Here is a 288,358-nt window from a genome sequence, read left to right as displayed (position 1 = left end):
ATGGTGTCTACGCCTCTTACCACTGTCACGGAATGGTTCAACTTCACTCAAGAGTCGCAAAGGACTGCCCTGCTGCTTGAGGCCTGCCTCGACCTTCAGAATGTTGTTCTGCTGTTTAAGGACTTCCCTGCTCTTTGAGGAGGAAGACTGGACCTGCTTCCTACATTTTAAGCTATCTGAGTGTCTCCAAACGGATACCTCCTGTCTGAGCTCAAGAGGCCTCCCTGCAACTGCCCAGCTGGCCAGCTGCAATGGATCTGCCTGAGGTCTAGTAGTGGCCTCTGCTGGAGTGAATGCCTAATCTCCAAGAATGGAACTCTTTGCCCTGGACTTTGAGAAGGTACCAGTTTCCGCTAGACTTGTCCTTGTATCGGACCCGCGCTCCACTGCAATCTGACTATTTTAAGGTATTGCCTAAAAGATCATGAAGGTGAGGTGAGCTATAGGGCAAGATTTTTCATAAGACCTTCAAGTGGAAGAAGTAGGAATTTGAAATGGAAGCTGATCGTCCTTTCAGGGATAGACTGTGATCCACATGGAGGCGAGGCGTTTCAACTGATCTTGTGGGCTAGGTGTTCCATTCAGGCTTAGCAACTATATTAGAAAAATACATAATAGTTTATTCCTCCTACAGATCAACTCGGTATCTGATGGCCTGGCCCTGACTGGACCCACCTAAGATGTTAGTCCTCCCAGCTTGAACTGGTTCTGTTCCCAAGGTTTAGGTATGTTGATGACAACAAAATTTCATATGTCCTGAATTTAGGTTTTCAGCATGTGTTTTTCCATTAGACATTAGTCACCATATTTGTTAGTTATTTTCTTTTCTGCTGAATGCATACTGAGTGCTCTAGAGTTAACTCCCAGCCTGTTTCCCTAACAAACCTATTTGTTTAGACACAATATGGTCCTCATGGTCTGATTTTTGGGGGCTTGTTCCAATGCTCTTATCTTTCTGCTTTAAGCCAAGCAGAAATTTAGCTATATAAATACATTGTTTTCATTTTTCCCTTATCCTCTGCATAAAGATTAACCAATCCCCTTCAATGGACTGCACCATGGTCGCAATGCCCCCTCCTCAAAGTCTTCTGCATCAACCAATGCTGCTCATTATTTGGAAAGGATTGCTTCTAGGATCTCTAGTAAATATGTATCACTGTGTTGGAGTAATTCATGCAAAAAAGCAGTTTGAGTTTGTAATACAATGCATGTACAGAACATTTTTCTCAACCTACCGGAATAACCAAGTGGAGTGAGATTTTTACCTGTGGAAACCTCCGATAGCTCCTTGTTTTGATGACGGCTTGTTAGGCTGGGAAGTGGACTTTCTGATCAGTCCCATTGTGTTTCTTGCTGCCTCAATCCTACTCCTTCTCAGTCTCCTGCTAACAATTGACTGCATGGAATTTGTAGCACAGAATTTGCTTGTGTAGGGAGCATATGTGTGTTCTCCCTCTCACCCCCTACCAGTCTTTCAATACTCATTAGTGAGTTTATGGGCATTCTAAGAGCTTGCCTACTATTTAGCTTAGCGGGGTGGGGTTTCCTATATGCTGCTACACCTAGAACAGTGGATGTTGATGAAAAAGGGTGCAATAAGCCCATGTCTTAACTAACTCCTCCACCTGAAACACTACTGCTTAATATGGCTAGGCTCTTGTCAGCTGCCCTCTCCATACTTAAATGGTTACCAGCTGAGGAACACTCTGTATTTGGAGTGTTTGGATGGGATGTTTTTGTCTTTTTGTCCCTTATAACAGGGTCAGTGGTCCCCACTGTTTCTCTTGTCACCAAGATGAGCAGCTCACAGGATTCTTCTCCAGGAATGAACTGTTTATGAATGGTATCTTATGGATTGTAGTTTACTGGAAAACATCCATGTTAGACCTGTCATTCTTAGAGTGGTCTTCCCCCAAACGTTTGGCCTGACTCATCCATTTTTGCTGATCTCTTTTTAGTTGGCCTTAGTACTTTGTGCACTGTACCACAGCTAACCAGTGCTAAACTGTGTGTGCTCACTCCCTAAACATGGTAACACTGGCTTACACCCAACTGGCACATTTAATTTACTTGTACTTTAGTGCCTGTAAATTACATGCTATTAGTGGGACTGCAAAAACAAGAAGGTGATGGATGGAATGGTTGAATTAATCTCAGCCACTGACAATCGCTCAGAGACACATCCCTATCCATTGTTTTTTGCCCACTATAGCACCTCAGTTTGGACCCAACCATATGCAAATCAGTCTCGATCCTACTCCCCATGGAAACAGTCCAGCCCGAACTGTCAGGCCACGTCCTCCCTGGACTGGAAACAAGCATCCTGGGACCGGTTTCGGGGTATCACCCCTCATCAGCCAGGCTAGCTTGAATCCAGTGGCACAGTGAGCCCGGGACCCACGTCTGGGCATACCCGGGACTCGTAGGGCAAGAAATGCAACTATAACAAGGTGATGGTTGGAATGCTTAAATTAATCTCAGTCACTGGAATCGTTTGGGCTGCGCTTGGAGAAATCCTTGGTGTAGGGTGTGCAAATCAGATGGGTGTCGCGCTCTAGCTGGGCACATATGAAGGCTTTCCTCCAGTTGAGGCCAGGTCCTGGCTGATAAGGTGAGCTCGCAGAGCTGTTGGAAAGGGGTGCAATTGAGGTGAAGCTGCTCACAGATCTTTGTTGGTAAAGGCAGGAGGGAGGAACAAAGCTGCTCTTGGAGTTGTGGTTGTAGGGGGTGGCAGGTCCAGATGAAGCCGCTCCTGGGTGCTTGCACAGATTGTTTACGATGTCTTTGATGTCCCTGAGACCTCCGGAGAGAATGGGGGCAAGGCAGCATACCATTGGAGTCACTCTGGGTGCAGTCTGTAGTCCCTCCTAGTGGGGAAGAGGTCAGCAGGTGTTAGGGGAGTGGAGCAAAGCAGAGAAGCAGTTCTTGGGATCAGTTTGTCATAGCAATGGGGCAATTCCTTTCGGCACAGCAATCTTTACTCCAGCTGAGGTTCTTCCAGGTCCAGGAGTGATGTACTTGAATAGGTGAAGAGACCCAGCCCTTATGCTGACAAGTTCCATTGATGTGGGGATGACTACCTACAAAAGAGTGCTTGTGAAGTGTACAGGTCACTCTTTCAGGTCAGCCTCAGCTCCACACTGCCAGTGGGAGATAATCAGCCCCTTAGTGTGGACTCTGGTCACTACACTTTGAAATGCAGGTGTGAGCTCTACCCAACATCCTACCCAGGAAGACCCATCAGTATGCAGATGAATGCAGATGCAGCTGAGTGTCCTGTGTTGTGGGTGTCTGAAGGGAAGGCAAAAGTGTAGCTGTCACCTAGCCCAAGACAGAAGTGCATTGCAGATAGGCTGTAGGTACACAGGGCAGAGAGTGCAGAGAAATGTCCACTTTCTAAAAGTGGCATTTCTCAAATAGTAATAATAAATCTGTCTTTACCAGTCAAGAGGATTTATTATTATGATTCCAGTGGTACTAAACATGATGCAGCTACTCCTTCAGATCAGGAATTAAATCTTAAAGATTTTATAAAGAATTCCCAATGCTGGCCTATGAGAGGGACAGAGCTCACAGTAATGAAAAATGACTTTAAGAGTTTTTCATTACTAGGACATGAAACATGCAAAGGTACATGCCCTGCCTTTTGCTTTCATGGCACCCTGCCCTATAGGCTACCTAAGGCCTACCTTAGGGGTGATGAATATGAAAGAAAATGGGAGTTCTAGGCTTGGCAGGAGGCTTTTAGAGGCCAAGTTGAAGTGGCAGTGAAACTGCACACACAGGCTCTGCAGTGGCAGGCCTGAGACATGTTTACAGAGCTACTTAAGTAGGCTGCACAATCAGTGCTGCAGGCCCACTAGTAGCATTTAACTTACAGGCTCTGGATATATGGTATTCAACTCTACAAGGGACTTACAGGTAAATTAAATATGCGAATTGAAGATCACTAATGTTACCATGTTTTAGGGGAGAAGCACATGCACTTTAGCACTGATTAACAGTGGTAAAGTGCTCAGAGTCCTAGGGCCAACAAAAAGACACAGTAACAAAACAGGAGGTAAGCGCAAAACGTCTGGGGTAAGACCACCCTAAGTATGCCAAGTCTAACACAGTGGCAAACTGAGCCCGGGACTCATGTCTGGGCATACCTGGTGCTGTTAGGGTGGCAAATGCTACTACTAGGACCCCAGCACTGACTGTGCCACCCACTTACTTAGCCCTTTTAAACATGTTTCAGACCTGTCATTGCAGTCTGTGTTTGCAATTTAAACTGCCGTTTCGACCCTAAACTTTCCTTTTTAATAAATTTAAGTCACTCCTAGGGTAGGGCCTAAACAGCCAAGAGGGCAGGATGCAGTGTATTTCAAACATCGGACATGTACTTTTAAGTTTTATATCTCCTGGTAATGAAAAACTCTTAAATTAGTTTTTCACTACTGCAAGGCTACCCTCTCAAAGAGGATAACATCGAATTACTTATTACAGAGTACATGTTAACTTTCAATTGGGAGCAAGTAGAAATGTTAAGTTTGGTGTTAAAGAATTGCAATTTAAAACCATCTTTAATGGTAAAGACGGATTTTAAGTCACAACTCTGAAAATGTCACGTTTTGAAAGTTGTCATTTTCTTGTCCTAACCATTTGGTGCATGCAGCTTGTATCCTGGATCACATGACTCAGTGAAGTTGGCAGATAGTGTTTGTGTATTGCTCCCACACAGTGAGAGAAAAGGGTAATAGGTGTTGGCAGGATGAGCCATCTATGACTTAACAGGGGACGGAGCAGTCACCTAACACAATTGCACATCACAAAGGCTCTGCCTGAAAGCACACAAAAAAGATTTGACACTAGTCTTTTGTGTCCCCAGGCAAGCTGGGGTCAAGACAGGAAGACAGGAAATTCCAAGCATCTATGTGGCTGGAAACCTCTAGAAGCCCCTCCTACTTTAAAGTTGGCACCAGGTATAATTATTAGACCCTCAGACCCAACTCTTTAGTACACCTCTGGACTTATGGGTACTACAGAATAAGCTCTGCTCTGCTCCTCTGCTGCCAGAAGGACTGCCCTACTTGCTGAGAAGGGAGAATGGACCAGTACCTTTCATCCCAGGCTGAAGTGACTCCAACAGTGAGCTGACCTCCTGTTTTGAGCTACCCTTCTCCACAGGCCTCCCTGCATCTGCGTAGATTACCTGCTGCCTGGACTTGCAACTTGAAATCCTCAGCCCTGTTGGCCTCTCCTGGAGTGAGTTCCTGACCCCAAGATATGCCCCTGGGCCCTGGACCCTTGGTGTGGCATCAGCTGTGCTCACTCTCCAAGAAAAGGAGAAATCTTGAAGTTTTGGTCTTCTTGCAAATGAGAACAGGCCTGTTTGTGCCAAGATCTTGCTGCCCATGCCACCCACCAACGTGAAGCTCCAGTGAAACTGACTCTCTGGGCCACAGCGACTGCCAGAAACGTCCAGCAATGCGAGATCTGCACTTCGCACTACAGCATCGACAGCCCGTGATGACCACCAGCGTGAATCTCCAGCAACGACCATATGCAACATCCAATAGGATCTTCACGCTACTGCGACGACCATCCGTAACACCAGGCCTGCTCTTCGCGCTACATCGATGACCATCTGCAACACTCTCCTTGCTCCTCATGGCCCCCTCCACCCCAAATGGAACCCTTCGTGCTGGACTTTTGAAGATAACTCTTTCAGCAACACTAACTTGGACCCTGTATTGAGCCCACAATCCATTGCAGTCGGCCTGAGCTTTTTACTTTCATGACCAGATAACTGCAAGAGGCACTTAGTGCTTTTTGACGCTATAATAACTTACATCTTTGACAATGCATGTCTCCTCTTCTACTGATTGGATTTTTATCATTTTGGCCTCAAATAATTTATTACATTTTACTCTATTTTTCTAAATTGTTGTGAGATTTTTTTATTGTATTTTCACTTATTTACTTTCTGAATTGCTGCCTAAATACTTTACACATTGCCTCAAAGTTAAGCCTGACTGCTTCTGTGCCAAGCTACGAGAGGCTAAGCACAGGTTAATTTGGGGCTTCTTATTTTTCACCCTGACACGAATTGTGGTTGCTGCTTCAGTAGGGTCCCCTCTCCACCCCCACACACAACCAATAACACATCCAACATGCCACTAACAGTTTAGTAGCAGCCAAATCACTACCAAGATAAACGCAATGAAGTCAAATCAAGGTATCACAGAAAGGAATCACAGTGATTGATTAACATTGTGGATCAAGGTCAGAGTCACAGTGAATTATTTAAATGTGTACGTTTCTGAAAATGCAACTGTATTACATTTTAATTCAGCATTTGGCATGAATCATGTTATTAGTCCTCTCCTGAGGGGTCTACGAGAGGTCTCAGTGGTTCTCGTAGTTTTCTCATGCATGTGCAAAGGATCCAGCTAGTGGGGCTAGGACTGGGGTTGTTTGAGGTGCTACAAGCAAAATATTTTAGCATCAGCTGGAATGGATTCACCACTAGGTGTGCAAACTGCAGATGTGAAGGCAGAACAAATCTGCAACATTGCACCACAGCAAAAACCTCCAGTGTCTGCGTGATGTGCCAGAGAAGCTGGCAGCGCGCAACTGGGGCCATCGGAAATATCTTCTGAAATACTTGCACTGGCCCTCAAGATCTCTGTCTTTAGTCTTAGACTTGCAGTATCTGATGACTGCTCCTTTCTCAACAGCACACACTCCAGGTGTCCCTCAGATGGATACATAGGGGGTCATTACAACATTGGCAGTATAAGGCGCTTACTGCCGTGCAGAAGACCGCCAATACACCGCTGCGGTAGACCGCCACAGCTATTATGACACACATCACGGAATCCGCCGAAATTCAGACACCCACACAATACCGCCACACCAAAGGTCAGCGATAAACTGGCGGAAGCACATCCTCCACCTCCACGACAACAGAAACACGCCCATGCCATTACGACCCACGAATCCACGCGGCGGTCTTTCAACCGCGGTATTCCATTGGCGGTACACACCGCCGCACTCAAAATACACACACATCTACAAAACACCGCCACATTGGACATTTTGAAATACACACACCTGATACACATACAAACATCACTCCCACACACCCAATACAATATAAAACACACACCCACATCACCCACAAACCCCTACAACCAGAAATTCTGAGAGAAGGCCAGAGAGACAGCACAGCTATTGACAACCCCATCACACAGAGGCACACAACACCATCACCCACACTACATCCACGCACAAAACACCACATACCACTACACTCATCACACTCATCACCACATACACCACCCCACACATCACACACACCACCCCATGTCATGCCAAAGACACCCCCGCTTCTCCGAGGAGGAGCTCAGGGTCATGGTGGAGGAAATCCTACGGGTAGTGCCACAGCTATTTGGCTCACAGGTACAGCACACATCAATAGCCAGGAAGATGGAGCTATGGCGCAGAATAGTCGACAGGGTGAACGCCGTGGGACAGCACCCAAGAAATAGGGAGGACATCAGGAAGAGGTGGAACGACCTACGGGGGAAGGTGCGTTCCACGGTCTCCAGGCACAACATTGCAGTGCAGCGGACTGGCGGCGGACCCCCACCTCCTCCTCCACAACTAACAACATGGGAGGAGCAAGTCCTGACCATCTTGCATCCTGGGGGCCTCGGAGGAGTCGGTGGAGGATGGGACACTGGTAAGTCAAATCTTAACTATCACATCCCCCACCCTACCTGCATGCTATCACACACCCCCACCCTCACACCCTCCCCTATCACCCCAAATCCTCACTAATCTACCCATGACACCAACCACCCATCCCAACACCAAGCCCTGCATGACAAAACTAAGCATGGGCACCCCTCACTAAAGCATGCCCACTGCACATACCCAGTACACCCCCCCAACCATCATCACCCAAGCCCCCACAAAGGAATGCCTGAACTGGGGTACACAAACACCCACCCAGTTCACACCATTACACACACACATGCAATAATCATGTTCTTATACCCCTGCAGGAACCCGATGGACCGTCACCGCACCAGAGGGTCCAGACAACACCACTCCACCCCCAGAAGAGGCCCACAGTGACGACAGCAGCTCTACCCCACTGGATCCTGATGACCAGCCCGGACCATCGTGGGCCTCCGGACAGTCGGTTCCCCTTGCCCAGCCACAGCCCAACACCGAGCTGCCACCCTCTGGTAACACCAGCACAGCACCCACCCAGCGGGCCCAAACCTCCCTACCCAGGACAGGTCAATCAGCGGTGTACCCACCACTACAGGGCACCCAGGCTAACCCACCACCCCAACAACAGGGACCTGGGGGCAGTGGTAGTGGGCACACGGTCAAGGGGACGGAGGCACAGGAACACCGGGTAACTGGGAGGGCTGCTGTTTGACAGAGGGAGGACAGGCCAAGGGAACCAACTCTCCACGAGGCCCTCTCCTCCATCATGGGAGCATACCACCACTCCCAGGAGGCGATGGCCACGGTCCCTGAAAAGTTGCAGGAGACCCTGCGTCTGCAGGACGAACTGTATTTGGGGTTCAGGGAGGAGCTCAGGACCATCAGCTCCGCCCTGGGCACCATCGTAGGGGTGCTGACGGACATTCAAAAGACCCTGAGGGACACCGTGGCACTCCAAGGGGCCCCTGACACTAGCCAGGATGACGAACTGCCCACCACCTCCGCCGGCCCTATAGTGGGCAGGACGCCCCGCCACAGGACCAACACACCAGCACCCCACCCCCTGCAGACGGACAACCAACATGCAAGCGGGCCCTGAGATCCAGGAACAGGACAGAGCAAGATGGCAAGACCACCGCCAGGAAATGAGACCACCCTGATTGTCCCTCCACTGTCCCACTTTGTCACCCTGTCCAGATTGGAACTGCCCCAGCTCCACTTCCAATGCCCAGATGGGCAGTGCACCTGTGAGACTAATAGACTGGACTCTGCCATGGACATTCCTCCACCATCACCCATCCCCATTTTACAACCTTCCTTGATTTTTTTTGCACTTAAATAAACACCCTTGAAAGTCCCAAAAATCTGGAGTCAGTCTCTGATTTTGAACTTTGTATTATCAATTACAGTGTCATAATGGGTTACCCATTGTAAGGCTAACATAACAATTTCACAGATCACAAGCCCTTCAAGGATGCAAGCAGTTGACACGTAGGTTACCACACCTGTGAAACAGAAATGGAAGGGTACAACTCAATTAACAAATAGTGAGTGAAATGTAGGTACAGGATAGAGGTAGACGTGTGAAAGTTAATGTAATGTTAAACCAGCAAATGTTCTCACCTGTGTCTCACTGGAAATATTGCTGTATGACTGACTCCCTGTTGTCGTTTTCTTCATCCTCAGCTTCATCCTCATCACTGTCCACTCGCTCCACAGCTGCCAGAACACCGTCATCTGGATCATCCTCCTGCAGAAAAGGCACCTGGCGTCGCAATGCTAAATTATGGAGCATGGAGCAGGCGATGATGATGTCGCACACCTTCTTCGATGAGTAGAATAGGGATCCACCTGACATATGGAGGCACCTGAACCTGGCCTTAAGAAGGCCAAAGGTGCGTTTGATCACCCTCCTAGTCCGCCCATGAGCATCATTGTACCGTTCCTCTGCCCTGGTCCTGGGATTCCTCACTGGGGTCAATAGCCAGGAAAGGTTGGGGTAACCAGAGTCCCCCAATAGCCATACACGGTGCCTCTGGAGTTGACCCATCATATCAGGGATGCTGCTATTCCGCAGGATGTAGGCGTCATGCACTGAGCCAGGGAACATTGCATTTACCTGCGAGATGTACTGGTCTGCCAAACAGACCATCTGGACATTCATCGAATGATAATTCTTCCTGTTCCTGTACACCTGTTCACTCCTGCGGGGGGGACCAGAGCTACATGGGTCCCATCAATAGCACCTATGACGTTCGGGATATGTCCAAGGGCATAGAAGTCACCTTTCACTGTAGGCAAATCCTCCACCTCAGGGAAAATGATGCATCTCCTCACGTGTTTCAGCAGGGCAGACAACACTCTGGACAACACGTTGGAAAACATAGGCGGGGACATCCCTGATGCCATGGCCACTGTTGTCTGAAAGGACCCCCTTGCAAGGAAATGGAGCACTGACAGCACCTGCACGTCAGGGGGGATTTCAGTCGGATGGCGGATCGGTGACATCAGGTCTGGCTCCAACTGGGTACATAGTTCCTGGATTGTGGCACGGTCAAACCGGTAAGTGACGATGATATGTCTTTCTTCCATTGTCAACAGGTCCACCAGCGGTCGGTACACCGGAGGATTCCGCCATCTTCTCATATGTCCCAGCTGACGGTGCCTAAGAAGGACAACAGCGAAGAACCAGTCACTATTCCTCCAGGTATGTACCCACAGTTACACAAAAGACTACACCAGACAAAAAAGCCTTCCTGTATGTGTGTTTAGTATAGGCCTAGCTATGCGTGACGCAGTAGTAAATGAAGCCATGTGGGCCCCTGAAATGGCGGCTGCCTGACCTCTAAACTGGGACAATGGGATTGTGGGGTAACTGCGCTGGCGTTGCACACCGTCACCGTCGTAGACCGCGGCGCAATGCTGCATTGGTTAACATTGGACACTATGGGTCCCAGGAGCCAATGAACAGGTGCGTCGGCGGTGATGATGCGCACCGCCGCGGACGTCACAGCCATTTTCTATCTGTTCAATCACTAGATTCCTGACCTTCGACAGGAGAGGACCTACACTGCTAGTGCTGCTGTTACCTCGGTCTGGAAGCGACGATGGCTGCTGCGTCTGGGGAAAGGTCCCCTGCCTTCACTGCACAGGAGTTGGAGAAACTTGTGGATGGGGTCCTCCCCCAGTACACGCTACTCTACGGTCCTCCAGACCAACAGGTTAGTACACAGGGAGCACGTTGTATGGGCTAGGCCTGGGTGGAGAGGGCTGGGTGGAAGAGGGAAGGGGGCAGAGTACATAGATCAGTTATGAATAGGAAAGAATGGGCCACATGGCCAGAGTAGGGAGGGGGCCACTCACATTGACGGTGCAGTTGGTAATGACTGTTCCTCTTTCCTTGTGCATGTCATGTAGGTCAGCGCCCACCAGAAGAGGGACATTTGGCGTGCCATCGCCAAGGAGGTCTGGACCCTGGGGGCCCACCAGAGACGGGGTACCCACTGCCGGAAGAGATGGGAGGACATTCGCCGCTGCAGCAAGAACACGGCGGAGGCTCAGCTGGGGATGGCCTCCCAACTTGGGATGGGTGCCCGTCGCACCATGACCCCCCTGATGTTCCGGATCCTGGTGGTGGCCTACACGGAGTTGGATGGGCGCTTGAGGACATCACAGCAGACACAAGGGGGTGAGTACAATGTCATTCAGCGGACTTTGCGTGCAGTGGAGGGGTCTGGGTGGGGGAGGTGGACTGTGGGTGTCCCTAGGCCAGGGCGAGTTAGTTAGGCAAGGCCCCTCCGTAATGTAGGCCATGTGGCACTCAACCCCACCTCAGCAGTGGCAAGTTGAGGTATAGTTGCCCCTGTGGCATCCATGTGCGCAGATTTCCACCATTGCCATGTAGGCCATGTCCCAGAAATTGCATGTGCAGAGGTCAGGAGCACAGCGTAATGCAGGGGGCTGCTGCGTCTGTCTTGTCCGCCAACGGTAGCAGCATGCCATGCACTGAAACTCTCTTTCTTATGTCTCCCCCCCTTTTCCTGCTCTCCCTGTCCTTTTGTACATCAGCATCATCAGGCGGAGGTACAGTGGCACCGGAGCACGAGGGAGCTGCATCCCACATGGCCATGGAGGGCCACACCACAGACTCTGAATGCACCAGTGGGACGGAGGGCGAGGGGAGCTTCACGTCGGCCACCGGATCACCAACCAGTGACACAGACTCGTCCGCCGATGGGAGCTCCCCTGTGGTGGCGGCATCACCTGTGCGCCCCACCTCTACAGGTACAGCCGCCACTTCCCCTACCAGCATCGCCCTCCCAGCAGCCCCTCATTGTTCGCCCCGTGCCCGCTCACCCCAGAGGGTGGGCATCACCTTCGCCCCAGGCACCTCAGGCCCTGCCCCAGTCACCCCTGCTGCCCTCAGTGAGGAGGCCATTGACCTCCTCAGGTCACTCACTGTTGGGCAGTCTACCATTGTGAATGCCATCCAGGGTGTAGAAAGGGAGTTGCAACACGGTAATGCATTCCTGGAGGGCATTCATTCTGGTCAGGCTGTCCTTCAGCGAACCCTGCAATCTCTGGCCTCAGCATTGATGGCAGCCATTGTCCCTGTGTCTAGCTTCCCCCCTCCAACTTCCTCCACCCAGACCCAATCTCCTGTGCCCCAGCCCATCCCAAGCACACCTACAGACCAGCATGCACACAAGTCAACACACACAAGTAGCTTAAGCAAACATAGGCACCATACACACCACAGGCACTCACGCAAGCCTCACCCACATACAGACACAGCAACATCCACTGCCTCCACTGTGTCCCCCTCCTCCTCTTCTCCCTCCTCCCTCCCAGTCTCGTCTACACACACACCTGCATGCACCACATCTACAGGCACTAGGACTCGCACCAGGACACCCAGCACCACAAGCCGCTCACCTGCACTCACCACCTCCACTGCCATTTACACGTCCCCTGTGTCCTCTCCCAGTGTGTCTGTGACGCCCCCTCCCAAAGTACACAAACGCTGGCAATCACTCACCCAACATCCATCCACCTCACAACAGCCTCCAGTACCTGCACCTGCACCCAAAACACCTAAAGTGACACCTCCTACAACCACCTCCTCTTCCTCCACTCCCAGACCCCCTCCAGCTACCCATCCCGGTGTTCATCAGAAACTGTCCCTCTGTCAAATTTACCTTTTTGCCCCCTGCCCCCCCCCCTCCAATTCATCAGTCCCATTGTAGCGCCTCAGCCAAAAAGCCTCCAGTATCAGTGGTGCGTGTTCCAGGTTTTTGGAGTGCACCGGCCACCAGGGCAGGCAGTAGGACCCGGAGCCAAGGCACTGGCAGCCCACCCCCTGTAAAGGCTCTGAAAATGGAGAGTGGACGACGGGACCGTCTTAAGACCCCTGGTGGGACAACAAGTGACATGGGATCGAAGGGGATTGGTGAGTCAGCTGTAACTCCAACAAAGGTGGGGAAGGTCCAGAGGAAGTCTGCCCAGCCTGTTGTGAGTGTCACGGCAGAGAAGTGCGCCATCATTTCCGGCGGTCCAGACACAACCGCCAGCACCGTCGTCACTGGTCCAGAGACCACTGCCAGAGTCACAGCCCAGGAGGGCACAAGTATCGTCACTGGTCCGGAGACCACCACCAGAGTCACAGCCCAGGAGGGCACAAGTATCGTCACTGGTCCGGAGACCACCGCCGGAGTCACAGCCCAGGAGGGGCCAGGATGCCACAGCCCCGCTGGGCAATGATGGAACGTCATGCCACACACCAATGCCCAGTGTAGAGATCGTCATGCCACACACCAATGTCCAGTGTGGAGATCGTCATGCCACACACCAATGTCCGTATCAGAACCGCCATGTCAAAGCACCGCCGAACAGGGCAATGACCGGCATGGCAAAGCACCGCTGAACAGTCCATAGACCGCCATGGCAAAGCACCGCTGAACAGGGCAAAGACCGCCATGTCAAAGCACTGCTGAACTGTCCTGAACCGCCATGGCAAAGCACTGCTGAACTGTCCTGAACCGCCATGGCAAAGCACCGCTGAACAGGGCAAAGACCGCCATGTCAAAGCACCGCTGAACAGGGCAAAGACCGCCATGTCAAAGCACCGCTGAACTGTCCTGAACCGCCATGGCAAAGCACTGCTGAACAGGGCAAAGACCGCCATGTCAAAGCACCGCTGAACAGGGCAAAGACCGCCATGTCAAAGCACCGCTGAACTGTCCTGAACCGCCATGGCAAAGCACCGCTGAACAGGGCAAAGACCACCATGTCAAAGCACCGCTGAACAGGGCAAAGACCGCCATGGCAAAGCACCGCTGAACAGGGCATGCACCGTGTAGGAATGAATGGACCGCCACATCAGGCATCCTTATCCCATGTGCAGCTGGGACAGTGACAGGACAGGTACTTTCACGTGGAGACTCATCCAGTCTGGGCACCAGTCCCCCTCCAGACCCAGTGGAGACTGTTATCCACTTGAGAGACTGTGGCTTTACACTCCCCAGGATGGCACAGTGGGCAAACCACCCACGGTAGAGACTTGAGAGACTGTGGCTTTGCACTCCCCAGGATGGCACAGTGGGCAACCCACCCAGTGTAGAGACTTGAGAGACTGTGGCTTTGCACTCCCCAGGATATGGCAGTGGGCATGGAGCCCCGTCGTGGATCTGGTTTCGCATTCATCTGGCTGAGGTGCCTCCCTTCCCTTCCCCCTGAGGTGCCTGTTTTATTTCTATCTGATGCCCCGGCAGTGTTCTCTCCGATTTTGGTCAGGTATCTATTGTGGGCCTCGCCCATGCATTTTTGGACTGTTGGTGCACGGACATTGTTGTGTACATCTCTGCACTACTTCTCGGATTGTATGTGTAAATAAGAGTGATTTTGAGATATATATATCTGTATATTTTTTTATGACATGTATATTGGCACATTACAATGTTTGCCCCAATTTCGCATTGTGTTTTCATTCTTCCAGGGGGATTGTGGGTTGTTACTGTTATTTTTGTGACTGCATTGGTGTGTATGTTGTGATATGCGAGGGTGGGGGTGGGGGTGTTTGGTGGGTGTCCCCCTAACTTTTGCCTCCCCCATGTCGTAGGTGCCGTACTCACCGGTATCTTCTGCGCCTAGGTAGCTGTTGGTCGTAAAGGAGCAGGAAAACAAGCGCAGGGAGTATTTGGAGTTCGGGCTCCATGGTGTCCTCGTTCCTCGTGGGATGTGTTCAGGTGAGCGTTTTCCCATAGCAAAAGCTGTTTCCGCCGTGTTTTTATCCGCGGTGAATCCGCCCCGGAAAAGGTGGCGGATTGGCGGGTTGTAATAGTGTGGGCGGTACATTGTCTCCCGCCTGTCTGTTGGCGGTAACCGCCGCGCTGTTTGTCTGTACCGCCGTGGCGGTCGGAGTGTTAAAGTGGCTGTCTTTGTTGGCGGTTTCCGCCACGGTCATAATTCCCTTTTTTTTTCCGCCGGCCTGTTTGCGGTCTTACCGCCGCTTTAACACCGTCCGCCAGGGTTGTAATGACCACCATAGTCTTCAAGGTGCTGCACCTTTATGCTGTGGACCATGCTTGTTCCTCAAACTATGTGTGAGCGCTGCTACCTGACACCTCCATGACCTCCTCCCCACCTCCCTCCCCGAATGAGCCACGTGTCTGGGTATTGTCAAGGGGCAGAGCAATGAATAAGTTGTTATATTTTCAGCAGCAGCGCTCTAGGTGAGTCTGGGTATTTCACTATCTGCGTACTATCAGTAGGTGTTTTTAGGCGTCTGGGGTTTTCAGGCGCAGAGCTCGGTGGACCTGGTTATTAGTAGCAGAGCTCTAGTTTCAGTACCAGAAGTCTGGGAATGTGGTTATTATCAGTAGTAGAGCTCTAGATGAGTCTGGGCATTTCAGCATCTGGGTACTATCAGTCGGAGCTTTTAGGGGCGTGGGGGTTTCAAGCGCAGACCTCTGTGGACTTGGTTATTATCAGCAGCAGAGCTCTAGTTTCAGTATCAGGGCTCTGGAAATTTGGCTATTGCCGACAGCAGCAGCACTCTATGTGAGAGCGTGGGGATTTCAAGCGCGGAGCTCTGAATAGCTGCATATTATCCGAAGCAATGCTTCCCTCCAAACAGAGAGACTAATGGAAGAAATACGCTTTTTTTTCTAAATGTATTTATTAAAGTACAGGCTCAGTTTATGGGATAAGCTGTAGTATGTGCCTTTAACGAGCGCTGTCTCCCGTGTGTTGTGGGTCAGCAAATGTGAGATTTTGAATTGGCAATTTCCTGATAGGAGGTGAGTGGCTGGCAATCGTGCTCTCCTGGAGTTTCTATTGTTAAGAAACATCAGGTACAATGCCATTCAACATACAATAGTAAATGTTCTCTGGTTTCCCAACCCTTTTCTGCTGTGGGCATATCATGGGTGCTGACCAGTAGAAGACTGAGGGCTGGTGTAGTTATTCTGGCCCCTTGAATGGGAGGTGTTTGTTTCCATAGCTGGCAGGTAAGTTTCTGGTGTTATTGGTATGCATCCTGTTTGTGCGGACAAGTCTTCTCCAGACTGTGGGTGTTGGATGCAAACTGTTTGTCTCTGAGTAAATGCACTGACTACACACGTGTTTTAACAGAAATCCTGCCTGGACAATGATGATTTTGCACCCCATGATGGGAGTTTGATTGAAATATTACCAACTCAACATAGCTGTGATTACTTCCCGTGTCAAGGGAGTAGCCAGAAAAATAAGACCCCCCCACTTTGAACCAAGGGGAAGGAAATGTCCTAGCAAAGTGAGCGATCCTTACCCTTTCTGTTAAGGAGCCAGTGGCCATTGTTCCCCACAGGACAAAGCTTCAGAATAATGCATTTCTCAGCATGATTTAAAAAGAATGTGGTCAAAACCTGCACATTTACCAGCAATTACTTCTTTCTTTCTCAGGACATCTCCAGATCTTCATATTTTTCTGGCCTGCTGGCTGAACAAAGACAACCTGTTCAAAAGGATGTCCCTACTTCCCCAATTCTCACTTGTTCCAATGACCAATGCCAGTCTGATGGGTTAGAGTGCCACTCTGGGGGATCTGCCAGCTCAGGGTTGCTGACCCCATCACAGGTGTTAGCGTGTCTGACCTTATTTGGCTTCTTATCTTTAATTTATAAGAGGACGCGTTTATGGTTCGCTGGACCTTTTCACTGCGCTTAGAGTAATTCTCACTTTAGGACTCAATTTCAATACCAATCAATAACAATATTAATCAATAGAATCAATAATCTTAGGAGTCCGTCATTTCCACGCACCATGACCCCTTTGGTCATGAATAACAACACCTTTATGTAAAAGTTAGAATGTTTATTTCCCTACATTAACAGTGCTAATATCACGTAACGTAATCGCAAAATCAAATGATAAACATACAGTAACAACAATGGTGGACCAAATCTTCTAAACGATCACAATTTAATCAAATAATGTATGGTTACGCATTCTAGGATTACAGTATTCTATTCTATTGCGCAGAATAATTGCGCAATAGAAATAGCATACATTTAGAATCAGCATCAACTGTTGTTAATAATTAGCAAACATCTTCTATGAGTCTCCTAACTAGCTTTCTGATTAGAATAACATGTTTGGGCTTCATGCAAAACAGTTTTAGTCAACGCAAATGTGAGAGGCGTCAGAAAATGGAGGGACGCAAATGTATAGTTCAAAAGAGTTTTATTGATTGAACATAAGGGAATGTCAGTCTTTATCAAATTGTCTTTGATCGCTGTTTGTTCTTTTCCTTCTTTCTAGCCTCCTATCTGGGTCTTCACGCTTGTTCTTCTTGTCTCTCTTTCGTTTCCCCAGGGTCAACTCAGGAGGAGCATGTAAAGGAAAAAAGAATACAGGTAGTGGGTAAGTATTTCTTATTTTCCTCCTCCAACCTCCTTTTTACTCCTTTCTTCTTTCGTTTGTCTGCAAAAAGGCTCTTTCCTTGTCTTTATCTCTTTCTTCTTGCTCTCCTCTTTTCTTGTTATTAGTATCTCCTTTGCTGTTTTTCTTCTGCCTTTACTGTATCTCTTCTCACTTTTTCTTCCTTCTTGTCTCTTCTTTCCCTCTTCACTCTCTGTCTTTTCTCTCTCTTTCTCCTTTTGGTAAAAGGGTTATTCTCCTCTTTATCTATTTTCTGCACTCTCTAGCATTCTCTGTAGTGGCAATATACATATATGTTTTGTCTTGTAGCTTTTAGTTCAATCTAACTGTCTTCTTCTTACCATATAACAGAACTGCACCTGAATTGGGCCATATACTAACATAAAACAATGCTTTAACTGACTTCCTGCCGCTACGATTGGGTACAGGGTGGTTTTTGTAACATATGGGCGTTCAGTAACAAAAACAAGGAAAACACTGTTTGGAGGCTCAGTGAGCGAACGCGGGTGTCTTGGATTGCTGGCTGCATTGTTCAATGCTCTAGGACCCCTCAGTCATCAAACATAAGGACACCCCAAAACGCAATGCAACCGGGGACAAATAAAATAAAAAGAAAACAAACACACCGTTCCCAACCCCATCCCCCTGCTGTCCTCTCCCTTCCATACCTGGTGTGGTCACACTCTCCAGAGCGTGGCCGGATTTAGCGCGAGCTTCCTCCTAGATCCCGGCTTCTCTGGGCAACAGCTGGCAGCGTTCCTCTGGGACGGCTTCGGCAGGTCTCCAGAATTCCTCCTCCTTGGCCGGTGGTTTGCCGCTAAGTACGCTGGCTGGGGCTCTTAAAAAGCCTCACGGCTCCTTCCTCACCTGGTCCGCTGGCAATACCCAGAAGGTCTTCCGGGTCAGGAAGTACGTCACCGGAAGGCTCCCTAGGGCCTTCCGCACTCGAGGTGTGCCCCCGAGGCACCGAGGGGCGGCTTTGGAGGAAACCACCCCGTCACACCAAATTTGGGAAACATCTAACTATGGCTTCTATCAAAATTAGCGGTTGGTACCTAGGTACAAAGGACAAATTTCATCAAACAATAAGATCTGGTTAGTACCTCTCCTCAGCATGGATCAGCAAGCTGCGACTGTCTTTGTCAATTGGACATCAGTTCGGTAAGCATCAGCATCGGGCCATGAAAGGGAATGGTTCAGAACAGGGGACTCTAAGCTAGCTGAACCATTTACCAAAGTGAAGTCTTAGGCTCAGCATTTAGCATCAACGTCTAAGCAATAAAGTTAAAGATAGACTGAAAGTTCTCAGGAACTGTTTAGCTCCTTGGACAGAATGAACAAGCTCCTCTCTGGAGGATATCAAAGGGGGAAAAAACCTCTCTTCTCTCAGTGCAGTCGGGCTAAATTAAAATCACACAGAACTCTTTCCATATTGCTATTGGGCAAAGAATCACATGTTTACATTTAGTCCAATGAAAATAGAACTTCAAATCTAAGATATAACTGTATTTCACATGCCAAGGATTGGCTCCTCTTCTCCTGTTCCCATTGTCGGATTTGTCAGGTAACAATTTTGTATCTTTCTGTCCTCCAGTCAGTGCATCCATTGTTAGCTCCTGGGAACATCGCTTTCACACACAAAACTCTTAAATTTATCAATAGCTAGTACAGCGTTTTCTAGCAAGCAGTTCTCACGGGAAAGAAAACATTTACTAGTGTTTGGTCAACGCAGTGGAATAATACAAGTATTAATTTCTTTAAACAGACATTTTATGTGAATTATCTAAACAGTGCAACTTAACATGAGGCTGTGCAACTAGGCTCAAAACCTCACTAACTTAAGGCCTACAATTAATAAAGCAAATACGGAAGACATAATCATTAGTATAACATACTATTACATTTCTCTAAACATGAGCACATCATATCACATTAATAAGCAATTAATAAGGACACTTCTTGATTCCAAACGGCCACTCAAGGGCACTTTTACAAGTCGTGCATTAGTTTCTCCATTAAGTCCTTTTACTATGCAGACTCAACAATCAGAATACATTAACATTTATTAGTAAAAATTCAGCGTTATCACAAGCTCGGAAGTCCTCTAATTGGAGTAAATTATGTGCCACTGTCAGAGATCTTCAGTGCTTTTCTCTCCAGATGGAAGAGTGTCATTTCTTGATGAAAGCTTAAAATCAGGTTTCCATTATCTTTATTAAGCACAAAGGAGGGACACAATCTTATTCCCCTGACTCTACTAGCTCATGAAATATTTCTTTGGGCTGAGTCTCATCTTCTACCTCTGAAAGCTGCCTATCTTCTGAGGAAGGATAATATGCATGCCGACAGTCCTTTCTCAGTTCAGTTCTCCCTGTGCCACAAGAGTTTATTCAGTTTTGCAATTATAAACTCTCTCACGCTTCCACCACAGTTTATTTATAAATGAAAGACTACACTTCCTCACGTCCACACTTTAACTAGAGGTATCCGCACGTGACACTCATAGCATCATGCAGTAACTCTTCATTTTTCATGTGGTGTGTATACTCGAGTCAGTTGTGCTGTTCTGCTTATAGCGTATTTCAAATGATGTCCAGATATAATCGACTGTGATCACAAAGGTTTGTTTAGTAATCACTTGTTCCTTTCATCGGGATATATTAAAACATTCATGTCATGTAAGACAACTGGTATGTGAGTTTTAAAGGCAGTCTTTTCAAAGAGAGGTGTATCTTAAGCTTTTTACAGTTGTTGAAAAGTTTCTCGTTTAACTGTAGTTTACATTTAAACTCAAATCAACTTTTCTTCCTCAAGCTGATTACCCTAATTATTAATTCTTGCATCATCATTATCCATTCAAGTTTTGGGAGTGAATGCTCTTTCTCCGGCTTGTAGAGTGGGAAGGGCTGGGAAAATCCGATATTCCAAATGGGAACTGGGTCCTAAACACAGAACACAAGATGGGATTCCATCGGACTGATGTATTAGACATCACTTATTTAAAATGAAATAGAGCAACCAATGAATTAGGAAGGAGGAAACAAGGAGGGCTTTTGTAAAGTAAAGTATATTACAACAAGAATATTTTATTATACTAGACTTATAAACTCAATGCTTATGAGGTAGAATAGCGACAGTCTATATTTACGTATACATTACACAACATTAAACAGTGGAAGGAACAGTCTTCCACCCTATTAGTGGGGCCGTTTCTCCTGCCTCTTAAGTGTAGCATGTCGCAGCCCGATTGACAGCATGACATCTGATATGCTTATTCACAGCATTTTGTCCAATGAGTGGCTCTTTGCCACAGCATGTCTTGTCCCGGGTCCATCCGCCTTTGAGTTTCACAAAGGATATTTCCTGAATAAACTCAGCATTCCATTTCCCTACTGCAGCACACAAACTCCTAGCACAAGCAACGTGCCAATGCTATGTGGGTTTAGTTTGGATAAATATTGATAGGTTGTCCGGAGGGCTGTAAACAGGGTGGGGGAGGGGCTTGAATGGCAGTGATGCAGGAGATACTCTTTCCAGCTGCTCTCGCGAGGATTATATAAAACGCTTGAACTTTACAAGGCTCCAGATACTCTTAGACAGCTACTAGGCAGGAAGCCTGCAGCAGAAGTCCTGCTGACAGATGGAATGGGCTCGAGGCGGAGGAATGTTCTGTTTCGGGTTGATTAGCTCTTAGACCTGCCCACAGAGCGCAAGCAGCTGCCACTCGCCTTGTTGATACTCGTAAATATTGTGGTGTAGGGTCACCCATCATCTCCAGATGATGACAGCTGTCTGGAAACGGAGCAGGACTTCGTTATGAAGTGACCCCAAGTAAATCAGAGGTTGACTGAGCTGCAACAGCTCGCAGTGAGCAGTAGTTAAGAACGGGTAGTAAAACAGGGTCCTGCAGCCCCCACCGTGCAGGTGGGCCCCCAACGCTTCAGGGACCTCAAACCTTTAATGCGGTCTCATTCTGCCAAAGGCCAATGAATATCTGTGAAATATGTGAGACTCAGGACTCACTCTTCACATTGTGCAGGGGGATGCCATCATTTTTTAGGGTCGATCCTGCGTTGCATGCACTCGCGCATGCGTATCGCAGCAAGACTCTTTTGTATTTAGAAAAGGGCTCGGAGCCCTGTCAACTTCACTTCGGTGTTTTTTATTGGTTCGTGGTCTTCCCTAATAAAATCTGCTTGCTTTCATTAGTCGAAGGCACGCATATGTCATGCCTTTTCCGGTGGCAAGCCCTCCTCGAGCGCAGCGACCAAGTACAGAAAACATGCGAGGCTCGCTGTTTTCCATCGGGCTCGTGGACTTTTTTTTCTCTAATTTACGAGCGCGATCTCGCTTGGCAGAAGTCGAGCGCTTTACATACTTGATTTCACTTTTTCGGGTTATGTACATAAATGCACTTTTGCCCGATAGGTGAAAAGTCAGGTTAAGAGTTTACAACGCGATCAGCTCTAATATGAGCAAACGTGAGACCCGTTGCATTGTAAATGCTTGTTTAATGTTGTGTTACCAGTCAAGAACGCGGAGAGTCAAAGTGCCCTGAAGCTATCAATGGTGGCATGTGGGCAGTGTGAACAACACAAATTCATAAATGAATAGATCCTTTCACATCGGGGCAGCACTGTACCCTAGCAGGACCGCCTCTAAGCAATGTAGCCACCCCTCGGACCTTTAAAACTAGTGTTTAAAAAGAGACAGAAATTAAATTGAGTCCAAACGCTCTGCCACACACGTCAAAAACTCTTCAGGCTTTAACAAGGAGACACCAGCTTTAAAATGGATAAAGGAATCAAAAAGTGTGTTTGCTGCTCTAACGTTTTGAAGAAAAATGTTACCGTAATATGCAGCAGAGATTTACAGCTTGCATGATGTGTTGTCTTCTTGCAAAAATCTCTGTTTACATTCTGCAGATAACAACATGTTAGTTTACTGGGATGCTAACCTTTCATCATTCTCCAGTGTGTAAAACGAGTAACACTGATTTAACAGCTGTTAGACCTGTGAGCCTTAGGGTGGTCTTCCCCTCCAAACGTTTTCCTTGTTTCCCTCCACATTTGGCTGAAATTTATTTTCGTTGGCCCTAGTACTGTGCACTTTACCACTGCTAACCAGTGCTAAAGTGCTTCTGCTCATTCCCCTAAACATGGTTAAACTTGTTGCTCGAATGCAGATTTACCATCAAGAAATGAAAGACAAGAGGCATTTGACAAAACAGGAACAGTTGGTTGGGTGGCCAGCCCCAACCTGGGGGACCAACAGCTCAGTGGGGCCTACGCCCCTGCAGGCACTGGAATGACGGACTCTAGTGTAAATTCCCGAGCAAGAAAAACATGCAGCAGCCCAGAGCTTTTCCCAAATGCAAATAAATGTGTGAGTGTTCTCCTAATGTTGTCACTAGTTTTTATTTTTTTAGGTGGGTTTTGAGGTGGGTATGTTGTGAATGTAAATTATTGGGGATTTTGGAGCAACTGCGTACTTGGAGCTTGTGGTAGTATAAAGGCACTGCCTTCCCAGACAGTTACCCCTCCCTGCCATGGCTGTGGTCCTGGTACTTGATGGGCCGGGTTCCCTAACTGGTGTTACTGTTGCCATGTGTTTGGCCAACTACTTGGTCCCTCCTGTAGTGGTGTGGTGGCTGCTTGGTTTCCCTGCGGCTAAATGTAGGATGCATTTGGGTAGACTTGGGCTTGATTCTGTGGATGAGGATTTTGCAGGGACAGGCCAAGGCATATCACTCTTTGCTCATGATACGCCTTTAGGCAGCATCTGTTGGCCTTGTGGCCCATTCTGAAGCAAATAGCAGCACTCTCTGAGGTCTGGTGGTTGCCAGCCTCCCATACCTCAGCCGATAGGACTAGATGGAAACCCTCTTTAGTCCTGAGGTGAAGCTCCCTTCAAGACTGGTGTCACTTGCATGCTTGTGGCCAACGTGGCCACCTCAGGGCAGTCTTTTTAGGTTGAGCATAAGCGTACAACCTCTTGTATACTTTTAAGTATACTTCTTTTGTGGGCTTAAAGCCATTTAATTTGTTCATTTCAGTGTCATTTAAAAACCATGCTTGCTACTTGTCAGTCATGCCTCTCTGTCCCTCCTTTTTCTCTTCGGGAGCAGAGACCAACTACTTTATAATTACGCTTTGTCCTGTTTCTCTGTTTTTTGGGGGAATTTTTTATTCTTCGTTTCCTGCTTGTGTTCGGGAAGCTTTCCTTTTCATTTGCAGAGTATTCTTGCTCTCAGCTTTGTTTCGCTGGACACAGTCATTATTGCTCCTTACGAAGCCCACATGTTATTCTCTCATTGTCCGCTCTTCAGACATGTCCCCATCCTGCTCCTTCAACAGGATGCCAAATGCCCCCATTCAGTCATAATCAAGTCAGAAACACTTCTGCTATGTTTTTTTTAAGTATGTTTGCCCTGTTGATGTGCTCTGCATGTCATGGTAGCACATAGAGAGAAACAAATTATATTGTGTCTTGATAACCCTCTTGTGCTTTAACACCTTCTGTCTGCTTCTTGGCAATGCAGTACTGCAGTCTCAGTGACCCAGCTCTAGAAAGCCAGTTTCTTTGTGAAATCCTGCCATCATGCAAGCAAGATGCTTTCTACTGGCATGATTTCCGAAGTGGTGCCCTCTCTTCTCCCCTGGGACGGGCCGTTGAAAGGCCTATGCATGGCAGCTCCGCCTTTCCAGAGCACTCAGGATTGAGCAGTGTGTGAGACAGTTCGGTGGTGAAAGCGCGTAATGACAAATGTAAAACAAGTGCTCTGCGAGGCAGGGAAACTATAACACATGGTCTTGAGCGCCAGGGGAGGGATGCCTGTGAGTGGAAACAGCTCACTGTAAAAAGAGATCCCCTTACTCTAAAAATAAAACGGTGGTCGAAGCAGGGTAACAAACTATGCTAAAGTTTGAGGCAGTCTATGTCTTTTCTTACAAGACATTTGAAAGTTGCCGCTGCCCTGCAAACAAACAAACTTCAATACAGGATTTACATACATGCCAATTGATCCGATTCAGACGGGAGTTTCCTGATTTTTTAAGCCAAAAATGGCTTCATGTTTGCTGTCTGCCACCTGAAATTGTCTCTCTTTCAATGAAAGGCAATGGGGGAAATACATTATCCCAAATCCTTTTTATAATCTCCCTCTTTCCTCTTCTAATATGTTGGCATGTATGGAATTTGCTTTAAGAGACGACCTACGAAACACCCAACTTGATTTCAAATAACCTACAGAAATGCCATGTGCAGCCCTGGCTCCATGCTGCTACCGGGGACAACCATTTTCCTCTTCATCGCCAAAATACCAAAGAAACCGTCCATTTGCAAAAATGTTTCAGACATCGATGTCACATGACAGTGCCTTTGCGTAGTAAGAACACATGAAAACATGCCAATGCAGAATATAAGTGGGTGCCCAACACATGTTATGTACAGGATCAGGACACCATGTAAGCGCTGCTCCATGTTGCGGAGCAGTACAACTACGTGTACTAAGTATGCACCGCTCCATGTTCGGTAGTTTCTGTACATCTATTGGTTCTAAGCATGCAGTGGTTTAATCTGTATTGCACCTACACACCACGGTGCTCTATATTATGTACAACAGCTATGTTATGAGTTATATAAAGCACTTGTGTCCTGCGGATTGCGATGTACAGCATTCCTCATCCCGATACTCCAAGCAACTTTACAGGTACAAGTCTTTTGCACTCCATGTGTGCTAATATGTACAGCATCTCCAAACCCCATTTACGCCCTACTCTGTAATTTATGATAAATTCTGAGTACCACAAATGCATTGCTACATGCATTGTTCTATACAGTATTTGTTTGCATCACACACATTGCTCTATGCACTGATTTGCATAATATTTGTGAACCATGAATGCCCAGTACAGCTGTGTGCTATATTTGCACAGCTTCAGACATCTATTTTCCTTATAGCAGCTATTTCAAACCACACACACCTCTATGCACTTGTTCTTTAAGGCACTACTTTTTTTTCTTTCTCTTTCAGCACTTTATCTGGGTACCTCTTATTCAGCTAGCTCTGTCATGTTGTGCACTTCTACACCCTCCATGCCCCTTTTTCTCTAATCCCTCCCTTGTAAGTGTTGCTTGCCCCACACCGGCCCTTCCTCAGTTGGTGTCTTGTTCTTGTTTTCTGCACCACCTCACTCCCTCTTCCCCATTCCGTTGTTGCCCATACCCACTCTCTATCCTTTTATTCTTGCTGCTCATTACAGCTCTCACAACTAACGAAATGTAAGTTACATGTGAGATGTATGCCGCCACATATTGTAAAGGCATTAGTAGAGAACCATGATGTTCTTTTAAGAACGTGTTTTAGTGCAGTTTATGGACTGTGTAATGACGTGCTTCGTTCACACCAAATGGTGTGGTGAAACAGTCAGAGTTGCCGACTTTGTAGGTGGGGAGCCAGGTTCTCAGCATTACCTCAACATCCTATGATTGTTGGCAAATTACTAAGGCCCTCATTACAACCTTGGCGGTCTGACGAGGCCGACCTCCAAGGTTGTACCGCCAGACTGCCGCCTATGCGGCCGGAAACCCACCGGCCGCACTTGCACATCCCCGTTGGGCCGGCGGGGATGTCGGCCGTAACATTGCAGCCAGCTCCTAAAGGATCCGGTGGCAATGTGGCAGTTCGGCGGGTGCAGCAGCACCCATCGCACTTTTCACTGTCAGGCAGACAGTGAAAATCGCGACGGGGCTGTGCCTGGGGGCCCCTGCACTGCCCATGCTAAGTGCATGGGCAGTGCAGGGGCCCCCAGGGGCCCCACGACTCACCCTTCCCGCCAGCCATTCCCTGGCGGTCTCTACCGCCATGGACAGGCTGGCGGGAGGGGAGTCAAAATCCCCAGGGCGCTGCCCTTGCAGATTCAAACCGCCGGTCCTGGTGGTGAATGTACCACCAGTCTGTTGGCAGTATGATCATCACTTCAACCCGGTTGTAATGAGGGCCTTAATCTCCCCGTGCCTACAAAAAAAAATATGGCAAAGCCATAGGTCTCGCCTATGTGATATCTCTTGGCTTTGTCAATGATTTCTTAGCCATGTTGCAACATGGCTGAAAGTAAAGGAAAGAAACTGTATGACATAGCCAGCGTTGACCTTGTTATATATATATAAATATATATATATATATATATATATATATATATATATATACATCCAGTCGGAATTAACAAATACCCAATGGCCTGCCCTCACATAAAGGACTGAGAACCCCCCACAGGGATTCTGGCACATAGGACTCGGCTGAAAGGGGAACTTGTGCACTTCAAAACAACTCTTTGAAGTTTCCCCCACTTCAACTGCACTTTTGGGGATATATACTGGGTCTCTGACCCCACCAAATAAGACACTTCTGGACCCGCAACTGGACCCTGTGAGAGGGACTGCCTAGCAGCCCAAAGAACTCATCTGGACTGCTTTTCTGAGAAGGACTGCTGCCCTGCTTGTTGCCCTGCTGGCCTCTGATTCTGCTGGAAGGACTCTGCCTTCCCCGCAAGTGCTCACCAAGGGCTTGGATTGAGCTTGCCTCTTGTTCTGAAGTCTCAGGGCCACAAAGACTTCACCACAGAGAAGAAAATCCCTGTGCATCAGAAAATCAATACAACGCCTACCGGATCGACCCAGAGCCTGCTCCTTCTTACCAGTGTGTCAAGGATGTTCAACGCATCATCCCTGGGTGTCAAAATATCCCCGCATCGCAGTGAGGAACCAAGGCTGCACTCATAGAAGTTGAAGCATCACCTTGCAAGGTGGAAAGAAACAGTACATCGTCCGAGCCGCGCCGGAAAATCTGCCACAGCTCCTTATTTTTCAATGCACCTCCGCCTCTGCGGCCCCCGTGCATTGTTATTTTTGACACATCCCAGGTACTGTGCGTTACAAGGATATAACCACTGATTATTAAGGATTGAGACTTTTAAACTTTTAAAATGTGATATCTGGACTGGTGCATGTTGGATTATTTTCATTTTGATCTCATTTTATTCAGATAAATATTATCTATTTTTCTAAACTGGTGTGGAGTACTTTTGTGGTGTTTTCACTGTGTTACTGTATGAATTATTGCACAAATACTTTACACAATGCCTTCCAAGTTACGCCTGTCTGCTCTGTGCCAAGCTACCAGAGGGTGATCGCAGGATAATTTGGATTGTGTTTTGGCATACCTTGACTAGGATTGTGGTCCCTACTTGGACAGGGTGCATACCTCTGCCAACTAGAGGCCTTAATTTCTAACAAATATATATACATGCAGTTGCAAAGTAATGTACATCACCTCCTACATGGCCGAATATAAATTCAAACAGTGCAAATCTGGTGAGTATGGTTTGTTAAAAGAGTAACCAACACTAGCACCCTTGAATAGTTTGGTGAGTGATGAGCTTCTGTATGACAAAATTACCTTTTTACAGCCTGTAACATAGTGTAATAATTCACCCATAAATACCTTTTGGCTTTAACACATGGTTTTTACAATAAATGAGTTGGGCCTACTTGATTTGTCAGAACTTTTCATAATAAACTGATCACACTTGTGGCATCTGAAATAACGTTTCCTCAATGAACTAATCAAGCCTTTAGCCTTCAGCATAAGCTTGTCACCATAGGCAGCTCAGGCCTACTGTATTATGCATGAGCTGGCACTCTTCAGGCATGCAGTCATAAAATGACAAATATGTACAAAATGACCTATCAAAATCATAGGTAACACTTGTCAAAAGGGCCTAACAAGGATTATTATACTGCAGATTTTCAACTCAAAGGTTTGTCCAGCAGGAAGCATTTTGCTTAGTAGAGTAACCTGCAGATTTCATGTTGCAAAATATCTGTCTACTGCCTTTAACACTGTGTCAATCCACCTGAAAAGGATATTATTTTAACACATGCTTTCACAACAAATAAGCCAGGCCTATTTCCTTTATCATACCTTTCCATAATAAACAGAACTGGACATAGGTTTTCCCAGTGAACCGAAGAGGTCTACAGCCTTTATCATTGGCTTGACAGCATGGCCAACTCTGGTGCACTGTACAGAGCACACACTTTCCCACAAGGCAACCATCAGACTTTCAGTCATTTGAGAATCAGATACTACCAGAGGACAGGAAGGCAAACAGCCGAAGAATGTAAACTTTCTCGTGCAGCTGCACTTGATCTGGCTCAACAACATCCTGTGATTCTGGGCAAATCCCTTAATCTCCATATACATACAAAAAAAATAATATGTAAACTAAATGGTGCCATTGTTTAGAGCTCCACAGTGAAGGACGATGTTGTTAACCACGCTGAGGCAGTCCATAGTGGCACTGCCGATCCTTCCTCCAAGGGCTGGTTGACACCCACACTAGTGGGTCCTTTCTGTCACTAAAATGGATACTTGTAGGGTCCCACAGGCTCCCCTGGTCTCTTCTCCCTTATTTATCACTACTGAGGGCTGTTACTGTACAGGTGATTATCAGGCGACACACAGTTCCAAGTTCAGGACTGGACAAAACTGCGCGTGCAGGAAACAAACAGATCTTTCATTCACTGCTTTTGCCAGAAATGTGATTGTTACAGACCCCGGGCAGCGTGATTCGCTTGTATTTTGGTAGCACACTGTTCCTACTGGGAAATACAAGCAGTGCATCGAGCAGGTTAGGACTAAAGAATCTAATTCTGCTCGCTAGCGGAACTCTCTGGAATCCTACAGAGTTTTTCAGTAACTGCAGAATTCTGCGGAGTGAAACTCCACAGGCTTCGCCCAACCTTATTTGTCATGATATCCAGTTTTGGCATCATAACCAGGCTTACAGTACAGGCGTACAGTCATACAATTACAATTATATACAAACTTACAATTGGCAAAACAAAATACAACCCTCCTAAAAACGCCTAACAGGGACCATTGCAGCACATATCTTCTATACTCAGGGTCTGTCAGACAGAGAGTAACCAACATCAAAACAGCTGTCAATACTTTTTAAAAAAAGGGCGGTCTCCTGTACTTTTTTTTAAGCCACCTGGGTGGGCCAGATTCCAGCGGGATCAAATGCTTATATTTTGGGTGAGAAGGGCATGCATGGCCCATCTTCCCATTCTGATTTCAGCCCCGGGGAACTCAACCCACAGGGCCCAGCATTTTTTTCTGGGAGTGGGGAGCACATGACCCCCTAACCAGGCCGTTTTTATTTTTGGGGACCCCATACCCTGGCTGCATTCAAAAGGGGGAGTGGGGTGCAGACCCCTCTCCCCTGGCCGATTTCAGCCTAGGGGACCTTTGGGGCTCAGCTGGATTTGGAAGGGGGAGGCAAACGACCCCCTCCCCAGGATAATTTTGGCCCCGGGGACCTAATCCGCTAAGGCCTGACCGCAAATGTATGAGATAAGGGGGCATGCAACCCCCCCCCTTCTTGGGCCGATTTCAGCCCTGGGTACCTCATACCCAGGGGCCCGGCTGCAAGTAAAGGGAGAGGGGGCACAAGGTGCCCCTCCTTGACCGATTTTGGCCTAGGAGACTCTATCCTCCATGCCCAGGCACTTTAAGGGAAGTGGGACACACATGCACCTCATTGAGTCTTTAGAGGGCCTGGAATCCCATCAGCAATGGCAGCAAACTCTAGAAAAACAGATGGGGGAGCATGTGGCCCTCCCCTCCTTGAGCTATAAATGGCCCCGGGGAGCCCACCCCAGGCTAGCTCAGCAGCTGTGTCCCGAGGTGCCCCACCAAACTATAACGTTACTTTAATCTCTGTTTTTTCAGTGAATATATATCTATATTCTCTGAAAAAACAAAGGTTACCGGGACATTATGGTTAGGTTCTGAATTTACTCATACAAAACCATAGAAATTCAGCAGTTATAGTTAGAGTTCTTTCAAGTAAAGATAACCCACGCCCTATTGTAACTATAACTCACTAAATGTTAATCCAACCACCACCGCACACAGCCAGTCCGTGTGGTCAACCCCCATACCAACCCTGTATGGACCCTCCTCCCCAGGCCAATCTCGCTCATGGGGACCCCATCCCCGGGCCTATTAATTTTTTTGGGTGGAAGAGGGCCACATGCCCCTTCGAGGCTGATCTCAGCCCCGGGAATCCCATCCCGAGCCTAAACATTTTTTTGGGGGGAGAGTGAGCTAATGAGGCCCCCTCCCCAGGTCAGTCTCAGCCCAGGGTACCCATCCCCTGAGACCAGGCCTAATTATTTCTTTTTTTGGGGGGAGGGTGACTATGAGGCCCCCTCTCCAGGCTGATCTTGGCCCCTAGGACTACATCCCCCAGGGCAGGCATTGTGACCTGGGTACCCCCCCTAGGGAAACTAATCACAATGTTAGGGGCCATGGCAGGAGCCTGAAGGCCCTCACGGTCCCAGGTGGCTCCCCACCTCCTGTGGGAGCCAGCATTGCTGTCACAGAGAGGGAGCTGCTAAAGGGAGACAGAGGAAAACTTTGCTCGCAGCGTGGGAGCACTGTTTGACAGCTCTCCCTCGCTGCGAGCAGTGTTTGCTGTGGCTTGGCGGCAGCTGTAAAGCTGCAGCCAAGCCACAGCAAACAGCTATATCCGAGGAGTGGGCACCCTGAGACACAGCAGGAGCCGTCCTTGATGGGGTGGCAGTCATCAGGGCCACCAGTGGCTCTTCAAGAGGGTCCCCCTTCCAACATGCAAGTAGCCCCGGGGAGGTGGTGGTAACGAGGCTACAGAAGTCCAAAATGGACCCCCAATTTGTTTTAAATTTTGCCCTCGAGAGGTGGCGGTCCCCGGGGCTGTGTGGGGGCCGGGTGCCCCCCTCATTATTTACCTTTCATTGACCTGGGAGGTGTCGGTCCCCGAGGCTGTGGGGGGGGGGCATGGCACCCCTCCGCATTTAATAACATTTTAGCCCCAGGGAGATGTCAGTCACTGGGGCTGCAGGGGGGCCTACATTAAAATAGAAATACTGGGCGTGGTCTGGCCACGGGAAGAATGTCCGCTTGCTAAGGAAGCTCCATATGCCGGTGTGAGCCTTGGGGCAGCGGTGGAGCTGAGGGGACAGTGGGGGCACCCTCTTTTCCCTCCCTCACCCACCCGACTGTTGACGTTGAACATTGACGAGCAGAGAGGGCCTTCAGAGGGGCTACGGCACCCTTGCCCGCTCCTTAGCCCTTGGAGCAGCACCTGGTTCCTGTGACAACGTGGTGAGCCACAGGCTTGATTACCTCTTCCCCGCAGCAGCAAGCAGAGTCACCAGTGAGGTCTAGCAGAACTGCCCTAATGCCCCATGGCCCTACTTTACACTGGATAGGAGGGTTATGGGGTACTACTCGGCATACCCCCCTTGGTCAACTGTACCCTTGGAGAGTGCATTCAACCACCACGGGGGTGACCACGCATGGCAGCCTACATACCAGCACGCCTGAGCCCCCATAGTCTGGAACAGACTAGTCCTCGCCCCTTGATATGCCAGGGGCTACAGGTCCTTTACATGTGTCAGAAGGTCCCTTAAGCCACCAGGACCAGGGCCTGTTAACCTGCCCCCTGTAGGCAGCATCTCAGAACTATACCATGTCCACGGCTCCACCCCTTCGCCTGAGAAACTGTGGCTACTGCAGGGGTGCATACTTTGCCCCCAAACCAGGCACTACCCCTCAATCCTTGCACCCGTGGACCGACTTTACACCTGCTGCTGCAGTGCTCCTAGTGACCCAATGATCCTGTATCGCCTCCTCCCACCTGTATCATGGCAGGGGGGTCACCATGAGCTGCCAATTTAAATTAATACAACAGCACAAAGGGGAACACGGGGCCAGCCCCATCAACGGTGTTGGTACTGCTAGAAAATACCTGTGTGCCAGAACAATCAGTTTTTTCTCTGCCTATGACCTTGGGGGTCACCACCCCTCTGCCCCGCACTCTGTGTCTAGCCAGCATACTACTCTTGGGTCTCTCTCTCTCCCATTATCCCCCATCCTGGGGGAGCTGGGCCCTGCCTTGCCCTTAACAACTTCCTAGTATGGCGATGTCCACCGGCAAATCCTCAGGCAAACCCGCTCGCCAGCTGCTTTTGTCTGAAGCCATTTCCCAGCAGCGCAACATGGCCTCCTCGCAAGCTCCTACTGGCTCTGGTCCAAATGAACCCTCGGCAAGCATACATACAGACATCACCATTGAGCGCATACTTCAGAAAATTACCGCAGTTGGATACTGCCTAGAGGTCGTGAACTCCAAGATCACGAACCTGGCCACAGAATCCAAATCGATCCGAACGGACATTCCAGGACAGAGTGACAGAGATTGACCACCGACTCACAGATGTAGAGGGCAGACTGGTTGCCATGCCGGACACAGACCAGGAACTGCACCACCTCTAGAACCAATTTATAGACTTAAAAGACAGGAGCCGGAAGGATAATGTTCACTCCTTCAGATTCCCGGAACAAACGGAGGGAACGGACATCAGGGTCTTCCTCAGGGAGCTTCTCCCTAGCCTCACTGGCCCAGTGTTCTCCCGCCCACTGGAATTCTAATGGGCCGACAGAATTGGTCCCCCTAACAAAAACTCCCCTGAGAAGGCATGTCCCATCATAGCATGCTTCCTTAGACATGAACAAGTGTGCCAACTGCTAACTGCTGCACGCTCTCATGGCCCGTACACTTTAGAGGAGCAAGGAATCCCCATAGCGGTGAATTTCTCCCAAGAAGCCATCAAGAAACGGAAGGCATTCCTGGCCCTTCTACCCAAATTGCGGAACCTGGATGTCAAGTTTGGACTGTTCAACCCTGTCCACATGTGGATAAAGGATGGCAGGTCCAGGGATTTCTTTGACCTGGTTGAATTGAGTCTGAGTCCTGACAACGGACAATATACCCACGTATATAAAGATGGCCTCCTTCACCGCAGAACTCTTCTCCTCCCAAGCTGCCCTAAGCGAACGCCCTTCAAGCAGTGGCGGCCCTTACTCAGGACCAGAGCAGGGACAAATCGAGATCCCCATTAAAACCCCTCCCCCCAGCAGGCGGAGCCCAACCTTAATACAGTGGTCATTGCGGTACTTACCTAGGAGCCTCCTTGACACCTACACAATGAACCGGTAAGTATTTCTCATGCATCCTCACCGCTACTGTTGCAACTGTTTCATTGCAAAGTTCTTCTTTCTGTTTCTTTTTTAGGGCTTGTTAGTGGCTACTCTGCTAATGTTTAATGAATAATGGTTAAGCAACGATGTAAAACATATGGCGAATGTTTGTATTTTTGTATTATTATGTGTCCCATACCCGACGCAGTGACTTCTGGCCCTGTATCCCGTATGGTTGAAGGCTATAAATGGTTATCTCCAATACTGTTGCTCATACCAAGCATAGTGCTATGGCATTTTAAAACATTGGACTGCTTTGTGGAAATGCCCCAATTTCCATTTTCCATTTTCTTTTCTATGTCTCTACCCTGCTTCCAGCTGCCACACTAAGGATTGCGTTAATTTAAATGTCTGTGTGCAACACATTTAGAGAGCACCTGGGGACTGTTGCCCCGTAGGCGGTGGCTGTCTTCTTACGCCTCCTCCGTAGGTGAGGGCCCCCACAGCTCTCTTTAACAGTGCAACACACCTTTCCCCAATTGACCCAGGGGAACATCTTAGGTATATAGTGGGACCACCCCACACCCCATCCCATCTTTGTCTACGCTATGCCGCTGGTAGACAACAGTGGAGTATTCCCAAGACGTCTCAACAACGTCTCAACAACGTCTCAATACCATCCCTCACCTGGCGAAGTGGTATAGATGCTTGCTTGCTACAAGTACATCGCCTGACCCATGTCACTCATTCTCTAGGCGGTCCTTGGGGTCTTAGTGAGCACTTTATACTCTACCCCCTTGGGCTCTCCCCTCCTTGCTCGCCCGATGGGCATGGGTCCCCGATTTCAGCAAACTCCCCCACCCCTACTCTCCACCCTCCCCTTGGCCCTCCCATAATGTCCTGGTCCATCCCCAGGTGCTCTGCATGTCGGCTCCCCTCTCTCCCAGGGTGCATCTGGCATGCCAGCTGCGCAAGTTTATACTTGGGGGTCAACAGCTCTTGGCTGCTCTTGAGGTCCCTCTCGGGTAAGAGACAGTCTCAGAGAAATCTTTATTTTCCTTTCATTTCTCCATATATCCCTTCCTCTTTCTCTCCTTTCTTTCCTTCTTTCCTTCTTTCTCCCTCTCTCCTTTTCTCCTTCTGGTGACACCTTCCCCGCGTGACAGAGGGGTCCCTACCAGCCCCCTCCAACCTCCTCTCCCTCACACTGTTTCCTGTTTTCTCTGCTTCCCCTCTGCGACCCACAGTTCTTGACCCCACTTCTTCACACCCCTGTCACACGAATGACCACCACAGGTATGGGGTCCATCCCCCCTTTGCAGACCATATCATGGAACGTCAATGGCCTCACACATTATATTAAGTGGAAGAAGGACCTGTCCTATCTCCAGTCAAAGCGAGCAGACATAGCCCTCCTGCAGGAAACCCACCTCTCCCACCTAGAATTGGAGAAACTGCACCGCAACTGGGTAGGTCACGTGCTCTACAGCAGCTGTCCTCCGCTGCCATCAGGGGGTTCTGGTTCAGTTAAAAAATGTGGAGTTGCGATACTTCTTTGTAGATCCTTACAATTCAAAGTCCTTAAGACCTGGTCCGACACAGAAGGCCGCTACATCCCCACCAAACTCAGACTTGGGGACCACACACTATGCGTCAGATCCAAACGCCTCTTCTTTCTCCAACTCAACCGTCTCTTGACAGAGGTTGGTGCCTCTCACTAACTCCTAGGAGGGGATTGGAATGTGGCCCGCAATGCTATACTTGATCGTACTGGAAGGCTGACAGGGCTCTGTTGGGGGACATACTGTCAGACCATGGCCTGTAGACCACTGGCATCTCTCACACTCGACTGACCGAGAATACACCTTCATATCGCCAGTCCATGGCACCCTGTATAGGTTGGACTATTTTTTAACCACACACAGAATGATTGCCCTGGTCCAAGAGTCACAGATCCTGGAGGCTACTCTATTGCACCACTCCCCTGCCCTACTTACCATGGGCCTAGGAACTGCCATCATAAGCAATAAACCATGGCATCTGAACTCCTTGCGGTACCGCACACCACAGGGCAAGGACAAGTCCCACGTCTCTACCTCTCTGGATAATATTAATGGGTCGGTCTTCTCCCCCCAGGTACTGTGGGTGGCTGCAAAAGTGACTTTATGAGGCCAGCTCATTAGGGACGCTGCCATCACCAATGCCCAAAGATGCTCCCGACAAAAGGACCTTGACGTCAAGATAGAGACATGCACCCGTGAATATACTGTGACCCCTTCTTCTCTCATGCGGTGCCACCTTGAATGGGACAAAATGGAACTCAATGCCTTGTACACTTCCCAGGCAGAATATGCCCCTCAGAGGATGAAAGGGTGACACTAAGAGCAAGGGGAAAAGGCAGGCCACCTCCTGGCAGCCCAACTACGCCAGTAAGAAGCAGTCATTCCAGCCATTCAGGCCACAGACTGCACAATCCTCACTTGCCCACAAGATATAGTCTGTGAATTCGGGAACTTTTACCGGACCCTACACACCCCTGAGACAAAGATGGACCACATCCGCCTTGAAATGTTTTTCGCAAATGCTCGCATACCTAGTGTTACCTCTGATGGCAGAGGTCTTCTAGAGGGAGAAATAAGCAAAGAGTAGATAGCTCAGGCACTCTCCAAACTCCCTTACAACAAGGCCTGTGGGGAGGACGGATTCCCGGTGGAATTTTACAAATGGTCAGGCAAAGAAACAGTGGATTCCCTATACAAGGCCTTTCGAGGAGCAGAACACACGGCTTCCCTGAGCCCCATCTCTAACAGGGCATCCATAGTGGTCCTGCCAAACCTGGGAAAGACCCTTTACTCTGTGGTAGCTACAGGCCCATCTCTCTTCTCAACCGGGATATTAAGATTCTGGCAGGAGTCCTGGCAGCTCGCCTCATGAAGGGGATCCCATCCTTCATTCATCATACTGAGGTAGTATTTGTACCCGGATGGTAATCCAGAGATCATCTCCATACCCTAGCGCACATCCTCTGTTCCTCCAAAGACCTGCACGGAGAATCCCTTACCCCATCCCTGGATGCAGAAAAAGCATTTAACAGGATCGAGAGGTGGTACCTTTTTGAGACCCTGAGACGCTTCAGTTTGGGAAATGACTTCATAAACTAAGCCCGCTGGCTTTACGACTCACCCACGGCACAGGTAAACTGTAGGGGATTCTTCTCAGATCCATTTCCCATAAAGCGTGGAACCTGACAAAGCTGTCCATTGTCACCATTGCTGTTCCTTTTGGCTGTGGAACCACTGGCAGCTTCCATTTGGCAGTCGCCACTCATTTCCGGAATCCCCCTTCCAGGCTGCCAGTCCACAATCTACCTCTATGCTGACTATATATTGCTCACCCTCACAGATCTCACCTATTAACAACCATCCTTGCCAATTTTGTGATACTGTTGGGCTACAAAATAAACTGGGACAAAAATGAAGCACTACCTTGTCCCATGTCACCACACGTAAGGCTGTAGCAGACTTCCGGATACACTGGTAACAATCACGCCTCAAATACCTGGGGCTCTACATTAATAGAGACCTGGACCATAACCTGTCAGCCAACCTTGACCCTTTGCTTACCCACATGAAACGGGACTTCGAAAAGTGGTACCACCTGGGTTTACCTCTGTAGGGGAGAGTGCAGGCTGCACTCTTGGTAACCTTACCACGATATACCTATATTCTTGGTATGCTGCCCCTACTGGTCCCCCTCCCAATGTTACGAGCAGTGGACAAATGCATTTGTTCCTTTGTATGGGGGTCGTTACGGCCACACCTATCCAGCACTAAACTCATGGCTCTTCCCTCATTGGAACATTATGGATTAGCCCTTCAACTCTCCCAGCTTGCCTATATGCTCCCTGGGGTACCAGACCCTCCGATGTGAGTATTGACAGAACCCATGCTGTTAAGGAGTTCCCAAGGACTCAATCTACTATATGGCACCAGGGACACCATGATACGCCCTGCCAACCTAATGATAGAAGCCATGTTGAATCCTTGCGCCGTGTACATCGCCTCCTCGGAGTAGACCCTCATATTCATGAGCATGTACCAATCTGGGGTAATGTCAATTTGCTAATCGAGGGAGAGACAGTTGACTGATTGATGGTTGGCGATCGGTGGGCATTTTGCATCTTGGCCAGCTTTTGGATAACAGGGGTCTTCAGTCCTTGCAGCCCGCTATGATGAGTTTGGTCTCCCAAGACAACAATCGTGGGGGTATCCATCTTCAGCATTGCCTTAACCGTTGCATGTGTGCTCACCCGTGGACTCTTCAGTCCTCTCGTGTGCTTTCTTACCTCAAGACCTGGGGTACCTTCCAGGTAGTAATGTTGGGCATCTACAACCTGATGAATCGTCATTTATTCTCCCTGCCTTTCTTAAACACCCTCAGTACAAGATGGCAGATGAGGCTGCAGGTGGAATATGAAATGGAGGATTGAGCTGACTTAGTAGAGGCATGCGACCATGGTGAGTGAAAGGCACGGATAAAATGTAGCCTTTTTAAAACCCTACATGAATGGTAATGGACGTCCCCGAAACTTAGAGCTGCGGGGCTCCGGCCTCATGCAAATTGTTGGCGTTTTCCTCATCCCCATTGTGACATGCTCCACATCCTATGTGATTGCCCATCCATCCAGTCCTATTGGGACACAGTGGGGAACACAATAAGGGAAACCATTCCAATCCTTTCCCGTCTCTCCCTGCCCCTGATCACCCTACATGACACGGGTGAGGTTCAAGACCTCTGTGATCTGCAAATTAATCTTTTGCACACAGCACTAGCCACAGCCAAGATGTGCATACTCCGACACTGGCACTCGACCATGGTCCCTCCCACGATGAATGGCTTACAGCAATGTATCGAACAGCCTCCCATGAATAAATCATATATAACCTACAAGACAGGACCGAGGTCTTTCTTCAAACCTGGGCCCCTTTCCTTTATGACAATGTGTGTTAATCTCAATCCCCTCGTCCCCTATGCATTCTCCTATCCACCTGTATGCTCCCCCAACCGCACCTTAACCCCTTCCCTTAAGGCCATACCCATACGCAATGCTGAAATCGCGTATTTCCCCTTTACCCCTTTTCTGTCTCTCTACCACCTACCCGACCACCCCACCTCTACACTCATCTAGTGTTTCCTGCACTTCTTCCTCCCTCCCCTTCTCGCCCCCCCGGGCACTCTTCGTCCTTCTCCCTCTTCACCTTCTTCACTCTCTTCTCCTCCCTTCTCTGGCACTGGATACAAGCACTTTCAACTGATCATGCCTTACCCCTTCCCCCCTCAGCATCACTACTGCCACACCTCTATTTCTCCCCCTTCGCCGTAAGACAACCATCTACCTGCAACCGAGCTGATAACCTAGGGTCCTTGCTGTAAGGTCATCCATAACATGTGTCCTTTTGCCTTAACCCTTCCACGTCTATGGACCTCAGTGATACAATGGCGCATAAAATTCTATGACTTGCATCCACTTTTAATTCCAGACTCTGAAGCTGTGTCACATTGCTCTGTAATTGTCGTTTGATGTCCATGGAGGTTTTTTCTTTGCTACTTCTTTATTGTGATGCATTAGTTAACCAATAAAGATTTGCAAAACAAAATAAATTGCAATACCCTTCAGACCACGCCCACCCGGGGGCTTATTAAAAAACAAGCACAGGCTTCTTTCCCCAGGTTCAGGGACCTAACACGAATTGCAGTGAGAATTAAAAAAAAAAAATGCTTTTTAACTCTGGGGGGGGGGGGGGTCCTTCTGGGAACCCAACACCAGATGGCTGCCAACACTTCCTGGTTGAAGTGTTGCCAGCCAATCAGAGGTCTGCATTTTCCTGCACAAACGCATCATTATTTGTGAAGTCGTCAGGGAGGATCCGCGGGCCTAGATATACAAATTTATTTTCCCTTTAATTTCTTAAAAACTACTCAAAGGATTTATACCAAATAAGCAAACGTGTGTACCGAAAGCCAGTTTTTTGCCAAATTTGGTATAATTCTGTCCAGCGGTTCAGGTTGTAGTCGTGTCTAAACGTCTTATGGGAATTAACATGGGAAACCAACTTTTTTTGACCCCTCACCCTTTTTCTCAGTCCCCACTTGATGGATCACCCGGAGACTTTCCATGCTTAAAAAGAATCACCAGGGCAATTTTGGGGAAAATTTCCTGAATATTCGTTAAACAGTGCCAAAGATATAGATCAAAAAATGCTTTTTCTATGGAAACATGATCCTAACTCTACGCCACTAGGTGTTATATATATATATATATATATATATATAAGAAAACAAACTGGTCCTGCTTCTGGCGCGCTCTTTCATGTTGGTGCAGGTGTGAGGAATGGACCATTTCCTCTCATGAATCCAAAAACAAACAGTTGCAAGCAACTTCACCACCGCACTCCAGGAGGAATTTATGAAGTTGCTTGCAACTGTTTGTTTTTGGATATGTATATATATATATATATATATATATATATATATATATATATATATATATGTAAGTGTGCCTCAACCATTAGGTATTCAGTCATATAATATATATATATATATATATATATATATATATACATATATATATATATATATATATGTGTGTGTGTATATATATATAGATATATCTATATCTCTCTCTCTCTCTCTATATATATATATATATATATATATATATATATATAAAACCTTATAGTTAGGACCTAGTTTCTATTTAAAAAGCATTTTTTTACTTGCCTATATCTTTGGCGCAACTTGACGAATCCTCACAAAACTTTCCAAAAAACGTTGCCAGTCAGGTCAGCTGCTGTCTGGAAAGTTTCGGGTGATATGTCCAGGGTGGACAGAAAAAGAGGGGGGGCCAAAACACTTTTCCCCCATTCATTTTTCAATGGGGATTTGGAACAGCGATAAGGCAGAAACTACTGGACAGAATTACACCACATTTGGCAGAAAGGTAGGTCCTGGTCCAGAAAGCAACTTTTTTTTGTTTCAGTGTAAATCCATTCAGTAGTTTTTAAGAAATTAAGGGGAAAACAAATTTGTATATATAGGGAGGCGAAGGGCAGCCTCCCAATCCTGTGCTGAGATCTGATTGGCTGTCAACATTTCAACCAAAAAGTGATGGCAGCCATTTTGGGACTTGGCAGCCACTTCACAGAAACAAATGTAAAAAAAAAAAAAAAAAAGGAAAAGGGGCAAGGGTAGAGTCACCCTGACTCCCGAACTCTGGTGGTGGGGCCCCAGAGGGACTCCACCAGGGCTAAAAAGCATATTTTTAAAATTTTCACTGTGATTCAAGGCAGATCTGCAGATCCGGTGAAACTTTGTAAAAAATGAATCGAGGGCTCCCGCACTTTGTTTTTTAAGCCCCTAGGTGGGCTAAGTCCTGGGGGCATTCTTTATATGAGTGTGTGGGGGGGGGCTGCCTAGCCCCCCTGCAGTCCCAGGGACTACCACCTCCCTAAAGCTATTTTCATGATATATCGTACATCTCTCTCCTTCTCACGTTCTTTCTCTCTCTCTCTTTCAATCTCTTTCTCCTACTCAGACACCCACTCAGACACTCACTTACACACACATTCACAGACCCACTCAGACATTCTTGCATCCACTCTCAGACCCACTCACCCCCTCATCTCTAGTGTATCCACTCATACCTTTGTTACTGATGTACACACTCTCACAGCCAGACAGACACTCTGACAGCTGCTCTCATCCTCAGATACACCCTCACACACCTATTTTCACACCCAGAGAGGCAGCGGCCAACTCCTGCCACGCACGGCCAAAGAGTTATGCACAGCATAGTGCTGGGTGGTTGGGGGGGGGGGTTGGCCGCAGGGTCTGGCTGCAGGCCAGGTCTTGCGGACAACCTCCACTACGCATGGGTGAAGGCCGTGCACGGTGCAAGGTTAGGTGCTTATAGGGGTTGGCCGCAGGCCAGGCCCTATAACCGCCGCCACTCATGGCCAAAGGCTGTGCGCAACTGTGGTTGGATTAACATATAGTAATTAAAATTACTATACATTACAAAATCATAGAAATTCACTGAAAAAAACAAAGGTTACAGGGATGTTGTAGTTGGGAAATACAATTCTGAAAAAAACATAGAAATTCACTGAAAAAAACAAAGGTTATAGGGACGTTATAGTTAGGCTCATATTTTAAACATACCAAGCCATAGAAATTCACAAGTTATAGTTAGAATTATCTCAAGCAACTATAATTTGTGCCCTAAGGTAACTATAACTCGTGCCCTTGCCACGCACTGCTAATTACCCCACAAATTACGGCACTCATGACATCTTTGATAACATGCTTGATAATATCAATGTAATATTTGCAATAACATACTTGACGAAAAAACTGTGCATGGCGGGGGCGTGAGTTATAGGTACATTAGGGCACAAGTTATAGTTCCTTGAGATAACTCTAACTATTACGTGAATTTCTATGGTTTGGTACATTTAAAATGTGAGCCTAACTATTACGTCCCTGTAACCTTTGGATTTTTAAGTTAAAAAAGTTGAATATGAAAAGTAAATGATTACTTATGAGGCACATCACAGGAATTAAGTAGCCAAAATAGAAAACTGTGTAATGGTAGGGAAGGTTAGTTTTGTACAGCTCTTAAAAAAAATAAGCAGTACCATGGTACTATTGCTGTAGTATTTATGAAGTACAGCAGTCAAAGATTTTTTTCAAACTGACTAATGAAATATATCAATTATACATATTATAGAGTGGCTCTTAAAAGAGCCTTTGGTTGTTTTTTCAAAGTTAACATACTTATATTTGGTGGATAAACCAATTTTTTAGGTTGGAAGGGAAATATGGATCCATAGACTATAAAATGGACCCTTCATCTGGATGAATCAGTGCCTTATTGGAATATTTGATTTCCAAATGAAAAATGGAAGACATTCCATGATCTCTAAGGAATGCTGACAGTGTCTTGTTAATAAGTCCTCAAGTTTTTTCAAACTTTCCTGAATTTACATTAAACCACTTCCGCCTTTGTCTCTGACAAATATTGGAGAACACAAACTGTGGGCTTGGAAACAGACATTAAGGTTCAAAATGTCTCCATCTCAATGTCTAGTCTAACTCTGTGAACGTCTGTTAAGTGGCTATTATCATTCCCACCTCAGTGAATAATCATAAAATGCAGATGTTCACATGCACTAACAGAATAAGGTAGAAGGAGAAACTGGTGCCATCTCAAACTTCTTTCTCCAATCCATGTAATGTCTACTCCTTTTAAAGCTAAATTAGCTTCAACATCAGCTTTCTTGGCATGCTCTCTGGCCCAAAAAATGAAACTGTGCCCAACAAGCCAGACAGAAATCATCTTGCTCCTGCAGTCACATACAATAATGATGAAGAGTCAGCTGGTAAAACGAATATATATGGGCTTAGATGAATGGTGTGTAGGAAAGTACTTGACATTAACACATTTTCAAAGGAGAGCAATATTTTTCTTAGACTCACGTTGGGCTACAAATGTAGCAAAATACTAACAAATAGAACAATGATGTCATAATATCAACTAGCCCGCAGCTATGAAATTTGAGATGTAGTAGAACGACATGTGAAACACCTATTTCTGGTCACATGACAATTTAAACCAATAGACCACTACATAACAAAGACAAGAAAGAAAGCAAGGATTATGTGATTGGAAATGAACTGAAAGTGAGCTAAACAACCTAATGCTACCAAACACACAAGTCTGGTCACACAACAAATAGAAATAGAGATAACTAATCCCATCCAGATGTAAAGCTACAATTTATTAGTTTATGACACTCATTGGGCTTTTAACAAAGCCTGATACTACTAAATAACAGCTTCAACCATAGCCAATCTGAAGACTGCCAGGAAGCAATAGAATGGCATTTCTCCCTCAAAGAAATTGAGCAAAACTCAAACATTGTACCTCCTCATCGACATATTTCAACATAAAACTTTACATTTTAAGTACTACTGTTACAAAAACAAAATACAAGTTAAAAAATTATAACCGCTTCCTCTTGTTTTTGGATCATTAATACTGAAAATATTACTTTTTATGTCTCATTATCAATAGATTTGCTGACTTTTAGCACAATCTCTATGAAACATTACCTGCTGAAGCAAAAAACAAAAATACATTGTACAGGAAAGACATAAGATAAAAACAAAAGGAAGTTGAAGAAGGAGAACATGTTCAGAAAAAGAAAACTAATGGTAAAAGTATAATAATGTTAACACTGTTTATACACAGTCCATGATTAATAGTACAAGGGTTGAACTATTGCCAAACCGAGCAAAAGTAACAGTTCGGTAATCCACCAACACAAATGCTACTTATTGTGAAAAAATGTACACACTTTGACCAGAAGTGAAAAAATCAGGAACATTACTGGAAAGCATTATTAAAATCATGTCCTCACAAATCTATTCAGAATTTACCTTTCATACGGAAAAATGGATAAACTTGCACACAAACAATGTGTTGAAGAGGTTGTTGAAAAAACATTTCACGTGAAAAGAAAACTATTTATTTTTAACATGAATCGCATCAAAACCCTGGACCGGTTCATTTTTACCAATAAAATACACACATTACGGCAAAACAAATTTAACAGTACTTAACTTCTGCAACATTTTCAAGGGAAATGAGGGACATATGTTAAGTATTGAACCACACTTTCAAGAGGAGACTTACCACCAACACAATAATTGTGTTCTTTCAGTCACACATGAAGTATGTTGTTATGCAGTATTACATAGAAGTATAGGAGGGAAAGAAAAAGACATTGTGAAACAAAACACTACATCTACTGAAGATTTACAGGAGGCAAAATAACAAAAAACGTATAGTAATGGAATTGCATTTCTATTTGAAATATTCCAGATACATCAATTCAGAAGCTAAGGATATTTTGATGACATTTAAAAAGTTATCAATCAAAAATAAACTACAAACCCTAGACGACTGCCCATTTTGGAGTATGAGTAAACTACAAGGACATTCTTTTGGTTGCCTTACAATTACATGTGTGACAGCACATTCCAGAAAATCAAAATTCTCTCCACACTTCATTCAGCTATTAGAAAACTTGTGTGGACATTGTACTTTGGGAAAATGCCATCCTACATAGCCCAGAAGGTTTTCAGACTATGTGCAATGTAAATACTTTGATTCCCTCTATGGGAGCAAAAACTGTCCAGAAGTTGTCTTCACCCAGACTGAAGCCAAAAATGCATTTATGGACTTCTGTAATTAGGAAATGGATTATCTGCAATTTCAAGGAACAATTTCCAAAATGCCTTATTAAATTTGCATTTGTTGCCAAATAACACGTTATAAAAAAACAACTTAAAATGATTGATCGGCTCAAGAAAACTGAAAATGAATAAAAAATTGCATGGAGAAACTTGAATCTGTTTCTAATTGCAGAAGAAAGATATGATGTCTGTCAATGTCAGCTAATATGGAATTATTGTCTTGGGAAACTAAGGGCCTTATTACGTCCTTGATGGAGGGGTTTCCTCCATCAAAAATGTGACGGATATCCTGTCTGTCATATTACGATCTCCATTGAATACTATGGGATCATAATACGGCAGGCAGGATATCTGTCACATTTGTGATGGTGGAATCCCCTCCTCCAAGGTTGTAATAAGGCCCTGAATCATAACTTCATGCCGTTATGTAGGACTCATAACAATTTGGAAAGTTATCCAATACCATCAGAGCTACTACAACTCAAGTTACCTGAAAGCATTTTAATTCAAACAATCCATAATTTTCAAACTATTGTTATAATACAACAAAAATCAGGAAACCTCCAACCACATGAATTAGTACTCACACTGAAAGGAAACGTTGTTTTCTTCCTTTAGATATCAACAAAAACATAACCTCTGTTGGATATAACACAAAATAGAGGAACTTTTAGTGGTTTTAGTGAAAGGAGTACCTATAAAAGACAAAAATGTTTGGTAAGAATTAAAAATCATTGACAAAGTTCAAAAAGCTATACATTAGCTTAAAAAAACAGTATGTACTATAAATATTTGAACATTGATCTCATCAACATACTTTGGAAACTAAACTCATACTGGACAATTGGAGGACATTATTCTGGAACAAGCTGATCAGTTATGTAAACATTAGGGTATGAATCCACTGCACTCAAAAGACATGCTCGGTGATGCTTTAGAACTGCATCAGGAGAGGGAAGCCAGAGAAGAGCCAATTAGTGTTTGGGAAAAACTTTGGAAGCAAGATGTTATCCACATTTATTCACCATTGGGAAAGGTGGATGATATGATGATCGGCCAGTGTGAATTTCTGCATGGGTGTACTGAGCAACAAGATTATATGTAGGGGAATCATGCTTTCGTCAAGACATTTCTTACATTTTCACACTATTATATGAAAGTAAACTTTCAGTTACTCCTTATGCTGTTACACATGTGATGAGTACTGAAACTGGCTTTCCTAATATAACAGCACTCGATTTTGTTCAAAAGATGCACAACAACAATGAGAATCTATCATATGACTTGATCAACATTATGGCATGTCAGAAAGGGGCTAATGAACATTGGTTTCGGAGACACAGCAAACTGAAACGTATGCTCAGAAATTAAGGACCACCTACTTGGTTTATTACTTTAAGCTGTGCTGAATACCTATAGGAGGACGTATATCAATTTCTACTTGAAGCTAATGCTAACACTGCAGACATTAACTACACATACTAGCTGAATTATATTCTTTGGATCCTACTAATGTTTGCAGATATTTCAACCACACATTTCAAACTATGCTTCAGTACTTAACCAACAAAAAAAGTCCCATTGGACAGGCACTTGATTTCTTTTGGAGAAAATAGTATCAAGCAAGAGGTGCACTACACATTCATATGCTCTTGTGGACTAAAGATGCTTCTTCATTTGGATACAACTCTGATGAATCTGTAGATTAAATTGAACGTTATGCCACTTGCGACATTTTGAACAAAGAGCAAAATAAGAAACTATTTGATCACATTTTACATTTCAAATCACATAAGTGTAGTAAATACTTTTTGAAGACAATGTTGGTATAAATCCAAACATTACTCTAATTGTTACTTTGGATTTCCAAGACTAATTTTACGGAAAGCAAGAGTGAGCAATTTCATTTAATCTGTAAGGCATGCTGTTACTGCCAAAATCACCAAAAGATACTTATAATTAAAGAAATTGCAAGCATCACAACAGATCAATGACTACAGCTGTTTAATTCTACATATGTGGGATGTTAACATGGATATACAATTTGTGCATATAACTCTATGGGGGTTGCATGTTATACTTCCTATATTACAAAGACTGACAAAGTTTATATGAAGGAAGTATGGGAAGAAATATCTGCTGAGCAATCTTTAAGTAAACGTTTGACAGATTTAGGCTCCAAATGCTTTCTCTCAGAGAGGTCAGTAGCTATGAAGCGTGTGACTGTTTGAGTTCTTCAAGCTTATACGTTTAATCTCAGACAATTATGTGGCTCCGTTTAGGATTATCATCATCACGCCAAAGAGTTCTCAAAACCTACCTGAAATTGAATGTCTTGCATATTTTGATCTGAATAACAAAACTATTTGAAAACCAATATATTGGACACATATGCCCCAAACAGAAGCCCTTTGTTAGAAAGTCTATTGCTCTATGATGTTGCTCAGTTCTACCCATATCGAAATAATGTAGCAGAATATATCAATCCTGGAACATTTTGAGTACAAAGGACCAACAAAAAATTAATACATCATTCTAAACCTGCTCTTATTAATCATTCAACACTGAGTTGTGACAAAGGAGAAAATAAATTCTACTATTTATCACTTCTTCAACTATTTAAACCATGGTGAGCAGAAGAAGAGAATATAGGTCCTTCGAATTTAAATGCTATGAAGATGCTGTTCATGTATATAAAAATGACATTACAGAACCTCAATTTGAAACATTTTTAGAAATGCTGGAACAAGAAATAGCAGAAGAGAACAACATTAATACAGAAATATAATGTAATACTGAAACAAGTAATAATACTTCCACTTCCAGAACTGCTGACCCACTTGGACAATCAATGCCTGATAATGAAGCTATGGTTGTAATGGAAGAGGTTGAAGTTACAATGGACAAAGTAAAAAGTCAAGAATTTGGATTACGTAGCATCACAATTAAATTCTGAACAACTACAAATATACAAAGACATATAGCAATCTGTAAATCATGGAATTCAACTTAAAAATGTATTAGGAGAATGAAGTAGTTTTGAACCTACATTACTATGGGGGTCATTCTGACCCCGACCGCGGAAGCACCGCCAACAGGCTGGCGGTGCTTCCTGTGCCATTCTGACCGCGGCGGTAAAGCCGCGGTCAGAAAAGGGGAACCAGCGGTTTCCCGCCGGTTTTCCCCTGGCCCAGGGAATCCTCCATGGGGATTCCGACCCCCTTCCCGCCATCCCGTTCCTGGCAGTTGTTACCGCCAGGAACAGGATGGCGGGAACGGGTGTCGTGGGGCCCCTGGTGGCCCCTGCACTGCCCATGCCACTGGCATGGGCAGTACAGGGGCCCCCTAACAGGGCCCCATAATGATTTTCAGTGTCTGCTTTGCAGACACTGAAAATCGCGACGGGTGCCACTGCACCCGTCGCACCCCAGCAACTCCGCCGGCTCCATTCGGAGCTGGCTTCATCGTTGCTGGGTCTTTCCCGCTGGGCCGGCGGGCGGCCTTTTGGCGGTCGCCCGCCGGCCCAGCGGGAAAGCCAGAATGGCCGCCGCGGTCTTTTGACTGCGGTGCGGTCATTCGGCGGTTCCCGCCAGGCGGCGCGCGGTTGGAATGACCGCCTATATGTCAGTGGCAACGCTGGAAGAGGGAAAAGCTTTCCAAATTGAAGTAAATACTGTGTATGTGCATAAGGCTACCAATTTGAGTTTACCTTGTGGAGTTTCTGCTTCTATTACATTAGCAGCACATAATATGAAAGGAATTACTTTAAATAGTCTAATATTACTGCCTGTGGCTTTTGATAACACACTGGAATACTTAACATTCAATACAGATATACATCAAGAACTTGAAAGAGTTTTAAAACAAATACAAGGTTTGATCATAGATGATGTCATCATTGTTTCAAACTTAATATTGGCATTTGTTTAATTTGTGGATACAACAGGTACTGTAAACATCTTGTAAAGTCCTCTTTGGAGGGAAACATGTCATTGTTTTAGGAGACTTATTATTACTTACACCTGTAAAAAGTGAGCCGATTTTCAAAAAACGTTTTCAGGAGTAAACTTGGTTGAACTTTACATAAAACAACTAACAAAGAATATAAGGCAAGATAATCATGAAGAAAATGCCAAGATATTACAAGACATTCACCTTTGCTTTCTCACAAAAGAAGCAAAGATTGTGCTAATGGAGTGAAGTACAAGTATATTGTTTCCTAACCTTCATTCACCTGCTGAAGTAATGCATTTTCTTCTTTCACACTTACAACCTACGGTTTGTTTAATGCCAACTCTTCAAGAATGTGCTGAAATAAATTACGAAATACTACATTTGGAAAATCAAGAAATTGTACATCTCCCCTGCAAGGATAAATTTGAGACTCACTGACTGAATATACAGATTAAGAAACGTTTAGCTACAAAATATAGAAAAATATGTGTCTCGTACTGCGGGATTGGAGAAAGATTGTCTGTGTAAAAAGTGTCGCATTATTTAATGTCACAATTTGCATGTAGAAGAAGGACTCGTAAATGGAGCCATGGAATTTGTAGTGGGCTTTGTCATGTCTGCAAAGATTGAAGAGACTGAGGGCCTGATTAAAGGAAAGTAGCGCTGCACCCAGTGCAGCGCCACTTTCCTTGCGCCCCTTAGCGCCCCCCTATTCCCACCATGTGAGCGCCGTATCTAAGATACGGCACACCGTGGCGCAGGGTAGGGAGCAAAAGTGTCACACATTTTTGACACTATTGATGTACTCTGCAGCAGAGTATATAGGGGCCCATTGTATTCAATGGCATGCCCACTTTTAACACCTGCGCTTAGATTTCCTGGTGCAGGCATAATGTGGTGCAAGGGTTTACAATGTGTTGCAATGCATGCATTGCACCGCTTTGTAAATATGACATGTGTAAAAGGCCACTTTAATGCCGCCTTAGGGTAAAAAAATGACGCTATGGTGGCGCTAAATTGGTGCTAGGGCCTCTTAAATCAGACCCTGAATTTATTGACTTTATTGTGGTCAGATTTGACCACACTGAAAAGCAAAACAAATCTTGATGTGCAGCACAGTTCTTACTTATCAAAGACATATACATTTAAACAGAACAGTTCCTTCTTTATTTGGCTTACGCTGTTACAATACACCAATCACAAGGACTAAGCTTAGATTATGCAGTTATGCAGTTATTATTATTGCCTTTGCAGTATTCAAAGAGTGAATGGCATACATTGCTCTGTTTTGCATGAACAAATTAACAGGAGTATATATTATCGAGTTGGATGCCACAAGAATTAATGCAGACAGTATCTGTGTAAAAGACATAACCTCCTCATCTTGCTGAATATCCAATTTTTACAAAACTATAACTTTCAAAAGGAAAATGACATCAAACTAGAATTAAGAACTATATTCAGAATAACCAAAAAAAGAAGAAAGAAAAAATGAAAAACACAGAAATTACAGTTTACAAATGAAAATGGTATTAATTGCTAGAGAAATGTCAGTAACAATGTGCTTCTATACTTGCCTTTAGTGCAAGAACTAAAACAGTAACATGTACATCAACCTTTCTGCAACACTTTGACATTCAGACAACCAGATATGGCACTCTACAAGTAGCATTAGCGATATGGTAAATATCTGTAGATGTGCTGTTCAGTTTTCTATCAATGAACAGCAAGATGCTCAGGAATTCTGTATGGTTATTCTACCAATACTAGCTAACAAAACTCAACTGAGTTCTGACCTCTTGTTTGTAAGCTACTCTTGGGAACATGAGTGCATCCATTACCTACATTCAAGCTTAACTGTTACACAAATTTGAAATATTTGTGTATACACCAATCCCTGACTGTAAATCAATTCCAATAAAAACGTTAATATGTAAGGTTGTGCAGCCAAACTGTATCTGAACTAGTTGCAACCTTTAATTTAACTATGATAATAAAATATGTAATTTTGATGATTCAAAAATGTAGTGTAAATAACAAGAATATCAATACATGCATCTCAAATTTCTATTTCTTGCTGATCCTGATGGGGAAGCCACAGAAGCTATAGCCGAGCAGAGAGAGCATAACTCTTCCTGGTCATCTCCTTTGGCATTTTCCTGGTTTCTTGTCAGACACGACACAACGTATCGGAAATGCATCATGAAGACCTCCATTATTAAGAGTGATTATTGTGTGAAGTGCAGCATTTGAATCCACACGCTGCAGCAATGTGCATTTTATGCTTTATTTCCTTTTTTTATTTATAGGAGCAGCATGAACCGTATGACAGAATAACACACAATGTTGCAATAATAATCATTTTAATACTGGCTTGAAGTTTACATTTTTGTATGCACATAAACAAGTGCATGTCAGCATAATTCATTGCCTGACATGCAGCCACTGTTTTTATACTGCTGGCAAGGAGTGAATGTTTTAAGTCAATCTCAGATCTTGTGATTCTTAAGGTTGGCTGTTCTGCCCTTGTGCCCCTCCTTGGGTTTCGCCACTTTATATCTTCCCCAAAGGCACTTTCATAGTTTTAAAGATATTTTAGTGAAGACAACACTAACGGCACTAGTTTAAAAACAGCTATCTTGGCACTTGAATTTGGAATGTGTATGATGAAGAGAAAACTGATGTCTGCTGATGTCCACATTTATCAGTTTAGTGTGTAAACATGCATCCTACTAGCAGGATCAAGAGTGAGAGCTTCTAGTCTCCCTCAACTGGTAGGGGCGTGGCTATCAACAGTACAGCAGGTGAAGTGGTACCAGGATCCTGGCCTATGGGCCCAGTGAACCTGAGTTATGGATAGTTTTTGCTATCAAACAAGAGGATGCTTGCTCGCCTTAGGGTGCATGGCACATTTGCTATGCTACTGTCCCACCCCTTGGGCTACTGCATGTTTGTTGTCTCTATATGAACTCTGTATTATTGGCCATCCCCAGTAGAAATACTATTGCTATTAAATACTACAGTATATTTTTGTAGCCTGCTTCAGGAACAACCTGTGAAGTAGCTGCCACTCACAAAGAAGAGCTAATACAGTTAGTTTTGTGATCATCCTAGATAATTTATAAAAACAATACAAAGTTTATAAAACAAATTAACCAAATGTACAAATATATATGGAAACATAATACCTAGACAGTCACAAACAATGCTGAATTAATTGTGCTGCAGTACTGTTTGTATTAGTTATATTCGTTCAGTTACAATACTGTTGAAGTCTTTTTAGGGTCTGGCATTAGTCAAGACATTTTAGTTTTAATACATATTATAGGGGCCTTCAGTCAGGCCTCTTCAGCCATTGGTCTGTCATTGTGTCCTTCATATATTTCTTACACCGACAACAGCATACTGCATGGGAAAATACGTCATACCACTTCAGCCATTGGCGAGCCTCACTGTGAGTGAGAGCATTAAATTTATACAACACAGGCTTTCAGCCAGCACCCTTTTTCAATTGGTCTATTGGTGTCTAATTGATATTTGTCTCTGGTCACCTACAGCATGGGGGGTAAGGGGTCAGCCCACTTCAGCTACTGCCAAACTGACCTGTCAGTGATGGAATTTTAGACAATCGTTTTTTTTGGTTCTTTGGTTTTAGCTATCTCACTAGAGTTAGGTTTTACCAAAGCATTCATACAAAATATACATAAATAGGGGGACGTTTCCATTGGTCTGTTATATTGCCATTCATATTTGCTTCTAGCCACCACAGCATACAGCTTGGGGCCAGTGAGTGAGGTTCACTTTACTCACTGGATCCCTTCACTTTGAATGGCTGCCCAGAGCCTGTTCATATTGTTCACATCAACCTAAAGTTTCCTATTTCCTTTTTCTTTAAGTTGCGCTTTTTAGTTTACATTTTTATAATATTTGTATTCTGCCACCTTCCCAATTAATAGAATGCTTACTACAATTGAACGGTTTGTTTTTTAAAACATAATTAATAAACAGTCAGTGAAAGATATTTACATTTTAAAAATTTTATGTAAGCACTACATTTAGGTGCTCCTGTTTTCTTTTTTTACATTTTTTTCTACCTATATGTTTTCAATAAAAAATAAATTAATCACAATTAAAAAAACAATCACTGCATAGCCTGCCAAGGCCAGATCAATTGGCTTAGCCAATACATGTTTTCAACGGATGTGCACATCATCTGCCAAATCAAAAACAAACAAAAAAAACTAACTCACTTCAGTCACTAATCCTCCGTTAATGATACTGTAGTTCACACCAAAAATATTATATAAACAAAGTTTCACTCCTTTCATTCAGTCTCACCAAAACATATATGATGCATTGTTATGAACTCTCTCACGCTTCAACCACACTTTATTTAAACATTAAAAACTACACTATCTAGTATTCCCCACTTTCACACTCAAAACATCATGCAGTGAGTCTTCACTTTCACGTGATGTAGAAAGTCAATTCAGTTGTCTCACTTTGTTTATAGTCTATTTCAAATGATATCCCAATATCATTGACTGTAATCGCAAAGGTTTGTCTAGTAATCACTTGTTGCTTTAATCTTTGTTTTAAAGTAGGGAGTACATTAAGGTTCATATACTTTTTGAAAAGTTTCTCATTCAACAATATTTGACACTTAAATCCCAATTCAGTCCTCTCCCTCAAGCTGGTCAAGCTGGTTACCCTAATGATTTATTCTTGTACCGTCATTATCCATTCATGTTGGGTCAAATATTCAAGTCTTCTTTAAGGCTGCAACTGTGACAGAACTTTAAATGCATATTCTTCTAACTATAGTTGGAGATTGTATCCATCATAGAAACTGTTTGCTATTTCATTCTGCCTTCTATAGATTACTTGCATGGCAGACTATAAAAACTTTGCTTAATCATTACACATTCAATTGTTTATATCATACATGCATTCTATACATTTCACCATTATCACCACTGCAATTAGCTCCTACATTACCAACACCAAAACCATTATAAACATTACCATCACTACCCTTACAACTACTTTTTTCCCTGCTTACGCTATGACCACCACTCTTATCACCACCTTTAACAATATGGCTACCATCAACACATTTACCACAGTCAGCAAAACCACCATTGTAAGTGGTTTGTCAGTAATAATACATGCACTGGCAATGCCAAGATTGCTGGATTATAACTTGATGTAAGCCAGGTCTTCTGGTTTTGGCAATGCTCATTCAATTGTGTTTCTCACCAAATAAATGTAAATGTATTTTAAGATATATCTGCAGACTTTCATTTTTATGGAATTTTTTAGTTGGTACTTCAGACTTCCAGATATTATTCTTCCAGTAATTCTCACCCTTAAATAGTCATAAGTGTAGGAAATTGGAGTATTATTAGTATTAGTATTAAGTACCCGCTTTTGTTAATAACCACAGTCTCTGTTACAGTGAATTACGTAAATCACTAAAATAACCTACGTTCAACCTACTGGTAGCTTTCACAAAGAGCAGAGAGGTTTTACTTAGAGGCAATGTGTAAATAATTTATGCAATACCAAAACAGTAATCAAGGGAAAACATAAAACAAAACAATCCCAAAACAAATTTAGAAAAATAGAGTACATTTGAATACATAAAATGCCACCAATACAACAAAAAAATAGCACTAAAAGGTGTTAAGCGCTAACTGCGGTGATCTGGTCGCTCTTGATTGGTACCTTGGTGCAAGTTAAGGCTAACTGCGATGGAGCTTGAAACAGATACGGAAACCAGGCTTAAAACTATAGGAAGTTTTATCTTTGAAGTTTGTCTCCAAAATGGAAGGCATAAATCCACAGTGGGACAAGGTAGCAAGCTGTGGCCACAGATGGCTCCACAATTTCAGGTAGCCCCGGAAGAGGACCCAGTGGAGCCTTTGACTTTTGGTGGGAAAGCTCAGAGCGGGGGATATTTTAATTTCACGGACAAGAAATGTCCCTCTTTGGCTGGATACTTTTTGTGCATTCACCCGCTGATGATTTGTATCTTCAGACTTAGGGCAATAATTTATATTATGGCGGTATCTATTCTTCATTGCCAAATTTAAAAGCAGGTTGATCTTAAGTTTAATCAGGACAGAGACTTCTCCATCTCTGCCATGAATAAACTCCTCCAACAGTCCTGCAGAGTAATTCCGTCCACCTAATTAAGATGAGCAGAAATGGAGGTCAATTCTTATTGCCTTTCACCGCCAGGAAAACGCTGGTGATAAGGGGCAGTGAGAACTGCTAAATGCTACCCTCACCATGGGAGAGGACTCCAATGGCAAGGGGATCATTTTCTTTTTTCTTCTTCTTCAGTGTATGTCCAGTTGGAACTGGTCAGCTGGGCAGTTACGCAAAAAGCCTCTTGTAGCTTGTTGTATCCCTTGAGCTTAACAGAAGGGAGACTTGGAGTCCACCTCTTGGTCGTGAGTACAAGAGGGAGGGAGACCAAGTCCTGGCTTTCCAGGACACAGAAAGCAGGTCCAGTGCTCTTCTGTTCTTCCACACGTCCAGATAGTGTTCTGAGTAGGGCACTTTGGGTGCCACTTCTATGTCTGGTACCAGCCTGTGGGTGGAGGTGACTTATAGCCCTTCTCTAACCAACAGGGTAAAGGATCTCAGGGGCAACCCTATCCACTTTTGCATCATTTCCTTTGTAGCCTACTGAAAACAATCCCACAGTGCCCCTCTATGACTAAATCCAAGATGGCTAAACCCTTCTCTACTTATGCAGAAACTTTGTGCCCACCCCTGAGGTATAGCCAGGGAAATTAGCAACTAAACCAGTTATGGGGACAGTTCCTCTGCTACTAAGATTAGCGCCTGTCTTACTGGGGGAGCAAGGTGCCCAGGTGTCAGCTAACACTTGCCTGTGACACGGTACGCCTCTTTAGAGTTATTCAAGTTCCTGGGTACAGATCAAACGGTCATCCTGCCAGAGGAACAGTACACCTCTCCACACACAAGGCCTTGGTCTCAGCTCTAGGGGCAAGTTCACACCTCATCAAGCATGTTAGTTAGCTCCTGGTGACAGCTGGAGTTTATGCAAATGGGCCTCCAGAGACTTTAGGCAGGAAAAGGGTATCTTTCTAGAAGTACAGTTTCCAAAATATTTATTACAAATCTGACTTTACCAGAGAATTGTTCTCATAATACCAACTAAATTTGTACGTGTTTGCTAGCTGGAGATAACATTATTAAATTTAATATTGTATCCTAATGCGTTTCTATGGAACAGCCAACCCTGCTTCAGTCAAAATAGTTTTCAGGGTCTTTTCACTGTGAGAGCATGTTTAATATTATAGGCCTCACTACGGGTTTGACAGACGGAAAGGACCGCCGGCCAAACTCCCGCGGTGGCGGCTACCTTCCCGCATGGCCCATTTCAAGTTCCCTGTATTCCCGCCTGCTGACCCATCGGGGAACAGCTCACAATATTGACGCTGGCTCACAATTGAGCCATCAGCAATGTTGCAGTGCATAGGGTGCAACAGCACCCGTCGTGCTTTTCACTGTCTGCAGAGCAGACAAGCAGACAGTGAAAAGCGCAACGGGCCTGACCATGGGGGCCCCTGCACTGCATATGCCAAGTGCATGGGCAGTGCAGGGCCCCCCTGCACCCTGTCTCCGCCAGCTATTACATGGTAGTGCTACTGCACTGCAAAAGCTGGCGGAGAGGGGACTCGTAATCCCCACAACGGCGCTGCATACAGCGCTGCCCTGGCAGATTAGGACCGCCGGCACCACCAGCCCCTCCGCCACGGTCATAATGTGGTGGACTGACCACCACCAAAGCGGTCGGACCACTGCTTTGGTAGCGGTCAGACCGCAACCGTGGCCCTGGTGGTCTCAAGTTCGCCAGGGTCATAATTAGGCCCTATATGTTTAGATGCCCTATATTAAAATACCATGCACCCTGCCTTATGGGGAGTAGGGCCTACTTAGGGGTGAGTAGTACTATCTAAAAGGAAGGGTTGGGCCTGTCAAAAAAGGGTTATTTTGACAAGTCACATCTGCAGTTTTAAAAATAAGGATGCTAGGTCTTTGTTTTACACTGTCATTGTAGTGGATGGCACAATGTGTGCAGCAGTCCACTTGTGACATATAACTTACAGGCCTAATTATACTTTAGTACCATATACTAGAGAGGTATAGGTAAGATAAATATGCCAATCAGTGGTATGCCAATTTCATCATTTTGAAAGGGGGAGCACAGTTACGTTACCAGTGGCTAGCATGGGTAAAGTACACAGAGTTCTACAGTAAGTGTAAGTAATCCCTCTGTTAACCTTGTATGTGTGAGATGTATTTACACAGATCATGTAGGACCCTGATGCAGGTATGTTCCCAAACAATAGATAAGGGGGCATGCTTGTGGCGGCAATTATGTAAACAATTCCCACCAAATTTACATTATGTTCCTGTGACACGTAAAAGTGGGAAAGGGACATGATGTGAATACCTGTGTACATCACTTGATTATGACGCTGATAGTGATGCCTTCACAGAGTGCCACTAATAACACAAAATAAATAATAAAATAAATGGGCTAAGATAGAAGAAGCTAAATAGGTTAAAAGTCACTAGGTGACGAGTGCACAGGCCTGCATGCCAAAGGACTAAGCTAATCTCCTGCTTCCCAATAAAAACTAATATGGAATCACCACACCGTTCCCAATGCTGCAGCAAAGATGCCAGTACGCTATAGAGGGTGCATGAGTCCAAGCTAAAACACTCTGGGCTAAAATCATACTAAAACCTTATTAAAAACTAGGCTAAAAACATTTGAAGAGATCAAATGTCGACCATGACAAGCACAGTAGGCTAAATGCAAATCAAATTAATAAGGCAATTTGGCATGAACCTCTAAACTTTAGAATAAGGCCAATTGGTCAAATCATTTAACAATAGCCGTTATCTTGAAAAATGTCTCTGAAGTCATCGAATGGAGTGCATCCAGGAATGACTTCAAATCGTAAGATGTCAGATCGATGACTGGATTGGCAGATGGATCCATAGAGCAGAGGTGCGTAGAGACCTCCAATGCAGGATCGCCTGCGTAGGCAGCATCATCCATAGCGCCTGGTGGAGCCAAATAGTTCACAAGAGGTGGCTCATAGGTGGCCTTGTGAATCAGCCTCAGTCTCGTGGGGCACGACTGTGAATGAACCCTCATCAGGAACATCAGCAGTTCCTTGTCCACAGAAGGCACTGGCGGAACAGCAAAACACACCGAAGGTAGACACTCGAAGAAGCACCAGGTGCAATGGAAGACAGGGTGCAGGCACCACAGGACTGGTCGGAATGACAGTGATCATGCTCCAATTCCTCCAGCAAAGGAGCACCAAAGAACTGTACCATGTGATCACGGCACAGCTGGGCTGGGCTGGTGGTAGTAGCTCCATCACTCCGCTTAGCTGAGAAGGCACAACTATTGCGTATTAGGAATAGAGGCAGCAGTATCCCACCAATCTGTGCCAAATTCACAGGAAAGCCGCCAAACACACTTGAAAAGATGTAATGAATAGCTAATGGAATTACTCAGAAGACAGTCTGGTAGATGGAAATGGATCCAGACCCAACAGCCTTAAAGAAGTGAACAATCCCTGCAGTGCTTGAAGCATCAAATATTCTGGAAACCAGCTCTCTAAAGTGCTTGGGGAAGTTGGTATTTAATAAGGATTGTATCTCGGCTGATGATATTGTTATCTGGAGAGCATACGTCTCTCTGGCCCATGTCAAAGCCATTTGTTTTTTGGAATAGTAGCACCTTTAGTCTGCTCAGCTTGTCATAATTTACATTAGTAGTATCAATGTGAGGCCACATTTTTCTACTCTTATCTCTTGTGTGGTGGGGAATAGAACATGTCCACAACAAGTTACAATTTGAAAGACAATTCCTGGTCTCATACCGCAAAAGCTCTCATTGTTCAGGACCACATAACTTTAATTCAAAAGTATATCAAATTAAACGGACAGGAGTACCCTTCAGAAAGCATTCCACGTTTGCGATACCCGCATTGCAAGAGCTTTGAAGTAACACTTGCTTGCAGTTCATGGAATGACGAACAGTAGTCTCACATTCGCTTCCGCTCAGAAAGACCTCTGTTTCGCTGGTCAGACATTTGCACTCAAAGGGCAACTCCCACTCTTCTTTAATATAGCTATCTTCTAGCTGCTTGTATCTGCCCACAGCAAAATGTTTCAAACATTTTGTGCAACGAAAAGTGGAAGATTTGCAGATTTATAACACCATGTAAGAGCCATACTGTTGAAGGACTTTCTGCTACTGTGAAAGGCAGCTTTTCTATGTTAAGCATGGTGTAACATGCTTCCTTTTTAGACATTATCTATTGCTCCATGGACAAATTAAAAGCAGCAAGCAAGTCACTAGTGTTAATGTATTTCCAGGGGACGCAGCCATTTTGCAGAATCTTTAATGTCCAATCTAACTGCATGATGGAGCGCAGCTGACTTTGTCCATGGTGTAAAAGGGACAAGTCATTCTGTATGATATCAGTCGCAGAAGACACTATGGCCCTCATTACAAGGCTGACGGTCATCAGACAGACAGCCTCGCCATAGCGGTCTTACTGCTGTGGACCTGGTGGTAAAGACCGCCACATCACAAGTTGTGGGGTTTGGTAGATGCCAAACCTCCACAACACCACCTGGCCTGCCGGTGCGGTGCACCGCTGCGGCCGGCGGTGAGCACCTCCAACCCGGTGGCAGGCCTCAGCCTGCTGGCCAGATTACAAGTCTGCAGACCGCCAGTCACCTTGCCATGAAAACCCTGGCAGAAATGCACCCGTTGACAGGAATCCCCATTCCTGTCACCTGCAAATGCACCCCCACACATCAACACACATGCACACCTCCCCACCTGTCCACACAATTACAAACACCTCCAACCCTTCATGCATGCATGCATTCACATACACACCCCTATGCATATGCATACATTCACATAGACACCCCCACTCACTCGCATACATGCAGACACACACCCCCATTCACTTGTATATATTCACACAAAATGAGGGCCTTTGTTATTAAGGTGCGTATTTATGCCATTATCGACAACAACTACATCCTTTTCCTTATCTATCTGTGTTAAACATCCAGCTTCTTCCATTTGAGAAAGCTTCCATATTTCATTCTATATAGCATACAGGAATCGTTTAGAGCGGGACTTTCTTTAGACCTAGCAAGAAATCTTGCAAGTCTATTTCCTTTGATAGGAGACTAAGGTGGTCATTACAACCCTGGCAGTCGGTGTCAAATCGGCGTTAAGACCTCGAACAGGCCGCGGGAAAAAAATTGAATTACGACAGTGGCGGAAACCGCCAACAAAGACAGCCACTTTAACACTCCGACCGCCACGGCAGTACAAACAAACACCACGGCGGTCACCGCCAACAGACAGGCGGGAGACAATGTACCGCCCACAGTATCACAACCTACCAATCCGCCACCTTTTCCGGGGCGGATTAAGCATGAACAAAAACACGGCGGAAACAGGACTCCGAAGGGAAAACGCTCACCTCTGCACACCCCACGAGGAACCAGGACGCCATGGAACCAGAGCTCCACATTTTACAAGCCTTCATCTTCTTGCTCCTCTATCAGGAGCACGAACGCCAGCAGCGAAGACCACTGTGAGTACTGCACCTACGACACGGGAGGGGAGAGGGAAAAAACAGTGACACACACATGCAACACGCAACAACCCCACCCCCACCCTCACCCACTACAACACACACCAATATAGCATGATACATTACAGTTACACCCTCCAACCCCCCCGGAAGAATGCAAAGACAAAAGGAAATGAGCTGAACGATTGTAATATATTAAAATTCAGTAGTCAGATAATATACATACACTATTTACAAATATATACACCAAGAATATTAGTCCAGGGTATTCCATCCTTAAAGTCCGTGGACCACTGGGCCCACACTGCATGGGCGAGGCCCACACCAGATATCTGAACGTGACGGAGAGAACACTGCAGGGGCATCAGATAGAAATAAAACAGGCACCTCAGGGGGAAGGGAGAGGGGGGGGCACCTCAGCCGGTTGAGTGCATGACGTCAAATCCACGAGGGGGCCACATGCCCACTGTTCAATCCTGGGGAGTGCAAAGCCACAGTCTCTCAAGTCTCTACAGTGGGTGGTTTGCCCACTGTTCAATCCTGGGGAGTGCAAAGCCACAGTCTCTCAAGTCTCTACAGTGGGTGGGTTTGCCTACTGTTCAATCCTGGGGAGTGCAAAGCCACAGTCTCTCAAGTCTCTACAGTGGGTGGTTTGCCCACTGTTCAATCTTGGGGAGTGCAAAGCCACAGTCTCTCAAGTGGATAACAGTCTCCGCTGGTTCTGGAGGGGGCTTGGTGCCCAGAGTGCTTCATCCTGCCAAGGACTGAGGTAGTGGATGTGATACTCCACTGGTTCTGGAGGGGCTTGGTGCCCAGAGTGCTTCATCCTGCCAAGGCCTGAGGTAGTGGATGTGATACTCCACTGGTTCTGGAGGGGGCTTGGCGCCCAGAGTGCTTCATCCTGCCAAGGACTGAGGTAGTGGATGTGATACTCCACTGGTTCTGGAGGGGCTTGGTGCCCAGAGTGCTTCATCCTGCCAAGGCCTGAGGAAGTGGATGTGATACTCCACTGGTTCTGGAGGGGGCTTGGCGCCCAGAGTGCTTCATCCTGCCAAGGACTGAGGTAGTGGATGCCTTTCTCCACTGGTTCTGGAGGGGCCTTTGTGCCCAGAGTGCTTCATCCTGTCAAGGACTAAGGTAGTGGATATGATACTCCACTGGTTCTGGAGGGGGCTTGGTGCCCAGAGTGCTTCATCCTGCCAAGGACTGAGGTAGTGGATGTGATACTCCACTGGTTCTGGAGGGGGCTTGGTGCCCAGAGTGCTTCATTCTGCCAAGGACTGAGGTAGTGGATGCCTTTCTCCACTGGTTCTGGAGGGGGCTTTGTGCCCAGAGTGCTTCATCCTGCCAAGGACTGAGGTAGTGGATGTGATACTCCACTGGTTCTGGAGGGGGCTTGGTGCCCAGAGTGCTTCATCCTGATGGTGGCGGCCTCTGTAGCGTCAGTGCATTTGGCGCTCATGGGCCTGCGGTGCTTGTGGCGGTCCTGTCTTGGGCAGCGGTGCTTGTGGCAGTCCTGTCTTTGGCAGCGGTGCTTGTGGCGGTCCTGTCTTTGGCAGCGGTGCTTGTGGAGGTCCTGTCTTGGGCAGCGGTGCTTGTGGCGGTCCTGTCTTGGGCAGCGGTGCTTGTGGCAGTCCTGTCTTTGGCAGCGGTGCTTGTGGCGGTCCTGTCTTGGGCAGCAGTGCTTGTGGCGGTCCTGTCTTGGGCAGCGGTTCAGCTGCTGGCGGTCCTCTCTGGGCCAGCGGGGCTGCTGTCGGTTGCCTCCTGGGCAGCAGGCTGCTGGCGGTTGCCTCCTGGGCAGCGTGGCTGCTGCTGTCGGTCTTCTCTGGGCCAGTGGGGCTGCTGGCGGTTGCCTCCTGGGCAGCGGGGCTGCTGCTGGCGGTCCTCTTTGGGCCAGCGGGGCTGCTGGCAGTTCTGTCTGGACCAGCGGGCTGCTGCTGGCGGTCCTCTCTGGGCTAGCGGGGCTGCTGGCGGTTGCCTCCTGGGCAGCGGGGCTGCTGCTGGCGGTCCTCTCTGGGCCAGCGGGGCTGCTGGCGGTTCTGTCTGGACCAGCGGGGCTGCTGCTGGAGGTCCACTCTGGGCCAGCGGGGCTGCTGGCGGTTCTGTCTGGACCAGTGGGGCTGCTGCTGGCTGTCCTCTCTGGGCCAGCAGGGCTGCTGGCGGTTCTGTCCGGGCCAGCGGGGCTGCTGGCGGTTCTGTCTGCACCCGCGGGGCAGCTGGCGGTCTTCTCCGCCGTGGTGATCTTCCCAGACTTGACAGGTTTGTTGTGTCCCTTCCCTACCTTGGAAGGTGTCGCTGCTGACTCCACACTGCCACCTGTGCCCCTGGGAGCGGCTTTGCTGGCTGTTGTCTTCCCCTTCTCCCGCCGGGCACTGGCCAACTTTTGATGCTTGACAGGTGGGGGACTGTCCGTGCTGTGGCTCCTTGCCACACTGGCTGCCCTGCTGCCTGGTGCATTCCAGAATCCGGTGACTACTGGCACCACTGGTCCCGGAGATGTTGTGGCTGAGGTGCTAGGTTGGGACCTGGAGAGTCGGGCCCTAGGAGACTGACGGGGTGGGGGAGGTGAGGGAAAGAGGTCAAGGGTGGCCAGGAAAAGTTTTTTAGGAACACTGGGACGGGTAGATGGAGGGGGTTTGGGAGTGGAGGAAGAGGTGGCGGTTATAGGAGGTGTACGTTTGGTGACTTTGGGTGAAGGTGCATGCGCTGGAGGCTGTTGTGAGGTGGATGGCTGTCGGGTGGGTGTGTGCCTGCGTTTGTGTACCTTGGGAGGGGGCGTCACAGACACACTGGGAGAGGACACAGGGGATGTGTGAATGGTAGTGGGGGTGGTGACTGCATGTGAGCGGGGTGTGGTGGTGGGTGTACTGGTGATGGACATAGTGGCTGTAGATGTAGTGCATGCAGGTGTGAGTGGAGACGAGACTGGGAGGGAGGAGGGAGACAAGGAGGAGGGGGACACAGTGGAGGCAGTGGATGTTGCGATGTCTGCATGTGTGTGATGCTTGCGTGAGTGCCTGTGGGATGTGTGGTGCTTATGTTTGCCTGAGCTTCCCTTGTGTGTTGAGGTTTGTGCATGCTGGTCTGATGGTGTGCTTGGGGTAGGCTGAGGTACAGGGGATTGGGTCTGGGTGGAGGAAGTTGGAGAAGGGAGGCTAGAGACAGGGACAATGGCTGCCATCAGTGCTGAGGCCAGTCTGAAAAGCTTGCTGAAGGGCTGCCTGACCAGAATGAATGCCCTCCAGGAATGCACTGGTTTGTTGCAACTGTCTCTCTACACCCTGGATAGCATTCAAAATGGTAGACTGCCCAACAGTGAGGGACCTGAGGAGGTCAATGGCTTCCTCACTGAGGGCAGCAGGGGTGACTGGGGCAGGGGCTGAGGTGCCTGGGGCGAAGGAGATGCCCACCCTCCTGGGTGAGCGGGCACGGGGCAAAGGCTGAGGGGCTGCTGGGAGGGCGGTGCTGGAGAAGGGGTGGCGGCTGTACCTGTAGATGCGGGGGCACAGATGGGGCCGCCACCACAAGGGAGCTCCATCAGAGGACGAGTCCGTATCGCTGGTGTCAGCTCCAGTCCCCGCCGTGGAGCTCCACACACCCTCCGTCCCACTGGTGAAATCAGAGTCCGTAGTGTCGCCCTCCAGGGCCATGTGGGATGCAGCTCCCTCCTGCTCCGGTGCCACTGCTCCTCCGCCTGATGATGCTAATGCACACATGTACAGGGAGACCACAAAAAGGGGGGGGGAGACAGAAGAAAGACAAGTTGAGTGCATGCATTACCGCTACCGTTGGCAGACACGACAGACACAGAAGCCCCCTGCACTACGCCGCGCACTTGGGATCCACTATTCAATGCCTGGTAAATGGCCTACAAGGCTATGGCCGATATCTGCACACATGGATGTCACAGGAGCCGGACTAGGTGTAGTTGGCACTGTACGCAGGTGGAGAAGGTGCCCCAGGGTCTGCCTGAAAAAGGGGACTTAACTAGCACACTCGCCCTGGCCTAGGGAAACCCACAGCCCTCCTTCCCCACCCAGACATCTCCACTGCGCGCTGAATCAGCAGAATGAAAGTGTACTCACCCCCTTGTTGCTGCTGTGATGCCCTCAAGTGCCCATCCAACTCCGGGTACGCCACCGCCCGGATCCTGAACATCAGGGGGGTCATGGTGCGACGGGCACCCCTCCCACGTTGGAAAGCCATCCCCAGCTGGGCCTCCGGCGTCTTCTTGCTCCAGCGGTGAATGTCCTCCCATCTTTTACGCCAGCGGGTGCTCCGTCTGTGATAGACCCATAGGGTCCGGACGTCCTTGGCGATGGCACGCCTAATATCCTTCTTCTGGTGGGCGCTGATCTACAGGAATTGTACAGGGGAAAAAGAGAAGTTATTACCAACTGCACCATCAAAGTCATTGGCCCGCATCCCTACCCTTGACATGTGGCACATGCACTCACCGTCGTTTCATGCACGCCTCATTCACCCCCCCCTCTCTTTCATCCACCACACTCCACACAGGCATTGCCCATACAGCATGCTCCCAGTGTACTTACCTGTTTGTCTGGAGGACCGTAGAGTAGCGTGTACTGGGGGAGGACCCCATCCACGAGTTTCTCCAACTCTTCTGTGGTGAAGGCAGGGGCTCTTTCCCTAGACGCACGAGCCATTGTCTCTTCCAGACTGAGGTCACAGCAGCACTTGCAGTGTAGGTCCTCTCCTGTCGAAGATCAGGTATTGAGTGATTGAACAGATAGAAAATGGTGGTCACATCTGCGGCGGTGCGTACCGTCACCGCCGGCGTACATCGTCATGGCTCCTGGGACCCATAGGGTCCAATGTTAACCAATGCAGAATTGCGCCGCGGTGTTCGACCGCCTACCGCGACGGTGTACAACGCCAGCGCAGTTACCTCACATCCCATTGTCCCACTTTTCAGGTCAGACAGCCGCCATTTCAGGGGCCCACATGGCTTGATTTATAACTGCGTCACACATATCTAGGACTTGGTTCAACACTCATATAGGCAAAACTCGGGTTATGAATGGTTTTCTGAGTAAGCTGTGTTTACGTACCTCTGAGTTGGTTGACTCTGTTCTCGCTGTTGTCCTTCATAGGCACCGTCCGCTGGGACATGTGAGGAGATGGCGGCATCCTCCGGTGTACAGACTGCTGGTGGACCTGTCGACAATGGAGGAAAGACATGTAATCATCACCTACAGGCTTGATCGTGCCACAATCCTGGAACTGTGTGCCCAGTTGGAGCCAGACCTGATGTCAGCTATCCGCTATCCCACAGGAATCCCCCCTCAAGTGCAGGTGCTGTCAGTACTCCATTTCCTTGCAAGTGGGTCATTTCAAACTACAGTGGCCATAGCATCAGGGATGTCCCAACCTATGTTTTCCAACGTGTTGTCCAGAGTGTTGTCTGCCCTGCTGAAACACATGCGGAGCTACATCGTGTTCCCTTAGGTGGAGGATTTGCCTACAGTGAAAGGTGACTTCTATGCCCTTGGACTTATCCCCAACATCATAGGTGCCATTGATGGGACACATGTGGCCTTGGTCCCCCCCAGCAGGAGTGAACAGGTGTACAGAAACCGGAAGAGTTACCATTCGATGAATGTGCAGATGGTGTGTTTGGCCGACCAGTACATCTCCCATGTTAATGCCAAATTCCCTGGCTCAGTGCATGACGCTTACATCCTGTGGAATAGCAGCATCCCTTATGTGATGGGGCAACTCCAGAGGCACCGTGTGTGGCTATTAGGTGAGCACCTGGAACAAAATCATTGGGAATAGTTGTCTGGGTCTGGGGATATCCCTACAGGTTATTGTGTGTCTAACAGTTGTCCCTTGCCATTTACAGGTGACTCTGGTTACCCCAACCTGTCATGGCTACTGACCCCAGTGAGGAATCCCAGGACAAGGGCAGAGGAACGCTACAATGAGGCCCATGGGCAAACTAGGAGGATTAAAGAGTGGACCTTCGGCCTCCTGAAGGCCAGGTTCAGGTGCCTCCATATGATAGGTGGTTCCCTATTCTACTCACCAAAGAAGGTGTGCCAGATCATCAATCCTGCTGTATGCTTCACAACTTAGCTTTGCGACAACAGGTGCCTTTTCTGCAGGAGGATGGTCCAGATGGAGGTGTTGTGGCAGCTGTGGAGCCTGTGGACAGCGAAGACGAGGAAGCAGAAGAAGAGGACGTCGACAACAGGGACTCAGTGATCCTGCAATACTTCCAGTGAGACACAGGTAAGAATAAAAACCTGCCTACTACATGTACTTTATCACTACTACCTCTCTACTGTCTGTCCTTTTCACCCAGTGTATGGTCACTGAGTTGTCACTTTCCCATACGATTTCACAGATGTGAGTCCCACTGTGTGACATCTACTTTGTTTCCTCATGGACTATAGCTGTGTGACATAGGTATGTTGACATTACAATTCAAAGAGCATTTTGTCACTGTAATTGCTAATACAACATTTCGAAATCACAGACAGACTCCAGATTGTTTTGTGCTTAAAGGGTGTTTATTTAAGTGCTAAATAGTGGAGGGGGTTGTAAAATGGTGAGGGGTGATGGTGAAGGAACGTCCATGGCAGAGTCCAGTCTATTAGTCTCACAGGTGCATTGTCCAAAGGGGCATAGGAAGTGGAGCTGGGGCAGTTTGAGGATGGACAGGGTGACAAGGGAGGACAAAAGGATGACAGTCAGGGCGGTCTCATTTCTTGGCGGGGGTCTTGGCATTGTTCTCTGTCTTTGTCCTGGATCTCAGGGTCCGTTTGCGGGGTGGTTCTCCCTCTGCAGGGGGTGGGGTGCAGGTGTGGTGGTCCTGTGGCGGTGCCTCCTGTCCACTAGCGCCGGCAGAGGTGGTGGGCAGTTCATTGTCCATGTTAGTGTCAGGGGCCCCTTGTTGTACCACAGTGTCCCTCCTGGTGTTGAGGACTTCCTTCAGCACCCCTACGATGGTGCCCAGGGTGGAATTGATGGATCTGAGTTCCTCCCTGAAGCCCAAATACTGTTCCTCCTGCAGCCGCTGGGTCTCCTGAAACTTGGCCAGTACCGTTGCCATCGTCTCCTGGGTATGGTGGTAGGCTCCCATGATGTTGGAGAGGGCCTCGTGGAGAGTGGGTTCCCTGGGCCTGTCCTCCCTATGTTGCACAGCAGCCCTCCCAGTTCCCCTGTTTCCCTGGGCCTCTGTCCCCTGGACTGTGTGCCCAATGCCACTGCCCCCAGGTCTCTGTTGTTGTTGGGGTGGTGGGTTAGCCTGGGTTCCCTGTAGTGGTGGACACACTGCTGATTGACGTGTCCTAGGGACAGAGGTATGGGCCCGCTGGGTGGGTGCTGTGCTGGTGTTTCCAGAGGGGGGGAGCTGTGTCAGGGGAACCAACTATCCCGAGGTCCCAGATGGGCCAGGCTGGACATCTAGATCCACTTGGACAGAGCTGCTGTCATCACTGTGGGCCTCTTCTGTTGGTGGTGTGGACATGTCTGGACCCTCCTGTGCGGTGACGTTGGGTAGGGGTCCTGCAGGGGTATAAAAGCATGATTATTGCATCTGTGTGTGCCATGGTGTGCAATGGGTGGGTGACCATGTACCCCAGTGCTTGCATTCCTTTGAGGAACCTTGTGTGATGATGGTTTAGGGGGGTGTATGGGTATGTGCAGTTGCCATGCTTTGGTGATGGGTGTCCATGCTTTGTTGTTGCATGCAGGGCTTGGTGTTGGGATGTGTGGTTTGTGATATTGGGACATTTTTAAGGAGTTGGAGTGATGGGGGTGAGGGCGAAGGTGGGGGTATGTGATGGCATGCAGGTCGGGTGGGGGATATAGTAGTAAAGAATTGCCTTACCAGAGTCCATTCCTCCATCTACTCCTGCGAGGCCCTCAGGATGCAGAATAGCCAAGACTTGCTCCTCCCATGTTGTTAGTTGTGGGGGAGGAGGTGGGGGTCCGCCGCCAGTCCTCTGAACCGCAAGGTGGTGTCTTGATACCACGGAATGCACCTTCCCCCGTAGGTGGTTCCACCTCTTCCTGATGTCATCCCTATTTCTTGGGTGCTGTCCCACTGCGTTGACCCTGTCCACTATTCTTCGCCATAGCTCCATCTTCCTAGCTATGGAGGTGTGCTGCACCTGTGATCCAAATAGCTGTGGCTCTACCCGGATGATTTCCTCCACCATGACCCTGAGCTCCTCCTCAGAGAACCTGGGGTGTCTTTGCCGTGCCATGGGGTGGTGTGTGTTGTGATGTGTGGGGTGATATTTAGTGGTGTGTTGTGTGAGGTGCGTGGAAGTTATGTGGGTGATGGTATTGTGTGCCTGTGGATGCTTGGTTGTAGTTTGTAGTGTCTCTCTCTGGCCTTCTTTCGGGATTTTGGTCGTAGGGGTTTGTGGGTGACATGGGTGTGTGTTTTATATTGTATTGGGTGTGTGGGGGTGGTGTGTGTATGTGTATCAGGTGTGTGTATTTGTAATTGTCCAATGTGGTAGTGTTTTGTATATGTGTGTGTATTTTGAGTGCGGCGGTGTGTACCGCCAATGGAATACCGCGGTTGAAAGACCGCCGCGTGGATTTGTGGGTTGTGATAGTGTGGGCGTATTCCTGTTGGCGTGACGGTGGAGGTTTTGTTTTTGCCAGTTTATCACTGACCTTTGGTGTGGCGGACTTGTGTGGGTGTCTAAATTTTGGCGGATTCCGAGCTGTGGGTCATAATGACCGTGGCGGAATTCCGCTGCTGCAGCCATGTCTTGGCGGTCTTCTGCACGGCGGTAAGCGGCTTTTACCGCCAATGTTGTAATGAGGGCCTAAGATGTTCCTTTACTGCTGCTAAGGTGTTGGTGCGTAAACATTGATGGAACAGTTTACCCACACTATACCCGAGTGTTGGCCCGAGACATAGCGAGGGTCCAGCCGGCTAATCTTAAAACGCCCTGAGGAATTAATAAAGTATGCATGACACCCATTTGTGTCTGTTGGTCACAATAACCACCCTCCTGGACTTGAAAATGTGGAATTATAGGTACCATCCTGAACCTAAGCATTTGATTCTTCTTCCGTGACATTTAGGAATTTTTGCCAATCAGTGAATTTGGCTGGTGTGGGGATACTGGGTGCATTCAATTCCTTTATTTTTGCTATATTTGCCTGGGCATGATGTTTGTTGAACTGTGTCATTTAAAAATATTATTTGAACAGGAATAAAGCATGCTCTAAACAGAGCTTTCCTACCCTAATTTGCCAATGTTGAGTTCCCCATGCACTTTTCACATCAATAGTGCTCTTCAAGTGTTCACAACCTTCAACAGCAGGTCAGGAAACAAAGGAATCTGAATAGATTCATTTGGTGTCATTTAGCAAACTTTTCCGCAGTTTAGAAGGTGGTAATTTGAAGTAATATGATTATGCATTTGTAGTGTCATGCCCAGAAAAGTATGCACATTTGTTTGCATATGTTTTGGGGCTCCCCACAGGTGGAGGTGAAGTGTTCAAACTGTGTGTAATTAAATACAGCTCTATGTCTTATTGCTTGTTGCAGAAAGTAATAAATCCCCAATGATTATAGCAGAACATTTCTCCAGAATTTGCTGTGTTCATGTACACATCATCAATTTCAAATACATTGTAATCCTGCAGCTCAGCAACATTGAGTCAAGTATTTGAACATCCCAGCCATCAGAAACAACAACAGTTGTAATTACATCAGTCATTGAAATTTTGAATACATAGGGAATTTGAATAACCTCAGTAGACGCGTAAATATAAAATAGAACTTTATCCCAAACATTCCCATCTAGAATTGATACTGCTGAAATGTTCACAAGAGACAAGTCTCTTCGAACCTTATGTGAGGAGAGACATAGGTTTCAGAACTTCATCCACTAGCTCAACAGAAGAGCGTTCAGGAAGATAATTACCATTTATGAACAGAAAGAAAACAGTCTCAAAACCAATCCATAACAGAAAGGCAAGCAATGTCAGAAATATCCAAAAATAATACCATTGATAAACCAAATAGTTATTTTTAAGTCATATATACAACTTACGTGTCTTTGGAACAGTTTCAGTTGCAGGTGCCGATGAAGTTGAAGAAAAGTCATCAAGGTCGATGAAATAACCAGAAGCAGCCTCTGCGAACACAAGAGCTGGTACATTACTGGTGGATGGATTCATAGTAGACAGTGTCATCAGTTTGTGTTTCATTGGAGTGGAAAACAGCCACATCTTGGACAGTTCATGTCAGTGAAGTGGTAACAGGAATCCGCAGAAGCTCATTCTCCGCCCTCCTCATGCTCGAGGAGGCATTTATAGCATTGTTGTACATGCTGGTATATTCAGAATGTTGTTGTTTCTTCTTTGAAAATATATATCCTGTTGGGTAATGAGAGGGGACAAGGGACTACCCAAGGGACCTCCTGTCCACTGTGCAGGATCAGCCACATGACGCAATTTTACATTGTCGATGGAGACAAATCTGTTTGCTTTAGAACCGGCAGCGGTGGTAGAATGACAGTTCCTTGTATTCCCAAGACTGGAACCGATGGTCTGTAAGATTGGCCAAATTCCTTCTTCACAGCAATATTCTCGTGAACCAGATTCCCAGGACTACAACTGGTGCTCTGTAAGATGGGTCGAATTCCTTCTTCACAGCAACCTTCTTGTGAACCAGATCCCCAACTGTAGGAATCCAGCCTGTAGAAGTTGTTGGCAAATCCCTTATTCCTAAGGTGGCAGCACTGGCGGATGATTTATCATCGCAAAATTGCTGAAGCTCCTGTGAGACAGTGAGACGCTCATTTATGTCAAAAGGTGTGTCTGCTGCCACTATACCAGGGCCATCTAGATCTGGGCCATACATAGGTATCCCAAAGAAGACCTAATATGAAGTGCATCCTCCCAAGGGCCTTCTTGGCAGATTATTCAGTGCTGTCTGGACCTGATATAGGTGATGAAGCCAACTGCAGCCTGAACCTAATATTCTAGCTGTTAAGGTCACGATTCCTCCTCTCCACAACACTATTACACTCGGGATGATACAGAGAAGAGTAATGGAGTTCAACACCCATTGTCCTCATCGTGCCCCTGAATGCCCTAGCAGGCAAAAGCAGGGCTCTGGTCCAAGTGGAATGCTGCAACCGTGTATGTACTGATAAAGACCAGCAAGTCTTTTATAACAGTTTGAGAGTCCACCAACAGCTGTGTCCATCCCCACAGGAATCTAGAACAAGAATCAACAGCAACTAAAATGTATTTGCATGCACCATCAGGTTGTAAGGGACAACAATGATCCAGGTACACACATTGTAGTAGCTTATTGGACACTAAGAGGGATGTCTGCGGTGGGCGTTTGATGTTTGAGCCCTTTGTTTGCTGGCATATGTCACAGCAAAAGACATATTTGTTAGAAATGGGGTCTTTGTTTGGCAGTCAGTTTACCCCCTGTCCAAGCAAGGACCCTCACTCTAGTCAGGGTAAAGGAGAATCACCCTCAGCTAACCCCCTCTCACCTCCTTGGTAGCTTGGCACAAGCAGGCAGGCTTAACTTCAGGATTCTAGGTGTAAAGTGTTTGTACCAACACACACAGTACCTTAATGAAAACACTACAAAATGACAAAACACAGGTTTAGAACAATAGGAAATATTTATCTAAACAAAACAAGACCAAAATGAGAAAAATCCAACATACACAAGTCAAGTTATTAATTTTAAAAGCAAAATAGTCTTAAATCCTTTTGTAAACAGGTAAAACACTGTTAGCATTTAAAAGTACCTGCGAAGAGTCAAAATAACATGCACGGGTTAGGGTGCGTCGAAAAAGGTAAGCGGTGCGTCAATTTCTCACCCGCAAGCAAGACCGTGCATCGTTTCTCCTTCTCCGGTTTGGTCGGCATGCGTCGTTTTTCCTTGCCGCAGGAGAGCGATGCGTCGATCCAGGCAGAACTCAGGTAAGGGCAGGAGTTGCGTAGTTTCTCAGCCGCGCTCATGAGGTTGCGTCAGAAATTTCCCCGCACAGCAGTCTGTGCGTAGATTTTCAAGCTTGGTCTGCCAGCTTCACCTGTCAAGGCCCCAGGAACTGGATAGGGCACCACTTGGCAGGGCTGGAGTCTCAGCAGAGAGTTCAGGTGCTGGCAGGGGAAGTCTTTGATGGCCCTAAGACTTCAACAACAGGAGGCAAGCTCAGGACAAGCCCTTGGAGATTTCTTCACAATCAGGAATGCACAACAAAGTCAACTCTTTGTCCCCTTTCACCAGGCAGAAGCAGCAACTGCAGGATAGCTCCACAAGGCACAGTCACAGGCAGGGCAGCACTTCTCCTCAGCTCTTCTCTAGGCAGAGGTTCCTCTTGATGTCCAGAAGTGAACTAAAGTATGTGGTTTTGGGTGCCCTTCTTATACCCGTTTTGGCCTTTGAAGTGGGCCTACTTCAAAGGAAAGTCTCTCTTGTTTGTGAAATCCTGCCTTTCCCAGGCGAGGCCCCAGAAACACACCAGGGTGTTGGAGACTGCATTGTGTGAGGGCAGGCACAGCCCTTTCAGGTGTAAGTGACCACTCCTTCCCTCCCTCCTAGCACAGATGGCTCATCAGGATATGCAGGCTACACCCCAGATCCCTTTGTGTCACTGTCTAGAGAGAGGTGCAAACAGCCCAACTGTCAAACTGACCCGGACAGGGAATCCACAAACAGGCAGAGTCACAGAATGGTTTAAGCAAGAAAATGCTCACTTTCCAAAAGTGGAATTTTCAAACACACAATCTTAAAATCAACTTTACTAAAAGATGTATTTTTAAATTGTGAGCTCAGAGACCCCAAACTCCACATGTCAAACCGCTCCCAAAGGGAATCTACGATTTAATCGTATTTAAAGGCAGCCCCCATGTTAACCTATGAGAAGGATAGGCCTTGCAACAGTGAAAACCGAATTTGGCAGTATTTCACTGTTAGGACTTATAAAACACATTACTATATGTCCTACCTTAAACATACACTGCACCCTGCCCATGGGACTACCTAGGCCATACCTTTAGAGTGTCTTACATGTAAGAAAAGGGAAAGTTTAGGCCTGGTAAGTGGGTACACTTGCCAAGTCGAACTGGCAGTTTAAAACTGCACACACAGACACTGCAGTGGCAGGTCTGAGACATGATTACAGGGCTACTAATGTGCGTAGCACAACCAGTGCTGCAGGCCCACTAGTAGCATTTGATCTACAGGCCCTGGGCACCTCTAGTGCACTGTACTAGGGACTTGCCAGTAAATCAAATATGCTAGTCATGGATAAACCAATCAACTATACAAGTTACACAGACAGCATATGCACTTTTGCACTGGTTAGCTGTGGTAAAGTGCTCAGAGTTCAAAGGCCAACAACCACAGGCCAGAAAAAATAGGAGGCAGGAGGCAAAAAGATTGGGGATGACCCTGCATAAGGGAAAAAGTCTAACAATATTGCTTCGTCTGTATGTATAGACCCGGCCACTAGAAGCATTTCTGTAGGAGTGATATTGTGACCATGACACCACCATGAGCAGATGCGACACCCTCATGCGCTGCTTTGATGAGATCTAATCTCTGGTCCTGGGTGGGGATCACTTGGTCTCCAACCCCAGGACGTGTCGCAAAGACAACATTCTGTGCACTGACATGTTATGAATATTGAGTAGGGTATGCTTTTGTAAGAGGCTTGCCCTCAGCCGAAGCTTTCACGGAGGTCAGAATTCTATTATCCAATCTTGTGTGAGAACAAGTCACTGCAGCAACAGAAGCCATAGCTACTGCTGATTTGGCTGCTTCATCAGTCAAGGTGTTCCAATAACGCGTACTCCCACACGTTGATGGCCCAATGTATGTACTACATGAGTATCTGGTAGCTTATCCTTAATATCAGCCACCCTCCCCCACAGAGTTCTGTTCTTTTATGGTGTTCCCATTTGAGTCTCTGAACCCGTTCAACCACCAATGATTGAGGTAATAATTGTAGGACTGGACACAGTAGTATGAATCACACACAATCAACGTGAGATGTTCTGGATCCGTATTTTTCAGTGTCAAGATGAGAGCTTTAAGTTCAACCAATTGTGCTGTGCAGTGCCATAGGGTCTGCATGAAGGTATTCTGAGGGTGGAATACACCATCCTTCATCTCTGCACTAATGGCTGCGCAACCGGCTGAGTATTGGTGTTTTGTACCTACAGCTGGTTTTGCTGAACCATCAGTGTGACAGTTTGGTATCTGTCAAGTGGCAAGATGTTAAGAGGTGCGGGGTACTCCTGTTCGTACTGGAGAAATTCATGTGTTTAAAATTTTGGGTCAAAGATGTAATCAACAACAGTGGCAGTCAGGGAGGTTACCCATTGTATCCAACGTGGATGTAATGCTTTAGCTCAAGGAACGCTTGCTTTGGTGACTACCTCTAAGGCTGGCACCAGGGTAACGACAATAATGCATATACCTTGGGCATCTGCTCTCCTTTATGACAGCCATCTGTACAGCAGTCTGAATTTTTTCTGTGGGTGCAAAGTGCTACTCTGCATTTTAGTAAAAATTTGATTTATATGCTATGGACACCTTGTCGCCCTCAATAAAAGTGACATAGGTGAACCCAATGGCACCAGCAATTATTCTGATGACCAAGTCTGTTTTGTTGTCAAGACTGTCTAAGTGCTTTGCTTCTAGCATGTCTTGCTGCAATCCTCTAAGGATACGTGTGTGTTCAACTCTCCAGTGTCTGCCTGAGAATTCTGGGCAAATTAAATCATAGAGTGGTTTGATGTGTTGTGCATAATCTGGAATTTAAATTCTGTCAAAGTTAAAGAAACCAAGTAAAGACTGGAGTTTCTTGATAGTTTTGGTAGTTGAAGATGAGCACATTTTTCTAAAAATTGTGGGGACAGGCTCTTGCCCTCATTTGATAGCTCGTATCCCAGAAACAATACACTGGGAAAGTCTATTTTAATTTTCCTAAAATTGAACTTGTAGCCAAGGGTTGCAAATCCTAAAACGATCTGATCGACCCCAGCAAGATGAATGTTGAGGTCATTGTGAGATAGATGTCATCCACACATCCACATAGGATGACGCACCTGTATCAACATCATGCAGTATTGATGTTACACGGGCAGAAAACAATCCTGGGCTGTTCTTGTAGCCTGGGGCAAATGACAGAAGCATTTCTGTGAGTCAAATGAAAATGCACTCAAGCCCCGACTTTCATGTGCTACGTTCTGGCAGAAAAAAACGTTGGAAATATCCAAGGTTGTTTTTTGTTTATTGTGCACTATGTTGTTAATTAGTGTGATGCTGTGTGCATTTGAATTGCATATGTGCATGTATAGTTGTTTGGGTGTCTGTAATCTAAGACTAAGACTATATGAATGGTCTGATTTTGCAACAGGGAATAACAGGTTGTTCATTGCAAAGACATAGGGCTCTACTACTTCCTGATACTCAAGCTGAGTGAGGATGTCTCTCACTGTAGTTTAGCCTTGTGTTTAAGAGGATATTGGGGCTGAGGCTGGCTGCAGACCTAATAGATATTACATGGAAGGAGGAAACTGTATCCCACCCTATGTGGCTGAGGTATAGCTGAGGTGCCTGTGCCAAAGCCCAGTCGACAGCGTAGGCTTGTTTTACCGCTTCCAGAACAAGATCTGAGAAAGAATGTAACATTACATCTTCCCCATATGGGAGCTTACGGATGTTTTCAGATGGCCAGTCTCTTTCTGCCAAAAGGATATCACAATAAAGCTCATCCCAAAACATTACACTAATGGTGCGCTCTATGTCTGCCTCAATCTGGATATATAAATCATAAACCCTGTTCGGTGGGGGAATGCCCCTGTCTGCAGTCTCGACTGCAAGAAAGTCGTTAGTTGCTGTGCATTCAGATGATCTTTCAGACCATAGCGACAAATCATGATGTTTTTGGAATGTAGGTGATGCTGTTATCAAGGAAATACCCATATTTTCAACTGTCTTCAGAAGTGTAAATGTTCCTGGGTGATTCTAAAGTTGTTGGATAGTCATTTCTAGAGCTTGGCGGCTTGTACTGAAAAAAAAGTGCCTCCTACGGATTTCTTATGGTAAGGTGGTGTGGTGATAGTTGGTGCAAGCCTGAAGTGCAGTATTCTGTTTGTTTGTATTGCTCGAATGTATTTAACTTATAGGTATACCAACTCTTTTCCTTAGGAAGCACTGTGGACAATGCAAAGTGCCTTGAACTTTGTCCTTCTAGCTGTAGGTAGACAGTGGAGCGATTGCCAGACTGGATTCAAGCATTCTCTTGGGAGTTGGAGCAGAACGAATGAATAATTAATATGCCATTTGTAAAGAGCACAGCTGTTTGGAATACATTGCGGCCCTAATAACAGAAGAGTAGGGATGACACCTGCCTAGACACAACTAGCAAGACTCAAATAGCCACATTGCCAGCCTTTTCTTAAATGAAAAATAATCGAGAGAATCCTGAATGAATAATGGCAGAGGGTTCCAGAGATTAGTGGCCAGACAGGAAAAAGACTGGCCACCTATGCAAGCACGACGCACAGTAGAAACCATAAGTAGCAACCGATTGCAAGATCTCAATCAACTATTGGGAGCATATTGGTGAATTCTGTACCTTAAGTAGACAGGACCTTTGTGATACTTTAGGTGTCCAGAAATATATTTATGTTTGGAATATTGAGCAGCAGATGAGCAGCAGCATTCTGAATAAACTGAAGGTGCTGGAGAAGATACCAAATATTTGCATAATCATAGTGGGAAGTGATCAAAGAGTGTACGATAGTAATGGTTTAACTAGTACATTCAGGAACCAAAATTTTTTAAGACTTTAAAATCCAAAAATAAGTACCAGAGACAGCTTTCACCTGCAGGCAAAGGAAAGATCATTATCACATCTGATTTCAGGATTCCTGGCATGCTCCACAGGTGAGGGAAGAGAACCAAATTCTGCAGGCCACCAGGCGCTAGATCAACAAGAAGGCAAACAGCGGAAAAGTATGACCTGGGTTTTTGACGCATTCAACTTTAGACAGCTGTGCTTTGTCCAATCCGCCACTCTCACCAATCAAGTTTGGAAAAAATGTTGTAAATTACTGTTGGCTTCAGCAAAGGACAGATGAGTATCGTCCACATATGACATCACCTTGAACCCCAGAGGCTTAATAATTTCTGCCTGGGAGCCATATAGACATTGAAAAGAGGGAGACTCCGGGCCAACCCCTGGGGGACACCATAAGGGAACTGCTTTAATGTAGACAGAACAGGCGGAAGAAAGACTGATTAAGATTGGTCAGATAAAGAAGACCTAAGCCACAGTACCACCAGGTCATCTAATGCGACAATCAGATACACGCTTAAGCGATATACATTGAGAGACTGCAACAAAGGCCTCAGGAAGATCTAGTAAAACAACTATTGATGGGTGCTCCTGGTGTCACGACTCAATTTTACAAATTCAGTGACTCTCAATAGTGCTGGTTCAGTGATATAACAAGTACTGCCCTGTAGCTGGAGAGGACCTCTGGATCTGCAGATTCCTATTTTAGGAGGGGCAGTAAGAAAGCAAGTTCCTAAGAATTGGGAACTACAGCCTGACAACGGGAGTCATTTGTTAAAGGATTAGTTAAAGGATTAATTATTTTCCAGGCTTTAGACAGAAGACAGGGATCCGAGCTGCAGTTTAGAATAGCTTGAGCTGAAGCATCTAAAGGAAAAGACTCAAAAGATGCAAGTGAGGTCCCTGAAGAGGGACGTATAGACAGGCAGGACTCAGGGATCTAAACAGATGAATCATCATCCTGAAATTTAACATACATTATATCAATGTTTTCCCAAAAAAAGAAAGAGATGTTTTCACATCAAACTGCCAATGAGGGGAATTTGCAATGAGTAGACTTTGGGTAACAGAAATGATTAAACAATTTTAAAAATCTCTTTGGAGATGTTTGAGGCTGCAGCAATTTGATTGACAAAATATGCAGATTGAGTCCTACGAATAGCCCCATGGTAGTCTCTCAGAGCCTTTCTAGAAACTGCTTTCTCAGTGGACTCGAAGAAGCCCTGTAGCAGCATTTTGAATAAGTTGTATGTTGCATATGATGAATGTGGGCTTGCCAAAGTGCAGGATCTTGGCATAGTCAAGCTTGGAGATAACAAGTGTGAAAATGGCTTGCAGTTTATGTTGATGTGCAAGGTAGGAGAAAATGCAACATAGTGCAAGTAGTGTTTTTATTGTAAAATTGTTGGCAAAAGGCATCAAGGATAGGTCTGAATCCATGGTTATTCCTAGTTTTCAAACTACTCTTGATTTTGTTGGTGGTTTTTGAAGTTCCTTAGGCCATACGGTGGTAGTGTTTAAATCACAGTCTCACAATTTCAGAACTTACATATTTTCAAAATTAATTACATAGAACAAAATCATTGTCACTCATTTATCTTAAACAATTAACAACCACTGAGAAATCCAACAAACCAGGTTTTAGGTGTATGTCACTTGCTGTGTTATTCATCTGGATAAAATAACAGAAAGCCCACAGACAAACCAAAATTCCCACTGGATGGCACACTATGCAAATCACAGAAATTTAATTTACATGTTTTAGCCACACCCTTAACTACATAGGCCAGGCCCCTTTTTGCGACCCACCACACACACACTTTTTTCATCCCACTTTAAGCCCTACTTATAAGAAATTAAATCAATCAGGCACAAGAGGGCTCTATGGAAAAAGTACTACGTTAAGTCCAGACAGGACACCCTTTTTCATATTAATATCACTGACTTTCCCTGACTTAACAAACAGAATGATCGCAGGAAAAGCTCAACACCTCAGAGAGAGAAATTTCGCATAATAATAAAAACAAATCATGAGATGTTCTGTGTTTAAACGAGCAGAAAAGGCCAATTTCTCCACAGCAGTCTTGTGTGCATCAGAAATTAAATTACGCAGGAAAATGGCAATGTCTGGAATGCCATTCCAGCTCTATTACAGCTCACGAGTCCCCATGGAAAAGGGCCTGCCCAGAGCCAGACTTTCGGTCAGAATATGATGTGGTAAAGGGACGTGGCAGAGGCTATTGAACAAAGGGAAGTGATGGGGACTATCCAGGAGTTCATCTTTGATCCTCGGAGTGGATGTCCACCTCCACATTCACAGTGGTCAGGTAAGGCATTGTTTCTATGCAGCCGTTCTCAAATACAGATATAAACAAGAAAGTAAAACTGTTCCTTGCCTGTTTAGAGCAGATTTGCCACTTAATGGTGGTGCATAGCCAGCGGTTACCCTGAGCAATGTGCTTCCTCTGGCTTAGAGCTACAGCATCTAGCCTTTCAATTACTTGAGTCCAACAAGGTACCACACAGGAAGTATTTAGGATTTATCAAACAGATCAATTGTTTGATCATGTTCTCCTTATTAGAAAAGAAGCCCTTTCAAACAAAACAAGTGAAACTGAAAGTGTTTTATAGCCTGCAGTTTAATAGTTAATAACTCACTGTGATTTAAGTGCTCTCTCCTGTGGTGCGTTGGCAGGGTGCGTTGGCATCGGCACTGCCAGGAGGACTGGTCCTATAGGTCGGTGTGCGGGCTGGTTCTTTAGCTGTTTGTGGCCTGGTTTTCATTGTGATCGGATAGGTTTTAAAGTTGATTTCCCTGATATTACCACATACATTTCCTGCAGAAAACTCAAATGCATGCAGTCCCCCATACCTTCCAAAACAACTATTCAGCATGTGTCTTTACACGTTTAGCCCTGCCCCTATTTGCAAATGTGGACAATGTTTTTTAGCTACTTGTCTCGCTAATGGGGGCAACTTTCATTTTGGTACACTGACTTAAAGACTTATGACCACTTTATGGGTCACACAATGAGGCGGCTGTCATGAACGTGACCCCAAAAGGGACAGTGATGTAATTTGTGCATACAAAAACTATGGGAACTGTATTCCTGAGTTCAATTGGGACCGGGCATCAGATGTGACTACAAAGGGCTTGCCCCTCTATTTTGGCACCAGAGAAAGTCAGACACTTTCTACCCTACGCCCTCCCTGGGACTCCTATTGCACTTCAGCAGCCCCAGAAACCTTTGAAAGGAACATGCAGATTTTTGGGGGGGAGTTTTTTTTATATAGCAGAAACTCGGCCAATTACATAATATTGCAATACTAGGCAAGGTGGCTGCTGCAAGGTGAAGGTGACCTCAGTCACATCCATTGTGTTTGAGATGGTCTGTTCTGTGGGAGTGCTTCTCAGGTGGACAAAGGGGGCAGCACCTTCGAACCAGGTATTGAATGGGTCACAAACATGCCCTGAATGTACTTATGATTGCTGCAATGTGTTTATCAGTTGTCTTGTAATATTTTCAAGTTGGTGAGTGTTTACATAACATATGTTTTATATGTATAGTTTATGTATGATTTGCATAAACTTTAACAATATTTTTAAGTTTTAAATACACTGCTGTGGTAGGTATATAAAAGGGGTCTCTCTCTGGGGTGGTCTCAAATTGTAATTATAGATAACGGAATGTATTTGTTGCAATGCTTGACAGTAAAGGGGTCTCAACCAGCACTGTGCTTCCTTTGTGTCTGTTCAACCGCTTCAGAGCGCTTTGACACTATGGGCCTGATTCTAACTTTGGAGGACGGTGTTAAACCGTCCCAAAAGTGGCGGATATACCACCTACCGTATTACGAGTCCATTATATCCTATGGAACTCGTAATACGGTAGGTGGTATATCCGCCACTTTTGGGACGGTTTAACACCGTCCTCCAAAGTTAGAATCAGGCCCAATAAATTATAAAGGTTAATATTATACCAAATCAGTAGCACTCACGTTATGAACCTTGGAAGGATGAAAAGCAGATCCTGCAGAGAATCAGGCGTGTACCCTCCAGTTTGTGTTTGCCATTTGGCTGCAGATGCCTCGACTCCCTAAACTACCATACATTGGGTTGTTTGATAAAACCGTATCTGAACCTTGTCTAAAATATATCTTATTTCAATATCACTATTTTACAGCAAAACTCTGAATGTACAAGTTGGAGAGCCTGTGCGCGAAGACCACCGGTAATTTGCATTTGGTAAATGATAAGTCCCCGAGGCTGATCCTGTACCACACCATGAGCCCCCTCGCCTCCTGCTCTCCTCCCCCCTGATAAATGTTGTGACTCCAACGCCACTGACCGTCAGCCCCAACGACTTCCCTCCAAACGAAATCTCAGCACCTGTGGAGCAGAGATCGGGTAAAAAACACAAGACTACATCGAACCAGCTCTCTCCGGTCCTCGACCTCGGTTTGCACCTCTGGTTACTAGAAGTCCTGGGCTCAAGGGCCCCTTTGAAGCTCTGCCCCCTCAGAGGGGAGATCGGTTTCTGATGTCTAAGCACACGGAGGCTTCGGGAGGTGCTAATGGCATGAAACTGAAACTGCAGAGAAGCTCTCTATAGTCCATTAGTATCGCCAGCACAGATGGCAAGACGATTTCATCAGGCCTGGGCACTTTCCACAGAATGTAACCCCATCCAATCATAACAGAGCTGCGGTCGCTCGGATGGCCGCGGAAGGGGGGCCACGTGCCAAAAAGCCGCAATGACCTGCTGCGCACAGACCTCGCTAATGTGCAAATTGTTTCCTGGAGGACTATATAAAAGACGAATGGTCTCTGGCAGAGCTAGCGATATCAGAGAATTGTTCTACATACGCGTGGACACACAGCAGTCTGTGTCTCTAGTTCAATAACAGCATAACTAGGGGACCTTGGGGCATGCACGCGTTTCAGGGGACAATGAAACACAGACTCTTTTGGCTCCGCTCAAGAATATCAAATTGATGCAACAAATAATCACTTTGCAATTTGCAAAACTGAATCCAACAATAAAAACGCTCCCGGTTCCAGGGTGGTGCATTTGCTTATGTCTTAATAGAAGGGGCCTTTATGTTGATTACTGAGTAAGGTGTCACCGAAAACAGCAGAAAATTAACGGGTAGCTAGCTCGACTGTGTTCTTAAACTGGTAACAACTCTCAAAAGTTTAAGCCAAAAACTCGCACGGACGGCTGCAAAGGTTGGTATTTTGTTCCCTCTAGTGGGCGTTCTTAAAAGTCCACATTGTTTGTAAGGACCGCTTTACTTTCAAGTCTAGTTACAAACAGTTTTAGTCTTTTTTTGTTTAAGAACTCATAACATCAACACACAGAGAGACGGATTCGGGCCAACCCCCTTCAGAAACTGCTTATTTAAGTGTCTTTCACATTTTGAATCAGCCAACAGGTATTGTGCGGCTTGCAGTGGTGGTTTGCCACTGTACCAACCTGAAGAAGTATTTTTAGCTTAATCTTTTATCAAACATGTTTTTTGTAAAGGTCGTGAACACAGAATACAGAATATCTAACTTGCTTTATTTATTTTTTTGCAAGAGTGGTGTTTTGACAGGCCTGTCTCTATAATTTTACAATATTGGAGGCAAAAAAGAAAGCTCATTGTATCATAATAGTATTAAACCAAACCGGCAAGTGTAAACCTCCATCTCCACCTCTCCTATCTTTTCTATGAGGAGATCCTCACACTTGACATACTTGTTACGAAAGAAGGGGTTAAAAGGGGGCTAAGAAGGGGAGGTGGGAGGGGCGAGCACTCTCCCGCCAAAGAGTAAGCCATTTGCTATTCACAAGCTGCACTTATAAATCTACTACAGCTCAAAAGGTACCAACAGTGATATATGTACTCCAACTCAGAGCCGGAGTAGGTCCAGCACCACACATGGGCAACCCCTATGAGAATATAGGAGTACATTTTAAAAAGTTTGTTAAACTTGAAAAAATAGTAAAACAATGTATGTTATATAGTCACATAAATTAGTATTACGCATTTATTTTAATTGCAGTATAAAATATGTTTTTGAACGAAATATCTAATTAATTTAAATATATTAATTTAAATGAACATTAATTTTTTGAAGCTTTATCAGCCTTCCTCAAATTAAAATGTTTGTATTCACTTTTTAGGTAAATATAAAAATTACAAAAAGGTATGTATATAATTGTTTTTTTCAAGTTGTTACATATATTTTTACATAGAAATTATTAACATTAAATCCTGAAAATACCTCAATGCGCAGCTATCTCACATCATCTCAGAAAATTGCATTGGCTACTGGTCAAGAAGAGGATCATTTTTAAAGCCCTCATACTGGCTCATATCACCTTACACTCTTTTGGTCCCCAGAATCTATCAAACAGGTTTATTCTTTACCTTCTTTCTAGAGCTTTATGTTCATCTCTTGCTCCTTGGGTTACGGTCCCGAAGTTTAGGCACACGAGGAGAGGCGGTTGCTTTTTTTTTTCTGACCGCGCATGTTTGGAACCAGAAGTTAGCAACCATCAGGAGCAAAGAGCTGCAGTTTTGTAAGCTGGTAAAAACCTAGCTGTATGCTTCCTCATAATTGGTCTATGGTTACTGTGTGCGGTTACTGTGAGTCATTTTAGCAGAGGGGCACTCCTAGAAGCACCTTTGCACTTTATAAACCACATTCATTCATTCATTCATATTATTTTATTAATATATATATATATATATAACATTCAATTTAATTTATATACGTATGTATTTAAAAAAAAAGTAAAATCAAATTATTTTAATCTAACTCTATTTTCTATGGGGTATTGGGTTAAATCCCTTCCCCCATGATTTTCTGTGGGAGGGCGCTGCAGTGTCAGCCGCTGCGGAGGTGTGGTCCAGGAATTATAATGCTCCTTTTTGGCTGTAGAAAAATTACACTAATACATTTGGCTCCACCCAACCTCCCTCGTTTCAGGGAGAAAGTACATATGTCTCTTTACACTCCTAAGTAGTAACTTTACACTCATAGATGGTGACTATCCAAAATAAGAAAAGTTACTCAAAAGTCTAAGTGTAAACATACACATGTAGATTTACTCATCTGTAAGTTTACCTTTGTGAATAGACCCTATGTCACTTATATATGAAAAAGCACACTTCCCCATACAGCTAATTTATCTAAACTATGGAGCAAATTTGGTGTAAAACTCGAAATTTCTAAGTGCTAATTTAATAAATATTCAAGCTGAATGAATGATGGTGCAAATCTGAACATACCCCAAGAACTACTGAGTGATATGGCAAATTTAAACATGCAATAAGGATTACTGGGTAATATAGCAAATCTAAATATTCAGTTTGGACTATCGAATGATGGTTTAAATCTGACTGTGGATTAAGGATTACTTAGCGATTGGCAAATATAAAAAAAATACAATGATTAGCATTCTTGGTACGGTGCTGCCCACTGCTTCATAATGCTTTCACTGGTGTAACATTTTGTAGGAACTCTTGGTGTAATAGTGACCAGCCCAGTTGTAATACTTGCACTGCCATAATATTAGTAATTTTTAGCACTTTTATGGCCCTATTACTGCTGCTGTCTGAGACCTAAGTCTTAGCATTTTTATAACACTATTACTTCAGCTGTCTGAGGCCCCATTCTGACTACTGCCTTATCCCTTTTTCTGTCAACCTTTATCAATAAAAACAAGAAGCATTACCTAACGAATAAAAAGAACCAAAACAGTGTACAGATAATTAATAAAAAAAAGCTTTATCACTGCAACCTCAGAAAAACATTTCCTAACAATCACGTTTTAGAAGTGGAGCAATTCTGAAAATATTTTGCAGACAGATTCAACAGGTTGATACCCCAAAAAACATTTGAAATATATTAAGCAGAGGAAGAGAATCCAATGGATGAATAAAAGGATAACAAAAACAAAGACTTTAGAAGGTGCCTTACAATGGCCAAATAGCCAAACTGATAAAATGCCCCTTCAATATCACAACAGAATATACAAAACTTTCCTTAACACAAAAAGTCTTGGGGGCTGACATAGAGTTTGGGGGAGAAGGTACTTCATCACAACAGTGACGGAGTACCTTCTCCACCAAACTGAAGGTCTGTCCACCTGATATATGTTCAGGCAGATCTTAAGAACGTCAGCGATGGACCCTACTCCTGCTCGGATGCTAATATGTTCTTTCAGTGGCCCGACAAAGTATGGGCTGTCGGAGGTTCACATATAAAACCATTTGCCTGATTGACAGCGGATGTTGTTATATGTTTTTTTTGCTGTTTGTCATTGCCAGGTCAGGAACTGTAAAAAAAGAAAAAAAACGGCCCCACCCAAACAATGAGAGACAACTCCCATGGTGACAGACCTCTGCCCAACAAAAATCTTAAAAACAAATCTTACTCAACATCTAAAAAAAAAATCATTAAAACTCAATAGGTCGCTAACTAGAGTCTCCCCGTTAGTCCTCAAGACCACCTTCATAAAAAAAAAAAAACTAAACTTGAGGCCGATCTGCAATGACCCACTCCTAGGAACACCAATTGAAAGATTTACATTCACATAGATATCTGACCTCATAGCAGGGAACAACCTACTTGATGACCACCTAATTGGTTTCTGCCAAAGAAGTGGCACCAATTCCACCTTGATTTTCATGCGGGATGACTTAATAATGACAGAGAACAGTAATTCCAGGGTTCTCAAAGACTTGATTATCTCACGGTCCTCTTTAACCTCAACAGGACACTACTACCAGACAACCTCAGTTACTTCAACCTAAGCTGCTACAGAGATGACACAGATCATCCTAAGACCTACAGGGACAAGAATTCAGATTTTCCTAGCTTTAGTAAAGGAAAGTCTAGATTTTATTAAAGACACGGAGGCGAGTATTATGCTTTCCTTTCTTGCTTTATTCAAATAGCAGCCAAGATGAAAACTAAAAACTACACATCCCATGAACATAGGGAAGAAAGAAACATATGATGTCATATCAAGGCAACCAATAACAAACCAGTATGCACCATAACTATCTTCACTACGAACAGCAAGTCCTCTTTTCTTGCAAGAGCAGGTCAAAACTGACGGAATAAAGGAATAATAACCACAATAATGGAAAAAGCCATTAATAACGAGAAAATGTCTTTAGCCAAGTCCAAAGAAGAGAACTGGAAATCACAGTTTCTGGATAACATGAACCGATGAACTTGTGGAGTGTCAGAAAGAGCAACTTGTCGAGGAAGGCTAGAACATCTAGGAGCAGTATCTTCAGGATGAAGTAGCTGGTGCAGGAGAAATCGGCACTGTAAAAGAAAGGGAGGGTTAATAAAAGCGGTGGGATAATACTCGCCTCCGTGTCTTTAATAAAATCTAGACTTTCCTTTACTAAAGCTAGGAAAATCTGAATTTTATTACAAGAACGGAGGCTCCTATTATGCTTGTTTAAAGCATATTAACAACTGAATCAACCACCGAAGTAATAGGCTTGCAATAAAAGGTTCTAAACGTGGTAACACAAGACCAATCTGCTGATCTAAGAATGTCCTCCAAGCGAGCTCCAGAGTTAAGGGCCTTAGAAGCCATGGCACCTCTGGTAGAATGTGCTCCGAAAGTGTTCGTATCAATGCCCGCAAGAGACATAACCCACTTAACCCAACGAGCTAGAGTGGGAGAGGAAACAGGTTTATGAGGTTTAGCAAAAGAAATCAACAACTGGGAAGAGGAGGACGTTCTTAAATCTGCAGTTCTAGCAATATAACTTTTTAAACAGTTCCCAACACATAATTTAGGATGCAAAGGAAAATACGGGTAATGAACTATTGAAATATTAGTCTTGGTTCTTCTATGAACTCTAAAAGACACATTAGAAGGAGAGAACTGGACGGAAGAAACGTCCAGAGCTCTGACATCAGACACACGCTTCAAGGAAACCAAACATAACAACATAGTCAATTTTGCAGAAAGAGACTTCAAAGAAAGTAAATCATTATCAAGCCAAGAATTGAAAAGATTCAAAACCAAATTGACGTCCCATAAATGTGTATATTTAGGAGCAGGGGGATTAGAAAATCTTACTCCCTTTAAAAGACGACACACCAAAGGGTGTTCTCCAATCGGCCTTCCATCAATGCGAACGTGTTCCGCAGAAATGGCTGATCTATAAGTATTTACTGTTCTATAAGCTTTCCCTTGAGAGGCAAGAGATGCTAAAAAATTGATGATTAGAATTATATCGGCTGAAACGGGATTTGAATTCCTGTCCAAGCACCAGCCACACCAGACCATCCAAGCAGATCTGTAGGCCTTGGAAGTTCCCGGGGCCCAAGAGTGACGGATATATTGGGCAGCCTCCTCCGAAATTCCTGGGGTTCTCCAGGCTGACCCGAAATCTTCCATGCCACCAGGGTTAAAGAATGATTGAGAACCAACTCGTGAGGAAGACCCTCCGGGTTGAGAAGTAGGTCCGGAAAAGAAGGAATTCGGATCGGAAGGTCTATGGATAATTCCAGAACCGAAGGGAACCAAGGTTGAGTTTGCCAGAAGGGGGTTATCAGAACTAGGGCAGCATACTGACGACGCACCTGAGCCAAAACTCTGGCAATCATAACGAACGGAGGGAAGGCATAATTGAAATGGGGAGACCAATCTTGGAGAAAAGCGTCGGTACCCAGAGCTTGAGGGTCCGGTCTCCAGCTGTAAAAAGTAGGGAGCTGTGAATTTAGACGTGAAGCGAACAGGTCTATCGACATGACACCGAACTTTGACGAAAGTTTGTCGAAAACTGAGGGGTGAAGACGCCAATCGCTGGAATCTTTTAGGTAACGGGAGCACCAGTCCGCTATGGTATTCAGCTTCCCTGGAAGGTATTGTGCTGTGACAGACAATTTTCTGGGAAGACAAAACTCCCAAAAACTTTTGGCTAGATCGGCCAGGGCTTTGGATCTCGTTCCCCCTAGATGATTTATATATTTTACGGAGGAGATGTTGTCCATCTTTAGAAGAATAGAACAACCTACTTTGTCTTTCGCGAAGGTCCTCAGAGCAAAGGAACCTGCAAGCATCTCTAAACAATTGATATGCAAGGCAGACTCCTTCTTTGACCATACGCCTCCAGTCGAGATGTTGCCACATCTTGCGCCCCAACCTGTCCGACTTGCATCGGATTCTAATACTAGATCTGGGGCCGAAGAGAAAATTGCTCTTCCGTTCCAAGCCTCCAGATGATCGAGCCACCATTGTATCTCTGCGCGAGATTCTTGATCTAACTGAACCACATCCGAATACTGCATGCCTTTGCGAAGATGATGAATCTTTAATCTTTGCAGAGCTCTGTAATGCAATGGGCCTGGAAATATGGCCTGAATAGAGGAAGCTAAAAGTCCTACAATCCTTGCTAGAGAACGAAGAGAAAGATAGGCAAGATCGAGGATCTGACGTAACTCGTGTTTTATACGAGATACCTTCTGTTGAGGAAGAGACAGGGACGAGGTTTTGGAATCTATGAGGAAACCTAGAAACTCCACTTGAGTCGAGGGACACAGGGAAGATTTTTCCATGTTCACCAGAAAACCAAGGGAATGTAATAACTGAAGGGCAATGTGTAAATGTTGCAACAGAGACTCTTTGTTCTGGGCCATTATGAGAAAATCGTCCAGATAGACGATCAATCTTATTCCCTGAGCCCTTAAAGAAGCTACCACTGGCTTCATCACCTTTGTGAAGCACCAAGGAGCCGAAGCCAGTCCGAAAGGAAGGGCTTTGAACTGGAAAATCGAATCCTCCCATTGAAACTGTAGGAATTTCCTGTAAGAGGGATGAATAGGAATCGCAAAATAAGCGTCTTGCAGATCCAGTCGAACAAACCAATCGCCCTGCAATAGAATGTCCCTGAGTTGTAAGATCGTTTCCATTTTGAAATGATTGTAGACCACGAAATTGTTGAACAATTTTAAGTTTATTACAAGGCGAAATTTCTTGTTCTTTTTCTGGACCAAAAATATGGTGCTGAGAAAACCCGAAGGGTGTAAGTAGGTTTCTTCTATCACATTTTTTGCTATTAAAGATAAAATCTCTAATTTCATTAAACGAGATTGTTCGAGGGAAAACCTTAGAGGAGGAGGAGGGGAATTCTGATAGGGAAACTGGTAAAGATCTATGCAATACCCTTGAATGGTTTGAAGAACCCAAGGATCCGCAGTAATACGACCCCAATTTGGAAGAAAAAGAGCTAACCGACCACCCACGGGAAGATGGCCAAAATTTAAATTCCTTACCTGAGACCTGTCCTCCTCTTTGGCGGTAACCTCTGTTTCTGAAACCTCTCCCTCTTTGGGGATAGAACTGGGGCTTGAACTCCGAAGAGTAGTAGGAAGAGCCTCGGAAACTGCCACCACGGGGGGCGAAGCGGCCGGTAAAGCGGCTCCTTCCTTTACCGGCCCTGCCAAAAACCCTAGAGTTGAAAATTTTCTTCATCGAAAATTGCACCTTGTCCAACGTTTGAAAGGTAGAAACGTATCTACCAAGTTCTTTAATGAATGAATCACCGAAGAGAAGTCCATTAGCCTGCTGCCCCTCTTCCCTGGTTGCAAAACTGCCCAATTTTGGTTCAATCTTTAGTAATAGGCTTTTACGCCTCTCTTGAGAAATAGCCGTATTAGCGATATAAATGACACTATGAAAATATGAATATATATACAAATAACACGACAAAAATATAGAGCTGAGGTAATAGAACTTATCTTGACTGCGAGCAGCAAGAAAAGAGGACTTGCTGTTCGTAGTGAAGATAGTTATGGTGCATACTGGTTTGTTATTGGTTGCCTTGATATGACATCATATGTTTCTTTCTTCCCTATGTTCATGGGATGTGTAGTTTTTAGTTTTCATCTTGGCTGCTATTTGAATAAAGCAAGAAAGGAAAGCATAATAGGAGCCTCCGTTCTTGTAATAAAATCTTTGAGACTGAACAACTGTCATTGTGCTGTCAAGTACTGGAAGCTTACTAACCACCTGTACTCTTAACCATTTCAAAACAGAGATCCTCACATGCTGACCATGGAGAAAAGTACAATCCCACAACCATCTGGCCCAAGGAAATACAGTCGCTGCTGTTGACAATAAAATAAATCTCAGTGTGTTTATAGACCCTAACATCTCATTCTTCCTTAAAGTGAATCAAGTAATTAGAAGCACTTTCTATACAATGTGAAGCATAGAACGAGTGGTTCTGTGGGACTCAATAAAGATAACCCATGAGGTTAGAGTACATGTCAGTCTTGATCATCCACAAAAATCAAAATGTTATTGTTCTTTACACAAGTATCTCCTACAGAAGGGCACGTACAAGGAAGAATAGTGTGCCTTATTTCTACTTCCTAGACCATCTGAATTGAGCTGCATAAATTAATGAGGCAGCATAGGTACCTCTTCAAAGCAATGGTCTATGGTGTGGTTGGTAACGGAATTTAAACATTAGGGGATAATGATTACTATGCAAACAGGAATATTCCTATTATTATAGATGCAGTAGAAGAGTTCTAACATGCAGTGCAACACCATATCTCACTACCTTTAGGGGTGAAGAGCAAAAAGACTGGTTAGTGCAGTACATATATCAGATTACAAGGGCTTACATTACATGCATGTTATGGGTTATTGACTAACTCTATTGTGAGTGTAGTTCGCTACATTGACACAATGTGATTCACATGTGTTTATTTATTCCAGAACGAAACATTGTTACGGCTAGTTGAGACCTCTGCAAATACACAATATATACAGTACAGTTGATAGGTATGTGTTTAATTAGTTAAATGTATGTCTGACATAATTAATAGGCATATGAGGTTAATAGATGTTTCTATAATTAATTTTTCTAGGTGCTTTGTCAGATGGATATTTTGTCCTGAAGAGACCCACTTTAAATAATATGGGGTTGAAACATCAACATTGACGTAGGTATAATTTAATATGACATAACTCCTAACTCTCTATTTGTGCTGGACTGATAATTTTGAATTATGGCTATCCACAATGTATATATGTATCATATTTTAATTGTTTCACCATAGCACAGATGAGCACTGTGCCATTCACACTTATTGCTTTATTTCCTAGCACCTTGTGCAAAGAATAATAAAATTGTGATTTTTGCAGCTGATCAAGACTGACATGTAGTTTAACCTCCTGGGTAATCTTTGATTAAGTCCCATTGAACCACTTATTCCATGTTTCGGTATACACAGGTTCCATTGATTGGGCAGACTGGGGTTTGGTCCTGTGTTCTTTCTATATTCTACATTCTACACAATGTGAACACTCAGGGACAACTTCCTGCACCCAGGACATCTCCAGAACCTACAAGGTATGTTCACCCCCGTAATGGATGCAGAAAAAGGCACAAACAAAGCTACTTCATTACCAGTCATGGAAATTCTGTCAGGACCAGAAGCTCGGATTATGCTTCTCTTCCTTTACTACTCAAAATGACAGCAGCCAATCACAGACAGAAAAACTCAAACTATATTTCCCAACATGCTTTAGTCAACATGTCCACCAGTCATGTATCATTAGACCCTATTAGAGTCCATAACGTCAACCAGAACTACTCTTTCTTTGCTGCTCGTGCACAAATTAAGTGTTCTCACTTACCTCTTGGTGCTTTTGCTGTTTTGCTTTCTCAATAGGTGTTAGTGCTACTTGTACCTCTATTTGTATCTTTTGGCTGTGTTGCTTCGGCGGCGCGCGTTTGCTACAGCTGCGATCGTTTGCAATTCAACGCATTCAGCATACACCTCCGCCGGGCATGGTAGAAGCATCCGCTCAACTCGTTTACACCTGCCAGGCTTTGCAGGTAAGTTCCTGTTTTTGGGGCATTTTTCTGGCCTAGTATTGGGCTGCTGCCCTGGTGGACACGACGCTTACAGTGCTCCCCGGCGCCTTCCCTCATACAGTCTGGAGTGGAGAGCTATGAAGGTGGGTGTAGCCCAATTGATAGGTTTGGGCTATGAGCATTCCTTCGTCAGTTTCTCCTCCTCCCAACCGTTGACAGGACACCGGAATTGCACGTATTTTGCATTCCTGGCGTGCCTGTCAACGTGGAAGATGACTCGCTCTGGTTGCAATAAAGGAGCAAGCCCTGCATCTTGGGCGGTGTGCATGCTCTTTACATACTTCGGTTTGGTTTTTCTTTGTGGCTCTCCCTGACTCCCTCGATATTCTGTAGGTCCAGTTGTGCAGCTTGTTTTCTTCATATCTGCTTTGCGCAGCACAACATTTTTAGAATGACCGAGTGGATGCCCTTTGAGGAAGAGGAGTATGGGCGATGTTGTGAGGAGTCCCTCGGCCATCAATTGGGAGACGGTCTGTCTGAAGTTATCAATGCCTTGGTTCAGCAGTCTCTCAGCAGGGCGCTCACAGTTTCTGTACCGCAGAAAATAAATCAGGGTGTGATGGCAGCCTTGAAGCCTCTCACCCAACAGTTTGATTGTTTTGCGAAGAAACAGGGTCTGGTTCTTTTACCTGAGAACAAGTTGGCGGATGATGGTGCTCCTGTTTCGAATAAGCCCAAAGCCCAGTCCCCTTCCTGGCCTCATGACGGGCCATGTCAACTTGACTCAGTCTTCCGCATCGGACCATTTATATTGTTACCTTCCCTCTACTTCTAAGGAGTTTTCTCTTGAAGCTGAACTTTCATCTGTCTCTCATTCAGACGCTTCGGACTCTTCTCACTCCGGCAGCTCGCTGTGTAAACGCAAGAGAGCAAAGAAGTCGTCTTCTTCCTAATCTGTTTCAATTTAATCCGGAGTTCATAGTGCATCCTCGGTCAGCGGATTGGGCCCCGGCGCCAGCAGTGGCAGATTACTTGCCTGGCAAACTAAGAAAGAGTTTTGATAATGAGGTACGCAATAGGTTGGAGGGCCAAATGCCCTAGGCCTGAAATCCCAACCAGAGTGGTGGAGACGCCGGAGATTGACGCAAGCATGCTCACATTCCTTAAGAAGTTCGCCAGGGACCGAAGAAAGGCATTGATCGGACCTGGCGATCTTGCCAAGACAAACTTTTAGATCTTTCAGGTCCCTTGGCGGAGATATTGGAGATGACGTTAAAGGCCAAGGAGATTCGCACTCTGATCGATCCACACATCCTAGCTGAATGGACACAGAGGGTGATCTGCCTTCTCGGCAATGCCAAGTGCTCCATATCAATGGAAAGACAGAAGTCACTCCTCATGAGGATTGACGCTACCTTGACAGAACTGGCAACGGCGGACACAGGCCCTCTAGCGGAAGGTCGTCTCTTTGGCGGCAAGTTTTTGAAGGATATCGCCAAGTACGTGATGACGTTTACGACACTGGATAAGGCACAGGCGAACCTGAAGAAGGTATTCCACTCGGGCCTTTTTTGGAGGGCCGGGCGAGGCAGGGGCTGCACGTCAGGCAATCCATATCTCCAAGGCTCCCAGAGAGGCACCTTTAACCAGGGCCAGGAGTATTCAAGAGGAGGCACCTTCTTCCCCTCCCGCTCCCGTTACATTGGTCGCAGAGGTCAACAAGGAGGTTCAAGAACCAGCGCCCAATCAAGTTCGCCTCCGTGTCCTTAATAGAATTGAAAATTCTTGGCACGAATGCTAGCAAATTTTTTACTCATGACTCCAGTGCTTCAGGCACTTCATTGCCTCATTTTAACCAGATGCTGTAGGAGGCTGGCCTGGCTTGCAGTGGGTACCAAAGGGTACTTACACTCTGTACCAGGTCCAGTTATCCCTTATTAGTGTAGAAGAGGTGTTTCTAGCAGCTTAGGCTGATAGAAGGTAGCTATAGCAGAGCAGCTTAGGCTGAACTAGGAGACATGCAAAGCTCCTACTATACCACTGGTGTCATATGAACAATATCATAAGAAAACACAATACACAGATATACTAAAAATAAAGGTACTTTATTTTTATGACAATGGGGGTCATTACAACCCTGGCGGATGGCGGAGAACCGGCGGTAAGACCGCCAACAGGCTGGCGGTCTTACCTTGGTGTATTATGACGATGGCGGTTACCGCCATGGTCATCCGCCGGTTCTCCGTCCCGCCCGCCAGGGCGGAGACGACCGCCGGGCTGGAGACCTGGGTCTCCAGCCCGGCGGCCATCAGTATACCGCTGGCGGTATTTGGACCCGGCTTACCGCCGTAGGTTGCCAGCGGTTTGAACCGCCATGAAATCCATGGCTGTAAGCACTATCAGTGCCAGGGAATTCCTTCCCTGGCACTGATAGGGGTCTCCCCCACCCCCCACCTCCACCCGACTCCCTCCCCTACACCCCCCACCACCCCTGCCACCCCCCAAAGGTGGCAGGGGCCCCCTCCGCACCCCGACCCCCAACATAACATTACTCACACACACCCGACACGCATGTAGGCACCACCAACACACACACGCACACACCCCGACATACATGCCTACATCCACAAACACAGCCAGACACGCACACCCACATTCAAACATACACGCACACATCCATACAGACATACCCACAGCCATACACGCACTCATTCCCATACACACAACACCCCCGCAAGCATACACACACGCACACCCCCATGCACGCACACAACACACAACACCCCCCCACCCCTAACGGACGATCGACTTACCTGGTCCGTCGATCCTCCGGGAGGGGACAGGAGCCATGGGGCAGCTCCGCCGACACCACACTGCCAACAGAACACCGCCACGGCGAATCACAGGACGTGATTTGCTGGGCGGTGTTCTGTTGGCGTGGCGGTGGAGGTGGAGCAACCTCCACTTCTCCGCCGCCCGCAAGTATGGCTGTTGGCGGCTCTCCGTCGGAATAACGACGGAGAGCAGCCAACAGTCATAATACGCCGAGCGGCAAACCGCCTGCACAGGCGGTCTTCCGCACGGCGGTCCCTCTGCGGTCTTGCAAAAAGACCGCCAAAGTCGTAATGACCCCCAATATGCCAAAAGTATCTCAGTGAGTACCCTCAGTATGAAGATGCCAAATATACACAAGATATATGTACACAATACCAAAAATATGCAGTAATAGCAAAAGGAAGTAATGCAAGCAGTGTATAGTTACAATAGATTGCAATAGGAGCACATAGGTATGGGGCAACACAAACCATATACTCCAAAAGTGGAATGCGAATAACGTATGGACCCCAAACCTATGTGAACTTGTAGAGGGTCGCTGGGACTGTAAGAAAACAGTGAGGGTTAGAAAAATAGCCCACCCCAAGACCCTAAAAAGTAGGTGTACAGTGCACCTATATTCCCCAGAGAGCACTGAAGTCGTGATAGGGGAATTCTGCAAGGAAGACCAACACCAGCAATGTAACCAAAGTGGATTTCCAGACGAGAGTACCTGTGGAACAAGGGGACCAAGTCCAAGCATCGCGACAAAGTCGAGATTGGGCAGATGCCCAGGAAATGCCAGCTGAGGGTGCAAAGGAGCTGCCACCGAATGGTAGAAGCTGTGGATTCTGCAAGAACGAAGAGGGCTAGGAACTTCCCCTTTGGAGGATGGATGTCCCACATCATGAAGAAGCTTGCAGAGGTGTTCCCATGCAGAAAGACAGCAAACAAGCCTTGCTAGCTGCAAGGGTCGTGGTTAGGGTTTTTGGATGCTGCTGTGGCCCAGGAGGGACCGGGATGTCGCCAATTGCGTGAGGAGATAGAGGGGGCGCCCAGCAAGCTAGGGAGCCCTCACAGAATCAGCAGCACCCGCAGAAGTGCCGGAACAGGCACTACGAAGAGGAGTGAACCGGAGCTCACCCGAAGTCACAAAAGGAGATCCCACGACGCCGGAGGACAACTCAGGAGGTTGTGCACTGCAGGTTAGAGTGTCGGGACCCAGGCTTGGCTGTGCACAAAGGAAATCCTGGAAGAGTGCACAGGAGCCGGAGCAGCTGCAAATCACACGGTACCCAGCAATGCAGTCTAGCGTGGGGAGGCAAGGACTTACCTCCACCAAACTTGGACTGAAGAGTCACTGGACTGTGGGAGTCACTTGGACAGAGTTGCTGAGTTCCAGGGACCACGCTCGTTCGCAGTTCTTTTGGTGCCTGCGGTTGCAGGGGGAGGATTCCGTCGTCCCACGGGAGATTTCTTCAGAGCTTCTAGTGCAGAGAGGAAGCAGACTACCCCCACAGCATGCACCACCAGGAAAACAGTCGAGAAGGCGGCAGGATCAGTGATACAAGGTTGCAGTAGTCGTCTTTGCTACTTTGTTGCGGTTTTGCAGGCATCCTGAGCAGTCAGCGATCGATTCCTTGGCAGAAGGTGAAGAGAGAGATGCAGAGGAACTCTGATGAGCTCTTGCATTCGTTATCTAAAGAATTCCCCAAAGCAGAGACCCTAAATAGCCAGAAAAGGAGGTTTGGCTTCTTAGGAAGGAGGATAGGGTAGCAACACAGGTACGAGCCTATCAGGAGGAGTCTCTGATGTCACCTGCTGGCACTGGCCACTCAGAGCAGTCCAGTGTGCCAGCAGCACCTCTGTTTCCAATATGGCAGAGGTCTGGAGCACACTGGAGGAGCTCTGGGCACCTCCCCTGGGAGGTGCAGGTCAGGGGAGTGGTCACTCCCCTTTCCTTTGTCCAGTTTCGCGCCAGAGCAGGGCTGGGGGATCCCTGAACCGGTGTATGCAGAGATGGGCACCACTGTGCACATCAAAGCATTTTCAGAGGCTGGGGGAGGCTACTCCTCCCCAGCCGTGACACCTTTTTCCAAAGGGAGAGGGTGTAACACCCTCTTTCTGAGGAGGTCCTTTGTTCTGCCTTCCTGGGCCAGGCCTGACTGGACCCCAGGAGGGCAGAAACCTGTCTGGGGGGTTGGCAGCAGCAGTAGCTGCAGTGACACCCCGGGAAAGGTAGTTTGGCAGTACTCGGGTCTGTGCTAGAGACTCGGGGATCATGGAATTGTCTCCCCAATGCCAGAATGCCATTGGGGTGAAAATTCCATGATCTTAGACATGTTACATGGCCATGTTCGGAGTTACCATTATGACGCTGTAGATAGGTAGTGACCTATGTCCAGTGCACGCGTGTAATGGTGTCCCTGCACTCACAAAGTCCGGGGAGTTTGCCCTGAACGATGTGGGGGCACCTTGGCTAGTGCCAGGGTGCCCACAGACTAAGTAACTTAGCACCCAACCTTTACCAGGTAAAGGTTAGACATATAGGTGACTTATAAGTTACTTACGTGCAGTGGTAAATGGCTGTGAAATAACGTGGACGTTATTACACTCAGGCTGCAGTGGCAGGCCTGTGTAAGAATTGTCAGAGCTCCCTATGGGTGGCAAAAGAAATGCTGCAGCCCATAGGGATCTCCTGGAACCCCAATACCCGGGGTACCTCAGTACCATATACTAGGGAATTATAAGGGTGTTCCAGTATGCCAATATGAATTGGTGAAATTGGTCACTAGCCTGTTAGTGACAATTTAGAAAGCTGAGAGAGCATAACCACTGAGGTTCTGGTTAGCAGAGCCTCAGTGAGACAGTTAGTCATCACACAGGGAATACATACAGGGCACACTTATGAGCACTGGGGCCCTGGCTGGCAGGGTCCCAGTGACACATACACTAAAACAACATATATACAGTGAAATATGGGGGTAACATGCCAGGCAAGATGGTACTTTCCTACAGATGCTTAATCTTCAAGGCACTCTGTATCATCCACAGGTTTTGCCGTAATGGTTGGCGACTCGTAGATACGACGCAACACGTACTTCTGCAAAGAAGCTACTAGATTTAGTCTGTATCAGAGGCGAATGCTCTGATCAGATGGCGCCACTCTGTACCGTCGTTACAGATCGAAACGTTCCTGCTTTATATATTACAGACATATTGCAATGGATACGGACTAGATGATATATTCTGTGAAGCATTATAAAATTTAGATTTATCGACAGTAATGGTTTAGAGTCTGACTTGTTGTACAGAACCTCTTTTTGTACATATTTTAATTGGACTATATATTCATGCCCTGAGTAAGGTGTGTGACCTTCTTGGCCACATTACACTGAAACGTACGTCGGCACGTTAGGCGATTGTGAAGAGTCTAGAAATGTCTGGACAATGAATCTGAAGTACCAGAAGTCTACAACCTATACATCAAAAGACTATCCAAGGAAAAAATAATATAAAAATCCTTTGAAGAACAGTTCAAATTAGAGGCGCATCTTGACCAGTATAGGACATTGAATTAAAAATATTTGATTTCATGCAATAATGATATATTGAACAGAACACTCACAACAATGTGAATATTGTTTAACACATGTACTGTTTCAATTATTGCCTATGTTATTTATTTTTTATTATTTATGCTTGTGTGAGGTATACCTGGGTATGAATAATGACTGAGAGAGAGTTTCCTGGTTTGTCCTGAGAGCGCTCATCTATATATATTATATGTGTCAGATATTTGTGAGTTATTACAAGAAAGGGATATCATTTCTATATTATATGTATATTGATATGTTAATTTTCTGGCTCAATGTCAACTAAATAGTTTTTGGGATTCCTGTTGGAACCAATATAGGAGGTGGGTTTCGTTTTTCTATCATCCACAGGAACATCCATGCCAAGACTCTTGTCTAATTCCTTGACACCTTTAAGCACCTAGTGATTCGGTGTGTGCATATGAGTAAATCCCTAAGTAACTTCCCCTTTAAACTGTTGTCAGCTTAGAAGGTTTAGCCATTTCCTGTTGATCCTTCTATATATTTTCTACCACCTGGTCAACTATTTTCTACTCGGTGACCTATGAACGGATCCACCTTCCTTATAGAGAAACTCATGAGCGCGTCTATGCTCCTTTCGTGGTAAGAGAGGATTGTTTGAATTGTGGCATGATGTTTACACTCGCCACAAAGAAAGTTGAAAACACTGTAGTGCATGCATTAAGGGAGCCTATAATTACCTAAACAAAAGTGTTTTTAAAAAACACACTCGTGTGGCATGCTTGCATGACTGCTAAGGAAAAATAAGTCTTTTTTTCTCTTATTTACCTTTCTCCTTTCTTCCATTTTTTCTTTCCATGGTGGTTACACTGATGGAGCAACACTTGATTTTCAGACTGAACACTGTGAAGGTGTAAACTCCAGTCTACAGGTGGAGGTTCTGACTTAGTGATTGAGTACTTATCGAAATGTAGTTTATGGCTCAGTCATAAAATATGTTGTATTCTTTTGCAGTTGTTTCTCTCTATTTGGATTATTTTCAAAGTGGCTTTCCCGAAGAAGGTGCGAGCCACACATGTGAAGAAATTAAATACATATTCATAGAGCCATAAATGTTAATGAAAACTAAAGATGTATAACCAACAGCACTTGAAGTCATAACATTTGAAGAACCCGATAAGAGCCTTGACTGTTAGCATAGTTTTATGGTTATTAGGTTAAATCCGCAACTGGAATTTCAATTTCTTTTATTTCATGCTCTGTTGCATGTAGAAAATCACAATAAGATTCAAAGTAGCTTTTCTGAGTTGAAAGTGTATGTGGATTGATAATGAGTATAATAATATGATTGTGATATGGCTGGGGAATGGACTGTTATGGTTTGTTAGGTTTGTTGAGATGGATAACCATTTCTTCTTAATAAGCTATCCTAATATACAGTTTGTTAACATATGATTATATAATGTTGTACAACATTATGCAAAATGAAATAAAAGTGAAATAAATGTGTATATTGATCTCTTGATATGAGCCATTATCATATATTAAATATTTAGTTTGTTTGCCTGTGAAGAAAGTCTTGTTTTTTCGGTTGTGTTTTCCCTGCCCCAGGAACCTATTTGTGTTTTCAGGGATTCCCTATGTATAATATAAAGGTTCTTTGTTCAGCCAAGATAATTTCTGAACATCTAGAAACAAAAAAGTATATAGCTAAAACCTATACTTGGAGTTCTACCTGTGTTAGCCTTTATTAGGAAATGGTCTATGAGCAAGGATGCACCGGGCCTTGCAATTGCAGCCTTGGAAGACTGGAAAACATCATGCTCCTCTGTACGAAAACTATGCCTTTGCTCTCTGCTCTGAAAACATAATATAAGGCATTGCAAAGATGTTATGAACTTACGTCGCCGGACAGACTCAGCTATTATTTGTTTCTCCATGTTGCACCATACATTGCATCTGCATAGTGACTCAGGAGTTTTAGCTAATAACAATGCAGTCCAACATCATCTTTGGCAGGTTTTATGCAATTTCAACTTCAAGTATTTAGTATTTTTAAATTATTGCATGGCTCTTAGCTTTCACACAAACACAGATTGTTTTCATGTGATGGAGAAGCATAGATGTAAGGCTGAATCTGTCTGCCTATTAGACACTGACATTTGGGTTTATAAATTGTATTTCTAAAAATTAAAAAAAATAGCATTTCTTGATAAATTCCGAAGATAACCACAGACGCAAGAACTTTGCTGGAAACTTTCATCATGAACGTCAACCCCCTACTATAAAATGATCCTTGTTTCTGTAAATGTGGGGGAGCCATGTAACTCCATCCCAGCAACGATCAGAAGCTTTCAAAACCACCTGAAATTCAGGAAGTGTAGGAAGTTTGCTCTGTATATATGCTATCTCAAAGTGAGAGATAGCGTACACAGAGTCCAAGGGTTCCCCTTAGAGGTGGATAGTGGCAAAATTAGATAATACTAATGCTCTATTTTGTGATAGTGTGGTCGAGCAGTAGGCTTATCAGAGGGTAGAGTTCAGCATTTGTGGTACACACACAGGCAATAAGTGAGGAACACACACTCGAAGACTTAACTCCAGGCCAATAGGTTTGCATTTAGAAAAATATATTTTCTTAATTTATTTTTAGAACTACAAGATTCAAATTTGAGGTAAGGACATAAAATGCAAGGTATTTCACACAGGTAAGTATAGAACTTTGATTTAAAACAGTAGTACACACAGTTTTGGTTTAAATGGCAAATAGCTATTTTAAAAGTGGACAGTGCAAAAATCAACAGTTCCTGTGGGAGGTTAGTATTGGTTAGTTTTTCAGGTAAGTAAAGCACTTACACAGTCAGTCTCCTGGGCATAGGCAGCCCACCGTTGGAGGTTCAAGGCAACCCCAAAGCCACAGCACCAGCAATACCGGGCTGTTCAAATGCAGAGGTGAAAGGAGGGCCCAAAACACATAGGCGCCTATGGAGAACAGGGGTGCTCCGATTCCAGTCTGCTAGCAGGTAAGTACCTGCGTCTTCGGGGAGCAGGCCAGGGGTGTTTTGTAGAGTACTGGGGGGGACACACACAAGCACACAAAACAAACCCTCAGCGGCACTGGGGCGACCGGGTGCAGTGTGCAAAGTAGGCATTGGGTTTTGTTTTCAAAACAATGGAGGGACCTGAGGGTCACTCTGCTCATGCAGGCAGGGCACAAGGGGGCTTTTCGGGCCAGCCACCGACTGGGCTAGGATGAGGGCTGCCTGACGGTCACTCCTGCACTGTTAGGTGGTTCCTCTCGGTCCTGGGGGCTGCGGGTGCAGTGCTTGATACAGGTGTCGGATTCCTTTGTTACCAGGCAGTAGCAGTCAGGGGGAGCCTCTGGATCGTCTATGCAGGCGTCACTGTGAGGGTGCAGGGAGGTCGGCTCAGGATGTCCACGTTGTTGGAGTCTCCTGGGAGTCCTCTCTGTGGTGTTGGTTTCTCCAAACTTGAGCCGGGGGCGTCGGTGCAGAGTGGGAAGACTCACGCTTCAGGCGGGAAGTGAGAGTCTCTTTAAAGTTGCTGTTTTGTTGCTGTTTCTGGACAGAGCCGCTGTCCTCAGGAGGTTCTTGGCCCTTTAGGTGCATGTAAGTCCTCTGAGTCCTCAGAGATCGCTGGTCCCGCTGGATGCATCGCTGTGCAGGTTCTTTGAGTCTGGAGACAGGCCGGTAGGGCTGGGGCCAAGTCAGTTGTCATCTCCATTGTCTCTGCGGGGCTTTTAGGTCAGCAGTTCTTCTTCTTATTGTAGGTTGCAGGAATCTGATTTCCTGGGCACAGGGTTGCTCCTAACTGCTCAATTTAGGGGTGTGTTTAGGTCTGGGGGGCAGTAGCCAATGGCTACTGTCCTGGAGGGTGGCTGCACCCTCTTTGTGCCTCCTTCCTGAGGGGAGAGGGTCACATCCCTAATCCTATTGGGCGAATCCTCCAAAACTAAGATGGAGGATTTCTTAAGGCAGGGGTCACCTCAGCTCAGGACACCTTAGGGGCTGTCCTGACTGGAGGGTGACTCCTCCTTGTTTTTCTCATTATCTCCTCCGGACTTGCCGCTAAAAGTAGGGGCTGTGTCTGAAGGGGCGGGCATCTCCACTAGCTGGGATGCTCTGGGGCGCTGTAAGAACAGGCATGAGCCTTTGAGGCTCACTGCCAGGTGTTAGAGTTCCTGCAGGGGGAGGTGAGAAGCACCTCCACCCAGTGCAGGCTTTGTTCCTGGCCACAGAGTGACAAAGGCACTCACTCCATGTGGCCAGAAACTCGTCTGGTTGGGGCAGGCTGGCAGGAACTGGTCAGCCTAACACTAGGAATTGGACTGGTATACAAGGGGCATCTCTAAAATTCCCTCTATGTGCATTTCTCAATAAATCCCATACTGGCATCAGTGTGGATTTATTGTGCTGAGAAGTTTGATACCAAACTTCCCAGATTTCAGTGTAGCCATTATGGAACTGTGGAGTTCATGTTTGACAAACTCCCAGAACAAATACTCTTTATGGCTACCCTGCACTTACAATGTCTAAAGTTTGCCTTAAACACTGTGGGGCATAGTGCTCATACAACTATGCCCTCACCTGTGGTATAGTGCACCCTGCCCTAGGGCTGCAAGGCCTGCTAGAGGGGTGACTTACCTATGCCACAGGCAGTGTGTCGAGGGCATGGCACTCTGAGGGGAGTGCCATGTCGCCTTAGTCATTTTTTCCCCACCAGCACACACAAGCTGTGAGGCAGTATGCATGTACTGAGTGAGGGGTTCCCAGGGTGGCATAATACATGCTGCAGCCCTTAGAGACCTTCCCTGGCCATAGGGCCCTTGGTACCAGGGGTACCAGTTACAAGGAACTTATCTGTGTGCCAGGGCTGTGCCAATTGTGGGAACAAAGGTACAGTTTCGGGAAAGAACACTGGTGCTGGGGCCTGGTTAGCAGGATCCCAGCACACTTTTAATCATAACTAGCATCAACAAAAGGCAAAAAGTTAGGGGGTAACCATGCTAAGGGAGGCATTTTCCTACAGGAAGGAAATATAGACCTGCATTTTACTAAAAAATGAAGTTCTGTGGGGAACTTTGGAGGACCCTTATTTAAGCAGCAGGTAAATACTGTGTGTACTATAACAGTCACTCATTACTGGCCAGAATGACCATCAACCTGCTCATTGTAGTGATTTGTAGCACACCCTTGGGCAAAAAGTGGTGAGTGTGGTACTGGGACTGTACTATCAGAGATAGGATAATTTCATGGAAGAAGTCATCCCTGAATCTGTGGCCACCTCACTGCACAAGTCTCTCATCGACCTCAGTTGCAATCTGGGTAAGGAGTGGAGCTTTCAAAGTTTCCTTCACACCCATTCCCCTGCAACCGGCTGTCCCTACCATGCTTCCCCAGTGGCCTGACTGAGCACTCAAGTGGTGGGAAGGGTCTAGGGCCCTATTCTGTGCCCTTTGACTGTCATTCACACCTCTTCTTCATTTAAAACCTCACACTTCATAAAATCATCTGGCTCACTGATCTTGAATTGACTACAAGAAACACCTAGTTAGAGAAGCAGTACCCAATGCATGCCCCGGGGCTGCTCCTATGTCATCATCTCGCCCTTGAAAGCAATGTCTGAAATTTGCTGGGCACTGCAGAATTTTAAGATTACACCCATTCAGGCTAACAATAGCCAAGTCATGACCAGTTACCACTTATATGTCACCACGAGCTTACCGCTATCACAGGAAAATATTGAATAACTTACACATTCCCTGCTCCTCTGTCCTTGATTCTTAGTGGATCCATTCAGAGCATTTCAAGATAGACCTGAAGGAAAAATAGAGAGTGTTTATTTGGGTGGTTGGTAAACCATCTGTAACCAATTTGCACTGATGCTTCTGTATGTACAATGAAGAAAACTAATCAAGGCTGCCTGTAACCAGGGTATAGCAAGGGTTGCTACATGCTCTTACAAGCAGATTTGCTTGATGCGAGACTGAGGCCCCCCTCTGCTGTTGAGGCCGGATTGGGATGAGCCTGTTGCGCCAAGAGCTGCTTGGTGAGCATTGAGAGTCATCAGACATGGCCCCACCGTACGAAATAGGGGGCTTATTTACAAGCCAACTGTGCTGCCAGTACGTCACTTTTCATATGGGAAAAAGTGATGCAGCGGGGGCACAAGGGGCTTGTAAATAAGCCCCTAGTAGTGCAGTCCCATTGCTGTAGACCCAGAGTGGAAAGGTCTACCATAACCATCACTTATTGACAGTGCTTAGGACTGTGGCGACAGAGCTGTCAGGGAGCCTCGACGGTTGGCCCCAGTAAGAGTCTGCCTGGACACCTGGGTAGTGATTAATGGCTGCTGGCCATTTTCTTACTGCCACCAGTGCCAACTTTCGGGGACCCAGTTTGGTGGTCAGGCCCTTTGCTCGTATATTATGTTTGGACCAAGTTGTCGGGAAGGCTCTGTGCCCTGTGTAGCAACGTGGGTAAAAACAAATATGCTAATCCCACTGCTCAGTGCAAAATAGATTATTTCACCAAACCGGCTCCGGAGGGGAACAAGCATGTATGGAGCTGGCGTCAATGGATCAACTGACTCACCAACATCCATCCTGCAGGCAATCAGAGATTCCAGATCATCCCTTGAGGGACAAGTTGGAGAGCTCAGCCTGGATCTTTTGCTACTTTGCCAAGATCTTCTAAATGTGGTGGATTAGGTTACTGAAGCGAAGGGATGCCTGTCCAGAGTGGAGAACAATACCCACACCCTTCAGTCTATTATACCAGCTCCTCAGTGAAGGGTGGGCCAGCTAGAAACTAGAGCTGAGGATACAGAGGGAAGGGGCAGACAAAATTATATCCACATTAAGGGGATCCCTGAGGGGAAAGAGGAAGTGTGATCAGCACAATTTGTTACTAAATCTCTGTCCTCTTGGGTCCCTGTGGAGCTGCTCTCCACATGCTTTGTCAAGGAGAGGGCACATAGGTCCTTGGTGGGCCGTCCACTTCCTGGAGCCCCTCCATGCCCATTAATAGCATGGCTCTTGAACTATGCAAGCCTGGAAATCATCATCCGCGATGCCTGCTGACTTGAGTAAGTTGATTAAGAGTCAAGCCCTGTGATGTTATTCCCTGGAAAGCACATTATGAGTCATCCCCAGTGATGCTATTCCTTGGTTGTACCCTCAGAGTGCAACAACAGCATTGCTCCTTTTTGGCTAATCTTAAGTGCACTCTAAATTCAATATATGCTACAGTTTCCAGCCTGGCTCAAAGTGATTTATAAGGACAAAACCTTTGTTTTTGATACTCCAGGAAGTGCCTGGGCATGGCTTGAGGAGTGCCCCAATTTTGGTTGTCATCAGTCAGCGTACACTCTGCTGGGTGCCCACGAAGGAGGGACTGGCCATAGTCTTGGAGGCAGTTACTCCATTGAACCAGAGGGACTAGGGAAAGGCACCACTCAGAGATGGAGACTGTCCACGTGTTGAAGAATCAGTGCCCTGAGGCAGTGGAGGCTCTCTCTGGTGCTGAGCCTGGGGCTTCTGGCGGTAACCAGGAGTCTGCTACTGATTCTGTCACCCGACTGTAATGATGATGCCAGGCCGGCACCCCTGCTGGGTTCCAGTATCTGCTGTATAACTCAGGGTTCACCACCTCCTGTTGTGTTCCCCTTTCATTTTTTTCTTTTGTGTGGGTAATTCTCTGGGCTCTTATTGAGAGCCCTTGTTCAAGTGATAGATGCTTTATGGGGATAAGTGTAAGGTGGGGTAGGTGGAAGGACAAGGGGTAATGTTAATTCATGTCTGTGTTTTTGTTCACAGGTTGTTTAGTTTTGCACATTTGTGTTTCTTTAAGGTGACATGCTCCTTGACTATCTTTTAATTCCTTCCATTACACCACACCCACCCTTAATGACTATTGACCCTACAAGTGCAGCCTCCACGAGACACACCAAACTCTCATGGAATGTCAGTGGACTAAATGATAAATTTAAGGAGCACGGTTATGCTATATGCCAAGCGAGTCCAACCTGCCATTTTATTACTCCAGGAAACACACCTCCTGGGTACGAACTGTTCCTTTTAGGGAGGCATGGCTACAGAAGGTTATATCACTCAAGCTCTACATGGGGCTCTCGGAGGGGGGGAGTGTTTATATTACTATGGAAAACCTTTCCAAAGGTGGTACAACAAGTCTCTACTGCCACTGTTGGCTGCTGTGTCTTGCTCACAGGATTGTGGAATGGCAGCCTGTGGATAATTGTTAGCATGTATGCCCCACCCTGGTTACTGGGTTCTACTCTGGAGTAGATCTTGTGACTTGTGGCAACCTCCCCCTCTAGGGTTCAGTCTTGTGGGAGGAGGGGGCTTTAATGCCCTTATGCACCCCACGTTAGACACAGACTTGCAGTCGGAGACCAGCAGGTCACAGCAGCTGTTGGACTAGGCAGAGGCCCTTGGAATAGTTGATGTATGCGACAACACCATCAAGACACCTGTCATTACATTCTATTGCCATGCTCACAGTACCTCTTCCCACCTTGACTAAATTTGTGCGTCAACCACTGATCCTGGGGCCCAGAAAAACCCCTGAGGAATGCGCCTTGTATTGTCTCATTGATAAATGTTGAAATGAAAATACTTACCAAAAATTTTGCAACAAGACTTGTGACTGTGATCAGCTCGCTAGGGCCATCCAGACCAGAATGGCTTCATGCCTCGAAGGAGCACTAGACGCTAACTTTGCCACCTTCATCTGCCAATGGCGTTGAGAGACGAACTGCATGAAGACAGTGCTCTGCTATTAATCAATGTGGAGCGAGCGTGCACCTCCACCCCTTGGCCCTTTCTGTTTACAGTCCTTTGTGAAATACATTTAGACTCTCAGTTCATTGGCTGGGTAGAAACCATTTACAGGGACCTATGGGTTTGGGTTAGAGGCAACAGGGATGTCTGCTATCTCCATTGCTTTTCATTCTTGTGGTGCAACCCCTGGCGGAGATACTCAGGGAAGATGCTAGAGTGCAGGGTTTCTAGTGGTGTAGTGGACTGGAAGACAAGGTCTCACTGTATGCAAGTGACATGCTCCTATTTGTTCATCGCCCTAAGACCACTAAACCATGTCTGATGGATATTCTTCAACTTTACAGGGATGCATCAGGGTACCGAGTGCACTGGGAAAAGTCAGTATTGGTGCCGGTAAATGGATGGTTTCAAGGAGGGCAGATTGGTGCTGGACTCCAGCTGGTGGGAGATAGCTTTTGCTACCTGGGCATGACTGTGGTTTTCCTCCAGCAGACATATTGGGACTTTGTCAGAGTCACTAGATCCTCGGGGTCTGCGCACATTCCCAACATGTCCACCACAAGACAGCTCCAATACTCTGAATAGAATGTCACAGAGTCTAAGAGAGTCCAAGTGGGGAAAAGGGGATTAGGTAGGGAACAGCTGGGAAGGAGACCTGTAGGAAGCAAAAGGTTAAAACACACAATATCAAAATTATATCATATTAATCTTTACTAGACTATGATTCTAAGCACTGTCATATTGTAACCATGGATAACTTAAGCATGGACTAATTAACTAGGCCTCAAGACCTCTAGTTACCTGGGAAGAAATTAAGAATGATTAATACAACTTCTCAATAAAACCTCTGAATGAATTGTTACACATTGACTTGAAACATAAGCACCCACTAGAATTATGTCTTCAGAATCAAACACAGTGTTTTTGCATGAGGACAAGGAAATAACCTGAACGTTTTCTGGAACACCATAGGAGTTGTATTAAGGGGCTTATTATGCACATATAATGTAACATCTAGAATTCTAACACTTAGTTTTTAAATGCAGAAACACGAATTGCGCACATTGCTGATTTCCACAAGAATATGTAAACGCCATAAAATGGTTGCACACAATAAATATCATGAGTTAAGCACAAGAAATGAATTGCGCGTCTTGCTGATTCGAAGGCCACCATGTAAATGCCATGAAATGTTAGCGCAAAATTAATAACATGAATTAAGCACAAGAAATGAATTGTGCATCTTGCCGATTCGAATGCTACCTTGTAAAGGCTTTGAAATGGTAGCGCACAATGAATATCACGAGTTAAGCACAAGAAATGAATTGAGAGTCTTGCGGATTCGAATGCCACCATGTGAATGCCATGAAATGTTAGCGCACAATGAATAACATGAATTAAGCACAAGAAATGAATCGCGCGTCTTGCCGATTCGAAAACCACCATGTAAATGCCATGAAATGGTAGTACACACTGAATATCACAAGTTCAACACAAGAAATGAATTGCACGTCTTGCCGATTCAAATGCCACCATGTGAATACCAAGAAATGGTAGCGCACAATGAATATCACGAGTTAAGCACAAGAAATTAATTGCGCGTCTTGCCGATTCGAATGCCACCATGTGAATGCCATGAAATGTTAGCGCACATAGAATAACATGAATTAAGCACAAGAAATGAATCGTGCGTCTTGCTGATTCGAATGCTACCTTGTAAAGGCTATGAAATGGTAGCGCACAATAAATAACATGGATTAAGCACAAGAAATGAATCGCGCGTCTTGCTGATTCGAATGCTACCTTGTAAATGCCATGAAACGGTAGCGTACAATGAATATCATGAGTTAAGCATAAGGAATGAATTGCGCGTCTTGCCGATTCGAAAACCACCTTGTAAATGCCATGAAACGGTAGCGTACAATGAATATCATGAGTTAAGCACAAGAAATGAATTGCGCGTCTTGCCGATTCGAATGTCACCATGTGAATGCCAAGAAATGGTAGTGCACAATGAATATCACGAGTTAAGCACAAGAAATGAATTGCACATCTTGCCGATTCGAATGCTACTTTGTAAATGCCAAGAAATGGCAGCGCACAGTGAATAAGATGGATTTAACACAAGAAATTAATCGCACGTCTTACCGATTCGAATGCTACCTTGTAAATGCCATGAAATGGTAGCGTACAATGAATATCATGAGTTAAGCACAAGAAATGAATTGCGCGTCTTGCTGATTCGAATGCTAGCATGCAAATGCCAGAAAAAGCCAAGCGCACATTCACACGCACCAGGTAAAATCATTTATCATGAGAATTAGGCCCAAGAACTTGAAAGCCTTTGAGAACAGGATTGGGAGCCCAGCCTGACCTCCGTCTTACCGCCCTGATCAAGAATCACCAACAAAGTGAAAGGCAATGCCTGGAAGATCAAAGTAGGCCTCCGGAACAGGAGCTCAGGAGGTTGCTGCTGCTCTGCACCTGAATAGTGAGCACGTGGAGCTAGGCTGGCTCCCTTATATAGAGTCTTGGCCCAGCCCACAACCACACCCACTAATGCTGCAGAGGAAGCTTCTAGAAGGCCCTGGAAAGGGACCACGCCCTGACACACTCTGAAAGTCTGCAGCAATACATTGCAAATGAACAGTATTTATAAGCACCTTGAATGTAAGTCTTCAGGATTAAACTCTGCAATGCAAAAGGTTAAACAACAGCACATCAGCATTATGCATGAATTACGTTCTCTTGGAAGTGCTGGATTTTTGCATTCCAATCGCCCGTAAAGCACGCACTGCCCTGATGTTGACAGACTTAAATGTGGTACCTTTACTTAGCAGGATGAAACATGACTTTGAGACATCGGTGTCATAGCCATAGACCGTGGCGGTTAGGGGGCACTTTTCAAAATGATTTCCCTCCACCGATTTCTTTACATCCTCCAACATTAGCTTTACATTCTCCCCCAGCATTTTTCTCGAACCTCCAGGCCCAAATTGGAGACTTTTTATGGGCCAACAAAACCTTGTGAGTATCATTTGCTAAGTCCCGAATGTCCCCATAGGAGGAGGGACTGGGATGGGCAGACGTTAAACTATACTAATGGGTGTCCTATCTGGTGCCGGTAGATGACTGGCTACATGGGGATAGAAACGACTTGGTCAGTCACCTGGAACATGAACTTCTCGACTTCTATGGAATCATAAACCTACTGTGTGGTAAATCACCACCATACACACTCCCTCCTGTTACTCGCCTTCCCTTTCTTTGCTGGCAGACTGCGCTAAAGCACATGCAGTGGCATGGGAAGTTGACAGCAATGACCCCGCTGTGGCAGGGCGCGTGGTTGTAGGCAACAGTAGACTAGCTGACTTTGCCAAATGGAATTTAATAGGACTCTGCACATTGGGAGATGTGTAGAGGGTTGGTGTCATTAGACCCTTACAGGACCTGACGACAGACGTTCACTTCCATAAGTTACAATGTTATTTTATTTACAGCTACAACATTCTTTGGGCATGTATCGAGACAGACTTGCCTCCCTCCCAGATAATAACATCCTGGAACCCAACCTCATTCTTGATATGCTTGGTAAAGGAGCATCTCCACACTATATAAATCACTTAATAATTCCCCAGATCCCTTGTTTAAGATAAGGGCACAATGGGAGGCAGGTCGGGAGGTCCTGAGAATGAGGAGTGGGTTGAAGCTTTGATGGCACCCCGTCAGTTGGGGATAATGATGCAATTTTGCTAACAGAGTTTAAGTACCTGCATAGATTGTATTACTCTCCCCATGGACTCTGACAAATGGAAAGAGCAGTGGGAGTAGTGTGACCCATGTGCGAGTCTTCTCTTGGGACCTTCATTCACGCAGTTTGGGAGTCCGCAGTGATTGCAAGATATTGGAAAGAGAATAATGACGTACTGTGAGATGTGCTAAATAGACCAATAGATCTGGAGCTGAGGGTGGCCCGGCTGGGTGTGGTGGATTCAATGGCGGGGCTTCCGGGGCTTGGTTAATGGTAGCCTTGGGTTACTTGGTGGACAAAAAGGATAAAGCCAGCGGCAGCTCCTCCGTTAGGGCGGAGGAGCGTTGCCCCCCCTCCCGCCAGCAGCAGCAAATCCTTTAACAAACGAAGCAATAATAAACCATGTTTATTATTGTTTCGTTTGTTAAAGGAGTGGGGCGTTAGGGATGATATGGATGAGGGGAGTGCACTGTGCCCTCCCCTAAGTGTGCATGTATGTTTGGCCGGCCGTCTCGGGCCGGCCAAACACTCATGCGCAGTAGACTGTCTACAGCCCGGCATTGTGTTCCTGGGCTCGAGAGAGCAGGTACAGGCTCCCAGTCTGCCTGGGAGTGCCCTGGCTGGGTGCTCACTACCAATCTTGACACTGCTCTGAGCAGTGTCACGATTGGCTGCAGGGCAGGCTGGGAGCCTGTGCCTGCAGTGATGGGCGAAGGAGGAGCAGCACGGTGGCGGATGAGGTAAGTTAAAAAAAAAATTATTATATTTTATCCCTCCACCCCTGCGTGCCGCATGCACCCCCGTCTCTTATGAGCGCAGCTAGCTGTGACTGGATATAGCCCATCATTGGCGAGAGGCTTCCACCAGAATATTGTAACCAAAAACATCATCTGACATTACTATTGTGTACTAAACATTGTTTACAGGAATATCACTCCGCTCAAGTTAATAATAGTTAATTTACAACAATATGTTTGTAAACAATGTTTAATAGACACAATTTCCGATTGATTATATTTTCACTGATGATTTTCCAACATACAACTGACTGCATTCCCCTAGCCTTCCCAGCGACGTTTTTACGCAGACCCTGTACCATATAAGTCTGAAATCATATACCATGATTGGCTTTATTCATCCCATGCTTGTAAGCCAACAAACTCACTGCATGAGGGAGGGGTAAAAATACCATAACTGCCTATATCTAGGACAGACCATAGACTACTACGGCCTCGCCCACTAGTGAATCTATAGACACCCGTAAAGTGAGACACTCAGCGTGAATCAATGATATATTAATGTGTAATACAAGCTCTCTATCTCCTACACCTTCATATCCAATTACAACCGAGGCGCTGCAACATAGGATAAGATATAAGCACCACTCTGACCACTTGCCAAAATACTTCTTGTAAAGGCCTCCTGTAATTTACATCACTCTCTACAACCAATTACTCCCCCACGGTGTAATGTGGTACCTATCTTAATGAATGTTTCCGTCTCATCAAGAGTATATAAATGCAGGTAAAATATAGTATAATATGAGTAACGTATCTGTATCAATCAGCTCAGTTACTATTAATTCATACACTCACTAATTATCCATCCATACACTCACTTGTTCAAATATTCACGCACCTAAGAACTCACTTATCCATGAATTCAGCCTCATTCATCCATCCATCCACGTACTGACTCATTCTTCCAACTGTTGACTCATTACCACGTTCAGCAACTCATCCATACAAATACACATACAAACTCACCAATAAATGAAAACCACTCTAACTTACAAAATTGCCAAGACTATTTTGAGAGGCCATACTTGTTGTTCGATGCATCCGAAAACATTTTAGCTTTACAAGTTGAGAACAAAGCAGTGTCACAAAATTGAACTGATCATGCACAACTGCAAAGTAATTGCACAATGACTTGTTTTTACAGACTGGCTCCAATGCCTCTTAAGTGCAGCGTGAAGATACTTCCCACTCTTACCAAGGAGAGGAGGTATAGATGCGATTAAGTGAATTTTGGAGACTTCACCCGTCTACATATAATAGGCTTGTAATGTTTGCATTTATTTTATTTTGAACGCAACTCTTCTTTGTGCCCATGTAGTGCTTGAAATTGTGAATGTTGCACAATGGAAGCTCGTTTCAAATGAAGGAGGCTGTTCCTATTGGCCTGTCGCTAACTTTAGGGCTACTGGGCTGAGAAGTGTGATTCCAATGCTCAACAGGGTGAGAGCGTAACTAGCTGATTGGACTGCATGTGGCAGAGGGCATGGATACATGGGTTTTGTACTGTTCACTTGGACAGCAACAGCTTTCAGTAACCATCTGGTTGTATGACAGAACCATGCATGCCTGAACAACGCATACCTTAACAATGCGGTCAGAACCACAACAGCGTTTCTTCCACGCACGCCTTTATCATGCATGCTTTTACAAAAAATTTAGTTGTAAAAGCATGCTTAGTAAAGGCATATGTGAAAATGGCATGCATGGTTCTGTCACACAACCCCTCAACCCGCCCTGAGCCCCAAGACTACACCCACCCCTAATAAATAAACTACCCAGACACCCCCACCCGCCCTGAACCATAAAACCTTCCTCCTCTAAGAACTAAACTACCGACCCCCCACCCATCCAAAGCCCTAAACAAAAACTATTCTAACCCCCTACCTCTGCCCTTAAACACTAAACTACCCTGAACCTCCCACCCACCCTGAGCCCTAAAAAAAGATACCCCCACCCTGCCCCAAAAACAAATCTACCCCACCCGCCCTGAGCCCTAAAACCTTCCCCCTAAAAAGTAAACTACCACGATCCCCACCACTGCCCCTAGAAACTAAACTACCCCAACACACCCACCCGCCCTGAGCCCTTAAACCTTCCCCCAATAAGTAAACAACCCTGAACCCCCACCCACCCTGAGCCCTAAATCGACCCTCACTGCTAAAAACTACCCACCAACACTGCCCCAAACCCGCTTACCTCACTGCCTACACTCCTGATCCTTCCTCTACTTCTCTCCTCCCGCCCTTCCTTAAACCTTCCCCACTCCTAAAAAATAAACTACCCCTCCCACCACCCTAAGCACTAAAAAAAATCCCCAAATCCCCAACCCTTCCCCTAAAAAAAAAGCCCGACCCCCGCTCACCCTCTCCAAGCCCTTAATGCACCCCCACTCGTAAAAACTATCCCACAACCCTGCCCCAGCCACACTTACTTCACTGCGTTCTCTCCCAGTCCATTTTCTCTTTTTCTGTGCCTTAACCACACATATGCGTTGTTTGGCACATGGGTCGTTAGGGCACAGAAAAAGTCAGGTCTACTGAAATATTGATGTATCCATACCTGGTCATATAATCTCCATAAAGGCAGGGTGTCTTGCGCAGTCCGTGGAATGCTCAGACCTATTTGTTGGATTTTCAATTGAAAATACCCAATATTAAATGTTCTGTCTCTCTCCACCCTGAACCATACATAAATCACTAATTCATTTATTTTTTAATTGCATCTGCCAGCCAGCTTCAGACAACCAAGACACTCTATCATTAACCCAGAAAGCAAGAAACAAGCCCAAGCAATAAAAAGGGGCCCTAAGTTCCCAAACAATGTGCAATGATATTGCTTTGCTAAAAGAAATATACTCATTCCCCTTCCCTGCAGTGAGGATGGGACTATTTGTTGCAATCAAAGCCAAGCTACAAATGTAGGTAAATGTATATTATGTATTAATCGAAAAGAATTGTCAATCATGAGTCGTAATTTCATCGACTTATAAAATGTTTAAAAAACACTTTACAAATAACCTTAAAACATACTTTAAGTGAAGTAATTGTTTCTAAACAAAATCCGAAAGCCCTTGAAATTGACTAGACATTGTGAACTGAACAAACCATAACTTGAAACCAAGTCCAGTGCTCATGGCCTTATTTATACCAATAGATAACAGGACTCAACAATGCAACGTCATTAGTTAACAACAAATATCCAGACAAAGGGTGTGATTTAGAGTTTTGCATTGGGGGGGGGGGGGGGGGGGGGGGGGTCGGAGGGGGAGGGTACTACGTCCCTAATGTAACGTAGTATAAAATGCACTTGTAATGTATTGAGGATGACGAGGTATCTGTCACGTTTGTGGCTGAGAACCCTTCAGTCAAACTATAAATCAGGCCCAAAGCAATGATATACTGTATCCTTGGTTGTTTTATTGACATTGGCAATGCTAAGATGATACTTAATATCACCTGGATTGCCATCTATAACGTTTGGATATCATCTGTTCCCTCATGAATGAGTTATATAAGTTATGGGTTCTTCAACTAACCACTGCTAGCCCATTTCAAGGGTTTTAAAATTTTGTGTGGTAACCATAACTGTATGTGTTTAATTGAATGCTCAGGTCTTTTTCAATATATGTTAAAATTGAGGACAAGAAACCATAACTTACCTATTACATAGTTTTTTACATGACATACTTCATAACTTTTGTTGTTGACAACCCCTCTTTACACAGCTTTCAAAAAACGCAACAGGGGCTGGCCTGGGGGCCCTGCCTTAGGCCAGGGCCTATGCTCATCCTCACATGAAACCTGTGGCTCCCTAGGACTTCAGGCAAGACCAGCTTCCATGCTTCCATGCACCCACACTTGGCTGCTTGCAGCCATTGGTATTTGTGCGTGCAGGTTTCAATTACACTATCCTGTTTTTCAGTCACTAACAGCTGTGGAGATTACATGGATCTAATCTCCCCAGTGTTCCTTCTTGTCAGTAGTGCCAACCAATAAGGTAGCTAAATATTTGACAACAAAGATGAATAGGTGCACACAGGTTTGGAAATAGGAGATGAAGACATACTTCTTGTTATTCTGTTGTTTCTCTTTTTGTCTTCACAATGGAGCACTTGTTATTGCTCTCCTGATACATTATTACGCTTTACAACAACCTCAACCTGTGAACAGTATTAGTGACAGGGTTATATCACAAGGTATTCCACAATAACTATGACACTCAATCTCTGCTGAAAGACCTGATTCTACCTGCAGTTGATGAAGTCTGAAAATACTGGATTGTTCCTTCACAACCAACATTGAAACTCCTGTTTCCTCATTAGACTTTAATCTTATTTTGTCATAATAGTTACTCTTAATTTCAGATTCTGTCTGCCTTAAAAGTAAACATTTTCAAAGAAGCAATTGTACTTTCTGAAGCTTGAGCTCAATCTTTTAACCAAATATGTTTGTGGGAATAGCATGAAATCAGTACCTCTCGAAATGTGTTACATGCATATGTAAAGTCAACTGACTTAGTCATTTTTCTCTTGATTTGGTGTTGCCTCTTACCCTCTTTGTTCTGAAGGTAATAAAACCAGTTAAATATGCAGAGGTTTATGGGGGAGAGAAGTGCCCAGATACAAGCTGAGAGTGAGGGTCCAAAGACCAACTGGCAAGCAGGATCCTGAAGTCGTGACTGTGTGCTTCCTCGAGCGTTTGTGAGGCAAAAGCCAACTGGTGAGTCAGAGCTTGGGTGTGGCTTTCATAGGACTATGCCGTAGATAGCTGTTGCATTCCAATTAATCAGAACTCATATTATTATTGCAAGATCTTAGAGTAAATAGGCGGTGTCAAAGACCAATGGGGCTTGTGCTATCAAGACCACCCAACTTTATGAGAACACAGGAAACAACACTGAGACACAAAGGAACAGGGGCAGTGTTAATGCAGCAGTTGTGGACTGAGAAGTAATTGTTTAGAACAAGAGGAACAGGAAGAGCAGGATTCAACAGCAGTGAGCAGGGTGAGCAGGACGTGGCCTTCAGCCATGTATTTCAGGCTGTGGAAGCACCAGTCACTAACCCAGTGCCATTGAACCAGCATGATCATTATCATGAAAATTTGCAATCTAATTTCTTTGTTTCAACTTCTTAAAATTCTGGCCCTTCTGATTCTTGATTTGCACTCATCAAAACTAGAAACAGGTCCAGTCAGGGAGCTCCAAAGTATGTGGGGGCACTACACCACTCCCAGTCTATACTGTTGATACACATTTGGTAAGGTTAGGAGGAGGCTGGTTTGCAAGCCAACAGATCTGGTAGCAGAGCTGATGGTTCTGATTGGGTCAGATTAGTACTAGTTATACCTAAATGAATATGGAACCAACTACTATACCTTCATGGCTCAGTCAGTTGTTCTTGAGGTTCAAATTGATGCAGTCCCAACACGATCCTGGTCTTGGAAGAAGAAGTAGTTGAAGAAGGACAACAGGAGTATTAATAGGAATTTACATGAACGTGAAGGATGAATGAGAAGTGAGTGGCGAGGCAGTGTGCTTTGGGAACTGTAGTAGGCATATTGTGGTGGCAGAGTTCAAGGCAGTACCCCAGAATTAGTATAAGCACAATCAAGCCTTGATCGATGCCCAAGCTGTGAATCTCATGGCACAAGGAGAGTTTCCTCTGGTACCTGAACCCCCTATGTCAACCGCAAAGATCCCAAAATCAGGAATACCACGAGTTACCCCCGCCGTAAGGAGAGGCAGATGCAGGGAGGACATACCTACTTCTAACCGAGTAATAGAGTTCCCCAAAACACATTGGTTCCTCAAAATAGCACAGTTCCCATGATGTAGGGGAGTTTCACAGCCTTTTCTCAGACTCAATGACGGTGCCTGAGGGAGAAGGAGAAGTGCGTACTTGGTACAGTCCTAGAAGTGGGCCAGAGTGGACCTTACGTAGAAGAAGAGGTTAATAGATAACACGTGTTCCTTTTGATAGACACTGGAGCCACTCGCTGAACTGTTAGAACAGTTGAGGTCCCAAGCCTACCCCTCCTAGGCATTGCAAAGATTACAGCCCCTGTTCCAGTAAAAATACGACTCATCAAACAAAAACATCAGCTTGTGGTGTATGATACGAGCCCTGTAAATGTGCTACGAAAGGATCACTTTTGCTAACTCAGCTGCATCATTTACTACACACAAGTCTAGATTGAGACCCAAGCAGTCGATGCAGTATTCAAGTTACAGATACTATAGTATGTTGTTAGTCTGTATCCGGTCATTAGTAAAGAGAACTTACCCACTGATCTGAGAAAGACTACTATAGAGGATGTTTGGGATTTTACAAGGAGAGAGATAGGATTAATTAAGGGGGCAAAACTCCTAAAAAAAAAACCTTTGGGCCAATGCAGTTTTTCCTCAAATGCACCCTTACAAGATGGCCCGAGAAGCCATTGCAGGAATCACTTCCATAATTGAGAGCATGGTAGAAGAGGGCATTCTGAAGGACGTTATTGGGAGTCTATGTAACTCTCCAATTATAGCTTTGCAAGAGGCAAACAAAAAGTGGAAGATAGTTAAAGATCTCCGAAAAATTAAACACATTGTTGTTCTATGCTCTCCTGTGGTGCTGAACCCTGCTGTGATTCTGTTCCAAATTCCCCCAGAAGCTGAATGGTTCAGGGTCATTGACCTCTGTCATACATTAATTTCGCTTTCCCTTCAAAAAAAGATTTAGTTTCTCTTTGCGTTTCGGTTCCAAGAGAAGACTCTTGTGTGAGGTTGTGCTTCCCAAGGCTACATTGAACGTTCATCTCTTTCAATCCAATACTTGATCTCTTAATTGCATTAATGACCAAGGAAGGTTTCAGACAAGACACTATTGCTTTGTTCAACCATTTGGGTGAGAATGGGCATACAAATTCCTCTAAGAAATTACAGCATTGTCAAAAAGAAGTCATGTATCTAGGACACCAGAGAGAAAAGGGATGCAGGTGAGTGTTTTAGAATGCACTGAATGAGTTCTTAAAATGAAGTATCCAACTACAAAGAGGGAAGTGAAAATCCTTGTCAGCATGGTTGGCTATTGCCAACAATGGATCCCAAACCTTTCTTTTGTGGCAAAGCCTTTACTGAGGCTGATGCACACTGATAGCAATACCCAGTACCAAATGATGACGAAAGCATGGAAGCCTTCAAGGAGCTACAAATTATACTTTGCAGTGCACCAACGTTTGGGTTGCCAGGTTATACTAAACAATGTTTGCTTTTTTGCCATAATAGAGATGAGTGTGCTTTATCCGTGCTAACCCATGGAGAGACCTGGCCCCTCATTAGGAGTCTGGCAGTCCTGGGAATAAAGCAGTGGTCCAGCCTCCACATCATGACCCTGGGGGAGCCGCCGCGGTCCGACCGCCGGCACCGCCAGGTTGCCGCCAGTCGACAGCCTCAATTACGAGCCAATGTCAATGTTGTGGTGAGTTTCCCACTGGGCAAGTAGGCGGAAACGCTGTTTCTGCCTGCTGGCCCCGGAGAAAACTCATAATAGGGCCGGGGTGGTGGAAAATCGGAGTGGTGGTTTTCCGACCCAAAAAGTTTGGCGGGCGGCCTCCGCCACCCTGCAAACTTTTAATAAGGGCCTGTAGTGTGGTCAGTTTTACGTATCCTTTGCGCATTAGCTTCAGGCTTTAGGCCTTTGTGCATTTTGCCCTGGATGTATTTTATTCCTTTGCTCGCAGCTTAGAGCCTCTGTGCACTTTGCTCTAAATGCTTTTATTCGGCTTCATACTGTTATTTTTCAAATAACCAGTTCTACGGTCTTGTTTTATTTTTTATATCACACTGTTTAGCCTACTTCAGCACTGGAGTTCTCAATAACACATTCCTGTTCACTCTGTGCTTCAGTCAAGGATACAGTCTGGTACATTGCCGATAGACGTGGTAGGAGTTTAGTCTTTGGCATTCCTGCGTAGGGACATTTTGTGATCACGCTGACATGTTAGTTATAAAAACACTTCCTTGTCCCAATACATACAAGAGGGAGATTCCGACCAGGGAACCACAACTAGACGCTGACTGCCTCGTTGCAGATGCTGAACCAGATCACAGGCCTTTGCTCAGGTATGAGGGCTGATAACTCCCAAGGGATTCAGAAAGGCAAGTTAGAAGCTTAACATGCTGTGCTCGAAATAGAACTAGCTGAGAGAGAGTAGAAATTGTCAAACACCATTATAGCGTTGTTCTTATGTTTCACTCTCCTCGTGACTATTTCAATCCTACTGTGTTGTATGGTTCTGGTTATTGCTGCTCATGCCTTAATATCTAAAATGCAGTCGTTTTATTAAAAACATTATATAAAACTTATACTGCCTTTGTCATTTGTATATGAGATCATATTGTAAATGAGAGAGTTGGTTTGGATCTGAGTGACCACGACTTCCCTGAGAAGTTCCAAAGATGTCATGCGCTCGGTTGCCCAATCATCTCTTCCCTTTTGGAGAAATGAGGCACTGCTAGTTAGCCGGAGCAAAACCGGGTTTAGGGTGACAGAGGTCCTTCCAAGTGGGTCCGACTCAGTCCCCCACACCGTGAACGATCATGCTGCCTAGAAATCCAGTAGTCTCATTTAGGATAATGAGAGCCCACGTGACATGGCGCCGCCAACGATTGGTCCGGTTCTAATTTTTGGGTCCGGCTGACTCTCTCGGTCACATATATATATTGACTCCTCGGTTCCGTAAGCGGAGACGTCCGTGTGGCTGAGGATTTCCGCCGCCACGAGATAGGTGCATCCTATTACTTAGTTGTCGGTTGTTCAAGCTTGAACTTTGAAAGGAAAACCCCGTTATTGGTGTGCCTTCTCTGCCCTGGTGCTATTTTTTCTAATGGCGAATCCTCAAGTAGTGAACATAACGCTTAATATGCGCCAACCGCTCACGGACATCTGATAGCACATGGTTTGACGAACCAGGGGGGTCCGGTCACTTTTGTGGTGGACGCCCATGCAGCCTATAGAATATAACTTTTTTATTCTTGGGTCGTATTTCCAGCAGTTGATGGGGGTACAAACACTTTTCACAATTACACTGTTGCGAATGTCCCTGGACAGTACAGGGCTTATGCATACTTAGAGATACCTTTATCTTATCAAAAACACCATAATTGGCTTGATGGCGCCCTCCCACACACAGTAGCACAAGTTAGGTTAGGTCCACTGAGTAATGATGGTCCGACCTGGCCTTTAATGGCTAAATACACACCATATCCTGCGGTTGCTAACTTGGCGGTGGCTGACGTTCGTCGTTTATATATTGACTTAGCTACTGCATACAGAAGACTGGTTCAGTTTATAATGCAGACTTTAAATAAATACTAATGCAGCACATGCTGCTCCGGCGCACCCACAGGCAGTGGTTCTGGGTATCAATCCGGCCACTGTACACTCCGTTATGGGTAAGGTACCGGCTAAACGTGAGGAAACTCCATTTTGGCTGGCGCAAAAAATTAATACGCTGGAAGCAGTATTTCCACATATGGGACCTCAGGATAAACATAGAATATTAACAATGTGTTTGCCGTATGGAATGGTTCCTACTGTGGACCATTGCAATACCTGGGGCACGGTGTTTGCCACGCTCTACACTACAGCACACGGTACACCAACATTGGCTAATCTACCGGAAGTGCTTAAACAAATTTAAGATGAATATGGGGCTGCCCCAGCCTTAGATTTAGGGATGCAGCTGGTGGGCAATTTTGCCGCAGTTTCTTCTATTATTTTGAGTAATCTCAAGAGAGAGGCAGTGGCGCTGGCCGTGCGTATGCGTCTTCGGGACGTCCCGCAGCTTAATCAGGAGCGGGAACTGCCGAGAATAATAGCAGAAACATATTCAAGTATCGGTCGTGATAGCCTTGGGGCTAGACCGCAAAAACCCCAATTACAGGGTAAAAATAATAAAGATAATGCTAAACAACAGCAGCCTGAGGGTACTAAGAAGCGCTGGGAGAAAAAACAACAAACAACTAAGAAAGATGGGGGGCAGTCTCCGCAGCCGGAGACCCCGCAGAATAAGTATAATCTCAGGTATAGGGATAATTTGAAAACGCCTGGTAGATATCAATATACTGATACACGCCAATCTCGTTCCTTTCAGGACTCCTCGGACAAGAGAAGTGAGAGAGGTGGGTGGTCAGAGCGGAGAACTGAGTACGTGAAACCGAGACAGGAATCACAACGCTCAACGGAGGTTTCTGTTAAACAGGAAGAGAAACCGCTCTACAACAAAAGCAGCAATTTAAAAAGAAGAAGGTGGCGGCAGTCTCAGTTAGACATGCCGCTCAAGAAGAGAGTTCTCTTGAAGAACAAGACATGGGCGTTAGCACTGTTAGACAGCGCAGCAGAGGTCACAATAGTTCGCCGGAGTCTTCTAGAGCATCTGGAGGTGAAAGCAACTGATGACTTCATACAAGTCGAAACGGCAGATATGCGTGTCTCTGATCCCGATAGAGTATATAAAGTAACTTTACAATTAGAAGGGGACATTGACCGCATTGTACACGCCATCTTTTGGGACCATGTGGTAAAATTGTATGACGTTCTGCTGGCCGAAAAAGAATGGCCGTCTGACTTTGTTCGCGACTGTCCAGTTGGGGAGGAGGTTATTCATTCTCACCACTTGTTCCAGGAGAACTAGCGGAGTCCTATGGTAAATCATGGGCTCTGGCACAGGCCCCCACCCTATATAGAAATCATGTGGGGTGGGATAGGGATTCACCTTATCATGTAATTCCGATAAAAGGCGAACCTCGGCCGCAACTGCAGTATCCTATAAAATTTGAGGCAAGGGCATCGGTAAGGAAAATTCGTACACAGTTGGAGTACCAGGGAGTAATTGAACCCTGTGTCTCGCCGATGAATAATCCCTTATTTCCAGGTGCTAAACCGGACCATTCATATAGGATAGTAGTGGATTACAGACACTTAAATGGACATACACGCACATATGAAATACAGAATTCACACAGCGCAGCGCTTATGAATAATATTGTGCGTAAAAAATATAAAACAACACTAGATATCTCGAATGGATTCTTCTGCCAAAATATAGCGCCCGAGAGTCGGGACTATACCAGTTTCAGTGCGTTTGGCTCTCAAAAAAAGTTTTGTCGTCTGCCTCAGGGGTATAAGAATAGCCCAGGACTATTTTTGGCTCGTGTGACTGAAATTCTACACGAGTTGGACCCTGAAGCGTTATCATATGTTGATGACATATATTTGACGGACAATGAGATTCTGCAACATCTAAGGCGTGTAGCACGCATTGTTGTGGGGTTTGCTGAAATTGGCTATAAGTTTAATTTTAAGAAATAGAAGATTGCTTTCCTCAGTGTCATTTTCCTGGGATATGAGTTGTCTAATGAGGGCAAGAGCTTAGCGCCACATTTTTTGGAGAAATGTGCTCAATTGCAGCCTCCTAATAAGGTTCGGAAGCTCCAGTCATTATTGGGGTTTCTGAATTTTGGCAGAACATACCTTCCTGATTATGCTACACGTATAAAACCTTTATAGGAGTTGATTCGCCCAAATTTTTCGAGTAGATTTTGGACAATTGAGCATACACATATTCTTCGAGATCTACAAACTGATCTCTTAGCTGTTAAACACTTACACACTCGGGACAATAAAACGCATCTGGTTATCAGGGTAATACCTGGTGCCGTTGGGTTTACATATGTCACCTTTAATGAGGGTGAGACAGTCCCGATAGCATACAAGTCACACTTGTATTCTGCTGCAGAACAACGATCTGCACAAACTGAGAAAATACTCACTGCTGTACAGATGGCTGTAATTAAAGAAAGACATCCGATTCCAGCCTTAGAGGCGGTTACAAAAGCGAGTGTTCCTAATTCGAAAGCTTTACACCCGCGATGGATACAATGGGCTACGTATTTGACAGCCACTGATGTAGATTACATATTTGACCCTAAATTGCAGACTCAAGAATTTCTTCAATATGAAATGGAATACCCAGTTTCCGCTGGCACGTTGCCTATTGACATCAGGTGGTCATGTATACAGATGGCTCTACGCAGCCAGCGGTTGGGACTAAACAACAGTATTCTGCTGCATGTGCGGTGGTGAGCGGTACAATGGAGGGGGAAGTGTTCTTCCCCCGACATACTTATACGCAGACCTTGGGAGATTGTACAGCACAGTTGGCTGAGCTCAAGGCTCTATTGTTAGTCTTAGAACACGCGGATCCGGCGATACTTACCTTGCTGGTCTGTGACTCCTACTACTGTGTTCAGTCTTTCAATGAATATTTGCACTACTGGAGGTTGAATGGGTTCAGAGATTCCAAAGGCAACACCATTAAACACAAATTGCTGTGGGGGAAGGTTGCGAATCTGAAAAAACGCTTCCTAAAGTCCATGTTGTACATACACTTGGACACCAGCGTGTTGGAATACACGTTGCTGGAAATACTTTGGCTGATGAAGCCGCAAAATCGGCAGTGGCGGTTGCCACTGTGGCCGCAGTGACTCGTTTGAGTTCCAAACCAGACACAGAGATTTCGGCTGCCATAAAAAGCTACGGCTGATGGCAAGCCATTTCCTAAAGGCTTCCCTTCTAAATATAGTTACTGCATGGGTGATATGCTAAACGCTGTAGTTAAAATCCCAGGCTTTGGTGTACGTGAAGTGCCCAATAAAGTTGAGAGACCTCGATTAATATCTCCAGCACATGAAGGGGCATCTGCACATGCTGGTGTGGCTGCCACGATTTCACTCTTACAGGCTCGTTACTGGTGGCCTGGTCTCTATAAAGGGACAAAGCAGTATGTCCTTTGTTGTGACGTCTGTCAACAAATTAAAGTTTCGACGACTAGACGCCCGCGGCAGACGCCCCTTCTCATATCAAATAAACCTTTACAGTGTGTGTACTTGGATCATTGTGGTCCACTGACGCCAGATAGTGCATACAAATATATATTGGTTGCTGTAGATTCGTACTCCAGATTTGTGTGGGTCTGGCCACAGCGCTCGGCTGACGCTCGGACTGTTATTAAAGATTTGCGCATTCTTGTCGATATATTTGCAGTTGCGGCTTTTCATTCGGACCAGGGCCCTGCTTTTGCCTCTAAGGCATTCAGGGACACCATGGCTTCCTTGGGGGTCCAACTCCAGTTCTCGTCTCCATTTCATCCCAAGGGAAATTCTGTCGTGGAGCATTTAAATCGTGATTTAAAGCAATCCTTAATGGCCAGAGTTATAGGTACGGGTCGTAGTTGGCTAGCCCACCTGTATGGAGTACAGAGAGCACTTAATAACTTGCCTAGAAGGTCCTTGGGGGGTCGTACTTCATATGAGTGCCTGTTTGGAACACAAATGTATGTTCCTGATCTAGATGGTCCTGGTATGGAGACGGCAGATACACCCTTTGACATAATTGATCGTGTCAATGTTTTGCAGGATTTACAACAATTCCGTGAAGATAACTCTTCTGCAAGTGCTGCCTCCACAGGAATTAAGGATGAGCCAGTAACGCCTACTGGTTGGATTCCCAGGATTGGGATCTTGTCCGTGAAAAGGTTGCAGTAAAGAAATAATTTGGTCCTTCTTACCGGGTGCCTGTCCCTGTGTTGGGGATTAGCGGCACGAGAACTGTAATTTTACCGCCGCTGCACGGGGCCAAAGGAAATCACTTTGTTTCCATTGATAATGTCAAGTTACAACATGTGGCCGATTCTGCACAGCAGACCAAGAGGGACACCCAGTAGTTCCGGAATCCCTCTTACTACTGGGGAAGAAGTCCCGCTGCAAAATTTGCACCAACGCTATTTCCTCTCCGAGCTTGGGGAGGGTGGAAGCTGATTTTCCACAGACGGCGAATAATTTAGAAACTTTTGATCAGATTGCTGTACATCCTACTGACATTACTGAAAATGTGGTTTATAGCGTGCCAAGGCGAGAGCCACCATCTGCTTCTTTGTTTACGGTAGCACCTTTTGCAAGAACTGCCTCTGGCTGCTTCAACGACACTGACGATACCGTGTCAGACTCCTCATCCTCTTTATCTTCAGCCCGGGGTCCATGTAAGCTGCTGTATTGGCTTAAACACACATATTTTGTTTTTCCTTGGAACTATCTGTGGCTTTTTATGACTGTGATGACTCTTTTCTTGTGGTTGTGGTTTGTGGTTACCTTTTTTTTTGGTAATACATGGTCATTTTCTTCCTGAACGATCTGACATTGAGCACGTGGAGACGGTGTTGAAACTACATTTTTCGTCTCATATGGTTCGAAGAGACTTGTCCTTTGTGAACATTTCTGCTGTACCGAGTCCGGATGGGATTGTGTGGGATAGGGTGATGTTTGATATATATGGTCCCACTGAATTGATTCAAATACTGTATGTTCTCAAATTATCAATGAATGATATAGTTATACCAGGCACTGTATCTGATGATTGGGATGTGAAGACAGTAGATTCTATGTTGACAGAATTGCAATATTATACTGTCTATGACGATGAAGATGCTTACCTATTTATAGATAATCATGGTGACATGTTTTGCTACAATTATTATGGACACCACTTTATTCATAAAGCTAGTAGCCCTAAGTCGATGTTTGAATATATGCAATGGGAACATTGCCCGACTCCTCCACAGGGGAGTTCTAAAACGTATTATGATAAATTTGCATATTTTTCTGGGCATCATCAACAGAATGCTAAGTTTTACTATTTTAAAGTTACTCTGCATGCTAATAAGCAAATGTTATTGACCAATACTAAATTACTGTATTCCAATTTGTTTGTATCAAAACTTTCGGTTGAGGGGTATGAATACTGGTCCAAAACTGTTGACTTGAAAAGTGTCTGGGGAACGAAAAATTGGCAAATGCAGGGCAGAGACACTTTATTTTGTGCGTGTATTATTCCTGTCCAAATGATTTTCCTCAATGACACTGTGCAACAGACTAGCTGTTTGGGCTTAGCAACGATTGGAAATTTGAATTTGCCTAGTATATCTGTCCCTTCCAAATTTAACAATTGGCAGCGATATATTAATGCCACGTTCAGTGAGCTTACACACTGGGTCCAGAATGGTACGCTTAACACTTCATTGATACATCCGGGCGGGTGGTTATTATGGCGCATAGACACTAATGGGTGTCATCAGCGTTTTGTCACCTCTTCGGGGGGGGTTCAGGACTAGTAGGGCAGACCCTCGCTACATATCACCAGAGCATGCTGATATCATTACTACATACAGCGTGGGGAAGCTTTGTCAGCAATGGTTGAAGTCATCCACGCTGGATGCAGTTAAGACACATCTCACATTACTGTCTAATAATACTGACTTACAAGATTTTTTGTCAGGACCAAGAATGTCGCGGAAGAAACGTTTTCTATATGAAGTATATAATGAGATTTGGAAGCTTTCACAACAAGAGGCAGCGGCCCGATTGAGACAGATTGATCATGAAAATTTGCTACAGGCTTTGTCTGTTGTGGATAATGGGATGCATACCCTTTCAGACCATGTTTACACAATAGACAACATTGTTTCCTCTACTATAGACATTATTAAATCGGATATGTCTTCTTTATATCATGGGCAGAGTCAAACACGGTTCATCATGCAGCTGGGTTGGACTCTACAGACATTGAAGGCAGGTCGCGTTCCGTTGCAGCACATTCGTGCCAGGGAGATATTTATTTCCTTTAATTTGACTCGTCAACAACAGCTGATGGCTAAGAAGGAAGCGACATATGTTATGTTAAATATTGAAAAGTTGGAGAAGCTGCCTTTTACTGTTGCTGAGATTCCGTCAGCTGAGTGGGTGATTCATGGGGTTATTAATTTGCCTATCTCCACTCTGCAATTTACTTCTTGTTTAAAGCACATTCCGGTGGGTAGATATGATCGGTTGGGAGACAGTTACATACACGAGGTGTGGGAGCTTCCCTTTCTATACAGATGTATTAATGGTTTGAAGGAGGTTTTTCTTAGCGGAAGCGAATGCGAAACTTCTGTCAGCCATTCCATGGTTTGTAAACAGCTGTCCTTGCACGGGGCGTGTAATGCCTCGATTGCTAACTTAGCTTGTTATCTTAAGGGAGTTCTAGTCACAGTAATTAAAAACACTTTCCAGGTGCTTTCAAACGGCAGTTACGTCCTTCTTAACAGTGAACCGTGTTGTGGCATGCGTGCCGGAATAGTTTACGTAGTCGTTGTCACCAAGGGCGTTACGTGCTGCGGGAATGTGTTGTTTCCCCCCACTCAAATTAGGGAGTTAGCGGACATCTGGCCTCATATTGCTACTTCCAAGGTGAATTTCGACAAGTTGAGTCGACTAAAGGCTCTATTGTTTCAAAAGCATGTGGCCCTTACATCTGCTAGCGAGACCTACGCACTTCAGGTGGCAAGGTCATCGGCGGAAATACAGTCCCTTTTGAATACTAACTTTCCGAGTCACTTTGGTGAGCTCGTGGGACGTATATTTAATGCGTCCAGCAGTGCTGGAATTGCACATTTTTTCAAAGCCGTTGGTGTTGGTTTTGCTCACACCTTCTCTTCCATATTTGGTTTAATACCTTCGGCTATTCACTCTATTTTCAGAAGCATTTTTGGGGGATTCCCAATTACTTTGGCTATATTGGCTGGGGTTTTGCTGTTGCTGCTGTTCTTCCGCAATGGCTGTCCCTCTGCGACGAGATCCCACATTGGCGCTCCCGTCAGCGCAGCTGTGTTGTGAACGCATGATGCAGCATTTTGGAGCGACACTCCTGGGACAATTGGAGTGTGACTGGTCTCTGTAATTTCGGCCGGTTTTGGATTGTGTGCAGCCCGTGTTTCAGTAACTCTGGTGCTCGTTTGAACATGCACTGGCTCTCTGTCTCTCACTGCAGCGCCCCCCGGTGGTCAATACTGATCTGTTGATGTTCCCGATTAGGGCGCATTCCCAGACTTGTGCACTGCGGTTGCGTTTGCTTCGTGAGGCAGTTTATAAGATTCCCTTCCTGGAGGAAGATGGTGTTGTCTCATTCATAGGCCCTGCACAGGGTGCCGCCCTGGATGGTTCTGGGGCTTTGGAACACACCTGCTCCATGATACTTTTTGGCGTGGATATTCCGATATTGGCATATGTCGACGTGGAGGATCTCCTGCTTTCCATGGCTTCTGTCTAATAATTGGATTTTTTATTTTTTATTTGACATCATATTGAATTTGGCTTTATCGTCACATGCTTCCCAAATTTATGAATTTGTTTTTTGCTTTGTTGTCCTCTGACCTTGTCGAAATATATATATTTTGATGTACTTTTTATATCTGGGGCATACTTTTATATTATTGGAACCACTTACTACCGACAAGGGGAGGGTGTAGTGTGGTCAGTTTTACGTATCCTTTGCGCATTAGCTTCAGGCTTTAGGCCTTTGTGCATTTTGCCCTGGATGTATTTTATTCCTTTGCTCGCAGCTTAGAGCCTCTGTGCACTTTGCTCTAAATGCTTTTATTCGGCTTCATACTGTTATTTTTCAAATAACCAGTTCTACGGTCTTGTTTTATTTTTTATATCACACTGTTTAGCCTACTTCAGCACTGGTGTTCTCAATAACACATTCCTGTTCACTCTGTGCTTCAGTCAAGGATACAGTCTGGTACATTGCCGATAGATGTGGTAGGAGTTTACTCTTTGGCATTCCTGCGTAGGGACATTTTGTGATCACGCGGACATGTTAGTTATAAAAACACTTCCTTGTCCCAATACATGCAAGAGGGAGATTCCGACCAGGGAACCACAACTAGACGCTGACTGCCTCGTTGCAGATGCTGAACCAGATCACAGGCCTTTGCTCAGGTATGAGGGCTGATAACTCCCCAGGGATTCAGAAAGGCAAGTTAGAAGCTTAACATGCTGTGCTCGAAATAGAACTAGCTGAGAGAGAGTAGAAATTGTTAAACACCATGATAGCGTTGTTCTTATGTTTCACTCTCCTCGTGACTATTTCAATCCTACTGTGTTGTATGGTTCTGGTTATTGCGGCTCACGCCTTAATATCTAAAATGCAGTCGTTTTATTAAAAACATTATATAATACTTATACTGCCTTTGTCATTTGTATATGAGATCATATTGTAAATGAGAGAGTTGGTCTGGATCTGAGTGACCACGACTTCCCTGAGAAGTTCCAAAGATGTCATGCGCTCGGTTGCCCAATCATCTCTTCCCTTTTGGAGAAATGAGGCACTGCTTTTTAGCCGGAGCAAAACCGGGTTTAGGGTGACAGAGGTCCTTCCAAGTGGGTCCGACTCAGTCCCCCACACCATGAACGATCCTGCTGCCTAGAAATCCAGTAGTCTCATTTAGGATAATGAGAGCCCACGCAACAGGCCCAAGTGTCCCATTCAATACTTCTCAGCGACTTGATCCTGTAGCACCAGCATTGGCTGGTTGTCTCAAAGCAGTTACAGTAGTAAACCTTAGCACTCAGCAAACAAAAGGGATAGTGATGGGCTACCCAGTGGTAGTTTCTTCTTGAGGGTGGGGGAGCATCGCCCCATCACCAATTGGCAGCAGAAACCCAAAGCAGTGCTGAATGAATGCTCCAAAGTGTGCATAGCACTTTTGGACAGCTGTTTTTTGCTGGCCAAAGTGACATGCGCACTTTGAAGCTCTCCACTCAACGGACGTAAGGTAGCTGGGTGGAGACCAAGCATAGGCCTCCAGGGCCCAAAGGAGCGTCCAGCCAGCCCACGCCATCCAATCCAGGCGCTTCTCTCATGCTGGTTAGGAGCATGAGAGCAGTGTCTGGATTGGTTAGGACAGCTCTTCCTCTATTGGGCAGCAGTGACAGCAGAAGAACACAGAGGAGGACATGTAGCCTGTGGGTAAGTGCTGTTTTATTTTATTTTATTTCAAATGTGTAATGCATGTAGGTGTGTATTTCATGTAAGTGTAGTGGTTGTTTTTATTTTTTAGTTATTGTTTATTTGGGCTTTTGGGGGGAAGAGGGTATTTTATTTTGGGCTTTTTTAGGGAGGGGTGGTTTTCTTTGGGCTTTTGGAGGGAGGGAGTGTTTTTTTGGGATGTGGTGGGGCACTTCACTCACCACACCACTTTCAAAGGGTACCAGTCGCCCCTAGAGCTACCAACGAATTGTAATGGTTCCTCATTCAATTGAAATCCTCAAGACTTGCACACACACTCAGCATTTGACAAACAGTTGCTTAACCTGCTATGTGAGAATCCATCTGGCTGCTGAAAACGTCCTGTCTGGAGGAGCACTGGAGAGACCAGTATCAGGTGATCTTGGTGACAAACACTGCTGTGAAGTGTGCTGGTCTGCTGAGCTGGATACCCTAAACCCTGTTTCTCTGTTACTAACTCCAGAGGGAGATATTGGGGATGGCTTTGACCATGACTGTATCAGCATTACTGAGTTATGCACAAAACCCAGACCTGACATTCTGTATGCGCCTCTTTCTGAATCTAATCATAGCATTTTTGTCAATGGGTCTAACCTGAGAGACCGATGTGACATTTTAAGAGCTGCTTATACTATGAGCACATTCAGTTGTAGTTGTGGAAGCAGTCTACCTGTGCCATGTAACTTCTGCATAAGTAGTCAAATTGATTGCCCTGAACACATCCTGCTGTACATCAGAAGGCTCAAGAGGTACCATTTATACCTACAGCCAGTATGAATTCAGAGTTGTGAAAGTTATGGTCACAGAGATGTTTCATGACCTTTGCTGGGTCCCCAATCTGGAATGGGCTATCTGTCTCAAATCTATTGGAAGCTTTACAATTGCCGAAAGAAATCCCAGTGGTGAAACATACTGCACACAAGAGTGGCAATGACTTTGTCACCAGAGGCAACCCCTACGCAGATGAAATCACCCAATATTTTGCTCGAATCCAACTTATCTTAAATGGACAAACACGCTTCCTTTGGTGTTGACAGGCATTCAATGTATCCCCTGTAGATGAACAGGATTATCTCCTCATGAGGTATTTTATTGGTAAGAGCGATGCAAATTCTTTCTGTTCCTGCAGCTGCTCTTGTGAATATAACAGATGATCTGGTTCTCAAGTACTGCAAGGGATTAGCTGATGTAGGATGTTCTGTGTCATCAGGTGATGCTACTCCTCCAGCTGTCTGAGGGTCTCAAGGAGATGATTAGGATCCCAGTGACTGGGTTCACATTAAGAAGCACGTCCGCAAGTCCTGTCTGCTGAACTAGATACATACCTCTCATACCAAGAAGGTAAGATGCGAAAAGAAAGAAGCAGAACCAACATCCAATAATTCCTCGAGTCGCCTTAGGTTTGAAATTTCAGAGTCTTCTTTAGACGAAGACCAGTCTGAGCTTTCACAGTCACCCACAGCAAGGCTCAACAAGAATGAGAGCCAGGCAGTGGTGTTGTCATTCCAGCAACAACTGTGATACCTACCACTGGAATGATAATACGTTTTCACAGAGACAGCAAAAACTCGTGCAGAGCTGAATCAAACCTGCCTGGGTTAAGATCTCAGGAACAAGAAAGTGGTACGGCCCAAGGAAGTTCCACCTCTGAGAGTGAATCAGTCTCATCAGATTCAGAAATAACAAGCACGTCTAAGGAATGTGGCTCGACTGAAGAAGGTTGGCCAACGACTACAACAAGCCAAAAGAGACTATTGACAATTAAGAAAAGACCATAGACAACAAAGGAAATTAGTGAGACACAAGAACTAGACTCTGCTGAGCAACTTGGTGTTGTAGACTAGAGCATCATTTGACAATTTACAAATGACCCATGGGAGAAAGAAAGGTCAATTAAAAGTACTCAGGTCCGGATCAGACCTATCTTACAAAGATCGCCTTTGAATCTAATGACTGTCTGACCGACATCAATGAGCCTGCTTGAGGGCAGGGAAATTGTGAAAGGGAAGACATTTATGCAAGACACTGACAATTGTTTAAAGGATAGCTTGAGAGCTACGGTAATGGTCAGAGGATGTTAGAGCCTTAGGCCTCCTGTTGACGCAGAATAAAAACCACTGTAGTTTTTGAGATAGGGTAGTGACAATAGGGTAGAGATTAGAGGACCTATTGATTCATGCTGAGTTTTCAATCTATTTCCTTGATTTGATTTCAGCCAAAATAGCACAGCAACATTGAAGATTCTTACTTGTTGCTCTGGCAGTTGTTGCCACTTCTGCTTTTATGATTGGATGGCTGTTGGGCATCTATTTTCTAGCTGGAGAAATTCCTCAAACTCCAATAAACAGCATGAATAAAATTGTTGTCAGTAAGTCAGTGTGTGAAAACAAAGTTTTAAAAGTCGCACAGCATGAGTGTTTATAGTTATGAGGTTTATTTTCAAATACAAGCCAAATACGTGAAAGTTATGCAGGTAGAAAGTTGCTAAGTCTGTTCCTACCCTCAGGCATCTGTGGCTGAAAGGGTAGCATATTTTCATTTGCCTCTGTCTTATTCCTTCTGTTCTGTCTTTCTAAACTCCATTAGCTGTTCTATTCTGATTATGACACACCTTTAGAAAATGACACACCTTTAGAAAATGTACCTGTTATGACTGATGCAAATATGTATTTGTGTGCTACTAAACATGTTTCTCGTTATTTCAAAGCATTTAAATCAAGGGATCAGCGTGAGTATATGATGAAGTTCGTTACTCCCATTACTAACATGAGCATCGTGAACCAAAGCATGCATGATGTAACCTGTGCAATCAACAACATAGAAAGACGTTTTGTAGATCAGTTGAACAAGACGAATAAGATCAAACAAAGAGAAGGGGGAAAGGAAAATTAGCTCAAAACACATTGCTGGAAAAGGCAAGAAAATTTTAAAGGAACCACCCAATAGATTGAGCATTTATATTGCAAAGAAGGGATCCTTATGTATGATAAGGAAACAGGAGACAAACAAAACTGTTGAGGTATTGAAATGGAGCAAATGCAAGCATAGGTACTTGGTTAAGGGCAGGACTTTTATCGAATTAGAGGTGAGTATCAAAGCCATCTATTATGGATGTGGTAGGTTGGCGTATTTCTACTTACCACATAACTGGGTAGATAATAGTTACACAGTTTTAGTTTTCTATAGAATCCATCATACTAACAAACTCGATCATCAGCTTCATTGCTACATTAAACAAGATCCTTAGCATAATCTTTTAAACACTTATACCTTTGATGGAAGTTGCAGTAAATGATGGTAAAATTAGAGTGATATCTACCCTAGTAGACTGACTTGCTTATGATACTTTAGGGGCAATAACTGTAATAAATAAAAAGTTACTTGCTGTGAGCGCTATGATCATGCAGAACTGTCTTGTTTTAGATGTGCTGCTTGTGCAGGAAGGTGGAGTCCAAAAGGTCATTCATGCAAGGGAAATCATACATTTCAAAAATAGATAACCAGCTTGATAGTTACCGTAAGAAGTTGTGTTATTTGTTGACTGGGGTGTAGACCTCAGTCAAACAGCACCCACAATCCTAGTTAGGTAAGTGTCAGGCAAACCCTAAATTAACCTCTGGTAGCTTGGCACAGAGCAGTCAGGCTTAACTTAGAGGCAGTGTGTAAAGTTTTTGTGCAACACTTAAAACAGTACAACAGCGAAAACACCACACAAAAGGATTCTGCACCAGATTAGAAAAAAAACGTAATTTTATAAATAAAATAGGACCAAAACAAGAAATGTTCAATAAGTAAAATTTGAGTTATGAATTTTGAAAGAATAAACTGTAAAATCGCGATTAGAAGCAATACGCGCCACCCAGGGATATCTGGTCATGCCATACCAGGACAAAGTCACAAGTTCAGGCAGACCACGATGGAGAGTGGGCCAGCTACAGGGACCCAGTTAGGTCTGCTGAACCAAAGTACCTTAAATCCTTGTTGAGAGTTGCATCACTTACGAACCATGCAGTAGAGGCAATGCATCAGTTCTGCTCCATGCAGCAGCAGCGATGATTTGATTACAAGATACTGCAAATTCCTGATGTGTCGATGTTGGGGATCCAGGCACCAGTCCAGTGTTGAGGATGCTTTGTGCAGCTGAGGCAATACGTCGGTTTTGATGGGCGCAAAAGTTGCCATGTGGAGTTTTGTCATTGTCATCAAGGCTGCTTTTGACTGGGATGTGAGGACCTTGCACGAGGAAAAGTGTTGCAGTGGCAGTTCTGAAGGCGATGCACCAGTTCCAAGATGAGAGATGCAGCAGTGATGCAAGTCTGGTTGCATTGGTTCTGACACACACAGTAGAGGCGTGCATCAGTTCTGTTCTTTGTAACAGCAGCGATGCATCAATTCTGCTCCTGCAGCAAAGGATGCTTTGGTTCCACTGGAGCAAACAGCCTAGGCCCACTTCCGAGGGTCCAGCATTGGGGTAGCACCATTTGGCAGGGCAGGTCACAGATGACAGGGTCCCAGTACAGGAGCAGGGTGGTTTGAAGTCTTTCATGTCCATGAGACTTCAGTTCAGGACGCTAGCCATGTATCCCTTGGAGTCACTGTGGGTTCAAGTGACGCAGGTCCAGTTCTTCTCATCCAGGCAGGAGAACAGCAGGCAGCAGGACAACACAGGTAGGTAGGAGTATAGCAAAGCATTCGTCCGTCCAAGTGGCAGTCTTTCAGCAGCACAGCAGTCCTTCTACCTGGCAGAGCCTTTACAGGTGCAGCAGTATACTGAGTTGGTGATGTCAGAGGTCCAGTACTTATACCAAGGTGGGACTCTGAATTGCGGAAGATTTAAAAGACATGCCTTTGAAGTACACAGAGACCCTGCCCTTTCCGCCTTGCTCCAGGCTCATTGCAGGGAGTTATGCAGCCCTTTGTGTGATGACAGGGCACAGCCTATTTGGGTGTAAGTAAGGTTGTGCCACGCTCTTCCCTCCCATCCTCCTGGGATGGCTCTTAAAGTCACACCCAAGCTCCCATTGTGTGTGGCTGTCAAGAGGGAGTACACAAAACCCAGCTGTAACCCACCTCAGACAAGTGATTAGAGGCAGGAAACAGGCACACAAATGGCTAAAGTCAGAAAATGCCATATTTCTAAAAGTGGCATTTTCAGAATTACAGTTTTAAATCTGACTTTCCCATACATTGTGATTTTAAATTGTGATTCCAGAGACACAAAACTCAATACGTTTATCTCTTCTACAATGCAAGTTACAAATGTAATAACCCCGAATGGTATCCTATAGGAGAGATAGGCCCAGAGTAATTTTTCACTACAAGCACATGTAAAACTTAAATGTAAATGTCCAGCCCTTTAAATATCTTGCACCCTGCCCTCTGAATTGTCCAAAGCTTACCGTAGGGGTGACTTACATATATAATAAAAAGAGAAGGTTTGGGCCTGGAAAAATGTTGATTTTGCCAGGTTGATATGGCAGTGTGAGACTGCACATACAAGCTCTGCAATGGCAGGCCTACAACATGATTAAAGGGCTACTTGAGTGGATGGCACAATCGGGGCTGTAGGCGCACAAGCAGCATTTAATTTACAGGCCCTGGGCACATGTAGTGCACTTTACTAGGGACTTATGAGCATATTAAATATACCAATTGGGATAAGCCAATATTACCATGTTTTAGGGGAGAGAGGCCACACTTTAGCACTGGTTAGCAGTGGTAAAGTTCAGAGTCTTAAGGCCAGCAAAAACGAGGTCAGAAGAGTGTTAGGAGTGTAGTATGTTGTGTTATGTTTCAAATGGTCAAGTTCATTCCATGTTCTGCAAAGGAATGGGGGCCTCAGAAGTCTTTCTAGCAATGCTAGGTCAGTTTCTGTTTGCTCCTGAGTTCTGCCAGATCCTCTCCAGTCGTGGGTGTATTCCAGATGCATAAATAAACTTAAAAACCCACTTACCTATTCTGCCATTGTGTAAAGCATATATTGGCGATGAGGAGGAGGAAAAAGATACAGCCACTGACTACTGCTATTTCTGCTGCAGTGGAGTGATCAGGATGGAAGATGTCATGGTCATCACATACTGAAAGCCTTGAGCTATCGGTGTGTGCAGCTTACAGCTAGTCAAGGAGACTGCCGGAGGCTGTGACTCCATTTGGGAAATTAAGTCAGAAAGGAGAAGGATTTATGTGACTCGGTATAGCAGCAGATTCTGTGGTGCTCTTTTCAGGTACTGTGGTACAACTGTGTGTGAACTTGCATGCGCTGGTCTCACGCTGGAGCCTTGTGTGTGTTAGAGTGTTCTCCATGCGGAGATGCACGTTCACATTGTGACCACGCATTGAGGTCACAGACACAGCCACAGCAATGCGACATGGCCTTAACAACACTTATCAGCATATCTAGTTGTTCCTCAGGTCGCACTTGTTTGGAACCCATTTCCTTCAGTGACACTCATGTTATAATCAAGATGCCTTTCATTTATTACGGCAGCAACAGTTATGAAAGGTACCATTTTTCTTGTTTTTCAGAAAACCAAGTGAGGTTTATTTAATACTTACTGCTATTTGTTCCAACTGTAATGTTCTGTGATTTGCAAGCTAAATATTAGAGCAGTACTCATTCAGAGTATTCACTGACTATCGCAGCATTTATTTTGAGGCATCATTTTTCTATGTTGGGCTCCATATAGAGCTGCAATATGTTCAATGCTCAGCATGGCACCGTCACAACATATAGCCCAACCACCTCCCTTTTTACAACAACCTGGCAAACCAATCATGAAATGGCATCAATGGTTGAAGATCTTTGAAAATTACCTAGATGCTGTAGATGCAGTGAAATGTGATCTTGAGTGCAAAGTAGCAATTCTGTTCAGTTGTATACGTTTCGAGGGCAACAGGTTTTTATCAACCTTCTTGTTGTTGTTCCACCACATGGAGACTCAGGCAATGATGGTGAGTGGAACCAATACAAGGAAGCTTTAGCATGTCTGGGCAAGCAGTATTCTGAAGAACCACCAAGTGAACCGCCTTCAAAGACCGAATCAACAACAACGCACACAGCCACAAGGAGCTCTTGAACATCGTGAAGGAACTCTCCAACCCCAGCTCCAATGCCAATGAAATCCTGCCATCCCAAGACCTCTGCAACTCCCTAGTCTCCTACTTCCACCGCAAGATTGCAGACATCCACAACAGCTTCAGCACCCAGGTCCCCTGGGCAACCACCAACACCACAGATTCACCTCTGACCAAACTCCTGCTCTCCTGGACCCCCGTCAACGACACCATCAAAATCATCACACTATCCACTCCGGCTCTCCATCTGACCCCTGCCCTCACCACATCCTCAACAAAGCAAGCTCTGTCATCGCACCCCAACTATGGAAGATCATCAACAGCTCCTTCTAGTCCGCCACCTTCCCGGACAGCTGGAAACACGCCGAGATCCACGCCCTCCTCAAAAAACGCAAGGCGGACCCAAAGGACCTCAAGAACTTCCGACCCATCTCCCTCCTCCCCTTGCCGGCAAAAGTCATCGAGAAGGCTGTCAACAGACAACTAACCCGCTTCCTCGAGGAGAACAACACCCTGGACCCTTCCCAATCCGGATTCCCCAGCAACCACAGCACTGAAACCTCCCTCATCACCGCAACCAACGACATCAGAACCATACTGGACAGTGGCAAAACCACTGCCCTCATCCTCCTGGACCTCTCGGCTGCATTCAACACCATCTGCCACCACACCCTACGCTCACACCTCAGCAATGCAGGAATCCATCACAGAGCCCTGGGCTGGGTCACCTCCTTTCTCAATGGCAGAACCCAGAGAGTCGGCCTCCCCCCATTCCACTCGGAGGCCAGCAAAATCATCTGCAGCGTACCACAGGGTTCGTCCCTCAGCCCGACTCTCTTCAATGTCTACATGGCCCACTCGCTAACATCGCCTGATCCCACAAACTCAACATCATCTCATATGCCAACAACACCCAGCTGATCCTCTCCCTCACCAAGGACTCCGCCAAGATCAACCTCCACAAAGGAATGAAGGTCATCGCCGAATGGATGAAGACCAGCTGCCTCAAACTCAATTCCGACAAGAAGGAAGTCCTCATCTTCGGCTCCACCCCCTCTGCTTGGGATGACTCTTGGTGGCCTGCCACTCTCGGAATCACTCCACCTCTGACCAACCTCCTGCTCTCCTGGACCTCCGTCAACGACACCATCGAAATCATGAACACTATCCACTCTTGCTCTCCATCTGACCCCTGCCCTCACCACATCCTCAACAAAGCAAGCTAGGTCATCGCACCCCAACTACGAAAGATCATCAACAGCTCCTTCTATTCCACCACCTTTCAGGAGAGCTGGAAACACGCTAAGATCAACGCCCTCCTCAAAAAACCCAAGGCGGACCCAAAGGACCTCAAGAACTTCCGGCCTATTTCCCTGCTCCCCTTCCCGGCAAAAGTCATTGAGAAGGCTGTCAGCAGACAACTAACCCACTTCCTCGAGGACAACCACACCCTGGACCCTTCCCAATCTGGATTCCGCAGCAACCACAGCACCTAAACCACCCTCATCGTCGCCACCGACTACATCAGAACCATACTGGACAGTGGCGAAACCACGGCCTTCATCCTCCTGGACCTCTCGGCCGCATTCAACACCGTCTGCCACCACACCCTACGCTCATGCCTCAGCAAGGCAGGAGTCCATGACAGAGCCCTGGGGTGGGTCACCTCCTTTCTCACTGGCAGAACCCGGAGAGTCCGCCTCCCCCATTCCACTCAGAGGCAACCAAAATCATCTGCGGCTTACCACAGGGTTCGTCCCTCAGCCCGACCCTCTTTAATGTCTACATGGCCCCGCTCGCTAACATCGCCCGATCCCACAACCTCAACATCATCTCATACGCCAACAACACCCAGCTGATCCGCTCCCTCACCAAGGACTCCGCCAAGACCAACCTCCACAAAGGAATGAAGGTCATCGCCGAATGGATGAAGAGCAGCTGCCTCAAACTAAATTCCAACAAGACGGAAGTCCTCATCTTCAGCTCCACCCCCTCTGCATGGAATGACTCTTGGCGGCCTGCCACTCTCAGAACCACTCCAACTCCCACCAACCACGCACGCAACCTAGGATTCATCTTGGACCCCTCACTATCTATGACCCAGCAAGTCAACGCCATCTCCTCCTCCTGCTTCAATACCCTCTGCATGCCCCCGGAATATCTACAAATGGATACACACCAAAACCAGAAGAACAGTCACCCAAGCCCTCGTAAGCAGCAAACTGGACTACTGCAATGCCCTCTACGCAGAAACCACGGGCAAACTCCAGAAGAGGCTGCAACGCATAGAGAATGCCTCTGCACGCCTCATCCTGAACATCCCCCGCCACCGCCAAATCACTGGCCACCTGAAAAACCTGCACTGGCTCCCAGTCAACAAGAGAAGCACCTTCAAACTCTTCACCCACGCTCACAAAGCACTGCACAACACCAGACCAGAATACTTCAACAAACGACTCTCCTACACCCCAACCCGTCATCTCCGCATCGCCGACCTTGCCATCGCAACCGTCCCACGCATCTGCAGACCTACAACCGTCTTTAGATCATTCTAGCACCTTGCGGCCAAAACGTGGAACACTCTTCCCACCCACCTGCGCCAGACCAAAGACCTCCTTACCTTCAGGAAACTTCTCAAGATGTGGCTGTTCTAGCAGTAGTAGCAAGACCCCCCTCCGTTATCCTCCCTCCCCTCCTCAGCGCCTTGAGACCCTCACGGGTGAGTAGTGCGCTTTATGAATTCCTTGATTGATTGATTGAACCCAGCATAATGCTTGAGAGACACAATTATTTCAACAGGAAACAAAATATGGATGAAAGTGTGGAGGAATTTTTATCAGCATTGAGGGTTTTGGGTGGTGAGTTTCAAATTTGAGCAAATAGTGACATGTACATAAGCGAACTACCTGTATTTACTTGTTACTTAAAGAAAATCCAGGAAAGACTACTTAGCTACAAAGATCCTACGATGATCAAAAGTATTGATTTGGCAAAAGCAAATAAACATTCAATGATTTCTACAAAAGCAATTCACAAAGAAGTTCTGTTAATACTTTGTCCATGGTTACTGATGATGCTGTGGTCTCTGTTAATGTAGTGAAACTGGTAGTAAGATATGGAAATAATACACCAAGAAGCTCAGTATTTATTGTTTCAGATGTAGGTCACAAACCCACATTGGGAACAATACCAATTGCCCAGCGATAGGAAAATGATGTATGTTATGTAAAAAGGTGGGCCATTTCCAAACAGTGTACAGAAGTAGTGACAAGAAACCATTAAGGGTTAATAATATAGAGATTTCAGAGGATGTAGATGTTCCTGAGAGACTGGGTAATGTTGTTCTGATGTTTCAATGCAATGCTATATTCAACTCAAATAGAGTGAAGGGTCCATTATGTGATGCTATAATTGGAGATGACAGCCTGAAACTGATGGCTGATTCTGGTTCACCCAATTACAGTTTTATCCGATGTGATGTTTCACAACAAGTATGGCGATAAGGTCACCCTTACATAGAATAATGACAACCCCCAAGGCATTTGGGAAAAAAAATATAGACACGGTTGGGTATTTCACATCAAACGTGGAATGCATGGGTAGAGGTACCATGACTTAGGTGTATGTTGCCATCAAAGGGAAAATGTAATTGGGTGGCAAGATCTGGCCAGAAAGGGGTTATACCTTATATCTGGTGCTATGAATCCAGTAGTCCTAACTGAAATGCTGAAAGCATTTGTGGAGGAATGCCCATATTTGAGAGAAATTGAGATGATCCTAGTTCAAAACAAGTAAGTGTTTAGAGATTTTGTTGGGATCGTCAAAGGGTTTGAGCACCACATCCGTTTCAAGTCAGTTGTCCAACCATAATTCACAAAGGTTTTCTCCATACCATTGAGTGTGAGGGATTAACTTAAATTAGTGCTTAAAAATAAATGTTCCGAAGGGACAATCACCCCATCTGATGCGTCCCAGTGGGTGTCACCAATTGTAGTGGTTAGGAAAAAGTGTGGAGAACTCAGACTTTGTACTGATATATGCTCACTAAATAAAAACATTCTTGTGGATTGCTATCCCCTCCTAAAGATTCAAGAACTGTTAGCTACTCTAGAAGGGGCAAGCACTTTTCCATCATAGACTTGCTGTCAGCTTACCACCAGATACCAATTATGTTTCAGTCACAAGAACTCACCACATTTGTGATTCCCTTTGGGATTTTTAAAAACTTGAAACTACCGTTTGGTCTTGCTTCGGAGGCCAGCGTCTTCCAGAAACTTGTGGATACTCTGTTCAGAGAGGTGCAAGGGATTCTAAAGTATCAGGACAATGTACTGATCTTTGCTGACAAATGGGAAACACATAATGAGATCTTAAGTAAAGTGTTTTCTACACTCTTTCATGCTAGGTTGACAGTAAGGAATGACACATGCAAATTTGGCATGTGGGAGCTTGATTACTTGGTGCACATGATCACTTCGGATGGTATCAGACCAAATGGTTCTCTAATTAAAGCCATTCATGATGCCTCCTCACCTAAAGACAGGTATGCACTTCACTCTTTTTTAGAACTAGCAGAATACTGTCCTTGCTTCGTGCATGGTTATGCTCAGATGGTAGAACCTTTAAGAGCCTTGTTAAGCAAAGGTGCAAAATGCACGGATGACCTAGGTAAAACATTTGAAATGGTAAAAATAAATTATTGAAGAAACTCCGGTGTTAAGTCTATTTCTGGATGTTTGCAAATGCATGATTATGGTCGACGTTAGTTTATCTGGTCTAGGACCCGCGCTTGGTAAGTAGGTCTCAGGAAGAGAACATTCAATTGCTTTTGCTTCTCGGACATTAAGGCAAGGGGAAACACACATTAGTTCAATTGGGCATTAAGTGCTCGCATGTGTATAGGCAGTCCAAAAATGTGAAAAGCCATTTATGGGGATTTGAACTCTATACAAACCTTTGGTGCATATTCTCAATGTTGGTAGTTCCCATAAACCATTCTGCTAGGAAGGTACGTTTATTTCCAAGATGAAACATTTACCTGGAGGAAAGAACTTTAGAGCAGTTTGCCTGTCACAAATGGCACTGGTGGATGAAGCAATAAATGGTGAGCTGGATGACACTGAATGTGTGGTAGTTGTAGTGATTGATATTGAGGAGTGTACTTCATAAAAAGCAGAACATGCGTGGCAAAATGCCTATTCTGCGGATGAAAAACTCAATGATGTGAAACAATATATAATCAATGGATGGCCATTGAGTAGAAATCTGTGAAGACTGCTGAAGAGTTTTGCTCATGTCAATACTGAATTGTGTATTGGTAATGAAATTATCATGATCTATGATTTGTTTGTTCCCCTTGAAAGTTTAAGAAAGGATATTATTTGTGTAGCTCATCAGGGACATCTTGGCATTACTAAACTTGAAAACATTTAAAAGAGCATTACTGGTGGCCTTCCATATAGGCACAGGTAAAATCATTGATGGCTGTACCAAATGTCTCCTTTCAGACAAGCATTTTAGAACCATTGAAACAACACTTCAACTGGTATCTTTTCCTAACAGTCCTTGGGGAAAAGTCAGATTGGATTTTTCAGGCCCAAATTAAGTATTATCTAAGGATAACAGGTATTTAAATTTGCTCATTGATTACCACTCAAAATAGATTTGCCATGTTTTTTGTGATGCTCTCAATACGGAAAATGCTGTAAAATGTTTGGAATGTATATTTGCACTGGAAGGTTCCCCGAAGATTATAGTCACAGACAATGGCACGCATTTTGCATCACACCGCATACACATGTTTCTAAAATTCCATAATGTACAACGCTTCAAAGTGGCTCTTTAGTCACCTTCCTCCAATTGATTAGTGGAGAGAGACAACAGATTAGTGAAAGAAAGCATTCAAACAGCCCTGTCTTCAGGATGGAATGTTCAGAACATTGTGAAGACAAAAGGGTGGAGTCATAACAGAATGCCTCATTCTACTACAGGGAAAGCTCCTTTCACACTGATCAGGGGATCAGGTAAGCACACGCAAATTGATTTCCAAATTGGTTGAAAAGTAAAGGTATCTGTAAAGAAACTGAAGATGACAAAGTAATAAAGTAGTTTGTGTCACAAAAACAAAATGCTATGAAGCAGTATGTTGATGCAGGGAATAATTTTGAGACGCCACAATTGCACATTGGCGATAGGATTATGATAAAGTATCCAAAGAGAGTACAAAAAGGCATATCAAAATTTTGATCACCAATTCAAATAACAAAAGTGAAGACAGGTTCAGTTCTTTTTCATAGTAAAGGTTGATGGAACAAGAGAAACCTTGTCCACATTTCTAAACAACAGGCAGAGTTGATAAGAAGTCGTAATGATGGCGATGCAGGAATTTGTGGATGGCCTATTTGGTTGCAGCCGCAGGCAGTGGAGGTGACTTTGAGTTTCGAGGTGACACAGTTACCCAGTCTTATCAAAGCATCTGTCAAGGTATTACGAATGCTACCTCTAGTAAAGAGTCTGTACTGTTGCACTGTTCCCTAGAGGCACAGAACAGTGTGGTAGAGGAACCAGAGAAAAGAAAGTGTGACGGTTGTCAAAGGAAGGCACCTAGTAATTTCAATGACTATGTATTGTTGTAAGTATTGTTAATTTTGTTCCATGTGCGCTTCATAATAGGTACAGACAGTGTCATTTTATGTTTATGTCTGTATCATTTTATGTTTATTAACATTTTGTTACCTCATACAGTTGTTTCAAGTCTTGTATTTATTATTGCTTTTGGGAAGGTGGAAACTGTTGTAGTATGTTGTGTTATGTTTCATATGGTTAAGTTCATTCCATGTTCTGCAATGGAATGGTACCCTTAGAAGTCTTTCCAGCAACGTTAGGTCAGCTGATGTTTGCTCCTGAGTGCTGCCAGATCCTCTTCCAGTCATGGCTGTATTCCAGAAGCATAAATAAACTTCTTAATCCACTTACTGACTCTGGTATTGTGTACAAGAAGGAGGTAGGCAAAAACATTTGGGGACGACCACCCTATGGCTGCCAGGTTACATTACTAACATTATGCAATACCGAACTGAATTGGAAGAGACAGGTTCCTGGGAATTAATAGGTTCAGTATTTGGATCAATTGTAAGAGGATTTGCTGAGATAGGAGAGTGGTTATGTAGTGTAGGCAGAGTGTAAGTGAAGCCCTCATGGGCCCACGTTGGTTCTCTATTTTAGCAGACCAGGAGCGTGAACTACCCAAAATTATTGCGATCACCTATACAGTTATGTGTTGAGATAATTTGGGGGCTAGACCAAATAAGCCACAGGGATAGTTCGTAAAAAGACAATACCAAGCAAAGAGCCCTCTTAAAATGCTGGGATAAACAATAACACTGATGTAAAATCACAGGGAGAATCTCTGCAACTAGAGACCTCTGACAAACATTATAATTTACATAACCATGATACATTAAAATACCGTAATAGGTATCAGTATATTGATACACACCCTTCTTATTTCTTATAGGACTCATCTGACAAATGGTCTGAGAGAGCAGGGTGCTCAGAGCGCAGACAAAAAGAGTATGTGAAACGGAAAAATTACTCATATTGCTCGTCTGACATTATCATAATGAGAAACTTCCTCAACAAAACTCCCACTTCAAGAAAAATAAGGTTGCAGGAATTTTGGCAAAATATGCCGCACATACTGAGAACTGTACTTCAGAACAGGACGTGGGCAGTGATTCTGCTAGACAGTGTCACAGAGATCACAATAGTTTGCCAGAATCTTCTAGAGTTTCTGGATGCGAAAGCAACTAACAACTTTATAAAAGTGAAAATCCTAGATCAGCGTGTCGCCCACCAGACAGAATGTATAAATTAAACATAGAAATTGAGGGTAACATAATGCACACAATTAAAGTAATATTCTGTGAAAACGTAACACTTGGATATGACTTTTTTTGACTGAAAATGATTGACTGCCGGAGTTTGTTAGAACCCTCCCACCAGGGAAAGATGTAATACTACCATCTTTCTTGATCCTTGTTCCTGAAGAAGTTAAACAAGCGTATGCTGCAGAAAGGGCTCTTGCACAAGCTCCGGCATTATACAGCAATTGTGTAGGCCTTATCATGTAATACTCATAAGGTCCAGCCAGCAAGTGCAACTACAATATCAAACATAAAGTGAAAGATCCAGTGAGAGAAATTCTCTCACAGCACGAGGACCAGGGAGTAATTGAACCCTGCGTACCTCCTATGAATAACCCTTTATTTCCAGTAGCTGAGCCAGATCAATCCCATAGAATAGTCTCACATTTTAGACATTTAAGAAGTCATACATGCACATTTGCAATATAAAATTCACACAGTACGGCTTTAATAAACAATACTGTCCATAAAAAAACAACATTGGATATCTCCAAAGTTTTTTCTGCAAAAACATAGCACCTGAAGGAAGGGATTTAACGCTTTTTCCACACTCAGCTCTCACCTCCTGCACAATAATAATGCACAATATTGATCCAGAAGCATTGTCCTATGTATATATCTCATGGACAATGACTTAAACACACATCTAGCCAGAGTAGATTGTATTGTTATGGGATTTGCAGAACATGGCTACAAATTCAACTTCAAAAAACAAAAAATGCTTTATTCAGGTGTCCTTTTTTTTAAGGCACAAGTTGTCAGATTAAGAAAGAGCCCGGCACCACACTTCCTAGATAAATGTGCCCTTTTATAACCACCAAACACTATTAGAAAATCCATGTTAGGATTTTTCAATTTTGACAGAACATACATTCCAGACTATGCACAATTCATAAAACATTTGTACGATTTAATTTGTAAAGATTTGTCCCCTACAAACTGGATATCAGAACATATACAGATACTAAGATCATTACAGACAAACATGCTTGCAGCACAACACCTACGTACATGTGTCAACAAATTTGATCATCGGTATAGTAACAGGTGCCATTGGTTTCACCTATGTCACATTTAATGAGGGTTACACAGTGTCGATTGCATATAAATCACATCTATATTCCAATGCAGAAATACATTTAGCATCCACTGAAAAAATCCTGACTGCAGTTCAGATGACTGTCAAGAAAAGACTACTGTCTCAAGGGAAACGCATAATTGTGATTACTCCCGTCCCAGCCTTAGAGGCTGTTACTAAGGCCAGCATCCCAAACTTGAAAGCCTTACAACCTAGATGGATAGAATGGGACCCTTCCCTGATGGTTACTGATGAACACTAAGGGCCTGATTTGAATCCTGGAGAGGGGTTACTCAGTCACAAATGTGACAGATATCCCATCTGCTGTATTACGATCTCCATAGGCTATAATGGGATCGTAATATGACAGACGGGATAACCGTCACATTTGTGATGGACTAAACCCCCCCTGCCAGGATCTAAATCAGGCCCTATGTCTTTGATCCTACTTTACAAACTCAAGAATTTCTCCAATACGAACAAGGATACCCCAAGCCCGGTAATATAATGCCTCTAGGGCAGTATAAATACATAATATATACTAATGGTTCAGCCCAGCCTGCTATAGGCACTAAACACCAATACTCCGAAGCCTGTGCAGCTGTGTATGGAGTAATGAGGAATGGACAATTCCACCCTCAACAAACTTTTATGCAGTCATTAGAGGATTGCACTGCACAACTGGCTGGATTAAAAACTTTAATTATGGCACTAGAACATGCAGACCCAGAATTCCCTTCAGTGAGAGAGTGTGATTTGTATTACTGTTTCCAATCTTTTAATGAAATGTGCATTATTGGTGCCTAAATGGATTCAGAGACTCAAAAAGGGAATATTATAAATTATAAAGTACTTTGGGGCAAGGTGACTTACCTCCAAGACAGTCTGCCATGGGCTCATGTAATTCATACATTGAGCCATTAGCATTTCGGAAACAAATGTTGTAGGGAATTAATTGGCTGATGAAGCAACCAAATCTGCAGTTAACCTTCAGCTGCAATTACGCCTTCTCATATGAGGGTGGATATTGACATCATGGCTGCTGGTAATGCTTCCGGCAACGGCAACCCTTTACCAAAAGCATATCCAACAAATATTCCTACTCCTTAAGTGCCTAACACATTTGTTTTACTACCATTCTGGGGCTGTGTGATTGTGTGATACCCAACCAAGACCGCAGGCTAGAATTAATTGAAGCTACACATGAGGGAGTAGCATCTGCCCATGCTGATGTGGTGGCCACAGTCTCAATACTACAAAAACGCTATTGGGGCATGGTCTAAAAAAGCAGACAAAAAATATGTCCTTATTTCTGACATTTGTCAACAAATTAAAGAGACTTAAAGCAATCCTTAATAGCTAGAGTGTTAGGTTCAGGTCATAGTTGGATCCATCATCCGTAGTCCAGAGAGCACTAAATAATCTTCCTAGACGATCTTTGGGTGGCCGGACCCCATACGAGGTCCTGTTTGGTGTCCAGATGTATGTTCCAGATCTTGATGGTCTGGCTCAGTGGCGGCAGACACACCTTTTGACATAAATGAACATTTTGCTTTTTTACAGGAACTCCAAGACTTCCAGGATGAGCATTCAAATAAACATTCTTCTACTGATTGAGTGAAGGAGCATCCTGCACCTTCTGGCTAGATTTCTAAAGTTGGGGATCTAGTTCAAGGGAAAATAGCAGTAAAAAATAAGTTTAGCCCATTCTATCGTGCACTGTTTCCAGTCCTTGGAATTCAAGGTACCAGAACTGTGACTCTGCCACCGCTTGCTGGTTGTTAGGAAAAAGGTTTTGTCTCCATTGATCAAGTAAAATTGTATCATGTGGCCAGTCCTACACAGTAAGACACGAGGACTCCTGGGTAGTGTCCTAACCCCTCTCATTACCCTATAGGAAATACCTCTTCAAGTATTAAATAACAACAACATTGTTTCCCCCAGGCTGAGAAGGGGGGAGATTGAACTTTTGTTGATTCTTGTTATTGCTGCAAATGTAAGAAACACATCAGATGTAGGTCTACAGTTTTCTACTGATAGTCAAAGCAGAGTTATTTATAAATATCTACCCTTGGAGGTGTCTACCAGTTCTCTTTCATCTGTCAAGGCTTCTGCCTTCATACAGACTGTTTCTGGTTATTTAGTCAACGTTGAAGACTTTTCTACTGATTCTTTCCACACTTCACTTCAAGATGAATATGATTTTCTTCATTGTTTGAAAAGCACGTATCTGATCCTTCCATGGTCCTATTTATGGATTACACTTTCATTACTTTCCCTACTATTGTGGATTGGATTTGTGGTGGTTTTCATCTTCCTTATAAATGGACATTATCTCCCAGAGTGCTCTCCAGTTGAACTGGTAGCTGAGGTATTGAAACCTAATTCATCTTCCCACAAAGTGCGAAGAGACCTGTCTCTTGTGAAAATTTCTGCTGTTCCAGTGTACAATGGAATTCTGTGGGATAACATCCCTTATGATATTTTTGGTCCTACAGAGACTTTGCAAATTCATTATGTTTTTAAAGTAGAAATTGATGATGTAATAACCCCAGGTGTTATTTCTGATGAATGGGCCATTCAATGCTGACTGAGATTGAATATTATACTGTATTTGAAAGTGAGGATATGTATATGAATTCTGCCAAGTATGGTGAAATGTTTTGTCACCATCACTATGCACACCATTATCTACATAGAGTTAGTACTCCGTGCACAATTTTTAACTACACACAATGGGCACATTGCCTGACACCACCAGTGATGAGTCGCAAAACATATTCAGACAAAGGTACATATTTTTCTGGGCATGATACCCCAGATCCTGTTACTTCTTATTATTAATGAACACCCTCAAAAGCGAAGAAAATATTCTGACCCAGACAAAATTAATTTACTCAAACTGATTTGTTTCACAACTTGCAATTAAAGACTATGAATATTGGAACAAAACAAATATTTTAAAATCCGTTTAGGGAACAAAACATTCACAAGTGCAGGGCACAGATGCCTTATTTAAAGCATATCTAATACCATTACAGATGTCTTTTTCTGAATGACACAGTGCAGCAGACCACTTGCTTGGGTCTTGCAAAAATTAAGGAAATGAATGTGCTCAGTATTCCTTCTATTGCATGATTTGAAAATTGGCAAAACTTAGTAAATTACACTGAAGAACAGCTCAATTGCATGGTACAGGATTGTACATTTGATTCTCCACTTTCAGGTCCTAACGGTTGGTTATTGTGGCCAGTCGACACAAATGGTTGTCATATATGTTTCTTAAACTCTTCACAGGGTTTTAAAGCAAGCAGCCCAGACCCTTGTTATGTCCAGTCCCAGCACTCAGGGGTTGTCCCCACTTATAGCCTTGGAACGGTATGCTAGAAATTGGTACAACATTCCACTCTGTCTGCAGTGAAAGAACACCTCTTTCTCCTCTCTGGAGATATGGATTGACAAGATTTCTTGTTAGGTCCTAGGTCACCATCTTCCAAAAGGTTTCTATATACTATCTACAAAGAAACATGAATGATTTCTATAATGGAAACTGCTGTCCATTTAAGGCAAATAGATCAGGCCAATTTAGAAAAAGCATTGGCTGTTGTTCATAACAGAATGAATAGATTGTCCACTCGTATTTACACACTGAATAACATTGTATTGTCTGCGATTGATATTATACAAAATGACATGTTTTCTTTACAACACAGACAAAGTCAACTTAGATATATTATGCACTTGCGTTGGACATTGCAAGTTTTGCAATAAAACCATGTGCCCTAGAAGCACAGGAAAGAAACAGAATTGTTCTTGCTTTTTAATTTAACACGTAAACAACAAATAATGGCAAAGAAATATACTAGTTATAGAATGCTCAATATAGAAAGATTAGAAAAATTGCCTTTCACAGTACCCGAAACATGATCAGCAGTATGGCTAAATCATGGAGTTATCTCACTGCCAATTTCAATGTTTCAGTTAACATCACGCATGAAACATTTTCCAGCAGGCAGCTATGAAGTTTTAGTGGAGAGTGGGGACAAAGAAGCTTTTCTTATCAGAAACGAATGTGAAACCTCTCGAAGCCACTCCATGACTTTTAAACAGGTGACATTGCATGAGGCATGTAATGCATCTGTGGCCAATCTGGCATGCTACTTGAGGGAATTACCAGTTTTCTTGATTTGCTATTTCAGTTATTTTTGAATGGAAGTTCAATGATCAAGAATGTTGTGGGATGACAGCAGGTATCCCTTATGAGGTTTCCCGTTGTAACAATGTCCTCCCACGCATGAGGTTAGGGTTAGGGTAGCTATCTTGTGGCCTTCCATTCTGACCTTTAATGTTAATTTTGACAAGCTTAGCAGACTAAAAGCACTATTGTTTCAAAAGAACTTGGTGCTCACATCTGCTACTGAAACATTTGAAATGCAGGTTGCAAGATCGACCTCTGAAATACAATCACTATTGAACACACATTTTCCACAACATTTCAGTGAACTCGTGAGTCACATTTTTAATACTTCTAACACTGGGGGTGTTGTACACTTTTTTAAAGCGGCTATGTCAGCACTTTCCAGACTGTTTTCGGAATTATACCATCTTTTATACATGCGTTGTTTTTTTAGCATATTCAGAAGTATACCACTGGTGCTATTCCTGATTGATGGTATTTTGGTTCCATTTTGTTCCTCCGCAATGGATGTTCTACCTCAAGGCCAAATGCTGATGGAACTACCGTACACCCTGCTATGTTGTGAATGCATGATATAGTACTTTGGAGTATATTTATTGGTGGAACTAAATGAAAACTGGTCCTTGTCTTTCCAGACAGCTTGGTTCTATTGTGTGCAGCCTATGTTTCGCTGTCTTTGGTGCCCTTTCGAGTGTGCATTTGACATCTGTCTTTAAATGCAATTTGTAAGTCTATGGACAAGGATCTGCTGATGTCCCCGTTTAGGGTTAATTTTCGGTGTTGTCCATTTAGACTGCCATTACATTCAGGATGCCTTCTATGAGCCATTCTATTCTTTAGACATGGATGCTGAGGCTCCAGGATTTCCTAATACTGGCTTTCCTGCTGCAGGCATTGTACAGGATGCAACAACTTCAGCATCAGCAGAGGGCACCAATCATGTTTGTTCATTTGGTTTGCTCACTGAGCCCACTGTGGTTCTGTTGTCTGCGGAAGCAGGATCTATTCTAGATTCCATTGACACTGACATTTTGGACGACCTCTTGGAAGCCTCCACTGATCTTTAAATTTGGCTTGTATTTATCAAATTGTTTTAACTGATTTTGTGTTTTAAGTTGGCATTTTTTAATGGATTGTTTGCTTTGCTTGTTGAGGTAAACTTTGTTTTTTATATTATAATTTGTCTTTTCATGGCCAAGGGGGAGGGTGTAGTGAGGCCCTCTTGGATACAAGCTGGTTCTCCATTTTAGCTTCATTTTATATTTTACACTTTACACATTTTAGCTAACATTGCTTTTAGCAATGGCATTTCCCACACTTAGGCTTGCATGATATTATTCAAAGAATACATTGTACAAGTTGCTTGTTTTAGTTATCTTTTCTCAGCATGTAATCTGTACGTTCTGTTTAAGGTTAGGAACACAGAACAAGTTATCCTTATGCTTGTGTTGCCCATACATAGGCAGCTTCTAACATCTAGACATATCATTCCATCAGAGCTGTGCCTCTAACACAGTGTGGCTTTGATTATATAAATAATGTACTGAACCAGGGGGGTCAGAGGCGCACTCCAGCCCGACTGTCTTGGAACGAATGCTGTGTTCGACATGCAGCTCTGCTACTACTTATCTTCCAGTTTCCAGAAAGGGATTGCCATCTACACTACAAGCTGATTCCTGATTCAGCTCTTCAGGTATGGGGGCTAAGGCTATCCCTCTTTTTCGGGAGGCAGCAGAAGGTACACTAACTATGTTCTCAGTATAAGTTTAGTGATAGGTAGAAATATTTAGAAATCATTTGTAATGGTTGGATTGTTTATTCTCTTCACCATGTTCATAATGCTGGTAATATTGCTTTATTTCATCTGACTAATGCAGCTCATCCTCTCTATGCAAGACTACGATTGTTTCAATAAATGTATTGAAAACTGATATCATATCTCTCTTGTGTTTTGCCTGGGAATGCTTGAGTAAGACAATGAAAGGGTAAGATCTGTTTCCACAACTTCCTGGGGAGTCAGCGGCCCTCATTACGAGTCTGGCAGTCCTAGGACCACCAGACTTGCTTTGGCAGTTGGACTGCCACCGATGTGGGGGTCAGACAGCCACATTATGACTGTGTTGAAAGTCACGGTCCGACCACCGCCACTTTCTCACCGACCAACGGCCTGGCGGTGCCGGCGGGCTTAATTCGACCATGCAAAAGCTGGCAGACACAGGGTGCCAGGGGCCCCACGGGGCCCCTGCACTGCCCATGCACTTAAGTGCGACAGGTGCTACAGCACCCGATGCACCTCAATATTGCCGCCAGCTCGATTAAGAGCTGGCATCAATGTTGTGGGTAGTTTCCTACTGGCTCAGCAGGAAACTCATAATAGGGCCAGCGGGCGGAAAACTGAACTGGCAGTCTTCCGACCTAAAGAATTTGGCGGGCAACCTTCACTGCCTGCCAAACTCGTAATGAGGCCCAGAATGTCATGTTCAGGTTGCCCTAATCACCTTCCACCTCATTAAGGATAGGGGTTTGGGTGAAGCACTGTGAGGTAGCCAGGAATTCGAACGGCAGCCTCTGACTGTGTGGGCAGACTTAGTCCCCACATTCTGAAGCTCTGACATCCTAATATGCAGTCTTATTATTTTAGTAGGAGCTGCTTACCGGGAGGAATAACCCCTCTTTTGATTATATTAATTGGCATGGCATGTGTGCTTCTCTTCCTAATATTTTGCAAAGCAATTTCATCAAGCAATGGGTTTGGTTGTGGGTAAAAGAAGCTGTCAGCAACAAGAGGAAGAAAGAGAAAGAGAATTGATGTAAAGGCTGAAAAAATGAAAAGGAACTCTAAGAAACCATGAACGTTTTAGGAGAATCAAAGAAGAAGAACCCTAATTTGAGGAAATCCATGTTGTGATAGAGTTGTAGATATGATGATTTGGAAATCATCAGGGATGTAAATGTTTCATCTTTTTGCTTATAACCTGCTTAAAATCAAACTGGCTCTGACCTAACAAAGATGTACTGTCTTCAATTTTGATGTGACATTGCACCACACCACATGATTATTGTTGGTATATCTCAGTTCTAAATACAGAATTGTAAGCTTTTCAGTAAAAGATGATGTACATTTCTTGGAGCTTCTCACCAAACTGTACTTAACTTAGGACATCCCAACTGTTTCAGACCACTGTTGCAACCATGTGTTGATAATTGTGCTTGAATAAACTGTGAGAGTGACTGTATTCAATGTTATAGTTATATGAGGGCATACTCAAATGATTCTGTAGTAAAATATTTCTTCTTGCTTGTCTTTCATTGGTGCATATCCTCAGAACCATGTACATGCTTAGTAATGTATGAAATCCTTTGTCTGGAGTCCTGTAAAATGACATATTTTCCTCTGTAACTAGAATTCTTTCATTCTATGCTTTGTAAGGCAAATCTATGTTGGATTTTGCATTGAACTTTACCGAGTTCTCTGTACTTATGATTCGTATTCGTTATTGCTTACCATGTTTATGAGATACATAATGTATCTGGCTTATCAATACTTTCTATAAACTCCTTAAAGTCCTGACCTGTGTCTGTCTTTCTTACTGGGAATGCAACAGTTATGATTCTTGATTTTGGCTCACCAGAACTAGAGCCTGGTCCAGTTGGGGAGCACCCAAGTCCATGCAGGGACTTCACTGCTCCACGTCTGTACCATTGGTGCGTATTTGGTAAGGTTATGAGGAGACTGGTTTGCGCCCTACACTTTTGTTTATGGGTTTATGCTGCAAAAATGAGCACATCTTCCAATGGGAGTCAAAATTGAAGGTGCCCCATTTTTCTTACCCCTCTTTATATACATGCAGACAGATCAGCAAGAAACGTCACTTCGTGTAAATTAGGGCCAGATGTAGGAAGCATATTGCACGTCGCAAACAGCGAAAATCGCTGTTTGCGACATGCAAAATGCACTTTGCAATGCACAAAACCCATTTTGCGATTCAGTAACCTGGTTACCGAATCACAAAATGGGTGTCCGAGTCGCAATTAGGAAGGGGTGCAAAGCAATCGCAGTTAGCACCCGTATCAAATGTGAGTCCGCGATTCTCAAGGGGGTCGCAAATTGCGACCCACCTCATGAATATTCATGAGGTGGGCATTTGCGACCCCCTTGCGAGTCGCAAACAGTGTCAGGGACACTGTTGTGCATATGGTTTTGCGAGTCGCAAATTGCAAGACGCTCTGACTCGCAATTTGCGAGTCGCAAAACCCAACGTACCTACATCTGGCCCTTAGTCACCTAGACTGAAAGTTTCGTGAAGATTCATCAAAAACGCAAAATGTGTAAGCTGTGGAAACTGAGACTTAACCACCACTACACAGTCACTGTCATCGACTGTGTAATGCATGTATATTTAAATAAGCATTCAACAATATATATCTTCATATAAAACTCACACATTCATGTCTATCCAAGTAATTAACTAAATCTACATTGGGACTCCTCCATTACAACGAAGGATTAAATATTACATTTCCAATCCCACACAAAACATTAATTACACATTTAAAAAGATCCAACATTAAAAGTATCCCTGCCTTAAGATCATCGGGCATGCTCTGTATACTTTATCTTTCTACTAGGCTACTTTGTAATGCTGAATTAATTGCACGTTTCTGCACACTAGAAAGTTATTTGTTTCAGCATTTTACAATTCGTTTGACTTTTCATATTTATGCCATATCAGTTTGGGACCATAGTTCATGATTTATTTTTGCCTGTCCTATTTGGCGATAGCCTTTACACGTTATTCTTTTGCCATGGACTTTATCAAAATGATTTATTATGCTTAAATGTTTTTGTTTGCATCAGTTTTTATACATGAGTGCTCAATGCGTTCCTATTTTCAGCCCTGCTTTAGTGAATTCTCTGCTCCAGTCCCAAAAGCAGAGGCAAAGCGGGCCATTGCTATATGAGCCAGGTTCTCTGAGGATATGCCCTGTTCTATTGGACCCCAGAGATGAAGAATGCAAGCCATTCAGGAAAAAATCGTCCAGCAGTTCCAATGCAGCCGAGCCACAATTACAGAGACCACTGTGGTGCGTACTGGTAATGTCTGGGGGGGGTTGTTTGGTGCTCTCTCTGTCTGACAATAGCTAATGCATGCCTGATCATGTCAGCCTGTTGGCTGCCGAGGAGATCCTTATCTCTGTAGGGCCCCCGTGAAGAGTTACTATTTTCAGAAACAACATTGGCTCTATTTCAGCTCGTGATCCAAGTAAACTACCTTCTTTACAACACGGTTTACACGTTGTAGTAAAGCCTGGTTACCGTGAGGTCATGCATGGGAAGCTGTATAGTGTCCACCTTTTTAGGGTCGAGCCTGCGTTGCATGTGCTCGCGCATGCGTATCGCAGCGAGACGCTTTAGTGTTTAGAAAAGGGCTCGTCCGTGTTTTTCATTGGTTTGTGGGCTTGCCTATTAAAATCTGCTTGCTTTCATTAGTCTAAGGCATGCATACGTCATGCCTTTTCCGGTGGCTAGCCCTCCTCGAGCGCATCGACCAAGTACAGAAAACATGCGAGGCTTGCTGTTTTCTGTCCGGCTCATGGACTACTTTTTCTCTAATTTACTAGTGCGATTTCGCTTGGCAGAAGTTGAGCGTTTTACATAGTTAATTGCACTTTTTTGGGTTACGTACATAAATGCACTTTTGCGGATAGGTGAAAAGTCGGGTTATGAGTTTACTACGCTATCAGCTCTAACATGAGCAAACGCAAGACCCGTTGCATTGTAAATGCTTGTTATTAAATGTCATGTAGCCTTACGATGTTTGGGATTAGTCAGAGACACACTTAACTGCTCTCCAATGCATGTGTCTGGGGAGTGGGGACATTCACACAGGTAGCATTCGCTGGCAGTAATGGTCCCCCTGGGGAAGGGTGAGTCACAAGGTACTTGTGTGATAGCAGGCCGAGGCAGCAGCAGCAGGAAGAATGGCAGGAGCTCAATAAAAAATCTCCTTGTGCCCAGAATTCCATTTCAAGATGGTAGCTCCCTCCAAGGTGGCAGCACCACTCAACGATGGCAGCTTCCATTCCTTATTGTACAAAGAACCTCATCTGAAGTGAATTACCTCACTCTACACCTTATAAAACAGGCTTAGTGGGATATAGGGTGTGGTCTTGAAATCCTGGATGGTGCTTTTGACAACTCTATGCACCTCCAGACCTCATGATCATCAGTGCCAACATACTCCAGCCTCAACCAGTAGACTCACGATTTTTAAAGCTAAAAATTGATTTAATTAGATTTTTCTCCCTAAGATTGACTCCACCCCATGGAACCCAAAGAAGAATATAACTTCCACCAATTATTCCTAAGTCTCCCTCTTCCCTGTTTTATATGAATGTATGCACGAAGTTTAAACGCCATGCTCTGCCCACAGGGAAAAGCCTTTTTTGTTTTATGATATGTCATCAACCATCATTTTCTGATTGCTGTTCTTGGATAAAATCTACTGATATTAAGGCTTTGCTTTCTTCTTTCACAATGTCTGCATTTGTGACTGTTGTGCTTAGGGGGCGTCTAATTAAAGTTTTTCTATTATTGACGCCTGCTACTTACACCTTGCTTTTGTTTTGATTTAGCCCTTGTGTCTGCAAATGTTGTCGTTGGGGGTATACGTCTTGTCCCAGATTCTCAAACCTCCGGCTAGTCTTGTTTCTGTGCAAGGAGCTGGGAATGGTTTGGGGTGGCAGAGTCCTATCATTTGGAGCTACTCTTTAGCCATCTGAGTGCAAAGTGATCAGGCACCTACTAGACTTCAAGACCCTTTACTTGGCTGCCAGGCAATTCTGTCTGTAGACAGACGTATTGAAAATAGGACTATAAAGATACACAATATAGTACTGAATGAACTGCCTCTAGCAAGACACCAAAATAACGAATAAAGAGCTTTCTAGCCTCACTATAGATGGGAAAATCTCCCTGAGTTCATAGGTAAGTGATCCATCAGATCTCAGTCCTGCAAGTAAATGGCCAGGTATTTCTCCTGCACTGACCCTGGGTGTACTTGTGGGCACAAGGCCACCAGGTCTCTGGAACAGTTATTCTCACTTCATTTACCGAGGAAATAAGTAAGAGAACCGACAGACGTCAATTGCTTTCTTATCTAATACATACTACATTATATTAACCGTCCCCATGTATAAAATTTCGGGAAAGCAAAGGTGGCTTGTCTGCTCATGAATCTGCATGATGAATTTGAGTTGTTTTTTCACTAATTTTAAAGCAGTGCTTATAAGAGGTTATGTGAAATAGTCTGTCTGCAATGAACGTCAAGCAGGCAGAGCCATTAACACATCACCTGTCAAACCCAGCTTAATGATTTGCCAGCGGCCAACCAGTGAACAGAGGACATTCAGGTTTATTTGTTATTCCGTGATCATAGATCACCTGAAAAGCAGCTTTAATCCACCGATTCTAAAAATTGTAGACCTATCTCCAACACTCCTTTTGTGTTCAAGGCTCTGGAGCAGCCTTGATCATACTACGCTAGCGCAGCGTTTATCTATAGTGGTAGGGTTATCGGAAATGAATGCAAAGTGATTGCAAAGGGATTGAATTTGTTTTTGCCACACGATATACTACATTAAAAAATAGGAAACGAGATGTAATCTGTTCGTCCAGTTGTTTGTGTGGTGCCACAAGTGCTCTGCATCTCCCCTGAGAAACTAGCATTTTGTTTCACGATTATGCAGATGGCCCGCTGATTATGCATCTACAAAACAGTATAAGGGGTCAAACACAATCTCGGATTCCATTCATTCTAGGATACTTGAACACTATCAACAGCTCACAAATAGCCACATAACCACCATTGTAGGCTAATACACCGGCCACCATACAAGCACACAACCACTAACAAAATCATATGCCAATGCACCCACCCTCATATGCCAATACACCCACCCTCACACACCAGCACACCCTCATATGCCAACACACCCACGTTTGTACTTCCACACATACAGCATCATATGCAAACACACACATTTTAGATCCGCGCAACTTATTGCACTCCAACACACACACCTTAATACACTAACACATCCCTCATTATATGTCCAGACACCCAACATCACAAGTAATGCACACTCTCTATTCCTACAGCCACACAACCAACATCATATGCCTAAAAACCCATAATCATATGGAAACAAACTCTCCATCATATGACCATCCCCCCAACATAAACTACATCAGCATCAGACCATGCCATGTACACACAACCAGTTATATATGCCCACTCATACCCAACATACAATCACACAGCCACACTTTTACACCCAGACCCACCAACATATTTCTATACAACCCTCACCAGATGTTAATATGAATCACGAAGACAGCACACACTACTGCATATGTGCATAGCCAATAGTATACATCTACACACCAACCCAGCTACAGTCAAATGCACACACTCATTGACATCACCAACACCTACCCAACATCAGCAGGTTGTTCCAGGTTTTGGTGGCGATGTAGGAGAAGGTGTGGCCCCCGCTGCAGCTATGACGAATGAGTGGCTGTGCACGACAGCAAGAGACCCACACACACCCACATATTGTTATATGTAAACATGGCAACAGTCATACATTCAAACACCCAATAGTACGCATTCAAAACATACTTATTGCAGCACCCTATTGCTAGCGCGCCTTGTACTTAGTAAGTAAACTTACAAGGGGACGCGTATAGGTCGATGAATCTTATGGATCGCATAGGGTATCCTAGTCAAGTTATAATGAGTAAGAAACATCCACAATAATAATTTTAATCAACACGTTATACCAAGACTAGTCTAATATGAAAATACCATCACTCATAAGAAGGTTAGTTCGTTTTATTCCCTATTAATTACAATTCTAATCAAAAACCTTTATTCAACGACATCATGATTACCAAACCTTATTAGCAACATGTGTAATGATTTATCAAGATTTTTTTTAATATGCAGCCAACATCAATCAAAGCACAGCAGTTCATGAGCATTGAATAATTCAGCAATGTGAATCCGTCAGTCTAAGTCAGCGTCACCATTAGTTTCCCATGTCAGCCTACCTTTAGTCAAAAATCATAAATTTGGGAAAAAATCTAACTAAAAGCGAAAAACATTAAAACAGCGCAGTTGGTACCTTGAAAGAAAAAGCATTCATTAGTCAGTCAAGTTAAAGCTACCTATCCAAGATAGATCAGCAACGAGTCAGCCTTCGTCTCCAGGTCATCAGTCATCAGTATGGCTCAGGCTCACAGGGAGCAAGCCCAAGTTTCAGCACTTCGGACAGCGTCTCCTGACGTCATCAACTTTCGCCTCTCCGTTCTGATTTTTCCTCTGATGTCATGACTTTTTATTAGGGTCTCTCAGTCCATCCCACAATTTGCCAATTGGTCAACCTTACCAGGGGTTATGACTCTAACCTATAATTTTTGTTTACCACATGTCTATGTTATTTTGAGAGTCAAGATCCATTAACATGATTGATTCTTCGGATGATGAAAACATTATCCGGCTATTCAGCTAATAAAATTGTTGCCCCCAGCTCTTAGTCAGTAGCTCCATTGTTCAAGTCCTGGGAAAGTACATTTTGCCTACTCTACACATAATTGTGTCAATTTGTTCTGATCGTCTCCTGTCCGCTGGTGAGTTTGCAGTTTTCTCTAGCAGAGCTCGTCACTGAACTCTTCACAGTTCAAGGTTCTTTTCTCTAGTTCAGGCCTCGGTGGCTCATCGCGTCTCCACGTTTAAGCAAGCAAGGCTAGCACTGACCAGGCCTCTGCTTAGGCTAAATTAACAACATGAAGCATCACAAATATAGATTATATCTTCAGTTATGGTATATTAATACAACATTTTCTATGTTTTCGCATTATTTAGTATTGTTAATACAGATGGTGACCACTCCCTGTGGCCACATTTTGCACATTACACGTTATTTTCATTTATTAGTTTTCAAAGGCCATTTTTCTCATTAGTATGTATACGCAAATCATTAGAATATTCTCATATTAGCATATTTGCTGCAACAGTCCCTCCTCTGATGACTAAATATGTCATCACACCTTTCTTTTGTCAATCATTACAAATTACTTTCAGCTACATTTTGGTCTCGTCTACTTCTATTTTCCCTATAGATTCTTCTTCTGGGCGGTTCTTCCCTCCTTTGATTATTTTTAGCTCTTTTTAATTGAATTTTATGCCATAATTTGCATGCCCCCCATAATCCTAATATAATAATGATCACAATTAGTATCCCTTGAATAATTTTACACAATATCCCACCCCAAATTTGACTAAACCAATTGCCTAATGTGACAAATCCATTTCCTACTTTCTCCCAAACTCCTGGTTCTTTCAGCTGCTTCAAATCCTTACTTGCATTAGTTAAATTAGTAAGCAATTCTTTTACTTCTTTCTCGTTTGCAGGGATATATGAACAGTGTCTTTCATTAATCATATTGTAGACTCCTCCGTCTTTCGCCAATATTATGTCTAAAGCAAGCCTGTTTTGAAGCGTCATAGCTCTATCCGCAGCTAATTCAGTGTTTAGTAATAATATAGCTCCTGTAAAGTTAGTTAACATATTATCTACTATAGTTGACAATTCTCTAATCTTTTTTTGCGTTTAATATAACTCCTACTGAAGGAATTACTGCTCCAAAAATATCCCCTACTATTGCAGAGGCTGTTTCTCTTCTTTGTCTCATTTGGTGCAACTCAGTCATTTTCGGTATCTTTTTCAAATCATCTGATAGATTTTAGGGAATACTATTCCCAAGTAACATGTCCCATACCATCCCTTAGGGAGTCGGTAATAAGCATTGAGTCCACAAATATAATAGATCCCGGAATCACAGGGTCAGCACCATTCAACATGAACGTTCACTTACTCTGAAACAAAAACACATACCTACATTCACTCATTCCTACAAATAAAGTGTTGGTGCATGATTTTGGCCTATATATACAAAGCTTCCCTAAATGTAATGCATCTAAAGCTAAATTTCCTTGTGTTTTGATAGCGGTGTAAGCATCATTTTTGTAAGTCCTTTTATCCTTTTACTAATTTTTCTTTCAACGCTTTTCTCCTATCATCAGTATGCCCAATAAAGCTCTTTTCCATGGGAGTTAATAAGCAAGTCTAATTATTTTGATGCACATAAGCCGTGCCAAATGTTAGTGTAGGCTCAAAAAATCCTCTAACTGATACCATATCATGATCCTTAGCTATCTTACTCAAATATCTATTTATAGGAACAAAAGAAAACACTAGGTCATAATTTGAGTAAAAATACTGAATATACTCCTGGTTATAGAAGCGAATTAGTAGCAAACTACAAGTTATACCGTAAATCAGAGGTAAACTATGATAAGTAACCCCTTCTTCCACAGATGAAGGTATCTGCGTACACACAGGACAATCCTTTGCATCTATTGTTTCTACATACTCACTCAATAGACGATAAAAGACATTAGAAGACAATTCTCCCTTGGCGTTAGTATAATCATGCAAATATTGCTCATCTAATTTAAACTTTTCTATAGCTGTTAGTGTAGTAGTGCTACACAAAATCAAAATCAAAACTCAAAAATATACTTCTTCTCTTCACGCTTCAACTTCACACAGCAAGACCCCTTTTTCCCTTGTCAATAATAGGTTAGCAGCTGGTCATCTCCAGGTTTTAAGTGTCACATCAGGCTATCAATGTCTCTTCCGGTAAATCCATAATCTCAATCTAGTGTCTTTATTCAACAACACAGTCTATCATTTCTCTCCTTCAGGTTGCATCAAAATACTGGTTTGGAACTTCTCTGTCAAAACAAAAGGACAAAAACTCGTTCTGCCAATCACTTGTTGTGGCGTATGCCCACTCTGGTCCTGCGTAATTTTCGTCTTGCCACTCTCTTGCTTTTCAACCTCCTTTCCCCTGTGAGTTCTCCATCACTCAGTTTGTCTTTTTTTGTGGTGTCTCGTTCTTCCTCTAATGTTTCATTTATTACCAAGTACTTTTTCTTGCTTATTTGAGATTCAGGCCAGTATCTCCTTTTCTTATTCCTTCTGTCAATAATCTCTTCAAGATCGGACTTTTCTCTTTTACTTTGTCTGATGTGCCTTCTCTTGATGGACCTGCAACGGGTTGAGGAGGAGTCAGATCAATTTTGCTTTGACCTGCCTCAACTCTTTCCCTCTCAAGTTCTGGCACTGGATCTTCTTGCGTTTCAACACTCTTTGTTTTCGTAAGAACCTCTCCTGTGCATGGATCTCTGGCTACTTCTCCTGCATTGGTTTCTCATTCTGCCTCTGTATTTTCTACACCCTCATCTCTCACTGGGGTGATCGATCCTTCTGCCAATTCTGGGTCCACTTCCGGCTCAACTTGTTCTGGCTCTGGTTCAGTCAGTATTATACATTTTGCTGCTGCTGGCATCCTCAGCAACACCTCTTCATGATCCTGGGGACTCACCACCTTTTTTGTATGGCTTGCATGTATCCAATTAGGCAATCCTGCACACTTCACAGCTGTGGTAGCTGTCAACACCACTTGATATGGACCTGTCCAACGTTGCTCTAGGCAGGTTTTTCACACATGCTTTTTGATTACGACCCAGTCTCCAGCTCTCAGGTTGTGACCTGGGTCATGGATAGGTGGCAGCTAAAACCTGCTGAGAAAAAGATCGAACCACATAAGCTAGACCCTTGCAGCAATCCAATACCATATCATCTGTATTATTGACAAGAGCATTGATTGGTATTGCTGGCAGTCTCATTGCTCTCCCCATAAGAATCTTGTGTGGGGACAATCCTGTTTTCCTGTCAGGTACATTTCTCATTGACATCAACACTAAAGGCAATGCATCTGGCCATTTCTGATTTGTGGCAGCGCACATTTTGGCAATTCTTGATTTCAGGGTTCCATTAATTTGTTCTACCAATCCTGATGCCTCTGGACGATAGCTGCAATGTAGCTACTGTTCAATGTTTAGTGCTGTGCATAAGAGTTTAATCACTTAGTCATTGAAGTGCGTTCTCCTATCTGATTCTAAAGAGATCGGGAATCCGAACGTTGGTATCAATTCTCTAAGCAGTAGCTTTGCAACTGTGAGACTATAATTTCTACGTGTGGGGTATGCTTCAATCCAATGGCTAAACACACACACAACCACCAACACATACTTCCATCCACCACATGCAGGCATTTCAATGAAATCCAATTGCATTCTGCTAAATGTTCCTCCTGCTCTTCCAATGTGGCTCAAATTTACCACTGTCCCATTTCCCAAATTTCGGATTGAACCAATCAACTTTAAACAACCTAATCATGGCATCCCTTCCAATGTGTGCCTGCCCATGTTAATATCGAGCCATATGAGACAACAGACAATTCAGTAACACCATCTGGCCCTCCTCAGATACCCATATCTCATCTGGTCTTTGTACACATTTCAGCTTGATCCACATCTTTTTCTCTTCCTTGTCTGCTTTTTCTTGCAATGTTTTAAATTCCTCTAGAGTGTCAATTACTTTTAAAGCAAAATGTGTGCAACTGGTCTCTTCTTCTTGCATTAGTTACCATTTATCTTTGAACGATATACAGTTCAGGGCGCAAAATCTTGCTACCTGATCCACATACCCATTTCCCAAGGAAATGTAGTCGGGTGTTTTCTGGTGTGCACTGTATTTTACTACAGCAATTTCTTCAAGCAACTGTATTGCGTACAATAACTCTTTTATTCTGCCACCATTTCGCTGTGGGGTTCCACTGGAGGTCATGAACCCTCTTTGTGACCACAATTGACCAAAATCATTAACAATTCCAAATCCAAATTGGCTATCTGTGTATATTGTCACTCACAGCCTGGTAGAGACATAACATGCTCTAGTAAGAACTATCACCTCTGCCACTTGTGCTGAATATACATCAAGAAGCCAAGATGCTTCCAGGGTCCCTGTAATAGTACATACAGCATATCCTGCTCTCAATGTGCCTGTTCCATCTCTAAGACATGAACCATCAACAAAAACAATCTGATCGTTTTCTTCTAGTCGGGTGTCTCGGATATCAGGTCTAGGCTTGGTGCAAAGATCTGTAACCTCAAGACAATCATGCTCTATATCTTCCTCCTTTTCAACTTCAACAGTATCACTTGGCAAAAATGTTGCTGGATTCAATACGGTACATCTTTTCAAAGTAAAATTTGGAGCTCCCAATATGCTTGTCTCATACCCTGTCAGTCGGGCCCCTGTCAAGTGCTGTGTTTTTGTTCTCATCAGCAAAATTTAAAATGAATGTGGCACCATTACGGTCACTGGGTATCCCATGACCACCCCTTCACATTGGGAAAGACTCTGACCAACTGCGGCTATTGCTCGCAGACAACCCGGTAAAGCTGCTGCAACTGGGTCCAAGGTAGCTGAAAAATAGGCTACTGGGCGATTAGCACCTCCATGGACCTGTGTCAAGACAGACAAAGAACAAGCATCACGTTCATGACAAAACAATGTGAAAGGCGTTGTGTAATCAGGATTCCCAACGCTGGAGCTCTGCACAAACTCTCTCTCAATTCAGTGAAAGCCCTCATTTGATGTTCATCTAGAGTAATGGGATCAGTAACTCCCTTGTGTGGCAACTGTTGCAAGGGCTTGGCAATCTCAGCAAAATTTGGAATCCATTGTCTACAGTATCCTACCATTCCAAGGAACATGCGCAGATCTTTCTGGAAAGTCGGTGGATTTTTTTGCAATATCACTGTAATCCTTTCTCTGGAAATTCTCCTCAACCCTTTCTCAATTTGATGACCCAAATATTTGACAGACTTCTGACAGTATTGCAACTTTGCAGGTGAGACCTTGTGACCAAAATCTCCCAGATAATTCAATAGGACAATCAAATCATGTTTACAATCGTCCCTTGTTCTGGATGCAATCAATAAGTCATTAATGTACTGTACAAGAGTCGAGTGGCAAGGTAATTCCAATGACTCCAAATTCTTTTTCAGGATCTGATTAAACAAGGATGGTGACTCCGTATACCCTTGTGGAAGCCTGGACCAGATGTAGACTTTATCTAGGAATTTGAAACTGAAAAGAAACTGACTATCCTCGTGAAGTGGCACTGAAAAGAAAGTTTGTGAGAGATCGACTACTGTGAACCACTCTGCCTCACATGGAATCTGAAACAGTATCACTGATGGATTGGGCACAATCGGACAACACTTAACCACCATGTCATTCACTTTTCCCAAATCCTGCACAATTCGCACTTTCCCACAAGGCTTTTTCAATCCCATTATCGGTGAATTACATGGACTGCTCAACATTTCTTTTAGAACACCCTGTTTCAGGAAATCCCCAATTATTTGTGCCACCTTTATCATCACATCCTGTGGCATATTATACTGTGGAAGTTTTGGAAACTCAAAATTCGGCTTCAAGGTGACTTTAATTGGTTCCACTCCCTCGATCAAACCCACTTCTTTCTTTGTCAAATCTCAAACTCTCTCTTTCTCTGTTCCCTGTAATACTGCGTGCAACTCTTTCAAAGTGAACATTGGAAAAATCTCAATCAAAGGGTACTCTTCAAAACTATCATTAAGGACCATTGCTGATGCCTGCTCTTCCTCATAATCACTGTTTGTCTGGACTTCTATTCCTGCATCTGTACAATTTATGGAACATTTGGTTTTGCACAATAAGTCTCTGCCTAACAGAGATACAGGGCTTGAGTCAAACACCACAAATCTATGCAGTCCTGTATAATTTCCAATTTCAATCTGTACTGGTTCGGTAATGGGATTCGTTAACTGCCTATTCTCTATTCCTACGACCTGCACTGTTCTTCCAGAAAGGGGTAAATCCGGTACTTCTACACTCCTCACTGTAGAGCATGTAGCTCCAGTGTCGACCAAGAATGAAACCTTATGTCCCATTACCTTTCCCTTCACAAAAGGCCCTCTCTGATCTACCTCTAGAGATGCAGCAAGAATACAAGCTCCTTCATCCGAACTGTCACTCATCCATTCATTCATTGCTTATTTCATCCTCACTGTGAAATGGGAATTGGTGTACTGTATTGTTGCTGTTATCTGATCTCTAACCATTGACCTGTGGAGTAGGCATAACTTGTTGCTGTTCCATCAGGGCTTGGGGTATGTGCATTTGCTGTCTAGGCACCATAGGAATCTGCTGCTGTACCGGTGCTAAGGAAGTAAATTGTGCTCGGGCACCTGCATATGTTGCACAGGCAAAAAGTTTTGACCTCAGGTTTGAACATTTGGAACTTGGCCCCTCGTTCTGGGGACTCTCACTGTCTAGACTGTACGGACATCGCTTTGCCGAACCATTCCTTCCTGCACCATCAATGGGCACTCCGCTTCCAGTGTCCCACGTTTCCGCATAGGTGACACGGCAACATCCTTTTCATGCCCTGCATGTCATTCTGAACAACCCCGTATTCAGATCCGGACCACGCATCACATCCATACCACGTCCTCTAACCCTCACTTGTGGCTGAAACGCAATAGCTCTCAGTTGCGGTGGCATCGGCTGCACTAAAGCTCCTCGCACTCCTGATTGTGCTGCCTTAATCTGCATCACCATTGCCTTTTCCTTCAATTTCTTTTGCTTTAATTCAATCTCATCACTACAATATATGGCATACTGCAACACCTCATCAATCGGCTTTGCCTGCCAACAAATCAAATGATTCTTAATCATCTACTACTAGTCCTACTTCAGGTCTTAACCCTTCAACAAATCTAAACACAAAATGCAACATGTCTTTTGGTTCAACTGCTTCCTTACCACTGTACTCCTTGAAAGCCTTTAACAATCTTTCATAATAAGTATGTATGGACTCCTTGGTTTCCTGTAATGTCCTGTCAATCCTCTGCCAATCAATGTTTTTCAGAGAAATTCTAGTTTTCAGAAACTCGATCACCTTATAATAATTTTTCATTACCTAAGGTGACAGTGCACCTGTAATCTTATGCTTCTCAGGTTCACTTGTTGGCCAGTCTACTGCCCCTTTGCACTCGACCCATAAATCAGCTTGCACGACTATCTCAAACAAAGTGTTCAAGTCTTCTCACAAATATTTTGAAAGTTTTACGAACCTCTCAGTCTGTTGACACCATTCAACTGGCTTCTCTCTCAATTTAGGATAATCATCTGTAAAAGACAATGGCCCTCATTCTGACCCTGGCGGTCTTTGACCGCCAGGGCGGAGGACCGCGGGAGCACCGCCGACAAGCCGGCGGTGCTCCAATGGGGATTCCGACCGCGGCGGTAAAGCCGCGGTCGGACCGGCAACACTGGCGGGGTCCCGCCAGTGTACCGCGGCCCCATTGAATCCTCCGCGGCGGCGCAGCTTGCTGCACCGCCGCGGGGATTCTGACCCCCCCTACCGCCATCCAGATCCCGGCGGTCGGACTGCCGAGATCCGGATGGCGGTAGGGGGGGTCGCGGGGCCCCTGGGGGCCCCTGCAGTGCCCATGCCACTGGCATGGGCATTGCAGGGGCCCCCGCAAGAGGGCCCCTACATGTATTTCACTGTCTGCTGCGCAGACAGTGAAATACGCGACGGGTGCAACTGCACCCGTCGCACAGCTTCCACTCCGCCGGCTCGATTCCGAGCCGGCTTCATCGTGGAAGCCTCTTTCCCGCTGGGCTGGCTGGCGGTCTGAAGGAGACCGCCCGCCAGCCCAGCGGGAAAGTCAGAATTACCGCCGCGGTCTTTCGACCGCGGAACGGTAACCTGACGGCGGGACTTTGGCGGGCGGCCTCCGCCGCCCGCCAAGGTCAGAATGAGGGCCAATATGTCACTTCGACACCATGGGACATGAACAAACTGTCCTCCTGGAATTTCCCTCATCTCTAACATTTTAACTGCTTCTTCTTTCTCTGCTCCCTCTGTTTCCCCCTTCTGAATCTCGTTTTCGTTTATCTTTCCTTTTCGCCCATCTGCCTTCCCACTTCTCTAGTGCTCCCCAAATCTGTGCGCTCTGCAGCAAGTCTCGTAAATGTGCTTTCATTCCTGCCGTTCTCATGTGTTCAAAATCTTTTGCCTCGAAATCTAATCTGTAACTTCGTCTCAAATGTTTTGTGGTCTTAAGATCAATGTCATGCTTCTCTGCTACTTCCGCTAATTTATGATGTATTTTCCCAACTTCCTTCGTAATCCTCGGACACAAATACCTCAGCTCTTCTTCAGTATAGGATTCTAACCTGCTCAATCCCATTGTTCCCTCAACTAATTCATTTGCCTCGATATTTAGTCCTACTCGATTCAGTTGCTCTTCCCCCTTTGCGGCACCTTGCAAAGAATTTTAACTATCCAGCCAACTAGTTAACTGCTGCGCTGTCAACCCATGTTATGAAATGTTACTCACATTAGTCGCTGGCAGCTGTTGTATCCCTGTTCCCGAAACTTGTGGTGTCAAGAGTCTCAGACTTTGATTAGCATCTGGCAATGCCACAAGAGGACTAAATCCCACAGGAGACTTAAGCTCACCCGGACAAGTACTTGAGGATGATTTTGACTGTACTGAGTCTCCCATTCCTCTTCTCCCCAAGTTCTGTGATGTCTCAATTTGTCCCCCAGCCTCTGATTTCTTCTGGGCATATAAGGGTACCGCTGGACCAACAGTTATCTTTAGCGATATTGCATCTGGAGCTGCTCTGGAATCACCACTTTGTGTAAGTTGTACTCCCATTGCCTGATTCATAACTGGTGCAAGATCCACTGAAGTCCCTGTTAATTGGTTAAACCTCGACACATTCTGTATCTGTGCTGGTGGCAATAACATTGGAGTCAGGTCAGTCTGAACTAACATTGGCTGTGGATGCACCTGCTCCCTCGGCACCACAATCTTTGAAACAGTCTCAAGAGTCGGTACGTTCGGGTAAATTCCTGGTGCTGAAGGTGTAGGCTCCCACAACTGGCGCACTCTGCACTGCCCCTGGTAACTGTCCTCCCCCTGCTTGTACAGCACCCACAGCTCCCTGGGATGTCCCAGGAGTAGCAGGAGGGATTCTAGCACTAGTCCCTGGACCCCCTGCATAAGTCGTCATAGGTGGAGGTCTGTCTCCCAGTAACTGCGTGATATAATCTTCAACATCAGAATCGATATTATCTACATAGGACTTTTTTATTTTCTTCTTTTCCTCGCTCTCCCTTTCCTTGCTATCATCCCCTTTGTCTGAATCATCACCTTCTGTGATTGCAGGGAACATCTTAATCTCCTTCATGGTTGCCATTCTTCATCTCTTTTGTTTCCAGTCCCATCTAGATTCGGCTAGTGACTTTTCTATCTTTGTTATCCTTCTGTTAGTTTTCAGCTCATGCTGCTGTCTGGCCACTAGCTCCCAAACTGTTAAAGCCTCGAACTGTGCTTGTCTTGCTAATGGTCTCATGTCATACAATGATAATCGCAATTGGTCAAGAACCCTCAAATTAAACGTTTCATGCTCTGGAAATGCTAAGGTTCCTTGATTTTTAGTCAATGCCCTCCATTGCTTTAACCAAAGACACAAAGCTATGCCCTTCTCTGTCATTACGCGATATGCTGGACTATCCTACGGGGGGGTTGGTTCCCCTACTGAAGCCTTAATGTAAGATTCACCCTTCATCGCACTCTTAAATGCCTTGAAAAACTTAATTTTGCCTGTATGTATTACGATTCAATAAATGAAATGACTTTTACTCCCAAGATTCCCTTCACCCGTTCGCTCAACCAATTGCCTCTTACGGATGGCTGCCAATCCGGTCGCTGCTCTCCTCAGTATCCGACCTATACCAGCGCAGCACACACTGACGTCACACTGACACACAGCGGCTGACAAATTTTGCGGCTTCACCTCCCTTAACTCAAATTCATTCAACTAATGCAATTAATTTGCAAGCGTCTTCACCAAATAATAACTAAAACAAACCCAGCGGTTTACCTCAGGAAAGGACACACTCGCTTCAGGGACCTTACAGATTTTCACTAAAAGGCACTCTCTGGGACTCTAGCTATTCTTCTTTCTCAGTCCCCCGCATCCGCAAGTAAAATTCGACCTGCAAACTTTACTCCCAACTGGTCTTTGGGTCTGCCATGGTGCACACAGGACTCGCCAAATTTCAGTCGAAGTTTCTTTCATTCATGTAACATTCACTCAGACTTGTTGACCACGCCCGATCAACCTACTAAACCAGACAGATTACAACATGTACCCAAGTGTCTCCTACACTTGTAAAATTACTCCAGAGGCTTAGACCACGCAGGGTCCGTACATCACCAACAACCACGTGGACAATTTTTTAGCATAAAAAGCGCCACACACATGTGAAGTTCGACGACTTCCCTACTCTCACACTTTTGGGAGTAAGCACACTCCTACTAATCCTAAACTGGAGTACGCAAACTCCCTACTTTTTACCTCACATACATCACAATTCACCTGCTATCTGCTTAAGCCTAGGCAAGCGCAGTCTACTAGTCTCATACCACTTCAAAATACACCCGGAACATACTCAACCTTATCTACGGGATCCAGGATCTGGGAAAGTAATTTCTGGGCTTGCTACCATTGACATTTTAGAAAAACAAAATTCAAACCTCATAAAATCAAAACAACTATGCTCAATTTTAAACTACCACCATAACCTTTACTCACCAATTAACTAGTTCCCTAAGGAAACTAACCATCAAGCTGCTACCAAAAACTGCTAGCGTGCCTTGTCCTTAGTAAGTAACCTTTCAAGGGGACGCGTATAGGTCGATGAATCTTTTGGATCGCATAGGGTATCCTAGTCAAGTTATAGTGAGTAAGAAACATCCACAATAATAATGTTAATCAACACGTTATACCAAGACTAGTCTAATAAGAAAATACCATCGCTCATAAGAAGGTTAGTTTGTTTTACTCCCTATTAATTACAATTCTAATCAAAAACCTTCATTCAACGACATCATGATTACCAAACCTTATTAGCAACATGTATAATAAATTATCAAGATTTTTTTAATATGCAACCAACATCAATCAAAGCATAGCAATTCATGAGCATTGAATAATTCAGCAATGTGAACCCGTCAGTCTAAGTCAGTGTTACCATTAGTTTCCCATGTCAGCCTACCTATCTCAGATTAGCATCGGCATGTGGGCCTTCATGCAAAAACAATTTAGGCAAAAATCATTAATTTGGGGAAAAAATCAAACAAAGAGAAAAACATTAAAACAGCGCAGTTGGTACCTAGAAAGAAAAAGCATTCATTAGTCAGTCAAGTTATAGCTACCTATCCAAGATAGATCAGCAATGAGTCAGTCTTCGTCTCCAGGTCATCAGTCATCAGTATGGCTCGGGCTCACAGGGAGCAAGCCCAGGTTTCAGCACTTCGGACAGCGTCTCCTGACGTCATCAACTTTCGCCTCTCCATTCTGATTTTTCCTCTCAGAGACTTTTTATTAGGGTCTCTCAGTCCGTCCCACAATTTGCCAATTGGTCAACCTTACCAGGGGTTATGACTCTAACCTATAATTTTTGTTTACCACTTGTCTACGTTATTTTGAGAGCCAAGTTCCATTAACATGATTGGTTCTTCTGTCGACGAAAACATCATCTGGCTCTTCAGCTAACAAAATTGTTTCCCCCAGCTCTTAGTCAGTAGCTCCATTGTTCAAGTCCTGGGAAAGTACATTTAGTCTACCCTACACATAATTGTATCAATTTGTTCTGATCGTCTCCTGTCCGCTGGTGAGTTTGCAGTTTTCTGTAGCAGAACTCGTCACTGAACTCTGTACAGTTCAAGGTTCTTTTCTCTAGTTCCTGTCCTCGGCGGCTCATAGCGGCTCCACGTTTAAGCAAGCAAGGCCCAGCGCTGACCAGGCCTCTGGTTAGGCTAAATTAACAACATGAAGCATCACAAACATAGATTATATCTTCAGTTATGGTATATTAATACAACATTTTCTATGTTTTCGCATTATTTAGTATTGTTAACACAGATGGTGACCACTCCCCGTGGGCACATTTTGCACATTACACGTTATTTTCATTTATTAGTTTTCAAAGGTCATTTTTCTCATTAGTATGTATACGCAAATCAAATAGAATATTCTCATATTAGCATATCTGCTGCAACACTATCATATGCTAACAGAATGACCATCACACAGCCACCATTTACCCCTGCTAAAAAAAATGTGACAGTAAAACTTTGGTCATGAAACCTCTAAACATTTTGGGAGCCACAGTGTTTAATTTTTCAAAGAAGCTCCGTTAAGTACGGTGAGTCTAATTCACATTCTCTGTGAAACTGTGAACACAGCTGAGGACAGTTTAGAGTTTACCAGGAACAAAACCAGAGGTTAGCATGTTTTAAAAGGCTCACTGCACACTTGCTCTTAACACTTCTTTTTATGGAGCGTGATGAGCAGTGGTGGGTCGCTTATATACATTTAATCTATATTGAGAACCAACATGCACCCCAGTACTGTTGGTCAAGGTAGAGAGAGTATGCAGGATGTATGTATAAAATACTATGAAGACACAAGGGCAAATATTTGTATTATTTGAATGCGCATTTAGAACAAAACTAATAACAATATTGCCTGCATTTCAGGCTCACTGAACACGCTATCGTAGAGAGCTTTAAGAACACTTAACAGGATACAAGCTCCTCATGGACTCAAAGCTAATGTGCTTTACAGGAGTGTCCCTAGGCAGCCACCGGCTAACAAAACACAACAATGCTTTAAAAGTGAGAGATGAAAAACAACACACTACTGTTTTAGCCTAGGACACTAGAAGTAGCTCTAAACACATTTAGAATTTGGCCAAGTGTGCCTATTCACTGTTAGTGACCAGGACAAAGAAAACATTGAAGAGCTGAAACTGGATCACAAATCCAAAGCGTTTCTGCACAGGGGTCCCTAAAATACATTTGGCTCAAGGCCCCTAAAATCCCTAAAATGTCCTTGTGTCCACAACCTGTCCTGTTCCTGGCTTTTAAACCTTTTTCAGAGAGTTATGTATGTTCTTAAACCAGAGAGATGAATTGGGAACATGTCAATGACATGATGGGAATGAGCCGACTAGACTTGGAGCTCTTATTACTGATTTGAAATCATAATAATAGTTTATTCTGCACTAGTGCATTGCGCATGGCTTAGCTTTTGTGGCTAAGTGGGTGCTGGGGAGTGATACTCCAAGCCCACTCACGCTGAGTCTAGCCCAGAGAAGGAAAGGTTGGCAGTCGTCACAGATTTTCGGCGCTGTCTGGTCTGTGGATTTGCATGAGCGGAGAATGCACTACAAAACGGTGCCTCAACAACAAACTACATTTCTCACCAGTCCATATATTTTCACGTTGTTTGGAGACAAAGGCAACCTTTTTGGATTATCAGGCAAGCCTTGTTTGTCATTTCACAGAGTCTTTGCTAGGCAATTGTGATAAAATGATGCTGCAGCCAAGAACTTGCATAGTGAGGATTTGCCTTTGAAAATAACTGTTTCTTCATTTTCATTTTAGTGGGGGACATATGGGAATCCAAGGTAGGAAAAGAAAACAAACTTTAAAAGACTGTAAAGATTGTTGCAGTTGACTTGGATTTTGATCCTGTGACGGAACTGGAAGTATTCTCATGAGAAGTCAATGTTACATATGATATGCGTATGTGGCTATGCATAAGATATTAAAATGTTTTCGGTAAGGAATATATGTAAGATAGGAAACACAGACAATAAGTGCATGTCAAGTTACCTTCCTGTGGCATAGAGATTCAAGAAGAAACTAAGATCTTCAATAGGGAGTGCATAGTTATGAAGATTGAGGTAGTTATCTTACGATTAGAGAGAGGTGTGAATGCACATTTACATAAAGATATTCATCTCTTACATGTGTTAGTTTTGAATAACAAGATTTGTGTCAGAATGCAGAGAGTTTGTTATGAACAGACACCGCTGGGATATGTCCTACTCCTGCTAAAGTCAGATGCAGAACTCTCATAAAGGTTACTAAGATTTGTATCATTGTCTTTAAATACTAACTGCAACTGCATACATCAGTGCTCAGTAGAAGTGATGAATACGAGTGGCGGTATCCCCTTATATTCAAAATTGTAGCTTAGTTGGTGACATTACAAAGGGGTGGGGAGTTGAAACTAAAATTTCCATAATAAAAAAATCAGTGGACCTAAGAGAAAATGGGTGAGGTGACCAATGCTCGGGATGGACTGCTCCCATAAGCAGGACGGTCAGTACTGGTTTGAATTAGATGGACGTGCAGGACTCATTTAGAGTTTGGCAGGTAGATAATCAATTGCAACAACAATGGAGTACCCTGTCCACCAAAGTCAAAGTCCACTCATCCAAGTTTGAGTTATACATTTTAAGCTAATGAAGGAAAATTTACCTAGTCGGTGTACAATGTCCTGTGATCAAGTAGGTGCCTTCGGATGTAAGGTATATGACCATCCACCCTATTTAGAGTAGACGTTCAGGTGTCTTTTTTTTTATTTATTTTTTTAACTATCCATCACAGCCAGGTATTTCCTGGTGGTGAGGGACAGTAAAAAAAAGAAAAAATACTCCATGGTGTAGCTCATTAGTTTAGTTTTTTTCAAAAACAAACTACTGCTTTGGGAGTTTGTTTTTAAAAATAAAAATCTTTGGAAAAGTTTAACAGCCAGCCGTCATGTTTGATGGAGCTGTCCATCCAACTTTTCCTACCCAGACACAACCAACAAGGAAATGGTTCCTGACAATGTGTAGAGTTATTTGTGGGGCTGAGGGATATTTCTAAATTTGATGGATAGTGTAAAGGCAGTAGAGTCCTCTGCAACCCTGTCTGCCTTTAATCCATCGGCCGAACCCTAAATCAGCCCCTTTGCCTAGAGTGGAAAAGTGGGCTGGCAACAATGGTGTAAAATGCTACCCACAAGGGATTTTATTATCCGCAAGCATTCTACCCATCACCTTTTGGATGTTTAATTGCTAGTAGCATGCCTGGAAGACTGCAACTGGCGTAGCTTTCCAAGCCTACTACTGCCACTGTTGTGGATTTCAAAAGTAGTAAATTTGCATTCATTCAAGGAGTACGTCTACGGATGAAAATGTGCTACTTTTTTGGTAAACCGGTTGCTATAAATGTTTAAGTCCATGAGCCAAAAGATGAACAAGTTAAAAGCTCTTAATGACATCAGGATGCCAAGGAAAACTGACACAGACATAGCAGATCCAACTCAGGACCCCCAGACCCAACTACTAAGCATGAATGCTTTTATCTGGAAGCTGTCACACCCTAAACATCCTTCTGAAGCAACGTCCCTGTTTATGTTACTGTTGTATGTGGTCCTTAGTGGAGGCAGTGAGGGACAGAAGAGGGCTTTTTTGTATTGGATTCAGAGAATGTAGTGCTATCTGATTCAAGAAACATGAAGGGCTAGTTGTGTTACATGTTGGAGTGCTATTCATTTGAGAGGTAACGTTCAGGCAAAGGCATCACAGCCACTTAATACGATAAATCATTAATGACAAATGGTCATTTTTAGTTGTGCTTGATATTAAACTAAACCCTAAAGGTTTATATGGGATATGTCTATTTTTGGAGAAAGGCCACATCATGAGAGGATTTACTGGAGGCTTGTCTCTTCTTAGTTGCTGCCTGGATGAACTAAACTTGGCATCCAATGGGAGCGATGTACCCTTCAATTCTCACTGTCTTCCAATGACAATTTTCAAATGAATATGAGAACCTGTGCTAGAAACAGATATGGGGGAACTGTACGAGAAAGAAAACAGAAACTCTAGAAATAACCAATCTAACTTGTCATGTCTGTTGATCCAGGTTATCTGCAGGATGTAGTGGATATCTGCAAGTCGAGAAGATATCTCACATCTTAAGTAATTTTCTTAACTGTAATGGTGAATCAATACCTCTGTGAAACTAACTCTATGTACTTTGAAGTGAAACATGTAATTCCTGAAAATTAAACAAAGAATGAATATTTCAAATATAATGCCAATAACCCTTATCCTTATGACTGTCTCACAGTTCGTAACTATGCACTTTCTGCAGAAGATGAGGTGTGACTTCTACTTGACTCTTGCAGAACTGCAAGGTATTCAACAATGCTAATACTCTGGCGTTCCCTAGTCTCATCAATTTGTACTTATATGATATACATCTAAAATCTTATACTTTGATATTCACGCACAGCTTCAGCAATAGTATCAGATAATAGTACTTCCTGCTTCAGCAGAGTATAGCCTTTACTAAACATAAAACACCAGTCTTACAAGAGTTCATATACATGTTCAAAAACAGTTCAAAGTTTTTGTTTCCACTGGCCATCAATATGAATTCAAATGTAAACTAAAACCTCTTTGCAAGAATATCCAAGATATGTGTATCAAGGTCCGTACACCAAAACACAGCCTACCAAAGATGATGTGGCTCACAAGAAATGTTTTACGAGATATTCAAGATGACCACTGTCTCTCCAGACTGCTCAAGAGTTCATTTCCTGCTAAGGGTGTTTGATGTTGGCCAGGGCAAAACATGTGGTTCCAAAAAGCGATAATCTACATTCCATGGCAGGGGTTTGATGAGTAGGTTGTTTTCTTTAGACAGGTTAGTTAGTACTACCTCGATGTAGATAACGATTTTAGAATGACAGGGCATCTTTGAGTCTGCACACGTTTTCCAGCCAGCAGCATTGAGGGTTTCTTACCTGCCTGCCCCGACTTTCACTCAAGTGTTGGCGGGGGCACTGTGCTCCGGACGTATGTTGAGGTAGAACTGGATCACTTGTCCTCCTCCTACAGAGGGTGATGTCTTTGCTGGCTCTTCAGACTGCATTGACGGCAAGTGGTTCTTACTTTAGTATTATGCTAAGACAGCTTTTGACTCCGGCCGCACAAGCCTGCTGTTATGGTCACGTTACTCTGTAGCGGTCCTCTACACCTTGCACATGTGTGTGCTTGCCTATGTATTTTTCTCCAGTTTCCATTTCAGATAAGACGTGGTTCCCTATCTCTTTGGTGTGCAGTAGATCTGGACTGTAATGTTCCTCCTCTGACCCCCTTTTTTGCCTTTGACCAATTTTCAGGTAACTTTCTTAACTGTCTATTAACTCTAATCGATGACAGCTCTGGACAAGTCAACTTTAGGATTCGAAAAGTCACTTAAAAAATATATATATAATGCACTGTACAAGTACATTCATTAAATAGGATCAAGATTGACTGGTGATGTAATTGAACTATGACGTGTGATGTCAGATTGGAAAGCTTATACTCTAATGCAACATGTCTAAATGGAGTAGTTGCTTCAAACAGTTTCGTTGCTGTGCTGCTTAGTAAAAAATGTCTGCATTAACATTCTGCATCCATACACAAAAGCAAATTGTGTACAACTAGGACAATCTATTGATTTATGTTCATTATACTCTGTGAATATAGGGCCAGTTGTATGAAAGCTTTTTGCATTCGCAAACGGTGCGAATGCCCGTTTGCGAATGCAAAAAGCCATTTCAGAATGTAGGAAAGACATTCTGAACACAATTTTAAGGAATCGCTAAAATAGCGATTCCTTAAAATTGCGACTCTGTTTAGAGAGTCGCAAATTGCAACTCTCTAAATAAGAAATCGCAAATAAGGATTTCTTATTTGCGATTTCTTTGCACATGTAAGAAGCAATTCCTAAATGCGATTTGGGCATTTAGGAATCGCTATTTACCACCAAGTTGAACTTGGTGGTAACCATGTGCAAATTTTGAAAATGCATTTAAAATGCATTTTTAAAATTTACATGTAAAGCACACATGCCCTTTTGGCATGTGTGCACCTTACATGTTGCAAAAAAATATTTTGGGGTGCAGCAGAGGGGGCCTTAGGCCCCCAGCACCCTGGGGTTTTGCATTTCCAAAAGTGCGATTTCTAGTTAAGAAATCTCAATTTTGGAAATGCAAAATATTTGCAGATATGGGCCGACAAGCCCATAGGTGTGAATGGGGCTGGTATCGCAATTTGCAATTCGGTAATAGCATTTACGATTTTTAAGAAATCGCTATTACCGAATCGCAAATGTGATACATTGCATTTTGCAATTTTGAAATAGCGATTTCTTAAAAATCGCTATTTCCGAATCGCAAAAGGCATTCTTGGTACATCTTAGAGAGTACTTTCACTTTCCTGATTGCCTCTCTAAGCTTCAAAAGCACAATTTAGAAACAGAGCAAGGAAATGCAGTGAAAGACAATGGGTTGTTTACTTAAGCTTAGCCATCCTTACAAAACTTTCAGTTACAGGGTTGCTACACATTCAATAGAGAGTAATAACATTCAAACAAATGGGAAAATTAATAGCAAGTTGTGTGTGTTTTCAATATTTTTTTGTTTTATTTTCATCAAACATGTTTCACAGAACCACAAAAAACAGTCACAGAAAGTCACCCTGTTTCTATCATCATGATTAAGGCTCCCGGTATTCCGTTTAAACATATTTTTACACATAAATAAAGACGGAAATCTATTTTTCCTTTGTCTGTATTTATAAATATAAACGGTAAAGTACTACTGAATCCGATTCAGACTGTGTGAATCAGGTGCGAGGGACCGCTCACCTCTTTGTGTGAAGTGTGATTCTCTTCTCCGCCTTGAAACTCGGATTTTTATTGCCCCAATAGTGCAGGGCAATGATGGGCAAATGGTCTTTTGTACTGTCACTAAGTGGAGAGGTGAGACATCCTTCGCTCCTGATTCTCACTGTGTGAATCAGGAGCGAACGATCGCTTACCTCTCCGCTTAACGTGACAATACAAAAGACAGATAAAATGAGCAAAAAATAAATATGGATAAATACAGATGGAAATGTTTAAAAAAATACCATATAACCAGGAGCCCTAAACATGATACATAAGCCTCAGTACCAACTATGCCAAATATATATGAGACTGCCTTATTCAGCGTGCATCACAATTCCTCCCTTTTATTTATTTCTTGAGTTTCAATATTATTGCTCATAGCAACTTTACAGCACACCAATTCTAGTAGGGACGTCAAGAGTCACGGCCGCATGATTAACGTACACCATCAAGATCTTCTGCCTTAAACCCGCCCCGGGTACTAATGTGTGGGAGTCACTTCCTTTTGACTCATGGTCACTGCAAACTCACCTGTTACCTTCCATAGATCGCTGAGACTGCTGATACTTTTTCATTTTTCCTAGACATTTTATGTGTTTTCCCCAGCTAATACTAAATGTATATGTTAATAATAACTATTACCAGTGGTTAATTTGTAAATAAAATCGTACCGGTGCCCAAAACTCTCCTCTGAAACACGCGGCTGCTGCATTTAAATGTGCGAGCACAGAATACTGAGGCAGCGTATTCATAAAGCCACCTCAGGCCTCTTTAATCCATTTACAGCCACTCCCTGCTCACTCTTGCAGCTTTCTCCTTTTTTCCTTTGTGACGCTTCTCTGTCTCTCTCTTGCTCCGTCTTTACCATATGTGTCTTTTGCTTGCAGTAATTGTCTGATGCAGAAAAATAAGTGAGGCCCTCAAAAATAGGTGCCGGTGCCCCATCCTACCCCACCCCCACTTGCAACCACTGCTTCACCTGACTACTACTGTACATTTTTCCAGTTTAGTGACTTGAAAAGTCTATAAATTATAACTAAATATACTGATTCCAAATGATATAAACAATGTGTTGTAAACAAGACTTAGAAAACTTGCTTAAATGTTTAGTGGACCAATTAGGTTCTTGTCTTCAGACCTGGAAACCTCCCCTAACAACAGACCCATTCTGCATACATTTGATCTCTGATACCTATATAATATATTGGCATAGCTAAAACTAGTAATTTTGCATCTTCTTATGGTAGATGGCATTTCCTAGAATGCATTTTTAGTCATCGGAAAAATAATATTTTCTTAAAGACATCTCCACTCGTTTCGAAATGCATCGCATCACAATCAATTTTACATTTTGGAACTAAATGGTGCTGATTTCCCATAGCCATCCCCTCTTTATCCAAAGTAAACACATATTTAGAAATTCTTCCTCAACTACAGTGTCTATTTTGTCATCATTAGTAGCACAATCTCCAGGAACCAATAGGACATGTGGAATTGATAACTTACCTGATTCCTAGTCTAGTATTTTAAGCAATGCGTCATAATAGGGAGAACATTTGTGCCCATTTAATTATATTTAGTCTTTCCACATTTTGTGCGGAAAGAGGCTTTCGTCTGTCCATCAGAATTGACCCAGCTGTTGTAAAGACCCATCAAGAAGAAACTCTGGCTGCAGGTGGTAATTTATATTTTTGCGCAAACCCACTAATTTTGCTAATTCATCCATATCTCCATGCCAATAAAACAAGCATTTGCAATGCAATGGGTCTCGCATTTGCTCAAATTAGAGCTATTAGCGTTGTAAACTCCTAACCGGACTTTTCTTGCCACATAAACTGATAATGAAAAGTAAAACAGTTTCACAAATGCGAGCTGACTGTCGCCATGAGTGTGAAGGCGACACAGAAAAGGAAACAGAAGTTCACTCGCAGTGAAACGTATCGGCAAGAGTGCAACTATCCATGTAACTGGCAAAAGTAGAATTGTCCATGTAACCAGCAAAAGTAGAATTATCCAAGTAACAGGGTCGATGTCATGCAAAGCACTCAACTACTGCCCAACAAGATCTTGCTGCCCAGGAAATAAAAAGAAATAGTGTAGAAGCCATTCAAAAAACACGGAACCTCATATGTTTTCAGTAGTAAACCGGTGCTATACAGGAGGGCTAAACACCGGAAAAGGCATGACATATGCATGCCTTTCACTAATGAAATCAAGCTAATTTTAAAAGGCAAGCCCACGAACCACCCAAACTGATGGCTTTGGTTAAAAGCCCACAGAGAGTTTACAAGAGCGGTCAGAGTGCTTGCGCACGCTTCACCATAAAAATGGCCCTTCGTGTAGAGGAACCTTATTTATTTCTTCAAGGTAAGCTTACACCATTCACTCAATCTATTCACTTTCAACCAGATCTAATGACGATGCTGCCAGACCCTGCAACTTTCTTAAACCAATAAATAGACGATGGTGATATTAAGGATGGCACTGCTGTTTTTGTGCTTCAGAGAGTTAAGGTGAATGAAGGTTGCAAACTGAATCAGAGGTAACACATTGGCTTTGACTTCTACTGGAATGCAATTGTACTGGTGCAGTGCCAACACTGTGCTAGTGTGTATGTCTCGGCTGCACTTAATATAGCTTTCTAATAAGGTGCAGCCTTGCATTTTCATGTATTGTTATTTTTTTGACAATCCACCTCCTCAACTTATGTATGTCTTTCCCTGAGTAAGGAATGAAAGATGATTGTCTAGTTTTATAATGAGCTTCCTCAAAGCAGAGTATGCTTAGTATCTCTGTGTTCAAAAATGTGTTTATAGGTGCTGGAGTAGGCAATCAATTAACCCCTTCGCTGCCAGGCCTTTTCCCCCTCCTGTGCCAGGCCTTTTTTTGCCTATTTGGGGCAGTTCGCGCTTAGGCCCTCATAACTTTTTGTCCACATAAGCTAACCAAGCCAAATTTACGTCCTTTTTTCCCCAACATCCTAGGGATTCTAGAGGTACCCAGACTTTGTGGGTTCCCCTGAAGGAGGCCAAGAAATTGGCCAAAGTACAGGGAAAATTTCGTTTTTTTTTTTAAAAAAATAGAAAAAGGGGCTGCAGAAGAAAGCTTGTGGTTTTTCCCCTGAAAATGGCATCAACAAAGGGTTTGCGGTGCTAAACTCAGCAGCTTCCCAGCTTTCAGGAACAGGCAGACTTGAATCAGAAAACCCAATTTTTCAACACAATTTTGGCATTTTACTGGGACATACCCCATTTTTGCAATTTTTTGTGCTTTCAGCCTCCTTCCAGTCAGTGACAGAAATGGGCATGAAACCAATGCTGGATCCCAGAAACCTAAACATTTCTGAAAAGTAGACAAAATTCTGAATTCAGCAAGGGGTCATTTGTGTAGATCCTACAAGGGTTTCCTACAGAAAATAACAACTGAAAAAGAAAAATATTGAAATTGAGGTGAAAAAAACATAAATGTTTCTCAACGTTTTACTCTGTAACTTTTCCCTGCAATGTCAGATTATCGAAAGCATTATACCGTTACGTCTGCTGGACTCCTCTGGTTGCGGGGATATATAGGGCTTGTAGGTTCATCAAGAACCCTAGGTACCCAGAGCCAATAAATGAGCTGCACCCTGCAGTGCGTTTTAATTCTATACCGGGTATACAGCAATTCATTTGCTGAAATATAAAGAGTAAAAAATTGCTATCAAGAAAACCTTTGTATTTCCAAAAAGGGCACAATATAAGGTGTTGAGGAGCAGTGGTTATTTGCACATCTCTGAATTCCGGGGTGACCATACTAGCATGTGAATTACAGGGCATTTCTCAAATAGATGTCTTTTTTACACACTCTCCTATATTTGGAAGGAAAAAATTTAGAGAAAGACAAGGGGCAATAACACTTGTTTTGCTAATCTATGTTCCCCCAAGTCTCCCGATAAAAATGATACCTCACTTGTGTGGGTAGGCCTAGCGCCCGCGACAGGAAATGCCCCAAAGCGCAACGTGGACACATCCAAATTTTTGAAAGAAAACAGATGTGTTTTTTGCGAAGTGCCTACCTGTAGATTTTGGCCTCTAGCTCAGCCTGCACCTAGGAAACCTACCAAACCTGTGCATTTCTGAAAACTAGAGACCTAGGGGAATCCAAGGAGGGGTGACTTGCGGGGCTCGGACCAGGTTCTGTTACCCAGAATCCTTTGCAAACCTCAAAATTTGGCTAAAAAAACACATGTTCCTCACATTTCTTTGGCAGAAAGTTCTGGAATCTGACAGGAGCCACAAATTTCCTTCCACCCAGCGTTCCCCCAAGTCTCCCGATAAAAATGATACCTCACTTGTGTGGGTAGGCCTAGCGCCCGCGACAGGAAATACCCCAAAGCGCAACGTGGACACATCCAAATTTTTGGAAGAAAACAGAGGTGTTTTTTGCTAAGTGCCTACCTGTAGATTTTGGCCTCTAGCTCAGCCGGCACCTAGGGAAACCTACCAAACCTGTGCATTTCTGAAAACTAGAGACCTAGGGGAATCTAAGGAGGGGTGACGTACGGGGCTCGGACCAGGTTCTATTACCCAGAATCCTTTGCAAACCTCAAAATTTGGCTAAAAAAAACACATGTTCCTCACATTCCTGTGGCAGAAAGTTCTGGAATCTGAGAGGAGCCACAAATTTCCTTCCACCCAGCGTTCCCCTAAGTCTCTCGATAAAAATGGTACCTCACTTCTGTGGGTAGGCCTACCGCCCACGAAAGGAAATGGCCCAAAACACAACGTGGACACAACATATTTTTTCACAGAAAACAGAGGTGTTTTTTGCAAGGTGCCTACCTGTGGAGTTTGGCCTGTAGCTCAGCCGGCCCCAGGAGGGGGGGCAGAAATGCCCTAAAATAAATTTGCCCCCCTGCCACCCCCACCTCGGGAGCGACCCTTGCCTACGGGGTCGCTCCCCCTGCATGACATTGGCGCCAAAAAACAAATCCCCGGTGCCTAGTGGTTTCTGCCCCCTTGGGGGCAGATTGACCTAAAATCGGCCAATTTGCCCCCCAGGGGAGCGACCCTTGCCTGATGGGTCGCTCCCCATCTCTAAAAAAACAAACAAACAAAAAAAAAAAAACACAAAACACAAATTCCCCTGGCGCCTAGAGGTTTCTGCCCCCCCCCGGGGGCAGATCAGCCTAATAATAGGCCGATTTGCCCCCAGGGGGGGCAGAAATGGCATAAAATAAATTTCTCCACCCCAACCCCCAAACCCCCGGGAGCGACCCTTGCCTACGGGGTCGCTCCCCCTGCGTGACATTGGCGCCAAAAAACAAATCCCCGGTGCCTAGCGGTTTCTGCCCCCTTGGGAGCGGGCAGAATGACCTAAAATCGGCCAATCTGTAAAGGGGGCAGAGATGGCCTAAATACAATTTGCCCCCCAGGGGAGCGACCCTTGCCTGATGGGTCGCTCCCCATCTCTAAAAAAAAAAAAAAAATAATTAATTCCCCTGGCGCCTAGAGGTTTCTGCCCCCCCCCCGGGGGCAGATCGGCCTAAAATACATTTGCCCCCCAACCCCCCCCCACTCCCCGGGAGCGACCCTTGCCTACGGGGTCACTCCCCCTGCGTGACATTGGCGCCAAAAAACAAATCCCCGGTGCCTAGTGGTTTCTGCCCCCTTGGGGGCAGATTGACCTAAACTCGGCCAATCTGCCCCCAGGGGGGCAGAAATGGTCTAAATACAATTTGCCCCCCTGGGGAGCGACCCTTGCCTGATGGGTCGCTCCCCATCTCTAAAAAACAAAAAACAAACAAAAAAAAAATTTGCCCTGGCGCCTAGAGGTTTCTGCCCCATCGGCCTAATAATAGGCCGATCTGCCCCCAGGGGGGGGCAGAAATGGCCTAAAATAAATTTGCCCCCTCAGGAAGCGACCTTTGCCTAAGGGGTCGCTCCCCTTGCGTGAAATTCACGCAAAGAAAAAACTCCCTGGTGCCTAGAGGTTTCTGCCCCCCCTGGGGGCAGAAAAGGCCTTCCCGAATAAATGCCCCCCATGGGAGCGACCCCTGCCCAAGGGGTCGCTCCCTTATATGAATTTCAGTAAAAAAAATAAAAATCCCTGGTGTCTAGTGGGGTTTCAAAAGCCGGATTGCAAGCAATCCGGCTTTTGAAACCCCCGGAGAGACTTCAAAGGGAAGGAAATACTTTTCCTTCCCTTTGAAGCCCCTTCGAGCCTCCCCCAGTGATTGAAAGAGAAATGCTTTGCTCTGCTCTGCTTCCAGCGCGATGGGGGAGGCCCCTGTGACAAATCAGCGCGTGCTTGCGCGCTGACGTCACAGGGGGGGGGGGGGGTGCGGGGGGTCGGGGGTGGAAGGGGAAGGTCTTCCCCTTCCATCCCCGCCTTGGGGGGGGAGGGGGGTGCGCTAGCGCTCCCCCAAGTTCCCCTGTGCCATGGACGAGATGATCTCGTCCAAGGCACAGGGGAACTGTAGCCTTGGACGAGATCATCTCGTCCAAGGCACAGAACAGGTTAAAGTAAAAGTTTCAAAATATAGGTTGTCTCAAAAACTTTCACCGAATTGATGCAGCAACGATTGTAGAGATTGGAGGGTAGGAATGGCATCACTCATGGTAGCATTATCTCTGCTCACTATCCCAAAAAAAAGATAGAGGTCTGCACCTTGCAAGATCCCCATCCATTTAAAATAGGCACATAAGATGCTAGTGAATGAGGGCAAATCTTCTTCTTGTTTGTCTCTCTCTAGATTCCTACCGGTATCCAATATAGTTGGATAGGTCACCACACCCCAGGTGTCATGTCATGCTTCATCATTGGTGACCTAACCAAACCACGGTCGGGATGATACTGCCATGGTGGACTCAACCTTACACTGGGAGTTCTTAATAATGCGGTTCTGGATCAAGGATCCAGTTCAAAAAATATCTTGGGTGATCTCTTGGAGTTTTCCTTTATTGATTAGGTTACCCAGATGTGGTTAAAAAAGAATCAGTGAAGTAGATAGTTATTGATATAGATTGTATTTTTTATCTACTAATTTTAATACAACTACATACAATTAGCCAACACGTTTGGGATTTTCCTTGCCCAAATGAATCAAACTGCCTTAGTCAGGGATACACTAAGTGTTCTTTCTCTAAGCACAATGAAACCATGCTATTAATAAAGGCAACAGCTCTCATACCTTAAAGTATTTTTCATGATATAACATTCCTAATCTAGGTTAGTGGGGTGCAATGATCGTGGCCAGGATGCACTTCCCTGTAGTCACTCACTTATCAAGGGTAAAGTACCGGCCATCATACCTATGGAGCTATATATCACTTAGTGGTGGTCACCACTAGGTAATAGTTAGGACCTAGTTATTTAGACGGAGCGTTTTTTGTTTGCAGTAAGGAACTAGTTTCCGTAGATGGAGTGTTTTTTGTTTTGCTAATAACTGGAGCTGCTTGACGAATCTTGACGAAATTTTGCAAACGTATACTTTGGTCAGTTTAGCTGCTGCCTTGAAAATTTTGGGGTTATCTGTCAAGCAGTGGCTGAGAAAAAAGGGGGGGGGGTCCCAAAACATGTTTTCCCCATTCTTTTTTCCGTAGGGTTTTTAGACCTGCTTACAGCCCAAACTGTTAAAGGAATTACATCACTTTGGCAGGAAGGTAGATGTTCTGCAGATTACGCTTTTTGTAATTTGGTATAAATCAGTTCAGTAGTTTAAGAGAAATTAAAGATAAAAAATATAGATATCTAAGGATACTGATCCTCCGCAACTGTCACCTTGCAGATATCTAATTGGCTGCCAACACATCAACAAGGAAGTATTGACAGCCACCTTGGGACTCAACTTTATTACCCGGGCAATGCTGGTTAAAGTAGCTCTGCATGGCTTCCCTCGCGAAGCCACTGATAGCCCTGGTGACCGCCACTTCCGAGGGCCGGCTTCTGATAAGTCCTGGGGTGTCCACCCCCAGGACACAGTTATTTACTTTTGCTTGCTGGGAGCTGACAGCCCCCACCAAGCACAAGCAAAAGCAAACAAAGTCCACTTTCTGACAGCAGGGGCTGTTAAACAGCTCCTGCTGTCAGAAAGCAGAGTTTTCATCGGTTTCCCTGCATGCAAATATGCGTGCAGGAAAACAGATGAAAACATTATTCCCATAGGCAGGGAGATGCTATTTAAAGCAGCTCCCTGCTTGTGGGAGCAATGCCAGCTACCGCAGGATGTGGGGAGCTCGCTTCGGCAGCGGTGGGCTTGAGGCCCCCCGCGGTCCTCTCACTCTCTCTCTCACTATGGGACGGAAGAGAGGGAGAGAGAGATTGTCATTGTAATGGTCCCTCTATGCAATGACTCCAAAGCGTCAAACTAGTAAGATGTTTGCTACAAATGTTATAGTTACGTTTGGATGCAGAGCAGAACAGAGTGACTTCTGGCTTTATGGTCAAGGTCTTGTACTGTCACTTAATAGGCTGAAGGCTCAAATCCTAGTATCACATGGCAGTGTGTTTATTTATTTAGTAGTGTTTTGACTGTTAAAGCTTCCTAGTGATAGAACATTCACTTTTCTTTCCAATCACATCCGTGGGTTGACTGTCATAGTTATGTGTGGAAGCATCATAGTAAGGAGTCACCTATGGCCTAAAGATTAAGGTCATAGACCCTTCCATTGAAAATTGAGGGTTCTACTCCAGGTGTGCCCCGGCCATTTTCCTTTTTTAATTTCTTTTAAACTTCAAAAGTTTAAAAGCTTCATACTGAAAGGTGATCTCACTCTTTTTAATTGACAAATACATTTTTCTTGCCAATTTGTCAAATAATCTCATTCTAAGTATATCATCCATCAAAGCCAAAAAATTATCTCTCTCTCTCTCAATTTCTCTTTTTCAATCTCTTCCTCCCACTCACAGACCCACACAGACTCTCACACACACCCTCACAGACCCACTTAGACACTCATGCACCCACTCACAGACCCACACAGACTCTCACACACTCACTCACAGTCATTGAAACCCTCACACACTCACTCACAGACCCATACAGACTGATGCACCCATGCTCACTCCCGGACAGACAATCTCACAGTCACTCTCACCCCCAGATACACCCTCTCACACCTATTCTCACACCCAGAGAGACAGCCTGCGGCCAAATTCCACCGTGGGGTTGGGTGGTTAGGGGGTTGGCAAGGCCGGGGCTGAGGGACACTAGGGTTACCTCTGTTTCCCAAAAATATCTGGGACTATCTCCTACCCAAGCACTACATTAGCCAACCCAGGTATCTGCCCACCAGTGGGGTGCCCTCATGGAACATTTGGAGTCACCCTTAGAGTGACCATACTTGGAGCACTCTGCATATTGGGCAACCCACCTCCCTGTCTTGTGATCAAAGAACACTTTCTTTTTAGGAACAGAATGGAACTGGTTTAATTTTGCTAACTGCAGCTATAATTCTCTCTCCACTTTCCTTTCTCTCTGGTCAGGCGTGACTTGAGACACTGCCCGCTGCCCTCCCAGGTAGCACAGATCCAGGGGTGTCCCCCTCAACTGCTGCAGATAGCTCCTCTGTAGAGCCATTCACAGGCTCCCCCAACTCATCATCCCCTCGAGGGAGGGACTCTGCTCAGGACCTCAGCTCCATTTGAAACTCCACCTTCTTGGTGGCAACTTGGGCAGATACCCCCATCCCTTTGCAGAAGTTTTTCAACTAGCGAACTGTGTAATCCCCCAGCTTAGCCAGCTCAAACTCCAAGGCTTCCCTTGTAGAACCAGCCAGGGACACAATGTATAGGATGTATTAAAAAAGTCAAGCAGGGAAAATCTACTGAAAAAGAAAAAAAATAGAAATGGTCTTTAAATATGGGTAAGTAGTGTAAAGGTAGCTATTGTATGGCACTGCACAAACACAAGTCCTATCCTTACCGCTGATCACCAATGTTAGAGAATTTGGGGCCAGATGTAGGTACAAAGCAAATTGCGACTTGCAATTTGCGAGTCCGAGCGACTCGCAAATTGCAACTCGCAATTTGCTATGCAGAACGGTGTCTCAGACACCGTCTGCGAGTCGCTATGGGGTCGCAAAGACCCCGCAAATTGCGGCCCCATAGCGACTCAGGGCACTCACTGACATGGAGGCCTGCTGTAGTCAGCAGACCTCCATGTTCGTGACTGCTTGCTAATAAAGCAGTTTTTTTTTTTTTAAGTGTAGCCCGTTTTCCTTAAAGGGAAATGAGCTGCACTTAAAAAAAAATCCGAAACCTTTTGTTTCGAGTCGCAAATAGGAAGGGAACACCCCTTCCTATTTGCGAGTCGGAAATGCATTTTGCGAGTCGGTCCTGACTCGCAAAATGCATTTCTGCATAGGAAACTCCGGTTTGCGACTCGCAAACGGCAATTTTTGCCGTTTGCGAGTCGCAAACTGGTTCCTACATCTGGCCCTGGGTCTCTAGTTGGCAGAGGTTTGCACCCTGTCCAAGTGGGGACCACAATCCTAGTCAGGGTAAGTCACAACACAGCCTATATTATCCAGTGCTCCTCCTCCGGTAGCTTGGCACAGAGCAGGCAGGCTAAACTTAGCAGGTACTGTGTAACGTATTTGTGCAATAACTCATACAGTAACAAAGTAAAAACACCACAAAAAGTACATTTTAGGAAAATAGACAATATTTTTCTGAATAAAATTACAAAAATGACAAGAATCCAATATGCGCAAGTCAAGATACAATTTTTTAAAGGATTAGGTGAGTCTCAACCCTTAAGAATCAGTGGTTGTATCCTTTTAAAACACAGTGCTTGGGATGCGACAAAAATAAAGATGCAACTGGCCGCAAAGGAGGAGATGCCGTAAAAATAGAGTGATGCATTGATCTTTCTGGCAAGGCGAAGGAGATGCATTGTTTCTTACCACGCAGTAAGTGTGAGAAAATACCTCTTTTTGACATGGTTAGCCCCCACTTTTTGCCTGGTGCATGATGTAGGCTAAAAGTTGTTAGTGCCCAGGACCCCTGCTAAACAGGTTCCCTGGGTCAGAGCTCTTTCCCTAAACTGTTGTGATGCATTGGCACAATTGGAGACACCTTTAACTGCCATTATAAGTCCCAAGCAAAAGGTACTTAGGTACCCAAGGCATGGGGCACTAAGGGTAGGCCCCTGAGGGCGGGCAGTGCCATCCTCTAGGGCCATGCATCCAGCTGCACCCAGTCCTACATTGTAGACAGAGTACTCTGGAGTGAACCTAAAACACAAACTCAACATGGCACACTGCCTGTGTGTCCTGCCCACCAGACACTACATACACTAGGGTTAAGACACCCCTTTGGCAGGCCTTCCAGCCACAAGGCAGCATGCACCATACTGTATGTGAGGGCATAGCTGCATGAGCAATATGGCCCCACTGCGTCCTTGCCTAATCTGGGACAGAGTGAGTGAAGACAGCAGCCATTTTAATACATGTACTGGACACTTTTATCAAACAACGTAGAATGATAAATCCAAACTGGTACCAGTATTGGTTTTATTGCTAAATGTACCCAGGGGCCACCCTAGATGTGCCCCCTGCAAAAACGAACCCTGGCATGGTTTCGGACTGGTTCCTTCGAGCCTACCACTGCCAGACAACCAATCTACAACCTTAGGGTGAAAGATCCTTCTCTCTGAGTTGTAGAACAAAGTCCTTCCTGGGTAGAGGTGCTAACACCCTCTCCATCAGGAATGTGCACTGCACTGGCGATGAGCTTCAAAGGGCTAACACATTTGATACTCGACCTCCATGCCTGCTGCTAGCAGCAGATGGATGCCCTCATTGCAAACCCCAATTTTGGCGGCAGCAACAGTGAGACATTCAAACAAAGGATAGGAGGAGTGGACCCACCTGCCGTGTTGCCTGCGAGGTGGACCCTCCATTTCATTTTCCTCCATCCTGGATGGAAGGAAATAGCCAATCAGGTGTAGGGAAGTGACCCCTGTCCACAGGAAGTGGTCACTTAGTGGAGTGGGTGTAGCCACCCTAAGGTAGATGAGCCATTGGTCACTACTAGGTTTTCCCTAAAACACCCATTAAATACAGTATTTAGTGGGCATCCCTAGACCAATAAATGAGATCCGATAGATAGAAGAAGACCAGCCCTAAGAAGATCCAAAGCACAAGAACTGTGGACCTGCTGCACCAGAGAAAAAGTGCCATGTCCTGCCTGCTGCACGTAGGACCCGACAATCGCCCCTGAGGAGCTTCTGGACAACTGGACAACTCTACAAAAACCCCAGAGGACCTCCAGGCTTCACAAGTCACCAGAGAACTTCCTCTAGAGTGGAGGTATCATTCCAAACCCACAAGAAACCAACAAGCCAGTGAGGGTCACTTCAATGACCAGCTGCTAACCCCAGAACCGGATGCTGCAGCCCGACCAAACTACAACCTGACCATTGCAAGGACAAACCCTGCCAGTGTGCCAAGTTTGGTGGCACTGTGCCCTTTAGCAGCCAAACCGTGCCAATGCCCTGGGTATTGGTCAGCCAACGGCAGACACCAAGAAAAACTGCCCACCGTGGGCTGAAAAAGGACAAGGAGGAAACCCCAGTCAAGGGAATTCAGAAGCAACCCAGACCCCCCACCAGAGTGCCCCCATTGTCCTGCAAATGACCCTTGAACTAACTTACCTCCTGCTCATGAGGGCATTCTTTGCCACAGCTCTTGGCTCACCGATTCGCTCTGCACCCAGCTGCCCTGTACTGAAGAACCAACGGTGCCCTAAGGGTCCCCCATCGCTTGGGACCTCAACATTCCAAGGGGACCCACAAGATTCACCTTTAAACTTACATGTGCAGTGATTTTTCAAGTGGTCTCTCGCAGGGGCCCTGCACCAGCTCCAGAGACTTTCTACCACTACTCCCGCCGGAACCAGGATCCACCTGAACTTCTCCAGCTGGCATGGTGTGCCCACTGACGACCTCGACCACCCTACAGAAGAAGAACCTACTGTGTGATTTTTTAGGTATTTTTAAAGGTTATCCTTCATTGATCCCTATGGTGTGTAATTACGAACAAAAAGACTATTTTTTATTAAACTTCACATATTCATATCTTAAAAAGTACTTGACCAATTTTGATTATCTGGGTCTTAAAAATTACATAAAAATCTGAAGTATTTTTATGAATTGACCTCGAGTTAGTCCTTTGAGTGTGTGATTTGCAAGATTGATGCTCTGAGTACAACAAATGATTTGCACTTCTCAAAGACTGGCCTAACTGCTTAACCAAGATACCTTAAAAATGAGAGCATTAGGCAATCTAGTTTTTATCCCCGTAAACCAATGTGTGGTTGCCTGGACCCCCTGCACAGTGTGCCTAGCTGTGCACACCGCACAGAGAGCCAGCCTCCTACATTTAAGGCGATGCATCCATTTCCAGGAGCGCAGCCCTAGTTTCTCTCTGCGATGCAGGAATATTTTGGCACCCAGGAATTATGTGTGGAAAATCCAGAGCGCGTTGTGAAGAGGCACCAGGTGCTGCATGAATCCAGCAGGCGATGCAACGATTCTTCAGACGCGAGACAGGCGCTCTGTCAATCCGGCAGGCATTGCATCGAATTTTGTAGGCGTTGCGTTGATTTTTTGATGCAGTGGATTTTCTTCTCTTTTGTGAACTCTTTGATAGCCCTGAGACTTCAGAACAGGAGGCTAGCTCAATCCAGTCTTTGGAGAGCACTTGTGGAGGAAGGCAGAGTCTTTCCAGCAGAGTAAAGGGCTAGCAGGCAGGAGGGCAACAAGCAGGCCAGCAGTAATTCCAGCACATCAGTCCAGATGAATTCTTCGGGTAGCCAGGCAGTCCCTCTGACAGCGTGCAGTTGTAGGTCCAGAAGTATTGATTTGGTGGTGTCACAGACCCAGAACATAACCCCAAAAGTGCCTTTGAAGTGGGGGGAAACTTCAATGAGTTGTTTCTAAGTGCACAGGTTCCCCTTTCAACCCAGCCCTGTCTGCCAGGAGCTCTGTGAGGGGTTTTCAGTCTTTTGCGTGACAGCAGGCCACGGGCCTTTGAAGGTTAAGTGATTGACCCTCCACCCTTCCTGCCCAGGAAGATCCATCAGTATGGAGATGAATGCAGATGTAGCTGAGTGCCCTGGGTTTATGGCTGTCTGGGTGGAATACACAAGAGGAGCTGTCAACCAGCACAGACCAGACATTGATTGGAGACAGGTTGTGAGGCACAGAGAACACTAAAATAGTAATGTAGAATCCAACTTCGCCAGTAAGTAGGATTTCTCACGACCATTCAAACCATACCAAACAGGATAAGGCTATTAAGTCTCAGATCAGAAATCACCACTTAAAAGCATGTAAGGGAATTTCTAATGCTGGCCTATGAGAGGGGCAGGCTACACATTAGTGAAAAATTACTGTGGGAGTTTTTTACTACCAGGACATGTAAAACTTATAAGTACAGGTCCTGCTTTTTACTTACATAGCACCCTGCCCTATGGCTTACCTAGGGCCTAGCTTAGGGGTGACATATATAGTAAAGGGGGAATTTAATGTTTGGAAAGTAGTTTTAAGTGTCAAGTTGAAGTGGAAATGAAACTGCACACACAGGCCTTGTAACGGCAGACCTCAGACAAGGTTAAGGGGCTACTTATGTGGGTGGCACAATCAGTGATGCAGGCTCACTCGCAGCATTTAATTTACAAGTCTTGGGCACGTCTAGTGCACTTTACTACAGACGTATAGGTAAATTAAATATGCCAATGGGGTATGAGCCAAAGTTGCCATGTTTAGAGGAGAGAGCACAAGCACTTTAGCACAGGTCAGCAGAGGTAAAGTGCAGAGAGTCATAAAACCAGCAAAAATGAGATCAGAAAAATGGAGGGAGGCAGGCAAAAAGTTGGAGGAAGACCACACTAAGGCTGTCAGGTCTAACGATGATCAATGTGGATTATTTTTGCATGATGAGCTATTCAGTGAAATTGTAAGCTCTGAAAGGAATTGAGATCATCCTATACCTCCAATTGGGTTTAACTTTAACTTTGACAAAGACTGTGGGGGGTTGGTCTTGGAGAAAAAGGCACTGGTGTGTTATCACTTAACCCCAGTCTGTTAATTATCTAGAAAGTACCCAGCTGCCCATTGGCAACTGGACCTGGACTGGGCCCTGCCTTTGGTCTCTGCCTAATATCCAGTGAGTCTTTGGGATCTAAGTGCCTTCCCTTAGGTCCTGAGAGGCTTTAGAAATGTACTTGTGGGGCATTGTCTGGCCACGAACATGGATGGCCACTGGAACTGCTAGCTCCGAGAGCTGGCGGGCCCGCAGTGGAGGAAACTGCTCCTTTCCAGTCCCTGAGGACAAACAGTGGATGCCTACCCGACCCCGATGCCAATTGGAGTCACTGGCCCGATGGGGAGGCAGCAGCTCACCCGATATCGGTGAGATTACATCGACTACATGCTGGCGCCTGGACTCGGGCCTGAGCGGGGGCAGAGCCGCAGCCTGTAGTGAATACCGCTGCCACCCACATTAGCATCGGCCACGCCCGACCTCTGTGCGGGCCTGGCAACACTGGGGGAAGCCTGAAATTGGGCCCAGTGGACTTTCCCAGGATGCCCCCTGCAGTCCACCCTCAGCCTAGCTATGTAACGTGACACGGGGGAGCCTGAAAGTATACCCAGAGGGCTTCTTTAGGGTTCCAACCTGCCAGCGGCAAATCCGACAGCAAGATCTATTGCGAGGGAGCCTGAACACACACCCGGTACGGATATCAGTGAGCTTACAACAATTACAAACCTTTACTTAGACTCAGGCCTGGGGGGGTGGATTGGCAGCCTGTAGAGAGTGCTGTCGCCGTCTGCTGCAGCATCGGCTGTGCCTCCGACCTCCCTGCGGGCCCAGCAGCATAGAACAACACAGGGGAGCCTGATATACCCCCAAAGAACTGCTCGTGAGATTTCTTCTAGCTGCTAATGGGCCCGGCTGCATAGTACAACATGGGGGCACCAGATCAACACCCAGGGACATTTAGTCCACAATGAGACCAGCAGCATAACACACAGTAGGAGAAACTTGACTAAGCTCTGTAAGTCTGCCCAAGGGTCACCTCCATTTACCACGGGCTCCCCTCACCCCTCCTAAGAGTATTGACACCGCTTGAGTGAAGCACCTCATTGTGGTCCTGCGGCAGTGCCCACCCTCGGGCCATAAATTACACCATCCACAGACTCCCCTCCATGGGGGCACTGACCTGGACAGAGAACAACATTCTGAATCCCCCATCGAGCACCCCCGCTAAGCAGCCGCACATTGGGATGCAGGTAGCCATCCTCAAGCACAGCAACCAGCCTGCAGATCAAGATCCTGTGTCCGGTTACCGGCCTCCCACAGCGATCCTGCCACCACCCGCACTTCCAGTTGGTGGGAGCCACCCCCCTGCACACCCAGACACCAGCAGCAACTGATAGTCCTGCTTTTGCCCTCCCTCAGCCCGAAGAAGACTGTCACACCCGGTGCCGATGCACCCCTGCCTGACAAAAGACACCAACTGCATTGACCCCCCACAGCCTCCTTGCACCCACAGTGGGGAGCGGGCCATCTCCCTGACCTTAGGGACCAGAGCACTAAATACAATCTTGGCCTCACCCCCTGATGGTTGAGGGATGCAATATCAGTTTCTAATTCTTTTTGATGGGCCACCCTTTGATTGGCAAATGATGCAAGATACAGCGCAGGCTTACAAAGTATGGTTGCTTCTGCAGCTGCCCATAACAGCCTCTGGGACGTGACTGAACCCTTATTTTCCTGTAGATAGGTGGAGATGTGCGTCCTCAGCTGTGATTTGCCCTCGGTGTATGGTAGCCTTGTACTGGTAAACGCCAAGGTGTACGACCTAGGATGATAAGACTTAGGTCCACAGACAGTAGAACTAGAGCACGATTGGAGAGAGCAGCAGTGAGGACCTGGGAGTCCCGGTCTTGGGATACCAGTCTCTGCGAGACGCAGAAATAATCCAACCGTGATTGTTTACCATGTACCGATGACAGAAAAGTATACCCCCTGTCCGCCGGGTGAACGAGCCACCAGTGGTTCACGAGGCCGCGATCTGAGAGCAGATACCCTAGCAGCACCCTGTCTGAATACATACATGCTGGGTATGCTCCCTGTATTGGTGCCTCTGGGGACCCTCAGTCTTATAGATGCAGAAATCTGAACCTTCGCATAGGGATCCTCCTGCCCCCACTTAGCATCTGCCAAGCTCATGGCACGTCGCTTACATGGGGACAAGGGACTTCCATTGATAGAGCAATACATAACGGCCTTCCATCTCTTGCAGCTGGCATACATGCTTCCTGAACTGCCGGACCCGCCACAGTGGGACTCCCCTGAACGACTGAAACTCTCTGGCCACAGTGGTCTTGACTCCCTGTACAAGGTTACTCCCCCTCACCCACCCAGACCCAACCCGAAACTCCAGGCCATGCATAAAACTTGGCTTAGGGCCTATCGCCTTCTCATTACACACCCCTATCTTCACTTGCGGACCGCCTACATAGATGGAAAGAACCTTAACTGGACACAGTGGCGCACGGCAGGCATCCATAGCCTGGACCAGATCCTTGCTGATGGCAATCTGAAGCCATTCAGGAGCCTCCAAAAGGAATAAGGCTTCCCTCAGCACCAGGCATGGCGACACCTTGAACTGTTGCACTGTCCGGGATAGCCCCCCTGACACTTGATAGCCTGTACCCCTCCACGAATAAACATTACGGCTGGCATTTTACTCCCACACCCACCCCTCTCCACCTAAATCCCTCCCCTTAAACAAACCTCCCCCCAACCCTCGGTTCCCCCCACCGCGCCACTCTTTCCCCCCTCCTTTTCCCCTCCTCCCACCTTCTCCTTTCCTCGCCACCTCCCTTGTCCCTTTCTCCTCTTCTGCTCCCTCCCACTGGACCCACCCAGAGGCTCTGCCCAAATCCGACTCACCTATTTTCTGTCCCCAATGCGGCTACAGAGCCTGCAGATCCTCCATCATTCTGCCTCCATCACTTCATATGCCCCATTATCAATACCCCAGACCACTGTTGTTTAGTCCCCACTCTACTGCGGTTCCTCTTCCCCATCCTCTGCCACCGGTTCCCTTGGCCCCTCTTCCCCGATACTTAGGCATGTAGGGTCCATTCAGCCACGCCACCTAAGTTCACATATGACTCCCCCCACCCCGAGGATGGCTCTTGCAAGATTATCCCCTTTGCCCATTATTATACCTTACTCCTTTATTATTTCAATTTGCCTCACCAAATCCCTCAAAACATTAGTCTTGTACTGCCCCTCCACTCTCTGTTATTTTCCTTCTTAATAAATGCACTTTGTTTACCACTCGTTTTGATTATTGTCTTACATTGCAGTATGTGCTGGAGTCAATGTACTTAACTTTTCTTCAATAAAAAATTACTACATAAAAAAGGAATGTACTCCTATTGTGGACTGCGACCTAAAAGACTAAAAGAGAAGGTAAAATGCTTGACTGGGATGATTCTGGTTGGTGTATCTGACCCGTGCTCCATCATTATCAGCCTGAAACTGCACCCAGATCCTGGACTACAACCATCATTGGCACCTGGCGCTTTTTGCTGCTATTTCTATTTGAAACTTTAAGATATAATATAGCCTTAGAACCCGCCGTAGCGGGCTCTACCGGCTATTAAAGGCCCGCTCCCCGCGTTAAATGCCCGAGCCGAGGGCAGAATGTTCTATTAAAAAAAAAAAATGTTCACGGAGCCCGAGGGGATTTAAATCCCCTCGGGCTCCGTGAGGCTTTGTTCACAGCTGTTGCTGTGAACAAAGCGAACATTGGAATGTTGGCGCTGCGGGCTTTTACCGGCCAGTAAAAGCCCGCAGCACTCCATTGTTTTCAATGGAGCCTCCAGCATTCCAATGTTCTAAATATATATATTTCAGGTTTCCTTTTTGAATTTACCTTTTATTTGCAGTCATTTTGTTTAATAATTATTACTTTTTTTGTAAGTCGGTTTGCGATTTTTATTGTTTGTCATTTTGACTTATTAGTTCTACATAACTACTTTACAAGTTACCATGAATTAAGCTATTCTGCTCTGTGCTTTTGCTACCAAGGGCCAGAGCTCACGTCAATTTAGTGACTTTTAGGGTTCACCTTGACAAGGCATGTGATTATACCTTGAGCTTGGTAGTCAAAAAACCCAATTAATAAAATCCAATTTCTTACATTTACCATCAGCAGAACTTGCATGTATGGCAAAAGTACCTTGTTTGAAGCAGTGCAATTCTTATGTCTTCCTACAAGCCGTTAATAAAACATCAATGACGTAGTGTACAGAGTAAGCACATACAAAATTATGGGAAAGGTATGCTGTTTTAATAAGCAATCGAGGCTACGTAATCAGCTTTACTAAGTAACTACTAAGAGCCTTATTTGGAGTTTGCTGTACAGGATACTCTGTCAAAACATGGTGGATATCCCAAGAGCTATAAGCTGTAATGAACTTGCAATACAGCAGACTGGACATCCACTGTGCTTGTGACGGAGTATTCCATCTGCCAAACTCAAAATAAGGCCCTAGTTACTAATGAATAATCATTAAATTAAAACCTAAACCCCGAACATTATCTTAACGACTTTTCACTATTTCAAGTAATTTCCTACATAAATAGAACAAATAAAGTCGGGTAATGCTACCCTTGCCCGCACCACAACAAGAACAAATTTATATTTTCATTACTGGGATAATATTGGTTTAATGTGCTATGTTTAACTCTCTGTTAAGGTTGCAATAACCTGAGAGTCCAGATCCAACAGGAGAGGTGCCAGTATCTACACTTCATTGAACACACTGTCTATCATGCAAGAGATATTTATGCTGCACAGCAGAAGATCTGGGGAAAGGGGAATGGGACAAGAAGTAGAACCTGACAGACGGGATACCTTTACTCTGCCTGTTTTTACAGATCAACCTGTACTGCAAAGGTATTAATATCCATGGCATGAAATAATAGCCACAACATCAAATAACTCTCATTATTTTGTGAATTACATTACAGCTTACTAATTTGACTATGACATATGATCTACCTTTTGACATTATCTGTATAAACTACGCTCTATAGTTGATTAAATCCCTATTATTTCCTTGAGCTGAAAGACAGAATAAAGACAAAATAAACCTTTATTGTAGATGAACTGGAATACACACTCATATATAGCTTGCTGCCTTCAGCGAATTGTTAAACAAGTCTGTGATCTGACTTATGCTCAATATAAATAGTTAATGATGTGTAACATAATGAATATGCATTAGTATTGTGCTTTCACTTCTGATAAGAGACATTGACTTCCCCACCACTGGAAACAAATACTTTAATACTATATGTGATTTAAGTAATATAAACAATATCTGTAAAAGTAGAAGATTCGTGAACAGAATGCAATAGAGTCTGGAATCCTTGGAAAGACGGCTCCGATAATAATGTGCAAATCAAAGTACGAATCATTTATTTCAATTAATATCCAGAATAAGTTCTGAATTCAACAAAACTTTGCTAAGGCCGGATGAAAGCACAACAATTTCCAGTCTTGTGGCAACAGGGATTCGACTGCAGCAACAAAGTATCTCAGTTGCCTAGCAAAGAAAACCCTGAAACGTGTGGAATGTATACTCTATGGATCACAAATGGCAGCTACCATTGCAAGACTCGTCAGAGTCCATTGGAGTTCTAAGACATATAGTTTGTCGTGATTTGCATAGTGTAAGTGTGCAGCCAGATAGCCTCACACCAAGCGGCACTCACACTAAGCATGTACAGTTGACTGCTACTGTGGAAGACTCCAGAACTTCTGAAGATCAGGGGAGAGCATCTCCATATGTTTTCTGCAAGGTCACCCCAGGTTTTTCACCTTTTTCTGGACCCTATTTTTGCTAATTTTTTAACTCTGTGCGCTTTACCTTGCTAAAGAGGACTAAAGTGGATTTGCACTTAAACACACTTTGTTAAATCGACTGAACTTGCATTGACATATTTAATTTGCATGTAAGTCCCTTGTATATGGCATAGGAAATACATAAAGGGCCTGGAAGTTTAATGCCATCTGTGCACTGCAACACCTATGGTACCATCCACAGGGTTGTCCTGTAGAATATGGCTTTGGGCCTACAATATGTAGCCTGAATGTAGCAGTCAAATACGTTGCTTTTAAGCCCATCAAAATATCCTTTTTGACACGTGGAAAACCCTGTTTTTAAATATTATTATATTACTCCTAAGTATACCTTGATGCCCATAGGTCTGCCTCATATTTAAATGTGGAGCAGATGGAAAATTAAAGCTGGCATGCTCCTCCAGTGACTGGATCCCAAAACCTACTTTCACTAGCAGGGTGGTAGCTGGATCCTAAGAAATTTTAAAGTTGAGATTATAAAAGTTAATCTGTAAATTTTGACAGGAAACATCTAAAATTGTAATTGAAAGACAATTTTTCATGTATATTAAAAGTTCAATTCATTGTCGGAGTTAGATTTTAATAAGTATTTAAGAGAGATAAATTATAGAAGGTTACCTTTCCCCCGCCTGAAGTTCCTGGAGGCTAATTTGCATTTGCTGCTAGCAGCTGACCAACCGGTGCTTGACTTTAATAAGGTGTTAACACTGCTCCAAGAGCAGAACAATGATGGAATAGTGGCAGTATGGTATGTGTATACTGGAATTTGATCTGCCCATGGCAGCTTTTACCCCATTGGGTAGTGGGGGCCAGTGCTCTCCCCCACCCACTAGCTAGTGCCAACCATAAACATAGCATCCCAAGGCACCCTCCTCAGAATACTTTCTAGACCTACAGAAGATAAGAAAAGAACTAGACCTGCTTTCTGTGACCTAAGAGGAGCCCTGAAGGACTGGACCTGCTCCTTCTTACACTCAGGAGAAAGACGTGGACCCCAAGGATTAGTTTGCTAACCTCCTGTACGGCTACATAGGCACAACAAGCTGCAAGAGGCCTTTTCCCTGAAGTGACCGGTACCAAAGGACCAGGCCAGGCCCTTGCTGGTGACCTCTGCTGGAGTGGTATGCTAGAGAAACTTTTTATTTATTTGCAGCTTAACCTATATACATCTTCAAAGGAAAAAAGCCTGGCCCACCTGCCTCAGCTGGAATCCTGAAGTACGTTCCTTATCTAGGTTTCACACCAAGATCCCAACTGATATACCACACATTTGCCTTCGTTAACAATAAAGAATTAAATGTTCAATGCATACATACTAAGTTACCAACAGAATGTTCTGTAGGTTTAGCTTTCCCTAAAAATATATTAAATGACTTCAAAATGTACATATCAATAACAAATTACATACTTATGAAGACAAGTTGGCAAATATGGAATACTGTTGAACATGAATGAACATCATTGAAATCTATATGGCTTCTATTTCACATAATAATCCTACAACCCGTTCTATGCGTCGGACAGCCGGGAGCCATCCGAAACTGCAGTGCTCAAGTGCATCCGACGGCTCCCGGCCATCCACGCACATAGCACTGGAAATCCCTCTGGTACCCACACCAGAGGGATTTCCTTTGGATATTTTTAACCTTGGTGGCTGGGGAAGAGCTTCCCCAGCAACCAAGGCTAAAAATATCCCCACCCTGTAATGGCAATCGTGTGCTGTGACCACCAACGTCATTACAGGGAAAATTAAAGTAAAATGAGCCAAATGCCTCATTTGCTTTAATTTTCTTCGGTGCTCAGGGCATATCTCAGCCCCCTGAGCACTGATTTCAATAGGAGAGGTACCGTTGGGTAGGGGAAAATCTCCCCTTTCCAAAGGTACATTTCCCTAGTGAGTTCCTGCTTGGGGATTGCCTCAGGAAGGCGATCCAGCAGCAGGGCTCAACTCCACTAGGCACCAGGGAGAGGGAAATAGGCCCCTTGGGCAAGGGCTTTTGCTTCCCCTAATTTTTTTATAATACAGCCTTTCTGCCCCCCCCTCTTTATTTAGGAAAGGAGGGTTTGCCCAGAATAGGCATGGTAATGCCCCCACCCATCCAAAAAAACAGGCACAGTCTTTCTGCCCCCCCCGGAGGAAGATGGGGGTTATTATCACTAGACAGCTGGGATCTCTTTTTTTTTTTTTTATAAAAAAAAGAAGTGGGGGCTGTCCAGAATGGGAAAGGCAATACCTCCACCCTATCCCCAAAAGTAGGCACAGTTTTTCTGCCCACGTGGTGTGCAGATGAGGATTACTATCCCTAATCTGCCCCCCAGGGGTAGAAGAAATCCTACAAAGCAACAGGGATTCTTTTTTATAGAAAGGTCTTGGGGTGGGGGCACGGCAGTGTCCCAACCCCAAAACATAGGCACAGTTTTTCTACCCCTGGGGGCATAATTGGGGTAATTACCCCCAATCTGCCCCAGAGGAGAGAAAGCCCACTAGATGCCAGAGAGTTTTGTTTTGTTTTTTTTAAGAGGGGTGGGGGCTATCCACCATGGGCATGGCCATTTCCCTATCCCAAATAAATGGGGTCAAAACCTTTATTACCTCTGATCAGCCTCCCAAGGGGGGGGGGGAAACAGACAGCCCACTAGACACCACAAAATAAAAAATTGAGGGGTGGTGACAGCCCGCCACCATTGGCATCTTAATGCCCCAGCCCAACTGAAGGTGGCAATGGTCTTTCGCCTCCCAAACCCCAAACACCCGTAGACTAAAGCATCTCATTCCAATGGCAAGCCAGAGGGAATTTGACTTTTTTGGGTGTTGATTTTACACATGGGCCAGGAGAGCTTGGCTAACTCCCAATATCGTCCCACTTGCAATGGTGAGCGGCTGCACTTTTTAAACCTGAGTACCTTGCCATCTAGAAAAACCTACCTGACACAGACCCTTCTGAAAACTAAACATCTGGGGGAGTCCAGGATGGCTTGCTTAACTTGCATCCCACACCATTTACCCACAATGCCCTGCAAACCTCCAACTTTGCCTGAAATTACACATTTTCCCTACATTTGGTAGATGAAATTTCCAGAATTCTCTGGAATCCACAAAATTCCTACAACCAAGCATTGCCCCATATGTACTGATACAAACTCTGCCCCACTTGTGTGGGTGCCCAAAACAGAGTCAGCCTAAACATGTATGAAAAATAAACTGCCCTTTTGGACCTGCTCAACTTTTATACGTTTTTGGCCCTTGCCTGTCACAGGCACTTGGCTCAACTACACAAGTGAGGTATCATTTTTATTGGGGGACTCAGAACGCTGGGTGGTAGGAAATTTGTGGCTTCCCTCAGAACCCAGAAGTTTCCATCACAGAAATGTGAGGAAAATGTGTTTGTTTTAGACAAATGTTGAGCTTTTCAAACGCTTCTGGGTAATAGAAACTGATAAGAGCCATTCAAGTCACCCAATCCTGGATTCCCCTGGATGTCTAGTTTTAAAAAATGTAGAGGCTTGCTAGATTTACATAGATGCTAGCTGAACTAGGGTCCAAAATCCACATCTAGGCACACTGCGAAAAATGGGGTTCGTTTTGGGTAGAAAAATTGGATGTATCCACGTTGTGTTTGGGGCCATTTCCTGTCGCAGGCACTAGGCCTACCCACACACGTGAAGTACCATTTTTATAAGACTTGGGGGAATGCTGGAAGTTCATGGCTCCCCTCAGATTCTAGAACTTTCCATCACAGAAATGTGAGGTGAATGTGTTTTTTTACCCAAATGTTGAGATTTGCAAGGGATTTTGAGTAACAGCCTCGTGAGAGCCACACAATTCACTCCATCCTGGATTTCTCTGGGAGTCTAGTTTTCAAAATGTACAGGTTTTCTAGGTTTCCCTACGTGCCGGCTCAGCTAGGACCCAAAATCCACAGCTTGGCAAATTGCAAAATTCAATCACTCAGTCGATCAAGGGGGTCTTGTAAATCATGACTTATCACCCAGGGGGGTCTCCCGGCGCTGGTGGGTTTCCAGGAGCCTCGGCCGGATGGCGATGGCGATTGAAAAGCCAGGTATTGAGCTGTTTTCTGAAGTCCTTCAGAGAAGGGGCGGTGTACAGGTGGAGGGGAGGTCGTTCCGGGACTTGGCATCAAGGTGGGAGAAGGAAGGACCTTTGAGGCAGTTGCAACAAATACGGGGGACTTGGGCCTAGCGGATGTGTGGCTAAGCGGAATTCTCTGGGCGGTCGGTGGAATTTAAGGTGGTTGTTGATGTAGCGGGTCCAGAATTGTGGAGGGCTTTGTAGGCGTGCGTGAGGAGATTGAAGAGGCATCTTTGCTGGATGGGGAGCCAGTGGAGAGCCCTGAGGTGAGGGGTGATGCTGGTTCTTCTGGGGAGGTCGAGGATGAGTCTTGCTGCCGTGTTCTGGATGGTCTTGAGACAATTCAGGAGCTGTTTTGTGGTTCTGGCGGACAGCCCACTGCCGTAGTCGAGTTGGCTGGGGATGAGGGCCCGGGTGACTGTCTTCTTGGTTGAGATGAGGATCCATCGGAAGATCTTGCGGAACATCCGCAGGATGTGGAAGCAGACAGAGGAGACGGAGTTGATCTGTTGCTTTATGGTTGAGTGTCCAGGATGATTCTGAGGTTGCGTGTGTGGCTGGTGGGGGTGGGTGGGGCACTGAGGGCGACGGGCCACCACGTGTCGTTCCAGGCGGAGGATTTGTTCCCGAAGATGAGGACAGCTGTTTTGGCAAAATTGAGCTTGAGGCAGTTAGTCTTCATCCAGGTGGCAATGTCGGTCATGGTGTTTTGGAAGTTGGTTCTTGTAGTGACGGTGTCGTCTGTGGGGGATATGGAAAAAAAAGGATCCGTTTTGGGTGGAAAGATGTGATGTGTCCATGTTGCATTTTGGCCCGTTTCCTGTCAAGGGCACTATGCCTACCCACACAAGTGAGGTACCATTTCTATCAGGATACTTGAGGGAAATGCTGGGTGGAAGGAGTTTGTGGCTTCCCTCAGTTCCCAGAACTTTCCATCACAGAACAGAGAGGTAAATATGTTTTTACAGATAGATTTTTAGTTTTGCAAGGGATTCTGGGTAATAGACCCTGGTAAGAGACACACAAGTTACTCCATCCTGGATTCCACTGGGTGCCTATTTTTAGACAATGTATAGGTTTGCTAGGTTTCTCTTGGTGCTGGCTGAGCTAGGACCCACAATCCACAGCTAAGCACATTGCAAAAAAGGGCCAATTTTGGGTGGAAAAATGTGATGTGTCCATGCTGGGTTTTGGGCCGTTTCCTATCACTGGCAGTAGGCCTCCCCATACAAGGAATGTACCATTTTTATCAAGAGATTGGAGGAATACTGGGTGAAAGGAAGTTTGCTCCTTCAGATTCCAGACTTTTTCATCACAGAAATGTGAGGAAAATTTGTTTTTTCAGACACATTTTGAGGTGGGCAAGGGATTCAGGGTAACAGAACCTGGTGAGAGCCACACAAGTCACCCCATCCTGGATTCCCATTTTTAAAAATGTATGGTTTGCTGAGTTTCCCTGGGTGCTGACTGAGCTAGAGCCCAAAATCCACAAAAGGATCAGTTTGTAGTGGAAATAAGTGCTATGCCCATGTTGTGTTTTGGGCCGTTATCTGTCGCGGGCACTAAGCATACCCACACAAGTGAGGTAATATTTTTATCAGGAGACTTAGGGGAATACAGAATAGTAGAACAAGTGTTATTAGCAATTGTCTTTCTCTACATTTGTGCCTTCTAAATGTAAGATAGTGTGTAAGAAAGAAGTCGTTTTGAGAAATGCCCTGTCACTCACATGCTAGTATGTGTATCTCCAAATGCAGAAATGTGCAAATAGCCACTGCTTCTAAATTCCATATCTTGCGCTCATTTGGGAAATACTTATGTTTCCTTGATACCTATGTATCACTCTTCACATTTAACCAAATGATTTACTTTATACCCGCTACACAATGAAAAATCATTGTACGGTGCAGCTCGGTTATTGGCTCTAGGTACATACGGTGCTTGCTTGGTGAACCTACAAGCCCTATATATACCCGCATCCAGAAGGGTCTAGTGGGAATAACACTGTATTGCTTTTGCAAATCTGCTATAGTTAGAAGTTAGAGGTGAAAATATAGACACAAGTGGCTGTTTTTTCCAACTCAATTTCAATATTGTTTTATTTCAACTGTTACTTTCTATAGGAAAACCTTGAACGGTCTACTCAAATGACCCCTTGCTGAAATTGGAATCTTGTCTACTTTACAGAAATGTATAGCTTTCTGGGACCTACCATTGGTTTTACACCCATTTCTACCACTAACAGGAAGGAGAATGAAACCACAAACATAGGAAAAATGGGCTATGTTCCAGTAAAATGTCAAAATTGTGTTGAAAAATGTTTTTTTTATTTTTTATTTTATTTAAGTCTGTCTGTTCCTGGAAGCGGGGAAGATGGTGATTTTAGCACCACAAAAACTTCGCTGATGCCATTTGCAGGGAAATAAAACAGACACTCGCTTATGCAGCGTTTATTTCCCAATTTTTTCCAAAAAAACACAAAGTTTAGCTGTAATTAGGCTAATTTCTCAGTCCCCTCCAGGGGAATCCACAAACCCTGGGTACCTTTAGAATCCCCAGGATGTTGGAAAAAAGGACGCAAATTTGGCATGGATACCTTATGTGGGCAAAGCATTATGGGGGCCTAAGAGTGAACTACCCCAAATAGCCAAAAAAGTGCTTAGCGCTGGTGGGGGGAGGTCTAGCAACGAAAGATGACTGTTTACTACATTGAGAATGTTGACTCTTTGCTGAAGTAACATGTTTTGCAGATTATGAACTGCCTTCTAACTCCTTAGACAGCAGACATTTTGGCACGCTCACCATTTTACTCATGATCCAAACATTACTTTTGTTAATTCAGCCGCCTGATTACCAGCTCTTACAATTCTCATAGGCTCAAAAAACATAGATTCTCCAGATCTAACCAATTTACCTTTCTTCACAAACACCTACTCTCCTACTATCAAAGCAGACACTCCTTACTTGATTTATTTTTTAAGTTGGTTGATTCCCCTCCCTCAGAGAATCTCTTGTCTGAATTACCTCTATGCAATACACTTCCTACTTCATCTTTAAGATCCAACATCCACGCGTGTCCTAAATTATAAAATGGAGTTCTTACCTTCATTTTTTCGAAAGGAGATCCCTCTTCAGCCAATCTTGGTGTGGTGCGATAACTTTACAGTAATTCATTTATAGCTGACCAACAAATTTATCTATTGACAATAGCTATTTGTAGACCCTCATTCAGCACTCTAATCTACCTTTCTACAATACCATTACTTCGAGGGTAATACACTGATGTTCTAATATGTTCAATACCACAACTAGATAAAAATGAAGTCATTTCTCTAGATGTTAATTGAGTACCAATGTCAGTTACTAAAACTTTGGGAAATCCTTCTCTTTCAAAAACCTTCTCTCATGAATTCAATTATACATTGGCATGTCACAGTTATTGACAACTTTTACCTCAGGCCACTGAGAAATTTGAATAACTAACTTTAGACAATATACTTGGCCCTTTGATATAAGCATATTGGGTCTACTAAATCCATAGATAACCTCTCCCATACCCTCCCAGGTAGAGATATGAGACTCTTGATATACTCAATTTGTTCTGAGATTTGTCACTCCTTGCACACTTTATACATGACTGTACTTTTTCTTCCACACATCTGTCTACACTGGGACACCAGAAATAGCTCCTAATCTTTCTCTTCATGCTAGTCATTCCTAGATGTCCCTCATGAGCCATGTGTAAAACTATCTCTCGAAGTTTTGGGAACGACCATCTCTACCACAGTGACAGATATGAATGAAGGCAGTCAGGGAGTTAACCAAACAAAAACAGAAACCATGCGGGAAGGGCCAGCTAAGAATTTTAATCAGTTTAAATGTTTCAATTGTGGCAGTTCCACTTATTTATAGAACAACAAAAATTAATATGCCCATAATTCTGTTTGTAGGGGTTGTGGGAAAAGGGAGCAATTTGCTCGCACATGTAAAAACACCAAGATTCATGAGGTGACAAAATGGTTGAGGTTAGCCAACAAGTTATCTTGCGAGCCATATCTTCCACTGGACGGAAGTGACAAACAGGAGGAATTGATGAGGATCAGATCAACATGACTGAATGTGACATGATGATAGGTGGTAAGAATCTTATAGTCTTAACTGATTCAGGTTACCTATTCATCTTGGTGAGGGAGAAGATATGGGTAAAAACATACAGCACTGAGAACATCACATTCTTACCACCTGACATAAATCTGGAAGGGAACAGTGGTTTGAAGATTGATTTAATTGGTTACGTGGTAAGAACATTGAATTCAAGGGCAGAGAGACTGTGAGGAAAGCTTTTGTAGCTAAAAGAGGTGACAACCTCCTCGGGTGGTGTCACCAAAGAAACTCAGTATCATTCTTAGCCCCAATTTTTCTGAGCAAGTCCTTTTGGTGACAAACATTAGTGAAGGTTTGGAACTGGTGAGGGCTCCCTGCACAAGCAGATAGTATGCTTCCGGCCAGGGAGGGTGAAATAAGCTTTCAAAGCTGGTGTGGAAAGGTGGCAGGAAACCAGACTCTGTTTTTTACATTTTGCCAGAGGTGAGGGAAAGTGTTTTTGTGGGTGATGTAGAATGGTGGTAGGACTCCACATATTGTTTTTTTCTTAACATTGAATGAGGTGGGACAGGGTGTGTGGGAAGGTATCTGGAAACAAAGTTTCCGTTTACATTTTTGTCTGACCCCTTACCATTGGCAATATTACAGTGAATGTACACTCCAGAGGAGAGATTGAGATTTGCACCAAAACAGGAAAGCCATGGGGCCACTGTAAGAAAACAACACATAGAAATACCCTATGTAAATATATCAACTTTGCATGTAGTCTGATTAACTTTGTGTACATGTGCACATATTCTACACAAGGCTTGCTTTTTACGAAATATCTAATTTTTAAATGTTTACAAAGTTGCCAGGTAATGTTTACCAAGCCATACATTCACACGATTGATAAACTATGTATCTGGAAAATGTAACGTACTCAGGGGGTCTGTGACTGCTTAGAAAAATACATAATATTAAGATATTAATAAAGTGGATATAAAGAAAAAGAGCCTGATTAAAAAAAGTTAAAAACATTCTGTAAAGTGGAAAAATTTGAAATTTGAAGCTAAATATAACATTAGTAACCTCAGATTGATTCGTGGGAGCAGTGCAAGTGATTCAAACAGAATATAGTATGGACGATGAGTAGTCCCTCATAACTGTTTTGCTATTCAAATCAATGTAAATGCTTGGGCCGGGGTCCTCTGCTTCCAGAAATAACTCAGTGGTGGTCCCCAGGTTCCAATAATGATTCAAGTGGTGGTCTGCAGGTACCAGTGATGATTAAGTGGGATCAACAGAAGTCAAAGGGTTAAGAACCACTGGGGTAGAACATCTGAATCAGCTGCTTAAAATCTCGTTTGCAGCAAGCCCCCAACTGGACAGTACAATCAAGCTGGAGCCATGTGTCCAAGCAATTAATCAATTAATGTTCATTGGTTTTATGGTGTGTGTGTGTGTGTGGTTTGTTTGAACTTATAACTATGTACAATTAGACCTCAGAATCTGGATTATACCTGAAATAATTTGAAAGTATGAACATAACAAAAAGATGTTTCATATTGGGAAGTGTAATCCTTTGATCACTGAATGAGCACCCCCATTCACACTGCATACACTCAGTAAACAGAGCCCAATTGTGATGTGCATTTACCCAGAATGAGGCAGTGGGAAGTTTCCCCATTGGGGAGCAGGTAAAAAGCTTAAACTCCAGTACTGTTTATAAGCGGCCACCAATGGATAGTAGTTTCAGAGTCATTCGAGGAAGTCACCCATGTTAAAAAGAGTTTAGCACTATGTGAGAAAGACAAAAAAAAAAAAGAATGTGAAGCAGTTTTTAGGAGACTCGTCAAATTGTCTCCTACACAAGAAAGCATTCACAATCTGTCAGAATACGAAACTGTGGACACTGAGCCACAGACTACTAACCCTAGAATGACCCAGGGTACAATGGGCACACCACTACAGTTGCCATCTTTCTCATTTCAGCTATTTTGGTGGCTAAGCAGGAGTCCCACATTCAGAAGTGAGCTGCGGAGGAACAGCAAATGTTATTTGCTCATTTCAGGACAATGCAAATTACTGAACTTTTGTAGCCCAGAAATAGCATATCAATTTGCTCAAAGTGGCTCATTACTCAGGAGAAGTGGGACATAGGGCATTGCCAGGGCTGTGACAACCAAGAGCTGTTTCAGCTCTGATACTGTGAACATGATTTGTGTTGAGGAGCGTTTGGGGGCAGTATGTATTTATAAGGTAATTGGTTGGGAGGAGCTCCAGTGTCCTGAACAGGTGCTGGTGTCCTGTACTGTGCCTGATCTGTGCAACTTCAGCCACATTGAGATCAGGCAGTAGGCATGAAACCTTTATATTGTCCACACTATGTCAATGTCCAGGTAGCCCCTGGAAACATAAGCACTCACTAAGGATGCCCAACGATGCTGAAACCATTCTAAGGTTGGTCGTCTTCCTAGCAGCCCAGGCTTGACTGTTCTTATTGTAATAGGACCACATCTAATTTGCTCATGTCTGTATCATGAAAAAACAATTTTGGGGGGATTGGGCTCACACCTGGGATAACATCCTTGGTCCCTGAGAATGTGGATTCATAAACATATATGATTTAATGATTCCTTATGTACTGTAGGAACGTAAACGACATATGTGCCTAATATATTTTATTAATCAGTTCCAATATTGTTTGTGTACCCGTTTGAAGGGCACTAAAGCATTAGCATCATTGCACATTTACAACGATTTTAAAACAGTTTCCATTTTGCTATTCTGTGTTGTACATTGCATGACTTAGCTTAACTGTTCTAGTAAGCGGATCCTAGTTCTGAATTTGGCACACTGAAGCGAGGATTGCAGAAAATAGTAGAGTTAGCCTTTTTCTCGAGAAACATGGCTCAGCTTCTTAAAACCTAACATTCTTCCCAAAAAAAAGCTTGGCACAAACTCATTAGTGCCTCTCTGATGGTTTATAAATGTCTCGTGCTCTGCTTTCACTTACATGCATTGACAACAACTATAAATATAGCACCAAAATGTATATACAGTATGTTAGCATTGCATTGCTCGATGTGACCAGGGGCTAAGGTCTGGTACGTTGATTAAGTGTTCTGCCTTTAAATGTTTATATGCTTGCTGGCTATTTTGCATTAAACATGTGTTATACGTCTATGCACGATTCCAAGTGCGTTTTCTTTTAAAGCCCAAATTTGAAATTCTACTTGTGAACAAAAGGAAAATGGGCAGTTGTATCTCATTTCAAACTCTGAGTTTCACTTACAGGAGTGCAGGAGGGATGTTTAGAATCGATAAATCTGTTGGAGAATCTCTTTCCCTTAATCCCTTCGCTGCCAGGCCTCTTCCCCCTCAGGTGCCAGGCCTTTTTTTTGGCTATTTGGGGCAGTTCGCACTTAGGCCCTCAAAGTTTTGTCCACATAAGCTACTGATGCCAAATTTGTGTCCTTTTTTCCAGCATCCTAGGGATTCTAGAGGTACCCAGAGTTAGTGGGTTCCCTTGAAGAAGACCAAGAAATTAGCCAAGAAAAAACAAAAATTTAGTTTTTTTTAAAAACAAATGGGAAAAAAGGGCTGCCGAAGAAGGCTTGTGTTTTTTCCCTGAAAATGACATCAACAAAGGGTTTGCGGTGCTAAAATCACCATCTTCGCAGCTTTCAAGAACAGGCAGACTTGAATCGGAAAACCCAATTCTTTAACCCAATTTTTCAACCCAATTTTGGCATTTTACTGGGACATACACCATTTTTACATTTTTTTATGCTTTTAACCTCCTTCCAGTTAGTGACAGGAATGGGTTTGAAACCAATGCTGGATCCCAGAAAGCTAAACATTCCTGAAAAGTAGATATAATTCTGAATTCAGCAATGGGTAATTTGTGTAGATCTTACAAAGGTTTCCTACAGAAAGTAAAAGCTGAAATTAAAAAATATTGACATTGAGGTAAAAAAGCAGCCATTTTTCTCCACGTTTTACTCTGTAACTTTTTCCTGCGATTTCAGATTTTTTAAAGCAATATAATGTTACGTCTGCTGGACTTTTCTGGTTGCGAGGATAAATAGGGTTTGTATGTTCATCAAGAACCTTAGGTACCCAGAGCCAATAAACGAGCTGCACCTTGCAGTGGGTTTTCATTCTATACCAGGTATACAGCAATTCATTTGCTGACATAGAAAGAGTGAAAAATAGGTATCAAGAAAACCTTTGTATTTCAAAAATGGGCACAAGATAAGGTGTTGAGAAGCAGTGGTTATTTGCACATCTCTGAATTCCGGGGTGCCCATAATAGCATGTGAATTACAGGGCATTTCTTAAACAGAAGTCTTTTTTACACACTGTCTTACATTTGGAAGGGAAAAAAGTAGAGAACGACAAGGGGCAATAACACTCGTTTTACTATTCTGTGGTACCCCAAGTCTCCCGATAAAAATGGTACCTCACTTGTGTGGGTAGGCCTAATGCCCGCGACAGGAAACACAACATGGACACATCACATTTTTACATTCAAATCTGACATGTTTTTTGCAAAGTGCCTAGCTGTGGATTTTGGCCTCTAGCTCAGCCGGCACCTAGGGAAACCTACCAAACCTGTGCCTTTTTGAAAACTAGACACCTAGGGGAATCTGAGATGGGATGATTTGTGGGGCTCTGTCCAGGCTATGTTACCCATAATCCTTTGCAACCCTCAAAATTTGGCCAAAAAAACACTTTTTCCTCTCATTTTGGTGACAGAAAGTCCTGGAATCTGAGAGGAGCCACAAATTTCCTTCCACCCAGCATTCCCCCAAGTCTCCCGATAAAAATGGTAACTCACTTGTATGGGTAGGCCTAGTGCCCGCGACAGGAAATATCCCAAAACACAACGTGGACACATCACATTTTCCCAAAGAAAACAGAGCAGTTTTTTGCAAAGTGCCTAGCTGTAGATTTTAGCCTCTAGCTCAGCCGGCACCTAGGGAAACCTAGCAAACCTGCACATTTTTGAAAACTAGAAACCTAGGGGAATCCAAGATGGGGTGACTTGTAGGGCTCTCTCCAGGGTCTGTTACCCAGAATCCTTGTAAACCTCAAAATTTGGCCAAAAAACACTTTTTCCTCCCATTTCGGTGACAGAAAGTTCTAGAATCTGAGAGGAGGCACAAATTTCTTTCCACCCAGCATTCCCCAAAGTCTCCCGATGAAAATGGTACCTCACTTGTGTAGTTAGGCCTAGTGCTTGTGAAAGGAAATGCCCCATCAAAATTATCAAATACAAAACTACCTGTTTTTGCGGGGTTACCTCATTTTTGGTCCTGGGCTCAGCTGCCATCTAGAGAAACCTACCAATCCCAGACATTTCTGAAAACTAGACACCGAGGGAGTCCAGGGAGGTGTGACTTGTGTGGATCCCCCAATGTTTTCTTACCCAGAATCCTCAGCAACCCTCAAATTTAATTTAAAACAAGTAGTTTCTTCTATGTTATTCTTTTGCAAGCCATATGAGTGGAAAATGCCATCTGTCAGTCTTCTCTCTAGGGGGCACAAGAAAAACAGGCCATCTGAAATAGTGCGCTTTCATCAGTAGTTGTGGTGTAGAAATTCCTGATGCATCTTACACATGAACTGCTTAGAGAGACCAGAGGCAGCCTTTAAAAGATAGGCCGCTCTTGACTTCACTCTCTGGGATAGTCAACTTTCTCTCTGTGTTCCTCACATGCTGGCCTCTTGTCCTGGACAGAATCTTATCTTGTACAGCAAAGCATGCTTTTTCCCTATCACAACAATAAGAAGGCTTTTAGCCACTTCAGGCAGACAATCAAATTCACCAAGACTCCAAGTGATGTCCACTCACCTCTGGGGGACTAACTGTCAGGCAGATATCATCCCTGTTTAGACAGCAGCTCTTTTAGTGCTCTGTGAAACCCTCCCTTCCTTGGCCATGAACATGGACTTTGGATCAACCTTCATAACATTTTCTAGTTAGAAGGTTTGGATCTAACTGTCTAAGGATTCAGAATTGGTTTGGGGTGGTCTTCTTTCAAATGTTATTTTCTGGCTGTTTCCAAGTCATAACCCTTGTACAAGGCTATAGTTTTGCAGCAGGTAGCAAAGGGGATGGATCCAAGGAGGTGTGTCCAATATAAAGCGTTAGGTCTCTGCACCTAGATGTTGTCAGCCTTCTGGAAGCAATAATTAGAGACAGATGAAAGGGAAAGACTTCCCTTCATCGTTAACAGAAACTGCAGTCCCACCGTTCACGCCTGCCATCTACCAAATGGCACTGCTCAGCAAGAACTGTTAAGCAGTCCTTTGCTAACCAGGTCCTCATTTGTTTTGTAATGTTGCCCTGCCTCCACACTCCTTCACTTCAGTGTCTGGGTTACCACTCTATAGCCAAAGGAATGCTGACAGTACATTTCTGCTGTCTGTGGAAGCTGTCCTCATCCTCCATCTTGTGGTGTGCTAAATTAGGGGCGTCTAAAAGGGATCCTACTTTCCCCTGTACTCAGGCTCACACAACACACAGAGTCCTACTATTTACTTGTGCTACATACTCATTGCATATACATACACACTCAACATGCATGCAGGATATCAGGGCAAGGTTCTGGGTTTCACTTAACAGCAGCACTTTACAGAAAGGCCAGTAGACTTGCCCCTCTTTGACACAGAGAAAAAAGCCTTACATACTACTGATTCAAAAACATGGTACTCTGCCACCACTGCTCTATGTGATGCACCCATGACGTGGACAGTCGCCTAAGGCCCACAGTGAGGTCCCGCTTGGTAAGCACCTTACCAGATAAAGGCTAAGGCCACTGTATAGATGCTAGATAGACCAGTTTCACAGACAGTTTATGTTAGACTTGTCTTTAAACATACAATTTATGTTAGACCTGCCCTAGGGAGTCTTCCCCCAAACGTTTTGCTTTTCTCCTACTGTTTTTATCTCATTATTATTGGCCTTAACCTGCACTTCACCCCTGCTAACCAGTGCTAGAGTGCAGTGTATTAAAAAAAATGTATTCACTTATAACTTTTACATGTCCTGGTAGCGAAAAACTCTTAAATGTGTTTTTCAATATTGCAATGCCTGCCTCTGACAAGGATAAAATCGGGTTAAATTATTGTATTTAATAGGCGATAAACTTTCAGTTGAGAGCAGGTAGGAATGTCAAGTTTGGTGTATAAAAAAACCGTAATATTAAATCCTGTCCATTGGTAGAGTAAGATTTTAAGTCACAATTCTGAAAATGCCACTTTTCTAAAGTTGGCATTTTCTTGTGCCAATCTTTTGGTGCCTGCTGCCTATTTCCTCCCCCATCTGTGGTGTGCTAAATTAGGTGTAGCTGGCAGTTGGTCTTTGTATATTGCATCAAGACAGTGAGACAAAGGAGTATAGATTTTGGCAGGGTGGGCCATCTTGGACTTGATGAGGGGGAAGAGATGTCACCTACCACACTTACACAACACAAAGGCTCACAAGGGGTTTCACAGTTGTCTATTGTGACCATAGACACACTGGGGCCAGGGCAGGGAGGCAGGAAACGCCTCTGGGGGTGGAAACCTCCAGAACCACCCTCTACTTCAAAGTGGACACCAGGTATAAATATTAGAACCTCAGACCCAATTCTTCAGTACACCTCAGGACTTTTGGAAGACACAGAAGGACGGCTTTGCTACTTTGCTACATGGACTGTTACCCCTCTGCCTCAGTGAAAAGATTGGACCTGCATCTTGAAGCCAGAACCACCAGAATGACTGAGGGCTAGTTGGCTGGCCTCCTGATCAGAGCCTCAGGACAGAAAAGGCTCCAACCACTTTGAACCCAGCACCTAGACTCAGGCTGCTGTGAGTCTCCCCTTTCCAAAGGGGTGCCTCCCCAGTCCTGGTCCCTTGGAACTGGGCCTGAAGGTGCTCAGCCAGCCCAGCTGTGGTCCGGTGGGCAGAACAGTTGCAGTACAACGTATCTCCTTGCAGCTCCCCTTATGAACCGCCACTGTGCGACGCATCCCTGATGCAGAACTTCTTTTTGCAACCTGCAGTCGCCTCCGAACTGCCCCTGCACAATGCATCCTCGACACAGACCATCGCAAGCCCATCATCGACGGTGATGCAGGACTCCACATTGCAGTTTCTTTGCAACTGCTGTTGCACGAAGCATCCTCACAACAGACATTTACCCCCTCATTGACAGTGCAGGACTCCGTATCAGAGCTTTGCAGCTCCTCTGAACCGACGCTGTGCAACACATCCTCAACAAAGAATCTTGCAACACTCTGTACCGAGGATTTCAATTTAAGGGACTTTGCTCAGCAGGCCTAACTTGGACCTTGTATCTGGCCTTAAATTGTGACTTTGTCCTGGTCTGGCACAACCAGATAACCACAGTTGGCGCTTAATGCTTTTAGGCACTATTTTCACATAAATCTTTAAAATTGCATATCTCCATTTCTGTTGATTGGATTTGTGTTGTTTTGGTCCCAAATAATATATTCAATGTTACTTTATTTCTCTACATTGGTGTGGCATTTTATTCCCTGGTGTTTACGATTTATTATTACTTGAAGTGTTGCACAAACACTTCACGCATTGCCTTTGAGTCAAGCCTATTGTGTTCCAAGCTACCAGAGGGTTAAACACGGGTTAATTTGGGGTTTGCCTGTGTTTCAGTAGGTTTTCACCACTCTCAACCAGTAACCCAATATCCAACAGTCGGGCACTCAAGGCAGGGGCAAACATCATTTACTATGTGGAGGACTTTCCTCCCCCAACAGCCTCATTATAATGAATATGTCAGCAATTATAAATATTATCAAAGAGAATAAAATTCTGTTCATTATTACGCTTAACTAACTAGTCTGAAATTCCCTATTTAATTTACAACATTATATTATGTTAGTTTATTGCTGAGCTATGTAATACCCCAGTAAACTGGAGAACAGAAGAGCTTTACTTCAGAGTCCCAACTGAAAGTATACTCAGTCGCGGCTGGTGACTCAGCATGGTGGTAGGGGGAGGCCAAACAAATGTGTATATATAAAAAGTATTTACTTACCTCGTCGCTGTGCTTCTCCCCCGTCGCCATCGCACTCCAGGCACAGGCTCCCAGCCTGCCCCGCGCAAATCATGACGCTGCTCAAAGCGGCGTCATGAGTGCCTGGAGCGCCCCAGCAGACACCAGCGCAAACAGTGTTTATTGTTGTTTTGTTTCTAAAGGTTGCAGCTACTGCTGCTGCTGGCAGGGGGCAACGCTCCTCCACCATAACGGAGCCGCCCCTGAGTATACCTTTTTTTCTCTCTCTGTCCCTTTCAATTTAGGGACAGATTTCACACGTTTCCTTTCTTAGTATTTAAACTGGCTGGGGGAAAGCCTACAAACTGAAAATCCAATGTTTGTAACAACAAGCTGAAAAAATACTTGGAAGGAAAGCCAAGCAGAAATATCAGTTTGTTCCTTTGCACCTTGTTTGCTACAGATGCTGAAGATTATTACCAGGTCATCCTGCACAGCTTATAGGTGCATCCACTGCTAATATTTAGCAAGTAAATTGACTTTTCCTGGTTGGCTGAAGCAGCATAAACCAGAAAACGTGGCCGTTTTGCACATACGAAAAGTTTAGCAGCCTGCACAAATATAAAGAACATAAACTGCCTTCTATTCTGATACTTACGTTTCAGGCCTAGCACATTTATGCTAAGTAGACACACATAAATACTTTATTTGATGAGCAAACACAGACTATGCTAAACATGCAGTAAGGCCTGAAATCCATATATAACTGCGTCACATGTACAATCCCTGCACACAGGACTAGACTTTATCTGTGGTGGTATAGTGAACAAAAACAAGTTGACTGGAATGCAGCCTCTAATACTTACCAGGGTCTTAGAATAATACCAGCATTTCACCAATCACTTTTTGATTTAATAGATGAGACGCCTTATGTGCAACAGGTGTGCAAATGCCAGTCCCATGTACTCTGTGGCAATGGAGTTCTGCAGGACCTCAAGGAAGATTTCCAAAAAAGATTGCAACCGGACTGGGGTTGATTCTGTTCCCTTCTAGAGGGTACCTGTCTTTGCAGATAGTGCTCGAGTTTTCCTCTCGGAACAGGAATAAATCTGACTTGCCTATGGTTGGTCTATCTGAAGTGGCATGATGGACTCAAATGTATTAATAAATAATGACCCATAGCTGTGATGAATTGAATTATACTACCCACAACTTTTTTGTTTTTTCTAAGCAAAATGATTTCTGTGCGATGGGCATGCCTGCATGTAGGGCCCATGTTTGCTCCGCTATTGGCCTCAAACTACAGCTTACTTAAATGCTCAAAAAAGTCGAAACTGGTCTGAAGTTGCTTGTCTTTCCTTATAGAGAGTACTTATTCTGGCAGTTCAGGCTTGGTTTCTGCTATTGGAGCAGGACGGAGTGTGTTTAGAATATGGCTGGTTTATGTCTGGGATGGAATATTGGGGGAAAACGCAATAGACTGGAGTGCAGCTAGCTCCAAGTAATCACCAGTGGCTGATAGTAATTCATGCATTTCATCCATCACTTTTTAGATAAGGGGACAGAGTCATAGGAATAACTTTTAAATATGTGAGTTGAGAATACTTGTACAAAACTATCACTTAGCATACGTGCTTCTTAATTCAGTGTTATGGTGTGCCTCCTTAATGTTAAATCTACCACAGGTTAAAGAAATACACTTTTTGAGTTTTGATGAAACTTCACCATATTTAACGTGGTTTGTTGAATGATACACAAAACGAGTATTTTTAGTGCTCGGCTCGTGCACAAACTCTAAGATCCGAGGAAGTCCCTTGGCTTGGCACTCCTTGTTAATTTGTTGGCTCACCCCCTCCCATGGGCATCCGCAGCAATATTTTCAGGGCGGGGCATAATTTTAAATGGGGCCGCATACTAACTAGTGCAGGCACTACTACTACTAGTGCACTACGGCAGCCGTAGCTTAATGCTGCACTCTGAGCCTGCACACCAAACTGTTCCCAAATCCGGGGAGGGGGCAAGCGCCCATAGCCCACCACTGTCTAAAAAATGCACTCTACTAGTCACAGTCGTTTCCACGCACCTCCAAATAAACATAACTTAATGGCTTCAAACAGTTATAATGGAAACTGTTTTTAAATCTGCATTTAGAATCTTCGTCGCTTATAAGTGTTCCTTACTTAAAAGACACGTTTACTCACTTAAAGTTGTTGCGTACAGCAGCATGGAGCATAGCGAAGGACACTGCTACAGAAGCATTAGCGTTTTAGTTTATTAAAACCCAGTAGGCGTTAGCCAAAGGAGCAAGCTGCCAATGGGCGGGCTCGTTGCTGACGTGCTGCTCAGTTGTTTGTCTGAGCAAGCCGGTAAAGGTTGGGTGTCTCGCGCCGTCGTCGCACGGCTGGACGACCGAGAAATGGGGTCACCGGAAGCTGCCGCGTGACCTGAGGGGCGGCGAATAAGCAGCCGCAGCTCACGCTTGACCGGGAACCCGACACCGGTGAGAGGCTTTTATCAGTTCTTTAGAGTAGTGTTCGGCTGCTGAAGGGCGGGACAATTAAAGGGGTGGTGGGCGTGTCTCACCTTAAAGGAGCAGGCACACATTAGTCGGATTTAGTGTGGCGGACAATAAATGTCTACCTTTCACGTGACCTGCATGTTTTGATTTTCTTCTCTGACCACGTGGGCAAACAATAGTGTACACGGTTTGAGAAGTAAAAACTAGGACAGGCCATGCATAAACTTAGGACTTTAGCCTTACTTCTATGACTGGCTTTGTCCCATTTTTTTTCGTAACCTTGTACACATGTGTATGTATGTATATATATATATGTGTGTATATATATATATATATAAGCATACACATACACACATACAAGCTACGCTTACATACCATTACCTATGGCAGGACCTCTATCCTGAGCCCTCCTCCCCCACCCCTCTGCTGCAGAATACATGCAGCCACCCTTCTCCCGTGCTACCTGAAAGAAACAGTTAAATTACGTAACGAAGGTATACGTTTTAATTGTCCATTACATGATGACTACACCTTTCTCCCAAATTATGTTATAAAACGCTATTATTTTAGCTCATCGTGATATCTTGTTGCTCATAGTATGAAAAACTAAATGTGAATATCACGTTGTCCCTGCCTATTCCTGTTGCACTTGCACATCTAAAAACCAACACTGTTGGGAAAATCCTGAGAAAACCAGGGCACAGGACAAGGGTACATACGGGTAGATAGCGTCTACCCACTATTTCACAGGGTGGATGCTCTCTACTCTCCAAATAAATTATCAGACACCAGTGCCTGCACATTGTCTGCTTTCATTCCTAGCAGCAGTGTACAGGCAGGAGGAGATTTATCAAATTTCATCTGGACCCATAACAAACCGCAAAGTTAAGGGAGCATCAGGTCTCCTTTTGACTTGATTGAGAATCCTGGCTGAGAGCTAAGTTGAACCCCACATCTAAAAGCAGTGGAGAGGAAACAAAGGCACACAGCTTGTTATCACTTCAAAGGGAGGCACACTTTTGACTTTGTTCAGTCTCTGTGTATAAGATATGCATGAATTGCAGGAATGTCAGACGTGTTGGTCTGTCCCAGTAGTTATACAAATAATAATTTAATCACCACTATTTTGTTTTATATCTTTCATAGTACTCATCCTAAACCAGGGTGTCAGAGTGCTTAAGATCAAATTTACACATGAAACATTGACAATAAATCGTGTGTGTGTAAATCAATGTACAGTATGTGTTGCAAACAAAAGTGAGGGTTACAAGGTGTAGGAGTCAAATGTTCTTCAAATCTCACTGTGCTGTATTACAAGGATTACAATTTATGAACTGTGAGTACAAAAAGACTTTGGGAAAGCAGTAACCCACTTACCCATCTACATAAACTAAAAATCTGTCATCTGCATGTCACATGATGTCCTTTGCAGGAGCCATAACCCTCTATGCTACTTTGATTAAGACTGGGACTACACAAATCAAAGATTTGTCCAGCAGGTGCTTTAACCTCAGAAGATATTTTTAAATGCAGACTTTTCAACCAGTTTAGCAGAACAGATTTACTTTAAGATTTCTCCTTGTTGCCAGTTTCTTTGTGGGAGAGTTGTGAACATTAAATGTATAATTTGAGGCCCAGATTTCGCGTTGTAGTTGTGTCAATTGTTTTGACATAACTCCATTGCCAAGTCTCATCTGTCAAATATTGTAATCCGCTTAAATGTACTCATGAAAGACCTGTTAAATATATGTGTGTGGTCTTAAGGTCCGATGTCACTTCTTGTGGTGTCACCTTCTGTGAGGTCATGATTTGTGATGCCACTTTCTGTGATTCCACCTGCAATGTCACACTCCGGGATGTAACATTCCATGATCCCACTTGCATACTACTTAACTTGGTTAGCCCCCAACTTCTTTATTTTTAGCACTTGGTTAGTCCCCCCCCCCCACCCCACCCCAAAAACTTCTTTTTTTAGGACTTGTGCAGAGAGAAAACCAAATGCATTTGACAAGTATATTTGTATCACTGGTGAAAGTAACTTTCAAGTAGGCTTCTAAACCACTACTATATGTGTTGTGGAAATAAATATTTGGAGGGTGCTTAAAAACAAAACCTTGACTCTGTTTTTTTTTTTTCCAGGTCCCGTTGAAATGCTTGGGGCACACGAGATGGAAATGTCTGAAATACAGACACCTACCCTGCAACATCCACAGCAAGCTGGCATCAGTGACCATCAATATGAATGTCGGGAGTGTGGAAAAGTGTTCAAGTGGTCTTCCAGACTCATCCATCACCAGAGGACTCACACCGGTGAGCGACCATACAAGTGTTCAGAGTGCCCCAAGGCCTTCAAAGGATCCTCTGCCCTGCTGTACCACCAGAGGAGCCACACTGGGGAGCGCCCGTATAAATGTGCAGACTGCGGCAAAGCTTTCAAACGCTCCTCGCTATTGCAGATTCACCAGAGTGTGCATACTGGTGTGCGCTCCTTTAAGTGCACCATCTGCAGCATGACATTCAAGTGGTCTTCTCACTATCAGTACCATGTGCGTCAGCACACAGGGGAAAGACCTTACAAGTGCAGCTATTGCGAAAAGGCCTTTAAGAACTCATCCAGCTTGCGGCGCCACCGGAACATCCACACTGGGGAAAGGCCATATGTTTGCACTGTGTGTGGGAAGGCCTTCACTCAGTCAACAAACCTAAGGCAACATCAGCGCATCCACACTGGTGAGCGCCCATACAAGTGCGAGAAGTGTGGGAAGTCATTCACTCACTCGTCCAACGTGTTGCTCCACCAGCGTACACATGCTGGGCTCTGCCCACACAAGTGTAACTTGTGTGGCAAGATCTTTATCTCAGATGCATTCCTCCAAAAGCATCTTCAGTCACATGCCATTGAGCAGGCCTTTGTGCAAGCAGAGTCTGATATTGATTGCACCCCTGCCGAGGTGTACTTGACCACAACAGATGCTTTGGAGACTGTTGAGATGCTATTTAAGTGTGGTGAATGTGACCTGACCTTTAGAAATGAGGACCTGTTGCTGAGCCACCAGCAGAGTCACGTAGTGCTAGAGGAGGAGCTATCAATTTGTGCAACGTGTGGGAAAGAAATAAAAAATACTGGAGGGCTCTCACGACATCAACATTGCCATTCCAATGAAAGGTCCTTTAAATGCTCCATCTGTGAAAAAACATTTGTGCAGCTCGCCAATCTTCTTCTGCATCAAAGGACACATACAGAGGAACAGCAACTTATCCAGACTGAGGCGGAGGTCACTTGCCCACAGTCTTCAGAGGTGGTGCAGCCTTCTACTACCCCTGCTACCCCCACTGAAACTGTTGACCGAACCTTTAAATGCACAGAATGCGGTAAAGCTTTTAAGGGTTCTTCAGGACTCCGTTACCATATGAGAGACCACACTGGGGAAAGACCATACAAGTGTTCAGAGTGTGGTAAAGCTTTCAAACGTTCTTCCCTGTTGTCTATTCACCAGAGAGTGCACACCGGTGTGAGGGCCTTCAAGTGTGCAGAGTGTGGCCTGACATTTAAGTGGTCATCACACTACCAATACCATCTGCGACTACACACTGGGGAGCGCCCCTACTGCTGCAGTGAATGTGGCAAATCTTTTAAGAACACATCATGTTTGAGACGTCACCGCCAACTTCACACTGGTGAACGTCCTTTTGCCTGCATGATATGTGGTAAGACCTTCACCCAGACATCCAACTTGCGACAGCATGAAAGAACGCATACTGGGGAACGACCCTACAAGTGTGAGGTGTGTGAGAAGACCTTCACTCACTCATCGAACCTACAGCTACACCAGCGTACACATTCTAGCGAACGTCCATTCAAATGCACAGTATGCAGTAAGGGCTTTGTCATGTCATCTTACCTCCAGCGGCACCTGCGTACCCATGCTCTGGACTCAAACAGAGCTAGCACCAATGAGGCAACCCAGCAAAATCGATTAACACAGAATATTCATATTGTGCCCAACACCCAGGGGGTTCAAGTAGTACCACACCTGCAAGCAGCCTTGGAGGTTAACCCACCTAGCACACCAAATTCGCAGACATACCTCTTGGTGCAAACTGCTCAGGGACTGCAGCTGATTCCTAGTATTCAGCAGAATTCCCCAAAGCTAATCCTGCTGCAAAGTCCCCAGATCATACCGGCACCAAAGACTATGCCCATCATGCAAAATAATGCAAACTATGTACTTGTGAAAAACAACTCACCTCAGATTGAGCTACAAAAAAAGCCTACATGCAGACGCAGCAAGCCGAAGAAGCAGATCCTTCCGAAAAATACAGCAAGCAGCCAGAACTACTTTCTCGTGCCAAATCCTGGGCAGACAGTGTCTAGTTTGCAAGCTTGCCAGAATGTGCAGTATCAGACCATTCAAAGTAGTTCCCAGGTTGCAGGTCATCAGACAGGCCAAAATGTAATTGTGTTGCAGAACGTTCCTGAGCAAACATCTAGTGAGATGCCTACCTTACAAATACAAAGCTTTGCTTCTGCCCAAAAGGTACCCAGCTTGCAGATGCAAACTGTACCAATCTGTAATGAAGTAACAAGCTTTAAAATAAAATCCACGTCCAACCCCCAACAAATACCAACACTTCAACTACAGCCACTGGCCAGTTCACAAGAAATGTCAGCCCTTCAGCTCCAAACATTGACTCCCTCCCCGGATGTGCAAAATTCGCAGCTCCATTCGGAGATGTCCAACATGCAAATGGAAAGTATGTCTGATTCTCAAGATCTCCCCAATATTCACATCCAGGGTCTTGACAACTCACCAGGTTCGCAGAGTTTACAGGAAAGCCAGAATCTAATTGTAGTGCATAATTCACCCGGTGATGAGCTACTGAGCACTGGAGAAGACCTAGAAAACATAGAAACAATGGAGGAGGTGCAAGATGTGCACTTTGAGACTTTGCAAACTGAAGAAGGTGTGCAAAACGTAATTGTGCTGCAGAATGAAGATGGCGATCAGACACGCCTGTGCATGCAGGAGGTAGACAGTATTCAGACTGTACAGGAACCAAATACACAGGAACTTCCCACATCCATACCCGGAGGCCGAAAGATGTTAATTATCCGCACTAGCCAAGGAGAACAGACCTTAGAGATTGTGGATAGCATACAGGGGCTGCAGAATGGGCAGGATGTACAGATGGTAGAAAACGTTCATTGTTTACAGGGCATCCAGAGCTTGCATTTAACACAGAACCCTCAGAACATGCAGCAGATGCCAAACACTCAGAATTCCCAGAACATACAGGTATTGCAGAACAACCCAAACCTCCAGTATGTACACAACACGCAGAACCTGCAGCTCGTGCAGAACAGTCAAAATGTGAATACGTTGCAGATCCTGCACAACCCTGGGCAAAATCTCCAAGTGCGGACAATTCCAAGTCACTCTGGCGTGCAGACCTTGAAAAACCAACAGGACTTGAATTTTCAGAATTCTAGCAGCCTTCTGAACCAGCACACATTGCAGCTAGTTCAGACTCCTGTACAGCATCAACCACAAGGTCTGCAGTCTTTCCAAATTGTTCAGACCGTCCCTAATGTTCAGTTGGTTCACACATTCTAAAAGATTTCATCAGTTGGTGGAATGAGCAATGTTTTGACCTCACCTCAGCGCAAGGGGACATCTCCCATCTGATCAGGTTAAAACATTCAGAGAACCACTGCAGCACGAGAAGGCAACCTTCTAAGGCTGCCAGCATCTCCCATCCAAAGACTGTAAAATCTACTACTTAAATCACTCTACAGAAGAAACCATACCCAAACTGGGGGATGTTCCATAGTAGGAATGTTTTCACTGTTTGTGGTTTTGTATGAAAATGTTTACGCCACAATGACCACTCCGTGAAAGCTGTTGGGAAATGCTTTAACTGGGTTCCACAGGGCATCTACCACGAAGGTTGTGTTGTGTTTATTGGCCAGCATCACCAACCATGTTCCCCTCATAGCAGACACATCTGCACAACGTACCTGCTCTAGGTAGACACTGACACACATTTTACAAAATTCTGTTCATTATGTATCTTAGCAACTTTTTCAGAAAGAGGGACACAACTGAGCTATTGATTCCTGCAAGTTCACCAGTACATCTACTCAAATAAGATTGACGGACTGGCAGAACATGATAGGCATATGGTCTGAACTAGGCACCTACTAGAGCAACTGAACCTATGTTGCTTTTTACTGCTTTTCTCTCTATCTAAAAAGAATTGTTCTCTTTTTGCTTTCTGATGCTGAGGGAGAACCTAATGACGGTGTGCTGCAAACCCTATTTTTTTGCACCAAGCATGCTGGGGTGAAAGGTAGGCATAATCTATTAAACATGTCTTATACTACACATTTTACCCATATATACAATTCCCCATGCATGCTTAAGATTAAAAATGCACCAAGATTTACATTGTTGGAATTAAAGACCACTTGCATAATCCTCAAATGTAGAACCTACCTTACACAACAATAGAAGGTGGCCCTGTCTTCCAGGGCCATTTTAATGAGAAGTTGGTTATCTGATGAGAAATATATTCCACTCGTAACATCAAGCAGCACTTTGACTTAGTATTGCATTTATTGTTAGGACATTTTTTGGGGGATTTTGTAGATGAAGTCTCTAAAATATTACTACGCTCCCTTGAAGTAATAATGCTTTCATTGAGTGTTGTTGGCTGTCTTGCACAACTAAAGAAGTCGCATTCCCACCCCCAGACTTTTTGGCACCTTTCTTTTCCTTTCACATTTGTTTCTGTGCAGCCATATTTTCTGTGCATTGGAAGACCGACTTCAAAATGTTGATAAAGGCATACCTTTTTGGTGGCAAATATTCTTTCACTTGATAATGTAATCTGCAATTGTAGGTGTTAATTATCCTATGTTTCCTTGGCCCGTGCTTGTTTGTCTAAAAGGCTGCTATTTGTTTAACTGGACACCGGGAATCATATGTGAGACTCAGCTGGCCAGGCCACTGTGCCAAGTGAGAGAAAGAGTAGTCTTTCATTTTCATGGTTTTAAATGCATTTGCGGTTTCTCTGTTGCACACATTAATTAAATTATATACTTACCTGAAACTCACTTTCTGCAGGTATTAAAGTCAGAGTGGACTGTCTTGGGATCTCATCTGCGGTTGTGATAACCTGGCAAGAAGTATTAGTACACATTTGTTGTGCTTATATTGGAAAAGAGACTAACAATGAACCGTTAGCTTTTTCCTCTTCTTTACGCACTTGGATGATAGAAACAGTACAGACCTCAGATTTCAGTGTGGGCATGTGCTGTTTCTTTCTTGCAGTAATAAACTAACCAAATTGATACATAAACTATAAATGCAGTAGCTGTTATTTTTAGTCAGAAACTGAATCCGTCATCATTTTGCAGTCTACCAACTGTATCCTCCGTTGTAAAAATCATAATACTAGTTTTCATCTTGTATGCCTTAATAATTTATTTGTAAAATAAATAGACTAATCTTTTGTGCCAGAGAGATAGAATGTTTGAAATGATTCTAGTTACCCATAGCACACCGCTGACATATCAAGATATGAAGCAAGATTCTACTTTTTAGAGGTGCATTTCAGAGAGAATGTATGATTTTGATTTGATTTTGATACACCAGCCTGTCACAGCAGTATAAAATATATTGTATGCTTTTGTGATACCAGCCTGTATCCTGCAGAGCTACTCGGAATGGGCCATAGATAGTTCTGCCTCCAATAAAGTGAGGCACTTGTAACGTCTGCTTGGGCTGCTTTAAAAGTGACATCTGAACGGCATTCAAAACCTGACATTCTGACTGACCAGCAGTTTGTTAACCTGTGTCAAAAAGACCTTGCTCAGCAAGAAAATGAAATTAAATATTTATAAAAGTATTATTTTTTTCCTTTTTTTGTTAGAAAGATAAAATAGTAAATATCTGTAGGCCGGAGTTAGTCTATTTATTGTTATGTAAAATCTCTTGGCTGTACTTTCAGTAATGTGAAAGTGGGCACTTTAGTTTGTGTGTTTAAACAGTTACCTGTAGAGCTGCTAATCCTTGCACACCAATTGTCCTTACACGTGTTTCTCCAAAGATGGAAGAATGTCCTTCAGAACTGCCTAGATATTGTAAGAAAGCTTCTCCTGTTCATTTTTACAGTCTTCCTCTTGATCGTTGCTCAAGCCCTCCTCATTCCATTTCCCACAAGAACCTTCACTATATGTGGTAAATTGGTAATTCTTTTGGTAGTCTTCTTACAGATTCGAAAGATTGAATGCTTGTAAAGCCAACTCCCTATGGACTATCTTATTCAGGTATAAGGTGCTCAGGTAGGAAGCGTACGTGACGTTCTTTATTGGGAGTCTTTGAATGTCAATATCCTCATTTCCACACTTTTGACATCCATCAACCTCTCAACTTAATATCTACTGTGCTCTCAGAAGCAGTATATTTTCCATTGGGAGCTGCAAAGGCTCTCTTTTGGTATCCTACTTGGGTAGGGCACAGCAGAAGCAGGTTCTCAGCAGGCCATTTAATCTTTCTATGTGCAACATGGATGAATGTCTGTCTTCTCATTCACTGCTTTTCAATAGACTACCATCATATTTGTCAAAGGAACAGAGTAACATCTAATTTGGGTTTCCAGTTACTGAGATACATAAAATCGAGGGTTCATGCAAAATACTAAAGCTGAAAAAAGTTTCAAAGATGGTTCCAGTTTATATTCTCATAGCAACTAGCTGGCCAGCATGTCAGGAGGGGCACCTGCAGCAAGGCTCTTGTGTACTTTTAAGCTCTAAGAACCTTTGTTTTGTATTTAAGCTCTAAAAAACTTTGTATTGTATGCACCAATTTCAGAACGAACGTACAATGCCCAGCGTGAAGATTGCAGTTGGCTACCAAGCAACACTTGGCTTGAGGTATCATAATACACATGCCATGGGCCTATTGGGCCGCTACTATGTTTGTGTTTTAACATATCTACTCAACACAACTATTTATAGCTTCTTTATGGTATTCATTTATTTCCAATGGGTGAAGAATAACCATTCGTTGGCAAGACTAGTGTAATCAGGCACCAGTCCATTGACATTTATGTAAATATGGACTATTGCAAGTTTGAAATCAAGACAGATCTCCAGTCATTGCTATCAATGCATAGAGTTTGCAGAGCTAACTAATGACTACCCAGAACTATGGAAAGATTAACTATCATACCAATCTAATAACACACACTGACTAAAACCATGTGTCGAAATAGAAGTTGCTTGTAAAACTGAGTAAACTGAGCATTCAATAGCTTTCACGTTCAAGATTATGCTCCATTGTTAGGGGAAAGCTTTCATTTCCATGAGTTAGAAACTTAGCAGTTGACTTACTACACCAGGAATATGACCATTTCCATTTTGCCCCTGGCTATTTGATGAACTCATAATAAATACTCATTGCACACTTAAATAATTACCTCTGAAAAGTAGATGTTTACAATTGGGGACTTAAATAGGAGATGCTCTTCCTAAATGTGTAAAAAATGTGTATATATAAACATTCTTGATACCGAAAGTATATTGGCAAAAACAATGCTGCATGCATACTAGATGGAGCCATGAACAGGAACACACGTTTTTTTTAATAGCACTGCAGGTTTGAGGAAAGGATTTACCAAAAGCAACAATTTCTTATCTTTAGTATATTGTTACATGCTAAAGTTAAGGGAAATGAATATGTATGAAACTGACTGAAGAGCACTTATATTTCTACAGTATTCTGCCCTGGTAATCCGATCTTATTTTATAATTTCCATATGTGTCATGATACTTATTTAACAAAAACTGTTTAATGTAGAAAACCTGAGATGACGCCAATGGCAGATTAAAATATAACTTGCTTAATTAAAGACCCTTTAATGTGAACTGCGTGTAAATTACTCTTCCACATCTTTGTAATGTGAAATGCTGTGTCCGAGTGCTCTTTGCCATCGTATAATTTCAACTGAGAACTCTAAGGTAAATTTATTTATTGAGAAAATTCCTTCATCCGTGACCTTATTGCAGCATTTCATTCTATGTTCAATCAACAGTAAGATGGTAAATATATTGGTTTGGAGAGCCACACCACATACTGTTCAGGAAACCTATTGACTAATTTAACACACCTTTTTAATTGCATTTTAAATGTCTATAAAGCTTAAAATGGAGCATTGAAGCTGACCTATGTCCAAGTTTCAAAATATGGTTCTTAGCTTGGTTTATTTTTAAAGTGGTCAGGATACTTTTTCTCCCTATCAGACCATGAAGAACACTTCAGGACCCAGTGACCCAGTCCTCTTGGAGGAAAGTTATTCCATTGTTTGGTACCAATAATCTAGTTTATATTGTCCTGCACGTCAAGATCTTGTGGGCTCCTAAGCCATACTTGACTCAAGAACCAAGATCTGACAGCTCTCCCATCAACTGCCAGTGGTGGAGGACCGTCACCCCACTTGCTCGGAGCCAGCAGCTAAAAAAGAAACCAATATTTCATATTTTTTTATTTTTCTGCTGCTGGCTGAGCCAGTGAGTGCCGGAAAGGGTGGGGCTGGGGCATGCGAGGGGGAGGAGGGTAAGGGGGGGGAATGGAGTGTGCCCATAACAGCGCATATCTGTTTGGCCGGCTGTTCTAGGCTGGACAAACAGACATGCCCAGTTAGGTTTCTCCAACCCAGCTGTATTTTCCAGCTGGGTTGGAGAAACAGCACAGATTTCCATTGCCTGAGCGTGCAGCAAACCAGCCTGCTCAGGCCAATACCTGCGTAGCTCTCATGCTAGTTAATAGCATGAGAGCAGCACAGGGATTGCACAGGGAGTCTTCCATGCTTTCCCAGGAACTGCTGGGACTAGGAAGTAGAGAAGAGCGAGGCGGCCAGCAGCACCAGGTAAGTGTTTTTTTTAATTAACTCTCCCCACGCTCCCCCCTCGCACCATCCCACACCCATCCACTCACCCTGCACCCGCCCCACCACTTATAATTTATGTTGGCTGTCGCTGCCCACAACTGTTATGCTGCTGCAGCAATTACCAGTCTCCTTCTCGTCCCATTGTACAGAATGTGCCTTAGGCGGAGATGCCTTTTTTCCACCACATGATGGGACACAATGTTTCCATCTATGATTAACCTAGTAATGGTCAACTCGCTAGTGTGGTCCTTCCTTGTGGCATTCTCCTCTGTGGGAGCCTTCTTGCAGACAATGCATACTACACCATGGTCCTTCTAGCCTGTCTCCTTCCCAGGGTTCCTTGGTGAGGTCTTTGGATACGGTAATATCTGTCCTGATCTAAGATAGCCTTTGCCCTGCAAGTTACTGAAAGTATTTCGCAAATCAATATGGAAACAACACGATTCCAGTTTCCTGACCTATAAAACAAGTGACTCTTTGTACTCTTTGCCTCACAACGCTTTGTACTCTTTGCCTCACAACACTTTGAGTGGTTATTCTGCATGTTCCTTGCATCTGATTTTCTTCCTGAATTTTTCCTTATTTTCATTCCCTTTATGCCTCTGCACTTCACTTGTCTTCTACTCCCTCTCGTCTTTTCTGTAACATTGTACAAGACAACTACTCCAGCTTCAATCAGTCCAGCCTACCACTTGAAGTGTTCTGGGGCCAGATCATCTCAGTTTTCAAGAGTATTTGTGGATTCTTCTTGGAGAATTTTTGCCCATTAAGACTTTTCGTGGGGCTCCTCCTAGAAGGCACTATCTGCTTGGTGCTTTTCTGTGTCAGTGACATTGTGGTTACTGGAAGGCATCAACCTTATCTCTGGCAGACTAAGCCTGCGAAGTCTAGGACGATGATGCAGAGAAGAAATGTAAGAAATCAAACCAGGCATCAAGACCATGACAGTTAGCAACAACCACCCCCCAGTTCTGATATGGATCAAGCTTTAGTTCAAAGAGTATTGCAACAGACACAGGAATTACAACAAGTCTGTGATGAAAACCAGGCTTTGGCAAGTCTCTATTTCCAGAACGTCTGATGTTCCAGTGGTTTCTCCCACCATTCATTGTTTTTCCAGCTGTCCAAATAAATTGAAAGAGTTCCTTGACTGTTGGGTAGCTTGGCACAGAGCAGGCAGGCTTAACCTAAAAGGCAAAGTGTAAAGTATTTGTGTATTAACCTATACAGTAACAAGGTGAAAACACCACCAAAAGTACTCCATTCCAGTTTAGGGAAATAGATAATATTTATCCGAAGGAAAAAAGACCAAAATGACAAAAATCCAGTATGCACAATTCAAGATATCACTTTTGTAAAGGTTTAGATATGTCTCAATCCTGAAGAATCATTGGTTGTATCCTTTTAGCACACAGAACCTGGGATGCGTAAAAAATAACGACACAGAGGAGGAGATGCGTCGAAAAGTAAAGTGATGCGCCGATCTTTCCAGCGCGGCAAAGGCGATGCATCGTTTCTTTTCATGCAGTAAGGCGATGTATCTGTTTATGGGACCGAAGCCTTGGTTCCACACTATGATGCAGGGGTATATTGATGCCCAGGGATGATGCGTGGAATATCCAGAATGTATTGTGAAAAGACAACAGGTGCTGCATTGATATGGCAGGCGATTCTTCAGCCACAAGACAGGCCCTATGTCCATCCGGCAGATGTTGCATCGATTTTCTGACGTTCTGGATTTTCTCTCCTTTTGTAAGCTCTTTGATAGCCCTGAGATCCCAGAACAGGAGGCAAGTTCAATCCAAACCCTTAGAGAGCACCTGTGGGGGAAGGCCGAGTCCTCCAGCAGAGTCAGGGGTCAGCATGCAGCAGGACAAGAAGCAGGCCAGCAGTCCTTCCAGCATAGCAGTTCAGATGAGTCCTTTGGGCAGCCAGGTAGTCCCTCTGACGGAGTTCAGTTGTAGGTTCAGAAGTATCTGATTTGGTGGCGTCACAGACCCAGTATATATTTATACACCCAAAAGTGCCTTTGAAGTGAGGGAAACTTCAAAGAGTGGATTTGAAGTGCACAGGGTCCCCTTTCGACCCAGCCCTGTCTGGCAGAAGCCCTGTGTGTGTGTGGGGGGGGGGGGAGGCAGGAGATTATTCCTTTGTGTGAGGGAAGGCCACTGGCCTTTGAAGTGTAAGGGAGAGCCCCTTCACCTTTCTTGCCCAGGAAGACCCATTGGTATGCTGATGAATGCAGCTGAGTGTCCTGTCTTTATGGCTGTCTGGGGGTAATGCACAAGTGGAGCGGTCACCCAGTACAGACTGGACGTGGATTGGAGACAGGCTGTAAGGCACAGAGAGCAGTATGTGCAGAGAAATGCCTACTTTTTAAACGTGGAATTTCTAAAATAGTAATGTAGATTCCAACTTCACCAGAAGTTAGGGTTTCTCACTACCATTCCAACCATACCAAACATGACAAGGCTATTCCTCTTAGATCAGAAATTACCACCTAAAAGCATATAAGGGGATTTCTAAGGCTGGCTTATGAGAAGAGCAGGCTTCACATAAGTGAAAAACGACTTTGGGAGTTTTTCACTACCAGGACATGTAAAAACTTATAAGTACATGTCCTGCCTTTTACTTACATAGCACCCTGCCCTATGGGTTACCTAGGGCCTACTTTAGGGGAGACATATGTAAGAAAAGGAGAATTTAAGGCTTAGCAAGAAGTTTTAAATGCCAAGTCAAGTCTAACACGTTCCTTTCCCAGACTAGCACTAGCTTGGGCCACTCTGCTAGTAACTGCTGAAGATCTGTCCTTCAAATTATGCCACCTTTCTTACACTCTTTAAGCGAGTGTTCGACAGCCGTGACCTTGAACTTTGAGCTTAAGAGTCCCTATGTGACAGTCATAAAGGTGGGCAAGATGCCTTAATCTAAGTTATTGATTTTGTGACAATTAGCTGCTAAGACTACATGGGTAGAGCAGACTTCGCTGAATTTATTTCACAGAGGTTTGAGTGATGAGACTAAAGATGAGTTAATTCACTCTCCCCGTCTAGTGATATTCTCTGAGCTTATGGATCAAGCCCTATTATTTGAACATTGTCTGCAAAAACACCAATCTGAGAGACAGAAGATTCAAGTTGCTCCTGCAGTAGGAGGCTTCCGACAAACATCTTCTAGAATGGGAATTTTTTGAAGCAGTGACTACATCTTCAAGTAAACAGTCTAATTGTGGCTCTTCCGAACATGTGATTTGAACTGACCAATTTATCCTCCAAGGACCCTCGAGAAACACTTGCTGTTGTTTTTTTGTGAGAGGAAAGCGAAACAGAAGTACTTCAGTTTCCTTTTTGTAATAACTTCTGAGGATTTCCGTTTCTTACTTTTTTCTCTGCCAGTCCAGGTTGGGTAGGTGGAAGTTTGATTAAGGTCTCAGCTCTTTGGGATTGTGAAGCTAATGGATTGTATTTGAATGAGAAACAGGCAAAGAAAAAGTGTATTCCATGAATTGCAAAGGAATCTCCTGAGCAGGCACAGACAGACAGAAGTCTCTACCAGTCAAAGAAATGATAATACCTTTGAAATTGACTCTTGGTTCTCACCAAAAAAAGTATCTTTTGCTAATATTGCATGACCTAATCATGCTTTAATCCTAGGGGTTCTGTGGCTGGTAAACCACAATCCTTACATAAACTAAAAAACTAGAAACATTTCTTTCTGCCCCAGTTTTATCATAGACCTTGTTATCCTTCTGAGGGCTATTGGGCATTAAAGGAATTTGAGCATGATGATGACCTTGATTCTAGAATAATAAATTTTCTCCAATTAAGTCCCGTCCAGTAATCAATATACTGAACTGCTCGAGAATCTGAAGGAATTAAGTTTGCACCCCCTAGTGAGAATTTAATTGTGCTATTTCTATTGAACCATGAGCTACTCTTCCATTTGGAAGAGACAATTCCCTCTCAGAATCTGAAAAGGAAGTCCTTAGACAGTACCTGCAAAAAAGTGGACACAATGGCTTTATAACACAATCTTCATCTCCCACTGGAGTGTAATTTGTTTTCGTGCCTAAGGAATCCAAAGAATTGAGGCCTTGCATAGATTATAGGGGGATTGCACATATCATTCTCATATTAAAGAAGGGGACACATGGAAAACATCTTCCAGGAACTATTTTGGCCATTTTGAATATCAAGTAATGCCTTTTGGGTTGAGCTGAATTTATTGTTGAGATTGATGCCTCAGAGAGCTACTGGTGCAGTCCTCAGGCCGGTTCAAGAGGACGATGGGCTTGAGCATTTTATTTTTTATTTGTCACATATTCAGAAATGATTTAGTTCTTGAAAGATAACCTTTGTCTATGAAATTGGCCTGTTCTGGGGAGATCATTTTTTTAATGGGAGCTCAAGAGCCTTTGATGTGCGAACAGATCACCAGAATTTGCAATGCCTCTGGTATATGCAATTCAATAACAGTCGAAAGGCACACTTTCTCAAGCCATATGATTTTTTTCTACTACTCATATTCCTGGCTAGTGGGCAGAATGTGATGCTGGATATTCCAAAGTCTCAAAGAAAGAATGCGAAGCCTTCTTTGTAGGCGAGAAAATCTAGTCTTTAAAGAAAGTCCTTACTCAATCCTTCTAAAGAACTAAGGATTAAGGGTTTGAAAATATGTCTTGATTCACAGGTCACAGAGTTGCTAAATCAACTTTAGAATTTATAACTTGTTCTTTCTGGTGGCTGTCCATGCAAGAAGACCCTGAACTTTGTTAATTCTTGTATACCCGGTGCTTAGGAAAAAACTTCACACTCTCACCCATCTGAATTTCTTTAACCGTTACCACTACCACTGGAGCCTTGGCATACTATGTCCTCAGACTTCATTATGGCCTTACTACCAACTGAGGGAGAAACGGGTCATTATGGTAACCACTGATTCTTTCCCTAAAATGTTTTTGTATGGCCTTGAAAAGATTAACTTTGGCTAAGAGTTTGGGCCAATTTTTTGTTGAGAACTTTTTCGATCACATAGGCTGCCCCAAATAATTATTTCTGATCAAGGGCCACAGAATACATCTCATTTTTGGAAGTGCTTTTACAAATCTGCAGATCAAAGTGGCATTGTCTTTTAGTTATCACCCTTAGACTGTCAGACTGAGTGATTGAACCAAGAGTTGGAGCAATATTTTCAATGCTTTTGTTAATTCTATCCAAAGTGAATAGTCCTAATTTTTCTCTGACTGAATTTTCGTACAACTCTTTTCACAATGCTACTTAGACCACTCCATTCTTTTGCCTTCAAGGTGTAAACATGGTGCCCGCTGCCGCCTCTTCTGACAAATAATTGCACATTTTAAGATGTAAAAAATCGTTCTAACCTTCACCATTCCAAAGAAAGGATGTAGTATTATGCTCAAGTCATCACAATCCTTTTCCTTCCCATAAGGTTGGAGATGAGGTTTGTGTGTCTTTGAGGTTTAAACCTTCTCATCTTTCTTTAAACAAATTCAAACCCTGGTTTATTTGGATCCTTTAAGATAATTCCAGTTATTAACCTGGTAGCTTCAAAGATTCACTTACAATTGACTTGGATGTTCTGTCCAGTCTGTCATTCTCCCCATCTGAAATCATACCATTTGCCTCCTTTTCAACCTCCTTTTTCTCTGTCTCCACCAGTCTTGGTGATTAATGTGCCAGAGTCTAAATTACAAGAAATCTGTGATTTTTGGATCTTTAGAAAGAAATAGCATTTTTAGGCTCAATGTAGAGGCTTTCCACCTAGTGAAGGATCCTAGGAAGAGGCTGCCTTGTTCATGCCCTAGGTGCTAATACTTCAATTTTTCATTCAATTTTCAGATAAACTGTGATCTTCTACAGGGGGCATGCTGTAATGCTGCTGTAACAACTCTCAGTATAGCTACTGTTTCACCCACCATTCTACAGAGTATGCCTCAGTTTTATGAGACGCCTTTAATCCTCCACACGGTGGATTGCCGCATTTCCCAATATGATTTCCTTGGTGGCCGCCGACCCACTGGTGCGGTCCTCCTTTACTGCATTCTCTCTAGGGGCCTTCTTACAGGCAATGTTTACTATATTGGGGGCCTGCTTGGCCTTCTTCCCAGGGTTCCTTCATGAGGTTGTTGGAGAAGGTAATATCTGCCCCAACCTAAGATGTCCATTGCCCCGCAATTTACTTGAAGTCTTTCCCAAATCAGTATGGAAATGACACAATTTCCTGTCTTTGCTCTTTGAAACACAACACTTTGATTATTTTGGCGGCTTCCTTGCTCCTGGATGTCTTGTTGAACCTTTGTCTGTTTTCCTTTCCCTTATTCCTCTGCCACTCAGTAATGTTCTACTTCCCCCCCCTTGCCTTTTCTGGCAAGGGGGGGGCCGTCTCCAGCTTCCATTCATCCATATTATCTCCAGCTCACTGCTTGGTATTTTCTGAGGTCAAGTCATCACAGCCTTCCAGAGCCTTCATGGATTATTCTTGGAGGTTTTTGACCATTGGGCTTGTTCCCTAATTGGCAGTCCTTCTGGAAGGTGCTATCTGCTTGGTGCTTTTCTGTGTCAGTGTCTTTGTAGCTACTGAAAGGGTACACCGTTATCTCTGGTAGACTAAAGTCCTGATTTAGATCTGGGCGGAGGGTTAGTCCATCGCAATGATGACGGATATCCAGTATGCCGAAATCTAAATACCACAGAAAACAATGTTATTTAGATTTTGGCGGAAGGGATATCTGTCACCGTTGCAACAGAGTAATCAGCTGAGATCTAACTCAGGCCATAAGCCTGTGAAGACTAGGGTGTTGAGGCTAAGAAGTACAACAGTTTCCAGCCTACTCCGGGTTCCTGTACTTCAGTCAACTGGAAACACACAGACCAGTTGCTTCTTCTAATATTAGTATACAAGTAAGCAACAGATGTAATGCTTGAATTAATTTCAGCCACTAGTGTGAGGAAGGGCCTCTCTTTGACATGGTTAGCCCCCACTTTTTGCCTGATGTATGTTGTAGCCTAGAAATTGTAGTGGCCAGGGCCCCTGCTAACCAGGTTCCCTGGGCCAGAGGTCTTTCCCTAAAACTGTTGTGATGCATTGGCACAATTGGATACACCTGTAGCTACCACTATAAGTCCCTAGTAAAAGGTACTTTGGTACCCAGGGCATGAGGTACTAGGGGTAGGTCCCCGAGGGCAGCAGCACTAACTGTGCCACCCTCTAGGGCCATGCACCCAGTCCTACCATTGTAGGCTGAGTACTCTGGGGCAAACCTAAAACACAAACGTGACATGGCACACTGCCTGTGTGCCCTGTCCACCATATACTATGGATAAGACACCCCTCTGGCAGGCCTTCCAGCCCTAAGGAAGGGTGCACCATATTATATGTGAGGGCATAGCTGCATGAGCAATATGCCCCCACTGTGTCCTTGCCAAACCTGGGACACAGTGAGTGAACTGAGCAGCCATTTTAATACATGTGCTGGACACAAGTCAATACACGTTTCCCAGGTACATGATGGCCACTCTCATCCCTGAGTTGTTTTGTATCAAGCAACTCAGAATGATAAATCCAAACTGGTACCAGTATTGGATTCATCCATAAATGTACCCAGTGGTCACCTTAGAGGTGCCCCCTGCAAAAGCCAACTACCCTGGCATGGTTGCTGACTGGTCCATCCAGCCTATCACTGCAGGATGTCCAATCTACAACCTTGGGTGAGAGAGCTGTCTTTCTGGATTATAGAACAATGCTCTTCCTGGGTGGAGCTGCTAACACCCCCTCTCTAAGGAATGTGCATTGCCCTGGTGGCGAGCTTCAAAGGGCTTACCGCCTTTGAAACGCGACCCACAGGCCTGCTGCTAGCAGCAGATGGTCACCTCCACCTTTGAAAGCCCCCACTTTTGGAGGGAGTGACGGCAGGAAAATACACAGAGGGTAGGAGGATTGGCCCGACCTGGTATGCACCAACCTAAGGTGTTGCCTGCAAGGTGGGCATTCCATTTCTCTTTTCTCCATTTGCGATGGGGGAAAAATAGCCACCCAATATAGGGAAGCGACTCCTCCCCACAGGAAGAGGTCACTTAGTGGGTGTAGCCACTCTAAGGTAGATGACCAATTGGTCACTACCAGATTCCCCCTAAAACGCCCACTAAATACAGTATTTAGTGGGCATCCCTAGAACAGGACATCAGATTCAGCAGACAAAAGAAGACCAGCACCAACAAGATCCAAGGTACAAGGACTGTGGACCTTCTGCAGCAAAGAAAAGGTGCCAAACCCTGCCTGGTGCACCCATGACCCGACAATCACCACTGAGGAGTTGCTGGATAACTGAAAAAACTCTAAGGGACCCCAGAGGACCAATGGGCTTCACAAATTGCTATAGAACTCTCTCCAGAGTGGAGGTACCACTCTACAACAGCAAGAAACCAGAAAGGCAGTGAGGGTCACTTCTCTAACTAGCCGCTAACTCCCAAACCAGACGGTGCAGATGGACCAAATTGCACACTGACGACCGCATGGACAAACCCTGCTAGTCTGCCAAGTTTGGTGGCACTGCGCCCTCCAGTGGTCAAACTGTGCCAATACCCTGGGTATTGGTTAGCCAACATCGGACACCGAGAAAACCAGCCCGCCCAGGGCTAAAAAAGAACCAAGAGGAAGCCAGAGTGCCCCCATAGTCCTGCAGTCGACCCTTAAACCAACTTAACTCCTTCTTGCGCGCAGCTCCTGGCTCACCGATTCGCTCTGCACCTGGCCGCCCTGTGCCCTACACACTCAAGAAAAGTTGCTGTGCTCTAAGGGTCCCCCACCCCTTGTGACCTCAACACTCCAAGGCGACCGCAAATAACCATCTTAAAACTTACCTATGCAGTACCTTTTCAAGTGGTCCCCCGCAGAGGCCCTGCACCAGCTCCAGAGACCGTTCATCACTGCCCAAACTTCTCCAGTTAGCACAGTGTGCCCACCAACGACCTCAACCAACCTACATTCGGTTGATCAGTGGTGCGATAAAGACTTTGCATTTGTTGATACCACTTTCTCAATTTTGTGAGCATATTGTTAACTCTCCAAATTGCCTTTAGTTAATTAGTTTTTGATTTTTAATTCACTAAATATGATTTGCATTTAAAAAAAATAATTGTTAGGGCCCTGGTTACGTCCCTACAACTTTAGCAAAATGTTTTAAAACTCCTTACTTTTTTTGGCCTACCCAAAAAGGGGATTCCAAATTCGGAAAAAGGTCCCAACATTAGTAAAGTAAAAATGACAGATGCAGAGACCAAGAACCAGGAGCTTGACCTGGAACCTTGTGAGGCATGTACCTATGACAAGTTAAGGAGACTCTGCAGGCTGTACCAAATTCGTAGTGGAAAAAGCCCCAGTTCAGAGAAACTTTTTGGTGGGCCAAAAGATAATTCCCCCAAATGAAGAAGATGATGCATTAGTGATGGGTGAAGAATATCCTGTCGATAATAGGAATGAGGGTGGTGCCTCTTCTACCAGAAGCACTAGAGCACCCACAGAGACCGACCTGGACATTGCCAGGCTGACCAAGAGAATGGGCTCAGAGAGTCCGTGTAGGAAAGTGCCCCTTTTGGCATGGTTGCTCTCCACGTTTTGGCTGATATTGATGCTGACTTTACTGCATGGGTGCTGGGTTCCAGCTAACCATGCCCCAGCACCAGTGGTCTTTCCCAAAAACTGTACCATTGTTCCCACAATTTGCACACCCTTGGCACGGTTAAGTCCCTTGTAAAAGGTACCCAGGGCCCTGTGGCCAGGAAAGGTCTCCAGGGGCTGCAGCATGTATTATGCCACCCTGGGGGACCCCTCACCAAGCACATGCACACTGCCATTGCAGCTTGTGTGTGTTAGTGGGGAGAAAAAAGACAAAGCCGTCATGGCACCCTGCCATGCCCACAAACCACAGCCAGTGGCATAGGTAACTCCTCTAGCAGACCTTACAGCTCTAACGCAGGGTGCACTATACCACAGGTGAGGGCATAGCTGCATGAGCCATATGCCCCTAAAGTGTCTAAGTCCATTCTTAGACATTGTAAGTGCAGTGTAGCCATATAAAGTACAAGCGCTGGGAGTTTGTCATTACGAACTCCACAGCTCTTTGATGGCTCCACTGAAGTCTGGGAAGTTTGGTGTCAAACGTCTCAGCACAATAAACCCAGACTGATACCAGTGTTGGATTTATTGAAAAATGCACCCTGTATTTTAGCCAAACCTATAGTGAAGGACTGACTGGTCTGTGCAAGCCTGCCGTGTTCAGACAAGTTTCTGACCATTTGGGGTGAGAGCCTTTGTGCGGTCTGTGGCCAGAAACAAAGCCTGCACCGGGTGGAGGTTCTTCTCACCTCCCCCCTGCAGGAGCTGTAACACCTGGCAGTGAGCCTCAAAGGCTCAGGCCTTTTGTGACACCACTCTTCAGCACTCCAGCTAGTGTAGATCCCCCCTCCCCCCAATGAAGCCCCACTTTTTGGTGGTAAGTCTGGTGGAAAAGTTAGAAAAAACAAGGAAGAGTGAGCACTTTAGCTGTGACCACCCCTAAGGTGTCCAGAGCTGAAGTGACCCCCTCCTTGCAAAATCTTCCATCTTGGTTTGGAGGACAGGGACAAATAGGTTTAGTTCTGTGTCCCCTTCCCCAAGAGAGTGGAAACCAGAAGGGTGTAGTCACCCTCAGGGACAGCTGCCATTGGGTACTGCCCTTTGACCCCTGTAATGCCCCTAAATCCAGGATTTAATGGCTCCCGTGAACCTAGCTCACCAGATTCCTGGCGACCTCAAGAAGATGACAATAAAAAAGAAGAATGACTGCTAAGCTGACCCCCAGCAGACAAGACTGAAGGCACCAACTGACTTGGCCCCAGCCCTACAGGCCTGTCTCCAGCTTCTGAAGCCCTGCTACAAAAATGAGACGCATCCTGTAGGACAGCAACCTCTTAAAAGCCTTAATGATTGCCTGTAAACCAGAGGACAAAGATGTCCCATTGACACCGGCCCTGTCCAGAAAGAAACCCCAGCAAAGGACTCCAGAACTGCCCCGGATCATAACTCCTGCCCACTGTGTACCAGATGACCACGCCCTGTGTACACCAGTGGCCCACCAGTCCAAAACAGGTCCCAAGGAGATTCCAACCTTGTGTCTACCCTGGGTTGACCCCTCCAGGCCAACACAATGACGCCTGCAGCCTAAATCCAGAGGACTCCTCTGACCGTGAGAGAACTGGATGAAGATTCCCAACACAAAAAGCCCCCGGCCTTGGGGAATCCGACCTCTAGTGCAGCAACGTTCAGCTGGTGGCCCTCCTCTTCGTCCAGTCTGTGGTTTCCCTAAACTGACCTCCTGGACCCAGCCTGCAGCCTACTTATGACCCCTGGGGTTCCCCTATTGAAAAGCATTGGGAGCCCGGCGCTCTTTGCACTCAGCACCTGGCTGCCCCTGTTCCGCTGAAGGTGTGTGTTTTGTGCTGACCTGTGGCCCATGGTGCTCACCTAAGCCCACCCAGGTCTGTCTTCTGAAGACACAGGCACTTTCCTGCTGGCAGATCCAATTCCGAGTGCCCCCAGTTTCCGTAGGAGCCCGTTTAAAATCTTGCAGCAACTTTGACTGCTGCGCCCGGCCGCCCCCGTGTTGCAGGTGGTGGGTGTTTGGGATTAACTTGAATCCCAACCGGTGGACATCCTAACCCCCGGAGACTGAAACTGTATGTGTTGTACTTACCTCAGAACCAAACTAATGTTTCTTCCCCTCGTTGAACTGTCTTTGAAAATTGCACTGTGAACTTTTAAAACAGATATTTGCTATTTATTTGAAACACGTATAACTTGCCAAATTGAAACAATGTGGTGTTGATACATATGCTTGCTACTTACTTGCAAATGTACTTAACCTACAAACCGAATCTTGTGGTTCTAGAAAAAAGTAAGAAAAAATATGTTTTCTATATAAAAACAATTGGCCTGGAGTTAGTCATTGAGTGTGTGCTTCATTCATTGCCTGTGTGTATACAGCAAATGCTTTGCACTACCCTCTGATAAGCCTAACTGCTCAACCATTTTACCACAAAAGAGAGCATGTAAGTATTATCCACTTTATCCTCTGTTGAGCCTCTGGGGAACCCCTTGACTCGGTGCACACTATGGCCCTCATTACAACATTGGCGGTAAATCCCACTTACCGCTGTGCAGAAGACCGCCAACACACCACCGAGGCCGCAGAATTCCGCTCCAGCTATTACGACCCACAGCTCGGAATCCGCCAAAATCCAGACACCCACACAAGTCCGCCACACCAAAGGTCAGTGATAAACTGGCAATAACAAAACCTCCACCGTAACGCCAACAGGAATACGCCCATACTATCATGACCCACAAATCCACGCAGTGGTCTTTCAACCGTGGTAAACCATTGGCGGTACACACCGCCGCGCTCAAAATACACACACATTTACAAAACACAAACACATTGGACAATTCGAAATACACACACCTGATGCACATACACACACCACTCCCACACACCCAATACATTATAAAACACACACCCACATTACCCACAAACCCTTACAACGAAAAATTTGGAAGAAGCAGAGAGACAGAAAAGCAAAGACCACACCAGCATACAGAGGCACACAACACCATCACTCATATACATCCACGCACATAACACCACACACCCCAAAACATCATCCCACACATCACAACAGACACCACCTAACACATCACCCACACCACCCCATGGCACTGCAAAGACACCCCAGGTTTTCTGAGGAGCTGCTCAGGGTCAGGGTGGAGGAAATCATCCGGGTAGAGCCACAGCTATTCGGATCACAGGTGCAGCACACCTCCATTGCTAGGAAGATGGAGCTATGGCGCAGAATCGTTGACAGGGTCAAAGCAGTGGGACAGCATCCAAGAACACGGGATGACATCAGGAAGAGGTGGAACGACCTACGGGGGAAGGTGCGTTCCGTGGTCTCAAGACACCAGATTGCCGTTCAGAGGACTGGTGGCGGACCCCCACCTCCTCCCCCACAACTAACAACATGGGAGTAGCAGGTCTTGGCTATACTGCATCCTGAGGGCCTCGCAGGAGTAGCAGAAGGAATGGACTCTGGTAAGTCAAATCTTTAACTACCATATCCCCCACCCTACCTGCATGCCAACACAAACCCCCACCCTCGCCCTCACCCCCATCACTCCAACTTCTCACATATGTCCTATTATCACAAACCACTCGTCCCAACACCAAGCCCTGCATGCAACAAAAAAGCATGGACACTACACATAACCACACAGACCCCAAAACAATTATCACACAAGGTCCTACACAAGAATGTAAGCACTGAGGTACAGGGTCACCCACCCATTGCACACCATGGCACACAGATGCAATAATCATGCCTTTACACCCCTGCAGGACCCTGTAGTGCTTTCCTCTTATTTAGTTTCTAAGCACTAACATAACACACCAGAAATGCACTTCTGAGGTCAAAGAAGACTTTTATTGTTGTTAATTCTTCCCCAACCCCAATTTTTATGTATGACGAATTAGTAGCTTTCAAGTCCGCGTTAATCAAACAAAATATATCAGTTTGCAATATACACAGCAGGTTATATTTATAAGATATTGAATGCAAAGCAAAACAAATACTTCACCATGTGGGAAACTATCTACAGCTTCATCTTTCTAAGGTCTGCAAGCTGATGACCCCTGTCAGCCGCGAGAAAGAGATTCATCTACCCACACAGGATTGCTGGCAGCTGGCGCCAAGCTCCAGCACGAGGTCCGGCAGATTCGAATCTGACTCTCTGCAGCCTGTTACATTTGTTACAACGGTGTGCCCCCTCCTCTCAGACCTGGGAAACTGAGCAAGCCTTTTGGAGACTGGCCAGGTCTCCAAGACTACTCCTGTTCCCAAGCTCAAGCGGAGAGAAAACAACACCCATGTACTCTCTCTTATCATGTCTAGTCTACTGTGAGAAAAACATCTTGGTTCTCTTGTGCAAAAACACAGCTTGGAAAAATACAGCTTGGATTCTCAACTGCAATGTCTAACTCCACGTTAAAGGCAATAGGCAGCTAACCTAGATATCAAATGCAATGTCATGTTAAAGGCAATAGGCAGCTAACCTAAATATCAAATGCAATGTCTAGTGTCATGTCAAAGCCAATAGGCAGCTGAGCTGAATACAAAATGCAATGTATAATATCATGTCAAAGCCCATAGGCAGCTGAGCTGAATATAAAATGCAATGTATAATATCATGTCAAAGCCAATAGGCAGTTAAGCTGAATACAAAATGCAATATATAATATCATGTCAAAGCCCATAGGCAGAATATCTAATAGCATGTCAAAGTCAATAGGCAGCTAAATTGAATACATAATGTCAAAGCCAATAGGCGGCTAGACTGGATACAGCATGTCAAAGCCAATAGGCAGAATACAGAATGTAATGGCTAATGCAATGTCAAAGCCCATAGGCGGCTCAACTGAATACAGAAAGTAATGGCTAATGCCATGTCAAAGCCAATAGGCAGAATACAGAATGTAATGACTAATGCAATGTCAAAGCGCATAGGCGGCTAAACTGAACAAAACATACCATGTGCTACTGGTGAACATTGAGCAACTAATATGCACAGTGGTGAAACACAAAGTCATTGGTCAAAACAAAATTTAACAAATGGCAGTACATTCCGCCCTTTGACCAATGAATTTTTGTTTCACATATCTCTTGTTTCAAACAAAAACAAAAAACATCAGCACAAAAAAACATTATCAGCAAGTCAGATTTGAATGATCAAAGCAATCCCTGTAAAGCAATGAAAGTGAATTAACACATTGATCTCATAACCTTTCACATCAGATACATCTATACAGAAAAGACTGAGCAATTTTTATACTCTGAATGAGTCTCTAATTCAACAGTGTTAGCAATTTGATGTGGCATGAGTTCTACTCATGTAAAGGGGCACGGTCCACCTGAAAGGTTTGCTGGAAGATAAGCAAAAGTCAGAGTTCCATACGAGAGGGAAAAAAAAAAAAACACAGCTTAGTTCCAGTGGAAGAATGCAATCAAACAAGTTGAACTTGAACTGAAGGCGCAGTTTGCGCAAAATGGATCCATGGTGCTGGCATTTTACTCAGCCAGGTTCAGGTTGGGGATTCGGTCCCTTCCCCGACCCCACACGCACACACTGGAAAGGGGACCACACAGCACACTCAGGGACAGTGGCGAAACGTGGTAGGATCTGCAAAAGAAACAAGTATGACTTTTCTTGCAAATAACATTTTTCATTTAAACTGCACCCTTCCTCTTTCTTTCCCTGTTTTATAATCAGCAGGACGTTTTTGAGGCCCTTTGTTATATTTTCTGCAGGTTCTGGAGGATCACTTGGGGCTTCAGCCCACACATCAGCACTGATGTTTTTATCTGCTGCGCCACAGCTTCCCTTTTCTTGCACTGTCAGAAGGGCTGGGGCAGACTCATTCTTTACCAAACCTCCATTTACTGCATTTTTGTCAAGTTGGGCCATTCTGTCTCCAATTTGTATGAATGAATCAGATTCTTTTCTAGGTATCAGCATAATTTCGATTTTTCCTTGGTAATTTGCAGCAATCACTCTCCCTAAAACCTGATCAATTTGCCATTTCTGTTCTGGTAACTTTCCTCTCCCCAACTGCTCTGTGACTGCTTGCATGACAGATTGCTTTTGTGCGTGCTGCACAGTTTTGATCAAATCTAGGGGAATGTGCATCTCTCTCATCTCTGCCCACCTGTAAGTGGCTTTTTCTCTCAGCTGTTCACATTTCTGGGGCACCCACTTAGCCATCCCCACTAAGGCAGAATTCTGGGTGTACACTTCTCTCTCTGAATTTTTCTCATTAACATCTGCAAGGTAATTGAACCAGGTAGGTGCTAAAACATTAGCAATGAACCAAAAATCAGTGTAAAAATGACACATCTCACGTAGCTCTTGCTTTAAAATCTGACACACATTATACAACTCCATTCCTTCTCCTGTGCCAGAAAACAACATTTCAGTCAATGAATCATTAGTAAAACAAACATGCTTTTTATCTTCAGTGGACACAAATTCAAATGGTGCACACAATTTCACCGGTAATTCTTTTATCTGTGGTACTCTAGCCCTGTCTTGCAAGTACCAGATCCATTGTATGATTCTATCTAGGGGCACTATTTTCTTTCCTTGTTCTTGAATTACATGTACATAAGTATTTCCTTCTTGCACTGCGCAGAAACCTAAAGTCTGCATTATTTCATTTGCCAAATCACAAGCGCGCAGCTGCATATTATTTTTCACAGTGACCATATACAAAAGTGTTAGGATTTCACTCAAATGAGGGCTATTCTTTTTCCAAAAATCAAACAAGCTAATGAAACTCGGTGTCTCTTCCTTTAAAACCTTTCTTTTTACTTCATTCTGCAACGGTAACTCGTAAATCACATTCTTTGCTCTCTCCTCCGTGTTATCAGTTAAGGAATGCATTTTGTCTGCCAAAAACCCTGGCTCACACGAAAACTCAGTGCAGCTCGGAGCTGTCTTAACCCCCTCATTACTGGAATGGGAAAAGAAAGATTCTTCTACAACAGCAGTTTTATAACTTTCAGTCTTATTTTGAATTATTGTATCCTGGCTAATTTGCTCACGTAAATTCCTATTTTCATGTTCCAACTGCCTACATTTCTCCTGCATTTCTCTGTAAGCAGATAAAGGTATCCAGACCTTTCTGTCATCATTACTTCCAAAAGACACTTTTTCTACATATGTACAACAGAAATTATTTCTCAAAACACTATCTGTAATTCCCCAAACAGAAAACAATTCACAGTTTTTCCGAGCACCATCGGGTAGTTTAACAACACATGCATTCTCAGACATGGTCTGCCGTGCTACTGTGATTCTCCAAAAAAAACAATTTCTGTAATTCTCCAAACAACAAAAACAATTACACTTTTAAAGTGTGCACTTAGAAATCTACCAACTCGTCAACACCCTCTTAATCACCTCTTAATGACCGGGCCCCACGCCTTCTGGTACCAATTGTAGTGCTTTCCTCTTATTTAGTTCCTAAGCACTAACATAACACACCAGAAATGCACTTCTGAGGTCAAAGAAGACTTTTATTGTTGTTAATTCTTCCCCAACCCCAATTTTTATGTATGACGAATTAGTAGCTTTCAAGTCCGCGTTAATCAAACAAAATATATCAGTTTGCAATATACACAGCAGGTTATATTTATAAGATATTGAATGCAAAGCAAAACAAATACTTCACCGTGTGGTAAACTATCTACAGCTTCATCTTTCTAAGGTCTGCAAGCTGATGACCCCTGTCAGCCGCGAGAAAGAGATTCATCTACCCACACGGGATTGCTGGCAGCTGGCGCCAAGCTCCAGCACGAGGTCCGGCAGATTCGAATCTGACTCTCTGCAGCCTGTTACATTTGTTACAACGGTGTGCCCCCTCCTCTCAGACCTGGGAAACTGAGCAAGCCTTTTGGAGACTGGCCAGGTCTCCAAGACTACTCCTGTTCCCAAGCTCAAGCGGAGAGAAAACAACACCCATGTACTCTCTCTTATCATGTCTAGTCTACTGTGAGAAAAACATCTTGGTTCTCTTGTGCAAAAACACAGCTTGGAAAAATACAGCTTGGATTCTCAACTGCAATGTCTAACTCCACGTTAAAGGCAATAGGCAGCTAACCTAGATATCAAATGCAATGTCATGTTAAAGGCAATAGGCAGCTAACCTAAATATCAAATGCAATGTCTAGTGTCATGTCAAAGCCAATAGGCAGCTGAGCTGAATACAAAATGCAATGTATAATATCATGTCAAAGCCCATAGGCAGCTGAGCTGAATATAAAATGCAATGTATAATATCATGTCAAAGCCCATAGGCAGAATATCTAATAGCATGTCAAAGTCAATAGGCAGCTAAATTGAATACATCATGTCAAAGCCAATAGGAATGCAATGTCAAAGCCAATAGGCGGCTAGACTGGATACAGCATGTCAAAGCCAATAGGCAGAATACAGAATGTAATGGCTAATGCAATGTCAAAGCCCATAGGCGGCTCAACTGAATACAGAAAGTAATGGCTAATGCCATGTCAAAGCCAATAGGCAGAATACAGAATGTAATGACTAATGCAATGTCAAAGCCCATAGGCGGCTAAACTGAACAAAACATACCATGTGCTACTGGTGAACATTGAGCAACTAATATGCGCAGTGGTGAAACACAAAGTCATTGGTCAAAACAAAATTTAACAAATGGCAGTACAGACCCCTACCCAATGTCCCCGGACTGGAGGTTCCAGACATGTCCACTCCCCCCACACCCCCACAGAAGAGGCCCACAGTGATGACAGCAGCTCTGTCCAACTGGATCTAGATGACCAACCCGGCCCATCTGGGACCTCGGGACAGTCACAGGCCACCACAGAGCCTACCTCCTCAGGAAACACCAGCACAGCACCCACCCAGCGGGCCCATACCTCTGTCCCCAGGACACGTCAAGCAGCAGTGTGTCCACCACTACAGGGAACCCAGGCAAACCCACAAACTCAAGAACAGCAGGGACCTGGAGGCAGTGGCAGTGGGCACACGGTTCAGGAGACAGAGGCACAGGAAAACCGGGGCACTGGGAGGTCTGCTGTGCGACAGGGGGAGGACAGGCCCAGGGAACCCTCTCTCCATGAGACTCTCTCCATGAGACCCTCTCCAACATCATGGGAGCGTACCATCATTCCCAGGAGACGGTGGCAACGGTACTGGCCAAGTTTCAGGAGACCCAGCGGCTGCAGGAGGAACAGTATTTGGGGTTCAGGGAGGAACTCAAGTCCATCAATACCACCCTGGGCACCATTGTAGGAGTGCTGAAGGACCTTGTGAACACCAGGAGGGACACTGTGGCACAACAAGGGGCCCCTGACACTAGCCTGGACTATGAACTGTCCACCACCTCCGCTGGCGCTAGTGGATAGGAGGCACCGCCACAGGACGACAACACCAGCACCCCACCCCCTGCAGATGGAGAACCACCCCGCAAGTGGTCCCTGAGATCCAGGACAAAGACAGAGAACAATGCCAAGACCCCTGCCAAGAAATGAAACCACCCTGAATGTCATCCTTCTGTCCCACTTTGTCACCCTGTCCATCCTTAAACTGCCCTAGCTCCACTTCCTATGCCCCTTTGGACAATGCACCTGTGAGACTAATAACTGGACTCTGCCTTGGACATTCCTCCTGCCCTGACCATTTTACAATCCCCTCCACTATTTAGCACTTAAATAAACACCCTTGAATCACAAAACAATCTGGAGTCAGTCTGTGTTTTCACAAATGTGTATTTGCAATAACTGAGGAAAATAACAATGTCCATTCTATTGTCAACATACCCATGTCACACAGCTCTAGTCCATGAGGTAACATAGCAGAGGTCACACAGTGGGAGCCACATCTGTGAAATGGAAAGGCAAAGTGACAATTCAGGGTCCATACACTGGGTGAAAGTGTCAGACAGATGATAGGTCTAACAATTTTATCAGCTGTAGGAGGCAGTGATGTCTTCTTACCTGTGTCTCACTGGAAGTATTGCTGGATCACGTTATTTCTGTTGTCTATGTCCTCTTCTTCTGCCTACTCTTCTTCACTGTTCACAGGCTCCACAGCTGCCACAAAATCTCCTTCTGGACCATCCTCCTGCAGAAAAGGCACCTGTCGTCGCAAAGCCAAGTTGTGTAGCATACAGCAGGCCACGATGATCTGGCACACCTTCTTTGGTGAGTAGTACAGAGAACCCCCTGTCATATGGAGACACGGAACCTGGCCTTCAGGAGGCCGAAGGTTCTTTCTATAATCCTCCTAATTCGCCCACGTGCCTCATTGTAGCGTTCCTCTGCCCTTGTCCTGGGATTTCTCACTGGGGTCAGTAGCCATGACAGGTTGGGGTAACCAGAGTCACCTGCAAATGTCGCGGGACAACTGTTAGACACACACTAACCCTTAGGGACAAACCCAGACAACTATTCACAGGGTAAAGGGTCCTTGTCCTCCCCTATTAGCCACACAAGGTGCCTCTGGAGTTGCCCCATCACATAAGGGATGCTGCTATTGCTCAAAATGTAAGCGTCATGCACTGAGCCTGGAAACTTGGCGTTCACATGGGAGATGTACTGGTCGGCCAAACACACCATCTTCACATTCATTGAATGGTAGCTCTTCCTGTTTCTGTACACCTGTTCACTCCTGCGGGGGGGGTACCAAGGCCACATGTGTCCCATCAATGGCACCTATGATGTTGGGGATATGTCCCAGGGCATAGAAGTCACCTTTCACTGTAGGCAAATCCTCCACCTGAGGGAACACGATGTAGCTGCGCATATGTTTCAGCAGGGCAGACAACACTCTGGCCAACACGGTAGAGAACATAGGCTGGGACATCCCTGATTCTATGGCCACTGTTTTTTTTAAAAGACCCACTTGCCAGAAAATGTAGTGCTGACAGGACCTGCATTAGAGGGGGGATTCCTGTGGGATGGTGGATAGCTGACATCAGGTCTGGCTCCAACTGGGCACACAGTTCATGGATTGTGGCACGATCAAGTCTGTAGGTGACTATTACATGTCTCTCTTCCACTGTCGACAGGTCCACCAGCGGTCTGTACACTGGAGGATGCCGCCATCTCCTCACCTGCTCCAGCGGACGTGCCCTATGGATGAGAACAGCGAGCACAGAGTCAGCCAACACTGAGTTAGTAAAACAATAATTTTATTGCACACATTTGTCAATACGCTATGTGCCTGTCTCTGTTTATATGCAAGGCCTACATATGTGTGACGCATTAAAAATTGATGCCATGTGGCCCCCTGAAATGGCAGCTGCCTGACCTGTAATGTGGGACAAGGGGATATGAGGTAACTGCGCTGGCATTGTACACTGTCGCGGTAGGCAGTCGAAGACCGCAGTGCAATCCTGCATTGTTTAACATTGGGCCCTATGGGTTTCAGGAGCCAATGACGATGTACGCCGGCGGTGACGGTATGCACCGCCGCGGACGTGACCGCCATTTTCTCTCTGTTCACTCACTTGATACCTGATCTTCGACAGGAGAGGACCTACACTGCAAGTGATGCTGTGACCTTAGTCTGGAAGCAACGATGGCTCATGTGTCTGGGGAAAGGGACCCTGCCTTCACATCGGAGGAGTTGGATAAACTAGTGGATGGGGTCCTCCCCCAGTACACGCTACTCTACGGTCCTCCAGACAAACAGGTGAGTACACTGTGAGCAGGCTGTATGGGCAATGCCTGTTTGGAGTGGTGTGGATGGAAGATACAGGGGGGGTAGATGAGGCCTGCATGATCGGACGGTGAGTGTATGTGCGTCAGGGCAATGGGGGGGACCGTGGTACAATGACTGTGACGGTCCAGACAGTAAAAGTTTTACATTTTCCCCTGTACTATTCCTCTAGGTCAGCGCCCACCAGAAGAAGGATATTTGGCTTGCCATCGCCAAGGACGTCCGGACCCTGAGGGTCCACCACAGACGGAGCACCCACTGCGGTAAAAGAGGGGAGGACCTTTACCGCTGGAGCAAGAAGACGGCGGAGGCCCAGCTGGGGATAGCCTCCCAACATGGGAGGGTTGCCCGACGCACCATGACCCCCCTGATGTTCTGGATCCTGGTGGTGGTGTATCCGGAGTTGGATGGGCGCTTGATGGCATCACAGCAGCCACAAGGGGGTGAGTACACTCTCATTCAGCTGACTCTGCGCGCTTGATGAGGTGTCTGGGTGGGGGAGGTGGGCAGTGGGTTACCCTAGGCTAGGGCGAGCTTTGTAGGCAAGGACCCTTTGTGAGGCAGGCTAAGTGGCACCCCATCCCCACCAGTGGTAAGAGCTATCTACACCTAGACAGGCTCCTGTGACTTCCATGTGTGCAGCAATCGGGCATAGGCCATGTACCCCATGTCCATGTGATTAATTAGGGAACTCTAAGTGCATGTCATAGTGCAGAGGGCTGGTGTGTCTGTAGTGTCCGCCGACGGTAGCAGTATTGTATGCACTGAACATGTCTTTTTTCTTTCTCCCCCACCTTTTTGTGGTCTCCCTGTTCTTGCGTGCATTAGCATCATCAGGCCGAGGAGCTGTGCCACCGGAGCAGGAGGGAGCTGCATCCCACATGGCCCTGGAGGGCCAGACAATGGAGTCTGAATTCACCAGTGGGATGGAGGGTGAGAGGAGCTCCATGGCGGGGACAGGAGCTGATACCAGCAACACCGACTCTTCCTCTGGTGGGAGCTCCCTTGCGGCCACCCCCCCTACCAGCACCGCCCTCCCAGCAGCCCCTCAGCGTGTGTCCCGTGGCCGCTCACCCAGGAGGGTGGGCATCTCATTGGCCCCAGGCACCTCAGGCCCTGCCCCAGTCAGCCCTGCTGCCCTCAGTGAGGAGGCTATTGACCTCCTGAGATCCCTCACTGTTGGGCAGTCTACCATTCTGAATGCCTTCCAGGGTGTAGAGAGGCAGTTGCAACAGACAAAATGCATACCTGGAGGGCATTCATTCTGGCCAGGCAGCCCAACAGCGAGCATTTCAGGCTCTGGCCTCTGCACTGATGGCAGCCATTGTCCCTGTGCCCAGCCTCCCCCCTCCAACTTCCTCCACCCAGACCCAATCCCCAGTACCTCAGCCTATCCCAAGCACACCATCAGACCTGCAGGCACACACCTCAACACACAAGGGTGGCTTTGGCAAACATAAGCCCCACACATCCCACAAGCACTCACACAAGCATCATAACCATGCACACATACCAACATCCACTGCCTCCACATCTCCCTCCTCCCTCCCTGTCACGTCTCTACTCACACCTGCATGCACTACATCTTCAGCTACTACCTCCATCACCAGCACGCCCACCACCACACACCGCTCACGTGCACTCACCACCCCCACTACCATTCACACATCACCTGTGTCCTCTACCAGTGTGTCTGTGAGCCCTCCTCCCTAAGTACACAAACGCAGTCACACACCCACCCAACAGCCATCCACCTCACAACAGCCTCCAGCCCATGCACCTTCAACCAAAGTCAGCAAACGAACACCTCCTACAACCACTACCTCTTCCTCCACTCCAAAACCCCCTCCATCTACCCGTCCCAGTGTGTCTAAAAAACTTTTCCTCTTAAATGTTGGCCTCTTCCCTACACCTCCCCCCGTCCTTCCATCCCCTAGGGCCCGCCTTTCCAGGTCCCAACCCAGCACCTCAGCCACCATATCACCGGGCACAGTGGTGCCAACAATACCCAGATTTTGGAGTGCGCCAAGCAACATGGCTGCCAGTGTCCCAAGAAGCGAGGCCAAGGACATTCCCCCAACTCCAAAACAGAAAAAGTTGCCCACATCCAGGAGGGAGAAGGCCAAAACACCTGCCACCAAGAGCTCAGGCAAGACAATTGTGGGGAGTGGCAAGACAGCTGTGCCACCATCCAAAGTGGGGAAGGGCCTGAAGAAGAAAGGCAAGTCAATGTCGCCGCCAACCTGCATGGCGGACAAGACCGCCACCGGCACCGCCAGATGCACCGCCGCCACGGACACCGCTGCCAGCAGTCCAGATACTGAGCCCCTCACCAGCACCGCAGACACTGTGCCCTTCAGCAGCACCGCAGTCAGTGAGTCCGCCACCAGCACCGCCGCTACTGACACCGCCGCCAGCACCGCGGTCAGTGAGCCAGCCACCAGCACGGCAGTCAGTGAGCCTGCCACCAGCACCGCAGTCAGTGAGGCCACCACAAGCAGCGCCGCTAATGACACCACCACCAGCCCCACCAGCGGACCCGCGACAACCTGATCCAGTGGCACCACCGCAGACATGGCTGCCATCGCCAGTGGTCATCCGTACGTGGCTGGTGGTCAGTTCCAGGGGCCTGGGCAGCTTCTATGTTGCCTCACAGTCAGTGGACTGTCACATCCACTACCTCAGTCCTTGGCATGATGAAGCACTCTGGGCACAAAGCCCCCTCCAGAACCAGTGGAGAAAGTCATCCACTACCTCAGCCCTTAGCAGGATGAAGCACACTGGGCACAAAGCCCCCTCCAGAACCAGTGGAGAAAGGCATCCACTACCTCAGTCCTTGGCAGGATGAAGCACTCTGGGCACAATGTCCCCTCCAGAACCAGTGGAGAAAGGCATCCACTACCTCAGTCCTTGGCAGAATGAAGCCCTCTTGGCACAAAGCCCCCTCCAGAACCAGTGGAGAAAGGCATCCACTACCTCAGTCCTTGGCAGGATGAAGAACTCTGGGCAAAAAGCCCCCTCCAGAACCAGTGGAGAAAGGCATCCACTACCTCAGTCCTTGGCAGGATGAAGCACTCTGGGCACAATGCCCCCTCCAGAACCAGTGGAGAAAGGCATCCACTACCTCAGTCCTTGGCAGGATGAAGCACTCTGGGCACAATGCCCCCTCCAGAACCAGTGGAGACTGTTATCCACTTGAGAAACTGTGGATTTGCACTCCCCAGGATAAAGCAGTGGGCAACCCACCCACTGGAGAGACTTGAGAGACTGTGACTTTGCACTCCCCAGGATAAAGCAGTGGGCAAACCACCCACTGGAGAGACATGAGAGACTGTGGCTTTGCACTCCTCAAGATACATCAATGGGCATGGAGCCCCCTCGTGGAGCTGGCGTCGTGCACTCATCCAGCTGAGGTGCCCCTCTTTCCCTTCCCCCTAAGGTGCCTGTTTTATTTCGATCTGATGCCCCTGCAGTGTTCTCTCCATTTCGATCGGGTATCTTGTGTGGGCCTCGCCCATGCATTTTGGGCCCAGTGGTCCACAGACTATATAGGTGTAGTACCTGGACTTGTATTCTTGGTGTAAATATTTTTTTATAGTGTATATACATTTTGGATTAATGGATGTTTATTGATTACAACGGTTACAATCTATTCCTTTTGTCCTTGCGTTCTTTCAGGGGGGGTTGGGGGTGTAAATGTAATGTTTCAGCATGTATTGGTGTGTGTGTGATTGTTGGTGAGGGTGGGGGTGTTGCGTGTTGCGTGTCACTCTCTTTTCCCTCCCCCTCCCCTGTGTTGTAGGTGCAGTACTCACCGTGCTCGTCGCCGCCGTCGGTCATGCTCCTGGTAGAGGAGCAGGAGACTATCGCAGGGAGTATTTGGAGTTCAGGCTCCATGGCGTCCTGGTTCCTAGTAGGTTGTGTAGAGGTGAGTGTTTCCCCTTCCAAGTCCTGTTTATCTCATTTTGATATATTATATACAGAGCCAGCTTCCTACATTGGTGGTTCAGCGGTGGGGTCTATGACTTTGTATTTCCTGGACTACTCAGCCAATATCTGATCACACAACTAAATTCCAAAATTCCCTTTAGATTCAACTGATTTTAGAATTTGACAATTTTTTCTACATTCTTAAAAGTCCTGTTGGGGCCTTAGTTGAGTCTCCTTTAGCATTGCTTTTCAGATCTAAAATGTATTAGAAGTTAGGGATTAGCAACTAAAAGTAGTTTGTAGTTCCTAAACGTAATCCCCAACTTTAGCAACAAAATGAGCAGCTCAGAGGACATGGTGGTTGAACTCAACCTAACCCCTTACCTCCATCTCAGGATGAGATAGCTAAGGAATCTCTGAAGCCTCAGAAAAATCAATCCTGGTTCTAACCCTACCAAGACTCAGCTCCAGGGGCTCTTGGCAGAGTATGCAAGGGAACACCCTGCTGAGGAGGAAGACCTCCCCCCCTCAAATGTGGAAGAAGTTAAGGTTCAGGATGATGAACTCCCCCCTCCTAACCAAATGAGAGAAGACAGGACCCCAAAGTCCCTGTCTCCAAGGATAGTGGTCACTGGATCTGGGTCTTCTACAGGGTAGTCCAGTTCCTCTGGGAACATTGAGAACAGCCTCAATTAAGAGGACCTCCTTTTAGCAAAAATGGCCAAAAGATTAGTCTCTGGGAGACAGCTCCTGGCTATAGAAAGGAGAGCACAGAAATGGGCTTAGGACCCATTAATGGTGGCAGCAATATAACAGCTAGGGGCAGAGAACACTCTGATACCCCTAAAAACCTCAAAGGGATTGTCTCCAAGTATGAGAAAGGTCATGACATCACCAAATGGTTCACAGCCTTTAAGAGGGCTTGTGGAACCAGAAAATTGAAAAGGTCTCATTGTGGAGCACTCCTTTGGGAACTGTTTACTGGTAAGTGTAGGGATAGGCTCCTCACACTTACCGGTGCAGATGCTGAATCCTATGACCACATGAATGCTGCTCTGACTGAGGGCTTTGAATTCACCAGTGAGGAGTTTTGAATTAGGTTCGGGGGCTCACCTCAAACCACTCCTAAGTTGATTTTGTAGACTACTCAGTGAAAACACTAAATAGTTGGATAATTGGCAGTGAACTGCATGACTATGGTGGGTTTTATAACTTATTTATGAAAGAACATATTTTAAGTAACTGCTTCAGTGACAAGTTGCATCAATATCTGGTAGACCTAGGTCCAATTTGTCCCCAAGAATTGGGAAAGAAGGCAGGCCACTGGGTCAAGACTAGAGTGACCAAGACTTCCACTGGGTAGTACCAAAAAAAAGGGGTTACAAAGCCTCCCTATGGACACCTAAAGATTAAAATAAAGAGTCTCCCCAAGGGCCCTAAAAAGCTGCTCAGTAGTGTGGGCCACGGGCCTCTTCACATCGGTATAAGGGTAAATTCTTTGATCCCAAAAAGGTCTTGTGTTTCAACTGTAAAAGCATGGACACCAAACTGAAGACTTGGCCTACCACAAAAAGAATCCCCCTAGCAGAGCTCCAATTAATACTGGTATAGCCAGTCTCCAGGTGTGATCAACAGTGTGCCCAGAGCAAATCAGGGTTCACACTAAAGCTACTTTAGTCGCTGAGGGTGGGGTAGATGTTGCCACTCTTGTTGGCTGGCCTCCTAATATACAAAAATACAGACAGCACCCTTTGATTAATGGGACAAAAGCCCTGAGGGATACAGGTGGCAGTGTCACGATGGTGACAGAAAAACTGGTTTCCCCAGGACAGTATCTGGCTGGACAAATGTATCCAGTTACCAAAGCTGACAATGTAACTAAGGTCCATCCCATGGCGAACTTAGAATGGGGAGGGTGTACTGGCCTGAAACAGGTAGTCTTCTACAATCCCAGTGGAATGCTTATAGGGAATGATCTGGAGTCCTCGGCTTGGGCTGAGGTAGAACTCAAAACCCATGCAGCCATGCTGGGAATCCAGGAACTGGTGTGTGTAAAAACAAGAGCACAAAGTTGAGCACAGGGTGAAAAAAAAAGTGTTTGAGCCTGGAATAATGGCCCAACCTTCCAAGAGAAAGGGCAAGAAGACTAGGGGACCAGCGTCTGAGCAGCAAAAGAAACAATATCCCTCTTCTCAGGAAGAGGTCTTATCCTCTGAGGGAATTGAGCACATGAGGATAGATACTTACCAGGTAGAACTCTTGGGCCCAGTGCTGGCCCACAAGAGACCAGCTCTGCCTGGGACAGAAGGCCTAAGGCAGCAAGCAGCTGCATAGGAAGGGGGGGATGTCAGTGGCTCCCACATGGTCTATTGGGAAGGTGGGCTCCTATACACTGAGGCCAGAGACTACAAATGTGGTGCAATCAGGAGAGTGGTGGTGCCTCAGCAGTTTAGGGAGTGTGTCCTCAATTTGGCCCATGACCTCCCCCAGCTGGGCACCTGGGACAGACAGAAATTTGGACTAAGCTTGTCAAACATTTCTACTGGCCCAATATGTCCCAGAATGTGAAGGAGTTCTGTAACTCCTTTGTCACCTGACAAGCCAGTGTTAAGACAGGTGGTCACCCAAACGCCCCCTCATTCCACTACCTTTAGTGGGGGTTCCATTTGAACGGGTTGGTGTGGACACTGTTGCTCCACTTGAGCCACACACAGCCTTAGGAAATCAATACATACTGGAAGTAGTGAATCATGCTACCAGGTATCCTGAAGCAATTCCCCTAAGGTCTACTACAGCTCCTGCAGTAGCCAAGGCACTGATTGGTATGGGTTTCCTAAGGAAGTGGTTTCTGACAGAGGTACAAACTTCATGTCAGCTTACCTAAAACACATGTGTCATGTGTGTGGGGTGGCATAAGTTCACCACACCATACCAACCTCAAACCAGTGGAGTTGTTGAGAGATTCAACAAGACATTGAAGGGCATGATCATAGGGCTACCCTGAAAAACTCAAAAGGAGATGGGACGTCCTCCTGCCATGCTTGTTTTTCGCATTCATAGAGGTACCTCAGAAGGGAGTAGGGTTTGCCCCCTTTGAACTTCTGTTTGACCACCCTGTTAGGGGACCACTTGCACTTGTAAAAGAAGGCCGGGAAAGACCTCTCCATGAGTCTGAACAAGATGTGGTGGACTATGTGCTTGGCCTCCACTCAAGAATAGCTGGGTACATGGAAAGGGCATCCAAAAACCTTGAGACCAGCCAACAGCTCCAGAAGCTTTGGTATAAACAAAAGGCTGCACTGGTAGAATATAAACCAGGGCAGAAAGTAAGGGTTCTGGAGCCGATGGCTCCCAGGGCACTCTAGGACAGGTTTGAGTGGCAATGTATCCTAAAAAGAAGAGTGAGGTCACCTACTTGGTAGACCTGGGCACTAGCAGGACACCCAAACGGGTGGTTCATGTAAACCACCTAAACTCTACTGTGACAGGGCTGATGTGACCATGCTGATGGTTACTGATGAGGAGCAGGAAGCACAGTGTATCTCTCCCTGACCTCCTCTCACATGACCCTAAAGATGGGTCAGTTGATGGAGTTGTCTGCTCAGACACCCTCACTGTCGAACAGCAAGCAGGCTGCAGGCAAGTCCTATAGCAGTTTGCTGGGCTCTTCTCTTTGACCCCTGGACAGACCCACCTGTGTACCCATGATTTGGACACAGGAGACAGTTTACCTGTCAAGACCAGGATCTATAGACAGTCTGATCAAGTCAAAGAGAGCATCAAAGTGGAAGTCCAGAAGATGCTGGATCTAGGGGTTATGGAGCCCTCTGATAGTCCCTGAGCTAGCCCAGTGGTCTTAGTCCCTAAACCGCATTCCAAAGACGGAAAAAGAGAAATTAGGTTTTATGTGGACTACAGGGGTCTCAACCCTGTCACCAAGACAGATACTCACCCTAAACTAAGAGCAGATGAACTAATAGACAAATTAGGAGCCATCAAGTTCCTTAGGACGTTTGACTTAACTGCAGGGTACTGGCAAATCAGAATGGCAGCTGGAGCAAAAGAAGACTGCATTCTTTACACCTGATGGGCATTATCAGTTCACTGTTATGTCCTTTGGTTTATAGAATGCCCCTGCCACCTTCCAAAGGTTGGTGAACCATGTCCTTGCTGGCTTGGAGTCCTTTAGCGCAACATATCTAGATGATATTGCTGTCTTTAGCTCCTCTTGGCAGGATCACTGACCACCTGGGGAAGGTTCTGCAGGCCTTGCAATCAGCAGGCCTCACTATTAAGGCATCAAAGTGCCAGATAGGGCAGGGCACTGTTATATACTAGGGCCACATTATAGGTGGAGGCCAAGTGCAACCCTTACAGCCCAAGATCCAGACAAATCTGGACTTGGAAGCTCCAAAATCCAAGACTCAAGTCAGGGCATTCCTTGACTTGACTGGTTAATACAGGTGGGTTTTGAAGGGGTTTTGAATTATGACCCCCCTTCGCAGAACTGACCTCAAAGAAAATACCCAGAAGCGTAAACTGGACTCTTGACTGTCAAAAGGCCTTTGATGCCTTGAAGGAGGCAATGTGCTCAGCACCAGCTCTAAAAGCGCCAGATGAACGAGTTACTTACCCTCGGTAACAACTTTTCTGGGGGATACATTAGCTACCTGTGGATTCCTCACCTATTGAATACTCCCACTGCGCCAGCAGTCAACGGAAATCTTCTTCCTAGCTTCTGCACGTCGACGAGGACGTCACAATTGCCCACGCTACGCCGTCTGACGTCATACAGGCAATAAGAGGTCCTCGCCGACGTGCCGACAACAGTACCAACATTTTTTACGTGCCTGAGAATAATAGGCCATTGAGATAAATGAACAAATAGCAATATTTAATGACATTAAAAAAAATACATCATTTCCAGAACTTAATTCTTTTCTTTTTAAAAATCAAGTAAATGAATATACGAACAATTTTATTTATATATATATACACATATATATATATATATACATACATATATATATATATATATATATATATATATATATATATATATATACAGTATATGTACAAGTCCTCAAAACCAAGAGGAGCACACTCAAGAACAACTTGGTTAGACCAGACAGGCAACGGGGAGGCGGGAGGGACCGTGAGGAATCCACAGGTAGCTAATGTATCCACCAGAAAAGTCGTTACCGAAGGTAAGTAACTCATTCTTCTGATGGATACAACTACCTGTGGATTCCTCACCTATTGAATAGAGTCCCAAAGCAGTACTGCACTTGGTGGAGGGTGCCTGAATGGTCAAACCAAGAAATCCTGCAGCACTGACTGTGCAAAATGGCCATCCCTCCCAACCTCAGAGTCTAAGCAGTAATGCTTTGAAAAAGTGTGGAGGGATGACCAGGTTGCGGCCTTGCAGATGTCAACCACAGGAACACCCCTAGCCAAGGCCGAAGAGGCCGACTTAGCTCTGGTGGAATGAGCCCTTATACCATCAGGGGGTTCTTTCTTTGCTAAAGAGTAACACATTTTAATGCAAAGAACAACCCACCTGGAGAGTGTTCTCTTGTGGACTGCCTTTCCTCTCCTCTTTCCCATATACCCGATGAAGAGCTGATCCTCCAGCCTGAAATCCTTTGTTCTATCCACATAAAAGCTTAGCGCTCTCCTTGGGTCTAAGCGGTGAAGTCTCTCTTCTTCCTTTGAAGGATGAGGCGGAGGATAAAACGTGGAAAGAGTAATCGTCTGGGCCATATGAAAGGGTGAAACAACCTTGGTCCTCAACACCACCTTATCCCCATAAAAAGATGTATAAGGGGGTTTTACAGATAGAGCTTGCAACTCACTCACTCTCCTTGCAGAAGTAATTGCAACCAGGAAAACCGTCTTTAGGACCAATAACCTTAAGGGGCAAGAATGCATAGGCTCAAACGGGGACCCCACAAGAAAAGTTAGAAACAAGTTTAAATCCCACTGAGGCATAATGAAAGGAGTAGGAGGGAATTTGTTAATAAGACCTTTCAAGAATCTAAGTACTATAGGGGATTTGAATAAAGAAGGCTGGTCTGGAAGACATAGAAAGGCTGACAGGGCAGACAAGTATCCCTTAACCGTAGCCACTGCACAACCCCTCTGTGCCAGAGACAATGCAAAAGATAAAATATCTGATAAGTGAGCACATAAGGGATCAATTTGCCTCTCTCCACACCAAATCACAAATTTAGCCCACCTATTAGCGTAGATAGATTTAGTGGAGTGTCGCCTGGCCGATAAGATAACATCCACTACATCAGGCGGGAGAGAAAAGGAACTCAGGTTGCCCCGTTCAATCTCCAGGCATGAAGGTGCAGGCTCTGGAGGTGGGGGTGTAAAACCTGCTCCTGCGACTGCGAGAGGAGGTCTGCCCTCAGAGGGAGACGGAGCGGAGGGCACAGTGAGAGTTGGAGAAGGTCCGTGTAACATACCCTCCTCTGCCAATCCGGAGCTATTAAGATGACTTGGGCCCGGTCTTGGCAAATTTTCCTCAAAACTCGAGGAATCAAGGGTATGGGGGGAAACGCATAAAGCAACTGGTCGCACCAGGTCAACTGAAACGCGTCCCCCAATGCTCCTTGTCCCGGATACTGGAGGCTGCAGAATAAAGGGCAGTGCGAGTTCTCGCGAGTGACAAACAGATCTATCCGAGGAAACCCCCACATCTGGAAGATTAGACGGACTTGATCCGGATGGAGACTCCACTCGTGATCGGCCAAGAAATGGCGACTGAGACTGTCCGCACGTACGTTCAAGACTCCGGCCAGATGATTTGCTACCAAGCAAATCTGATGGTCCTTTGCCCAGGACCAAAGCCGTAGAGCTTCTCTGCATAGAAGGTACGACCCTACTCCTCCCTGCTTGTTTATATACCACATCGTGGTAGTATTGTCCGTCAGGACCTGAACTGACTGACCGCGAAGGGAAGGGAGGAAGGCCTTGAGAGCCAGACGTATAGCCCGCAATTCCAACAGATTTATATGAAACTTCTGTTCTACTGGAGTCCAAAGACCTTTGATCTCCAGGTCTCCACCCTAGAGTGGAAGCATCCGTTATTACTGTGGCCACAGGCGGAGCTTGCGAGAACGGCCTTCCTCGGGAAAGATTGGTGTCCGCAATCCACCATTTCAGATCCGTGACAGCATCTCTGGAGATCTTCACCGAACCTTCGAGACCTCCTTTGTGTTGAGACCACTGCCTTCGGAGGCACCACTGAAGAGCCCTCATGTGCCAGCGAGCGTGAGTGACCAGCAGTATGCAAGAAGCAAACAGACCGAGCAGGCGCAGGACCTTGAGGACCGGAATAACCGCTCCACTTCGAAACATTGGAAGCAATGCCTGAATGTCCTGAATCCGCTGAGGCGGAGGGAAGGCTCGATTCAATGTTGTATCCAGAACTGCCCCATGAACAGGAGGCGCTGAGAGGGCTCTAGGTGAGATTTGGGCACGTTGACCGAAAAACCCAGGTAGAACAACAACTGAGTAGTCGACTGAAGGTGATGCAACACGAGCTCCGGAGACTTGGCTTTGATCAACCGGTCATCCAGATAAGGAAATACTGCTATCCCCTTCCTTCTGAGCTCCACTGCAACCACCGACATCACCTTCGTGAAGACTCGAGGTGCTGAAGTAAGACCAAACGGGAGGACCGCAAACTGATAGTGCTGCGACCCCACCACAAACCGGAGATACTTTCTGTGCCACTTGAGTATCGGGATATGAAAGTAAGCATCCTGCAAGTCGACAGACACCATCCAATCTCCATTGTTCAGCGCCAAAAGCACCTGAGCTAGGGTCAGCATCTTGAACTTTTCCTGTTTGAGAAACCAATTCAAGATCCTCAGGTCCAGGATTGGCCTCAACCGACCATCCTTCTTGGGAATCAGGAAGTATCTTGAGTAACATCCCTGACCCCTTTCCTGCTCTGGAACCAACTCCACCGCGCCCTTTGAAAGGAGGACTTGAACCTCCTGTTCTAGCAGCAGGAGGTGTTCTTCTGAACAATAAGAAGGACGGGCGGGATGGTGGGCGGAAACTCCCAAAAGGGTAGGGTATAGCCTTTTCTCACAATGCTGGTAACCCAGGAGTCTGATGTTATGACCTCCCACTTGTGGAGAAAATTCAGTAACCTTCCCCCTACAGGAGTGGAGTGAGAAGGAATTGGCGGAAGCCTAAGGCTGCTTCCCATGCTGCACCCCTCCAGAGGATGAGGAAGAGGGAGAGTGCTGCTGAGTGGCTCCCCTGGTACGGACCCTACCCCTCCCTCTGAAAGATCTATAGGAGAGAGCAGAGGTGGGTTGCTGGAATTTTCCTCGAAAGGAAGAGGAGGAACCACGACCAAATCCTCGAAACCTCCTAAAAAATCTGGAGGAAGCAGAAGAAGTGGCTTGCAAGCCCAACGACTTGGCAGTGGCCCTACTCTCCTTGAACCTTTCTAAGGCCAAATCCGCCTTGGCGCCGAAAAGCTTGTCACCATCAAAAGGAAGGTCCAAGAGGGTCGATTGCACATCAGAGGAAAAACCAGAGCTACGAAGCCAGGCCTGCCTCCTCGTAGCCACAGCAGTGCCCATTGCTCTAGCAACCGAGTCAGATGTATCCAACCCAGATTGAATAACCTGGGTTGCTGCTGCCTGAGCGTCATAGACCAGGCTCAATAATTCTTGAGGAACCTCTGTGTGCGTCGATTTAATCCCGTCCATCAGGGCGTAAATGTATCTCCCTAAGATGCATGTAGCATTGGTGGACTTCAAAGCCATGCTACATGACGAGAAAACCTTCTTCGATGACATGTCCATCTTTTTAGAGTCTCTATCCGAGGGCACAGCTGGAAAGGACCCAGGAGCAGATCGAGCTGAGCACGAAGCCTGAACCACCAGGCTTTCAGGTGTTGGATGCCTGGAAAGAAAGCCTGGATCAGCCGGTGCAACCCGATACCTCCGAGCCACAGATCTATTCACGGCCGAAGAAGACACCGGCTTCATCCAGACGTCCATAATGGGGTCCAGTAGTGCCTCATTGAAAGGCAAAAGTGGCTCTGCAGATGTAGAGGCAGGATGCAGCACTTCCGTCAAGATATTAGGCTTGGTCTCAGTCACTGGCAAAGGGAGGTCCAGAAAGTCAGCCGCCTTTCTAATGACTGAATGAAAAGAGGCTGCCTCCTCTGTGTACTCCCCAGGTGATGACAAGTCCCATTCAGGAGAGGTGTCCAGGCCACTAGCAGTGTCCAAGCCATGGAGACCCTCATGAGAGTCTTCAATCTCCCCTTCCTCCAAAGCTTGTCTCCGGTATTCCTGTTCTTCAAGGAGGCGAAGAGCAAGCCTCCTCGAATGCAGTCTCTCCTCTATCCTCGGCGTCGACATGGCGTCAGCGGACATCGAAACCTGACGCCGATCTTCGGATCCGTCCGATGCCGGGTCTAAAGGCACCATGGTTTTCTTCGGCGCCGAACGTGGAGCAGGACGGAGCGAGGACTGTTCTGGAGTCGGAGGAGGTCGAGTCGGCGTCGCTGGCTGAGACACTGAAGTCGCAGGAGCCGAAGCCGCAGGGGCCGAAGCCACAGGAGCCGAAGCCACCGGAGCCGATACCCGTGCCGAGCCCACGTTTCCCAGGGAAAGAAAGGGCATAAAGGGTGCCGGTCGAACTGGAGCCGGAGCACCCATGTTAAAGGCCAAAGGGCCTGAAGGACCAGCCGATCCACCACCTGGAGCCATCTGTTGGAAGATGGAGAACATTGCATTCAAGAATGCAGTACCATCAGCTCCAGGGGCCGGGAAAGCCGGATACTGAGGTGCCTGGTTCGAAGGCGACATTGACGCCGGTCTCGACGTCTGCATAGACGGAGAAAACACCTGAGGCTGTGGAACCTCGAACACTGAAGGAGGATTAGTCGATGACATGGGCGAAGTCGGTGAAGCCGGAGAAGGTAACTGCGTCGTCGGCTGGGAAGAGACAGTGGGACTAACTTCCCAAGTCTTCCGACGTCGAGTCGAAGGTGACCTCGATCGAGACCTCTCCCTGCTCGACCGGCTCCGAGATTCTCGATGGCGCCGGAAGTCCCGATGACGCCGATGTGACTTCGGTGACGACGACTTTCGGTGACGTCTTTTCTCCTTCTTTGATTTTGCAAGAAAAAGTTTGGCCTCTCGTTCTTTCAGGGCCTTCGGATTCATGTGTTGACAAGAATCGCACTTGTCAACATCGTGGTCGGAACTCAGACACCACAAACAGTCAGAATGTGGGTCCGTTACCGACATTTTGCCTCCACACTCTCGGCAGGGCTTGAATCCTGACTTTCTTTGCGACATTGTAATGCCTCAAAGTAAAAAATAGCCAAAAACACACTGTAACTGTCGAACAGCAACAGTAGCTCCCTCGAAGATAACCGTTTCGAATGGCATGGAAAAAAGGGAACTGATGTTGGCACGACGGCGAGGACCTCTTATTGCCTGTATGACGTCAGATGGCGTCGCGTGGGCAATTGTGACATCCTCGTCGACGTGCAGAAGCTAGGAAGAAGATTTCCATTGAATGCTGGCGCAGTGGGAGTATTCAATCGGTGAGGAATCCACAGGTAGTTGTATCCATCAGAATATTCTAAGCAGTTCATTGTGCAGACCGATGCCTCAGAACATGGGATAGGAGCAGTCCTGTCCCAAGCTAATAATGATGGCCATGACCAGCCTGCTGCCTTTATTAGCAGGAGGTTACTCCCCAGAGAGCAGCGTTGGAATGTCATTGAGGGGGAGGCATTTGTTGTGGTTTGGTCCCTGAAAAAGCTGAGACCATACTTGTTTCATAATCACTTTATTGTTCAAACTGACCACAAACCTCTCAGACAGCTGATGCAAATGAAAGGTGAGAACCCTCAAATGTTGAGGTGGTCCATCTCTCTACAGGGAATTGACTTTTCAGTGGAACACAGGCCAAAGACTGCCCATGACAATGCAGATGGACTTTCCAGGATCTTACACTTAGACAATGAAAACTCTCTTGGGAAAGGTTAGTCTCATCCTCTTTCGTTTAGGAAAGCGTTGTGTAGGAAAGTGCTTCTTTTTGCCTGGTTGCCTCCCACTTTTAGCCTGATATTGATGTTGACTTGACTGAGTGTGTGCTAGGATCCTGCTAACTAGGCCCCAGAACCAGTGGTCTTTCCCCAAAACTGTACCATTGTTCCCAAAATTGGCACACCCCTGGCACACAGTTAAGTCCCTTGTAAAAGGTACCGGTGGTACCAAGGGCCATGTGGCCAGAGAAGGTCCCCAGGGGCTGCAGCAAATATTATGCCACCCTGAGGGACCCCTCACCAAGCACATGCACACTGTCATTGCAACTTATGTGTTAGTGGGGAGAAAAAAGACTAAGTAGACATGGCACCCCCATCAGGGTGCCATGCCCACAAACCACTGCCAGTGGCATAGATAAGTCACCTCTCTAAAAGACCTTACATCCCTAAGACAGGGTGCACTATACCACAGGTGAGGGCATAGCTGAATGAGCAATATGCTCCCCAGTGTCTAAGTCCATTCTTAGACATTGTAAGTGCAGTGTAGCCATATAAAGTACATGCGCTGGGAGTGTGTCATTACGAACTCCACAGCTCCATGATGGCTCCACTGAAGTCTGGGAAGTTTGGTATCAAACTTCTCAGCACATTATACCCACACTGATACCAGTGATGGATTTATTGAAAAATGCACCCTGTATTTTAGCAAACGTTCTAGTGAAGGACTGACCGGTCTGTGCCAGCCTGCCACTTTTAGACAAGTTTCTGACCATTTGGGGTGAGAGCCTTTGTGCTGTCTGTGGCCAGAAACAAAGCCTGCACTGGGTGGAGGTTCTTCTCACCTCCCCCTGCAGGAACTGTAACACCTGACAGTGGGCCTCAAAGGCTCAGGCCTTTTGTGACAGCACTCTACAGCATTCCAGCTAGTGTAGATTCCCCTCCCCCTCCCTGACGATGCCCCACTTTTTGGCGGCAAGTCTGGTGGGAAAGTTAAGAAAAACAAGGAGGAGTGAGCACTTCAGCTGTGCCCACCCCTAAGGTGTCCAGAGCTGAAGTGACTCCCTCCTCGCAAAATCCTCCATCTTGGTTTGGAGGACAGGAATCAATAGGATTAGGTCTGTGTCCCCCTCCCCAAGGGAGTGAACACCGGGAGGGTGTAGTCACCCTCAGGGACAGTAGCCATGGCTACTGCCCTCTGATCCCTGTAACACCCCTAAAGCCAGGATTTAAGGGCTCCCCTGAACCTAGCTCGTCAGATTCCTGGGGACCTCAAGAAGATGGCAAGAAGAAAGAAGAACTGCTAAGCTGACCCTCAGCAGAGAAGACTGAAGACACCAAGGGGGTCATTCTGACTCCCGCCGGGCGCGGTCACCGCGCGCCCGGCGGGAGCCGCCAAAATACCATACCGCGGTCGGAAGACCGCGGTGGGTATTTTGAGGTTTCCCCTGTATTTTGAGGTTTGAGGTTTCCCCTGGGCTGGCGGGCGGCCTCCAAAAGGCCGCCCGCCAGCCCAGGGGAAACCGCCCTTCCCACGATGAAGCCGGCTCGTAATCGAGCCGGCGGAGTGGGAAGGTGCGACGGGTGCTGTTGCACCCGTCGCGTATTTCACTGTCTGCCAAGCAGACAGTGAAATACTCGTAGGGGCCCTCTTACGGGGGCCCCTGCAGTGCCCATGCCAGTGGCATGGGCACTGCAGGGGCCCCCAGGGGCCCCGCGACCCCCCCTACCGCCATCCGGTTCCTGGCGGGCGGACCGCCGGGAACTGGATGGCGGTAGGGGGGGTCGGAATCCCCTCGGCGGCGCAGCTAGCTGCGCCGCCTTGGAGGATTCAAACGGGCGGCGGCACACTGGCTTTACCGCCGCGGTCAGAATGCCCTACGGGGCACCGCCGGCCTGGATTTGGCCCCAGGCCGACAGGCCTTTCTCCAGCTTCTGAAGCCCTGCTACAAAAAGGCGACGCATCCTGCATGACCAGCGACCTCTTAAAAGTCTCAAGAGGACTGCCTGTACATCAGAGGACTAAGATCTCCAGTGGACAGAGGCCCTGTCCAGAAAGAAACTCCAGCAAAGGGCTCTAGAACTGCCCCAGATCTGCGAGTCCTGCCTATTCTGTACCTGATGCCCACGGCCCATGTCCAGGTGGCCCACCGATCCAGAGCAGGTCCCCAACAATTCCCAACCTTATTTCCACCCTGGGTTGACCCCCCTTGGCTAACAAAACAACGCCTGCAGCCCAAATCCAGGGGACCCCCCCTGACCACAAGAAAACGGGATGAAGATTCCTGACACCAAATGTTACCTCTCCATCCGCAGCCCCTTAGCCTTGGGGAATCTGACCTCCAGTGCAGGAACATTCAGCAGGCGGCCCTCCCCTTCATCCGGCCTGTGGCTTCCCTAAACCGACCTCCTGGACCCAGCCTGCAGCCTACTGGTGAGCCCCCGGGGTCCCCATATTTGAAAGCATTAGGAGCCCAACACTGTGTTTGCACCCTGCTGCCCCTGCATCGGTTGTGTTTCTGGTGCTGACTTTACCCCCCTCCCTGGGTCTGCCCTCTGAAGACGTGGATACTTACCGTACTAAATTTTCTTCCCCCCTAGAACTGTCTGTCAGAGGATTATCCATTAAATCAAACTTCCACAGGAGCAGATGCCTTTTACCCAGCTCCCTCCAACAGATGCATGCTCAGACGTTAACTGATTATCTGAACCCTGCATCTGCTAGGGGCAAAGGTGAATGGGAATAGAAAAACAGAGACCACCTCCAGATCCAGTTCGAGCCTGTGTTTCCTGCTTGAAGATAGGATATTCAGTGTGTGTCTCTGAAAACCTGCACCTTTCTTCTTATTGGGATTTCTTTAAAGGAAAGACCTGATCTTTTGAGAGACTAGCCTCTCTCTAAGAGAACAATGTTAACTTAATATCTTCTTTTCTCCAGGAGTCAGAGGTTTCCAAGAGCCCAAAAGTTCACAAATATACAAACTACTGTCTTTTCCAGCACTGAGGTTTGTCTCTAAGGCTGACAAGTCTGCAAAGCAAAGAGTTCTTAAATATATATGAACATAAGAACAAGTTACTTATCTTCGGTAACGCTTTTTCTGGTGGATAAACTGACTACCTGTGGATTCCTCACCTTATGAATTCGATCCTTGCGCCAGCATCCGACGGAAAGTCTTCTTCCTAGCTGTCTACGTCGACGAGGACGTCATAATGGCACGGCTCCGCGTGACTCCGTCTGACGTCAACGTGCCAATACGAGGTCCTCGTTTGCGTACTGACGTCAGTTTCACCTCATTTTGTTCGTGCTCTTAAAGCAAACAGGAGTAAACCGACCATGAAAATTGATAATTAATATAGAAAGATATACGCACACAAAAACTTTGTCCATTTAAATCATCCATTCTTATTGAGAGCTTAAATACATGAATATACAAAAATATATAGAGAAATATCACTATATACATATAAATATACATATAAATATAAGAATAAACATTAAACCAAAGACTGCAAGAGAACTGTGTAATCAGGCAGGCAACGGGGAGTCGGGAGGGACCGTAAGGAATCCACAGGTAGTCAGTGTATTCACCAGAAAAAGCGTTACCGTAGGTAAGTAACTTGTTCTTCTGATGGATACAACTACCTGTGGATTCTTCACCTTATGAATAGAGTCCCAAGCAGTACCGCACTCGGTGGTGGGTGCCCGTCTGATTACACCAAGAAATCTTGCAATACCGAGCGAGCAAAGTGACCGTCCCTCCTCATCTCAGAGTCTAAACAGTAATGTTTTACGGAAGTATGGAGGGACGCCCAAGTTGCCGCTTTACATATATCTATCAATGGAACTCCCCTCGCCAAAGCCGAGGATGCAGATTTAGCCCTAGTAGAGTGGGCCCTGATACCTTCAGGAGGGACCTTTTTTGCCAAAGAGTAACAGATCTTGATACACAAGATGACCCACCTGGAGAGTGTCCATTTCTGTACAGCTCTGCCCTTTTGCTGACCAGCATATCCAACAAACAGTTGCTCATCCAAACGAAAGTCCTTAGTTCTTTCGAGATAAAAACTCAGGGCCCTCTTAGGGTCCAACCTATGGAGTCTCTCTTCTTCTCTAGACGAGTGGGGAGGAGGGTAAAAAGCAGGAAGAGTGATATTCTACCCTATATGAAAAGGGGTGACAACTTTCGGTAGAAAAGCAGCCCTGGTTTTTAGAACCACTTTATCAGGGAAAAACGTAGTGAAAGGGGGCTTAACGGAAAGTGCCTGAAGCTCTCCAATCCTCCGGGCAGAAGTAATTGCGATCAAGAAAACAGTCTTGAAGGCTAAATATCTCAATGGACATGAATGCATGGGCTCAAAAGGCAAACCCATTAAGAATGTTAAAACAAGATTTAAGTCCCACTGAGGCATGTGAAAAGGAGTAGGAGGAAAGCTATTCACCAAACCCTTAAGGAACCTATGTACAATGGGAGACTTGAATAAAGACGGCTGATCCGGAAGGCAAAGAAACGCCGACAGAGTTGCCAAATAACCCTTAACTGTAGCTATAGCACAGCCTTTCTTCGCCAAACTGAGAACAAACAAAAGTACATCTGAAAGATGGGCCTTTAAAGGATCTTTTTGGTTCTCTCCACACCACAGCACAAATTGTGCCCACCTTCCGGCATAAATAGATTTAGTGGAGTGTTGCCTGGACGATAGTATAACATCCACTACATCCGGTGGGAGAGAAAAAGAACTCAGGTTGCCCCGTTCAATCTCCAGGCATGAAGGTGCAGGCTCTGGAGGTGGGGGTGTAAAACCTGCCCCTGCGATTGAGAGAGGAGATCTGCCCTGAGCGGGAGACGGAGCAGAGGGCACTGAGAGAGTTGAAGAAGGTCTGTATACCATACCCTTCTCGGCCAGTCCGGTGCCACCAATATGACTTGGGCCCGGTCCTGACGAACTTTCCTCAAAACCCGAGGAATCAAGGGTATGGGGGGAAACGCGTAAAGCAACTGGCCGCTCCAGGACATCCGAAACGCGTCCCCCAACGCCCCTTGCATCGGAAACTGGAGGCTGCCGAATAACGGGCAATGCGCGTTCTCCTGAGTGGCAAATAAATCCACCGGAGGAGTACCCCACATCTCGAAGATGTGGAGGACTAGATCCGGATGGAGACGCCACTCGTGATCTAATGAGAAGTGACGGCTGAGAACGTCCGCACGTACATTCAACACTCCGGCCAAATGATTTGCCATCAAGCAAATCTGATGGTCCTGAGCCCAGGACCAGAGTCGTAGGGCTTCTCGGCAAAGCAGATACGACCCCACTCCTCCCTGCTTGTTTATATACCACATCGCGGTAGTGTTGTCCGTCAGGATCTGAACTGACTGACCGCGAAGGGAAGGGAGGAAGGCCTTGAGCACCAAACGTACAGCCCGCATTCCAACAGATTGATATGCAACATCTGTTCCGCTGGAGACCAACGACCCTTGACCTCCAGGTCCCCCAGGTGAGCTCCCCACCCTAGAGTGGAAGCATCCGATATCACCGTGGCCACTGGAGGGGGCAGTGAAAACGTTTTTCCTTGGGAAAGGTTGCCGTCCTCTGCCCACCACAGGAGATCCGCTACAGCATCCCTGGAGATCTTTATTGAATCCCTGCGATCCCCCTTGTGCTGGAACCACTGTCTGTGGAGGCACCACTGAAGAACCCTCATATGCCAGCGAGCATGAGTGACCAACAGAATGCAAGAAGCAAACAGACCTAGCAGGCGTAGGACCTTGAGGACTGGAACTGCCGCTCCACTTTGAAACAAAGGAATCAGCGCCTGAATGTCCCGTACCTGCTGAGGCGGGGGGTAGGCCCAAAACCTTGTCGTGTCCAATACTGCCCCTATGAACAGGAGGCGTTGAGAGGGCTCCAGGTGAGATTTGGGTACGTTCACCGAAAAGCCCAGATCGAACAACAACTGCGTTGTCATTCGCAGATGAGACAACACAATCTCTGGAGACTTGGCTTTGATCAACCAACCGTCCAGGTAGGGAAAAACCGCTACCTTCCTCTTTCTGAGATGTGCTGCAACAACTGCCATCACCTTTGTGAAGACCCGGGGTGCTGAAGTAAGACCAAACGGAAGGGCCGCAAACTGGTAATGTTGCGATCTGACCACAAAACGGAGAAACTTCCTGTGCAACTTGATTATGGGAACATGAAAGTACGCGTCCTGCAAGTCGACAGACACCATCCAGTCTCCTTTGTTCAATGCCAATAGCACCTGCGCTAGGGTCAGCATTTTGAATTTTTCCTGCTTGAGGAACAAATTCAAAATCCTCAAGTCTAGGATCGGCCTTAGACAACCATCCACTTTGGGAATCAGGAAATATCTTGAATAACACCCCTGACCCCTTTCCTGCAATGGTACCAACTCTATAGCGCCCTTTGCCAACATGGCTACAACCTCCTGTTGCAACAACAGAAGATGGTCTTCTGAACAAAAGGAGGGACGGGGAGGGAAGGGAGGAGGAAACTCCTGAAAGGGGAGAGCATAGTCCTTTTCCACAATACCTAGCACCCACAAGTCTGTTGTAATTGACCTCCATTGCTGTAGAAAAAGACTCAATCTTCTCCCTACAGGAGAAGTATGACTGATAAAGTGAGGAAAACTAGGGCTGCTTCTGCTGTTGTCCACCAGAGGAGGATGAAGAAGAAGAGAGCTTCTGGGCTGGACCTCTAGCCCTACCCCTACCTCACCCTCTGAAGGCACGATAGGGTGGGTTGGCAGGTTGTTGGGCATAAGATTGAGACCTACGAAAGGCAGAACCTCTAGCAAACCCTTGAAACCTACGAAAAGGTCTGTACAATGTAGCAGAAGGGGTCTGCAAACCCAGGGACTTAGCTGTAGCCCGACAGTCCTTAAACCGTTCAAGGGCAGAGTCTGCCTTGTCCCCAAACAGCTTTTCCCCATCAAACGGAAGGTCCATTAAAGTGGATTGTACATCTGACGAGAAACCCGAAGATCTTAGCCAGGCATGCCTTCTCGTAGCCACCGATGTTCCCATGGCCCTGGCAATAGAATCCGTGGTATTCAAGCCAGATTGTATAATCTGCTGTGCAGCAGCTTGCGCATCCAAGAAAAGGGACCCAAAAGATTTTTGCACTTCCTGTGGCAGATCTTTTGCCATCTCCTTAGCAGAGTCCATTAGGGCGTGGATGTATCTGCCTAGCACAAAGGTGGATTTGGTAGCTTTTAGGGCCATGCTGCAAGAGGAGAACATTTTCTTCGAGGATTGCTCCATCCTCTTGGATTCTCTGTCTGTCGGAACACCAGGGAATGTACTGGGGGCAGACTTTGCAGAACATGATGCCTGAACCACCAAACTCTCCGGAGTCGGGTGACGAGATAGAAAAACTGGATCTCCTGGGGCACTTCTATGCCTTCTCGCCACTGCCCTGTTCACAGCAGGAGGTGTCACCAGCTTTTTCCATAGGTCTATAATAGGCTCAGTCAAAGCCTCATTAAAAGGCAACAAAGGGTCAGCACTGGAGGAAGATGGATGAAGAACCTCCGTGAGCAGGTTAGTCTTAACTTCTGCCGTGGACAAAGGCAAATCCAGGTAGTCAGCTGCCTTCCTCACCACAGCATGGAAGGAGGCGGCCTCCTCAGTAAACTCCCCCGGAGAAGCAATGTCCCACTCCGGGGAAGTATCCAAACCACTTGCAGTGGCAAGTCCCTGGAAATCATCAGAAGGCTCTATCTCACCTTCCTCAAGCCTTCTGTATTCCTCTTCCTCCAGAAGCCTCAACGCCTTCCTTCGAGATCTTAGATGAGTCTCCAGAGCCGGCGTCGACAAGGACTCCATCGACGCCGATGATCTCAGACCCCGAACCGGTTCAGGAAGGCTCTCAGATTCAACCGGCGCCGAAGCCGGCGCCGGCCCGAATTCGGCAGATGACCTCCTCGAAGCCGAATGAACAGAAGTAGATGGAGCCGGTCTGGATGAGACCATCAATGACACCGGATGGCGCGGAGAAGGAGTCGGATGAGAAGCCGACGGATACACGGTCCGAGGCGAAGGACTCCTGCCAGGGGAAACCCCCGGCGCCGGACCACCAGGCTCTGTGGGGCAGAAGGGCATGAATGAAGCAGCCCTGTATGACGCCGGCGAGCCCAAATTGAATGCCAATGGCCCCGTGGGACCCGCTGGTGCAACAGCAGGGGCCATGGATTGAAAAACAGCATACATCACATTCAAAAATGCGGCTGGATCCGTCCTTGGAGTCGGGAAAGCCAGGTACTGCTGTGTAGATGTCTGGGGAACATCAGGATCCCTCGGTGCCGGCGAAAAGCGAGGACTACCTTGAGTGACCTCATAGACTGAAGGCGCCGGTGACAACCCCGGACTCTCCGGCTGAGGCGTGACCGTAGGACTCATCTCCCACGTCTTCTGGCGCCGTGCCGAACGAGATCTCGACCTCGAACGACTCCTCGACCGGCTCTACTCCGAACGGCGCCGAGAATCATGACGGCGCCGAGAGTCATGATGACGCCGCTTCTTATGTTTTTTGGGAGAAGCATGGGAAGAAACCTTTTTGTGTTCCTTCTTCTTTGCCTTGGCCAAGCAGAGCTTCGCCTCGCGTTCCTTCAGAGCTTTTGGATTCATGCTCTGGCACGAAGAACAACCTTCCACATCATGTTCGGAGCTTAAACATCAAATACAGTCCAAATGGGGGTCGGTCACTGACATCCGACCCCCGCATTCCCTACACGGCTTAAACCCGGACTTCTTCGGAGGCGACATTGTAACTTCAAGAGATCGCTACAGTTACCAACGGGCCAGGAAGAAAAAAACGTTGGCGTCGAAGCACGTAAAAAGGAAAAACTGACGTCAATACGCCGACGAGGACCTCTTATTGGCACGTTGACGTCAGACGGAGTCACGCAGAGCCGTGCCATTATGACGTCCTCGTCGACGTAGACAGCTAGGAAGAAGACTTTCTGTCGGATGCTGGCGCAAGGATCGAATTCATAAGGTGAGGAATCCACAGGTAGTTGTATCCATCAGAAATATATATATATATATATACATATATATATATATACAGTATATATTGGTAAGTCTGGAAATCATACAAAAGGATTCCTTACTGCAGTTGCTTGACGTTCTGTTGAGCCAAAACGAATTCTCCTCAGAAAGCTGATAGCCAGTTGTTGGAAGAAGGAAAAAATTCAGCTTCTTCAAAAGGGCAAAAAATAGCTGGTGTACACACTGTAACAAGAAAAAGAATTAATTACTGAAAACTGGAAGAATTCTCTATGAAACAAAGCACTTCAGGAACACTGCTCATTCTCCTCAGGATCACAGTTGAAGTGCAGGGCTCCCAGAGAAAACACCTGGAGGGAAGCTTCAGCACGAGACGAAGGTAGAAACACCAGAGCGCTGAACTCACAAGGATTTGCCGCCATCATCTTGAGTGGCAGTTAAACCTGAAGAAGCTAGTTCTAAGAACAGCCTCCGCAAGAGCCACCGGGAGTGAGGACGCCGCTGCAACCAACTTGGGTACAAGGAAAAGGGGAATCGTTTTTGCTGAGGGAAGAACTTAACAATGTTAGCAATAGTTTTCCTGACACTGTCTTTGAAAATTGCACTGTCAACTTTTAAAACAGATATTTGCTGTTTATTTTAAAACCGTATAACTTGCCAAATTGGTACAATGCCTGCTACTTACTTGCAAATGTACTTACCTGCAAACTGAATCTTGCGGTTCTAGAAATAAAGTAACAAAATATATTTTTGTTATATAAAAACAATTGGCCTGGATTTAGTCATTGAGTGTGTGCTTCATTCATTGCCTGTGTGTACAACAAATGTTTTGCACTACCCTATGATAAGCCTACACTACCACAAAAGAGAGCATTAGTATCATCTACTTTAGCCTCGGTTAAGCCTCTCCGGAACCCATGAACTCTGTGCACACTATGGGGGTTATTCTAACTTTGGAGGAGTGTTAATCCGTCCCAAAAGTGACGGTAAAGTGACGGATATACCACCAGCCGTATTACGAGTTCCATAGGATATAATGGACTCGTAATACGGCTGGTGGTAAATCCGTCACTTTTAACCCCCAAAATCTCATTTTAATATAGTATATACAGACCCAGCTTCCTACAGTCAGCTTTTGGAAATAGAGAAACAGAAAAAAAGTTGGGCTTAGGACCCATCTCTGGTGGCATACAAGTATTGAGGGAGAAATCCATCAGCATCAAGCTCCCAAAAGGAGTTGCCCCTCCCTTCATAGAAGGGGATAATGTAGTCAAATGGTTTTCTGCCTTTGAAAGAGCCTGCATTGGGTGGGAAATTGAGAGAAAACATTGGGGCACACTGGAGTTATTCTCAGGAAAGTGCAGGGATAGGCTCCTGACACTGAATGAGACAGATTTGAAATCCTATGACCTCATGAAGGGTACCCTGTTTGAGGGCTTTGGATTTACAACTGAAGAGTACCGGATAAAGTTCAGGGAGGCTCGAATAACCCAGAGCCAAACTTGGGTAGACTTTGTGGACTATTCGGTAAAAATGCTGGGTGGTTGGTTAGCTGGAAACAAGGTACAAGATTATGATGGGCTGTATAATCTGTTCATAAAAGAGCATCTGTTGATTAATTGTTTCAATGATAGTCCTAGGTCCACTCTCTTCTCAAGAATTTGTGAGGAAGGCAGATTACTGGGTCAAAACAAGGGTGACCAAAACTACCATTGGTTGGGAAGACCAAATGAAAGAGACCAAAAAGCCCCTCCAAGGGAAAGATGGGAGCCAAAGGAAAAATAATAAAGAGTCTTTCCAAGGCCCCCTAAAAACCTGCACAGGAGGGTGAGCCCAGAGACTCCTCACAGTGTAGGGGTGGGCACAAAGGTAGACACTTTGATCCCACCAAGGTTTGGTGCCATGACTGCAAAACTAAAGGGCACCAAACTGGAGACTCTAGCTGTAAAAACAAAAATAATGCAGTAAATGCAGTTGACAATCTAAGGTGTGGCCTGACCATGTCACTGACCGCACAGAGGCAACATTAGTCACTGAGGGTGGTGTAGAACTGAAGACCAATGCAGCAATGCTGGGGATCCCTGAGTGGGCATGTGTCAAGACAACGGCACAGAGCAAACTTCAGAAAGAAAAAGGAGAGCTGGATCTTGAAATAGTGGACCAGCCTCTCAAGATAAAAGGCAAGAAGATTGGGGGACCAGCTTTAAAACAGATCCCAAATCAGGATCCCTCTTCCCAGGAAGAGGAGCCCACCTTCTTGGAGGGAACTGAGCCTGAAGAGCTTGGGCCTTACCACCCAGAGCTCTTGGGCCCCAGGGGGACCCTCCTGAGGAGATCTGAGCGAGGAGCAGAGAACCTGCCCCACTCTTGAAGGCCTGAGGCAGCAAGCTGCACAGGTAGAGTTAGGTAATGTCAGTGGTACTCACAAGGTTTCATGGGAGGAGGGGCCCCTGTACACTGAGGACAGAGCAACCAGCAGTTCAGATAATTTCTCCACATTCTAGCCCATGACTCTCCCCTAGGTGGGCATTTGGGCCAAAAAACAACTTGGAGTAGGTTAGTTAACCACTGTTATTGGCCAGAAATGTTCCAAAAAGTGAGGGACTTTTGTCAGTCCTACCCCACCTGCTAGGCCAGTGGCAAAGCAGGTTGGCACTTAAAGGCCCCCTTAATGTCACTAACTGTGGTTAGGGTACCCTTTGAAAGGGTAGGGGTCGACATTGTTGTCTCCCTTGACTCTCAAACAGCATCAGGACACAGATACATACTAGTGGTAGTGGATCATGCCACTAGGTATCCTAAGGCTATAACCCTTAAGACCATAAATGCAGTTGCCAAAGCCCACCTAGGTATCTTAAGGTTCCCTAAGGAGGTAGTATCAAAGGTTCAAACTTCATGTCTGCATACTTAACACACATGTGGAAGGAATGTGGGGAAGGAATGTGGGGTGACCTATAAGTTTAGCACCCCAGACCATCTTCAAACAAATGGGCTGGTTGAAAGATTTAACCAGACCTAAAAGGCAGGATTGGAGGACTCCCTGAAAAACTCAGAAGGAGATGGGATTTCCTGCTTCCTTGCCTGCAGGGAAGTGCCTCACAAGGGAGTATGTTTCTCTCCATTTGAATTTTTGTTTGGCCACCCTGTTAGGAGACCACTAACGCTTTTCAGACAAGGCTGGTAGAAGCCTCTCAAAGAGCCAAAGCAAGATATTGTGGACTATATGCTTGGCCTATGTTCAAGAATGGCTGAGTACATAGAGAAAGCCAGCAAAAATCTTCCGGCCAGCCAGGAGATCTGGTATGCCAGAAAGCTGCTATGGTGGAGTTCCAACCAGGGCAGAAAGTTTGGTTGTTGGAGCATGTTGCTCCAAGGACCCTCCAGGACAAATGGCCTGGGCCCTAACCCATACTTGAAAGAATAGGGGAGGTCAGTTATATAGTTGACCTCTCAAAAAGAATTATACATGTCAACCGCCTAAAAACCTTCTATGACAGAGATGATGTGACCATGCTCATGGTTACAGGTGAGGGACAAGAAGATGATGGTGAGCCTCTCCCTGATCTCCTCTCCAGCAACCCCCAAGATGGTTCTGTGGATGGAGTGGTCTTATCAGACACCTTCACGGAACCAACAGCAAACTGATTGTAGCCAAGTCCTCAACCAGTATGCTGGATTATTCTCTCTGACCCCTGGAAAAAGAAACTGGTGTACCCATGATGTGGACATTGGTAGCCTGCCTATCAAGAACAAGATTCATAGACAGTCAGACCATGTCAGAGAGATTATTCAAGCAGAAGTTAAAAAGATGCTGGATTTGGATGTCATTGAGCCCAGTAGGGTTACTCTCCAAACCTCACTCCAAAGGAGAGGAAAGGGAAATGAGGTGCTGTGTGGAATACAGGGGCCTCAATTCTGGGACCAAGACTGATGCACACCCAATTCTAGAGGCCGTTGAGCTCATAGACAGGCTAAGGGAAGCCAAATATCTGAGTACCTTTGATTTGACATCTGGGTACTGGCAGATTGGACTGACCCCGGGAGCAAAAGAGAGGTCAGCATTTTTTACTCCTAGCTGGCATTATCAGTTTACTGTTATCCCTTTTGGACTAAAGAATGCACCTGCTACCTTCCAGAGTTTGGTGAACCAAGTTCTTGCTGGACTGGAATCTTTAAGTGCAGCTTACCTGGATGACATAGCGGTCTATAATTCCACCCGGCAGGATCACCTGATCCACCTAGGGAAGGTCCTTGAGGCTCTGCAGAGGGCAGGCCTCACTATCAAGGCCAGTTAGTGCCAGATAGGGTAGGGGAAAGTTGTTTACTTAGGCCACCTGGTTGGTGGAGGCCAGGTACAACCCCTCCAACCCAAGATTCAGACCATTCTGGCTTGGGAAGCTCCCACAACCAAGACACGGGTCAGGGCATTCCTTGGCTTGTCTGGTTACTATAGAAGATTTGTGAAGGACTATGTCACTATAGTTGCCATCCCCCTTACAGAGCTAACCTCCAAGAAAATGCCCAAAAAGGTTAACTGGACAGTGAGTTGTCAAAAAAGTTTTGACACTCTGAAGAATGCTATGTGCTCTGCTCCAGTCCTACAAGTTCCAGACTACTCCAGGCAATTCATAGTCCAAACAGATGCTTCTGAAATAGAGATAGAAGCAGCCCTGTCCCAGAAAAATGATGATGAACATGACCAGCCAGCTGTTTTTATAAGCAAGAAACTACTCCCTAGTTTGAGTGCCATAGAGAGGGAAGCCTTTGCTGTGGTGTGGGCCCTGAAAAAACTGAGACCATACCTGTTTAGGTCTCACTTCATAGTTCCGAATGACCACAGGCCTCACAGATGGCTACAACAAATAAAGGGAGAATACCCCAACTGCTTCGGTGATCCATTTCCCTACAGAGAAGGGACTTTCAATTGGAACACAGACATGGGACTACCCATGCTAATGCAGATGGCATTTCCAGATTTTTCCACTTATATGATGAAGACTCACTAGGGAAAGGGTAGTCTCATCCTCTTTCATGGGGAGGGGGTGTAGTGTGAGGAAGGGTCCCTTTTTGACATGGTTAGCCCCTGCTTTCTGCCTGATATATGATGTAGTGCCCAAGGCCCCTGCTAACCCGGGGCCCTGGGCAAGAGCTCTTTCCCTAAAACTGTGTGGTGCATTGGCATAATTGGCTAAACCTTCAGCTACCACTATAAGCCCCTAGTTAAAGGTACTAAGGGCAGGTGGTGCTAAGGGTAAGCCCTTGAGGGCAGCAGCACTAATTGTGCCACCCTTTAGGGCCATGCACCCAGTAGGCTGAGTACTCTGGGGCAAACCTAAAACACAAACTCGACATGGCTCACTGCCTGTTTGCCCCGTCCACTATACACTGAATACACTATGGATAAGACGCCCTTCTGGCAGGCCTTCCAGCCCTAAGGCAGGGTGCACCATATTATATGTGAGGGCATAGCTGCATGAGCAATATGCCCTCACTGTGTCCTTGCCAAACCTGGGACATAGTGAGTGGACAGAGCAGCCATTTTAATGCATGTGCTGGACAATGGTCAAAAAGAGTTTCCCAGCTACATGATGGACACTCTGAACCTTGGGTTGCTTGGTATCAAACAACTCAGAATGATAAATCCAAACTGGTACCAGTATTGGATATATCCCTAAATGTACCCAAGGGTCATCCTAGAGGTGCCTCCTGCAAACGCTAACTACCCTGGCATGCTTGCTGACTGGTCCTATCCAACCTGCCACTGCCAGACGTCCAATATACAACCTTGGGGGGACAGATCTGTCTAGAATAATGCCCTTCCTGGGTGGAGGTGCTAACACCCACTCCCTCAGGAATGTCCATTGCCCTGGTGGCGAGCTTGAAAGAGCCTACTGCCTTTGAAACTCAACCCCTATGCCTGCTACTAGCAGCAGATGGTCACCCCCCTTGCAAACCTCCACTTTTGGTGGGAGCAACGGCGGGAAAATACACAAATGTTAGGAGGAGTGGCCCCACCTGGCATGCACCACCTCTAAGGTGTTGCCTGCAGGTGGGCACTCCTTTTCACTTTGCTCCAGCTTGGATGGAGGAAAAATAACCAACCAGGTATAGGGAAGAGACCCCTCCACACAGGAAGTGGTCACTTAGTGGGTGTAGCTACCTTAAGGTAGATGGCCAATTGGCCAAGAAGATCCAAGGCATGAGAACTGTGGACCTGCTGCAACACAGAAAAGGCTCCAAACCCTGCCTGCTGCACCCAGGACCCGACAATCGCTGCTGGGAGCTGCCAGACAACTGGAAAAAACGCTAAAGAACCCCACAGGACCTCTAGCCTTTGAAAATTGCCATAAAACTCCCTCCAGAGTGGAGGTACCACTCTACAACAGCAAGAAACCAGCAAGCCAGTGAGGGTAACTACACACCGATGACCACAAGGACAAACCTGTTAGTTTGCCAGTTTTGGTGGCACTGCACCCTCCGTGGTCAAACTGTGCCATTACCCTGGGTATTGGTCAGCCAATGTCTGACACAGAGAAAACTGGCCCGCTCAGGGCTGAAAAAGGACCAGGAGGAAGCCCCATTCGAGGGATTTCAGGAACACCCCGGACCTCCTGGCAGAGTGCCCCCGTTGTCCTGCAAATGACCCTTAAACCAACTTAACTGCTGCTTCTGAGAGCATCCTTGTGCACAGCTCCTAGCTCACTGATTCGCTCTGCACCTGGCTGCTCTGTGCCCTGCACCAAAGAACTTGCTGTGCCCTTTGCCTCCCCCACCCCTTGCAACCTCAACATTCCTAGGGTGCACCAAATAACCATCTTTAAACTTACCTGTGTAGTGTTTTTCAAGTGGTCCCCCGCAGTGGCCCTGCACCAGCTCCAGAGACTTTCATCGCTGCTACTGCTAGAACCACAAGCCGCCCGAACTTCTCCAGCTCGCTCAGTGTGTCCACCGATAATTTCGACCAACATGTCAAAGAAAAACTTGGTAAACCAACTGTACGATTTTATATGTATTTTTAAAGGTGATCTTCCATTGATTTCTATAGTGTGTAATTACATTGAAAAATACTATTTTTATTAAAACGTCAAAAATTCATATGTTGAAAAGTACTTAACCAATTTTGATGACCCTGGTCTTAAAAATTACATAAAAAATGTATTAAATTGGTCTCAAGTTATTCTTTTGAGTGTGTGAGTTGCAAGAATGATACTGTGAGTACAACAAATGCGTTGCACTTCTCCATGATTGGCCTAACTGCTTGACCAAGCTCCCTTAAAACTTGGAGCATTAGCTGATCTAGTTTTTACCCCCTGTAAACCAATGTGTGATTGCCTGGACCTCCCGCACAGTGTGCCTAGCTTAGAACACTACACAGACGGCCAGCCACCTACAACTGCTAAATCCTGTAGACGCTTCTCAGTCCATCCTTATTTTGCACACAATGCCACCTCAGTTTGGACCCAGCCATATGCAATACAGTCTTGATCCTGCTCCAATAGGAACAGTGCAGCCAGAACTGTCAGGAAAGGTCGTCCCTCAACCAGAACACAAGCAAGCCAAGGGTGGTATTAGTAGAGTATAGCTTGCTTCCAGTGGCACAGTATGCATGTGACTCACATCTGGGCATACTCATCCCATTTAGTGCAGTGCAATGAAGTATACATAAAGTGATGGATGAATGCTTGAATTAATCCCATGCACTGACAATTACTTGGGTCAAATCACAGTTCATCATTACTTTGCCCACCATGCCACAATCCATGGGAGGAGCCCAAATCATGAAGAGCTCAACCACCAAATCTCTTATCTAGATGAAGGTCTGTCACGTCAACTCTCATTATTCTAATGAGACTACTGGATTTTGAGTGGCAGAATCGCCTGCGGTGTGGGAGACTGAGTCTAACCTACTACGGAGGACACCTGTCGCTCCAATCTGGGTTCTGCTCCAGCTAACTAGCAGTGCCTCATCTCTACCAAAGGACAGGGATGATTGGGCAGCCGAGCGCATGACGTAGCTGGTCACTCAGTTTTCATCCGTTTCTCTCAGTTACATTAGTCTCACATACACAATGACAAACAGAGGCAGTATGTATTTCAATAATCCTTTAATAAAGTGACTGCATCTTAGATAGCAAAGCGTGGACTGCAATAACCAGGACGATACAGCACAACAATGTTAAAATTGTGACAAAGACAGTAAAACATAAAAATGATGCTACCATATTGTCACTAGAGTCAACAGACTAATTCCTACCTAGGCTATGATAGAGCTCAGCGTGTTAAGCTCTAATTCTGCCCTTCAGGTTCCCCTGGGTAGACATCATCTCCCATACCCGAGCAAAGGCCTGAAGTCTGCTAAACAGCTGTAGTGAAGCATTCAGCAATCAGCATACAGTTGTGGTTCTCTGGCTGGAATCTCCCTCTAACGTGTAAGGGACAGAAAAGTGTTTTTATAATAAAACAGCTGGTGTTCTACGAAAATGTCCCTACATAAGGATGTGTATTTTCTATGAATGTCAGAGACTAAACTTATACCACGTTCACTGGCAACCTATCTTGCTGTAGCCTTGAAAGAAGCACAGAGTGAGCAAGAATGTCTTGTTTGAGAACAGAGTGCTGGCCTAGGCAAAAACAGTCAGATAGAGAGAAAATAAAACAAGACCGTAAAAGTGGCTACTGTAACAATAATAAAGCAAAGGCGCATAAAATACATCTAGGTTAAAGTGCACAGCGGCAGGCCTAGTATGTTAAAATAACATGCATGGAGCTATAACTAAAATGGCTACACAACAGGTCTAGTCAGAAGACATGTGTGGTTGAACTGAGAATTTTGTTTCGTAGATAAGAGTCGAACAGTTTATTTAGGTAGCCCACTAGTTGACCATGTAGTGCCTTATGCACCAGACAGTGAGTTTTAAATGTCACTCTTTCATAGGGTGTCAGTGGAGATGTTGTAGGGCCAGTGTGATGCGGTTATTGTGAGTGTTAGAAATTGAGTCTCTATTTGTTGGCAGAGGTATATACCCTTGTCCAAGTAGGGACCATAATCCTAGTCATGGTAAGTCACAACACAATCCAAATTATCCTGTGCTCATCTTCTGGTTGCATGTCACAGAGCAGGCAGGCTTAATTTACAAGGCAATGTGTAAGGTATTTGTTCAATAACTCATACAGTAACACAGTGAAAACACTACAAAAAGTACTCCACACCAGTTTAGGAAAATAGATAATATTTATCTGAATAGAATAAGACCAAAAAGACAGAACTCCAATATGCACAAGTCGGGATATCACTTTTTAAAGGTTCAAATGAGTCTTAATCCTTGAGAATCAGTGGTTGTATCCTTTTAACATACAGTGACTGTGAGGTGTCAAAAATAACGACAAACTGGGACCGCAGAGGAGGAGATGTTTTGACAAATAAGGCACAGCATCAGATTTTCTGGTGCGGCACAGACGATGCGTCATTTCTTTGCGCACTGCAATGTGATGCATTGATTTCCAGGAGCGCAGCCTTGGTTCCTCACTGCGATGAGGGTTTAGTTTGACACCAAAGGACAATGCATTAAAAATCATTGATCCTCTCGTGAAAGGAGTATGGTGCATCGATTTCATCAGGCATTGCATTGAATTCCCGACGCACTGGGATTTTCTTCTTTGAAGTGAAGTGTTTGTGGCCCTGAGACTTCATAACAGGAGGCAAGCTCAATCCAAGCCCTTGGAGAGCACTTGTGGGGAAGGCTGAGTCCTTCCAGCAGAGTCAGGGGCCAACAGGCAGCAGGGCAACAAGCACGGCAGCAGTCCTTCTCAGAAAAGCAGTCCAGATGAGTCCTCTGGGCAGCCAGGCAGTCCCATTCCACTGACAGAGTCCAGTTGCAGGTCCAGAAGTGTCTGATTTGGTGGGGTCAGAGACCCAGTATATATACCCAAAAATGCCTTTGAATTGGGGTAAACTTCAAAGAGTGGTTTTGAAGTACACAAGTTCCCTTTTCAACTGAACTATCAGCCCTTTGTGCGAGGACAGGCCACTGGCTTTTGAAGTGTAAGAGAAAGCCCCTCCACCATACCCACCCAGGGAGACCCATTCAGTATGCAGCTGTGACTGAGTGTCCTGTGTTTCTGGCTGTCTGGGTTGTATGCCCAAGGGGAGCTGTCAACCAGCACAGACCAGAGCAGACGTGGTTTGAAGACAGGCTGGAAGGCACAGATGGCAGTAAGTGCAGAGAAATGTACACTTTCTAAAAGTGGCATTTCTAAAATAATTGCAGTAGTGAGAAACAAATCTGTGGATTTTTCACTACCAGGACATGTAAAATACATAAGTAGATGTCCTGCCTTTTACTTACATAGCACCCTGCCCTATTGGTTAATTAGGGCCTATCTTTGGTGTGACTTATATGTAGAAAAGGGGGAGTTAAAATGCCAAGTCGAAGTAGCAGTGAAACTGCAAACACAGGCCTTGCAATTGCAGGCCTGAGACATGGTTAAGGGGATACTTATGTGGGTGGCAGAACCAGTGCTGCAGGCCCATTAGTAGCATTTAATTTACATGCACCTCTAGTGCACTTTACTAGGGACTTACAGGTAAATTAAATATGCCAATTGGGTAGGAGCCAATGTTAAAATGTTTAGGGGAGAGAGCACATGCACTTTAACACTGGTTAGCAGTGGTAAAGTCCACAGAGTACTAAAACCAGCTAAAACAGGGTCATAAAAATGGAGATAGGCAGGCAAAAAGATGGAGGATGACCACCCTAAGGCTGTCAGGTCTAACTGAGAAAGTATTTTATTAGTTGTGGTGAATTGGTGTCCACCACTAGTAATAATGTCTCTATCCTGTAAGATCCTGTCAAAGCTTTCATTGATTTAAACGTGAGTTCTACCCCTGGTATCAATGGCACAGAGCAGACAAATTTAACTTAACGAAATGTGTAAAGCATTTAGGAGTACCAACACAGTTAAAAAGTTGGAAACACAACACAATAAAAATCACATTTCCGATTTATAAAAATATAGAAGAATGTAAGCAAAATTACATCTAAACGATAAAAATCTAATGAGGGAACCAGAGATATATATTTTTTAAGATTTAAGAAAAGACAGCACAAAAACACGTCAATCGTGGTCAACCATTGGGGTAAATCGGGACCAGGTGCCATTTCAGACTGACCACATAGAGCCTTGGTCAGGCCAGAAATTGTTGGCTCACAAAGGGTCTCACCCAACCCCCACATGCTCCAACCTTTCTCTGATCCTCCCTAAGGGGTCCATAAGCCTTACCAAGCATAATCTACAGTTGTGGGATCAAATGGGACTCACCACTATAGAAGACATTTTACAGAATGGATATTTA

At 45.1% G+C, this 288,358-nt stretch overlaps 1 protein-coding gene and 1 long non-coding RNA gene across 2 annotated transcripts; one reads left to right on the top strand and one right to left on the bottom strand.

Annotated features, from left to right (window-relative positions):
* Positions 1-86,466: 86,466 nt before the first annotated feature.
* LOC138246194 (uncharacterized) lies at positions 86,467-220,443 on the bottom strand. The gene is made up of 3 exons (XR_011194237.1): positions 220,373-220,443; positions 104,552-104,613; positions 86,467-86,877 (listed from the first exon to the last, which is right to left on the bottom strand). It is a non-coding gene; the product is annotated as an uncharacterized lncRNA (long non-coding RNA).
* Positions 220,444-220,525: 82 nt separating this feature from the next.
* Positions 220,526-230,608, top strand: ZNF628 (zinc finger protein 628). Its single transcript, XM_069200530.1, has 2 exons — positions 220,526-220,671; positions 222,829-230,608. Exon 2 carries the CDS (start codon positions 222,840-222,842, stop codon positions 226,302-226,304), a length of 3,465 nt encoding a protein of 1,154 aa, XP_069056631.1. The 5' UTR covers positions 220,526-220,671; positions 222,829-222,839; the 3' UTR covers positions 226,305-230,608.
* The last annotated feature ends 57,750 nt before the right edge of the window (positions 230,609-288,358 follow it).

The sequence above is a fragment of the Pleurodeles waltl genome, chromosome 7 (assembly GCF_031143425.1).
Source record: "Pleurodeles waltl isolate 20211129_DDA chromosome 7, aPleWal1.hap1.20221129, whole genome shotgun sequence".
Classification (NCBI taxonomy): Eukaryota; Metazoa; Chordata; class Amphibia; order Caudata; family Salamandridae; genus Pleurodeles; species Pleurodeles waltl.
This window is presented reverse-complemented; position numbering and strand designations above follow the sequence as displayed.

Excerpts from the sequence above, each read along its gene's own strand:
- ZNF628 (XM_069200530.1), top strand. The coding sequence starts at position 222,840 with ATGCTTGGGGCACACGAGATGGAAATGTCTGAAATACAGACACCTACC.